Below are 288,358 nucleotides of genomic sequence, written 5' to 3'. Positions count from 1 at the left end.
ATTGTAATAATAACAGGAATATAGATGTCGACGAGTTTGTGAAATTAACGAGGCAAAAATATGAAATCTGAAACAGGGCATTAAATAATCTAAAAATTAAAAAAAAAAATTAAATAAATCAATTAATAAATAAAAGAAAATAAATATAGATAAATAAACCCAAAACTCTCAAGGATTAACCTTAAACAATTGAGAAATTTCAAGTAAAGATACCGCCGAAATATGGCTAAAAAACTCGGCTTTAAGCAATATTCAAACGATCAAATAAAGACAAGTACAAATACATTATCTGATTTAAATGTTTATGTATGCCTTTCTACAAAAACATATTATTGACGATATATAAGGAAGATGCAAAATGTTTATATTTATGTAATCATTACAAACATAATCAGGAAACACGTAAATATTCCTAAATATCGTATGAAAATCCAAGTCAGCAGGTCAAAAAATATTTTGTGTATGGACATAAGTTAAACATTGACGAGATGGGCAGGTTTGTTTGACTATCTCAAAATAAATTTGGCTTTATATACTTTAACACAAAAGATAGCAAAATACTTATGACAAAGGAAAGACAAATACAGAACGGATGAAGTTACTGAAATTTAAAACAGTAAATGGAAAGATGAGCCAAGCATGTATATAACTGTTAAAGAAGGGGATAAGCAATCATAATGTTCGGCCCATGCAATGTTCACACATAATTTAAAGAGAACACATACGTGTTTTAGGATAACCATGTACTTTTGAATGCACAAAATTTCAGATATGGTCATTAAAAAAGTTGATAGAGGGGAAAGTATAAAAGAATTAATAATGAGTTCAGAAAATTGTTGTCACTTTATCATCACTGTAAAAAACATTGATGCAAATAATGATAATCATTCTTGCAAATGACTAATAACATTAGAGTTGTCATTTATGAAATATGTAAAGAACAAACCGTTCTGTGATGTTAGCTGAAAAAAGTTTCTCTTTTTCTGCAGATTGGCGTTGTAGCCAAGAAATATCTGATAAAAAGCAAATTCTATTAATACTTGTTGGCAGTCTTGGTGGGTTGTTGGTTTTGATGACTACAGCATTTATCATTTTCAAAATTACTCGTTATGCAGGAAAAAGAGATAATTCCAAAAGTGAAAAAGGTAACGTATTACTATTACATTCACTTTTATTTGATTTACTTACTTTTTAAGTATTGTAAGTAAATTTGACATTTTTGATTTAAAAATATCTTTTCATATACACTTTTCTTAAAAGAAAAATATGATGGAGCTCTACAAGGTGTGCAAACAACGAAGAAAGAGTGCCAAAACACTTCTAAAGATATTGTAGGAGATAATATCGCACAGGAAGAACTCTATGAGAAATATGATGATGCAGTTTTAGAGGATGGAGGGAGGACCACTAATCGATCACAAGAGAACAGGGGGAAAATCACAAACCAAGAACATTTATTTGAAAATATAAAAGAAGAACAAAGACAAAACCAAGGATATCAATATGAGGATATTAAAGAAAAGGAAAGCCAATTTTATACACCGCTGCATCCGATTTAACAAATCTACCAAGAAATTTTCAGAATAAAAGTGACAACTAGAAACTTAATTCCTCTTCGAAACTTTGGCAAGATGTTTTTGTGTTTTTTCGATGATTCAAATTGGACAATACATACTCTCTGAAAAATATAACACAATTTTCATAAAATAAATTTAAAAAATCTGCTTAAAAATTCACTTGTCGTATGCATATTATGTGTATATTTTATCTAAGAAAATTAATTTAAGTATGTATGAATATGTTTGAAAAACATGGTCGTAGATTTATATTGTGCATAATTATATGATTGTTGTTTCCATAGCATATATAATTGTTTGATTACCATGAATATAATTGCTGAAATATTTATCATAATGTTTTGGTATCGTGAATTCCATGTGTTTGAACAGTTTTGGTTTTTGTATGCTTGTTTAACGTCCCTTCGAGAATTTTTCACTCCAATTGAGAACGCCTCCACTTGCCAGTTGAGGACTGCAAATTCAGACCTGTACTCGGCACTTACAGCCTTTGAGCAGTGAGGGATCTTTTTTGTGCCAGCACCTACTGCAACATGGGACCTTATACGGTCTCATCCGAAGGACCGGTCTCCATGTCGCACAGCGGATTCTTACGCGCGACGTAAGGATCAACTCCTTGCGCTTCGACTCTGGAGAAAACGCTCCTACCACTGCGCCACGCGGAAGACGTGTTGGAACAGGTGTTGGAATAGGTATGACTGATACTACTTCAATATTATGCCGCAAAAACAAATTCAGACTCCTTACTATTGCTGAGTTGATTGTTTCCCCCTTCATATATGAATGCCGAAATTTTGAATAAGATATGTTCATCTTGTTATCTGAACGTAATAAGAGTGATATACGGTTATTGTTCCACCTGTAATTGTGTTTGCAAATGTTCTCGCATATGACCTGGACAATCAACTTTACAGAAACGATTTTCACCAAGCATGGATATATATGTCAAGTCATGACAAATGCAATTTTTGTAAGAGCAAAGTTTTTAATGGAAATTCCTACCACGGTCTAGAATTGTATTACAGTACACTCAATGTCAAGTTGTTCCTGTCATTTTTGTCATGTGTTTGTATGTCAGCTATTTTTTTTTAATTTTTCAAAATCCCTTATGACTATATCTGTGTGGTGAATAGATAAAGAAATTAGCTTTTTATTTTCCATTCAATCTTTGTTGCGTTTTTTTTTTCATGTCAATTCTTCGCTGCATATTAATTTTTGTTTCAAAATATTAACTCTCTTTAAAAATTAAAGCGAATGGGAGATTCCCTTTTCTACTTTAGGCTGTTTAGAAATTAAAGGATTTAAACCATATCGTTACAGACCTTTAGCCTAGTAAGCATGTTTCCAATATAGCATTGATGTAGCAAGACGGAGCGGATTCGCTACAGCAATTTGGGGGAATAAAGAATTTGCATTAATATTGGATAAAAAGTTCCAAATAAATCATAACTAATGTTATTTATACATATATATACCTTTTATTTAAAAAAAATAATCAATATATGATTAATAAATTCAATAAATATTCTCAATTTATTTCCCTTGCGTCAAATTTAAGCACCATGATGATATTCGGAATTTTCTGCATAATACAATTTGTGATGAGAAGTATAGGTCTATGTTTATTTCGATTCATAAGGAACACTGAGCGACTTTTGTCGTTAATCCAGGTCCGTAGATAATATGATTTCAACAATAAACCATTCTTATTTTTACGTAAATGAATACATAACGTTCACATATTGAACTTTAATGATGATTCACTTAAAATTCATTTACTGACTTATTGTATATTTAGGTTTCAAATATACCTGTAAAGCATAGATTATGTCACCAGTTAATGACACTGTATTATATTGAAAAAAAATAAGTTATATAGGTTTCAAATATACCTGTAAAGCAAAGTTTATGTCACCAGTTAATCTCACTGTATGATATATATAGGATCTCCCATGATTTGTAGTTGGATATGATTTTTATCCAACGAGTTGTGTGTTTTTTTTATCCCCGAGCCTTGGCGAGGGGATAAAAACACATAACGAGTTGGATAAAAGTCATATCCAACTACAAATCATGGGAGATTCTTTTTATACCATGTTTAATACTTCACAACCAATGTTTTACACTGTTTTATATTTTACTTCATCGCGCTAACGCAAAAACCATTGTGACGTCACAACTGTGGATTATGAAAAAATTATCCAATGAGTCATATCCACGGGATAAAGGGGTAAACATGGGATAAAAGAAAGAAATATATGAGGAAATGTCTTACAATTTCAATTCTAAACATTAAGAATGTTTTCTTTCTTGATAAGTGAAGAGATTTTTCAAAATATTGAATTTAATTCAAATCAGGGAATGACACAGTTATGGGGGAGCAGAGTAGCAAATATGGATATCCACACATCTGATTTAATTGAATAAATTCATTATAGTTACATTTCTTATATTCCTGTTTTATATTATTTCATTATTTCAAGATCAAACCAATACTAATAATAAAGTTTCAAAGTCAGTTTAATTGTGAAGGTAAATTAAGATTTATGTGATTCATTATGGTCACCCAAAAGATTAAAATACGGCGTCTCGTATTACAATATCAGAAAAATACAAGTAATTGTTCCATTTATTATAAAAACATTGATTGACTAATAATAAAAACTTTGATACTATGGTCAACTATAGAGAACAATAGTTATAACTATAGTATTTTCTTAAGGGTATTTTTAAGTGGGGTCCTTGGAGGTTGTATTGTGTAAACTTTAATAGTTCCATTCTCTCTTGGTTTTACCTATTCTTGATTTAATTTCATCTCAGATTAATCTCATCTTTGATTTGCAATTGTACTCATTTTTTTTTCTTCGCGGTGGATTTAAAGTCATAGGACATTTTTTGACTTTGGTTTGATCTAATAATCATGGATATCATTATGATTTAACTATTTCTTTCAAGAGGGGGCATAAAACATATCATTTAAAGTTTCTTAAGAATCCCATGTACTGAATTTTTGCAACACAAACTACCAGAACAATATCATTATATAGTCTTGAAACACGTTCGAGGATTATCCAAAAGAAATCGTGGATACATGCTTTTTTGTTTAAAGTAACGACACTGCCACATGTGTGCGATAATATTTAAATACAGACCAAGACGGGCAAAAATGAGAATCAATGCACGATATCTTACAAATGTTATCAACAGAAAAACTTTGTATATACAATAGCATAATCTTTTTTACAAGTTAAAAATATTTTTAACTCTGCTGTTTTTTCTTGATATTTCCACTGTCATAATAATAATTGATAGTTACAATATCAGAAGAAAAAAAAACGCCAGCCATTTTATCTCTTTTTACAAAGTTTACAACATTGTGTCCCTGGGCCGTGCACACTTTTCGCGATCATTTAAGACGGCAATTATATATAAAATTGAAATTTAAACAATCAAAACCAACTAACAAGACATATGACAACCATTTTGGTATACAATATGTATTTGTACGATCATTCAAAATGACAAAAAGGCCATTGTCGTGTTGGAAGCATTTGTTTGCCAATTTCAGCATTAGAATTCTAGAAATTGTGTATGTTTTTGCTTCTTAATAACACTGTATTAATGAAAAAAAAACTTAAGTTTCTCAATCAGCTAACATAAAGCCAACTGAAATTGAAATATATCCAATTTCACGAACTCATTATTCTCTCCTTTTGAAAAAAAAAAAAGCTTTTGGTCTAGATACTATATCCTTTTGGCGTGCAGATATGTACTGTTATGTAATATTTAACCATATGTCTAGGTGAATTTAGGGTTTTAACCTTGAACGAAAAAGCCTTTGTTTTAAAATAATACGAGCGTTGATTGCCTCGAAGATTGAAGATTAAGGATAAAATAATAATTTGCATAAAATTCATCGCAATCGTGCACAAAGTGCTCATTTAATTAAATTGATCAATTAAATAATTCATAGAATGAATACGTACTGCTAATAAAACCCATGGAATTAATATTACTGATAAAAATGTACAAGACGATAATTTTGTTTACCATAATATCACCCTTCTGCTTTAAATTAAGTTCAGAACAGTGTAGCGTATGAATATCGTAACTATCAACGATGGAGTAAATAAATGTTATCACGACAATGCACACTGGTTATAAGATCTCTTTTAACAATAAACAATCATTACCACATTTCTGAAAGGCATATGTTGAACATGATTCAACAAGAATGAGAACTGGTTGATCTCATAGTATTGCACACTAAATCAAGTGATGTACGTATACAATAATAATCACCCGGTATAGGTACAAATCGCCCCCACTGCAATTGACATACAGATACACTTACATTTCCCACACTCACAAACCTCCTATCAGAGCAAAGAGTCTGTCACAAAAAAAATATTTTCACAGTTCTTTCAGTTTAACACTGCAAAGATACGTTAAAGCAAGCTTTTAAAAATGTTATATTGTATAGACAAGTATTTTACATGAACCGAAATATAAATGATGAAAGCTAAATCAAAAAGCATTATTGAAATGTTCGTACTACTGCAATACAGCAAAACCTTTGATGTATCGTAAAAATTGAAGTATATGCAAATGTATGAATGTCCTTTTTCTTATATCAACCATTCAAGCTTCAGTAGATACAGGACACTCACAAGCATATTTTCAATACGAACGTTGTCCACAATCGTTTCCTTAAACATATTAAAGCAAAAACAGAATCTTTGTCGGTAATGTTGTGTGCCATTTGCTTAAAATACTGTATTGCATGTGTAGTTCAATAGTTTTGAGGTCTTGTAATAGAGCAAAACAAAATATTAAGATTCATGTCATCGACATTTTAGCAGTGTTAGAGAAACTTTATTGACTGAATCAAGAACTGTCGTTTCCAAATCTATGTCTCAGTATGTGACATATGATATTGGCTAAATTCATGTCAAATATCACATTAATTGAACGAGTGGCAAAAACGTTATATACCCCGAAATGAGGTTTAAATATCAGGAGTGCCATATTTTTTGTGAGACCAAGGCTGGGTTTTTGGAGTAGGAGTATGATATTCCAGATTCCTACTATTGTCGATTATTGACCACGGGGACATCCAATTTCCATTTGTTCCTGTTAATGTGTTCAGGTGTTTGTATGTCGAATGTTTTCTTTCATAAAACATTTTGACTGTTGATGTTTATTGTTGAAAGTTTAAGAAATTATCTATTGTTGTTTTATTCATTTTTCTTTGTTGCATTTTGTGAGTCAGCTCTCACACTTTCATTCAACACTTACGTGAATGAAAGAGTCCCATATGTAATAAGCCATTAATTATAATAATCTGACCTCATGAAGAACACGTCCTAAATAGCTGTAATGCAGCAGACAGAGCGAATCCTCTTCTTCAAGATAACGAGGTTTCATTGTAGATAAGTATCATAATTAAACTTTTTGAGATGTATTTCCTTTCAATAAAAAAAAAAGAATAGTCCACTTTCATTATACATGTAGATTCTAAAAATGTACATTTTTCTCAATGTTCTCTATTGCTTCAAATTAAATCTCTATGTTGATATTCGGAACTCGATGCATAGTACGGATGTTTATCAGAAGTATATGTCCATGCATAGTATAAAAAGGGGCAGTAATTAATGTTTTGACAAATAATATATTTACTGAATAATTGTAAATTAAGATTTTAATTTTGTGTGCAATGTATATATAATTATTTTCACCACAGAATATCCAAGAAATTAAGTACTTTATTAACTTATTTATGGATTATCTAAAGACCATTTTTGCTAGCTATGTGAATAAACTTGTGATAATTTTTCGAATATTTTAATGCAAATTAGGGAATTCTACAGTTCTGGAAATTGAGCAAAATAACAAATTGGGTTGTATAGCTAGCTTTTTAAACTTGTTAAGCTTTAAACCATTCATCATGCATATATTTGTAACATTTCTGGTATATTCAACTATAAACAAACACAAGTTAATAAAGTTTCAAAGTCAGGTTCAATTGTGTCCAGGTACATGTAACATGAAACAAAATATTTGTGATTTATTATAGTCACTCAACAAATTAACAGTTGGCGTCTAAATTAGATGGAAATTTATGCAATGTTTTGATTGCGTTTAGAATTGAAACCTGATGGGAAGGTGTGTGAAACCGTTTGTTAAGTCTAATTTAATATTTATTACATCAGCATTAATAAATATTTGCAATCACTTTAACGTTTGTCTTTCAAGTATCATACAATCTTAGTAAGGTACATTACACTAAGACAAAATGGTTTTGATTTTTCTACAAGCTTTTCTGAGGGGAATTATGCTAATTTCAATACATAGTGTGGTCATTGTATCCCCATTCATTGTGTCGCAATACTATTCAATCGTTCCTGGAATGAATGACAGAACATTTAATGGTAGTTTTCTTGAAAGCTCATCGGTTTCTTCTCTTGTTATGTGCGCACTTAAATGTCAGGACAAATGCACGTGTTTCGGGCATAATGAAATTGTCAATGCATGTTATCTTCTCGAACAGTGTCATGATCAATCCCTGGAAACAATTATGAAAGGGTGGCGATATTTTCGTAAAAAGGAAATAACTGCAGTTACAACCTCAACATCCATAACCAAAACAGGCACAGCAACCACAAAAACCACAACCAAAGCCACAACAGCCACAGCCACAACAGCCCCAGCAACCTCAGCAACAACAACGGCCACAGCAAGCACAACAGCCACTACAGCCACAGAACCATCAACAACCACAGCAACAGCAACCACAGCCACTGCAGCCCCAGAAACCCAAGCAACCATTACGACCACAGCAAGCACAAAAGCCACAACCACTACAGCCACAGAACCATCAACAACCACAGCAACCACAAGCACAGCCACAAAAAGCACAACAGTCCCAGCAACCACAACAGCCACAGCAACCACATTAGCCACAACCATTACAGCCAGAGAACCCACAACAACCACAACCACAGCCACAACAACCACAGTAACAACTTCAGCAACCACAATCACAGCCACATCAGCAAAAGCAACCACAGCCACAAAAGCCATAACAACAACACTAGCAACAACAACAACCACGGCAACCAAGTTTGGACCAGATGCTGGTGAGAAAAAAAAATTAATATCTTATTTTTTTATCTCTGATCCAAAATTTCTTTAATGTAACATGTGTTATTATTTGAAGGGATCTTTATTCCTTATTCAAAAATTCCCCTGATGTAACAGGGGTTATTATTTTAAGGAATCCTTCTGTATTGATATACTCAACATTATTCTTGACATGAAAGGAAAGGTTACACACATGATTCTTTGAGACACATTCTCAATACCTATAGGATGCATATATGGTACGAGAGAATATATGATTTTATTTATTTCTAAAGACAATTTATTCAGTGAATAAATAAATAAATAAAACTAATAACTACGATAACTAGATATATGTATACATATATTCTTTGATAAATATTTAAATAAACGTCGAAGAAAACAAACAAGATCTATTTTTGATTATAGTTGGTATCCATGGACGTGCTAAAATATTTTGGAAAATAACTGATCAAATTAAAAAATATGAAATATTGAGTCATGAACATCACCATTTCTAAGTGATGATTCAATTTAAAATTGTGTCACTTTCATTGTAACTTCTATGCTCTAAAAAATTTCTGATGAATGTAAAAAACAAAAACTTATGTTAATTCCAATGCAGGTCAGCAATTCTAAGTATACAGATTTATGTTGGTATTGGTAAGTAAAAAATATTTTCGATTTGAGAAAGCTATAAGATATAATACATTAAAAAAAATTGATCCCCAGTGATTTTTTCTAGGGCACCAAATTTTTTTGCTGAAAGAAATTTAAGCGCTTATTAAAGCGATTTGTAACAAAATTGAAGATAAAATGACAACAAATAAGTAAATTTCTTTTGTTCTAATTTTTTTTTCCTTACGAAATCGATGGAAAAGAACGAAGACAATAAAATGACAATAAACTAGAGAATATTTTGAGCAAAATCGAAGCTCTGATGATAAATATAAAATTAATTTATAGTGTGCATAATTTATTTAGATATGAAAGAGAGATAAACATTTTTCAAAATTAAACGAACGGAATAATTCCTGCAATGATAAGGATTTGATTGAAACAAAATCGTGTTTGCGTCACAAAAAAATTTATTACCCTGATTTTCTAAGAGTAATTTTAACTAAGCATGCTCTTAAAGCAACTTCATCCTTTCTTATATGTAATATAGTGGGTGGACACTTCTTTACTACTATGTGATAAAATTTTATCAAAAAAAGTTTTCTCTCTTTCAAAACACAAAAAACCCCTTTTTTTTCAAGATTAAAAATCTGTAAAAAAAATTTTTTTTAATTTCCTTATGCGATAGGAATTTTAAAAAAAATCAACATTAAATGCAGCTATTAATAACATGTACATATTTGTAAATGTAAAAACAAAAACACATTTTGAAAATCTAACATTTCCAAACGATTACCCCAACAAAAATATATCATAGTTAACTATAGTTAACTATAGTATCAAATTTTTTGCTATAGTATATCAAAGTTTTCACTATAGTGAATCATAGTATCTCTACTATGGGATTTAGAATGTTTTATGTTATATAGTTCATACATACAAATTTGTTATATCAATTGGAAATATGACTTGAATATTAACATATTATTTGCAGATTTTACATCCTTGGTATTAAATTTAAGAGATTTTAGACATTAAAATCTCAAAACAAGTTCTAAAGTTAAGTTTCATATTAAATCAAAGTAAAATTGTATTGACGTTAATTAACCATATTAACTTTAGTAAACTATAGTCAACTACAGTTGACTAGAGTAATTTTTTGTTAGAGTATTTTCAAGATACTCAATAATCTGAGTGCGAAAGTAATCGTTAACTCTTCTTGAGTAAAGAACTCAAAGGTTTCTAGAGCACATTGAAAAACAATTCTCTAAAAATAAAACCATTTAAAAAAACAAAAAGGTTTCAAAGTGAACGACGATGGAGTTATTTTAAAGAAATTATATATTAATGAAATTTTCACTAACGTTTTTTATCCATAATTTCATAATATTAGTATAAAAATTCAGGAAAACCTCTCGATAATTGCTGGATGTCCACAGATCTATTTTCATATTCTGAATTTAAAATAATTTTTAAATCAGGATTAATATTTTATACAAACGTTACAATATCGACATCATCAGACGGTCTTTGAGATCTCTTCTTTCTTTCAATAATGACCTTAAAATACCCAAATGGTACTTTTTTCCACATTACCAAAAAAAAAAATTTCATAATGATTACACTTTTTTCGGGGGGAATCATTTGTAACTTGCTCAAATCACACTTTCAACAAACTCCCCTTATCAAAAATATTCTTCATAAGAACAACAGTTACATGTATTTTGTCAGCTGAAAGGTGCAAGTTTTGGGGGCTTAGCCCGATTCGAGCAGTTAAAGACCTATATGGAATTAATTCATGATATCTCGCGGATCGACTGCAATTTTGGTAGAGGGATTAATGCTTATTACAATCATGCCAACAGTTTGACTGCTTGATTTTAGTGGTTTTGGTCCCTCCCCTCATGCCCGGAGGGGGGGGGGGGGGGGTTAGGGACCATAAAATTCACACTTTTTATTTCCTTTTACCCATATATGCTGATTGTAATAAGCATTAAGCCCTCTACCATAATTGTGAAATTTATGGCCCCAGGGTCAGGGGTTCTGGTGCTAATTTATGGCATTTTATTACTGAAGGATAAAATAATACTTAAGATTTTTTTCATTATAGCTGTGGACAAAGTGTACTTGGTTGGATCTAGGAAGAAGTAATATGAAAGAGATCGACAAACTGAAGAAATTATGATAAAGAAGAGCAATATTTATATGTTCCATTTAAATTCAGATTCAAGCATACATCTATATAGTCGGAATAATATAGTGTGTACTTTGTAGTGCCAATGCATGTTTCTATATTATCTTTGAAAATGCTCATAAGATTAATTTTACTTTAAAATGAATATTAATTGGAAAGAATACTTATCATATATACTTTGTTGATGTACACTTCGCTATCATTGGAAAGAAATAAAAGAGTTTCAACATTCTTATGTATTGATAAGTTTTCTAATCGAAAATATAAATTGATAAACACTGTAAAAACTGTTGGTGAAGTTTGTATAATGTTCAGCAAAGATTGATAAATATTCAAGGAAAAGTACAGACCCTGAAACGTGCTACTACCCCAAAAAAGCGTGTGACTTTCGTGCGCTTTTCGTTTCGTGCAAATCGTGTAGCGTTTCGTGTAAACCGTGCAGCATTTCGTGCAAACCGTGTAGCGTTTCGTGTAAACCGTGCAGCGTTTCGTGTAAGCTCCAAAGCGTTTCGTGTAAACCGTGTAGCGAGCGTGTGAGAAACGTGCAACTTTCGTGCAAGAATCGTGTGAGAAACGTGTAGGAATCATTCGGAAGTCATTTTATTTTACATATGGCTATTGATGGATCAACATGTCATTCTGTGTTGTTTGTAACTAATACTATTCGGATATATCATACCAGGGGTATTTTGAAAGATAAAAATACGGAAACAACAAAATAAAAGTACTCGGTAATGTATACATATTTGTTTGATTTTCTTTCTTTTTTATTTAAATAAAGATGGAAATAAAATGTGTTCAAAGTAATTAATTATATGCACATCAATTTTAAAGTATTTTATTCAATATATTTTTTAAACGGAGCAATACTGAACATTTTTTTTAAAGGAAAATTCATCAGGAATCCGGTCTTGTCCTTTTCATTCATTTAATGAATCTCTTCACCATTTTACAATTATAGTATATAGAGATTATATTGGAACATATGGGTGATTAATGCAAAATAATTATAGAAAGATAAGACAGGCGTAAAAAATACAATACAAAGTTTAGTGCGTTGCTATAAATGTGAAGTATGGGAATTCTAGGCGGAACACTATTTTTTTTCTTCATAAACGAACATAATTTTCCTATATTACAAGATTGTGATACAAATAAATTTGAAACGATGAGTCATTTATAGTCTTTTTATGCATAAAATTGGTTCATTAATAATTGTTTTATAAATGAAACATAATTCACATGCATCGGCAAATACAGGGTTAAATATTTCCCGGGGGAGTGGGGTGGGGTGGGGGGGGGTCAAATGAAAACATAATTTTTGAGTTTTTATTGTTAGCAAGTTTTTATAAATATTTCTTTTTTAAAGAAAATAATGTTTTTCGGGGTGCCCCCGATGCACCCCTTAAAAATATATTGGAATCTTCTTTACACTTCCGAAACTCTTCTTACAACTGTGATCAAGGTCATTTACAACAGCGATCATGGGCTCCATGTGCCGGGAACTGAAAACTTGGTCTAGACAGGGTTTGAATCAAGGATTTTACAACGTGGTGGGTATATTAATTTTATTTGATAATCACAATGCCTCAAAAGAGAACTAAAGAATTACAATACCTATCCCCCGGCTTCTCTGCCATATTAAATTTTAAAGATAAATCAAAGTTTAACTCTGTAATTAAACGATATATATATTTATATATATTTATATTTATATATATTTACATTATATATATATATATATATATATATATATATATATATATATATATATATATATATATATATATATATATATATATATATATATATATATATATATATATATATATATATTTACCATTCTGAATAAAATGCATTTAATGAATAACTGAATAACATGTATCTGGTCTGGCTGGAAACATGGATATCTTTTTTTTCATAGAACGGGCCTTTGTTTCTATAATAATTTTTTCCCAAATGGTATACTTACTGAAAAAAGTTCCCGTTATATTTAACCATGTACAGAAGTAAGATCTCGGTAATCTACCCCCCCCCCCCCTTTTCCTGCACAATGTCCTTGTTTGATGCAGTATTCATATTACCTTTGCAAATTATAAACAGAACCTAATTTAATGAAATCAAAGTATTTATTTACTTAATCAAAAAATGAATAAATCAACTTATAATTTATCAAGCTAATTCAGAGAATTTGTGTCCCCCGCTTAGGGAAAAAGAAGAGCATGCGCAGTTCGGGGGAGCGGGGTCACACTGCCCCCTGTATTTGTAGAATTATTAAATGTATACATGTATATTGTAGCAAATTAAAAAAAAAGCCAATATGGATATAAAGATTTGATTGCTTTTTCTTTGTGTACTCGTATAAAAGATTTCTTTAAAATACTATATACAGAATATTTATCACACTGTAATATTGATTTTATGAGTTTGTACACGCCAGACATCATAACTTTTTCATTTCACATGTTGAATAGTATCAATTAGTAAATCAAAAAAAAAAAAAAAAAAAAAAAAAAAAAAAAAAAAAACATTAAAAAAAAAAAAAAAGAATCGTCCGAAGATTGAACCCGGACCTCTCGCTTGCCAAGCTAGCAACATACCACTAGACCACGGAGGCACTTAATCATAGAGCAAATTAAAATGCAAATATTAAGTCACATATAATATTTATATTTCACGTTTGATATTGTCAAAATTTTACACAATAAATGTTGTCTTAGAATATAAAGTCCGCAGACAACCGTAATAACTCTCCACATGCCCCTGTGCTAAAAATAGTGCCAAGCGACTTTTAATACAATAAATAAATTTTAAAAAAACGGGGTGGGACACTTTGAGAGGGGCAAGAGAGGCCATAGGGAGTTATGGTATAAAATTTCATTGCAAAAGCTCAAAAGCGTTTTGAGATATCGCCTGGAAACTAAAGTGTTACACACAGACGGAATTTATGAATTAACGACCTTGAACTTTGACCTTTTGACCTCAAAATCAATAGGGGTCTTCCTTAGGCCACAGGGAGTTGTTATGTAAAATTTCATTGCAAAAGCTCAAAGAATTCGCGAGATATCGCGCGGAAACGAAAGTGTTAAAACAGACAGAATTTATGAATTTATGACCTTGACCTTTTGACCTCAAAATAAATAGGATTCTTCTTTAGTCCATAGGGAGTTGCTATGATTTCATTGCGAAAGCTCAAAGGGTTCTCGAGATATTGTGCGGAAACGAAAGTGTTATAGACAGACAGAAATACAGACGGACGGACGCACGGACGGACGGACAGACAGACCCAAATTAATATCCCCTACTTTCAGTGAAAGCGGGGGACAAAGAAGAGAAGAAAATCAATGCGTTTACATGTACATAAATCATACGCAATTTAATTTATTTTTCCAAATCAATAACTGGGTTTATTTGTCAGTAATAAAACGGCTTTTTAATATCAAACTATAATTGTTAAAACATTGAATGCTGTAAAAGATTATGAATTACAAATATATTTTTTTTTCAGTTTGTAATTTAGAGACTAGTGAAAAAGGTTTCTACATAGACCATGATAGGCATTTCATCGGGCGGGTCACATACTCAATAACTATTAATTAATTACAACTTGACATTGAATATTTTATCTGTTAATATAGTACTGGTGTAGCGAGTTCTAATCTTAACTTAATTTGAATGACTTCAATTCTTAACTAATCTTTGATTAATCCGTAATAATTTAAATAAAGTTCGAGAGATTCCGAATAGAAAATCCAGATCGAGGCCAAAGCGTACGAGAATCGTGTACAAAGCGTTTCGTGCAGGCTTTCGTGAAAACCGTGCAGCCTTTCATCCAAAGCGTTTTGTGTAAACCGTGTAGCGTGCGTGTGGGGTAGTAGCACGTTTCAGGGTCTGTATATACCGTTTTATTAACTTTCGATTTTTTATTATGCCCGTAATTTTGTTTATCAATTAATCTACTCATTTACTATTTATTGAAGTTTTCAACAACTTAATTGAATAAAATTCATTTACATCCACCGAATATTTTTCTCCTTATTTCTTATGAAAATCACTTCAATTTATCAATTCGTTAACACCGATAAACTAGATAAAACTGGTTATTCCATGCCATCTGTATGAATTTGTGCTTTTCAATGAAACACACAATGACGAATAAGTCAATAACAATACTTTATGCGTACTTAAATATACTTTATACGAGTAGTTATACATACATAGATATAAACAATAAAATATCTTTCTTTTCTTTGTTAATACGGGATAAACGCTTGAAACTATTGTGTAACCGTATTATGTCTTTTGTCTGCAGTAGTACAACAGTTATATCCCACATTAACAAAGAAAACGAGTCACCCGCGTGGCGCTGTGGTTAGAGGGTTTGCTCTGGAGTCGCGGTGTAGGGAGTTGTGACGGTACATATTGTCGTTTTGTTCATATTGTCGTCGGCGACAATATGTACCTAACCTAATTGCACATATTGTCGTCCATCAGTACATATTGTCGCCGACTGAAAAGTTGCACATGTACATATTGTCGCTGGCGACATAATGTGTCTCACCCTCACTGTACATATTGTCGCCCCACAGATATTGTTGCTTAAAGATTTCTTTTGTTGTTTTTTTTTTTTTGGTAGTTTTGTGAATGTAATTGGTGTGTGAATCACACTGACGTGTCTCGTGTGCTATTTCATGCAGCGTGATTGTGACGGTACATTTCGTCGTCCTGTTCATATTGTCGTCGGCGACAATGTGTACCTACCCTCACTGCGCATATTGTCATCCATCAGAACATGTCGTATGACTATGCACTGCAATGCTCCATATACGAGGGGTTATCAAAAAGTTCGTGGACTGATGCGATAAAATTAATACTATGTAGTCTGTGCTTACAAAATTTATGAAAAACATAAATCAACAAAAGTTTAAGAAATGTTGAAAATTTTAATTTGATACATTGATAATTTGCCAAATTATTCTAAAATAAAAAAGACATTATATGATCACCCGGCGCTGTTGCCGTTTAGTTTCATGACGTCCGACAACGTCATTGTTTCTCATTGTCAACTCCGTCTACCATATACACTTATCTTGATGTGATTACCTGGAGTTAAGTAAGGACTTAAGTCCGTCTTGTTTATGTGACTTTACAATGTCATGAACAGCTGCTTTCAATGCATATAATATTGTAAATGTATCTATACATAAGGAAAGATCCTCACTTGATTATACCAGAATACTTAGTTTGATGGAGTTCAATTTTTATCACACATGATCAACGTCACTTTTCGACGTGACTGATTTTTGACACCCTCACTACAAATTGACTTTAACTGTGCATCTTTCATCTCTCTGAATCTTTTTGGCTATTTAAAACGAGTACTCTGGATGTGTTTTATTTTTCTGTCGCCCGTTTAAACATTCCCTAGGTCTATACCACTTTTTTCCAGCTGCGAAACTTTAAAGAATTCGGAAACAGAAAGCCCTCTCCCTTTTTGACGTCATTTTTGACCCCTTAATTGTTTGTACACTCCATATAAATTTACGATAAAATTTCATAGAATTTACAGAATGGGGTAAAAATTGCAAATTTTACGGAACAATTGTATTTTACCACATGCCTGTATTAATCGGATTTTTTGACGACAAATGCTCATATCAAAAGAGTTTTTCTCAGTTACACTCAGGTAGAAAAAATGTCATATTTGAGGTTGCGCCGCTTGGACATACCATTGCTTACAAAAACAATAACAATTTATTAAACAAGCATTCTGAGAGTATTGCATTAGCAATACTAGTCCCCTACCGGCAAGTGTAATCTGGTTCCCATTAAAAATTGAAAATGCCATAAATTCCGTCAAAAATCAATGAAGCAGAATGAAATGCAAACTTGATCTGTAACTCATCAAGATACACTCATATACCAAAAATCATATCAATATCTGCAAGCGTTTAGAAGAAAAGTGCGGAAAACCAAGGGGGACAGACTGACAGACAGACAGAGGGACAGACAGACAGACAGAGGGACAGACAGACAGACGGACAGACAGACGGACGGACAGACTCAGAGGAAACCTATAGTCCCCTCCGGTTTCACCGGTAGGGGACTAAAAATAAAACTTATGACTTATGCTTTATTCTATCGATAGAAAAGATGATGCTAACTAAATGTATTAAAATTCATTGATGTACGTAAAGCGGTTTTAATTTTATGGCGCTAGTCCACGAACTTTTTGATAACCACTCGTAAACATGACTAATCATTGTTTTGTTGTTTTAGAAGATAATTTTTAAAGAATTTTCCCATATATTCCTATGTAAAACTTGATCGTCCATTGTGGCCCCGCCCTAGTCCCGGTTTGATTTGAAGATACTTGAATCTGCGCTACCTGAGGATGCTTCCATATAAACATTACTCATCACGGGCCTACTTCTCTGCTTTTCCTCAGTGGTGGATCCAGAAATTTTAGAACGGAGGGGAGGGGGGGGGTGCGGTTCAGATTTTTTTTGTGACAAAAAAAAATCACTTGTATGCAAAGGTGTATTACTGCAAATGTAATGTAAATTATTTAATTATAAAATTTTATCTGTGGACTAAATTGAGAGTATATGCAAGTTAAATAAACAGAATTTACCGAAGGAAAAAAAAAATCAAACCGCGGTGTGCGGTGGAAGGGGGGGGGGGGGGGGCGGGTGCTGGTGCTACATCTATCTGGTTTTTCAAAAGATTTTTAAAGATTTTCTGTATATATTCCTATGTAAAACTTTGATTATCCATTGTGGCCAAACCCTACCCCTGGGGTTATGATTTGAACAAAATTGATTTTGTTTTTGTTTGTTTTTCTGCTGTAATGTCCATCACGAGAATTTTTCATTTGTATGTATGCAAAGGACTATATTCGGTAATGACCAATATTTGCCCCCAAAATCAAACTTTGACGGAGAAATATATGATTATGTTCTAGAACAGGGGGATATCTGCAGACTTCAAAGCACTGAATATTTTCATAGGCCAAGGCCATATGTTTGATATGACGTCAGGAAAATAATGTAAATTCAAAATTTTCATGATTTCTACAGAAAAAGGTGTATATTACGTCGATGTTTTGAGTAAAAGTCACCGAGCGCAGGTCTGCTCCAGCTCAATATTTTTTGATATATTGTGTAGAATGATAATTTAGACCTATACTTGGCACTCAGGGTCATTGAGCTGTGAGGAATCTTTTTCGTGCCAGCACCTCAAAATTGAGCGTACTCTATGTAATGAAACTTTCACATAAGTATTATCTCTTCTGACCCAGTAGTTCTTGAAAAAAAGATTTTGAAAGAATTTTTTTCTAAATATTTTATGAAAAACTTTGATCACCTATTGTTGCCACACCATTACCCCGAGGGGCATGATCTGATTAAAACCGAATCTACACTTCATAATGAAGCTTTCACACAACTTTCAACTTTTCTGACACAGTGGTTCTTGAAAATATTTTTAAAAGAAGTCACTAAATTTTCCCTAATTCTTAACTAATTCCCTTGAAAGAGGACATGGCCCTTTATTTGAAACTTGAATAATCTTTATCCACGGATGCTTTGTGGCAAGTTTGGTTGACTGACCCTAAGCAACGGTTTCAAAATTGGGGGGAGGGGCAACTTCCCAAAAAAATCTGACAAGCAAAAAAAAAAAAAAAAACTAAAACTGATCAAAGGAGGGTGAAGGGCAATCTCCCAAAATTATCTGACAAGCAAAAAAAAGGTAATTTACTGTCCGATTCCTGAAATTTGCCAGTGCTCGACCTTAAAACATCAAAAAGAAGGGGGGGGGATGGGGGACAAAAAGCATTTAAAGGAAAATTTACTATGGTAGAGCGTCTGCTCTAGAGTCGCAAAGTAAGGAGTGGATCCTTACATCGCCGGTTCGAATCCCACTGTGGGACGTGGAGACCGGTCCTTCGGATGAGACCATATAAACTGAGGTCCCGTGTCGCAGTAGGTGCTGGCACGAAAAAGATCCCTCACTGCTCAATGGCCGTAAGTGCCGAGTATAGGACAAAATTTGCAGCTCTCCACCGGCAAGTGGTGGCGTCTCCATATGAGTGAAAAATTCTCAAGAGGGACGTTAAACAATATACAAACAAACAAACAAACTATAGCAAAATAGTATCCCCATAAAAAAGTGGGGGCGGCGGACCCCCTGCGCTCTCCCCATCCAGCGTTTTGCGGGCCTGGTTGAATTTGACCCAGAAGCTGAAATTGTGAAAACTTTACAGAAAAAGGAACAGTCAGACAAAATGTGATCAGAAACGTTCATCTGAACTTCCAGTTCAGATGATCTAAAAATGCCAACCCTAACACCAATTATAGGCACATGATCGTATATAAGAATAATGCAAAAAAATAATTTCCAAATAATCATTACTATTGAACAAAAAAAACCTCAATACATGTATTCAATCTCCAAGTATATATTACAAGAAAATAGAATAGGCTGATTTATCAGATATCTCAAGATTTACGGTATCTTGACATACCATAGTGATATACATCAATCCTGACACAATTTTCTGACTAAAAAAGTTTTCTCCCTACAGTATTGCGAGTAATGCTGTCTCTCTCCCTCCTCCGTGCGTGTGTGTATGTTTGTTAATCTCTCTTTCTTTTCTCAAGTAAATATTCGTCAAAACAATATATCGATCGACGACAATATATGCCGACCTTGACTGTACATATTGTTGACGACGACAATATGTGCTTGTGCTTGACTGCACATTTTGTCGTCCATTATGCAGGAGGAAAATAAGGCTCATCTCTGTACATATTGTCGCCGGCGACAATATGTACCAATGGACGACAACATGTGCAGTGAGGGTAGGTATATATTGACGCCAACGACAATATGTGCAAAACGACAATATGTACCGTCACAGAAGTTGATCCTTACGTCGCGGGTTCGAATTCCACGGCAGGATTTGGAGATCAGCCTTCGGATGAGACCGTATAGACCGAGGTCCCATATCGCAGTAGGTGCTAGCATGAAAAAAAATTCCTCACTACTCAATGGCCCTGAATGCAAAGTAAGTCTAAATTTGCAGCCCTACCCCGGCAAGTGGTGGCGTGTCCATATGAGTGAAAAAATCACGAGAGGGAATTTAAACAACAACAAACAAACAAAAAGAAAGAAAGCTCTTTATTGTTTAGCAATATGCTATGATAAATTATTTAACAACATATATTTCATAGACCATCTTAAAGAAGCAAACTTCTATCTGCATTGCTTGTTCTATATTTTTTCCCAAAATATTCATGTTAAATCCTAAATTAAAACTGGGTACATTTTTGTTTAGAAATCCTAGAAAATGTATATGTGTTTGCTTTTAATTTTCACTGCTTATTGAAAAATAAACAAGTTTATATATCAATTAACACGACTTTAACAGCCACGTGATTGCGGTAGAATGAAACATATCCTCATTCAACGAACTCATCGTCTCATTATGAAAACAATCTTTTATTATTATAATTATATACCCGTTCTCCGTATAAGGATACCTTTTATTGCGATGGACTCATTTACTTCATTTTAGGTGAAGTATGATTTTTTTAACCTTAAGAATGATATAAAAACGAGTAAAAACTGCCTTTGGATCTGGGGATGCAATTTTGAAAAATTTCATCATAATCACAAATGCAATGGCTTAGTACATTCTTAGTTTAATCAAAAATTTAATGCATATTCATACAATGAGTTTAAACTACATGTAAGAATACTCAAAGATTCTTATTTTCTTGTGAAAAAAAAATGCAAAAATGAAATATTGATTTTCATATTAACCTGTCGATTACTAAAGCAAACTATGTTTGCCCTATTTTCCGATTGCAAATCAATGATATTCAAGATATATTTAATTTCTTTTGATTTTTCTCAAGAAAGGTAAACTGTAAATCACTTTTTATTCGCGAGAATATAATAAATTATTTTAGCGTAATTACGCGAGACTGCCTGTTCGCGAAAATTTCATTCTCGCGCATATTCCTAGTATTATGAATATATAGAACAATATCCAAAACTCATGAAAATTATGTCTTGCTTAAAAATACCAAAAGACCATCTCGCAAAAATAAGTTGTTTCGAGAATTTGGTGATCAGGAGTAATTCGTGATTTTACTTTTATTCTCTCAGTTTTAAAATTAGCATGACTCTCAACGATTGAAAGTTGCTGGCATGCTACTAATTCGTCATTCATTTAAAACATATCCTTTCTGCGTGTCATATTGAACTCATTAACTTGACTTCGTGATAATGTCAGATAATTTAACGTTCATGATGAAGTCATTTTAAAAATTCAAAAGGAATTACTAAAATTTAATGTATGATGGTCCCAGAAAATAGAATGCATATAATATAATACATACAACAGCTTACACAATGATACTCCACTTTCGTAGATGAATCCTTAAAATATGCATATTTTCAAAGCAAGTTTATACTTCAAAAACACAATTGGATTCTTATTGATCTAATTAAAATACCAAAATGATTTAACTGAAATATGAAAGAAGCTTTAATTTACAATTAAAAATCAAAGTTTCTTAATTATTCCTTTCCATGTAATTTGATAAATTTCAATATTCATTTTGCCGAATTGTATGTCATTAATTTTACCATGATGATTACATTTCCAACTTTTGTTTCATGTTGCCCATCACAACATTTCTTCAAATATCATTTCCTAGCTTACATTGTAGAGATATTTTAAAATGACTAAAAATATAATAAAAAAGTCAATTGAAGAATACCAGAACTAGATTTGACAAAAACAGTTGTCAATAACAGTTTAGTTTCAATGTCTTAGTAAATCTAAGAAGTAAAAACTACAAGTTTTAAAATAAAAATCATTTTCCATAGATATAGGTTGAAAACGCAAACAAGCGATTTAGAAAAGTAAACGGACAAGGAGAGGAATTTCTTTATAGATTGCAATGCAGATTGTTTTATAGATTGTTTTGAACGTTAATAATACTGTACTTCTTTTTGAAGTAGTCATCACCTTTAAATACATATATTGAAAATTTGCCTAATTTTAGTTTACACCACAAAATTTGGCCAATGTCAAAGATTTCCCTTACCTTGCTAGCACCTATCACAACACCTATTCTCCAAATAAAGTCTTTTTTCCTAAAAAGAAACGACTTATACAATGTAAAAGGTGAAGATGACTAATAATGACCAGAGTACTCCGTAGATCAAATTTAGTATAAAAGCAATGACCAAATAAATGGAATGAAACATGTCAGACAGACTAAACTTAACGCTAGGCAATAGAACAGCTACTACCGACTTTATAAGTCTATAATGTGACCCAGGTTGGGGTTGAAATCATGACCTTTTGAAGGCAAAGAGAACACTACCATGATCTCCAAAGTTGAGCATTTGTCAGAATTTAGAATCATAAATTATAAATGCATATCACAATCATAGTAAGACAAGAAAAGGTTAAGAACACAATTATGTATTATGAATGAAATGTATTATTTATTCCTTCTAAATGTACATACAGTCAAACGTATTGAAGTTGTCAACCCCTTCGATTTATGTCTTGATAGCAATCATGTTATTATTTATTTCCTTTGAATTTTAAAAAAAAATGAATAAAAATATTCAGACATATTATAAGAACTGGTAACCTATCTTTATAATTAATACAGTGAGATCTATCTAATTCTAAATGCATTGGGAGAAAAATTTTCTGTCTGAATAGACAGTATGTCGGATTGTATAGTAGCAAAAATGGAAAATAGTAATATGGGAATGAAAATAAAGGCCTGAATTCATAATGAGACGGATTGGACAGGTGCCGGATTGGACAGTATTCACTGTATTTTACAAAGAGCACAAAAGGCAGGTTAAATGGTCAAAATTTTATCATTAGCATACACACGTTAATATATGCTTTTCGTATTTAAAACTAGTCAAATTATGTGTCATTTGTATTCAAAGTTGTTTTGCGTTATCAATTGTGCTTTGCCTTGAGAACAATGTTTGTACTGAGTTTCTACAGCTCGGTTTATTTTAAAATCAGACTGTATTATTTAATATTCATTTGCAATATTTCTTGATAAGAACATCTTGAAAAGGAAGAAAAGATTGTGAACTACACAATGGTTTGTTAACTTTTTAGAAATAAGCAAATACAAACTGGATCTAGACACATGTTAGGGCTCTAGGCTATAACAGATGTGTTAGATATGATAGCAGACACGCGTGCTTTAAAAACATTTAATAACATATCAATATCTCATGATAGTCCAATCATTTTAATGATCATGCAATAATTAATAAAAGTTTGAAGCATTGCACAAATTAAAAAAAAACAAAACATAGGACATAAAGTTACTTGGAAATGAAATCTGCTCCAAAAACTTTAACCTTGTCACTCATCCGGAAAATGTAGGTCAGATCCAGCATCCGAAGAAAGTTCAGTAGTGTGCATGCTTAGATGTATCATCCATGCAAGTTTTGTCAATATCGCCTATAGTTACCAGGAAATGAGACCTGCTCCAAAAACATGAACCTGGTCATTCTTTAACTGAAATTGCAGCTCTTAAACCTTGACTGATACAATGAAACACACTAGAAGCATCCTCCATGCATCTCTGATTGATATAGGGCATATAAGTACTTGAAAAGAAAACTGCACCAAAAACTTTAAATTGGGATGCCGACACCAACGCCGACGCTGGGGGTATTACATTAGCTCCCCCAACTTCGTTGAGGTGGGCTAAAAATGGAGGATGCACATATTCAATCGACTAATAATCAACTTTAAACCTATTCAAACGGCGAACATTGCAGACAAGTGCTTTTTAACATAAAATTAGAATTACATATGTTGATACATCTGGTTGAATAAATGCGTTAATTTATATTCACATCTACTTCTGTATGCATTGAAAGTTATAAGGATTCGAATTGTCAAGTATTTATGCAAGTGGATTGGATTTCTTGTTATAGATGCTTGTTTGTCAAAGGAAAACGTACAGAAGAAGACGTTTGTATGTTTTATGGTATCTTTTATATGTTAAACTGTAAGAGTCCTGTTACTCACGATACATTTATAGAAAGTGGCATCATTACCTTTTTAGTTTTATACAGAATATGTTTTGTTTAATTTAGTGAAGAGATGTATTATAATAGACCGAAAGTCCAGCTTTACCATGTCAATAAAAATTTTCTATAAGTGTTTTATATAACAACCGATCATAAACTGTGCTTATTACCTGTCATTTAGTGAAATATGGAATTGATGATTTACAGTACCATTTTTAGGGTCCAATTTTATATCTATGCAAATTTTTTTTATAAAATCTTTTTAGGAAACCTTGATAACATGAGTTTCTACTGTGGACATAAATACAACTCCCAACTATACTAAATATACGGGAATATGACGTTATTTTCGGAGCAATTGACCACTTCGAAAATGACTGCAGTCAAAATTAAAGATCGTTTTGCAAAAGATATTTGAACCATTTTAAGTTTCGAAAGTTGATCCCAGAAAAATCAAATTTGATTCCAAGAGAGAGAGAGAGAGAAAGAGAAAGAGCGAGAATTAACAAAAGAGTTCCCAGTTTAATGATGCACAAAATTAAGTTTCGGGAAAAGATCATTAATGATTGTTATTTTATGTATATAAACTGATACTATACCCATGTTTTTCAGTTATCAACAGAAGATATAAGCATATAACAATTTCATATAAAAGTCTATGAACAACAAGCGAGATGTCTAATTAAGCGTATAGTTAGTGCGATGTGATTTTTGAATAAATATTTTTTTTCTTTCAAAGTTTTCTTTATAATAAATGTGATTCTTTCTTCATAGTCATAAGTTATTGTTAAAATTCTTTTGGTCCATTCTCAGTTACTTAACATTAATCAATTATTTGAATTAAATAACGAACAGTATTCAAGCTCAAAGTCCATTTAAACAATACTAAATCCTCAATAAAAATAACATATTAGAAATTCCTATAAAAATTAAAAAATATTAATTGTTAAGAAGCAAACCGTATTTTTACTCATCGAAGTAGATTTACTCAGTTTACTCATAAGTGTATATTGTCGCCTACTGATTAATTGATAGCTTGTATTTGTTTAGTTGTTGCTTTCCTTTGTCGAAAAAAGTCAATCATCCAATCAGGTATTCCTCTTTAGGATTAGGTTCATTTCCATGGATTAAGTTTGCTTCATGCACGGGATTCTGTACCGTTGTAACACACTCCTTGTAGATAGGATTGTCAGACTAAATGATAAATAACCAAAAAACAGCTTACATTTTACATTAACATGATCTCAGCAATAATTTGTATTGCTATTCAGAAAAAAAATAATAAATACACTTTACAGTTATTCATGTCATTTTCTTTATCTTAACATCGCGCCAACTTGAATTAATTTATCCAAATAAAAATCATGAGGCTGTCACATTCATGTACCTTCTCCCATATTGGGTTTTGAATTTCTGATTCAAATTTGGCATACTCCAGTTTATCATATACCATAGTCAGAAGCTTCCAAATCAGGATCAAACTCAACCCAACGAGAAAGATGGCACCGGAAACACTGGCTCCTATTGTGACAGGGTTGGGTGGCCCCAAAGGACAACCTAAAGATAGGTAAAGCACGTGTTGAGATGTATTATTTTTTTATGTACGTAACCACTTCACTTGATTGAAATACAATCGTAAGTCATTTCTTCTCAATCTGTTCTTATTCAATATGTTCAGTAGCCAGTCACAATATATACACTGTATAATAGCCAAACAATTGTTTTCATTAATCTGAATTGCAAGTAAAAGAAGACAAAAAGCACATACATCTAAAACTTGATATATCAAAGCTTACATGTATTTATGATTCATTATTTTACCAAGCATATTTAAAAAAATATATTTATTCAAATGTCAAGTGCTTTTTGTGTCCTTTTTCTTGTTTATCGTTTTCTATTTATCATATTTGACACAAATACTTACGTTTTGAAGACTTTACTTGTATAAATTGTCTATCTGGTGAATTATCTTAAATAAAATACATGAATCCTCGCTGTAAAATTGCATTTGTTACCAGCTTTTATATAACAAAGGATTTGCATAAATCAACACAGATGTTACGAGCTCAAGATCTGAGAGCTTAAATAAATTTTATTTTAAATATTAAAGGAAAAAAGAAAAATAAATTAAGTCTTTCGTTTATTTATTTATTGACTGATTTATTGGTTAACCTTTTTGGAGAGTTTTTTTTTTTTAAGAGGTTTAATTCTCCTTAAGGTATCTTTATATACAAACACAAGGTAATGCAGGATATTGAATAGCTTCAAGAAAACAAAGTTTGTAAATATTAAATGTTTAACTTACAAACGTTGAAGCTGATAATACAACCATACTTGTCTTGTATAACGCAGGGTGTGAGTGATGTCTCATTGTCAGCTTAAAACATAAATCATTATTTAATCAAACAAACATGCTTATCTTTTTTTGTTTTCAGTTTTGCCAGGAATATTATAAGCATTAAATTATGTACAAGAATGAAGATGTTTACAGATATGAGATGACACTTACATGTATCAGTTTCCTGTAAAATAGACACAGCTTCGACATTTTTGCATCTTTGGATACATATAGTTTCATTGAAGAGACCCTGGTTGAATCCAATGCACTCTACACAATTTTTGTTGTTCTCACATGTTCCTGGACAGTGCTGATAACAAAAATTTAAACTAATTCAAATCAAGTTAAATTGGTATTAATAATCATGCCTTCAGGCATCAGAATGTTTTTGTTGAAATTCTTACAAATCATTTTAGAGTGCTGCTAAGGAATTTTTACCTGACATCGGTCACAAATCGCCCCACTGTATTTGATGTCACACCGACACTTTCCACATTCACAAACTCCGTTATCGGAGCAAAGAGTCTGTTACAAATAATACAAATATGATTTTTTTAAAGAATATCTGAGGATACACATGAAATGTTCCTTTGAAAAAAATATATTTTCTATTCATTTTTTGCATTGATAAGCTAAGTAAAAAATAGGATGTTCGATATGACTGTATGTATACAATACTGTAAAACATTTGAGCTATTACACATTTGAAGCCTCTAGGTTTACATACTTGTCAGTTTGTGTATTGACACGTTTTGTACCCACCCCATTATTGTCTCTGCAAGCTTCCGTAGACACCGGACATTCACAAGCTTCTCCAGTATATTTCACGTCACAAACACATTTTCCACAGGAACATTGTCCTCTTTCATTTCCTAAAATATATGAAAAAAGTCATGAAGTCTTCTTAGTTTATCAGGTAAATTTTGAGAAGATATATTCATATGCAATTGTGCTTTAAATTTTCGGGGGGGGGGGGGGTCATTGAATTTTTTATGCCTGAATTGAGAAAGAGTCTCCACTATGGAAGGGAATTACCGCCAAAAGTCTATTCATCTTGCTTTTATTCTTATTCTGCCTACTTCTTTATTCTTTGTTATTATTGTAACTATATGTCACTTTATTGTTTTCATATTCGTCTTTATTACATTTCACTTTGAACTTTTTTCATTCTTCATTTTGTCCTTACTTCTATGTTGCTTTATTCTTCTAAATACGTTCTTTTTTCTTTTAAATTGATACGGTTTCTTTAATAAATAATCATGATCATCTCTATTACAAATGTAAATTCAGTCATGCAAACCATTAAGCGCATTCAACGCAGACGAATACAAGTAGTGTGAATTTAATGCGGCATTATAACGCTAGGTGGCAGGGTGTTCGCTGCGAGTGTTGGTAAAATTAGGTACGCAAACCCGGGCCGAGGTTATTCTAGCCGATTTTTCAATTTTCTGCCTGAATACTTTATCAATCGAACCTACATTTTCAAGTTCTGTTAGTTATATGTTTATTTGTATACGCGGTAAAATTGCACCGAAATGCTAAATATTATAGATTTTCTCGAAGATATTTAATTTCCAAGTTGGTAAAATGGGAAGGCAGTATCAAGCTGACATTTTTAGTGGTTTTTTTTTTTTTTTTTTTTTTTTTTTTTTGACAAAAAGCTAATAAATTTACAAATGATTCTGATGTTAAACATTATTAATATTTTAACTATTTATAAGCATTTCTTCTTTCAAATGTGCTTTTGTTGCTTTAAATAACACGTTTTAAGAAAATCTGGGTCATTAAAACCGGACCAATGATGAAACTCCAAAATATTTGTGTATTTTCTGTCACCTGAAAAATATAACTCTATTCAAGTTATTTGTTGGATGATTGAATTTAAGTTTTATTGATATAAAAATATTAAATTTTTGATAATTACTAGTATACCCCTATAAATTGAGTTGTTTTTCAGGACCTTTATATATTCTTCCACTGAACTGACATTTCTTTATTTCAGGATAATAACTGTTCATGCGCAGTAGCGTGATTCTGGGGACCGGGGCTAATCTCTGGTTTCGGCAAAGTAGTGCGGAACGTCATGGGTAGGCGTGGCCGGAACCAGGCTAGACCGGGGCATACTAGAAACTTCCCCCGGTTTTCATGAAAATATGTATTAATTTTTTGTATAGAAATAGCACTTTTCAATAAAGAAATGAATATCTCTAGTAAGCACACAGTGTTTGACATCAGAATAACTCAAAAAATTATTTTGTCAATGTCTCGTTTGGCAAAAAATACGTAAAATGTCGGCTTGATATTGCCTACCCATCTTAACAAATTAGAAATCAAAAATCGCCAAAAATAATCTAAAATATTGAGCTTTTCAAAATATATGAATATAAATATTGACATTTTATACAGCGAGTACAGATAAAACTTAGAGACGTAGCAATGTTTTTGAAAGGGGCAGCCAGAGAAAAAAAAAACTTAAACCTAAAAATCTTGACAAGCAAAAAAAGAAAAAAAAAAACAAAAACAAACAAAAAAAAAAAAACAAAAACAAAAAAGAGAAAAAATCTTCAAACTTGAAAATTCTATTGGGGGGAGGGGGGTCCAACTTCTTTCAGTACCAATTTTACTCATACATCAGTACGTACATGGCCCTTATTTGACTAAACTGCAACAAAAAGTGGGAGGGGGGACAACCAGACTTTCATTGAACATTTTCAGTAGTAAAAAAAGTTTTGGCTAGAAAATGTTTGGTGGCCAGCCCCCCCCCCCTCCCCCCCGCTACCGGTGTCATACAGTGAAACTTCCCTCATAGTGAGTCCTCCCCACAGAAGTCTGGCTATATAGTGAGACTTCCCCTCGGGGGGGGGGGGGGGGATAATGACTATGTAGTGAGCCTTCCGCCCTAAATGACCATAGTGAGACTTCCCCTTCCGTATTTGGTTTGGATTTTATTTACATCGAAGATGTATATATTGCATATTTAGGTAATGATTATATATATATATATATATATATATATATATATATATATATATATATATATATATATATATATATATATATATATATATATATATATATGGTTGTGCCATTTAGGAGACCGCTCATATTTATATATTGGCATTAAGTAGCCTCGTAGAATAAGTAGACCAAAACCGGTCGCCTTAACATTTTGACCCTCTCTGGACAGAAAATTAATGACTTTTTAATATTAAATTGACAATAGTTAATTTTAGCTTAGTATATTTTTGTCCCTTAAATACCAAAAATATGCCAAAAATTTATGATTATAGAAATTTTTAAATTTAAATTTCAAGCAACGTATATATTGGTATTATTATATATCGTCATTATGTAGACCAGCTAAAACTTGCAAAATTAAGTAAGATCTGCTATATATGTCTTATTTCTCCTAGTATTTAGTTTTAGATATTGATCTCCCACTAATTTTGGGTATGTACAATTTGCTAAATAGAATAAAACTTTTTACGAGAAAATGAGCTTTAGAGTTTCGTGTTCATCAACTTCAAAGTTTTCGTGCGCAATGCCTTCCGAAAATTTTCGGAAATCCTCGGTATCCTTTACGACCTTCGGAGAAATAGGAGTCAGACAAAATTTTGGTAAGTAATAACAAATTATGATATTTTAAAAATACTTATTCATGATACATTGACTATATATTATGCACCTAATATCTTGCGGTTAACGTCTGGTATTTATTCATTGATAAAGACTTGCGTACATACTTATTAGCATGGAGGAAATTCGAATTGTAGTTTACCAACAGCGTTGTTTCAACAGATCGTTTGTTTGTTTTGAACATATTTTATTGACATAAGCAAATGGATCGGGAACAAGTTCTTACAACTTACTGGTTCCTAACAATTGATTATTTGAACAAAATAATTGTAATCTGTGCTTATTCATTAATATATACTTAATATTAGGCTGGTGGTATCGTTCTTGCGGAGATAAATTAAATATTCGATAATTTACCTGAAATACTAACTCTAATTTCCTATTATACGTGGGGTAGGTTGGGTTGGAAATGGGAGAAAGGTGTTTCTAGGTTCAAACTTTTTTCACAGCCTAATCCAACCAGCCTTTCCTGAACAATTTTAATAGTAAAAGATTAATTGGGGGAGGGGAGGAGCCCCCCACCCCACACCCTCCAACCACGATACCACATCTCTGATGTCTATGGCAGCGGATACATGCATGCATATATGTACATACAAATTTATGTATCTGACAGCATCCCTCTTAGATTTCTTGCACATGAAACATAAAGTTGCTTTGGACAAGCCCAATATAGCAAAAATTTTGAAATATCTTTAAAAATAAAGTGGAATATTAAGGGCTACAAACTGCTAAAAAAATTCAAAGGGACCAGATTAATATTTTTAATTGGGTTAGAAGTGGGGTTTGGGTGCAGGATGTGTGGAAATATTTTGTGGTGTATATTCCATATATGTAAAAAGGCTGTAGGCTACACATAATTTTTTTTTAAGGATAGAAATTTGGTTGAAAAGGGGGGGGGGGGAGTTGATGATAAATGTTATCTATTAATTTCATTTTGTTGCAAATGCCAAAAAAAAAAAGAAGAAATTTTTGACAATGCGCATTTTTGTACCCATACTTACAGTCTAACTTTCTGTTTAATGACAAAAATAATCCTATAACTGGAAATAAAAATTAAGCCAAAATTCAAGTGTTATATTAGGTCTGCATCAGCCTCCTTGCTTACCCATTATTTGTGCCTCAAGTTAAATCTGTGACATCACACTAGCCGACACATTACATGTAGTAGAAAGTAATAATATTATTATACGCCAATGATATTCTAATCAATTTATTACACTGTACCTTTTGGCATGAATGGAGGATTAATTAACAGGTTATATCAGAGATGAGCATATCAGTTAATAGTTATATGTATTACACTTTCCATGATTGAGTAACAAAAGATATACTGTGTAATTCTTGCAATATTTTTTCTATAATAGTAGACTCAGTTAACATCACCACCGTTAAAGAGTTTCGATCTACAGCACTGCTGATTTAATTTCCCAGATTTTATTAGAGATCTACAAGTACCTTTACAGGTCACTTAATTAGTACATGTACATGTATCTCAAATTTAATTGGGCAAATGAGAATTTTGTCTTTAACAACTTAAATGACTCAAAAATGTATTGCATGTTCAACATGATCAAGGCAAATTATTTCCTTTATCATGAATTTATTCTAATTTTATGGGAGAATATATTTATAATTATGAAAGTACTAGTAAATCAGTCTACACTTAAGTAAAAATTACCTCAACTATTTGAATTACTTTGCAGAATTTATTGCATTGTCTTTATTACTTAACAATCATGTAAAACTTTATTTCATGGCCGTAGGAACGGGGGGGGGGGGGGGGGGGAGAGAGGGGGTGCCCCCAATAATTTTGCCGAAATATAGAATACTAAAAAAACATAGCTACTATATGCTTGTGCCCCCTCAATAAAAATGCCTGATGACCTTTTTTTTTTCTTTTTTTTCCTTTTTTTTTTTAAAGCTTGTCAAGTAATTTTTGGTTGTTAGTGCCCCCCAAAGAAAATGCATGGCTGTCCCCCCTTCCCCAAACTGAAATTGCTTCTTACTGGCCTGTATTTATTGATTTTTTTTTAAAATGTTTCATTTATTTATAAACCTATTAAGTGTTTCATTTTGAAAAGAAATATTAGAAGATAATCATAATTTCAAAAAGAAGTTGAAATTAAATAATAAAAGAGACCCGAAGAAAAATTGCTTGTTGTCAAGCTTAAACAAGTCCTGATTCATATGAAACAGATCCTGATCAATTTAATTTTTTTTTTTTTTTTTTTTTTTTTTTTTACATATAATGAAAAAGATACTGTTTATCTTATGCAGTTGCCATGGAGAAATTAACTTGCTTATACTCTCAATTTAGTTATAAAACCATATAACAAGCAATATTTTTTTTTATTTTAATAAAATTGTTATGCAGAGTCTACATGTATTACTTGTATATCTACATATGTACATTTATTTAGAAACTTTCGATCGGGTTCAGTTTAATTTTGATCGGGTTAGTTAATACATTGTTGAGTCTTTTGATCAGCATGGACATGCACATGGTTTGATGGTATGATAATATTTTTACAGTTTCAATTTCTAAACTTTCCAGGAAAGTTTCCTGCATTTTGTACAATGGCTATTTATATGCCGTATATTTTCCCATGAATTTTTTTTTTTGAAATTATGTTTTAAAATTCTGACCAGATTTCTGAGGAAAATTTTAACTGCCTAGGGTGCATCTTCGCTAGCCAAGGGTTTCTGATACGCTACTCTCCTCATAAGTTTATAAGGAGAGTAGCGTATCAGAAACCCTTGGCTAGCGAAGATGCCTAGGGTGAGATTTATGACAGTCTGAGACATATAAAACCAAGTCTCTGAATAAATTAGATTTTGTTGACTTGTTTGCATTTATGCATTTATTTTTATTATAGTGTGTTCGGTACCAAATAACATGCGAGAATACCTTCTCCAGTATGTTGGAGAGAAAATTAGCAAGAAAAAGGCGGGTGAGAAAATGAGAAGTTGACAGAAAAAGATTTTTTTCATTATCGAAAGGGACATGTACAACATCCATAATGGTAAGAAAAGAGATTTATTTATAGTCATAATTATTTGTTTCTATGATGTTTCTTTCGATAACTTTTCACTCATATTGAAAAGCCAGCACTTGAGAACCAATACTCTGTACTCAGGACCCTTGAGCAGTGAGTAATTTTGTTCATGCCAGCACCTACTACAACATGGGACCTCAGTTTCACTTGAACACCAGTCTCCACATCCTGCAGTGGTATTCGAACCCGTGATGATAGCTAGCATTATGAAAATTACATGTGCTGTAGATCGTAGGTTGCTACATAGTTCTTTGTATGTTGCGCTAAAAAATATGGTGTTCATCAATGATTCATTTTGGTGTGCGTCCTGCGTAAATTATGCACAAATTTTGCTCAGGACGCATTATTTTAATAAATGTGCATCCCAATGGACGCAATAAATTTATAGAAGAACGTGTATTATTTGGTATAATCCGATTCTAAACTTGACTGATTGCATCATATCCATGTGCTAAGCGATATGCATGAACAATTTTAACAGGTATATATAAGATTGCCAACAACAGGTCAGATTTCACAATTGCAGCCAATTAACCAGCAATTATCAGAAAATATTTGAAAGTTAGATAGCATAGTTCGATTATCACTGATTATAATGTCCATACTGTGGAACATTTCTGAAGCGAATACTATACCTACATGTATGTAAAAGCTATACATGTAACCTGTATCATTTTTTTATTCCTTGCAAGCTAAGAAGTTTAAAATTTAATCATTTTTATTTCTGACTGTTTTTTCATTTCTTCTTAAAATTGCTTTGCTTCATTCTGCTTCTGTGCATTTTATGACTGATACAGTACAATGTGTGAGATCGTATGTACGATCTAAAAATAGAACCAAAGTGCACAGTTGACAATATATTATATTTATGACACAAAATCATGTAGTCTTACTTGGACAATTGATAGTAAAATTATAAAACTACTCACAGCAACAATAAAGCATTTGCTCTTTCGTGCAATAACTTTTTATATTTCACCAGAATTTCCTCTGTAATATCTAATATATGACCCTTGGATTTGGATGCACTGATTTTGTCATTGGACTCATTGTTGTCATTAAGGGGGGTCCTTTGGACCCATGATAACCATTTTCAAAATGAATCACTGGTTCATAGGTCTGGGACTAAAAGTTTATGAGGGCATACTATCTTAATATCACCCACCCATTATCGTCTGATCAGCATGATCAGTACTATTAAGCAGGAAAACAAATATTTGAAGAGACATACTGTAAAAATAATTTTGTAAGATCTTGGAAAACATGTAATTTTGGAAGTAGATTGACATATAAGTATATAATTTTTTTTTTGTGGATAACAGTTGATTAGGGTAGGTGGTCACTGGTGTGATTTTGACCCATTATCTGATTATTTTTCATACTTAAGTTTTGTTCGAGTATATGTCAGTGTTTGTTATGCTACAACGTATTCTGGGTAATTTTCTCTATGGAATACCTTTTTTACAAGATTTCTTCTTTTTTTTAGAATAATTTACTGAATTTGTGAAATACATGTGTTCGACTTACAAGATACATGTGTTGGGTTATTGCTAGTTAGAACAATCTAACTGTGTCTCGGAACAAGCCTTCGATCACCACAGTTTATATGTCCCATATACTAGCAATGTAGCATATTGGAAAGGATCCGCTCAGAAATGATTTTGAAGAATACAAAAAAAATTGCACTGAAAATAACTATCAAATTAATCATAACAAACCTTTTTGAGATTTTATATGCCTTTTAACCTAAAAAATAATCCATATAAATAAGAAAATTCAACTCATTTTCTCAACCTTTTTTCCTCACTTCAAATTTACACGCCATGTTGAATTCGGAACTCTCTGGATTGTTCATAGAAAATGCAGTCAGTTTGAGTTATCGAACTTGCTTATTTTGCTACATTGCCAATACACGGAACGAATTCTATCGTTAAACCAGGTCCATAGGACAATATCATTTTAATGATTAGAACGTTCTATCTAGGTTATTGAGATCACAGCAACAATATATAAACAAAATTAAAATTGAAATTATAATTCGCATCATCTCTTTTAAAATTATTTTGTAAAACCAAAAAATATTGGTTTAAATATACTGACAATAAAAAAAGAGAGACAATAATTCTCAAATTATGAATAACTTTAAAACATTGAGTGCACCTACAAGCACAGATCCCATGATTTGTAATATAATGCACACACAGGCATGTAAACTGAAGTAAATCAAACATATAGATTTTCACTGATTAGCTAATATACATGTAGAACTACCGTAGTTTGAAACTAAATACTCGTACAAATACAAAAGAAAAAAATAATTATTTTCCAAGCAAATAAAATGAAGAAATTAAAAGTTTTTGATTTTATTTTGATTTAAAAATTATCAAAGAATATTTAAGTCGAACTTCATGAAAAGAAAAGCTGAAATCAAAATATTTGTATCAATTTAAATGTCATGCTTGATAAATTTTGGAAATACTGACAGATACACCCTTGCATAACACATATACATGACTAAAATTGTAAATTTTTAGAGACTTTGGATATGCATTGTGTCAAACTTTGTCTCATTTTAATATAAAATGAAAAAATTATAACCGATTAAAAATATTGTGATCTGTATTGTAGCATAAATATTGTGATACCTAATATAGTATATTTATTTAGATATAGAATAGTAGACGAAAGTGTATTATCCCAGCCCTTTATATTTGCAGTGCAGTATAAAACAGTTCAATTATATAATAATGAAGTCAAGAGAATATGGACATGATTATATGTAAATTAATAGATTTTGTTTTCATTTTTGCAGGTGTGTCTGATGGAATTTGTCATTTCATTAATAAATAATGCTGATAAAGATGCAAACTTAGCAATTGTGCCTAAAAAATGACAGCTTTGACAAGGAAATATATCCATATATAACAGTTACTGGTACTGTCTGAATGCAGTGAAAGGATCCAGATGAACAGATGAAGAGATTAAGTACAATGTACATCAATTACTTGGATGAAGAGAATCTGCAACATGGGGTAAGGTATATTTGCTGCTTTATTAGTTATAAACTGTAAATAAATTGTTAGCAGAAAATAGACACAAAAGCTTTAATTAAAGGAAATCAGGGGTAAATACTAACTTTTAAAGCATGCAGATACTCAGTGATAGACTGATAGTTTGATAGTATCATAAAAACCAAAAGAACTTCAGTGACTTTGAATTCCTGATAGCCCTAGCTGTTAATGAACTAGCTGCCCATTACAGCCTTTGGCTGCTTATGGAGTCATGACTTGATTGTTGGGGGGGGGGGGGGGGGGGAAGGAGGAAATGAATTCCCAGTGGAGATGGGTATGAAGGTTAAAAATAGAGCCACAAAGAACCAGGTTATGGTGAGGCAGACTTGCCTCCTTACATTTTATTGTAATTATTTAACCCTTCACTCTTTATGAGTGAAATAATTCTCCAGTGGGACATAAAACAACACTCAATCAATCGGTCACACTTCACTCACTGTTCACAGCACTTGTTGCTCTGTACTGGGCACTACTGGCTCACTTATGCAGGTTAAGTTCAGTTTGGTGTTTACTAGTCATTCCAATGATAAATAAGTCACAGGGATCGACATTAACGGTTGTCCGATTGCCCGGGACAAGTAAATTCTCAGTTCGGGCAAGTGAATCTTGCGACGTACTTGTCTGATTGGGCAAGTGATTTTTTTTTTCATAGAAATGTACATATTAATTTAGTTTACATTATTTATATAAAAAAAAATAAATTGAAGACTTGATTTCCGCCAGGTACCTGACTGACAATGTTTTTGCATTCGGAATTCCTTGTCAGCATTTTTGGATTATACCTTTCATTTGAAAATCGGGTTCGTTATTCCGTTTTTCCCTGGTAAATATGCTGTTCGTCTATTCACTGTCTAACATCTTTCTTAACTTCTTATTTGGACATTAGATTATTTATTTGATCAAAGAATATAAGTACAGTGTAACACGATGTATCCTGATCAAGGTGTGTTACGTAGCAACTATCTTCCTTCAGCGTTGTTTTACAGTTATCTCAGAAAATCACAATTCACAAAAGAATCCAATCAAAAAAAAATTTTAAAAATATGAATTTTATTTATTAAACAGAGGGTTATTGCTACATGTATATGGCAGTGTGTGTTAACAGGTTAAATTTACAAAAGACAGTGGTATACATTTATGTACAAAGGCAGCATTTAAATTTTTTCAGGTACCTCACCTTGCCAAATTGACGGTAGTGTATTTGGTCGCATTTTTTCTTGTCATAACATTTACAGTAATAAATAATTTCTTCTGAAGTTCTTTCCTTATTTTGGGCAACCAAGTTTTGAGTTCGGACAAGTCAAAGTTTGAGATCACTTGCCTGAAGGGCAAGAAAATCTGAAAGTTAATGTCTATCCCTTTAAGAACATTTTTTGTGAGTCGACTGCACAGCAGTGCAACACCTAGGGATCAATTTACCTGGCATCTGTCTGTCTGTCCATCTGTCACACCTTATATCTCGAGAATTGTAAGAGGTTTAATTGTTTTTGATATTTGGTTAATATTTTGCTTGGCACTGTGACTTTTTAGGTCACCTGAGTCACTCAGGTGACCTATTGCTATCCGTTTTTGTCCGTCGTCGTGCGTCGTGCGATGTGCGTTAACATTTGAACATTTTTAGCTTCTTCTCTGAAACCGCTCAACCAATTTCAACTAAATTTGGCACATAGCATCTATGGGTGAAGGGGAACAAAAATTGTGAATTTCATGGTCCCTGCCCCCCTGGGGCCTGAGGGGTGGGGCTAAAACCACCAAAATTAATGCAATCTTTAAAAATCTTCTTCTTTACTCCTGGACATCAAGCAGTCGAACTGTTGGCATCATTGTGATAAGCATTAAGTCCTCTACCAAAATTGTGAAATTCAAGGCCCCAGGGTCAGGGGTTCTGGTGCTAGGGCGGGGCTATATAGATCATATAGTGAAAGTGCATAATTTCTTTGAAAATCTTCTTCTCTGCTCCTGGGTATTAAATAAACTAACTAAGTATATAGTTATGATGAGTAAGAGTGACTCTTCCAAAATTGTGAAATTCATGGCCCCAGGGGCAGGGGTTCTGGTGTTAGGGCGGGGCTCTATTGATTATATAGTGAAAATGCATTAGTTCTTTGGAAATCTTCTTCTCTGCTCCTGGGTATTAAATAAACTAACTAAGTATATAGTAATGATGAGTAAGAGTACCTCTACTAAAATTGTGAAATTCATGGCCCCAGGGTCAGGGGTTCCCAGGTGTTAGGGTGGGGCTCTATTGATTATATAGTGAAAATGCATTAATTCATTTAAAATCTTCTTCTCTGCTCCTGGGTATTAAATAAACTAACTAAGTATATAGTTATGATGAGTAAGAGTGCCTCTTTCAAAATTGTGAAATTCATGGCCCCAGGGGCAGGGGTTCTGGTGTTAGGGCAGGGCTCTATTGATTATATAGTGAAAATGCATTAATTCATTGAAAATCTTCTTCTCTGCTCCTGGGTATTAAATAAACTAACTAAGTACATAGTTAGGATGAGCAAGAGTGCCTCTTCCAAAATTGTGAAATTCATGGCCCCTGGGTCAGGGGTTCTGGTGTTAGGGTGGGGCTTTATTGATTATAAAGTGAAAATGTTTTAATTCTTTAAAAATCTTTTTCTCTGCATCTGGGTATTATTTAAACAAACTAAGTACATTGTTATGATAAGCAAGGATGCCTCTTCCAAAATTGTGAAATTCATGGCCCTGGGGACAGGAGTTCTGGTGCTAGGGCGGGGCTATATAGATCCTATAGTGAAGGTGAATTATTTCTTTGAAAATCTTCTTCTCTGCCCCTGGGTATTGCTTAAACAGGCTAAAGTACATTGTTATGATACACAAGGATGCCTCTTCCAAAATTGTGAATTTTATGACCCCAGGTTTAAGGGTTCTGGTGAAGGGGGGGGGGGGGTTCTATTGATTATAAAGTGAAAAAGGAAAATTTCTTTAAAAATATTCTTTTCTTCTTCTGGTTAAAAAAGCAAAGAAGCTAAGTGTATAGTTATGAAGAGCAAGTGTGCTTCTTCCAGAGTAGTGAATTTCATGACCCCTGGGTCAGATGTGCTGGTGTGAGGGTGGGGCTCTTGATAATTTAGTGAAAATGCATTAATTCTATTAAATAATCCTGTTTGCTCCTTAGTGTCAGGCAGATAAACAAAGTGATGATGAGCAAACATATGGTCCCAGGGTCAGAAGCTCTGGTGTTTTTTTTTTTTTTTGGGGGGGGGGGGGGGGGGCTCTATTGATAATATAGTGAATCTGTAGTAAAAATGCATTCTTTATTTAAAAATCTTCTCTGCACCTGGGCATATCTGAGGCAAACAGAGTAAAAGTTTTTATAAGGAAGGGAATTTTTACCAGATTTTTGAACATCTGGACCATTTGGTCAAGTGTTCTGGTCCTGGCCAGGGCTCTATTAGTTTGTATTCTACTGAGAGGAGTTATTCCCCTTTGCCATTTACCTTTGATAATTTATCACTGTAAATAATGTACTTGAAAGGTAACTAGAGAATTATGCAAAAAACTTTTATTGTATAATACAAAAAGTACTTTCATAGTTTTAATGATCAGATAGACTTGTAAGTAGTAGATAAATAAAAATGAGACAAAAATAACTTGTCTTATTAAATATTCATCAAAGACCAAGAGATGCCAATGTAAGAGATTTCAACAAAGGATTAAAATAGTACAGAAGCATTGATAATTTGTTAATATACTGTATAGTGATAGTAATAAATGGGGAACAGATTAGAACCTAATTTATGAACTGTTAATGAATATTAAGACCAATTATTTTGTTGATCATGATCACCCTATTTTTCTTGCTTTTGGGCAACAAAGCTTCACCTTTCAGTTCATTTTATACTCTATGCATCCTTGAAATTGTTTTATCATACTCAGGTGACCGTTAAGGCCCTTGGGTCTCTTGTTTTAAATACCATGGTTGCCAATCTTGTGACCCTTGAACTTACCTTTAACCTACTTATAAAAAAGTTAGTGCCAATATTCAGCATATTTTTGATAATTTAAAAGAGGTAAGTCTATGCTATTTAGCATGTGCACAATTTGTCATAAATTATAATGAAAAATACCAGCATTACAGTTCACTTGACCTTGACCTTTGTTTTACTTTTCAAAACATGTTCAAAAAATACTTTGAATGGTTAATTTAACTAAAATGTTTTGATTTTCTAGAAGTAGTGTTTTGATAATTAGCATTGATGAGCTCATGACACTCTACTTTGAAACTTTTTGATATCCAGTTATCACACAAACTAAAGCTTAAATCCTATGAAAACAAATCGGGGACCAGTATACCACAATGGGTGGTAATGTAGACTGATGACAATTGCAGTAAAGACAGCCTGATTTCTCTTTAGAAAAAACTGTTGAAAAGATTGTTGACCATTATATGGTGACGACTCTATTTTAGTGAAAAATTCTTAAACAGGATGTAAAACGACATACAATTAAACAATCAATCCAACTACTGAGTGAGCTTTCTAGCTTGTGAACTACCAATTATGTCCAATTGGAAGTAATATTTGAATGTTTTAAAATGTGATTGTACATTGTAGGAAATAATGTTCCTGTAGAAAAGTCAAAGAATGTATACATGTGAGATTCTGAAGTAGCCGTACATGATGAGTAGGAATTTGAAGTGAATTATGGGAAAAGGTATGTAATCCATTAGTTTGCTTTAAAGTTAGTGATTTTAAATCTGAACACACTGTGTAAAAGGAATTTTTCCGCCATATTCCTTTATTCACGCTATATTGTAGGGTCCCTATATAAGCCACTCACTTAGTCACTGTTCAGTGTAATCTGTTGTCACCTGTCTGTATAGACAGACTGACGTATGCTACATAGCTCTCAGTAGCGACAAAAAATTACTGTGTACTTCTTTCACGTACGGCAGGAGAGAAAGATGCCAATGAAACTTACAACAGTTGCACAGGTCAGTGCAGTATACAAACATACACAAGTACACGCAACTGCAATAAAATAAATAAACAAAGGCAATGCAACATAACCAGCATGAGCATGTGTCACCATTCCACTCCGATACCTGTGACAATAAAGCAGTCAGGTGTAACAAATGCAAAGAGTATACCCCGGTGCTGATATAGTAGATGATATATAATCCAATATGGTGTATGCCTATTTATGAGATGTGTTCAGCTTTAATTGATTGTTTTTCTCTGACAGTATGTACCATAGGTCATAGTCATTTATGGTATATACAGTGGCGCCATGTTTATCCGAACACTTCACCTTCCAGATGCTATTTTTCGGGAATAGATTTTTTTCCATGTCATTCTGTCTCATTAATCCAGAAAAATGTGTTCCGCATCCGGACGGTCGATTTCTACTTCAAAACGTAATAGTTCATTGAAAAACTACTCTTTTATCCGGACGGTAATTTTTCAAGAAATGACTTTTTCACACTTATCTTCAGGGGTTGAAATTTTCCTGGAAATCCCACTAGCCCAGGGGCTACTGATCAGGAAAAAATTACTAGCCCAAACTAACTAGCCCAACAATTTTTCTATGCAAAATGAAAACAAAAAGTTAAAGTTTTGAGTGTTTTGGTGACAGAAACAAATTAAACTAGTTCTCAGTCAAAAGAAACCAGTCTTCATAGAAAAATGAAAGTAAACTGACGAGAATTTTTTTTCTGTTCTGCTAGTCCGACAGACTATCATTACATTTAAATAAGCTAGCCCCAGTCTTAAAATAACTAGCCCCGGGGCGTCGGGCTACCGTATATTTCAACCCCTGATCTTGCAGTAGTGTTAATTGTAGTAAAAACATTGGCCATGCAGTCAGTTTGAAGGCGATACCTGTGACCTACAAACAATAGCATCTACAATTAGCGTGTATTTACCCCAATTAAATTACATGTCTAATATGAAGCTCGAAGAATTTAGCTTACACCAGTACACTGTGCATTAATTAAATAAGAAACAGTTCAAAATTAATCAATATTATTTTTAACAAACTTAAGCCAAAGAGGCGTCCGGATCAACAAGGCGCCACTGTATATATTATATAATACATGCATATAAATGTACTTGCTATTAACAGTGAGTACAATAAAATTTTCCCATTAAGTATATTAATTTTTTTCTATGTGGTTTACTTTATGCCCAATTATCAGCAGTTTCCTTAATGGCCATATTTAAGTATAAGAACTAGGTTGCTATAGCAGACAAAAGGTAAATATAAAAATCTTAAGTGCAAGGTACTTTATCACTCATTGAATGTTAATTAGGGCCTGCATGAAATGTTAAAGCTATATAGGATTCACATTGTCCATCTTTATGTCTTTCAGCCAGCAATTAACACTTCAGTTGTGACACAATAAACAAGTTTTAATTTATGCAGTGGAATACTATACATGGTATTGATGCATACAGTAAATGAGATCATTAGAATGGTGTATTTATATACTGTATATACTTGATATCAACAATTTTTCTCAGTGGTCTACTTTATGCCCGATTATAAGTGGTCTCCTCAATGGCCATATTTAAGTATAACATATGTATAAGTACAGGTTGCTATAGCAGACAAAGGTAAATATAAAAATCTAAGTGCAAGGTACTTTATCACTGATGGAATGTTAATTAGGGCCTGCATGAAATGATAAAGCTCTATAGGATTCACATATTGTCCATCTTTATGTCTTTCAGTCCAGCAACACTTCAGTTGAGACACAATAAATAAGTTTTAATTTGATATGCAGTATAATATAATACAGGGTATTGATGCATATATTGAATAAGATCATTAGAATGGTATATTTATATACAGTATATACTTGATATCAAGGGTTTATTCAATTTACTCAATTTTTCTCACTGGTCTACTTTATGCCTAATTATAAGTGGTCTCCTCAATGGCCATATTTAAGTACATGTATAAGTACAGGTTACCATTGAAGACAAAAGGCATATACAAAACTCTAAAGACCATGATACTTTGATACTGATTGAAAGCTGATCTGGACCCTTGAAAAGCACTTACTCTTAGTCTTATTTATATGACAATGTGTGGTTTTGATATAAGTTAACTGAATTACCTAGGAAACCATGGTAACATATTTCTATCTGTTTTTGTATGTTTTTGCATGAGCAAGGGCTTGGGTCATGCATAAACTTTTCACATGTTTCAACTTCTTCTCAAGAACTACTGGACCAGTTTAAATCAAACTTGTCACAAAGTATCTTTAAAATAAGGATGGCAATGATTAACTGGTTTATTAACTATTGAGAAAGATCATAACCAGTTGAAATTTTCATAACCAGTTCTGTACCCAGTTACAATTTACATACTAACCACTTAGTAGATAGTAGGGATGGCAATCGAATACAGAATTGCAAATCGGTTAACCGCAAAACGTTCCGACCGATTAACCGGTTAATCGTATCAAACTACACAATGTCATTTTCTTGACTTTTTTCAAGTAGCTCTATTCCTATGCACAAGAAGTCTTAAAAAAAGATGTTAGAGGTCAAAATCATTCTATTTGTCTTTAGTCTTGATCATAAAACTACGCGCATATTTTTTTTCAATAGACAAGAAAAAATTCAGAAAACCATGAACCATGCCTGAGATATCGTGGATAATTTTCCAGAGCGGATGTCACACAAGTTCATTCTTCATTATGACCATAATCAAAACTAAGTCTAAAATGTATCGCTTAATTTACAATGTTTGTATTATAATTTAATGTGATAGATAACTGCAAAAGATACACACACACCAATTCACGGTGCTCAACGGTGATTATTATCATTAAAGAATTAGAGGACAGTCGTGGTAACGACATGATGTTTTAACAGTAATTAACATATCTCAGACTGACCAATTACCCCGCAATTGTAATCTGGAGAGCCATGATGATCTCCCAATCAGCCTAAATAAATAAATGAAAACACTAAATTAAACGTTTAGGTAGGAATTTCTATTTTGAAAATGAATTTTAGTACATTGCCTTCTGTTTTACATATATTATAATATTTTTTCAACTAATCGATTGCAGATTTTCTAACCGATTGCCATTGTTCCGACCGAGTAATCGGTTAACCAGTTAGAAATTGCCATCCCTAGTAGATAGTTTTTGTCAATGAGTATTTGTATTTACTTTTTCAATAATATTTTCATTTTTTGAAATAAAACTTGTAACATGTTTCAAACTGAAATGTGACAATCAAGCAGTTACCATATCTTGCCGAATGTAATATGCATTGGTTTAAATATGCACCCCCTTTTTCAGCCTACAACTTGGGGAAAATTGCAGCTCGGTTGTAAAGATTATTTGCTACAAAATCTTATTTCTTACAGGGCACAAGTTATTTAAACATTAAGATTTTAACAGACTTGAAATTTCTTTGACAATAACTTAAAGATAAGTCACTTGACATATGATAAGTGTTTGATATGTTGTAATCAACACACACCCAAAGCTTAAAAAAATGAAGAACGAAGGTTATAAATCGACCTCTCAAATATGAAACAGGGCTCTCAATTGTCTATAATTGGGGCCGTTCAAGGGCCCCACTCCCAATTCAAAAAAGGTACCTTTTTTCCCAATTAATGTTTTAATTTTCCCAATAGTCATTTCTCCCAAAAATTAAAGAAAATATAGCTGGATATATACCGGTAATAACTTAACTTGCTATTCATATTCCTCTGTTTTATAAAACAAATTTAGTTGATAGCGAAGACCGGAAACCCAATATATATGATTTTAAAGTACGTATAATGGTTATTCCAAAATTTCCTAAAAGGTCTTTATTTTCCCAATCTTTACAGCCCGGCCCCATTCCCAAAAAGCAGTGTTAGAGCCCTGTGAAAATGAAAACAATTATATGTACATCAAATAAGAAGTGCCCTATCTTGTAAAAAATGTGATTGGAATAGATAGACCATTTCTTTATCCAGGAGAATATCATTACCGCTACATTTTCAATATGGTAATTATTTACCGCTACATACATTACTCATTACCACTGCAAAAAATGTACACATTACCACTACATTTAAAAGTTTACATTACGAATACATTGCCTCTTTCATTAGTCAATGGATTATGCATGTACAGATTGATACAAAGTACATGTACAACATATCCAAGCATAAGACCTTTTTCCACTGCTCACCATGGGAGACAAAAGTACGGCTTAACAGGGTGGCTTTTTCCCACTTTTTTATTAGTCCCCTACCGGTGAAACCAGAGGGAATTATAGGTTTCCTCTGGGTCTGTCCATCTGTCTGTCTATCCCTCTTTCAGTCTGTCCCATTTGTTTTCAGCACTTTTTTCTAAACGCTTGCAGATATTGAGCTGAGTTTTGGTATGTAAGTGTATCTTGATGAGTTACAGTTCAAGTTTGCATTTTGTTATGCTTCTGAATCAATGATTTTTAATGGAATTGTGGCAATTCAATTTTTAGTGGGAACCAGATTACACTTGCCGGTAGGGGACTAGTATTGCTAATGCAATACTCTCAGAATGCTTGTTTAATCTTAATTATAGTAGGTATTTAAGTATGCAAGTACAATACTGTACATATAAATGCTTGTTCAAAATAAAGTTTTTCTCGTAATTTCGGCCCAATGCAACAGAAACTAAAAATTCAAGAACCTATTGGTAATTAATCTGATGTTTTTTAAATAGATTGATCCAAGAAAATTAAAAGTTGTATCCTACTTTTGTTTTTGAAATAATACGAATATTTTAACTTTTTAAACTTTTTCTTTGGAATAGTTGTGCTGTGAAAATAAGAGATACATCCGCATTTTTGGGGTAGCGTTTTATCCATAGGAGCTGCATTTTTCTCGGGATTTTCCCCCCAAAGGATCACTTCTAGGTAAATATATGCGTTGACCTATAGGACTGATATTGGTTTCATTCTTTAGAAAAAGCTTATCAATATCTGTTCCGGTTGCTGACTTTAGGCCACATGCGTGTAGTTTCTTGTTTCTCATGTATCGTTTTAGTTCTAGTCAACTGTGTGTTCATATGACCCTACATCAGTATTTACATATACATCCTTTGTATGAGGGTCCTTACTTGATGCCTGGGTAATGGCAACGGGAGATAAAACCTTAACTGACATTACCACGTTCTTTTCTAATCTGTAAACCTTCCTCCTGCATTTTTGACATAACATGTCGCCAATGCACTCAATTTTCCCCAGGAATGAACTGCATCTACTCTGCATAGCGCAGTATCTCTCCCACTGGCACAACACTACTACTAACCAGAGATGTTCTTGAAAGACAAACACAGCAATTTTTGCTCGTCATGATTTTTTTTTCGTGACACCTGCAGTATCGAGTAACACAAAGTGAATGATTCGTGTCCTCGAACAAAGTGTGCTTACACTGAGGTATACAGTTCCGGTTGATTGCGTTTAGTTAAAGAGAATTTATAATCTGCATTTCCATAAATGTCTTTTATATCAACAGCAAACACACATTTAAAGAAGAAAGTGGAAGTAAAATGCAAAAGCCTGTATAAAAAATTAAAGTTCATGTTTATACAGGTGTAAAATTTGAAAAAAAAAAAAATAAAAGTGTTCCAACAGGTGGATTCGAACCAGGACATAAAAAAAAGGTCCATTCTAAGAATCTGCGGTCTATTTCTCTGCGCTATAATGACTATGAAAATGCGCTCCATAAATGTAATCCAGTATGATAGAACTAGGTTTTTCGCATTTTTTGTAGGTTTTTCACGAATTTCGACCCTAAGGCAAGGGTTCCCCTAAAAAAATCTTGTTTAAAATCATTCTTTAGATCAAAATCTATCAAAAATTCATAATTTAATTTAGGGGCAGGCCTGCCCTGAAGGACTTCTATGCCAAAATTCACGTAAAAATTAGTTCTTTAACGGACAAAATACTGTTTTGACCAACTTTGGAGGTTAATTTCAAAGTTGCAAATAAAAAAAAATTACGTTTAAAATGCAAATTTGAAAAATTTAGACAAATATACAATAGAAAACAACTAAAGAACATTGATTTTTAAATGTGACTTTTTCCTGAAAATAGTTCTTTCCTATAGGTCAAATCTTTTGTTATAACGAATACATCCTTTAGGGGTGTGTCTATTACAAGACTACGGCCTTTACACGTGACAATATGGTACTTCGTCAATATATCTAAATGTTAAAGGCGACAGCATGTATTTTCTTCTTCTCATGTATAAGATTTTAAATAAATTCTGCTTTGTATGAATACAAAAATAGGTTTGATAATAATGGAGCACAATTGGTACCTATGGAAATTTGAAGAGATTTTTGGAATACCTTGTCTCTAAAAACCACATAGATATTGTCAATCAGAAACTCAAGAAATTTTTAATATCAACTTCAGAGTACTTGTGTGTACAGTCAGTGTTTTTTACAAATAATTTTGCAAATGACCAATGACAAGATAAGTTAATTTTTGAGTTCCACTTTTAATGAAAAAGCAGCTGTCAATAAACAAATCTCTCATCCATACAAAAAACAAAAAAGCATACCAAGGGTGATAATCTCAAAATTTAAGCATTGATCTGTTCGAAATAATTTTTTTTATTGACATACGTTTAAGGATAAACAACAATACTTGATATCGCGATTACTGAAATTAGCGGAACTCTTTCACAGAGGTAGGAAACGTCTGTTGGATGGGGGCAGTGTACTATTGAATGCAATGCATGATCGATCATTGTGGAATTTATAAGGACTGATAAGAAAGAAATCCTAGAGAAATATCTTGCTAAACATGCGCTGAACCAGCCTAATAAATTTTTGAGAGGAGCTAGTCCTATATGTTACATTTTTTACGATACTTTTTACTAAGCGGACTTTTCTTATTAAATTCTAAATGAAAATCATTACTTTTGAAAGTTGATAAAATACTCTAAACTTTCCTTATTTGACAATCTACTATTTGGAGTTCAATTCTTGGCAATACATTGTAGTTTGGGCATAATGATTGTTCGAATCATTCCATTGTCACCACTGTAATGTTATGCCCCAGAAATCTTGTGAGATTTAGAGCTTCCTTGACTCCCATGCTAAAGAGCGGTTGTAAGTTAGATAACTGAGAGATACTCGCAATACTGGTACTTTTAATTCAATTCACATGTGCTCACCTTTGAAATGCATTCACAATTCTTTATAAAGTTGGTGACATTATGTATGAAAATATCATAAAGTCTAGTTACATGTTTAAACTATGCTTGTGGTATGCATTTTTTTTCTTGAACAGTAAAGGAAGGGATGAGAGAGTTCATTGATTGCCATAAACTTTCATTTATATGTTTTTTTTTTAGAGATGGAGTACTACACAAGCACAATTTTTTAAAGAAAGAAAAGTCAATGGAATGAAAGCCAAAGAAAAGGTGAAGTGAATTGTCACTCATTATATTTTAAATTTAATGTGGACATGGTCATTATTTTAGTTATGTCATAACCTTCTTATCAATTTTAAGCAGTGCAGACAGATGCATTTCTTATTGCTTTGAATAGAATAAATTATCAAAAAAGTTTGTATATGTTTTTTGATATTGAATTAAAATTAAAAAAAAAAAACAAATTATCAATTACTGCAGTTTTGAATTTCAGTACACTAGAAATTTTTCTGCCCTGCCATGAATATGGCTGGGGCATATAGAGTTTGTCATGTCTGTCTTCCGTCCTTCCAACCTTCTGTCTGTCCTTCCATTCCCCTTTGCTTTTAGCTCAGTTCAAAACTAAGTTTCAAAGAAACTATTCAAGATATTTTTATCAATCTTCATATGCTGATACATATTGATGAGAGGTATTCAATTTCATCAACATTTTTTTTACCTTGACCTTTCCTTTAACTTTGACCTCACTTTTCTTAAATTAGTGTTTAGCTCAGTTTTAAAGAAACCATTCAAGATAGTGTAATCAAACTTCATATGCTGATACATACTGAATCAACATTTTTTACCTTGACCTTTCCTTGACCTTGACCGTACTTATCTTAAATAAGTGTTTAGCTCAGTTTTAAAGAAACCATTCAGGATAGCATAATCAAACTTCATTTGCTGATACATACTGATGAGAGCTATTCAACTGCATCAACATTTTTTGATCTTGATCTTTCCTTTGACCTTCACCTCACTTTTCCTAAATTAGTGTCAAACTTCATATGCTGATACAGACTGATGGAAGGTATTCGACTGTATCAACATTTTTGACCTTGACATTTCATTTGACCTTGACTTCATTTTTCTTGAAATAGTGATTAGCTCAGTGTTAAATAAACGGTTTCCATTCAAAATATTTTTATCAAACTTATTTTGCTTATGCATATTAGTGAGAACTATTCAACTGCATCAAAAATGTATGACCTTGAACTTTCCTGTGACCTGGACCTCACTTTTCTTAAATTTGCATTTTGCTTAGTTTTAAAGAAACCATTAAAGATAATTTTATGTGAGCTTATGCACTTAACAGAATTTGGTGAGAATTTATCATCTATATCCAACTTTTTCGATTTCAATGTTAAAGAAACTATTTTAAGATATTCTCATCAAATTTCATACACTAAAAATATTTTTGTGTTGCATTACTAATATGCCCACATGGTGCAGTGGTTAAAGCTCTAGAGTTGCGGAGTAAGGAGTTGATCCTTATGTCGCTGGTTTGAATCCCACTGTGGGACGTGGAGACCGTATAAACCGAGGTCCCATGTCACAGTAGGTGCTGGCACGAAAAAGATCCCTCACTGCTTAATGGCCCTTAGTGCCGAGTATAGGTCAAGATTTGCAGCTCTCCACTGGCAAGTGGTGGCGTCTCCATATGAGTGAAAAATTCTCGAGAGGGATGTTAAACAATAAACAAGCAAATAAAAATTAATATACCCTCAGCGGGGCATTCATGTCCTATGGACATATTTCTAGTTTTGCCCTCTTGTACATTTGTACATGGATATACTTTTTATTTTTGCTCTGTAAGCAACAACAAAAACATTATACCATAAAATATGCACAAAATTATATGCTAGGAATGTATTGTGAAAGATGCATTTCAGCTGACAAATGTAGCATCTTGAAGCCAGCTTTTTAAATTTTTTTCTGAATGACTTTCAGGTACTTCTTTTATATTTGCAACTCATTTATAGGGATGTATTAGTATGGTAGCCTGTCTGCCAACACCTTGTAGATGAGATTCTAGCACAAATTGTGTGAAATGGTTCTCTTAATTGACATGAGAAGGTCACCATTTTTTATCAAGATAAAAATTACTTGTATGTCTTGTAATAACATTATTTAATGTATCCCTTTCATAGCACACATGTTCCTTTCAAAGAGAAGAAAACATTTATAATTTTTCAAGGTCAATAATCTCATGGATGAAATGCAAACTGTACTATTTGAAAAAGGTGGTATAGGTATTTCAGAGTCTGTATTACATCTTGCCAGTTTATTGTTCGAGGGAATATTCTCATCAAATAAACTATGTAAAGATTTGCTTTTTAATGCAAAGTATTTTTATAAGTAATAACTTCATTTCAACTTACAATGAACAGTTAATCAATGCATCTCACTTTGTATATAATGCATTTTAGAACACACATTTGTGGTTTAAAACATGTTGTAATAGTTTAATAATGCTATTCATTTTTTTTAATTGACAAGAAATGAAAATGTAATGATTATTTCAAAATAGTGTTTTATTCCTCTTATGTATATTTATAGATACGTAAAAGATTGTTATTTTTATTGATGTTATGTTTGTGTACAAAATACTAGTTATTTATTACTTTATACAAAACTAATGTTGTGAAGATTGATAATAATAGAAGTCCTTATGCATATATTGAACAGTATACAAATGTCACCAATGTAATACACATTTACATTTTATAAAATGAAATTTTACATGACTTGCACATATTTGCATTATTTGTTACAGTTATAACAAATCTAATTCATTGTATTTATGGTTTCCAATTTTTATTGTCTATTCAAACATGGAAAAATTATATGTGTAATGATGTTAAAGACACAAGAATATGAATTAAAATAAGACTGTATGAACTACCTTTAGATTTATGAATTCAGTAGACAGTGACTGTGACAAATGTGTATTTAGGATAGAGATCTTAGACATGAGAAGAAAAGGGGTTGTTTTACAAACTTTTTTTTTGCATGGGGAAATATTGACATTTTTATACAACAACAAATGAAGTTACTGGAATTGTGAAGTCTACATGTATTCTGTGAGTAGACATCTTTTGAAACAAAGGTAGCTTGTGGCCAGAAATATTCTAGACCCAGTAGTAACGGTCTTTTGCACAAGGTCATAGTCACTGTATATCAAAGTATGAAATACTTACCAATAATTTTTTGTAACCTCAGAGTATGGTCCTAACACAGGTTAATACAGGTCAAGGCCATAGGGTTTAGAAATGTAATAAATATTCAAATAAACACATAATTCTGTTTGTTTGTTTGTTATACATCCTTTAAGAATTTTTCACTAGTATTGAGACACCACAACTTGCTGGTTGAGGGCTGCAAATTTAGACCTGTACTTTTGAGCAGTGAGAAGTCTTTTCTTGTCCCAGCATATACTGCAACAAGGGAATTTGGTTTCATTGGAAGAACCGGTCTCCACGTCCTTCAGTGGGATTTGTACCTATGACTTAAGGAACAAGTCCTTACTCCACTACTCTAGAGCAAATGCTCTGACCACTGCGACAAGCGGGCAATCACATTATTGTTATACTAGATGTAAATCAAGGCAAAGGGATAATTGTGACTTGGGGATGTATAACAACCCTGCATCAAGTTCAATTTTTGTCCACTGTAAAATAACTTCCAAAGATTATATTATCTTAGGGTTCATTATGCTCAGAGTATATGACATAAACTGGATATATAAAATTCTAAAATACAATTTTTTTTAGAAAAGTACAAGGTTATAGTTTCAAGAGGTCATATCTAGCATGTACAGGTGATTGTGGCTTAGATGATGATTTTATACCATAAGTCATCATGTGAGTAGGAAGTTTTAAATCAATGTGTTTCTTTGGTGGTGGATGAAATATTTTCTTAACGTTACAATTACTATCGGTCATTTACTATATTTCCATAAGATTCAGGACATGAAAATTTGTCTACGAATAGACATCACCCAATTAGTTCCTTCTAGTTAAAATAAGGAATCATCATACTGGGTTTTAAAGTGCCTAATATTTTACTTAAGATAAATGCAAATTGACCAATAAATACTGGTATGAGAAGTACATTTATGCATGTGTAGTTTTTTTATTAGAAAATTAGAAAAAAGAAAATGGTCTACATAATCATGTATATATATATATTCTGGTCTCCTTTATGCATTATATATACTTGGTCTACTTTAACCCTTCGGGATCCTCATAAAATATATACATGTCTACCTAAAACCTCCAATGTATTTACAAAATATTAAGGAGACCAGAAATGTCGTATATTATTCAGGAAGCAACATTTAGGGCTGAGGGGGTAAAATTTTCATTTTTGAAGCCTATTAGAATAAATTTGGGTGAAAGTGTGAATCAGAATGTCTCAAATAAAAGAAATGAAAAATGTCTACTTAATGCCTCAAAATAAGTGCGGTCTACTTTATGCCAAAGTCCACCTTATATATATATATATATATATATATATATATAAAGATGATATAGTTTCAAATGAATCAATATAAAAGTGCGCATTAAAAATTTATCTTGCACAGCAGATTATTGTATTGTTCCGAGACGATTCTTATCAAAAGAAAAAAAGACATAATTAGTTTAACAGTAAAGAGGTCATTATCCGTAGAAACGTGCAGTTTACCTATGTTTACCTGCATGGTTAAGATGTTTTAATTATAAAAAATCACTATTAAAATGTTTTAATTATTTACTCATATATTTATTTATTCATTCATATAGGACGGAGAACTTTTATCCAAACACTGAAAACGTTAATATAAAACAATGTTTTACAATAAAGAAAAAATATTCGGAAACTAAATTAACGGGGCAAGTTTCGCTATGAAGGGGAAAGACTGACTATATAGTGAGACTTTCCCCCGGAAGACGCTATGCATAGTTAGACTTTCCCTGGAAAAGTCTCACTATATAGCTTGTCTTCCGGGGGAAGTCTTACCATCTAGTCAGCCTTCAGGGGGAAGGACACCGGGTACATGCCTGAACCAATAACATACATCATTTGAAAATTTGGGTTCGATTGATAAAGTATTAAGGCAGAAAATTGAAAAATAAGCTCGGCCCGGGTTTGCGTACCTAATTTTACCAACACTCGCAGCGAACACCCTGCCACCTAGCGTTATAATGCCGCATTAAATTCACACTACTTGCATTCGTCTGCGTTGAATGCGCTTAATGGTTTGCATGACTGAATTTACATTTGTAATAGAGATGATCATAATTATTTATTAAAGAAACCGTATCAATTTAAAAGAAAAAAGAACGTATTTAGAAGAATAAAGCAACATAGAAGTAAGGACAAAATGAAGAATGAAAAAAGTTCAAAGTGAAATGTAATAAAGACGAATATGAAAACAATAAAGTGACATATAGTTACAATAATAACAAAGAATAAAGAAGTAGGCAGAATAAGAATAAAAGCAAGATAAATAGACTTTTGGCGGTAATTCCCTTCCATACTCCACTTCTTTATGTCGGATTAACCTATACATCAACACCCTACCCTTTTAAAAACATTCTATGAGCAGCTGGACTAGGTCTAATTAAAGTGTAAGAGCATTAAGGTACCTCCGCATAGTAAGCCATTGTATGAGGGGCAATTCCGGTCATTACATTCACATCTTTCTCCGCTGTATCCCTCAAAGCAATCACACTTTCGACAGGTACAATTACCTGCATTGCTGCAAATTCTGTAATATTCAAATGCAAAGATAGCGAATTACTTAATATGGAATAAGGGTGAGGATATATAATGTATTACTTCATGGGCTAATATTACAAAAAATTCGAGTATGACTTCATAAAGTAAAAAAAAATAAACGAACAACTTCTTTGAGAAGCGCTCATCTCTTCACAGATTGTCTTCAATATTTTGGTGTATAAAATTAACATTATCAGCTCTTATACGTATACACAGAGTTGAACTTCAATATCTCGAACACAGATAGCTTTAATACCATAGATATGTCGAAATAATTTGACATCCTAATCACTTATTAATCATTTAATATTTAGGTATTTAACCCTCAATATCTTGATCCTTGGATAAGTTTTTCCTAGGTCCCATTGAGTTCGAGATAACGAAGGTTTACTGTATATTCATAAAATATCTTTAAACTGAAATAATTTAATTCTGGTTATAACGCAGTATTTGATTGAATAAAAATTTACTTTATATCGTATAAATTGAGTTGCCTACGTTACAATGACTTGCATCTAAAACGTATCGATCCGCCTGACGTTACATTTAAATTTTGTGCAATTTGAAGTCTTTTTTAAGGGCAATCATCTTTTTTCTTACAATAAATGAATGAAAATTAAATCATAAGGAATGAAATTTATAGCTACCTTTTTTTATAAACCGCTTCGCGGTTTATAAAGCGTAAACTGTCCCAACCCACTTTATACGGTATAAGCAGCTATTAAATTCATTCCTTAAATAAAATTCAAAACCAATTAAATGCGTCACAATATTTATCATATTAAATCTACGAACACAAACGGCAGTATTATTATATAAATGTACCCCGATTCCGTTCCACAGGCGTCCATAGTCGTTCCCCTCTCATCACAATCACAACTTTTTCCTGACCACCCGGCATCGCATTGACATATACCACACTCGTATGTACCTCTACGATTACATCTAGTACTGTTTCGTTCCTTCGAAAACATACAATGATATTCCATAGAATAATAATAACACAAGGTATCTAACTCAAAATTACATGAGTACCAACTATAGAGAAAAATCCTTTTTTTTTAAAATCTATCATTCTAAACACCAGAAGAAATTACCATATACTTAAATTGTTGAAATAAACTCATGTCTACACACTTTTATTGCCTAGTTACCATAGAAACTAATAATTTTTTTGGCATTCTATCAAATATTAAATTCTAAGAAAGCATTGTAAACTTGGAATTGAAGGGGAGAGGGGGTGGAGCACTGGGGCTCATATTTCATTGTGCAAAATATGGGAAGAAACAGTTGTTTGTTTATAAAACCTGTCAAAAACCATAACCAAAAACGTGGGAATAAAATCTAAATCGGTAGATTGATTGATTGACTGTATGTTGTTTTACGTCCCATTCGAGAATTTTTCACTCATATAGAGACGTCACCATTTACCGGTGAAGGGCTTCAAATTTTGACCTTTACTCGGCACTCAGGGCCATTGAGCAGTGAGGGATCTTTATCGTGCCAACGCCTGCCGTGACACGGGGCCTCGGTTTTTAAGGTCTCATCCGAAAGACCCGCAACTTTCACTTCAAAGTGCCGAGCGCATGGCGAAGGAACAGTTGCTACCCATTTTATCGACTTGGTTCTGTCGCGGCCGAGATTCGAACTCACGACCTCCCGATCACGGAGCGAGCGTCTAAATCGGTAGAAGAAAGTGGGATAATTATAATCATAAAATAAGAACATATGTAAGCTTTTTTTGGAAGGGGGGGGGGGGAGGTTCCGTGTACAAGTTAGTCTTAATTATCATTGATATTAACGAATGGGGGTATTGTTGTACTTCTTTATTATACATAATCGCTGAATATGTCCCTGATTAAATTTTATGCATCATTTTTTTCTAGACCACTTGTTCTTAAAACTATACTTGTTCCAATAACCAGTATTCGATGTAATTTACAGTAGTACAGTTTGCAATGTTTACTTTTTGTTAATTCAGTCAATTGTTTGTTTTTTCAGTCCATTTTCTCTATTTCCGATTTACGATCACAGTAATTCTTAATGTACTTTAATAAAAAATAAATATCATTGCACTGAGAGTGCACATTTGACATATTTATCGAAATTAGCACTTGGAATCCTAAATCCTTGTGCAAAAGCCCGTGACCATGACCAAAAAACGTATATATGGAATTGAATAAGAAGTATAAAAGAGAAATAGTGCCGATAATGTCTTGCATGTATACATACGCTGTATAATAGTTTGCGTGAGAGCGGTATCATTTAGATATGTCTTCGAGGGTCGCCTAAAAATCGATTAACAACATACATAAAAACTAAGCCATTGTTCCACCTATCCTAAGCTAAAATCAAAACGCTGGATTAAAATTAAAATTTAGATAAGATCTACCACTTCCGGTTCTAGCTGACAGTCACAATCACACACGTGTTCCACCTCTATCTGAACTCGCTCCTCCAGACCCTCGGGAAAAATGGTCAAATCCACGCTCCTCTTCTCAGGGCAAACCGTGAAGTTGGACGTTATGTACAGTGTAAAATTTGTCTACCAATACAACATAATTAAAACATAATAATTTATTCCTAGTTGGAAAGCACCATTTGACTTGATAATGAATTTGAATAAAAATGAGTTGCCTACTTTCGTCAAAATGGTATTGATATGCCTGACGTTACATTTAAATTTTGTACAATTAAAACTCATTTAAAGGGGCAATCATCGAATTTACTCACACTAAATGAAGGAAAATTTTATTATAAGAAAATGAATTTATTAGCTACCCAATTTATAGGGTATAAACTGGATTGGAACAGATTACACTTTTTTTATAAATCGCGAAGCATTTTTTAAACGAAAACTGTACAGCCCAGTTTATTTTGTATAAATTGGGTAGCAGTTAAATCCATTCCCTAAATAAATATAACTATCGATTAATTAAGAGCAGGTTTTTTTTTTTGTTTTTTTGTTTTTTTGTTTTTTTTTTTTGATCAAGAAACAGTCATTTAATTTAAAGTTACGAACTGCATTTGAGTTTAACTTGAATTCACTGACATAATTTGGAATTTCATTTTAAAATTAAGAACCAGCATTGATATATCTAGATACACCTTATGAAAATTGACTGCAGTTTAGTTAAATTATTCAGATTTATATACATTCATGTTTTACCAATTTGTCTGTAGTCAATCCTTGGCAAATGTTTGTTTTATCTAAGTTGCGTCTGTGAAATTCAAACAGAAGATGTTACCAATCGGAGAAAGATTTGAATTTTACTGCTAAATTGATTTTCGTACATGATTCAGAATTTGAAACATCTTTTCAACTTACCCTCCTGTTTTGCAGTTTGTGTATATCTCTACATTCAATTCTTCGGGGATACCACTGTTAATTAACTTTACTGTCTCTCGAAGACGCTGCAATTTTTTTTTTTACAATTTTAAAACACATGTACCATCATTATTGAAAAAAAAAACGTAACATACCCTCCGCTTATTTTGGTGAACTACAATTTTATACTTTTAAAGCAGCCACAATTCTGCTTATTCCTGTTAATTGCCAAAATGTGAAACATGAAAAAGGTGTAGATAACGAACAGTGATCGATATCCTAAATCCTTTCAAAAAAACAAATCGTGAACAGGACAAAGAACACTGACCACTGGAAACACCATAGGTGGGATCAGGTTCCTAAGAGGAGTAAGCATACCCTGAAGACCGGTCACGTGACCCCTCTGTATCAATCAGTTAAACGGCGTTATCATTAGTTTTTAATTAAAAGAATTAAAAGAATGATCTACCAATTGGTATGAAATCTGTCAGTAAAAACTTGCAAACGAAGTCATTATAACGACCGTAGATTTTGCAAAATGCTGACTTTATACGATATTTTGTGAAAGCCTTGTAACATCTACTTATTTATCAGCAACCGGTTTTTATGCCATGCTTATTAAGAGTCATTCTCTGTAAACAATTAAACTTTTGGCACGCATGATAACGGATTTTCTTGAAACTTCATGCAAAATCTTGCCTTTATCCTTCAGCTATAAATTGATAGTTATTTGGTTGCTATGGGTTTCTGTTTCAATATCAATGGGCCAAAAAGTTAATGTTCATTTGATTCTTCATTGTTGTTATTTGCTTGAACAATTATGAGCATAACCATACATGTAGAAATGACCTCTAATTGTTTTAGATAATAAACTATGGGGAATCCTCGTAATATAGGTGTCATTGTGGTAACTTTTAAATAACCTCTTGAAAGTAAAAAAAAAAATCAAAATTCAAAAGTCTCAAGCAATTAATTAAAAGAATAAAAAGATCAAAAGACATTTAAAAAATGTAAATAATTCCATAGGAAAATCATCAACTCAAAAATATAAGTTTTTAACAGGTGTCTTGGTTGCCTTGGGACGTATGACAGGTCTTCTGTCACGATTTTTTGCATTGAAATTTCGGAATTATCTTTCAAATTCTTTTTTTAAAAAACACATATTTTAAAAAATCAATGGAATTGCAATGATTAGACATATATTTAATAGTGTAATATACAAGGATGTTTGTAAAAATATGTTTCGAAAGGATGTTTATCATAGAAATAATATCTGAATAATTCAGAAGGTTTAAGCCATTTTCATCTTAGAATTTACATGTCACTTGATCTGTGATTTTTATTCAAAATCTACTTAAAGAATTCCCAATTATCAGATTTTTTTTAGTGAACATTTGTTTGAATGCCGTTAAGAATTCAATTAGATTCTATGGTACTTATACTTAATGTCAACAGATTTTATTTTCTTGTAATTCCTTTTTGCATTTACAATTAACCTACAATTAAATATGTACTTTTTACATTATCTTAATAATTTTCAAGAATCATGCATAATTCGTTAATGCTGGTTGCTAAATAAGGTTTAAAATGCCTCCTTTTTCTTTGTTTTGTTCCATTTCAACCAAAACCATGTCTTTGTCATAATTATTTGAATCTTCAATAAGTCATAAATTCCATTTTCTATTTTTTTTGTAATTATTATCAGCTGCAAATATTCAAAAGACAAATAAATCAACAAAAAACCCACCATGTAAATGTAAAATTTTTCGTATCTTTTCATTGTAACAATATAAATTGAACATGTTTTCCTTGAAGGTTTTAGTAAATATGAAAGATGAAGTTTTAAACATTATATTTCAGCAATAATTATAGTTCCACTTCGCTGCAATATATATTATAAATTTTAAAGACGTCTTACCATATACCAAACCAATTGCATTTATTGACATCAATTATTCCCGTGCACTAAAGTAATAGAAACCTCTTGCAACACTTCTTTCAAAGCCATTAATTAATTGATATCTTCAGAACTTCCTGTCAAAAAGAATTCAGTGCACTTTATTTCATATGAAAAAATTTTGCTGATTTTCCCCTTTTTGTATTGTTTAAAGACTTTTCTTGAGATCGATCACTGTTCGCTATCTTTAACTTTCTCATCCATGTTACCCTGTAGTTATCTCTAACAATATTCAAAATGTTTGAAGAATCTGTGGATAACGCTGATGCATTGTTGACACCTCCTGGTAAAATGGCGCTCAGGTCATCATAATAGAAATTTCTTATGAATTGATTATTTTCTCCACCAATTACAAATATGACATTGATGTTATTCTCGCGAGCTTTCTGAACGATTTGTCCCACTGAAGGATAATCCTGCAAAAGAAAAGAATGCTCCCATTTGCCTCTTGACCTGTGTATAACTATGTAAAAAAGGAATCCTTCCTCTGATAAGGAAACAAGTTATATATGATCGCATGAACAAGTTTTGATGCAATTTCCCATAGAAAGTATTTTGCATTAATTTAATTTGTATCATATGTCGAGTTTTTATTTTGAAATTCAGTTTTCGCGATAAAGAAAAAAATTAACACGTTTTCTGTTTAGCTGTATGTTTTTCTATAATCAATTAAGTCTATAAACTTTTTCTAAAAGTTTAGAATGAATAGTTCAAGCATCTAAAATTTACATCAATCGACATTATTACATCATTGGCAAAAGAAACACACCTGTATTTCTGCCTTCGTATATTTGCCAGTGCCATCTAAGTGACAAAGGCAATCGTTTGGTTCTAGGATGCCAGCAACCTACAAAAAGTCTGTAACTGGATATCATTTCATATTATATATACAACATACCATTATGAAATCGGACGAGTGATCAAACAGACAATACACAAGTAACAATTGTTAAATTTTCCAAATTCAAGATAATTATTAACTTTGAATTTAATCACTAATACTAGATTAGTTTTTTTTTTCTGAAAGGAAAAAGGAACGCAGGGTAACATAATATGCGAAATTTTTTTGACTATATAACCGAAAATTATGAAAATTGGTCAGAGGGATATCTTGGTTACTGTGCATTAAAATCAGTGTTCAGAACTACTCAACCATGAAATGTATGACGTCACATAAGGAAAGTGGTAAAAAGCCGAAAACATGTCGATGACGACGTTTTCCAACACATTCGTAGTACCAATTGCTGCACTTAAGTTATACACATCGTTTTTCCATATTTACAGTCGATTTGAATTTCTTGATATCAAGGTACGGTTGACGGAAGTACCATGGGGTCTGGCTATTGCATTGCCTAAGAAAGGACAAAGGCAACGACATGTCTCTGTGCAGTGTGTTGTGAATTTTTCCACAATAGAACGTTTTACCCGTCCTCAGAGAGGGTGTAGAAAGGTTTCCACCAACTATGACGATGAAGTTGACGCGTAACAGCGCCATGTCAAGATCGGGCCCTTCATCCTGCCACCTGTATAATCACCATAGCATTACCCTAAAACTGCTATTGATACAGCAGGCTATCATAATCGTTACATTCACCCCAAAACTGAAGGAAATCCATAGGGCGATTTTGGTTTGTGAGCTCGTCAACTTTACGTAAGTGTTACTCTAACTCGCGCATGCTTGCGTCGTTTGCCTATTCTTTGGGGATGTTAACCCCCTCCCAATGCTGCCAAGGTTTGTCAAGATTTTTTCGCAAACAATTACATTTTTCAACTTGACTGGTCTCATTCAAGTCCATCTTTTTCGCATCAAACGTCTGTGGGACTACATGGACGATAGGGTTTTAAATGTCCAAGCTGGTCTTAATCAACTAGGGACTGCCTTCTCGGAAGGGTTCAATAACATCCCTATTAGAAGGATAAACACACTTATGTACTCCATGCATAGGAGAATCAAGGCTGTGACAGATGCAAAAGGGAGACATGTGAGATAATGAGAATATTCATTTATCACTTTTGGGGGTACAGTCATATGAGTTTCAGTGACTCATGAATTATTGGGAAAAATCAAATGAGATTTTGGTTTCATTTTTATTAAAGATGACTTTAAATGATAGATAGGATAACTGGAAAATACGTCTGAAATATACAACCTTATTCCACATGAAAAGTTTACCCTGCGTTTCTTTTTCCTTTTACTATATAATTTTACCATTACTTTTCCCTATATAAAGTAAACAATTGTTATTTATCAAACACGGATATATAAATAGTGAAATCATGAAAACAAGGAAGACATTATAAATCAACCAGTATTTAAATATACCAGATTATGACAAGGATTCAGCGAATTACAGGGAAAAAAGAAGCAATTTCAGTTGTCCCATGTAATTTGCTGTACACGTTTTACTATACCCTGCCGTCTCCAGCCTGGTGGAAATTTATGTCTGTAGCATAGAGAACTATCCGTCTAGCTTTATTCCTCCAACCTATTCTTTCCTGTACATATAGAACAAATATGAATCCAGGTTCGTTTTCCCAAATGAATTTCAATTACAGTCAATTACAGATGATATTTAAGAGACGAATTCAGAGGTATACCAATGCTAAACAATCTTAATTAATCTTAATATTCTTAATTTACATATTATTGAACTGGCATACTAGTTTTAATACTTACCCCACATACCATGACTTGCATTAGTCCATCGAACAATCCTTCTACTTTGTCTTGATTTCCAGTTGTATTTACACGACTTAAAGCAATCTGTAGAAATGAATGTATATATCTAGCAAACGCTTATGTTTTCTTGGAAAGAGCAAGGCAATAAGAAAATAAAAACTCTCCGTATTGAAAACTCAAGATAAACCTACAAACATTAAGGTTTCAATGGGTTCGAAATATACTTGTCAAAATATAGATATTTTAATTATGTAATGGTCTTACAAATAAAGCATTTTAAATGTAAGTACAGATAGAAAAAGGCATCAGTTATATAAAATGCATCGTGTACAGTTTAAATATTTGCGATTTACAAGATCTGTATAGAGTCATATAGACCTTCTAGAATTTTTTCCAGTGAAAACATAGAGCTTACTGGTATGTTTTATTATAACTTAGGATTTTTTTTTCACAAATCTTAAATAAAAGACTTAACCAAGTGATGTGGCCTGCTATCCTCTTCTTCACACACACACCCTCACACACACACACACACACACACATACACACAGATATATATATATATATATATATATATATATATATATATATATATATATATATATATATATATATATATATATATATATATATATATATATATATATATATAAGGCTTGTGTTAAATGAAATTTGGAAACTGTGCATTTTCTTTTTCTTTTATGATTATTTTTTGTGTGACATCATCTTTTAACTACTTTTGAATTTTATATATATATATATATATATATATATATATATATATATATATATATATATATATATATATATATATATATATATATATATATATATATATATATATATATATATATATCCATTTTGTGGAACTTAGTTTCAGACAGATGCGTGATATGATGAATCTGGATATGATTACTGTGACCCCCTTTTCACTAGGAAGATAAATTTTATTAAACAGTGATTTTTGAGATTTGGTGATTGGATCCTGGATTTATGTTTGTTTTTAAAATACAGCTTAAAAAAAATTCACTCAGAGTTTTAATACTGAATTACAACTTACATATTTCGCAACTTGAAATGAAAAATTTTATCAGAATGTGAAATGTATTTGTTTATAAAGGAAAACTCAGTATGAATTCAATGTGATTTCAACCAAATATCAACATTTGTACAACCAAAAAATCTCAACCAAAAGTCAATATAATTTCAACCAATGTTCAACCTTTTTTCAATGTTGATATTTGACGTTGAAACAACGTTGGAGTTTCAAAGTTGCCTCAACTTTCATTTGCAATCAAAATTCAACTATAAATCAACCCATTTCAACGTCTTTTCAAAGTTGAAAATTGACGTTGAAACAACGTTGATGTCTCAACGTTGCCTCAACTTTCATAAGCAACCGTTGATTCAACGTTGAAGTGCAACGTTGATTCAACTTTGAATCAACGTTGAAATGCCTGCTGGGTAACCTTATAAATACTGGATACAACAGAGGCTTTTTTTTTCAATTTAAGCAACATATGATTACTTATAATATCAAATAAAGCATACCTGAAACTCGTTTGTGTTATTGGTCAGCGATAGCCGATGTATAAAAGAGTATGGTTTGTCACACGGGTCGGGTCCACAAGGATTCTTGAGACTGAAAACAATATGGCAAATCAGAACAGAACTAGGTAAAAAATGTTCCATTGAAGGAGCAAGAGAAAATAAAGCAAACATTAAAACAGAGTTCCTTTTTCATATCAAACCACATTTCATCCATTTTGTCTACAAAAAGTACTGGGCAAATGTTTTATATGATCCGAGTCCATATTTTTATCTTCTTCTTCTAACGGTAAGCCGCCACCTTCAAAATGCTGACTATTGTGCCACAGGTGTGTGCATATAAAAAATGTGGATATACATTTACAGGTGAATAAGACACAAAATTTGGGTTCTTATTGACGAAGACAAGCCTTTATGCAGCCAAGGTTAGCAGCCATCACAGTAGGGCTGGGTAGGGCGTTCCACTTCTTGATGGAATAAAATCCATAAAACCTTCTTCTTACACTTGGAAAAGTGAAGCATTTTCGTTTTAAATAAGATTTTTATTTCAAAACTTTACTATTTATTCTTTTTCAATTCTTTCATCTCTAAGCTTGATTTGATTTTTCTTGACCCATAAAATATCAAAGTTTGTTGTAAATAACCATGAAAAGGAAAGGAAACTATTACACAATTCAAGAGGTCAAGAGCTGGCGTACATCAGAAAACAATCCCAATTCAATATTCATTTTACTTATTTTCATTGTATTTAGAATGATACTTGCTTTTTTCTCCAATGAATAAAGGAAATACATGCAATATATTTTAAAATGTCTTCTTACCGATAGGGATCTTGTTTGGTAAAGGGATCTATAACTTTATCCATAGCTGTGCCGAGTCCAAATCTAAAATCAGTCGTAATTGTTGCGATGTCATCAGCTGAATTAAATCAAATAGCTTTACGTTTGCAAGAAACCTTCGAAAAAATAACCGTGTCAGACATAATGTACTTTTAAATGGCATTTATTCTTACAACAATAAAATTGATAAAAATCTTGCTATTATAAAGGAAAATTTTTATTATAAGAAACATGTATATCTTATCAATATGTTAAGAAATACTGCCAATCAAAGACAAAATAGTTCAACTCCTATTTTAAAAGAGTTATAGAAAATTAATCTTTTTTGATACCGATTGCTCAATGTAGGGAGTGCAATGGATGTGTTTTGACACAACCATATGCCATTTTATAAAAATCAAAACAATGATAATCATTTTTATCACTTTTGAAGTACTCCACTTTTATTCAGTAATTAAGGTTTTACCTATGTTAGTGGCTAGTCCACGAAGACTTGAAACTAGTGCTCTCATGGTATAGGACGGATCGTTAAGAAAATATAGATCAAGAGGAAAGTTTTTAGCGATCTTGTAGAAAACCATTACGTCACGTAAATTGCTATCTATAATACAGAAATATCATGAATAAAAAAAATTGGAAAATATTTGATATATTAACTCTTCAGAAATTGCAGATGGCTTGGCAGGAGAATGAGTATTACTGTGTCTGCAGTTAGGTGTTTTAAAACATTTCACTATTATATCTAATAATCGGTTTGGTTGTCTAGAAATTATAGAATTTGTACCTAACAATTTCACGACACAAGGTACTACCCTAAAACGTACCACAATCTCATATTTGACACAACTTTCTTTAAAAACATTTTGTTATCGCCAACTTAATGGTACTGAAAACAGTTAGATGTTCGAGGCATCAATGGTCAACAATAAGATTGATTTATGTTTCACGTACTTGGAACAAGTGTTATTTTCATCCTTTGTGGTTTAATTTGTACGGGTTCTTCAGTAGGTCCACCATCTGAGAAGTCATTGTTCTGAAAATTACCGTCTGAGTTTTCATTGACTTTGAAATTAGTATAAGCATCTTATAAAATCAAACACATATTAATGAGAAAGAACTTTGATTCAGGACATCCCCCATGACAGAATTTTCCTACAATCTTAATAACTTAAATACCCAAAACTACTACATTTGAGGTATAGTCAATTGGAACACTTTTTCAAATCTATGCATCTCACATGATAAAATTACATCATTCAGTCGCGACAAAAGTTACTGAATGCCCATTGAAAGGTCACTAAAAGTCACTGAAAAGGGCCTATCAGTGACTCTTCAGTGATCTTTCAGTTACCATTCAGTCAATCTATCCATGTGTTAGCGGGGTCTTGGCAATTTGTATATATATCTTTAAATATTCTCTATTAGTATCACAGATTTTGGTGGAAGACTAATTATTACACGTCTCTAATCGGAATAATGACAATTATCGACGACGGGCACAATCTAATTCTTTAAAGAAATGGTTCAAGATAAATCTAAGTCTTAGAGAATGTTTTACAATTCTACTTCTAAAAAATTATATAACATATTTTTCAGATGATATTGTTTATCTAAAACATCATTTGATTTCAATAATTAAGAAACACAGTTTACAATATTAAGTAACTTCCACAATAACCATATTAAATAATTAATTCTGTCTGCTTACACTCCGAGAAATGCCATTAAAAAATCCGAATCATATTGTTTATGAATAATGCAGAAAATATAATTAGAGCTGAAATTTTTTTTTAAAAGAATAATACTTCTTTTTAAATCAATTTCACCGATATCCTCGATTTTTTTTTTTACGTTTGACTGATTGTTTAATATTCATTTAAAAGCTAGACTGAATAAACTTGTGAAATATTTATTAGGGATTTAGCGATATTACAGAAATTTTTTTTAAAAAAAAGTAAATTTTTGAAAATTAAATTTTACTAAATCGTGCAACGAATTAGAAATGCTACCATTCTAACTATTTCTAACTTCTTCGAGTCCTATGAGTACACAGTTAAATTGTAATATTTAACATGACTTTCAATTTATTTAGTCATACATGTTATAATTTATAATCACAATTTTGAATTTTAGAAAACAATTTAAACATAATCTAACTTCTTGTCATTATCAGTTTAACGTATCAATTTGTACCTAAATATTCTTACCACAATAAGAATTACATAAAGATATTTAAAGATAATTTAATTAGATTTCTTTTATAATAGTTACATTTATGCCATTAAAAAGCTTAAAAGTTACTGAAAGGATACTGAAATGTTCTTGCCATTCAGTGATTGAATGGTCACTAAATTAACGTAACTGAAATCTGCTTTTCAGTTTTAACCAAAAGGTTCATTCCTGTGTCTTAACGAAATTATCCACTACCTGTATTTTTATTAAAAGACACACTGAGAGGGTCTTCCAGATTGAGAGAAAAGATACATAACAGGCAAAGTTTTACATACATAATTTCTTATTAAACATAAACTTGTACGTGGCTTGTACGTGTATTTGAAATACTTGCATCTAACTATTGCAGCTATAAGTTGGCTTTGAAAAACTAAGGCAACGAAGAAAATGTAAAAGAAATTTTTCCATCAGAGAATTGGACAAATTAGTACACTTATACCTGTCATAACTTGTCGATTTGAATTCCTTGTACAGTGAACGATGTAATGTGGATGCAAACATGACAAAATACAGCATTGTATATCTATACTTATACATGTAGAAGAAACTCGTTTTTCTTGTTCAATATAGCTTTTATAACATTTGATAAAAAGAATGCAACATAACACAGTGTGCCTATATAATTTTAAAATTTAGTACCTACGCAACAGCCCCCTTTGTTGGCAATTAATCATACATCTTTTTTATCTAAACCAGAAATGGATATATTGATATACTTTCAAAGCACCTAGCTGTAATGCAGAAAGCAAAACGTGATCTGACCTGAATTATTTGAACATGGTTATTCTTTCTTCTGACGGTTTGATTACAACCATCACTTGACAACTGGCTTTCTGTTCCACACCGACTGAAGGCATAATCCTTAAAATAGATATTACAGAAATGAAAAAAAAAAGCCCAACGGATTTTTATCTCAAAATTCTTTTTATACGAGAAAGTTTACATGCTATTAAAGTCATCCTTTTGAATTCTTTGATAGACAATTAATCTTTTTTTTTTCCGGATGTTTCAGTGATTCAAAATTTGAATTTTTCAATATGCATATTTTGATCGCGCCTTTGTTTTGACGACATAGATGTCAATCATGGACAAGCGAATTACTTATTTTGTTTATAAAACTGCTCAACTATTGTGTCTATTAAACCTTTTACACAATGAAAAGGGTGATAATTTGATTATTGACAGCTAGTAGCGTATGATTTGCACCTATAAGGCAGAATTTATCTAAAACGTGAGAAGAAGAAAACACTTGTTATGGCCTTCATCTTGACGTTCAGGTATGAATCGTCGACGTTTTAACTATTAACAATAGTTACTTCCATTCATATGTCGACTCGATATATACATGTACCAGTGAATTCGAAATAAAAGACATCACAGAGTCGGTCACATCTGTTTTATATTTGGATATTTTATTGACTATAGACGATAAAGGCCAACTACAACTAAACTGTGTGACTAACGAAATAACTTCAGCTTTTTCATCGTCAATTTTATAGTAATATTCCGCCATCAATTGAATTTGGTGTTTATGCCTCCTACTTATTCGAGTCTCGTTTGAAGTCAACATTTAGTTCTATGGTCGATAAAATGACTTTGTAAGCAAATACAATCATTAAGTAGAATGTTGACTGACGTTTTTCATACTAATTGTTTGGCAATTATTTACACACTGAATTGTCTACGGATTTTTCCGTTTTCCAGATGATAAGAAGAACATGGCGGATATGACCGGTCGACAGGGGATGCTTACTCCTCCATGGCTCCTCATCTCACCTCTAATGATTTTAGAGGTCCGAGTTTACTCTGCTGCCAACGTTTGATGTTTCAATGGACTTTTTAGCTTGATTCGTGTTACTTTATCTCCATGTTTCATACCAAAGAGCATGCTCTGAGTGCAATCCATTCTCAAACCAAAACAGGCTACTGACAAATAAGTTGATGTAACAGGAATTTAAAATCTATGGTCGTTATGATGACTTTGTCAGCAAATATAACCTATTATTGGGTCGTATTTGACTGAAATATTTAAACTAATTGTTAGGCCTTTGTTTTTATACTAAATTTGACTTATTCGGTTTACGTGATCAATGCAGAGGGCTCACGGCGGCTGTGAAGGAACCCCGGGGGATGAAACTCCTCGTAGGCACCTGGTCCCACCTTTTTTCCTTTAAGATTGATCACTGGTCGTTATCTTCACCTTTGTCATTAAATTAATTTAGTTATTTTTTTTTTTTCAATTTCCGGTAAGACGTGGGGCATGCATTGTGCAATATTTTATCGAATACCCTCTATGTTGACAGGATTATATTCTCGGTTTGACATTTGCATGCCTTTATAGTACTTCACCAGAATTTTTAATATTTTTCAAACAGTTAGATTTTTTTTTTTTCATCATTTCAATATTTTTCAGAATGTAGTTGGTATTTATACTGTGCCTTGCGAAGCCAAAAGTATGACAAGATAGTGACAAGAATAAAACGACGGAGAAGCTCTGATATAATTAAGATAGCTAGTTAAATGTTTCAAAATATATTTCCTCGAAAGTTTTTAGCTCACCTGAGCTGAAAGCTCAAGTGAGCTTTTCTGATCACATTTTGTCTGTAGTCCGTCTGTCCTTCCGTCTGTCTGTAAACTTTTCACATTTTCGACTTCTTCTCCAGAACCACTGGGCCAATTTCAACCAAACTTGCCACAAAGCATCCTTGGGTGAAGGGAATTCAAGTTTGTTTAATGAAGGGCCAGGCCCTCTTTCAAGGGGAGATAATAAAGAATTTTTTAAAAATCTTCTCAAGAACCACAGGGCCAGGAAAGATGAAACTCATGTGGAAGCATCCTCAAGTAGTGTAGATTCAAGTTTGTTCAAATCATGACACCCGGGGTTGGGGCGGGGCCACAATGGAGGATCAAGGTTTTACATATAAATATATAGGAAAAATCTTTAAAAATCTTTTTCTCAAGAACAGCAAAGCCATTATGAGTCATATTTATATGGAAGCATCCTCAGATAGTGTAGATTCAAGTTTGTGCAAACCATGACCCCTGGGGGTAGGGCAGGGCCACAATGGAGGATCAAAGTTTTAAATAGAAATATATAGGAAAATATCTTCTTCTGAAGAACTGCAAAGCCATGATTAGTCATTTTGATATGGAAGCATCATCAGGTAGTGTAGATTTATGTTTGTTCAAATCATGACCCCCGGGGATAGGGTGGGGCCACAATGGGGGATCGAAAATTTTACTTGGGAACATATAGGAAAATATCTTCTTCTCAAGAACTGTCATGTTTAGATATGGAAGCATCCTCAGATAGTGTAAATTCAATTTTGTTCAAATGATAACCCCTAGGGGGTAGGGTGGGGCGCAGTGGGGGATCAAAAATTTTACATAAGAACATATAGAAAAAATATTTCTTCTCAAGAACAGAAAAGCTATGTTTAGTCATATTGATATGGAAGCATTCTAAGGGAGTGTAGATTCAAGTTTGTTCAAATGGTGACCCCTTCGATAGGGAGAAGCCACAATGGGGGATCAAATTTTTACAAAAGAATATATGGGAATTTTTTTTTTTAAATCTTCTCAAGTACAACAAAGCCATTTGTTATATTGACATGGAAGCATCATCAGTTAGTTTAAAATTCAAGCCCCCCACCCCCTCCCAGTAATCTTTACAATACTGAACTGATTTGTGCTTTTGCCTAGCCAATGTGCTCAGGTGAGCGATGTGGCCCATGGGCCTCTTGTTTGAATATATAATTGCATGTAAATGCAGACATACATAGGCCTCTGTTTTTGTTTTATCAATTACATAATACATACTGCATCTTTACACCAGGCACATCCGTTGATGATCAAACATTGACCACATCTTGTTCCGGAACAAACTTGGCAATCAACTGTTGCTACTAAGTGAGGAAGTAAACAGATATGATTAAAACATGTTATCTGGAAAGGATACATGATATATATTTGAAAATAAATTTGCTTAAAATAAGCATGTTATTACAGATTAAGCTTTTTATACTATTAATCAAATGCATATCTAGATGATAACAGACGATCTTATAGAAAGCATTTAAATATCCAAACATGGAGAAATATACTTCCCAGTAATTTGAAATGAACAAGCCATCTTTGTTTTATTCTAATTTTTTTAACTCTATCAATCTTTTTTTTTCCTTTTTTTTTGTATATTTTGTGTCTAAAACATTCATTTAGCAAGTGCTTAATTTTATATCTCAAACTGACACACATTTGGAGGAAATAAAGATCAATTGTGATACAGTACCCGCATCGTTATTCTTTACAGGATACACGATACGATAGGATACACGCACGATACGATAGGATAAACGCACGATACGATAGGATACACGCACGATAGGACAGGATACACGCACGATAGGATAAACGCAAAACACGATAAACGCAAAACACGATAAACGCAAAATACGATAAACGCAAAACACGATAGACCTGATAAACGATCTTCACGATAGGATAAACGCAAAACCTGATAGGATTGTTTCAAAATGCGAAACGTTTTTTGACAAGACGAAAAGTTTTCTTTTTGATATACTATAATATGATAATTTTAATTACTTACAAAGCCGCAAATCGAAATGATAAAACATTTTAAATTTATCATGATAAAACATTTGAAGTAATTATGCTTTGTAAAAGATATGGTGTTTTTGTCAATAAAAATGATCGTCATCAAATTCAAACTGTAATTATTTTAAGAATAATTCCACTCTGTGATGGAAATTAGGCGATTTTTTTGATGTCGAAATTCCTTCGAATCGTTAAATTTGAAGTTTGAGTCCGTAGACAAGCGAAGTTTTACACCCAAGTGCAATAAATTCACGAAACGCTATAAATATATTCATTATTTTAATAACTGAAACCTTATGAAATTCATAACAAACATTGATTATTTTTACGGAAAAAACATTTTAAAAAAATGAAATATTTGGATTCAATATCTTTTGCTAGAAGTCTGCGAAGTATCCAAAATCGCCTTTAATAGTTTGTATTTAATAATTCAAATCTTACCAAAAAAAAAAAAAAAAAAAAAAAAATACTAGTCATAATTTAGGGGGGGGGGGTGTTGAAAAATTATTGTTATAATTATTTTAAGGTTAATGCTTTCTCCTCCAAGTTTTTCCGAATTTGATTTATATTTTATATAAATTAATTGATTAATTTTTTTTACGTTTTAAAATTGCTGAAATTGCTAGTTGCATTGAGACAGACCGTGCACTGGACTGTGAATAATTAATCTCTCCTATATATAAATATATATGTCACACATATCCCGTGCACATAGAAATTATTTACATATTCCAAGTACATCCCAAGTACATACATTGTATAATTATGTATATATGAGGAAGGAGACCTGCGAAAAAAATCGAATTTAATAAAATTAATAAACGTCACTAGATCTGTCATCATCTATTATCCGAAAAAATATCGCTTTTCCATTCTTTTGTATTTATTTTGGTATTTTTATAGGCCTGTAAGATTAAGCTAGAAGGGAGCATGCAGTCGTATAAATAAAAAAAATGTTACAGTGTACCACTGTAGTAATATAATACTTATATAATATTGCCCATCGACAATAATAATGTCTTTAGCCATTTTTGTTTGCTTTTCAGAACATTTCTTTTTAGACCCTACCCCCTTCCCCCGACCGCCCCCAAAGAAATGATATTGCTTTCTTAGCGTTCTTGTGTTATAAGCATTTACAATTACAGAATTTGTATCTACTATAGATACGTGTAAACTAAGCTTACAATGTATACGAATATATTTATTGGGTACTTAAACTTTGTATTAAATAACATTGAATGGTTACGTACACTTGTTTACAACATATTAGAACACACACAAAAAATAAATAATAAACCAATTTCCACAATATGACAAGTGGATTTTCGGGATTGAATAATTGTCAATTATTGCTATTAGACTTTGTAATAATTGTTACAAACCTTATCTTATATAGGACGACATCGGCAAAATTAGACAAAACTTTGTAAATTATGAAAGTCTTAACCCCATTTGAGGCACAGTCAGCGGGGAAGGGGGGTCCATAACCCCTCCCCCCCAAAAAAAAATCGATTCAAAAAGCCAAAAAAAAAAAAAAATAATAAAATAAATAAAAAATAAAAAAAAATAATAATAATGAAAAAAATAAATAAAAATATATACTGACTTCTTCAAAATAGTCACGTATTATATGAAATCGATAAACACGAATAAAATTAAATACAAGGTATTTACCAGTCTTGTGTATCACCGCAGAACCGGGCGATTTTTTTTTCATGTATCTTTGAGACGCCTTTACATGTAACAACGACAGACAACACAGAAAACCCTAAGATCCAGAAGTACCGCAAGCGCTTTTTTTTTATTTGATCACACCAATCACGTTTATGACTGTAATCCTATAAAAATTACATAAAAATATACAAATGAACCAAATCAACGGAGTTTGGAGAACAAACCTCGCCTATATTTTATTTGATTCAATTATTCAATTTTTAATCTGTAACGGAAGTGTACATTTACCAATTTTCTTAGTATAAAATCTTTAATTATTAATTAAGTGTTGTTCATAAAAATTATGAACAATATCCAGAAAATAAGTAGATGCATTTCATTGAAACCCAGTAGGGTTCAAGGTAAATACTTGACACCAGGTGAGAGTTAGAGTTCAGGTATGTCTACGTTGAATACACACGGGCCTGTCATGTAGGGGAAAGGGGAGGGGGGGGGGGGTCTTGACTTGACAAGAAGACAGTGTACTGATTAGGCAGGTAGGTGTCAGTTCTCTTGTCATGGGAGCGCTTCCACCTGTCACTAAGTTACGGTATACATTACCTCATCTCCGCGCCGGTAAGATGTATATTAAAAATTGTGTGGTTTTGTTTATTTATTTTTTGCATCTTCTAAATGCAGTAGTTAAATATGAATGGCAAACATCTATATTATAATATATATACTTATCAGAGAAAAATAATAATACAAAGGAACAACAAAACTTGCGCGCATAGACAAAATTTATGTTTCCGTTATTGATAAAAAGGATAGCCTTAATAAAGATACTGATATTTTTTTATTCATAATTTATTTTTTGCACACATACGTAATGTTTTATGTTTCTATAATTATCAAAACAAAGTTAATAAAGGTCTCGCTTTTGTGACTCTGACTGTGTAAAGGGATTATAATATTTCTATCTTTGACAAAAATATTTCTTACATATCGACAAATTAAAAAAAAAAAATAAAATAACGAATGACTCAAATAGTAGATCGATTATTTCATGTACAAAAATAGAATTTGACTTTAGATTTATGCTGTCTGCCTGATGACGGTACTTAACGTTTATTTATTTATTTATTTTCTTTAAAAAATATACCAGAGTTAGAGTATTAATTTTTCTTTTTGTTCAACAGTTAGATTAATCCTAAATAAATTAACAAAACGAAAGATGAACTCGAGATATCTCGGGTGTTTCTTTTCAAGGTAAAGATAAAAAGCGAGGGTTTCCGAATGCACACGATAAACGCAAAACACGATACACGATAGAACCTGATAAACGATCTTCACGATAAACGCAAAACCTGATAAACGGAAAACACGATAGAAAACGCAAAACCTGATAAACGGAAAACACGATACGATAGGATACGATAGGATACACGCACGATACGACAGGATACACGCACGATACGATAGGATAAACGCACGATAGGACACGATAGAATTGTAAAGAATAACGATGCGGGTACTGTACATGAGAAATAAGGGTAGCTCCTACATATATCCGAGCATATTCTCACACTGAACAATAAAAACATAAACTAGGCTTGCATATTCACCTACATGTATAAGCCTTAGCCCTATTCGCTTTAATCAGAAAATCAACGAAGTGTTTGGTCTCATAAGGATACCAAGGAAACAAAAGCAACATATTATTGATATTTATAATTAACATGACAATTTGTAACACACCTGGCCGTGTCGACAAATTGAATAACGCGCGTTAGCGCGGTATGATAATTTGTCGGCACGGCCATGTGTGATATAGTACTGACGACATCCAAAAAAAAAAGATTCAATGCATTTATTTACATTTTCGAAAAATCTCTCCTCATAATTGTTAATTTTGTTAATTTTTTTTAATTTAGCGCCTTGCAGAACTGGTGTGCTTAATAGAGGTAAGAGCAGTTTGTGACGTGGAAAGCTAAATAACGCAAATAAACATTGCGAGGAAAAAAAATGACAAATCAATTTTAAACGCATTGATGTTGTATTTTTACGTTAATTGAACAGGGTAATTGTTTTCATTAAATTGAGTCGAAACAATATACATTTTGGTGTTCCTAGATATTGAAAATGCATATAGTTCCTACCGTGTATTTTACCTTGCAGTGACAAAGTTTCGTTTGTGTTATAGAGATTTGAACGACGAAGATTTTTAATGGATTTCATAAAGAAAGTCACACTGAATGTAAATATATATAATTGTGTGTCTGGTGAAATGGAATGCATAACATGTTCCACACACATATTCTTAGACACTATGCACAGAGTAAACGATGAGATAATATACAGTTAAAATATATCTTTCAGGGAGTTAGCAAGATTCCAGTTTCCCTTGACCTGGCCCCGGGATCATAAAACATCTTAAGCTTAAGTCGAAATCTTTATGCTGTACTAAAATGTTAAAGAAGTCAAGAAGATCAGAACTAAAAAATATTTCAATACTGCTTAACAAAAGTTTTGATATCTGCAGATTTATAGATTAATTCAATAATTAATAATCATTTTACAGGCGATTGAAAATCTGACTTAAGTCTAAGTCTGTTTCATGATCCTGGGGCCAGGACTATTTCTCTCGGCTTCGTCTCGAAGCAGGGATTAGCTCACTTGACTAATGCACGTACGTAAGTCCATTGATGATTTCTAGGGAATGTCACATCTAACGATCTAATGCTATATAGGTTTGATAATAATTTTTAAACATCATACTACAAATCTGTCCATTGTTTCTCTATAAACAATAATGAGGAGGTAGGTTATATGTAGGTCTTGATTACCAACTTTTGAAGAGAAAATTCGATACACATGCAAAATGTGTAAAATATTGCTAATGATAAATATTGCAATAATGATATTGCTACCAACATTACTTGCGAGGGTGGATCGAAAAATTTTTCCTGGGGAGGAGAGGGGGCATACTCATTTTTAAAAAAAAATCCAACAGACAATTTTTTTAAAAGAAAAAAAGTCTCCAAAAATGGGATTGTATATGTTCCCTTCTGTCTAATGTTATTTCTTTATTCAAGTTCTAAGTTATTTCTGCTGAAGTCATGTTGTCTTAAGAAAAACTTTGACAGTATTTTGGAAGTGTTTATTTTGATGCTAATAATACTGATCGAATAATTGCAATGTAGCTTAAAACGCTCTCTGAATTCTATATACTAGGTTGATTTATATAACAGAAAATAGTTCCTGTACTTTACATACTCTTTTGTTATTAATAATATCTGCTCATTGAAGATGTAGATATTAATGACCTCACTGGGAAATGTAGTTTTGCATCCGATAAAACATTTTTTTGAAAATTTTACATATATGTAATACACAAGATTCGATAATCAACATACCCCCAGACATAGCAACATACTCACATGAAAATAACAGGAAAATTCCAATTCTTTCACAGTCTGCCAGCATCTCTGTTCAAAATCTATATTTCTTATCTTTCACTTCTTTACCTTCCTGGGCATTATATATCTCTTTCTTAGTAAACTTCCTTCAAAAGGAAGTTTATTTTAACAAGCAATGAAAATGTCGCTTGCTGACCACAAGATGAAACACTTCCTTTAAGCTTGGCTTCCAGGTTTTTAATGATGGCTTCATACGCATGATCGTCTTTAAGTCACCATTAAGCACCTTTAAGCTATCTTTAAGTAATTTTATATATTCCATCATTAAGTTATCCTTAAGCCGTCTCATTTTTCTTAACGGGTGATTAAAGGTAGCTTAATGGTAGCTTAGAGATGGCTTATAGGTGCTTAATGACTTTTTCACTGCCCCCCCCCCCCCCCCAAAAAAATGCCTTAAAAGTGAGAAGGATATACACATTATGAAAAGACATGTTCATTTCAACACATAAATTTCAGTGAAAAAGATATACGGTCAAGGGACATAATTATTCGCCACTTCCGAGCAAATCGCGTCACGTTTTCTCGCATTTTTGTTAAAGTAGGGCTGAGTGCTATTATCAGACAAATGATTTTCCCTTTCTTTTTTATCTTTGTATTGTAATACTAAAATTGTTGACATATACACAAAATTTTTGTCATCTGCTTTATTGTTTGTAGATAAATTTATGTAAAAACGACATAGGTCTGAAGGGGAACGTGTGGTTGTAAAAGCGTATAAAGAGAACACAAATACGTCATTATTGGAGAAAATATTAGGAATTCCCAGGTCTACAATACGTAGTATTGTGAAAAAGTTTGATGAAAGGGGACAGGTTAAAAATCGACGGAGAAGGGGAAGGAAGAAAGTGTTTACAGACAGAGATAAAAACAAACTTTCACGTGTAGTTAAAGAAGACATAACAGGTATTATATTATGAGGGAAACAATCATAGATTTTGTACTAGAACTATAAAAAGAAAAATTCAAGAGCTGGGATACAAATGGAGGGTTGCCAAGAAAAAAGTCACTATTCGCGAGGCCAACAAGAAAGTTTGCTGTAAGTGGTGCAAGGAGAGAAGAAATTGGACTGTTGATTGTGAATGGAATAAATCGGTGTTTAGTGATGAAAGCAAGATAGCAATTGGAAAAAATAAGAAAGTTTATATATGGAGAAAAGACGAGGAAAAGTACAATGCGCAGCTATTGTGTCCGCCATCTCGACGACAACTGAGTATCATGATCTAGGGTTGTGTGTGTATAAAAGGAATAGGAACTTTAACTAATGTAGAAGGTAAAAAATGCAAGAAAATATATTGAGATATTAGAAAACAACCTCTGGACCGTTTTAGCCAGACATTTTCCAGATAACCAGTATGTATTTATGGACGACAACGCTCCCGTTAATAAAGCAAATTTAGTAAAAGAATACATCGCCAATAACAACATAATTACAACATCATAGCCTGTCCAGTCTCCTGACCTCAATATTATCGAGAACATCTGGTTAAAAAGAAAAAGGACGCTGGAAACCCGTGCCGAATTCATTAACACAAAAGGTCAGCTTATGGCGGAAATTCGGACTGTGTTGGAAATGTACCTACCTCCTATATTGAGGACCTGTATAAGACAATTCCTGGCAGACTAAATGAAGTATTAAAGATGAAAGGCAATTTAATAAAGTATTGACGTAAGAAAGGCATTTATTGATTATTCAACAGCTCCTAAAATATCATGGTGCGCGATGTAAAAAGTACGGCGGCCATTTTGAAGTGGAGAATAATTATGTCCTTTCACTGTATATGGGGTAGGCAAAACTCGTTTTCAACTCTTTCGTTCTGAGGTTCCATCTAGTTGTAAACAAGAATGTTACACTCCGAGAGTTTTTTTTTTTTGGTTATGTGACATTTGGTCTCTTGTTCGTTTTCTTGAGTCCCCCAGCTGGTAGATATAGACTGGTGCATATAATAAATAGCCTAGTCAAAATAGCCAAAAATATAACTAAACATCAAAGTGATTTTTTTCACACGTTTTTCATGTTTTACACATGTTTTACAGTATGCAATGCTTTTGAGAATACCCTGCCTTTCAAGAAGTAAAACCCTAAAGCTCTTGAATGTGCACAGCCACCTAATTCTAAGTTCCAAAGTAAAGATTATGTCTGAAAAAAAAAAACAGGAAAAATGCTACTACTCTCACAATTTTTAGTCGGATTTCAATATATATTGACACATCCGTAGATCGTGTTTTGGTACATAGTTCTATTCAAAAATTTTAATTTTTTCAAGCTGTGTTGCCATGGTTACTAAATATAGAAATATTTTTGTCAAATTCATTCAAAATGATATTTCTCCTACAGTTTTGGTTCGATTTAAATAGGAGTTGCAGAAATTAATTACAACAAAATATATAATTCAGACTTTTATTTTTGATTTCGACGAATTGTGTTTACATTATTACTAATTTTTTCCCCAGAATGCTTTTCCTCCTCCAGTTCTGGTTTAATTTCTTGCTACACTAATATATATATGTATTATTCTGCATAACAATTCGTTTTTCTTTTCTTCCAGGAATAGCGTTGTCATAGTTATTACACTTAGAAATTTCTATTAAAGTCCGAAAATGCTACTCCTTTTATAATTTGTTTCAAATTCAGTAAAACTTGAAACGCTAGTGAATAAAATACATGTACACCCTGATAAAAAAAAAAAAAGAAGCTTTTTCATGAATGTTAATAATTCAATTTTGGATGAAAATAGAAAAATATGTGAAATTCTGAATTAAAAAGTAAGTCTCAGAATTCAATTTATCGATACTGACATAACTACTATGAAAATAATAGTGATAAAATCTTTTAAAATTTGAAAAGGTTAAGAAAATATCAGGATACATTATTCCATAAATGTATTTAATTTCAGAAAAAAAATTGCAGGTGTTACTGTTTGGTATTTAGCGCAGTAAGATATATATTTATTTTTTTATATATATCAATGACCTGGTTCATCATTTACGCATACTCTTCTAATCACAGAAAGTTAAAATTAAACACAATTATCACGTACTTTAACATTGCAATGCATGATACTTTTATATATTCGACCTTGAAATAAATTTAAGGATACAAAAACAGATTTCTCAATTTCTTTATCATGACTAAGATGTTGCAAGAGTGTATCAGACTGAGGCTTTGAAGCATGTTTAGAAACTTCATTTATCTGAAAGAATATCAAAGTACACATTTCAGATGTGTTAGTATGTTATGCATCATTGCATTTTCTCAAAATAAACTCTGTCATTAGTGTCTGGGAAAATAAAAAAAATCTCATGTGTTTTTATAAAAGATATTTAAAGTTGTATTAAGAAAAGTCAGAATTGAAAAGTAAGAAGTATATCCAATACATTAGTAGTTTTAATTCACAGTAATTGATGTGTGCAGATTTAGCCATTCAAACACATCTGGTAAAACAATCAAAAATACAGCTCGTGCCGATGTAAGCAAACACATACGTTTGATGTAAAGTTGTTAAAAAATTGTCATTGCTATCGAACTTCAGGAATTTCGTTTAAGTTCAAATCATTAACTATCTAGAAATTAAGAACGAAACAAATTAGTGATACCAATGTATTCATGTCCCTTTAAATGTCCCTAAGATAAAGAGACATAGTGAAAGACTAATCTACGAGATTAAGTTAATAATGACAATAAAGAAGCTGAAATTGCATGACGTCGTACTATGTCGTACATCGGTTGACACACATTTAAGGGTTGTCAATGTTTAAAATGTATTGGATATCATTCTCCTAACACAATTTTATTTGTACATGACATCTTTTTTTAACAGTATATTATAGAAGAGATGAAATTTTTTTTCTAAAAGTTTTCACCATTGAATAAGGCCTACATGTATTTTAAAAATCAACGACACATTCCTTGTATTTGGCTATGGCTTGGGATCAGAAACAAATGGGTCACGATGCTAAATTGAGTTACCTTTCTCTTTCTAACAAATGAATAAGCATATTTAGAACACTGAATCTCTTAATAATGTGGTGACCAAATTGATCTACTCAATTTAAATTTGCAGTATATTAGAGGCTTAATTATAGACTTTGTGACCTTTATAAATTGTGACCTTCTTCTTATTAATGTCAATACAAATATGAATAAAATTTATTCCTGACTTGTGACACCGTCTATATCCCTTAGGTCATGCTTAGAAGAGTGTCTACATCATACGAGATATATCAATAAAACTAATTGCTGTTCACCTTTTCTGAGATTTTTTTTTTGCTATAACATTTGATATCACATTTCTATGTGAAATTGTGAAACAATCCCCATTTGTTTACTTATATTCTCATCCACATTTTAAGGATTATAAAGCGAACATACTGACATCGTTGCTATTGAAGAAGTTTTCCCGAAAGTGAAATTTTAGGTTTAATTTGTTACAAAAACGTTTATTAAAAAGATTTTTTAAGAGAAAGGTATTTTAAGATCTTGTGCGAATTTTTAAGATTTCGTGTCAAAGGGCCAAAGTCATACAAATGATATCATACAAATTGATGTCCTGTGTCACTGCGGGTGTTGAAATGACAAATAGTCTTTACTGCTCAGTGAACATAGTGCAGAGAGCCGTATAGGTAAAATAAGGAGCCATTCAACTGCGATTGGTGGCGGTCATATATAAGTACTTAATTATTCTCATAGGCACGTAGCAAGCAAAGAAAAAAGAAATTTTATGAACCTGTTTTTGTCCCACATTAGTATGATGGTCATGTTTAAACAGACTAAATCTATATTACACGAAGATGGTTGCATATCAATACATGTACAGGTATTATTCAATGTTGCCTTGTTGATCTTAGAAAAAATGGGGGAGGGAGGGCTCAAATATGATAATAAGGAATAAAAAGAATAGAAAAACACTTTACTTTAAAAGAATTCAAGAAAATGATATTAATAAAAATAAAATAAGAATATATAAAAAGATAAATTTTCGCAACTGGGATTAAAACGGTCTGCTTTCTAATATATCAACTTTACAGTAAGTATAGCAATCATTGCTTTCCATACTTTTAAATTTTCACTACAACATTGCATGACTTTCATTTCAGCAACAAAAACAGTTCTGGTGTCATTTTATAAAATTATTTCGTGCATGTTTTTCAAAATACATGTATATATAAACGAGTAAATCTTTATTTGCTTTGAAGAAAATAGGGGAATATGTTATAATGTGGGCATGATGACGTCATGTATTGACGTATTGCAGTAGTTAGGGTGCGCTGTAAGCGCAATACAAATTGTGCCCTAAAACCACAATTTTACACAATTTAAAGAGCTAAAGCCACGAACCATCATATTTGGCCCTGTGTTTTTCACAAAAATAAAGTTTCGGTTCAAGAAGAGTACTATACGTTAAATATTAGAGGACAACATTCTTCTTTTCCATACATAACTTATATCGTTATATAATGCGCCATTAAACACGTGCGACGGTTGGAAAATGCGACGGTTTCATAAAAACGTTAAAAAATGCCGTTTTTTCGACAGATTTTCCCAAAGTTAGATGTGGCCACAGTCAAGAACAACTTTTATACTTCCCATAGATATAGATATTACCGATACAAATCTTTATGTTTAATATCGTTGTTGTTCGTGGCTGTGGCCAATATGAAATTTGATTTTATATTTAAATTTTGATGGATCAAATAATCCTTAATTTGTAGATCAATCGTTTACATTCAATTCATGTAATAATGAAAAAATATAAATTTCACAAAATATGCTAGAAAATCAGTAAATTGTTCATTTAAAACGCTAAATGTGAAAAATAGTCAACTACATACATTTTCTGAAATAAAAGTCTGGAAAAACTTTGTGGTTTTTACTATGACTAGGTCATTATGTATGACGTTACTAGTAATACGTCAGTTGTGACGTCATAAAGGCTGTAAATTATTTGGGATGTTGCTGAAAAGCTTTTAACGCTCTAGATAGTGCCCCTACATGTATTTACATGTATATGATTTAATTACATGTAAACCCAACTGGATGATACCATCAAATTATAAGTTATCAGAAATTCCCGCCACGGTGTCTTTCTTTACTACCCCTCCCCCTCCCCTCCCTGAAATAATTCAAAATACTGTTGTTAATAGTGTTATCAGGCATGACTTAAATTGTAAACAAATTAATAGAGAGTGTAGCAAAGATATCACGCTATACCTTTTAAAACAAGCGAAATAATAATGATCTGGGTTGCTGTCCAAAGTGAAAATTAAAAAAAAAAATGAAAAAAAAGGAATGAAAAAAATACGCATTAAGATAATCATCTAATTTCCGCAACTTTTTTATATACATGCAGAAGTATCATCTCAACGAATTTACAAAATTCAGTTATATCGATGGCTTATACATGCTGATACAAACTAATGTATAGTTATAGTTTACAGTTGTGTGAGCACCGATATCGGGTTTCGTTAAAACACTTGCACATGACGATCCCGCGCCCGTGATCAAAAACAAAAGAATATATCGGTATATTTTTAATATGTCTGTATTTATTAAAATCGAAGTGAGGCTATTGATGCATATGTACATAAAACATATACCCGATCTTGTCATCCTTTGTGAAACATAATTCAAATATACCCCCAGTGAGTAAAATTGCATTAAATGCATGTCGTATATCTTAGACATTAGTATAAAATGTTTATGCATTTTTTGTACTGTGCTCCAAATATTTCATTGTAACTAACACAATTTAATTATTAGTATAGTTATGCTTCAGATCGTCGGTCAGTGAAAGGGTAGTGATTATAGATCTATTTAGACAAAACATAAATTAAATAAATAAGTACAATACATATAATTTACCCAAAGTTTTTATCCGTCATCATCTCTTCATTGCAACTTTATTAGTATACGGTTTTATCTAAGAATTCAGCGATGTGAAAACACATGGAGAGAGAGATCGAGATCTTAGAATGTGTTTTAAAAAACAAATCAATAAAACGGGAATATGTTCTTTAAAGCGTATGACCGTAAGTTGTTTATAGCTAGATTTTTTTAAACCCAACGAAGTAGATTTTTTTTTTTGGATAATAATTTTTACTCTTTTTTTTAAATCTATTGTCAGCTTATTCTGGTTAGTACACTTGTACATGTACCTCCTCCCTCAGTTTAAACTATTAGTATCATGATATGTAGAATGGTAGATCCAAGACTTCCAGTTGAGATTGAAAAAAAGAGGGGGGGGGGGGGTTGTTACAAACTAATGGCAACAAAATTTTCATCTAATGTAGTTATTTTTATTTTATTCTCTTAGGTTGTCTTGAATTTAACTTTCTTTATTGTTAATGAATAGAAATCAATCTAGAAATTGAAAATTGTTAAAGACTTTCCTACTCCTCTTATTTTTTCCTCAGTGAGAAGGGGGGTGGGGACTGGTTTGGCAGCGCCTCTTTTCACGAAAAAAAAAATCATAAAGAAAATTGAAAAAAATATGTACGGACAACTCTTATTGCTTCTCCGAGTAAAATATTTTAAGCAAGCTTTTGTTGATTAAAATCAATCTTGTGCTGATTGTGAGACAATAAAACAAGGATAAATGAGCACCTGTATATGTATTTCAATTATGATAGTGACCCACATATCAGCAATATCAGTGTAGCTCTACTCTTTTTATAAACCATAAAAACCATAATGTGCAAATGAAATCGAAAGTGTGGATTTTACACAATGGTTACGTGTGATAATAACGAAAGTGTGGATTTTACACAATGGTTACGTGTGATAATAACGAAAGTGTGGATTTTACGCAATGGTTACGTGTGATAATAACGAAAAATTCCTCATGCTTAATCTTTTGATACATTTACATGGAAAATAATCATAGAATTTTCGCAGACTCTACCTTTACAAAATCCCTGCAGATATTAAGGTATTTGGAGAAAAAAATTCGAACATTTTGCAAAAAAATGGGGAGTGGGGGGTTCCAGCAAATACTGTTAAATATATAATAATGGACAGTGACGAGTGATTTTTTAACAAATTTATTTTTCTAAAGAATATTTTTTGAAGTGTACTCTACTGTTTTCCATATTACTCCAAAGAAACTTACATTTAGGGCTAGAATGTTTTGATGAGTTCTGTTTACTAATTAAACCATTCCGATAAATTGCGAAATCCCTTTCCAATTAATCTAAAATTTTCCCTGTTTCTGTATCGAAAACAACGTTCAAATTATTGTTACAAATGAATAAATGGATTAGAAACAAGTCCTTCCAACTTTTTCCTTCTTCCTCTTGTCCAAATAATTTCGATCTTTTATACGTTAAAATACTCGCAATATCAGGATCTAAGAATTTTGCATTGAAAGTCTCTTTCAATTTAAACAAAACTTTTTGCAATTAAACTTTTACCTACACTGTAGTTATAGAATTAGCTCTTCAGTTCAGAAACATTCGTTTCAAGATCATTTCAGGTATGTTGTCAATTATTTTTTTTCCCGACTGCCCACTTCCCAACTTTGAAAAACGATACTACGTGCCTGGACGCACATGCCAAAGATCAGCTTAATATCTGCTGGCCTGTAGGGAAAAATCCGGAAAACTTAGTTGGTCAGACTATCGGCATTTGAAGCATGTCGTATATTGTTTATGATGATCTATACACAATACTTGTTTATGATGATCTATAAACAATACTTCACTAGGAGCGAAGCATCGCTCAAAAATGTGTTGAATGGATATAAATAGAATGTTCCTTTTTTAATATTATCATAGGGACCAGGTAGAATGAAAATATTCCAAGACAGTCACACAGATTATTATACTCCCGCTTAAAAAGTTGGGGTATATAGTGATGGGGGTGTCCTTTCCGTCCGTTTGTGCGTCCGTCCATTACGCTTTGGGGTACACATCTCTTATCCGCAACTCCTCCTATACCACTCAATAAAATTTAATGATACTTTCGCAGAATCTTTGTAGATAGTGCCATTGTGCACCTCCTATTTCACTTTTTGATCGGACACATATTTCAGGTTTCCAATAGCAAAACATAGACACTGCCATTCTTTAAATAATATTTAGGGTACCCATCTCTTATCCGCAACTCCTCTTATACGCCTGAATAAATTAAAGATTTAATGATACTTTCACAGAATCTTTTTACATATGAAAAATGTTATGCTTCACAAGGGTTGAACAGGATCTACTGTGACGTCATCTTGTAGCTTATTGCATAATTTATTCACATCTGCGGACGGCATATATACAGACTCTTTTAGTTGCAAAGTAAAATTAATTCTTGGATTATCTAGATTATTTGCACTTTTTCTTTTCTATGATAATATGAATAATAATATATTTATCAGTTAAACTTGTTTTTTCCTATTGGTAATTGTCAGATGCATGTAGGGGATATATCATCATCTGCATTCTGACATATTCCCCAGTTTATGTGCTATTTTTCATAACAAATAGACTCATAAAGCAATATATACATAATATGGAATATGTATAATGTATCTATTTTTAAAATTTTTTACACGAGCTAGTGTCCCAATTTCACCTAATTAAATAAGAGTAAACTCTCAATCAACTTTGGATCCGCCACCAGAAGTAGTGACTATCATGAACTGTCATAATAAACATACAACTCATTTCTCAAGCATATGTTTGCACTATTTTGTCTATGTTTTATCAAAATATTCTTTTTTTAAATACGAGAGGTGAAAAGATCTCGAACAATCTCTGTAACTACATAACCACAATTCAGAACAGAATGAAATTAGGACCCATAAACATGTTCATTAAATAACATGTGTTACGTTATATTTTTGCTTCTCTTTATGACGTCATGTGAAAATGACGTCAATATGTAGATGGCCTGTGATAAAAATTGGTTACTCGGTCCAACTCGAGCAAGGAACAGTTGTAATATTTTACGTATAACTTGAAAAATCCTTTGCAGTAATATATAATTTGTACAAGGTTTATGGCGACAAAGGACTTGTCAAAAGTTCAAATAGTAATTGGATGAATTGTTTTAGTGAAGGTAGGGGGATGGCTTAAATGATGTTCGTTCCGAGTGCCCAGTGAAAATGAGTTGGGAAAGATACGTGTTCTTAGATGAGCGATTTGTAATAAAAGATGGCCGAATTAGATATATAGTTGAACATCTTTTCAAAATTTTTCTTGGCTAATTCTAAATCTGCTAGAATTTCAGTTATTTTAGATTGTTAACAGATCAGATATGATAAAGAGAAAACATCTCTACTTGATAATCACGACGCACCAAAGACAAAGGAGTCGGGTTGTGATGGAAACTTTGATCATACTTAGGATAGAAATCATAATCCAAGCATTTTATTGACAAAATAGGACATTTTGTGACATATTGGTTAATCTTGTTATAAAAAAAAAATAGCCAGTTTGATAAGAAATATAAGACCCGAGAAAATCTTTGGATTGCTGTGAACAGTACGCCTTGGAGCATGTCACGTGTTTTGTACGTGGGCAGAAGGATGGCATATATGTATTAAACGGGAAGGGCCTTCACTAAAAAAGAATAAACACTAAAACCAATTTTGATTTTTTTTATGGAAGTCATTTAATTAGTTCGCGAACTCTTTGGTCATCCCTCGTATTTATGTTTTATCTTGCTCGAAGGTTCGGCTATACTTCAGTTTCATGAAAATTATGAAAAATGACAATTTCTGAAAGAATAAAAAACAATTGTTTAACGTTGGGTAAACATTGGATTGATTATGGAAATTCTGTTATGCATATATGTAACAACCAATCTTCTAGTACTTGAACATAATTGTTAAATTTTGGCAAACCTTTTTATTCAAATAAAAAAAAATTGTGGGCCTTCTGATAATAGGTAATGTACATGTACATAGTTCTGTGGGTTTTTTTTTTAAATTCTGTGAAATTGTTAAAATTCTTTATTATGACACTGGTCCACTGCAAATCAATTAGTTGAATCCTTAACAAAAACAACATATTGGAAATTCCTACAAAAAGATATGAATCGTCAGATGTACAGGGTGTTTCAGAAAACATGCAACCATTCTGATTGATTAAATTTTACTGGTGTTTCAACCAATACCATGCACCAACATATCAAATTAAAAGTCACAATTTCAAAATTTATTCTTATGAAAATAAAGTTAATATGGCAAATAGATAATGAATTACAAAAGAAAAAAGAAACTTGTAAAATTTCACTTAGTTACAAAATATGTTCTAAATGTTTTCATTTATGCTGAATGAATAAATCTATCCGATGCAAGAAAGTTCTCATTACTATTGCAGAGAGTCTCTTGGTAATGATTCAGGTCTCATTTTTCGAACCATTTTGAGTTCATTTGTTTTTGGGGGTGTATTTTAAAAACTTTGACCTTTAAATATCCCCACAGATAAAAGTCAAGGGGTGTTAAGTCAGGTGAGTGTGGAGACCCAATTAAAATGGATTTGAAAGAGTTGAATGGTCCTCCAAACATTTGTTCTAACAAGTCCAAGGTTTAAGATTCAAAACATATTTCAGCATCTGATCTACACTTGACTTGCTTAATTTTTTCCCAAACTCAGTTATTTTACAAAAGGATTTCATGTGAGTCTCTGGAACAGTGCCTCTTTTGTAACATTCTTAATGTTTTCATGTGTTCTAATTGTCTTTTTCTTCATTTTTATTTCTTCAAATTTCTTTGAACATGCATTAACTCTTCCATTAGCTGAAAAATTTTACAGATTTATACAACTTCCACCTTATATTACTATAAATAAGTTTTTTTGCATTCTGTAAACCTTATTTTCATTGTCCTAATCAGAGGAACTGGTGACATGCTCTGATAAAGCAGTATCAGAACTCCTCTGATGATTGCTAATTTTTTTTTATTAAATTCCACATTAAGAATAAAATTATCTGTTTTTTCAGTGATGTCAAATATGACGTCATAATTAATTCAAATGGTAATTTTTTTCTAAATTTTTGTTATTAATAAAAACTTTAGCCTTTTTAGCATAATTTTATATAAAACTTTCATATGTTCATGTTTGCATATAAATAAACTTAGGAAAGTAAATGGTTGCATGTTTTCTGAAACACCCTCTATTTAGCAAAATGACCTTTACTCAACTTAGTAAATTTACTCAAAGAGCAAATTTACCAATGTTTTTCATATTGTCGCCTAATAATCGGAATAAAATTAACCAATAGGTTGTTTTTGCAAAGTTGTTGCTTTTCTTTTTTTAAAAGAAAAGTCAATCATCCAATCAACTATTCCTCTTTAAGATTAGGTCCATCTCCATGGGTTATGTTTGCTTCATGTACCGGATTCTGGACCGTTGTAACACACTCTTTGTAGATAGGATTGTCAGACTAAAATATAAACAAACAAAAAGCGTACATTTTACAGTAACATGATATTCAGAAAAAGATAAATACACGTTACCATCATTTACAGTACCCGCAACGTTATTCTATCGTGTCATATCGTGCGTTTTTCCTATCCTATCGTGCGTGTATCCTATCGTATCGTGCGTGTATCCTATCGTATCGTGTTTTGCATTTATCAGGTTTTGCGTTTTCTATCGTGTTTTGCGTTTATCGTGTTTTGAGTTTATCGTGAAGATCGTTTATCAGTTTCTATCGTGTATCGTGTTTTGCGTTTAACGTGTACATTCGGAAACCCTCGCTTTTTATCTTTTCTATGGGAAGAAACTTCCGAGATACCCCGAGTTTATTTTTCGTTTTGTTAACTTAATTACGATTACTTCAACTGAGAAGAGGAAAAGAAAGTTTTACATGTATACCTTACTTGTTTTTCCATCATTAAAAGAAAGTGTAGAAGTAAAATAAATAAATAAATAAATAAATAAAAATGAATAAATAAATAAAATGTTTTATAATGGTCAAGCACAGAGCTTTAATCGAAATTTAAACCATATTTTCGGAAATGTAATAATCGATCTCTTGGTCTCTTTTTAATTTATCGAATTGTAGGAATATTTTTTTTCTTTTGTCAAAATTAGAATTATAATTTTCTTAAAATAGTCAGAGTCACTAGAGGAAGCTTTCCGGAAAGGTAGGATGTATGTGTACCAAAAAAATTATAAGCACGGGTCTAATGAATCTTTTTTTTTTAGTTGCGATATTCATCTTTTTCCCGATAAAATTTTTGATAAAATTGTTATGTGCTTATGCCTCTGATCAGCAAGTATGTGCAATTATTTAATGTTTTGATATAAATGATTCATAAAGCATAAGACAATGATCATCATGACATTTACACTGATTTTGTCCGTATCCTCAATTTTTGTATTTATTATTTTTTATCACTATTTATTTAGCTAAATTCCTTGATTTGTCTTAATAAAGAATACAAATTACAAAATAAAATGCATGGAAATTCTCTACCCAATTCATCATACCATGATATTTACTATTATATAGAAGTTTTTCATTTATATTTCTTTCTGGCATTAGAAAATTTAGAAAAAAAAAATATTTACAGGAAAAAAACATGATTACTTTCAACAGCTTACCTATTTCCGCGTGGAAATGAACTGGAAATATAGTGTATATCTGAGTGAAAAATCGAAGAGCTTTCCTTACTAGAAAACTGACACCTACATGTACTTCTCTAATCAGTACACGGTCTTCCTGTCTGGTCAAGACACCCCTCCCCCTTTTCTCCCTAAACGACACCTCGGCCCGTGTGTATTCACCGTCAACATACCTGCGCTGCTCTCGCATCTTTACCTATCTTGAATACTGCCCGGTTCTAATGAAATGCATCTACTTAATTTTAGGATTCTGTTCATAACTTGTATGCCCAACACTTAATAGAAAATTAAAGATTTTATTCGAAGAAAATAAGATAATTGTACAATTTATGGGTTTTTAATGCTTATGGTACATGTACATGAACTTACGGATCATCGGGTTTTCTGTGTAATACAATTAGAAATAATTCTCTGATAAATTTTACTAATTTTTCTAAACTACGAAATTTACCTCACATTATTTTTATGTTTTTTTTTTTTTTTCGGAAGAAAAGGCAGGTGAAAATAAAGCAAGAGATCGCCTGGTTCCGCCGTGATTACGCAAGACGAATAAATACACCGGACTGTATTATTAATCGATTTCATTCCATACTTGACTTTATTTAAGAAATCAGTATTATTTTTGGCTATTTGGTCGGATCTTGTTTTGTTCATTTTTTAATTGGATATGTACCTTCAAACCCCCGCCCTGCGAATATCCCTCATATGGGATTAAGACTGTCATAATCTATAAGGTATTAATTATTTGCCGACTTAGACCTATATTAAATATTTTGTTTTAGTAACAGTTAACACAAAGTCTAATGGCAATAGCTTATGATTATTTAGTCCGAAAAGTCGCATTTCACTTTGTTTATATTTATTTATTTTTTTGATCTTATGTATTTTTAACAAAAATTATGCAATAATTCAATGTTCGTTAATTAATACGAGGTTTTAAGTTTCTGATATATAAATGTCCACATTTATGACAGCTTAGCATACACGTAGTTGTAGCAGATACAAATTCTGTTGACTTAAAATATATTTATACACGTAACACCGTATTTATACCGTAACACCGTTACACAAACAAAATGTAGAAAGTTATTTCATTTTGGTTTATCTACACGGAAATGTTTGCGCGAGCAAACAAAAATTCATGACATAATTTACATGTATTAATGAAGGACGCTATTATATTAGCATTTATTTAGATTTCTACCCTGATTCGTTTTTTTTTTTTTTTTTTGTGGGGGGGGGGGGGGGTAGTAGTTGATGATAGATCTATAACGACAAATTTATTAATTTTGTTATAACCCTTTTTTTTACCCTTTATTTTTATATTGTGATTTTTGGATACATCACAGACTTTAAGCATCAGACATTGAATACAAATATTTAATTCACTGCATAGATTTTTTTTCCGTGAAAATACTAAGTATTTGTAGATAAACTTATTAGGTATATATTTCTTGTATAAATAATAAATCTATTTCTAGAGTTTCATAAATTTATCGTACCTGTGAGAAACAACACTTATCTACGGAATTTTTGAGCAACCTCTGTAATTTAAAGATTCATAGTTCAACCTTAATAAGAATTTCGACATTTACACAAATAATCGGAAATGTTCACCATTGAGTAAAATAATCTAAAATAATTAAAGTCTACATTTATCTACAATCCACTTAATTATTGTCAAAAAATAAATAAATTAACAGGTTATATAAACTTACCATAGTGACCCCAAGTGTTTTTTCATAATACTTTAAATATTTTTATCATTTAGATTTGCAGCTTTGCAAGTATTAAAATTAACATGTTGCAGTATATCAAACAAAAGAATTTATTCGTCTTGTCAAAAAACGTTCCGCATTTTGAAACAATCCTATCAGGTTTTGCGTTTATCCTATCGTGAAGATCGTTTATCAGGTCTATCGTGTTTTGCGTTTATCCTATCGTGCGTGTATCCTGTCCTAACGTGCGTGTATCCTATCGTATCGTACGTTTATCCTATTGTATCGTGCGTGTATCCTATCGTATCGTGTATCCTGTAAAGAATAACGTTGTGGGTACTGTAACTTAATACCAACATGAAATACTTTATAAAAATCATAAAGCTGTATATGTACCTTCTCCCAAATTGGGTTTTGTATTTCAGATTCAAATTTGGCATACTCCAGTTTATCATATAACATTGTCAGAAGCTTCCAAATCAGGATCAAAATCAACCCAACGAGAAAGATGGCACCGGAAACACTGGCTCCTATTGTGACAGGATTGGGTGGCCCCAAAGGACAACCTATAGATAGATAAAGCACATGTTAAGATGCATTATCTTATATGTACGTATTCCTCGCGATTAAAAAAAGCAAGCGATAGTTACTTTTTTCTGTTTTTATTCATAAACAGGCACTTGGTAATATACCTCATGCTTGTTTCATGATTCTGAATTATATTTAAAGGATTTTATTTACAATTTAATATGTCATAGCTTACACGTCTTAAATTATCGATTATTTCACTATGTTTGATTCTTTTTACGTTTGTTTTGCTTAAGTCTTAACATCACAGTCAAATACTTACGTTTTGAAGACTTTACTTGTATAAATTGTCTATCTGGGGAATTATCTTAATAAAAATACGTAAAAATTCATGAGCAGTTTTTCAACATCAAAACATTTCCATCAAATACACAGATGTTACAAACTCTATGTTTGATAATAGAGATAAATTGTTTTTTGATGTTAAAGAAAAAAATTAGAATTCAATTTTACCACGTAAATTTTTTGGGAGCTTTTTTTAGACACAAAAGTCTCCCTTATGTATCTTTATATCTAAACATGAAAGGCTTCAAAGAAAAATAAAGTTATTAATGTAAAACTTACAAACGTTGAAGTTGATAATACAACCATATTTGTCTTGTATAACACACGGTGTGAACGTTGTCTCATTGTCAGCTTAAAACATAAATCATAATTTAATCAAACAAACATGCACATGTCCATCTTTCTTTCGTTTTTAGTTTTGCCAGGAATATTATAAGCATTTAATCATGTACCGAAATGAAGTTTCTTTTAGATTTGAGATGACACTTACGTGTACCCGTTTCCTGTAAATCAGCAACAGATTCGACATTTTTGCATCTTTGGATACATATAGTTTCATTAAAGAGACCCTGATTGAATCCAACACACTCTACACAATTTTTGTTGTTTTCACACGTTCCTGGACAGTGCTGGAACAAAATTTTAAATTAATTCAATTAAATTTTAATCTGGAATTAATAATTATGCTTTCAGACATCAGATTTTTTGTTGTTTTCTGTTATTTAAAATACAGTTCCTTTGTTTTAGGGGAGAATTTCTTTCACATCATTTTAGAGTGCTGCTTAGTAATTTCTACCTGACATCGGTCACAAATTGCTCCACTGTACTTGACGTCACAACGACACTTTCCACATTCACAAACTCCGTTATTGGAGCAAAGAGTCTGTTACAAAAAAAACACAAATTTGTATGATTTTAACAATAATCTGCGTAAATATATAAACATGAATTGAGCCTTTGAAAAACTTCATCTTTTTTATTTATTTTTTGTATTGATAAGCTTAATAAATGAAAAGAAATGTTTACAGCTAAATGGAATAGAGGGTTAGATATGCTTGTATGTATACAGTGCTGTAAAACATTTTAACTATTGTATATTTGAAGCCTCTAATGGCACATACATTTCAGTTTTATACTGAGATGTTTGTACCCACCCCATTATTGTCTCTGCAAGCTTCCGTAGATATCGGACATTCACATGAGTTTCCAGTATATTTTACGTCACAAACACATTTACCACATGAACAATGTCCCCGTTCATTTCCTAAAATATATATATAAAAAAAAAGTCACATTGTCTTCCAAATATATCAGGCAAATTCTGGAATGACAGATTCATATGCAATTGTGCTTTAAATTCTTCGGGCTTATTATGACTTTTTTACTGAAGTGTTTTTGAATTTTTAGTGTCTGAAATAAGAAAGACTCTCCATTTCCATATGTCGGATAAACCTATATTTCAACTACCTACCCTTTTTAAAACATTCTATGAGCAGCTAGACTATGTTTTATAAAAGTGTAGAGCTTTACGGTACCTCCGCATAGTAAGCCATTGTATGAGGGACAATTCCGGTCATTACATTCACATCTTTCCCCACTGTATCCCTCAAAACAATCACACTTTCGACAGGTACAGTTACCCGCATTGCTGCAAATTCTGTAATAAGTGCAAAGATACCTAACTACTTGTTATGGATATAATATTTAATATGCATGTATCTGAATTAGCATTCACAATCTATTAAATGCGACAAAATATTTATCACACAAAAACTACTTGTAGAAACAGTAATATAATTATGTACCCTGATTCCGTTCCACAGGCGTCCATAATCGTTCCCCTCTCATCACAATCACAACTCTTGCCTGACCACCCGGGTTCGCAGTGACATATACCACACTCGTATGTACCTCTTCGATTACACCTAGTACTGTTTTGTTCCTTTGAAAGAATAACTTTATAACGTAAAATTATAATCATCCTTTTTTTCAAATCTGATTAAATAATTTTTTCTGCTGGCACATTCTCTTGACTTTTTTCTTCTATTTTAACAAAGCCACTTGAACTAACTGTTCCCTGTCTGTATGTCCCTTGCCTTATATTATCCTTTATTTTAAGTTTTTCTCTCAAGGATAACATTTAGAAATAGCTATAAGGGCTAACAATTAATTAACAACAAAAGAACTGACCCAAGGTTTAACCTTTTCCTAGCTAAAATCAAAATGCTTAATTAAAATCTATATATAGAAAAGATCTACCGCATCCGGTTCAAGCTGGCAATCACAATCACACACGTGTTCCACCTCTATCTGAACTCGCTCCTCCAGACCCTCAGGAAAAAGAGTAAAATTCACGCTCCTCTTCTCAGGGCAAACCGTGAAGTTGGACGTTATGAACAGCGTAAAATTTGTCTATGAAGACAGAAAATTATAATTAATTGTTTATTTGTTGTTTGACGTCTATTTGACAGTACTTCAGCCATATTTTGACGGCAAAATTAAAACATGATAATACATTCAACTGGTAAATATCAGAGAATTAGTTTTTTTTTTATATAAATATAAAGTTTTTATTTCATGGAAAGTTATCAAAACAATTGAGTTTAAAGGAGATTCACTATCATATATACAATTTTATTTTGAAATTAAAGAACTTGCATTGATTAAGGTACACATTATATGAAAATTGATTGCATTTTAGATAAATTATTCATATCTATTTATAAGCATTTTTACCCATGTGTCGATATTCAGTCCTGTGCAAATGTTCGTTCTATCAAGGTTGCGTCTGAAAAATTTATAATGGAAATGTTCCAATACGGACGAGAAATGAAATTAACTGCTTAAGTGATTCGGAAATAGAAAAATCCTTTGTACTAACCCTCCTGTTTTGCAGTTTGTGTATATATCTACAGTCAATTCTTCGGGAACATCACTTGCTATCAACTTTACCGTTTCTCTAAGGCGCTACCAGAAAAGTGTATTACAATTTAAAAATTTAATAAGATAGCATGATACATGTACCCACTTTATTGAATATAAAGTAACAACGCTTATTTTGGCGAATTCGAATTTTAAATATAACGTGCTTATTTCTATTAATCGCCTGAATGTGATACATATGGTCATCGATACAGAAATTTCGTCCTCTGTCAGCAAATTTTTTTGGCACGCATGATAATGGATTTTCTTGAAACTTGATGCATAAAAAGCCTTTACCCTACGTCCTTTAACCGAGTAATTATTTGATTGCTATGGGGTTCAAGAAAAAAGTTTTAGAATTAATTTAATCTCTCATATGGCTTTGTGCAGGAACGATAGTGAATGATCATAAATGACGGGATGACAAGTTGTATTGTTTAAGACAATTAAAGAAAATACATGTACTGGGTAACCACAGAAAATGTAGGTTTAATTACGGAAACCTTGGTATGAAATCCAATTCTTTTTTAGTTTCACTCTAATATTTGGAAGAACGGACGGATTAAAAGACATAAAAATGATAGTTCCTTGGGAGAAATCGACAACTTAATTTACTTACATGTGTCTTGTCCATAAAATACATGTACGTGTAAAAGGGGTTTTGTCATCTTTTTTGCAGTAAAATTTCGGAATTATCTCTAAGATTCTTTAAAACATGTTATAAGAATCGGTTTATTTGCAATTATACATGTAAGTCATAAATTTCGAAGTTTAGTACAAAAGTGTAGTAAATTTTTTGCCCTTTAATTTCTTTTGGGATGTATCATAGGAAGAATGTATTATTTAAAGAGAAAACATGAAGGTTGATAATTACAACGTTTGTAAAATAATATTTCGATGAACCTTACCGAAAAGAAAAGATTTAAGATATTCAGAAAGACTCAGAAGATTCAAGCCGTTTGTTTCTTAGAATCTACAGGTCACTTCATCTATGAAATTTTTATCCAAAATTAACCATTTTCAATTATCTACTTTTTCCCCATAAAATGTAATATTTGATTTAATTCTAAAAGGAATACAACTCAAATTCTATGGTTACTAATTCTAAGCAGTACAACAGATTAAAATGAGTCTATTTTCGAACCTTTAAGCATCTTGTAATTTCTTATTATATTTAGATTCAATCTGAATACTAGGTGAATTTAACAGCTAGATTTCTGATTCATAAAGTAACATTAAAAAGTATGGCTAACTTTCTTAAAAAGTACGCATGAAAGTGATAGCATTACAGATTACAACCCTTTTTAATTCTTTATTTTTATTTTATTAGATACCAATATGAACCCTATAATAATTTTTAAAGAATTGTGCTCTATTATGGGAATATCTTAAATATCTCCTCTTACAAACAATATTTTTGGTGTACCTTATTTTATATGAAAAAGATTTGTTAACGTTATATTACCCTATAGTTTTCTCTAACAATGTTCAGAATGTTTGAAGCATCTGTAGATAAAGCTGATGCGTTGTTGACCCCGCCTGGTAAAATGGCGGTAAGTTCATCATAATACAAGTTTCTAATAATTGGATTGTCTGCACCACCGATTACAAATATGATATTGATATTGTTCTCACGAGCTTTCTGAACAATTTGTCCCACTGAAGGGTAATCCTGCAAGAGAGAAAAATGTAAGCATATGGAGAAATGTATTTTTTGTAGCAAAATCGTTTATGAATGCAAAAGAAAGTTTTGATTCAATTTGTAGTAACAAATAATGCAATGTTATATTCTGAACTTTCATTTTGAAACTCAACTTTCGCAAGAAGAAAAAAAAAATAATAAAGTTCCATGTTAAACTAAAAGTTTTTTTTTAATATTTAAGTCAAGGGGGTACTCTCTGATAAAACTCTTAGTCTTATTCAATTTCTTGTAGCTTTGTTACGTAATTAATGTTATTACATTCTTGACAAGAGAAAAACACCTGTATTTCTGCCTTCGTATATTTACCAGTCCCATCTAAGTGACAAAGGCAATCGTTTGGTTCCAAGATGCCAGCAACCTATAATAAGTTTGTTATTAAACATCATATATCATAAGGTCATTTGACGACGACGAAGAGATGACTATTCAGCCAATATTTTATTGTAACAAATTATGACCGGGATACAGCTAATTACGGAAAGATAAGAAGAGTCATTCCAATGTGTTTTCTAGAAATATACTGTACATATTGTACTTTACCCTTCCGTCTCCAGCGTGATGGTAATTTATGTCTGTAGCATAGAGTACCATTCGTCTAGCTTTACTTCTCCAGCCTATTCTCTCCTAGAAGTATTAAACATTATGTGAACATTTCAGAATAAATCAAATTTCGGTTTACCTTAATAAATAGATTTAGATGTTTTCGGGAAAGAATTCAGAGGTACCTTTCTGCTACACAAATGTGATAATTCAAATGTATATTTGGGACTTTGAATCAAAAGAGTAATTAAGGTCAAACGACATGTTACTGTTTTTGCATTCCTTTGTAATATACCAAAAATATTTATAGTTATCATTATATTTTGATTTCTAAACTAATTTCAAAATGTCTGAAAAATATATAGACAAAACATAGTGATATCAGCTGTTTAAGTGATCTCTAGTATAGGGTTATATAGGAAATACCATTCTCCGGAATCTTGCACAAATGCCTGGTAATGTACTTCATTTTTGTGAGGAAATCACAATATATTGGGAAAAGTTATATATTTCCGAGGAATGTGTCGTTTGACCTTAACATAAATATTTTTTATGTAGAGTATGTAGAGATTTGATACAATATCTTGCGTTATATCCGATAGAACAAGTTACATGTATTTGGAAACTAAATTTCAATACTTACCCCACATACCATGACTTGCATCAGTCCATCGAATAAACCTTCAACAATGTCTTGATTTGCAGTTGTATTTACACGACTTAAAGCATTCTACAGAAAAAAAAAATGTATTCTCGGAATGATAGTTTATCATAAAGAGAAAGGCAATAAAATATAAATCCTTTCTCTTGAAATGCCATCATTAATCTACGGAAATTAGAACAGTATTTATATGTTTCGATATGTACATGTAAAAATTTGAATGCAATACACGTAGTTGTTGAAAGTCAATCTTGTAAATTAAAAAAAAATAGATTTGGAATGCAAGTACCAACAATATGGCAATAACGGTCATTTATTTATTTTTTTTTTTTTTGTACAGTTTTACGCATTTGCGGTTTACAAGATACGTAAATGTTAAATAGAGCTCTATATGTTTATGACATGTTTTTTTTTTCCAATGCGAATTTCTACATCAAATATTTACGAATTCATATTCTAGTCAAAATGTTTGTCTGCAATTCCCTTCTTCACGTAGTATTTCTTAATATTCAAAGTTACAATAAAATCTCAGTGCTTGAATGAGAATATTAAAAAAACTAGCTACGCGAATTCTTTGGAAGCTTTAAAAATTTAGTGATTATTTCTTTGTCGTTCACTCGTTACCTAGTAGAGAGTAACTGCGTTCCGTTGCACTCTTTTGCTTTTATAACAATGCAATAAAGGCCTAATGAAAGCAAAAGTGTATCAAAGAACACAGCAGATACCGGTTCTTTGAACTTATAACGCGCTTTAAGGGGAAATAATATCCATTGTGCATACTTATAATCCAAGAAATTGTAAATCAATTCAATTTCCTATCAATAAACAATCTGTTGCAAGAGGACGAGCAAATTAAAAGTTTCTACGAAAAAGGTCCTTTTAAAAGCAGTAAGCCTAATCTCAAAAAATCTGAAGAGAATGCTCTTCCTCCCAATTTGAGGACTATGGCCTTTTGAATAGAACTATCATAAAAGAAAAAAATTATATGCGTTTCAGAAAAAAACACCAAACCTTTTAAATACTGAAAATGACATGAATGATTTCCATTTAAGCGACGTTTGATTACTTTTGTCAAATAAGCCATACCTGGAACTCCTTTATATCATTGGTCAGTGATAGTCCGTGTAAAAAAGTCAAATAAGACATACCTGACACTCGTTTATATTATTGGTCAGTGATAGCCGGTGTATAAAAGTCAAATAAGACATATCTGGAAATCGTTTATATCATTGGTCAGTGATAGCTGGTGTATAAAAGTTAAATAAGACATACCTGGAACTCGTTTACATTATTGGTCAGTGATAGCTGGTGTATAAAAGATAAATAAGATATACCTGGAACTCGTTTACATTATTGGTCAGTGATAGCTGGTGTATAAAAGATAAATAAGACATACCTGGAACTCGTTTACATTATTGGTCAGTGATAGCCGGTGTATAAAAGAGTATGGTTTATCACAATAGACGGATCCACAAGGATTCAATCGACTGAAAAAGAAAAAGGCAAATCAAAACGGAGCCCCAAGGTGAGATCCACTGAAAAATCTACGGAAAATAAAGCAAATATTAAAATAGAGTCACTTTTCGTATCAAACCACATTACATACAGATTTTGCACAAAACATTCCGAGCAAAATTACAATGTTATCTAAGCTCATATTTAAATCTGATGCCATGTATGTAGCTACCAGCTAGATCACAAATTTGGTTTTCATCGAAATGGATTTGAAGAGACATCTTCGTACACGTGGAACATTGTTTTATTTTCTTTTTCGATTAGATTTCTATTTCAAAACCTTACCATTTCTTCTTTCTAAATCTCTATGCATAATTTGATTTTCCATGCCCCGACAAATATTAAATTGAATGGTGAATTAACATAAAAAGAACAATATAACATAACTGAATATCTTCTGTCAATCACAGAGATAAAACAATATCAAATATCTTTTTTATTATAATTTCCATTGTACATGTACTAGAATGACACATGTGAAACTTGTCTTATGTATTCCAAAATATTCCCTAACACGATACAAACTTTCAGTCCTTTTCGGTAAATCTCATTGTTGAAAACGTTGTCTAATCTTGAATGCTGTCTAATCTGGCCAATTTCTATACTAGTTTTTTTCTCCGATAAATAAAGGAAAAGATATATATTTTCCAATGTCTTCTAACCTTTTGGGATCTTGAAGAGTGAAAGGGTCTATAACTTTATCCATAGCTGTGCCAAGTCCAAATCTAAAATCAGTCGTAATTGTTGCGATGTCATCAGCTGAAATAAATCAAGGAGGTCTTTCATTTTCATGAACCTTAGAAGAATAATCGATGCAAGAAATGATGATATTACATCACCAGTAGATGGTCTTCAATCTTACAACAGTAAAACTTTAAGGAAATCTTGCGATAAAAATAACTGTAATTTTAATTATAACAAAGATCTAGATCTTATCAATATGTTTGACCATAAAATGTGAAATACACAATTATAATACTGTTAATAATAATAATAATGAACAAATTTGAAGTCCACCACTTTTGTTCAGTAGATAATATTTTACCAATGTTAGTGGCCAGTCGACGAAGACTTGCAACTAGTTCTCTCATGGTATAGGACGGATCGTTAAGAAAATACAGATCAAGAGGAAAGTTTTTGGCAATCTTGTAGAAAACCATTACATCTCTTAAACTCTTATCTATAAAGCAGAAACATCATGGAAAAAAAGAATTTGATATATATTTGCCTATATTTTCTCATCAGAAATAACAAATGATTAGATAGGAAAATGAATATTATTTTATTTGCAGTTACAGGCTTTAAAACATGTTAGTAGTATATATCAAATAATTCGGTTTGAATTTCTATAGAATAGAATTTTAGCAATACAAGATGAAAAAATTAAGCAACCTCAGTACACATGTTACTACACAGGTACCTACCACCATCTCGCATTTGATACATCTTTCTTTAATACGTGAAAGTTTGTAATGTAATCTTTAACTTAAAGAAATAACAAAAACTATGTGTTCTAAGCGTAAAGGGTCCACTGTATTTCATTTAACTAAATGTTCCATCAACAGTTTATATACGATTGATTTATTTTTCACGTACTTGGAACAAGTGCTATTTTAATTCTTTGAGGTTTGATTTGTACGGGTTCTTCAGTAGGTCCACCATCCGAGAAGGCATTGTTCTAAATGAAAAAAGGCGAAGATAACGAACAGTGATCGATTTCAAGTAAAAAAAAAAAGAAAACACTTCAAATAACACAAATTTGTGAACACAGAAATCACGAATCTACTGCCTATGAAGAATATGCATCCCTTGTCGAACGTTCACACCAGCCGTGAGCTTATGTATTGATCAGGTTTCCAGTCAAAGAATGGGGTTAATGATTTTGAAAATAATATAAACATATTATTTTATCAGAAAAAAACATATATGTCTGAGAAAGTACTTTGATTTAGGGTATGCCCCATATCAAAATCTCTGCATTAGCTTCTTTCTACGATCCTGAGAAATAAAACACATCAAACCATAACATCTAAAAATTAAACAGAAGAAATGCTTTACATCTTTTAACAAAATTATCCTGTACATTTTTTTTGTATAAAAATGCACACTGAAAGCCTCTTTCAGGTAGAGACGAACACATAGTAGGCAAAGATTAGCATAGTTTACGTACGTAATTGTTTTTTAAACGTCAAACTGTACGTTGCTTGTAGGTGGATTTGAAATCGTAATCTCTAAAAACTGTACCCGAAGAAAACTTATACAAGGGAGGAAAGATAAAAGTTCCAAATTTTGTCACCTATTATAAAAACTGAAATGAATTTTTCTCTCTAAGTCAGTGATAGAGGTGTTTAGGATGGAAACATTTAGAAATATCGCATGATTTCGCTGAAATTATATTGGAATCTATGTTGTTTTATTGTTCAATTGAACTCTAATAACATTTGCTAAATAGGATGCAACATAAACACGGGGTTGCATAGAGAATTTTACAATTTAGAAGCAAGGCAAAAACCCCTTATCTGGTGCCAAAATATTTAGCATCCTTTTTTTTAACCTGATCCTGAAATACATATACTTTCAAAGGCACCTCATCATATTGTAGAATGCTTAAAGTGATCTGACCTGCAGAATCTGTACACTGTGCTCCTTTCTTCTGACGATTTGATTACAACCATCACGTGACAGCTGGCTCTCTGATGCACACCGACTGAAGGCATAATCCTTAAAAATATAGTGAAATATTTAATCACAGAATATAATATAAAATTATAAGATAAATCTTAAATATATTTCATATATTTCTCGGGGAATTGTCACGGTAGCCTAGTGTGGGGCACTTGCTTTCTGATTGAAAGGTCTGGGTTCGAGTCTCGATAAAAACCGAGATCCCGTGTCACGGTGAGCGATACCTCACTACTGCAAGAGGGCCATGCATAGGTCAAAATGTGTGGGACTTCACCGAAAGCAGGTGGAGTCTCTATATGAGTTAGAGATTCTCAATTGGGGTGTTAAACAGATTACAATCAATGAATCAAACATTTTGTTCGGGAAGGGAAGAGGGATCTAGCGTACAATGCGTGAATACCATGCACATTGTTTCGTCAGATACCTTGATATTGACATGATTTCAATCTCGATTGCTTTTGCATGCAAATGGCTTTACAGCGTTTTCTTATGATTTACCTTTTTTTTCATATGATTTACCATGATTTGCAATACTTTCCAAATAGCAATGTCAAAATGATTTATTGTCTATAATTTACATTTTATTGATTAATTGAAATGTACATGTATAACGCAAGACCATACAACGACAAGAATAAGACGACGGAGAAACTCTATGATAAATACAGATCAGTTAAATGCTACAAAATGTATCTCCTATACTTCACCTGATTTCGTTGAAGTGCTTAAAATTTTGACCTATGCCATAGCAGTAAAGGTTTTTTTATCGTACAAACGCCTAAAGTGACACGGGATGATTCAGAGATCTTATAATGACCTTCCCCTAACAAAAAATACTATGGTTAACTATAGTTTACTATAGTTAACTATAGTTAACTATAGTAAATCAAAGTGTCAAAGTGATCACTATAGTAAATCAAAGTTTTCAAAGTGATCACTATAGTGTCAAAGTGATCACTATAGTAAATCAAAGTTTTCAAAGTTATCACTATAGTAAATCAAAGTTTTCAATTGAAAGTTATCACTATAGTAAATCAAAGTTTTCACCATAGTAAATCAAAGTTTTCAAAGTGATCACTATAGTAAATCAAAGTTTTCATAGTTATCACTTTATTAAATCAAAGTGTCAAAGTTATCACTATAGTAAATCAAAGTGCCAAAGTTATCACTTTAGTAAATCAAAGTTTTCATAGTGTCAAAGTTATCACTATAGTTAACTATAGTAAACTATAGTTAACTATAGTATTTTTTGTTAGGGTTGTTTGTAAATACAACCTAAAATACAACTATCGTTAGGTCATATTTTTGACTGGCATGTTGTCACATACCAATTGTTGCGCCATTTTTATGCTGCGTTTGACTAGGGAATACCTGTTCAACACAGGGCTTACGGCGGTTGTGACCGGCCACAGGGGATGGTTACTAGTTCTGGGCACCTGATCCCACCTATGGTGTTTCCAAAGGTCAATAATTTTGTTCTGTTCACGATCCATTTTTGTTTACTGGATTTCTGAGATTTATCACTGTTCGTTATCTTCACTCAGAAGCTTGTTTGAATATATAATTGCAATTGCATGTAGACATGTTCGGTTTTTTTTTTTTCCTTCTTCTTTTTTTAATATTTGCTAAAATACATAATACATACTGGATCCTTACACCAGGCACACCCATTGACAATCAAACATTGACCACATCTCGTTCCGGAACAGATTTGACCACAAACTATTGTTGCTAAATGAGGAATTAATATATAATAAAAAAATCATGTTAACAGGATTGGATATAATACATCTTATACTTTTAAAAATAAATATGTATGAAACAATTATTTTATTACAAACAAAGCATTTTATGCCATTTATCAAACATAAATCCTCATGTTTATTCATTATCTTATAGAAAATACTTAAAAATATCCAAACAGGAAGCAATTCATTTCCCGGTAAATTGAAAACAGTGACTCGTTGTTTCAGTAAACAAGTCATCTTTGTTTTATTTATAATATGAAATTTTTAAAGGAAAATTTTTTTCAACTATATCAATCTTTCTATGTATAATATTTTTGTAAAATATTTTTTGATATACCCTTAATTTTATATCCAAACTGAACTTACAATTAAAGGAAATTAAAGATTTACAAAACATGAGAAATTAATATAGAATTCCCACTTAGGCATGTTCTCACATTATAAAAAAATATATAAGGCCTGTATACTTGATGTATGGGCATTGCAAAAATATATGTTATCTACAGTAAAACACGCTTATAACGAAGTGCAAGAGTTTGTTTTGTCATAAACATAAATCGCTAAATCCGTTAGGTTCAAAAAATAAAAAATAAATCAAAAAACTAAAGCAGTGGGGAATTAAAAACACTTCGCTGTTAGCGTCAATTCATTATAGGCGAGTTTTACTGTATATGCTTAAGTCGAATCAGCTTTAATCAGAGGAATCGTTGGTGTTTTCACAAGGACATCAAGGAAACAGATAATTGATCATTAGTTAGTTGAGAAAAATTGACAGGTGTGAAACTGTATCCTAGTTTTTATCTGAACATGACAAGCTTCACACGGCGGGTGTGACCTATCGGAAAGAGATGCTTATTCCTTAATGGCACCTGATCCAACCTCTGATATTTGAGAGATCCGTGTTTGCTCTGCTCATAATGTATATTATTTCATAAAACTATGATCATGATTAATGTTCGGTGTCTCCACTTTCATTCGATAAATCATTGTGTGTCTGATTAAAGGGAATCCATTTAATGTATCACACACACAGACACGTTTTTAAACATCATGCTATATACCTGACTTGACATAAAAAGTGATTATTACTTTATTAGCGTCTATAAAGACAATATTAAGAGGTAATTTATGGTTTTATTGCCAACTTTGGGGGGGGGGGGATTCGAAAACACGTGTTAAATATGTGAACAGAACTATTTATACAGTTTTTACTCCCAGCTTCTACTAGTACTAGGATAAATCCAGGAATTTTTCTAAATCAAAACCAATAAAAAAAAATATATCAACAGAGATACTCTTTGACAAGAAAAAATTATTTAAAGTTTGGCCTGGATATGTGCCCTTCATATATTATGTCAATGATTTCTTATTGAAGTTCTTTGTCATACAGTATACACGGTATTGTGACTTTGAGGTGAGACTCTCTCATTAACTATTGGTTTTGAACTAATATGCATATAATGTTCAGTTTGTAAATACATGTATTCCGGATGTAATGATGCTTCAAAAACAGCATTGATATTATTAAGGATGAACTAATGCTTATAATGCTGATTGAATGCTTGCAATACTGGTTATGCTTGTTGAGTTCTGATTTTTCTTACACTTATATTAATAAATGTAACAGAATAAGGGTAAGTGGTTCCTGTATAGCAAAATACACGTTCTCGTAAAAAATATACAGGTGCAGTTGCATTAATTTCATACTGATAACAAGTATCACAATGAAGATGTAGAAATATATGTCCCCAGCAGACAGTGTATTGGTGAAACAGATTAAACAATTTATATTTGAAACAAAATTTCAAAATCAATATTACTTATAGAAAGACAAAAAAATATACTCACACGAAACCAGCAGAAAAATCCCAATTCTTTTAAGTTCTGTAAGCATCTCTGTTTTAGTTTTATACTTCATATCTTTCACCTCTATAACTTCCTGGGCACGTTAAATTTCATTATATTGAACATCTTTCCTAGTGAACTTCCTTGAAAGGAAGTTTATTTTCACAAGCACTTAAAAATGTCGTTTGCTGTCTGTTGTAAAAATATTTCATCGATGTATTTCTAATCCACATTAGATAAGAGTATGTTAATATGAATTAAACAAAAAAGGAAAGCCAATTTCAATCTTGCGTGAGCAGCAACCTTATCAGGCGACAAGTCCTACTAGAAATACATTTACCTAACTACTGCCTCCTTATCTAGTATAGAACATGTTTCAAGTACTTGTATAATACAAAACAATACTGTTTGCTTGTTTGTGATTTTTTTTTTTTTTTTTTTTTTTTTTTTTTTTTGATAATTTACTTTGGTATGATATCTTGATCTTTACTATAAAATGTATTCATTTTTTGTGGAGTTTTTGAGAAACGTAATTATTTCCATGGGCTATTTACACAATCCTCTTGGTTGAAAGAAAATGCATGACTCATTATTAAAAGTTACATTCAGGTTGTGTGCATTAAATAATATTGCAAATCCCGTGTTTCCAAAAATAGAGCAACATACTTAACGACGGCGGTCTGCATGAGTAACCATGATGTAGGTCTTCATACAGAGAGGAGAATATCAAAAATCATTCGATTATTTAGATAAAACTGGATTTTTAGATAACTTAGAGATCAATATTGTTATGACAAATTCGCAGTTTAAATGAAAGTAGAATGAGATAATTGAAATTTATATCTGGATAAACTGTGTTTACTTTATATTACATGTACTTAAAAAAACAAAGCAATTGTAGAATGCTTCGCCTTAGCTTCGATGTAGTGTTCTTGGTTGGTGCGATAAAATCAGGTATTGACCTCACAAACATGCCAGAATTGTAAAATATCTCTAAAGTTCTGAATTAATAATGATAAAGAGAGAAATAATATGTGGATATACAAGTTAAATTCTAATCCATATAAAAAAATCCAAAAAATATGAATTAATTTTTGAAAAAAAAAATAGCAATTAAATTCTAGTTGAAGAAAATTTGATTCTCAGTAGGGTAGCTGCCACTAATTTACTTTGGAAAAAAACTTTCACCTTGATTCCCTATGGAAAATCATTAATGTAATAAAACCTTTTTTGGTTGTAATTTTACTTTTCTGTTAAGGACATATACAATGGCATTCACAATATGCCTTGTATTGGGACAGAGAGGTATATGGGAGAGAGGACAAGTGCCCCTCCCCATACTTTTGTTATCGTAATATTAATGTCATCTCCTGAAAAAATGAAAATGATTTTGGAGAGAGAAAGGGAGATAGTAAAAATGTTTAATACCTTGGTATTGTTGTGATCGGCTTAGGACGATCACAGTTGATTTCATTTGGAGGCATCCTGCAAAGTTAACCATTTGTGGACACATTACGCGAGGGATATGGTGACTGTTTAAGAGTTTCTGTAATTAATTCTTTTATATCATTTTGTTTAAATCACGTGGTAAGAATGATGATAAATTTTCGTGAGGGACAAACTTTAGGCGTTTTAATTGCAGCTACAAATAAAAGTACAACTTTAAGAAAAAAAATTGAAATCACACACCTTTTTTTCAAAAATCAACAGCACCCAGACATATGACTTTTCAAGGTTTCTTGGAAACATATATACTACATTCCTACGATACCGGTGGTTCTGCGGTACCGGGGTATCCCTTTATTTATAAATTTGCTCGCTGTTGGCGACACCTAGCGGCCAGATATTTTTAGAAAAATATTGGTGATGCCTTGTTGTCATTACTATCCCTTTAGATCTTAAAATGTTGCAAAGTCTGGTTAGTTATCAGAAGCAACATTAAATGGTCACATTTTTTAAACTTTACCTGTAACAGTCTTCATACCCTATAATGTTAAAAGTCACAAACTGTGAATTTATAGATGTATTTTACAACTGATTGGTACGGAAGCCCAATAGTGTAAACCAAAAATAAATAAAAAACAAACGAAATTATTAAATAAAGAAAACGAAATTATTATTAAATAAAGAAAAACGAAATTTATTAAATAAAGAAAACGAAATTATTAAATAAAAAGCAAACGAAATTATTAAATAAAGAAAACGAAATTATTAAATTAAGAAAACGAAATTATTAAATAAAGAAAACGAAATTATTAAATAAAAAACTGAAACTAAAATACGGAATTTATCAATGTGCATGGTAAGGGCCTGAACCCATGAATCATTCCATAAAGCACACGTGTTCTATGACCTGATTTTGTTTCGACATTAAAACAAGTGTGATACGTATGTATTTGCATTTACACTCAGCTATTCCCGTATCGATAACATAACCAGTTGGAGTAGACAATCATAATAGATGAATAGGGGAGAATTTTACCTTTGGTTATCCAATATGCTTAGATCTATGTTTTTATCTTACATTAACATGATTAATGTGAACTTAATTTGACTAGTCTGATGAATTGGCCAGTGATGACAAGTTTACGTTAGTATTAGCTTTCTTAAACCCTCAACTTAGAAGGTCTAATTATTAGCAAACAATGAATCTGGACATGAAACATCAAAGAGATTATGCTAATAAATTGCACAAATATTTAAAATATACATGTCTGTTAAGATTCCGTTGTTTACAACTGCTGAACCTTATAACATTTAGGAAATTCCCATGGCTATACATCTTTTTTTTCAATTATAGCACGTGCACAGTACAAAAAATGCTGTAAAATGATACGTTACCCATTATAAATTATTGTTTAAAGAGAGCAAGTGCAAAAATTAAACAAGACAAAGTTGTTACAATGAGTAAATTTTAATGATTGCTTACTTTATTAAAAATTAAGCAAAACACCTCTAATTTCTTACACAGGCGCTCCCCATGTAATTCTGTAAATGACGAATGATAAGTATATATATATATATATATATATATATATATATATATATATATATATATATATATATATATAGGTCTACCCCTCAATACTATAAAATCAACAAGGTTGATTTTATAGTATTGAGGGGTAGACCTATATATATATATATATATATATATATATATATATATATATATATATATATATATATATATATATATATATATATATATATATATATATATATATATATATATATATATATATATATATATACTTATCATTCGTCATTTACAGAATTACATGGGGAGCGCCTGTGATTTCTTGGTCATTTATCAAAGCATAATGAGAAGTGCTGCACTAACTATTTGTTCTCACATATTCTAAATGACAAATTCTTAATCTGTATTTATAAGTCAGTGATAGTTGTGAACAAACAATGCACACACTTGCATAACAAATCCAACAAGTATTCAAATCATTCTCTTTATTGTTTCAACAACCTAAGATTTATGGGTACACAGAAAGGGCACTAGGTTTAGTTCGGGGGGAATTCAGCGATACGATACGCAAGGCCTTGACCTTTCAGCGATTCATGAGCTCTTTTGGAATGTCATTAGTTTTATGTAAGCAGAAACAGCCATCCTCGCTACGTCCAGGCTTACAGGCTCAAACTTTGACGTTGTGGGGATGCGACACAGCATCAAATTCCCGTAAACAAAATTGAACAGTTAATAATCATTTACTTTACAAATGCGAATTATAGGCTGTAAGCACATAATGTTTTTCTACGTTTGTGACATTTATCAAAGTTTTTTTTTCAATTCCCCCACTCTTGTTTCAATGTCGAAACAAAATCAGGTCTATAGAATTACTAAGTGATGCTTTATAACACGTGCGCTTTATGGAATGATTCATGGGTTCAGGCCCTTACCATGCACATCTATAAATTCCGTATTTCAGTTTCAGTTTTTTATTTAATAATTTCGTTTTCTTTATTTAATAATTTCGTTTTCTTTATTTAACAATTTCGTTTTCTTTACTTAATATTTTCGTTTTTTTTATTTAATAATTTCGTTTGTTTTTTATTTATTAATTTCGTTTTCTTTATTAAATAATTTCGTTTTCTTTATTTAATAATTTCGTTCTCTTTACTTAATAATTTCGTTTTCTTTATTTAATAATTTCGTTTGTTTCTTTATTTAGTAATTTCGTTTTCTTTATTTAATAATTCCGTTTTTTATTTAATAATTTCGTTTTCTTTATGTAATAATTCCGTTTTTTTTTTTTTTCTTATTTTTTTGGTTTGCACTATTGGGCTTCCGTAGATTGGCATATCTGTTGTCCTCTGGTTTATTGTCATCTTCCTCGGGAGATGACACATTAAGTTTGAAGCCGGAAGTGAAGTCCTAGTGTAAGCTGCCATTGATAAGCTGCCGGTGGTCTGGCAAAGGAATTGACGATGACACGATTTCTAAATATTATAATAGCGATGTAAACAAAATTGACCAAAGTCTGGCTTATTAATTATTATTATTAAACAAAATGGTCCATCTTAACGTAAAAGTACATCAGTACCTTTCTATGCATAAAAGTACCTTTCTATGCATGATTTTTGTTTCCCAGGAGCGTGTAAATGTACATGTACTTATATTATACATAATATAGCGCTAGAACATGAATCTACATGGGCAGCAGAAGGGCATGATGCAGGAGTGTCTCAATTTTTCCCTTGATATTCCCAGTGGCTCGATAATCAATCAAATCCCAGTGGCTCGATGGCCAAGTCACTTCAGAGGATACGATTAAGGAAAATAAGGAAAGTCTTTGTAATTAATTGAGGTTCAGATTAATTTAAGTTGGCGCTTTAAAACTTCTTTGCTGTCGTAGTAGGCGGCTAAGAACTAAAGTCAAAAGGAACGCTAACTTTTTATCCATCTTCTTTCGGAATAATTGTTAAAGCTATATATAGCGTATCTGAGCTAAAAAATAAAAAATACGAGATTGAGTGTAGCTAAACATGAAATATGTTATTTACGTTGAAATTAAATTTTTCACCGATTTTGAACTTGAATAACCTCATGTTTCCATAGTTCGACTGATTAAAAAAAATTTAACAGTGTCGGTAAATTAAAATCTGAATCGGTAAGTAAATCGGTTATTGTTTAAAATTTCTAATATCTTTGAAACGTGATTGATTTAAATTGTGTAATTTATAGGAAAGTCCTATTTTTATATAAAATAAATAAAACAATTAGAAAGATCTTTTTAATTTAGGTAGTCTGAACTTATATAAAAAAAAATACGCAATATATGACTTTAAATAACTCTTACGAATATTTCTCAGTGGTTAGAATCTTTTTACAGACATTATACAAAATACATTTAAAATGAATAAAGCGTATTTACAACAGGTAAAATAATACAGGCAAGTAGCACCAGGAGGGCCGCCCCTTCCACTTTTTTCCCCACACATTGAAAAGGCGCACCCTTGACCCCTCTTCCACCTTTTGTTGCAGTATGGTACGTCAAATCATCCCATGATAATGTATTATAATATAAAATATGTTTGTCGGAAAAGTTGTAATCCCTCCTTCCAAGATATGAAAATGTTGAGTTTTTCCCCTTGTCAAAGATTGTTCAGATAAATCGTCGATTTTTTTTTTCAAAAGCGATATTACTGCCTATAATAGCTGAGAAAATAATATTACATTCCACTGTTTATTCTGTGACATTAATGAAGCCAAAGAGATGACATTTCAGGCTTTCTGGAAAGCCAAAATTGTTTACATCAGGAATGAGGTCATAAATCATGTGACTGCTGTGAAAAATTATATTTGGAACACAGTTTCAGCAAGAATTATTGAACTCAATGAAAGAGTCAAATATATGTATTTTTATATGACTGTAAATAAGCATAAAGATTTTTTGACTTGGCTTTTCTTCCAATTATTTTTTCATAATATTTTATCTGATAAAAAAGGAATTATCTTCTGTCTTAAGGGTAGCTTAAAAAGTCAAAAGAATTTAAATGAAATACAATAGACAAAATCTGAAAATTCAAAAGGCATATAATGCTACTTTTAAAGGAGTGTCAAGCAGCAAATGAAAATTCAGCACCAACAGCTTTACCTCAAAGTTAAAAAAGATTTTGGAGCAAATCCTAAATGAAAATCCATCAGTAACATTAAAAAAGTATATCCAAAAGGGAAAAGGGGTCCAATTTGTATTGATTATGGTGAAATTTAACATTTGGAAATTGGAAATGAGGATGATGTGTATGTAGACTATGGGAAAATCTTGATTAATTGTAATGGTGGTAGCGCACCATACATATACACCGGTATCAGAGTAACGTCCCTTGACACTAGTACTTACCGGTGGTATAGTTTTCATGTGTATTTCAAGATTTAGTGAGTAAACAAAACCATTTCAAGCTGATACATTATTGAAACACATGTTTTATTGTTGATGAGTGACATTTATTATTTACAATTCTAAGTATTTAATTTTGTTTTCAACCTTCATCTATAAGTACACCGGTACTGTAGAACCCCGGCATAACACCAAGCTTGTAGACGTAAAAAATGTTTCTTTGATAAAAATGGAATTCTGAAATCTTCATATCATAAAGGCAATACTAGTATTTCGCAAATAACAATGACTGCTCTGTTGCGAAAAGTTGACTTGAACGAGATTGTGGATACCTCTGTCCCTGTTATATTTCTTATTAGTCAGTTCCCTGGTTTTTTTTAGAAATGTAAGCAGAAAATGGGAAACATATCGAATTAGCTGGGAGATATTAACACCATATGTACATATTTGATAATGGTATGTTGTTGCATTTAAATATTGGAAATTGTCTTTCTTTTGATACCATACCTGCTCATAGTTCAATATACCTTATGTATAATATTTTTAATCACAAGCGATATTTTTCGTTCTTAACACTACATACATGTAAAATGTAAAAAGTCTCAAGAACTCATATTACACATTATTATTACGGATTGCTGATTAGGGAGACATAAAAAAAATGTTGATGTTTGGGTTAGAGTGCATTCGAGGGCGCTGGTTTCGGGAATTTACAAATACACGTGTACTTCTTCAAAAACATTAGAATCAGTACATTTATGCACACTTGGAATTTCATGCAATTGAACAGTAGTTATCGTTACTGCCTTCAATTATTCTGCATTTCTTAAATAGACATAGTTTTGCTTTGAGTTGAATCACTTGGAAAGAATGTGTAACAAATCATACGGTTGTAAAGACTAAAATAACTTTAATCTGACTGCCACTAGGCGTTCATATCTACAATAAACAAACAAGTTTACATATCAAAGAATAATTTTCAATTTAATTTCCAGTGTTTCCCAAGTACAACAAATATCCGTTAAGGAAAAAAATGGTTTATTTTCATACTTTTAAGCATAGAAATGAAGTTCAATCGAATAAATGAAGACAAGAATAAGATAGAAAACAACAGGACTATGCCAATGAGATGGATACAACTCATTTTAGATATTGTAGATAGCCATTTCTAATGATATAATTTTTTTTTCAAAATATATTAGTTTATCCTTGTTATTCTCATAGATGTACCTTTTCTCCATAGTGAAATTAATTGATTAAAGCAGGTTGCAAATAAAGCCAAATTTTGAATATATCAAGGTGAAAAGTCTCGGATTAAATCTTAGAACAAAACTTCTGATATCAGTGTTTCTATACAGGTAACCTTAGGCATATAAATTTTATCTGTTTAAATGATTTTTAAGTATAATATATATATACTGTATAAATTCATTCATCGCTAGTGTCCACTGTCTTTTCCGGGCACTGTGTCTCGCTTGAGGCCGTATCCACTTCCATTTCATGTATAAGTATCTTTTCATCATTTTCATCAGGATTAAACCCGGAGTCACACATTGGGTTATCTATTTTAGTCACACATTCTTTATAGATAGGATTTTCAGACTGTAATGTGAATAAAATTTTAAGCAAACTTCCATTAATTGCAAACTACAAATTCCACAATAGAGATAAATTCGTTATAACAGTTTCTTTCAATTCGTTATAATGAATTCAATCTGTTATAACAAATTTGTTGAATTCGCTATAACGAATTCAAAATTTAGTTATAACGAATTAAATTCGTTATAACGAATTCTGAAACTTGTAATAACGAATCAAGTTCGTTAAAACGAATTCGACAAATCGTTATATCGAATTCATATATATTTTTCTAAAGGACCTGATTGTTGATATTGATCTAAGGAATTTAATTCGTTATTACAAATTTTGAATTCGATATAACGAATTAAATTTGTTATAACAAATTGTAGAATTCGTTTAAACGAATTTTATTCGTTATAACAAATTTTTGAACTCGTTATAAAGAATTCAACAAATTTGTTAAAAATTCTACAATTCGTTATATCGAATTCGAAAATATTTTTTGATAGGTCCTAAATAGGCTTCCGTAGATTTTGTATTGATAAATAGAAAATATGCAAGAAAAACGGCATGCTCTACTTGATTAAAACAGTCAACAAATTCATTTAAGGAATAATTTAAATAGCTACCCAATTTATACGGTATAAACGGAATGGGACAGTTTACGCTTTATAATCCGCGAAATCAGCATCAGTTGGATCGATACGTTTTAGACGCAAATCATTGTGACGTAGGCAACACAGTCTATACGATATAAGTAATTTTTTTATCCAATCAAATGTCGCTTTACAACCAGAATTAAATTATCTAGGAATAAATCAAAATCATAGATATAAGAAAGATTATAACTCTTTGTTCATATATCAATTATATTTAACATACAAAATTGCAGATAAATATATGTGTTTTGCTTACCTTTTCCCAAGCTGGATTCATGATTTCTGTTTCAAACTTTGAGAATTCAACATGGTCGTACAACAATGTCAGCAACTTCCAAATAATTAACAAAATCAGACCAATCAGTAGAATAGTTCCTGCGATGCTTAGTCCTACTAACAACAGGTTCGGTGGACCAGCTGGACACCCTAAAAACAAGCAGCTAGAGATAAGCGATCAACATTCTTTTCTTTACGATTAAATTTGTAAGAGGGTAATAATAAATATTGTGCTCTGAAAACAAGATGTCAAAAGTTGTTAACAGATTTTAATGAATATTTCAATTAATTGTACTCTTCAGGACTTAAGCTCTACTAAAATTTTCAGATGGAATAATTTTTTTTTTCAATTTTCATCACTGGGAAGGACGCCGTACGAGTAACCTTGTAAGCCTCATTTAATTCTAGCAATTAAAGTAACCAGTAGGATTTTTATTAATGCTGATATATCTGTTAGAATATGTTGTAAAACTGTATCTTTTTAATAATAAATAACATATGTTACGTATATATATATATATATATATATATATATATATATATATATATATATATATATATATATATATATATATATATATATATATATATATATATAGGTACTTGCTTTTAGTTTCTTTCACTACCACTTTCCGTCCTTCATCGCTATCATCTTTAAATAACAATAACATTTTTTAACCTTCAGAAGTTATATTAAGCCCAAACAAATTTCACGGTAACATTAAGTTATAGCAGATAGCTAATAAAAATATTTTTATTTTTATCGAAAAATTTCTTGAATATTAAAATACAACAACTCACAGACATTGAAATTTATAAAACATCCGAATGCGTCTTCAATGATGCAGGATTTTATTGTCACTAAATCATTTTGGTTTTCTGTGGCTGAAATGTTACTAACATATATGTAGTGTGTTATATTCCAGGTTTTGCTATATTCTATGTTTTACTATGATCCATGTTTTGCAATATTCCATGTTTTGCTACTATAGATTGTTTTGTTTTAAACAGAGAACAAATTTAAAACTTAAATGTTTAAATAGATACAAAAACATATACATGTCATCCTCGAGGCATATAATATTTCCAGTGTGGTAGTCATGTAATTGACCTTATACGTACTTCGTGGTTGGAGGAATGATGCAGTTTCGACATTATAACAACGTTGTTTGCAGACGGTTGAGTTGTAAAGACCCTGATTGAAGGCCATACATTCAGCGCAGTCTTTATTGTTGCTACAGATACCTGGGCAATGCTAGAGATCAAACGTTGAGAACACACATTAATTAGATTGTAAAAAGGAAGGGGATACTTACTCCTCCATAGCATCTCTGATGTTTTTGGAGGTCCGTGTTTGCTCTGCTCCCGATTTGTATGGTTAAAATGGACAATGAGCTTGAAAACTGTTCGTTATCTCCATATTTCATGTATTTTTAAACAAACTCACTGAAAATCCAAATAAAATTTACACGGAATAATACAGTCTACTTAGAAAAATTAAATTTTTTTAAAGTTCTTTTTCTTTCTTAATTCATTAATAATAAGACTTTTTTATCTATTTATTTTATTCATTTTATATATATATTTATTTACATGAAGGAAACAATTTAGTTTTCAAATGAAAAGAGTGCATCGAAAAAGTTAATGAAGAGGGCCCAAATATTTCTTGTTCATAAATATATCTCATTCATGAATTACATTGTCTGAATGAAATAGGGTGTAAATTAAACATGCATCATTTTCTGTTAATTTATAACCTTACCGTACAACTGTTACACAGCTTCCCTCGAAAGCCTGTATTACATATGCAGTGTCCACATTCACAAAAGCCATTTCCGGAGCATATCGTCTGGGACCATGTAAAAAATTAATAAATCTTAATATTAATAAAGATGTTGTAACTGAAATCTCAATTCTTTGATTTTTTTTAATATCAGAGACATATCTAACTATATGCAAAATATATGGATTTTGACATCTTTTCAAAAAAAAATTCTTAGTAACAGAATTATTCTGCTCTTTCTGCAGATGTACTTTTTAAATAAATATACATGTGCATGTACATATTTTTAGATTTCCATGAACAAGAATTCATAATGTTTAATTAAAAAATATACAATATTAAGTGTTTAGATTTTCTTACCCAAATATCATATTTCATTTGTGCAAAATGGTTATACATTAATCAACTCATATTGATTAGATACCTTTCCTTTTATTTAAGATTTTTACTTAAAGATTATATTTATTGTCATAATTACATCTGATAAAATATAAATGAGATTAAAGTGATTCATAAAAAGATGCAAATTGAGTACAGAAAGGTCAAGTTTACTGTACAGTTGCTCAATGATAGGCACACTGACCTTCAATCAGTTTTCTTTTCAATTTTGAGTTATACTGTGTGGGTAGATACTTAAAATAAACTTAAAAAAAAATCCTTGAAATAACCAATGTCAGAAGTGACATACTTTAATACTACAGTGTAACTGACATATATGGCTTGAGTATTAAAACAATCATTGGTACGTTAAAATAAAAATCCAAGAGGATACTTTTTGATTCGTATTCAAAATTTAAAAAATCATTAAAGTGAATGCCTCCTTTAACTTTAAAATATTAAAGCACAAAAATCGAATATTATGCAGAATGTGATATTTCTTTAGTGCTTCTAGATGCGAGACTCTTTTTGGAACTTGAATACTTTAGTCGAAAGCATACACTTTAGGTTCAACAACATGCAGTTCACTGGCGATTGATCCTTTTCGTCATTTTCTTAAGATTTTAGCTTTTCTAATTATTCAAGAAATAGCTCAGGTCTTTGAAAAACGTTGCTGAATTTCTATTCTTGTGGTGCATTAGATGATGTAATTACAACTGTTCAAAATTTTAAGTCGCTTTTTATGAACAACAACTTTATATTTTTACTGAATACAGGTAATCTGATCCTTTAATTAAGGCTGCTTAAAATACATAAAAATACTCACACCATTGTTGCTCTTACATGGTTCCTCTGATTGAAGACAATCACAAGCTTCCCCTGAATAATTAGCATTACAAACGCAAGCTCCACATGCACATCGTCCCCGTTCAGGACCTAATAGATAAGATATCGAAAATTAAGCGTACTTTCAAAAAATCTACTTAAACTAATCTGTTTATCTTCAATTTGAAATTTTTGATTCTAGTAAGCAATTCTTATCTGAGGATAGCAGAGCTATTAATTGTTTTTATTAATATTATTAATTGCTGATCTACGTTGATAAAATGAATTAAACAAGCAACCGAACATACCACCACAGAGAAGTTTGTTGTAGGTCCTACAATTCTCGTCATTACATTCACATTTCTCTCCACTGTAGCCTTTGAAACATTCACACTTCCGGCATGTACATTGTCCGGCACCATTGCAAATTCTTTTTAAATATAACAAAAACTGTATTTAAGGAATCGGAATACTTTAACAAAAAATACTATAGTTAACTATAGTTTACTATAGTTAACTATCGTTAACTATAGTAAATCAAAGTATCAAAGTGATCACTAATAGTAAATCAAAGTTTTCATAGTTATCACTATAGTAAATAAAAGTTTTGAAAGTGATCAATATAGTAAATAAACGTTTTTACCATAGTAAATCAAAGTTCTTATAGTGATCACTAGAGTAAATCAAAGTTTTCATAGTGATCACTATGGTAAATAAAAGTTTTCATAGTTATCACTATAGTGAATCAAAGTGTCAAAGTTATCACTATAGTAAATCAAAGTTTTCATAGTGTCAAAGTTTTCACTATAGTTAACTATAGTAAACTATAGTTAATTATAGTATTTTTTTTGTTAGGGTAAATAAACTGTTCGGTCTTCGTAAGGTATTTAATTATATTACACAACAAACAAATACAAAATTTTTCATTTGTAGCTCTTTGCGATTTTCTTTATAGATTTATATAATAGCCATAAAGCACAAAATGGGCACACATTTATGATTGATTATTGGATCAAGGTGAAATTTGACAGAATGACACATTGTCATATCATTATTCTAACATGTTAAACTTATAAGCTGCATGTGACCTAGCATTATAATTCAAACGTAATATTATTGATATTTAATCACATGCTCCAAAATTTTGCTATTTTATTTTTAATCCCCTTATGCATGTACACATGTAATGAACATTAAACCCCTGTGTATAAATTTAATTTCTGCATCACATAAAAAAGCTGATATACACATCAATACACTTGACCTTTATTGCCTTCATTTCCTTTATAACAAATCCTGAAACAAACCTCCTTCATTTACCATTAGCTAATGTATATATGGCATAAACTGATCATGACATATTTCATACCAATTGTAAGGCCTTTGCTTTTTTGCTTAATATGACTGCGTATTATACCGTCTACCTGATCTATACATAGGACTCACGGCGGTCGTGACCGATCGACGGGGATGCTTACTTCATATAGGCACCTGATGCGATCTCTGGAATTTCTAGGAGTCTATGTTTAATGATATATTTACAGTTACCTTTTTGTATATTTATATATTGAGATCGATCACGCTTCGTTACCTCATATAAAACAATTGAACAATATTTTAAGCAATTTTTTTATGCAAGACAAAAGCATTGCATTTATTTGCAAAATGTAATTTTATGTATTCCTCTTACATTAAGCAGTAATTGATTTGTTTTTATTTTTCATGAACAAAAGTATCGAAATATTGTTAGTACATGTGTAAGTATGCACTTTAAGGCCCTATAAAGGAAACTTTCTTCAGTACTGAGAACACATTTTTCTCGTGCTTCAAAACATAATATTTAGGAAGTGCGAATAAAATAAGCACAGGTAAATGTTAGAAAGGAGAGAGGAGAGTGACTACGGTTAAACACGGGGTTGATCTCTAAGATCACATGATCATGCAATTCCTAGTCGTTACCCCTTTTCTGTTCCACATTTCTCATCCTCAGTCCCCCTGTTATCACATTCACAACTGTCCCCAATCCAACCGGAATCACAATTACAACTTCCACATTCAAAGGTACCATGATAGTTGCATTTAGAACTTTTTGGTTCCTACAAGTTTGAACTCAATCGTTTAAGTCAATTTATATATTATAAATTCTAATTTATTCACCGACTGCGCAAAGTTTTATATCTAATTTCAAAGAAGATTTTCAAAATAGAGTTATTCTGCAAAAATTGACAAATCATCCTAATTGAAATGTTACTGCAATGTTGGTTAATACAGCAATACTTTTTTTTTATTTTACTCTCTCTTAAATATTAAGCGAAAATGTGTTTGGCTAGTTTTCTTTATTTTAATGAACAATAAAAAAAAATCACTTTCGGAATTTTTGCAATTTTAAACAAAATGGACAAATTTTTGCTAAATTACTCAGCATCAGAAAAACAAAAATCGGTGTTTATAATCATTATATATTTTAACACAAACAATCTTCATTTAGCAAGCAAAAAAAAAAAAAAAAAAAAAAAAAAAAAAAAAAAAAAACAGCGAGCTTTCAGAATTAGAAGCAAGCAAACCGTATATTTCTTATATTTGATCAGCATTACTTGAAACCAGTTTTCAGAATACTTGGTCAATGCTCTATGAATATATCAATAGTTTTGCACAGATAAGATGGTTTTGTATACAGTGACCAAGAAAAACAATGAAATGCTATTTAGTGCAATACCAATCTTACATTTTAAAATTTTATTTTCTTGCTGAAAAAGAAAGATATCTTCTGCCATCAGAAACTATTCTTCTTCTTCTTAGCTTAACAAAAAATACTTAATTTAAATTGAAGCTTAGTTAACTATGATATGGTATACTATAGTAACAACACTTTTTTATAATTAACTCTTGTAAATGAAAGTTTTCAGAGTTATCACTTAAGTTTCAAAGTAATCATAATAGTGACAAAATGATAATTATAGTCAAATTTATCACTAAAATAAATCAAAGTATTAAAGTTACCATTATAGTAAATAAATGTATCAACGCTATTACTGTTTTAAAATCAAAGTTCATTATGACTAAAGTAATTTAACGTATTAAAGTTATTATTACTTCAGCACTAGTAAATCATTTTATGTAATGTGTCTTATTTGATATCATATCTAAGATAATTATCTGCAGATATGTTTTTTTATACTACCAAAGATATCTGTTGAGTTTTCTTTTCCCTTATTTATGTAGTAATATGCCATTAGCACCTGCATATGGAGTTAATGCCTCAAAGTTGAATCGATACGCAAGAGCATGTTCTACGTTTGAACAATTTCTAAAATGAGGCATCCTATATGTATGACAAATAAGTTGATAATACAGGGATATAAGCAATCTCGTTTAAAGTCAACATTTTGAAAATTCTGTGGTCGGTACAATGACCTTTTTTGAAAATATAATATATCGTTATGTCGAATGGTGACTGAAGTCCTTCATACATATTTTTAGGCCATTATTTTCACACTGAAGTGTCAGCGGAGTATTCTGTGCTCGATAATGACAACGAGCATATGACAGATGTGAAAGATCGACAGGGGATGCTTACTACGGAGTGGTACTTAATCCACCCTTTATTGTCCGTGTTGGCTCTACTAATTATTAATATTGTTTGAGAGGGCTGGAACGTCGTTGCCATTGTAGAGTGTTATTATCCCAAAAAAATAATCACTTTGAAGTCTTGTAACTCCTTTATACATGTAGTCTTGGGGGAGTTAATATTCTATAAACGATCTTTACAAATGAAAAAGGAAATAATAGTCCCTAGAAAGAAAACGTTGAGACAAGATCTGAAGAAGTTGAATAACGGCCTAAGAACGGACAGTTTAAGTAAAAAAGGAAAAAAAATATATATGGATGTAAACAACCATAAGAACAACAACAAGAGCAGTGATGATTGTTTACCTATGCCGTCTCATAACGGTATTGCAGGATCATACACACCTCTCAAAACATAAAAACCTGATAATGTATATTAGAGGTTGGACATCATCGATACCGGTGTTAAACATTCGTACAATTGACCATTTCTCAATTTCATTTGTGTAATGTACATGTATTTGATTATTTTTTCTTTCTATTTTACAATAAAAACACGTTTATACTGACATGTTTTCTTTTACATGTACTAGATGAGAAATGTATAGACATTTTTTGAATGTTATGTATAGCGTGGTAAGATAATTCGTCGGCACAGACAGGTGATCCAAAAATAAAAACTCAATGCTTATAATAACATTCTCTAACTTAATAATTGCAAACTTCATTAATCTTTATTATGAATTGTTAAATAACGCAAATGAATATTGCGATGGAAGAAAATGGCAAAATTAATTTAAATGTACAATGGTTATAATTGTAATTGTTTTTAATTAAATTGAGTTAAAACAATGCGCATTTTGATGTTCCTAGAGTATTGATAATGTATATAGTTCCAACTGTGTATTCTACCGCACAGCGACAAGGTTTCGTGTGTGTTATAGGGTATTGAATGCTGTAAAATTTCCGATTGATTTCATAAAGAAAATGAATGTAAACATTATTATCCATTGACACATACTGCTGCCGGCTGAAATATTATACATGTATGTATTGTCGCAGGTGACATTATGTGCCTACCCTCACTGCACATGTTGCCCCCAGTTAGGTTACTTTCTTGGTGTGTAAATCACACAGACGTGTCTTGAAGGCTGATATAGGCAGCGCAATTGTATCGGTACATAATGTCGTCCTGTAGATATTGTCGCAAGTGATAATGTGTACCTACCTGTCACAGGTTGTCGTCCATCGGAGCATATTGTCGCAGGCTGCAAAATGATACATGTATTGTCACTGTCGACATTATGTGCATATCCTAACTGCACATATTGTCGCTCCACTGTTAGAGTTACACTACTACATGTATGAATGATGGTGATCATAATAATGATTAATGCTATTGGAAATTGTACATTCACTGTGACCGGTCAACAGGCGATGCTAACTCCTCATAGGCACCTGATCCCATCTCTGGAATTTTCAGGCGTTCAGGCGTCCGTGTTTATGCCCAGTTTACATCTGTGATCTGTGTATTGTTTGTAGTTTTCATGAGACCTGTCACTGTTTGTTAGTATATGTATATATATATATATATATATATATATATATATATATATATATATATATATATATATATATATATATATATATATATATATATATATATATATATATAAAGTACTAAATACCAACAACACTGTATATCCTAAGTGTCGGATCTACTAAGTAGAAACAAGGTCACGGATGGAAATTTACATAAAGCACTAAAAATGACCAACGACACGAACAATAATAATTGTCAAATTTTCGGGGCGACCTGCCCCTTCCTGAGGACAAAGAAAAAAGTTAAATAAAAACAAAGGAAATAGAGAAACAAAAACAACTAGCACTACTACTAAACTACGAAACACTAAATATTTACAGTGTTACATGTTTAATTTTAAGTTAATAAACAGTCATGAACAAAGAAATCCGGAGCGCTATGAATTGCGTCCGGTCTATCGGGTGAACTCTGGTGAAGTGCGATTTACATAATTGAACGAATTAATTATCGCTAATTAATTACGACAAGCAGTAAATCGTACATTGTCTTATTCTCTCAAAATAGGGTAACCATACGTGATAAAAAGAAATTAAAGAAAGATAATATGGAAGGGCAATTTTAAAAATATGAATTTGGATATATTATAAATTAGGAAATCGGATAAAAGAAATACTCAAAAATGTAAGCTGTAAATATCTGGGTAGGTTGTTCCAGAATTGCTAATGCGAATTAACGGTAAGGTTTACACTATATAGAGAGCATGAACTTGTTTGTTAAAATCAGGGATTGGGTCTAGTTCACGTTCATCCTGGTGAAGTCATTAAGTTTGTTTATACCATCAGAGCGGAATGACTTCAGCCTGTGCATCCAGAACTTTTTCTTGCCTTTTCTCTGAACGTCTGTCCATATTGGATTATGGTCAATAACCACTACTGTCATGTCCTCCCATTTGTGACCTTCAAGGTTGAAATGTTCCCCAACGGGTTCATTGAGTTTTTTGGTCCTAATGGTAGAACGGTGATTATTGACTCTCCTGCGGAGATCTCCTGTTTCACCAACATATTGTTTGGAGCAAACTTTGCAACTGATGAGATAAATGCAGTTGTCTGTTTGACAGGACAAATTCCCTAGTATTTTGTAGCTGCGGCCTGTAACGGGGCTGTTTTATATATATATATATATAGAGAGAGAGAGAGAGAGAGAGAGAGAGAGAGAGAGATAAAACGAGAAAAAAAGGTAGGTTGAATTATCAGATAAATTCAGATTTTCGGTATCCTCTCATATCAAACTGGTGTACATCGATCCTGGACACAATTTTCTGACCAAAAAATTGCTCTCTACATTATTGCTTGTTTACTTATCTGTCATAGGCTCTCTCTCTCTCTCTCTCTCTCTCTCTCTCTCTCTCTCTCTCTCTCTCTCTCTCTCTCTCTCTCTCGTGTGGGGGGGGAGGGGGTATGAGTGTGTGTATTTGTGCATGGGATAATGTGCAACTATTCAGGGGTACGTATTGTCAACAACGATAAAATGTGTTAACGTGTGATTGTACATTTGGTCGTCCTTTCTGCAGGAGAAAAAAAAAGCTCGTCTCGGCACAAGGTGTCGCCGCTGACAATATGTACCGATGGACGACAAAATGTGCAGTGAGGGTAGGTAAATATTGTCGCCGGCGACAATATGTGCTGTGACAGGATTCCTCCAGCTAACAAAGAACAGCATTTAGATGAGCCAGTTAATTCGAAAGTGATCATATCGTCTTTTTAAAGCTCCATTCTTATGTGATTAAATTTAGAGAGTTCATTGTAAGAAAACATACCGCCTCAGGTTCCAGTTCACATTCACATCTACACACGTGTTCTAATTCCACAAACACTCGCTCCTCCAAACCCTCAGGGAAAATGGTAAAGTTTAATTTTTCATTTTCAGGACACTTTTCGAATGTTGCATGTACATAAGGAAGGAAATGAGCCTGAAGATTAAAATAATACAAAAATTAGAGTTTTCCCTTAAACATACAGTCAGGAATATTTTGTATACAAAGAGCAATATGATTTGTTTGGATTCCTTCCAAATACAATACAGTGTATTATCCGTTTTATTTATTTATATATTTATTTATTCATTGTCTTGTGTTAAATTATTATTGCTTAATTCCTCAAATGAGGATTGTTTCAAGGATTTGGTCATTTTTTATTAAGTATTTACATGTTATATATGCTGTAACCACTTGCGTTTTAAACAGTACTTCTCATGTCTTACCTCTTTATGTGGGTTCAGTCCGAAACAAATGTTTGTTTTAGTCCAATGTCGACTATAAAAAAGAAAATGTGCTCATGTTTCTTAACATTTGAGCAAGTGTTCTGCACAAACAATATGTAATTTGTTAATTGAACACATACATTGTAATTTTAAATTTATTACATTTACATACAATCATGTACTAAAAGTTCTACTTTCAGTGATACACATGTAAAAATTATTTGCATATTAAATTGATATTACGCATGATTGATTGTTATATTTAACTTCCAGAATTTCACAACAGGTTGACAGGTCACTAGCTTGAGGTAAAGAGTCAGAAACTTTAATCTTTGCACGTTGCTTACAGACGTAGCAATTAGACGAGACCTCAGTATTTCGAGTCCCCTGACTAGCATTTCAAATCCCGCGTACAGGGATTGAGAAAAGACCCTAAGCCTCCTGGTTACGAAGCGAGCGCCAAACCAATAGGGTAGCTCTAGTGGTATATTGTAATTAAACTAACATCGTTTGGTACATATCAATCATTAGTATCTGAGATATTTTGACAACCTGCTGATATACATGCCTGAATTCACTCAAGATAAGTACAGCAGTGACTGCTGCAAAATTCCATTAAGATTGAGTAAGTTCGCCACAATATACTGTAAATGCATTATTCTTAGAGTTTACGTTATTAAGCAGAAATTAGCTTTACAACAAGTTTGTGTAGATTTGATTTACCGCCTCTTGAACTTGCTCTCTCTCTCTCTCTCTCTCTCTCTCTCTATATATATATATATATATATATATATATATGTATATATATATATATGTGTGTGTGTGTGTGTGTGTGTGTGTATGTATGTATCTTGTCGCACATTTATAGCACAGTAAACGTTATATAATAGTTAAATTTGTTAAAGTTCATCACAGCAAGCTCCATACTATCTTTCATAGATTGTCGCAGGCAACGTCTGCATGAGGGGCGACAAATGTTCACAGAAAAGTGGTTTTTAATCTCAAATTTATAGTGGAATATTATTGCCACCACTTATCAGATAATTATGTCGACTTGTCAGATCTTAATGTCGACTTGTCAGATATTTATGTTGACTTGTCAGATAATAATCATGACTAGGAACTCGGTATCTTGATATTTAAGCTTGTTCATCCCACTAACTGAAATCTACTTGACATCATAATATCTGACAAGTGAATATAATTTTCTGAAAAATCAACTTAATTATCTGACATTTCGACATAATTTGTCTGACAAGTTGACTTATCAGATCTTCAGTAGACTTGTCAGATAATGATGTCAACTTGTTGGATGTTTTATCCACTTGTCAGATAAATATGTTGACTAGTCATATATTTATGTCGACTTGTCAGATAATAATGAAGATTTGTCAGATCCTATCGTCGACTTGTCAGAAAAAAAAAATGAAGTAAACTTGATGGAACAAACTGGCATGGGGATGGACACATTTTCATGTTGAATTTTCAAACACGTGAAAAAATGACAAGTCGAAAAAAAAGATCTGGCATGTCAACATAATAATCTGAAAAGTCGACATAATGATCTGAAAAGTCGATATAATGATCTGACAAGTGGTGGCAGAAATATGCCACAGTTTAGTGTTTTATTAATCGTTTCACTTACCCATCCGTTCTACATGTGGTGTACATGGTGACATTCAATTCTTCAAATTCTTCGTTAACAACTAATTTGACAACTCCACGTACCTTCTGGAATTAAAAAAGAAAACTTCACTACTAATTGTTTATACTCTCTGTCTCCAACTGGTAATAGTCCTGCAACTTCCATTTTACAACAGGATAGTTTGCCACAAAGCTAAGCGTCAAACCACAACATACTTAAATTAAAAAAAAATTCCACATGACAATTTAATACGCTCTCATCTTTAGAAGAAAACACTATCCTACCTAAACATTCGTTCATTTTTTGCTCGCCTTCTAGCATTTCTCAATTAAATACGACACTTAGTGCTTGCTTTTAAATCGTTTAGAACGAAACATTTAGTTGCCCTGTACATATTGTCGCGGGCAACAATATTTGCTGCTCCCACTGCATATATTGTCGTCCATTCGTACATAAGACACCGTGACATTATGTGGCAGAATAACATTTTTTCTCTTGAGAAAATGATTCTTAGACATCGGTACATAACGAATGGATGAATAACTTACTGGGGCCGTGGAGAAAGTGAAAGGCTCACACACACAGAGAGAGAGAGAGAGAGAGAGAGATTGTTTTCTATTAATTCATTTCATCATTCTGTTTGCACCATCCATCCATTTTATAGTGTCCATTGTCTACGAAATATAGAATTTCACTTGCAGATGCTTCATTGGACTTCACAACTAAAATTGTGCAACTGGAATGCATGGATTTGTCTTCTAGCTAGTGAACATGTAATCTCAGGAAAATTTAAGATATGATTTTTGAACATCATCATCATTCTTATCCATATTACCGATAGACCTAACCGTGGAGACAATACACGCAATGAGGGTATAGATAGGCACATATTGTTTCCGGCGACAATAGGTACATGCATAATTTTACAGACGACGACATAATGTACCGATAAACCATGAAATTTTCAGTGAGGGTAGATGCATATTGTCGCCGACAACAGTATGTACAAAAAGACAAAATGTACCTTCACACACCTCTGTCCTACGGAAGCGTAAAGGTCTCTACACTTATTGTGTTATATTTTTTGTACATTGTCTTACTTTTTATTGTCTTATCAACATACAATCTGTCATGCTTTCTTATTTTTAGGTCACCTGAGTCACTCAGGTGACCTATTGCTATCCGTTCTCGTCCGTCGGCGTGCGTCGTGCGTCGTGTGTTAACATTTGAACATTTTTAGCTTCTTCTCTGAAACCGCTTAACCAATTTCAACCAAATTTAGCATATAGCATCTATGGATGAAGGGGAACAAAAATTGTGAATTTCATGGTCCCTGCCCCCCTGGGGCCTGAGGGGTGGGGATAAAACCACCAAAAATAATGCAATCTTTAAAAATCTTCTTCTTTACTCCTGGACATCAAGCAGTCAAACTGTTGGCATCATTGTAATAAGCATTGAGCCCTCTACCAAAATTGTGAAATTCTTGGCCCCAGGGTCAGGGGTTTTGGTCCCAGGGTGGGGCTATATAGATCATATAGTGAAAGTGCATTATTTCTTTGAAAATCTTCTTCTCTGCTCCTGGGTATTAACTAAGGTAACTTAGTACATAGTTATGAAGAGCAAGAGTGCCTCTTCCAAAATTGTGAAATTCATGGCCCCAGGGTCAGGGGTTCTGATGTTAGGACGGGGCTCTATAGATTATATAGTGAAAATGCATTTATTCTTTGAAAATCTTCTTCTCTGCTCCTGGGTATTAAATAAAGTAACTAAGTACATAGTTATGATGAACAAGAGTGCCTCTTCCAAAGTTATGAAATTCATGGCCCCAGGGTCAGGGGTTCTGGCCCCAGGGTGGGGCTATATAGATCATATAGTGAAAGTGCATTATTTCTTTGAAAATCTTCTTCTCTGCTCCTGGGTATTAAATAAGGTAACTAAATACATAGTTATGATGAGCAAAAGTGCCTTTTCAAGAATTGTGAATTTCATGGCCCCAGGGTCAGGGATTCTGGTGTTAGGGTGGGGCTCTATCGAATATATAGTGAAAATGCATTAATTCTGAAAATCTTCTCTGCTCCTGGGTATTAAATTAAGTCACTAATTACATAGTTATGATGAGCAAGAGAGCCTCTTCCAAAATTGTGAATTTCATGGCCCCAGGGTCAGGGGTTCTGGTGTTAGGGCGTGGCTCTATTGACTATATAGTGAAAATGCATTAATCTTTTGAAATCTTCTCCTCTGCTCCTGGGCATTAAGGTGATAAACTAAGTACCTAGTTATGATGAGGAGGTGGGCCCCTTCCAGAATTGTGAAAGCCATGGCCCCTGGGTCAGGGGTTCTGGTGTTAGGGCGGGGCTCTATTGATTATATAGTGAAAATGCATTAATTCTTTGAAAATCTTCTTCTCTGCTCCTGGGTATTATTTAAACAAACTAAGTGCATGGTAATGATGCATAAGGATGCCTTTTCAAAAATTGTGAATGTCATGGCCCCAGGGTCAGGGGTTCTGGTGTTAGGGCGGGGCTCTATTGATTATATAGTGAAAATGCATTGATTCTATGAAAATTTTCTTCTTTGCTACTGGAGATTATTTAAACAAACTAAGTGCATGATTATGATAGGCAAGGATGCCTCTTCCAAAATTTTTAAATACATGGCCTCAGTTTTTGGGGTTCTTGAGGAGGGGGGAGGGGGGCTCTATTGATTATATAGTGAAAATGCATTAATTCTATTAATTAATCATTAACTAATCCTGTCTGCTCCTTAGTGTTGAGCTGATAAATAAATTGCTTAGCTATGATGAAGATGGGAGCTTCGAACAGAATTTTTAAATCTTGTGGTCCTAGGGTCAGGAGTTCTGGCATAACGAGGAAGGGGGGAGGGGGGGGGCTTTTGATAATATTGTGGAAAAGTGTTAATTCTTTGAAGTCCATAGTTATGATGATGAGGGTAACTCTTTAACTCTTCCAAATTTGTAAATTTCTTGACCTTTGGTCTTGGGTTCTGGTGTTAGGGTAAGGCTTTGTTGAATCTGTAGTGAAAATGCATTGTACCTGTGAAATTCTTCTCTGCTTCTGGGCATATCGAAAGCAAACTGAGTAAAAGTTTAAATGATATAAGTAAGCGTATTTCTACCAGATTTTTGAACATCTGGACAATTTGTCTAAGCATTCTGGTCCTGGACAGGGCTCTATTAATTTGTATTCTACTGAGAGAAGTTATTCCCCTTTTCCATTCACCTTTGATAATTAATCACAGTAAGTAATGAATTTGAAAGATTAATAGAATAAGATAATTATGCAAGAATGTTTATCGTATAATTCAAAAAGTACTTTCTTAGTTTTAATAATCAGGCAGACCTGTAAGTAATAGATAAATAAAAATGAGACAAAAATAACTTATCTTATTAAAAGTTCTTCAAAGACCATAAGAGAGGTCAATGCTAGAGGTCTTAATATGGGTTTAAAAATAGTACAGAAGCACTAATAGTTTGTTAATAGTCTGCATGGTGATAATGTTAAGTGGGGGACAGATTAGAACTTAAGTTATGAGTTGATACTGAATACTAGACTAATTATTTTGTTGATCCTGATCTTCCTACTTCTCTTGCTTTGGGGCCACAAAGCTTCATCTGTCAGTGTATTTAACTTCTAAATTGTTGTATTATACTCAGGTGACCGTTAAGGACCTTGGGCCTCTTGTTATTTATATGTTGCATTGAATCTGGATATTTTTACATAATTTAAAGCATCTTTTCTGTATGATGGATTTTATTGCTAAAAGATATATATACTTAAAAAATATATTGATTTGAAAATATTGATTTAAGCATGAGACTTAAAGATATTGATGTAGTTTGCTCGACACAGAACAATAAAAATATATGCATAATAGTGAATTTAATAAAAATATGCTAGTATTTCTATGGAAAAAGTTTGAAAATATTGTTCTCCAACTAATTTCGCGGATGCGAGATTCTAATGATACGTCAAATCACTCAGATTTATTGACGGCACATAAACAATGTGCCATGTGTAAATGTCAAATATTTGTTCTATGATTATACAGAAAAACGTATTGATGAATAAGGTGGTGAGGGGGTGCATGATCAGTTAGATTGTCCCCAATGAAGCAATAATCATTAACATCATTCTAATTAATACGAAATTAAATATATATGCAAGTCTAGCAATAATTTAATATTTTTCATGAATAAAATTCATCAATCTCTCTTAGAAATAAAAGTTATGTGCAAAAAATTATGTGTAAAATTAAATACTAATGTGACTGAAATAATTAATGACGCCCCTCCCCCACCATAATTCCAATGTTCCATTCAATAATACATTTAGTACTAGTCCTATTCGGGGATGAATCGAAAGTAACAATATTATAAAAGTGACACTGGCTAGGTACACTATAAATATTTGAGGTTTTTTTTTATCCTCTGTTAAACGTAGGATCTGCCACATAGACGTGAACCTCCATAGTCTTGAACCCCCCTCCCCAACTCAAAAAATATAAGCAGTGAATCATGATAGAATATATATCAGATAAAATGTAACTATCAGCACATCAGATCTAACTTATTATTCCTTAGAATTATGTATTAAATAATTTGTGCTTCACTGCAGCCAAGCTGCATAAGCTTATAGTCAGAGAGTTAAAAGGGGAAAAGGATGGGGGTCAGCCAAATGAAATATTTGAAAAGAAAAACAGGAGGCTTAATTATCCAACTGCGAGTATTCTTCTTTATTTTCGGGATATATTAGCAGATCTATACTATCCTTAGGTAGCACAAAGATACCCCCCCCCCGTTCAAAAGTGGTGATGGGGACAGTAGCGCACAATGACTATGCATATCATCTAACTGCTGATGTCTCCCCATCCCCCCTTTTCAAGACATTTTTGAATCTGTATCAGCCTATAATCGTATACGATAGCAAATACATGATACAGGAGCTTTCACTGAATCCAGGGTGAAGTGAAGATTCATTAGAATTCCCGCCCCACGAAGTTAATTCAATAATAATATTTTCTCGCTTCTTTTCTTATGGAAAAACATCTAAATACAATTTAGAATATGTGTGTATAAATAAGGAGTTACAACATTTTATATATTGATAATACAATAAAGTATAAGACAATATACACTTATAACAAAACAAGTGTAGAGATCTTTACCCTTCCGTACTGTTCACACCGTATAACGACAGCAAATATGAGTTACGCTTAACATTGAAATAATTATTACAATTTACAATCAATTTGGCCTTAATTCATGAAATGACCCACCCAAGGATCTATGTACATCTATTATCCTCTAGCCACCAATCATTAAAAATTTGATATTTCAACTTTAGTTCAGGTAGCGCTGTATAAATATCAACCAAATTCCAATCATGCAATTCTTGATTTTTTCTTATACATGTATTGACCTTCGACATTTTGCCTGATTTCCATTTTCATCATACATTTCTGAAGTAAACATGATATTGGAATGCAGTTTTCTTTCCATATTATTTATATACACAGCTTATCTAAAATTTTAAAACTTTTTTTTTTAATTTTACTTTAATAACTAGTATTTCAACATGAAATCAATCTATCATAAGTTAGTATGAGATGAAAAATGAAGCGGTACTTGTAACCTCAAACTTTATCTACATCATCAAATTGAAGACTTGCAGTTACCTCAGATATAATCATTTTACTGTGTATTTATCCTCTTGTAAAGCTGTTACAAACTGATTTTCAAATGCAAAATTTATCTTTACAAAGCTTGAGAGTAGGTACTGTATATATCAAACTTATAGACCTAGATAGTATCTGAATAAATACATGTATCGTGTTTAAATTCGGAAAATGGGGATATTTACAAAAAAAAAAGAAACATTTAATCACCATCTCTCTAACCTTATAGTTGTCAACAACAATATCCAAAATATTGCTTGCATTTCTCCACAACTTGGAAGCACTTTGAATTCCACCTGGTAGTGTAGCAGTAAGTGTGTCGTAGTAGAGTCTCGCCAAGTCTTGTTTTGTTACTTCCGAAAAATTCCCACCGATAACAAAAACTATATTGATATTGTTTTCTTTTGCCTTCTGTATAACCTGACCAAGTGATGGATAGTCCTAAAATGTAAAAAAAAAATGATAAAGGTCGTGGATTTTATACTGAAGATCACCACATTTAAAGACCCCTTATTTTCGCGAGACGGTCATTTGGTATTTATAGCGAGTGATTATTTTCACGAACTTTGATTTTTGTTCAATATAATCTGTAGTAATACAAATATACGCGAGAATTAAATTTTATCGAGCAAACAGTCTCCTGTGATTACGCGGAATTAAAAAAAGATCCCGCGAATACAAAAAGATTTATAGTTATAGCTACTATTTAAATTATGCATTAAAGTCATTGATTCACTTTTTTCCAGATTTCCTGTCTTTTTTTTCAACGTAGTTCATTATGTAAAAGTGAAGAGAGTTTATATAATATGTACCTGTAATTCGGACATTCTGTAAAATCCGGACGAATCTAGATGACATATGCCGTCATTTGGGTCAACAATTCCGGCTAACTGTCAAATAAAATGAAAACGTAGTCATCACTTAATGCTAATCTTCACTTTAGAACAAACCTCCTCTAGATACACATTTTATAATCCATAAACTCTAGAACTGCATGTAATACATCTTTATACCATAAAATGTTGAAATTGCACTAAACTACAATGCTGGACACTATGTACAAATTAAATGGCATGACAAAAGTATTTGAAGCAGGTTTTATAACTTCAAAGCGCTCACTCTGTGATCAGAAGGTCGTGGATTTAAATCCCGGTTTAAGTTGATGAAAAAAATAGGTACATGTAGCAACTGTTCCTTTACCCCGCGCTCAGCACTTTGAAGTAAAAGTTGTGGATCTTTCGGATAGGACTTTACAAACCGAGGCCCCGTTTTGACAGGCGTTTAAACGATAAAGATGCCTTATTGCTCAGAGAGTGCCGAGTAAAGGTCTAAATTTGAAACTTTTCACCGGTAAATATATATATATTGACGTCTATATATGAGTGAAAAAGTCTCGAACAGGGCATAAAACTACATACAATCGATGACTGCATGCTTTAATGTTAGCAATTGAAGTACATGTACCATATGATATATGTAGAGAGGAAGAGACGTAAAAGTATCATTCGAATAGGTAGGAAAGGAAATAAATTCTTTGGTAGAAATGTATGACAAGATGATGCTTCTGTTACTGATTTATTTATATTTTATGTGAAAGAGGAGGGGGAGAATCTTTTTAAAAATGTAAATGCACGCTTTCATGAAGAATGTATCATTTTTCAGGATTTCAAATAACAAGAGATTATTAAGAAATAAGGTATCATTTCTAAACATTAATCGGGATATAAATACGCGGGTTGGTCTCGTGATCAAATTCCATAAAGCCCGAAGGGCTTTATAATAAATTTGTTCACGTACCAAACCGTATTTATATTAAGAAAGATGTTTTAAAATGATATTACTTATTTTTGCATTTGTGACTTAATCATAATATATATATTTGCCTGATGATAATCTTTAGGCATGAAATGTTTTATTTTTCAAAACTAAACGGCACAAGTTTGATCCATTGAATGCGTGTCAAACTTTATGATGCCACTGAGAAGTTGTGTCGAACATTTATAACACGAGAAACCTGTGTTTATACAGATATTGTAAAAAGACTGTTTTGTTTTTTTCAAATATCTTTACCGTTCACGGTAGCTCAGTCGGTAGAGCGATCGCTCCGTGATCGGGAGGTCGAGAGTTCGAATCTCGGCCGCGACAGACCTAAGTCGATAAAAAATGGGTAGCAACTGTTCCTTCGCCATGCACTCGGCACTCTGAAGTAAAAGGAAAATTTCAAAGGAAAATTTTGACTTCAATCAAGGAAAATCTTTAATAAACTTACTCTTCCGTCACCGGCGTGATGAAAAGTTGCGTCAGTAGAGTAAAACAGCATTCTTCTGGCTTTTTTTCTCCAACCAATTTTATCCTGCAAATAAAAGTTAGTTATCTACAAATTCATTTTACAATTAGGTGATTCTTTAATTTAACACTTTATCTTTTATTTTTTGTTTTTATCAATTAGTTGGAATATTTCAACAATGAAAATGTTGCATTTTTGTTTGATCATCATTAGTATTGTTGGATTACAAAACTTTCAGTTTATTTTTATTTTCTAACGTTTATGTATGATTCTATGAACAATGCATTCCTCTAAAAAAAAAAAAACTTGTTTAATTGCATTTTATTTGATATTTTGTGAATATGGAGTGATTTAGCAATGTTTAATTGCACAAGTTATTGAAAAGGTTAGTATTAAGCCTTTGATTTTAATTGCTTAAATATATATTTTTTTAAGATATGAAATCATACCCCACAAACCATGGCTTGAATCAAACCATCAAGCATTCCATTTGGTTTGTCAAAGTTTGTTGTGGCAATAATTTCATCAACAGCATTCTGAAACATGAGATATGTTTAAGATAATTGCTTACACATGTAAAACATTACTGATTTTTATAATGTGGACATTTTCTTTTGCACTGAAAGGAAATGGGATTTCAAAGATATCAACAGTTATAAAAATCAGTAATCCCAATTTTAATACACATATATTCATCTTGTACGACATTAATTGTCAAAGCAACTTTTAATTGAAGTCAAACCTCGAATTCTGTGGTGTTTTTTGTTAGTTTTTGTAGATGATGGTAGGAGTAGGGCTTTTCACACTTGAACTGGTTATTAGATCCTTCACATGTGTCAGTTGTGCTGTAGAGAAAATTTTCGTGATAAAGTCAACAGGAATGGTAAAGGAAAACACACTTTCAACGGTATATATGTAAGATCATCTTTTGAAAAGATTCTGTTTGCCTTCTATTGACCGACTCATTAAAATGGTCCGACTCAAAACGTCTTAAGCCTCCAGGAAACCATAATTTTTTATTCATTTCAAAATTTTCTTATCCCTTCCACAACTATTTAAATTTTATATGCACAAGATTTTTGTTTTTGTTTTTTTTAAATTCCCTATCTAGCTACCAACCTACCTACCTATATTTCTATCTTGAATCGCAGAGGACAAGTGAGCATTCATTAAAGATGGACATATTTGTTTTTAATTGTTATTTTTTTGGAATAAGTACAACCATTTCATATTCTCATCAATTACAACTTAATTCGTAATCATAAGATAGCATGCAAACCCCATTCCATATTATAAAAATCTCATATGTAAAGGGATTTTATGATGCCACATACATGTAGCATGCACAATCATGGCATATCATGCTGAACATGATATATTTTTTTTCCTTGCCAGTTTGTAGGAAATCATGTACGATGACGCTGCAAGAAATTATTAATTTCTGTTATTTTTCCGATCCTTATTGAGGGAATTAAATTGTACTGTGAAGAAATGCACCGAATAATTTCCTTTATAATAAATTTAACATTTGTTTTTTGAAGCGAGTTAAACAAAAAAAAGGTTCACTAAAAAATAAATTTTAAAAAGTAACTCATAAATATTGCAACTGTCCATATTTTTGTCAGCACATAGCGATTTGTTTCTTAGTTTGACTAGATCTTTGGAGAACTTTTAACAATCTTTTGGAATTGGAATTCTGAGGGCACTAAACGCGCTTCTTTATTCGCTGACTTTTTTAATATTCCCATGAAGCAGAATTTATTCAAAACTTTTGCTGTGGTATTCAACTCAACATATAAGATTTATCGATGACGTTTTATGAATAAGCAATGCTCTGAATACGAATATATCAAAACCGATGCAAGGGTCGGAATCCCACTGCAGGGCGTTGAGACCGGTTCTTCGGATGAGACCGTATAAACTGAGGTCCCGTGGCACAGTAAGTGATCGCATGAAAAAGATTCCTAACTTCTCAGAGGCCCTACGTGCTGATTACAAGTCTGAATTTGCAGCGCTCCAACGGCAACTGGTGATGTCCCAATATGAATGAAATTCAGAGATAACGAACAGTATTCAAGCTCAAAAGTCCATTTAAACAATACAAATCGGGAGCAGAACAAACACGGACCTCTAAAACATCAGTCATGGGATAATGTGTCATGGAGAAGTGAGCATCCCCTGCCAACCGTGTGCTCCTTGTCATGATCGGGAAAAATGCTAAAATCGTAGACAATCCAGTGTGTAAAAAATAGCCTGGCAATTAGTATGAAAAACGTCAGTCAGCATTTGACTAAATTAAATGATGGATTGTATTTGCTGGCAAGGTCATTATATCGGCCATAGAACTTTTGAAATGATGACTTTAAATGAGACTGTTGATATTCTTTTTTCATCAACTTGTTAGTTGTTCGTACGTACAGCATGCTTTTGCGTATCGAATGAACTGAGAAACATAAACCCCATGTGCAAGTGAATAAGGTTTATTGCTAAATAAATAAGGGAAGTTGACGATAGAAAAGTATTAGAAGTCATACGTTTATCATAAAGCTTTGATTTTAGGTTACCATTATTGTTCTTTTTTAGTAAAATGTCTAAATATGAAACAGATGTATCAGACCCTGTGATATCCTTTATTACAAGCTCACTAGTCGACATATGAATGGAAGTAACTAATTTTAGCTGATAATACGTCGTCGATATATCTAAATGTCGAGTTGACGGACACTGCAAGTGATCTATTCTTTTCATGTATAAGATTTTGAATAAATTGATTAATTCTGCTGCATATGAATACAAAAAAGGTCTGCTAATCACGGGATACCCATGAGAATTCCGACAGATTGCTGGAAGACCTAGTTTCCAAAAAACGACATAGATATTGTCAATCAGAAACTCAAGCATCTTTTTAATGTCAACTTCAGAGGTCATCCGTATGGCGCAGTGTTTAGAGCGTCTGCTGTAGAGTCGCGGAGTTCGAATCCACTGCGAGACCTGGAGACCGGTCATTCGGATGAGACCGTATAAATCGAGGTCCCGTGTCGCAGTTGTGTTGGCACGAAAAAGATCCCTCTCTGCTGAATGGCCCTGAGTGCCAGGTACAGGTATAAATTTGCAGCCCTACACCGGCAAGTGGTGGCGTCTCCATATATATGAGTGAAAAATTCTCGAGATGGATGTTTAAGAACAAACAAACAAATCAACCTCAGAGTACTTTTGTGTACAATCAGAATGTTTTTTTTTTTTTACAAAATAATGTTGCAAATGACCAATGACTAGGTAGGTAAATTTACGAGTTCCATTTTTAATGAAAAAGCAGCTGTCAATAATGTCAAAAAGCCTGGACTTAAATTTAGGGTGGGGAATGGTTGTATAGAGTGTTGAAAATCGTATGTTTTGATATTATTGTTTTTGGTAAAAATTTTGATTTCAAATTTTCAAAAAGTTAATTTTTAAGTATCAGCATCTGATTTACACCACTTCTCGAAAATATTGTTGTACAGTATTCATGAAAAATTTTCGAAGACGTGAAAACAAACTTCTCGAAAATATTGTTGTACAGTATTCATGAAAAATTTTCGAAGACGTGAAAACAAACAAACAAATAAATAAATCAAGACAAGCTTCTGACAAATAATTTGATGCTGCAAGATATTCAACAACCCCGTTAAAAGTAAGCTTTTTTTGCAAATTCTACGGTCGTTTTAATGACCTTGTTTGTAAATACAACCTATCGTAGAGTCGTGTTTATGTCTCATACCATTTGTATGTCTATCGATATCGTTTTTTATGCTAAAGTCGACAACGGTGTTCTCTGTCTACCTGATCAATACATAGGGCTCACAGCTGGTGTGATTAGTCTACAAGGGATACTTTTATATTTTGACATCGTCTACCTAGAGTCTTACCATCAGTGGGTTGTGATGTATCTCTCCTTGAGAAAATAGATTAATCTTTAATTAACGTAACTGTAATATAATAATATAAGAATTACTTACAGCTGGTGAATTCGTGTGAATGGAAGAAGTTGCTTATCCATGGCAGTCCCTAATCCATACTGAATGTCTGTATTATTCTCATCGTCTATTTCCTTCGCTGAAAATACTTAGGAATTACAGTTTTATGGAAAAAAGAAACGAGCATCTTCGTGTTTAAGTTTTTTTAGTTCGCCACATATATATACAGATGCTATGATTTGTTCTGCATTCTACACTTGTAAAATTATTTTTAAGATAGTTTATATTTTCTTCAGAGCAATATCAATGTACGTCTATTATGACCAGATTCCGAGGCAGTAAAATATGCTGCGGTAGTAACTTTTTCTCTTTCTCTGTATGTTTCTCTCTTTCTCTCACTCATCAACTTGTTTCTCATATATAGCAATTTACATAATTTATTCCCTTTTTTGTATGTCAAATGAGATTTTACATACCGATAGTTTTTGTAAGAGATTTTAAGGTGTTTTTTAATGTCATCATGGTCTTGGACGGTTCATTTAAAAAGTAAAGATCTAGCGGAAAATTCTTTGCAACTTTGTAGTTCACGTAGAAGTCCTTTAGAGGTGTATCTGAAAGATAGTAAACATGTAATATTTTGTTTTAAGATTTTTTTTAATTTGCTTCCATTAAATGTACACTATTAACCGATTTGATTCAGTCAGATATATAAATTATACATATCTCCTGAAAACAAATTATTAGGTGGCTATTTTGACAAATATATAAAGACCGTTGTTCTAATAACTTTTACATGTAATTATTTAGAATCGCTTACTGCATTTCTCTCCATAAAACATTTACAAAATCATCCTAAATTAGAGTGATATTGACCCTTTTTGGGAGGGAGGGGTTAATTCATTTTTTGCCCAATCTACAGTTTTCTAAAGGATATGAGTTACAAGAAAAAACAAATAAAATCCACATAATGCAGGAAAGAAATATTATTTTTAAGAAGGTACTTTCTAAAATAAATACAAAAAATACTAATAAATTAATCATTTATGAATTTTAGAAATGATTTAAATGACGATGTTTTGCAACTAAATTCTACTTACTTGGAACCAATTTGATTTTTACGTGTTGTGGTTTGATTTGAACGGCGTCTTGTTTCTTTCCACCGTCCGAAAAATCGTTGTCCTGTGGGAAACCAATATTAAGATACTTATTATAGGCCGACAAGAAGATTCAAAAACATTGTTTCACATGCAGTTTTATTTATCGTTTTTTTAATTTCTACGTAACTCTATTCATCCTACAGCAATTATCATACACTACAATCTCAAAAAATGCCTTAGACATACTTTTCGTTTTAATAAGTTTGTAAGCCAATAACAAAGATGTTTTTATCTTTTTCAAAAGTTTATTAATTCATCTTGATCGTATAGATTTTTAATTATAATTCTTGGAATGTCATCAGAATAAACCAAAGAACTTGTTACAATAAAAAAATTTAAGTTAAATCCAAAATATTCAAGAAGAGCTGAGAACTAGAACCCAAAGGTAAGAAAAGTCCATTAAAATGATTCCCGAAGGATAGTCAAAAGAATAAAAGAACCAAAGAACGCCGTTTTCTGGCAAACAGGGTATTTTATGCTAAGAGGGTATTCATCGTCCGGGATATAAAAGTACTTTTTATTGGCTGTTTCAATATTGCCTTGCCACCTACGCTTGGCCCGTAGGTCTGTCCGTTGACCAATGAACCATAACATGGCACCACCCTCCAATCATTATTATTATTTATGAGCTCAGTCCCCATCTCTGCACAACAGGAGTTCTAGTCCTAAGCTCTTTTATTTATTTACTTCAATGTTCCTAACATTATTGCTCTTAGTCATGAATCTTAATAGTAACTTTGCATTTCCGTTCAAATTTTATTAGTTAGTATCGATGGGCCTGATTGGCCTATTCTAATCAATTTCATTACAAAAGAATAAACAAAATTATAGTTCACTGTACCAATATCAAAATACAATTTGTTCTAACAAGATAATTATAGTTCATAGAATTAAAGTCTCTTTTCCAATTAAAAAGTCATTGCATGTGGTGCACTATTAATGTCCATCCTTATTTAATAAACTTTTATTTTATTTTACTGTCACTATTAAGTTCACTATTAAAAACTAAAATGATTATGATATAAATATATTCCAAGTTTAAAATGTTCAAATAAAATGTCCGTGCTACATGTACACCCTATAGATTTACATGTACAAGTTCAAGAAGAGAAATATTTTTTGTATATATGCAAATGAGGACCCCGAAAGCAAATAATAATAATATTTTTATCGATAATTAATGCCATCGTACGTTCTTTATCACCTGTATACCAGGATCCCTTTTACATTTATAACTGTAAATATTTTCTTGATCACACTAGAAATGTATAATGTACAATGACTGTGTTGTATATTTACATACTTTTGGTTATCAATAAGTCTTTAAAGATTCAATGTTATATATTTCATGCTCATCTTTTAAAGTTTAATGCTATAAGTTTGAGATATGTTTTGCAATGCATAACGTCTGAATGCTTTGGTTTGATGAAAAAAAGTGATGACACGATCTGATATGGTATTGTATGGGATATTATGGCATTTGATGCTTTTGATAAACACTTAAAGTTATTCCAATAACCAATCTAATATATATATATATATATATATATATATAGAGAGAGAGAGAGAGAGAGAGAGAGAGAGAGAGAGAGAGAGAGAGTACAAATACAAATATCAGATTGATCGAATGGGAAATAGCATAGACAAAGCTGAAATTTTCTTTAGAAAATTAAATGATTGCCTTTTAAATTTGAAACCAATTGTATTGAGATGAACTTGTTTCTTTTGTGATTGGATTGAGAATGTTATGATATTCTTATTCTAAGCAACGATATTTATCATACATGTAGCAAAGGATAAACGTTTGTCAATTAGGTGTGTGTGAACAGTATCTTCAGTATAGTTATACTTTTGTACCTTTGTTTTCCCTATATTGAATATTCGTCTAACTTACATAAAATATATAGGTTTCAGGGACATAGATTGTACTCTTATTTCTACGACACTTTCCCATTGCACGTGCACATGGCTGTATTAAATTATAATATAAATGTGTAGATTTTTCTGATAAGTTCTTATAATTACCGCACCTTGACTAAATCAATTGTATGGTTCTGCCTTCTGACTATATTTCTGCAGTTATCCTGCTTCAAACGTATTTCCTCTCCACACCGTGATTTTGTGAAATTCTAAAAAAAAAATTGTAATTTATATCGAGCATGTTTAACATATTTTTATTCTACACAAAATAATACATATCATCTTTCTTTTTTACTAAAGGAAATTCCGGATAACCCAAAAATGATTTCTTGTAGATTTATTTAGAGTTAAATATTATTAACATTATTATTATCATCACCATCATCACAGAAAGAAAAAAAAAACCCCGCTAAATGAGTATAATTGGAAATTATTCTCAAGCTTTGTGCATAGAATAAAAAAATAGATATGAAGAAATATAATTGCATATAAATTCTTATTTGTGTTTGAAAAAAACAGTAGTAAGTCCTAGATTAATAATCGAAGAACATGGATGAAAGAATTTAAAGTCCTCAAAATATGAATAAAATTTAAAGGAACTGATCATAACTTTATATATTTACATTTCCAATGTCTTTGTCTGAGATAAAATTTCAAATAGAATACTATTTATTTCTACATAAATCTACTGGTTCATCGAAAGGCGTGGTGAAAAAAAAATCAAGTTGAGGGGCGGGACAAATAGAGACAGAAGCGGGACTTGTAGCACGTGAATTTGCAGAATGAAGAGCATGTAAATATAAAGAATAACTGTCAGATTTTTTGGTTTCATGACGATGATCAATCAATTGGCTTGCGTGATAATTTTATGCATAAACGCCTTCGGCGTTTATGCAAATTATCACGCAAGCCAATCGATTGATCACATCATGAAACCAAAAAATTAGACAGTTATTCCTTAAAACATGTAAAATTCTGTGATAATACATCGAGGATCAAAGTGGCATACCCCATCCCTATTTTTCAATTACTGAAGACAATGAACAGATTAATTTCTCAACTTTCTCAAAAAGTATGATTCCTGGGACTCAAGTTCTAAAATCCTATGAAGAACTCCTGCATGATTGTGGAAAGCGTTTCTAGGGAGGGGAATACTCCTTGTAATTCGGAGATAGGTACTTGTGTTGTCATCTTTTCATATATGCTTTGATGACACATTTTTATCATTGTAAAATACGTCCAATAAAATCAAGATAAATAAGAAATAAATAAGTCATTAAATTTGATAACATGCACTTCAAAAAAGACTGAATGTTTAACAGATGTAATTCAAAAATAAATATTTGCAGACATTATAGAATATTGGAAACTCAAACTCTCTCTCTCTCTCTCTCTCTCTCTCTCTCTCTCTCTCTCTACACTTACCCTGTCTTTACACCAAGCACAACTATCCCTTATCAGACATTCTCCACATCGGGATCCTAAACACTCACTGTACGTGTAGTCAACTATTAGAAATGAAACAGAATAAGAAATGTTTCGTGTAGTTCTGTTTAAGCTTTTTTTTTTTGGTACAATTGACATAATTTTGTGTAGACAAAATCTGGTGATTATCTATAAGTTATAGTGGCTTGGGCATTCATTGACCACAGCAGAAAAAGATACTTACACAATGACTGTAGAAGAACAGTATCACTTTATGAAAATTTAAGTTTAAATTTTATTGTCTGTATACTGTAAACAGCTCAAATGAAGAACCTCTTCTGAGAACATTTCCTACATGCATACAGATCTAGAGTTAGATGAAATATTGAAGAAATAGTTGTAAACTTAAATCAGTTAAACATTATACATTGTCATTTTTGTTTCTAGATTAAAATTTTGCGCACACACACTGAATGCTCTGGAAGCAAAAACAATGTATAAAATGTGTGCACCCACTTCACCTTGTTTAAATTAAAAAAATATATATTCATGTGGTAAACCTATCGTAATACTTGCCCAGCTAAAAGTTCTCCAAGGACATGAAATAATTCTGATTAAATAAACAAAACTTTTTTTTTTACAGCTGAGATTGTTGGTATCACAAAATCATATGTCTAGAATGTCAACAGAAACTCTAGTCTTTAAACTAATTGTTTCTTTAAATATTTCACTTGAATTTTTTTTTAACATTCGTTAATTTATTGTCTTGCTTCTTCTGCCAAAGGTGCAAAATTTGACTAAAAAAATTTTTAAAATTGCATCGCAATCACAAAAGTAATTAATTTTATTTCAGAAAAATAAGTCTTCTATAGGCAATCCACGGAACACATGAAATAATAGTATTGCTGATTGACTTCTGATATAAACTGTACTAATATTATACAAATCAGCTTTATTAATTATCGTTTTCCATCTGTTTTTATTGTAAAATCTTAGCATATAAAATAAACACGAGGAAAGGTTAGAGCAATAACTCATCTATAGAGATTCTTGTAAAGCAAAAAAGTAAATAAATTTCTGCAGAAATTTATGAGTGTCGTGTTTTTTTTTCCTGCTCGAGATTATTCAAGTTCATTCACAATAAGGAAACATATTTATCTTGGTAATTAAATACTAAGTACACAGTAATATGTCTCAAGTCCTTGAGCATAATACTTCCTTAAATACGTAAAAATGTTCCAACGTTTAAACAGTGTACATTTGATATCTTCCTTGTAATGGGGATGTTTTATAACATTAAATTGATGTGAATGTTAAATACCTTTGGTATAAATCTTTAGGATGATGGTTAGATTTTTGTTATAATTTATTAAATAGTTAAGCTGAACGTGAACATTTCCAGTGAAAAATAATTATAAAAACGTGTAAAATGCATCCCTGAGATATATAATTTACTCTCGAGACACCATCCAAAGGCATTATTAGTATGTTTTGTTGTTTCTCATTTTTAAATATTTTTTATGATAAAGTACGGAAATCGTCTGAAAAATATATTAATTTTTTGCCAGGGAGGGGGGATATATATATCCAGGATGCACAACGAAATAAACATTGAATACATACCATATTAATTCTGTACCATCCCTGCACGATTTTTTTCAAAATCTTAAATACTCACCCCCACCCCCACCAACCCATACATGTACATTTGAATTTACTAGAATTTTCCTAAGATTACCTTTTATAATTGTAATCAATAGGTTGCAAGACTTTGACTTTTAATAAAGGCATATGTTACAAATTGATTCTTTTGATAAAATATTTTTGTTACTGAAAATCAGAACCTTTGTATAAATTGATCATATTTGATATAAATATAGTATGGGGTCAGAAATCCAATATATTTCAAATATCAGTTTTCAACCTTTTACACGCATACTATCTTAAATTTTAATCTATATAAAATAATAGAACTATATATGGATATTGTGCAGGTACATGTGCTTAGTGAAAACAGACCTCTGAAAACAGAGGAGGGATCAGGTGTCATTGAGGAGTAAGCATCCTCTGTCGTCCGGTCACACCCGTTGTGTGTGCTTGTTATAATCAAGCAAACGGAAAAATCCCTAGCTAGCCAATTCAGTATTTAAATATGAAAATAATGACCTTATAATCTGTATGTAAGATATCAGTGAACATTTTATTTGCAAACAAGGCCATTACATGTATCATCATTAGAATTCGATAAATGTTGACTTTAAACGATATTGTTGATATCTTTGTAACATCAACTCATTTGCCAATAGCCTGCCTTGTTTACGAAATTGTTCGTACGTAGAACATACCCTTGAGCATCGAAACAACTCGGAGACACATTCTCCGTATAGATGTGATAGTGGCATATTGCTACATAAATAAAGGAAGTTGTTGATAGAAAAGTTGAAGTCATCACGTTTATCACAAAATTTATGTTAACTATAGCCATCAAACTCTTTCTCTAGTTAATATAAAACAGATGTGTCAGACTCTGTGCTGTCTTTTATTTCGATTTCCATGGGATATATAAAAATGTATGAAAATAAAAATTGTTCATCGATAAACCGTCGTCGAATTTATGGGCACAGCAAATGACTTCTTTTTATGTAAATAGTTTTGAGCAAATTTTGCGTTATAAGAATACAAAAAAAACAATTTTGCTTACAACGGAGCACAAATGCGTAGTGACCAATTAAAACAAATGGGAATTCTAACGTATTGTTGAAAGACCTGGTTTCCTAAAACGGCATTGATACTTTTAATGGGAAATTCAAACATCTTTTAATAACCTCGGGGTATTTGTATGTAAAATAAGAATCTTTTTAACAAATTAGATGTGCAGGTGACCATTAATAAGGTATGCGAATTCACGAATTCCATTAAAAGAATACTTACATAATACAGAGATAAAAATTCCCAACTTAAGCGCTTCTGCAAACATTTTATCTAAGGAGATGGCACTTAATAGATTTCAATATAATCGTTGTCGGCTTCCGTGTAATAAGAATTTAATATCAAAGTCTTTTAACTTCCTTTGTACAATGTACATAAGGACGTATCTTATGAGACCGGTTAATATTATGTCAAATTATTAAGGAAAATCTTCGAAGGACTGGATCTTATATAAAAACAACGGAGACTTGTTAAGAAATCTCATAAAAGTGATACTAGTAGAAAAAAATGAAAGTTCACAGTTAATCTTTAATTTTGTTTATATTTTTCTGAAGAGATAAATCTCTTTTATGGTACCATATCAATACTGTGGTTTCAAAATATTTAACATTTTTAGGCATTTTACATATTATGATTTGTCAAGTTTGAATATCTGTATTTTAAATTTTTAATTTTTTTCCTGAAAAAGTATCCACTGGACTATTGGTTCATTGTCAATTTTGATATCTATAATTCAAAATATTATTTGTATTGTCTCCAAAAGTTAGTCCGAACTTTTATTTTATTTTCAGTTTTAATAATGCATATTTGAAACTTCTTTGTGTTTTCTTTTTACTAAGTCCCTAGCATTCAATATACATGCATATGGCTACTGTAATGTTTGAGATTTTGAATTAACTGGATAGGAGTACATGTAAACTCAAAATTTAGAATATGAAAACATTTTAAATTTCGTATTTACAAGTAAATTTAAAAACTTAATGGCACTACAGTACCTACATGTAACATTAAATCTATGAAATTAAAATACACTGACAGAAAGCAATCAATTAGTTATATGCGTTTTAAATTTAATTAATTTTTCCTGCGCAGCAGAGTAACAATATGTTTTATGGTATTGAACATTAAGGCTGCATTTGAAATTATGAAATAAGTGCTTCCTTTCGTAGTTCATTTCCAACACTGCTTTAAATATTTAATCTTGGTGCATATGGAATTTAAAAAAACAGCTTTCAGGCGACAAAATGGCACATAGGTCGAAACAGTTAACAACTTTTGATAATAAATTTTCATGATATCTTTTATTAATAACATATGATTATGTGTAACATATAGATCTTGATAATCCAAAGAATCAAATTAATATGTAATTTTTTGCTTGAAAAATTGGTTTTTGCAAAACAAAATCACACATTTAACGTACATCACGACATCAGGTAAACATATTTCCAAAATGACAAAAAAGTGCTTTGATTTGAATTAATGTCATAAAATCTTAACAGGTTTACATCTCATAGATTTACAAATCCCTTCTGTACACTGAGAATGCTATTCCTACAGATCGCGTTGTATCGCGCAATCTTAAACTATCTCTAACATGTCTAAGTAGTATATACACCATCATTAAGCTACCATTATGCCATCTTAATCTCCTTAATGGGTGCTTAAAGATGGCTTTAAGATGGCTTACATGTGCTTAAAGGTGACTTCTAGACAGTCTTTAAGTCACCATTGAGCCACCATTAATTCATACTTATCGATGTTCAATGTTCAAAATCCTTTAAGCTGTCTATAAGCCATCTTTAAGCCACTACTAAGTCACCATTACACAATCGATAAAACTGCTTTTATAGGTAAAATTTTATTCTTTTATTAGTTTTGTCCTACAAAAAGTCCTGCTTTTAAATACCGGACTTACACTCTTGTTTATTTGCTAACTCGGCGAATACTTTTTTTTCAAAAGATAAAAAAGGGCCTGCGTGGTGTATTAGATCCTTGAATACCCTCTGCATTCAGAACGCCTTTACAACTATGCTTCGCCGGTTATTGATTGATTGATTGATTGTATGTTGTTTTACGTCCCATTCGAGAATTTTTCACTCATATAGAGACGTCACCATATACCGGTGAAGGACTTCAAATTTTGACACTTACTCGGCCCTCAGGGCCATTAAGCAGTGAGGGATCTTTATCGTGCCAACGCCTGCCGTGACACGGGACCTCGGTTTTTAAGGTCTCATCCGAAGGACCCGCAACTTTCACTTCAAAGTGCCGAGCGCATGGCGAAGGAACAGTTGCTACCCATTTTTATCGACTTAGGTCAGTCGCGGCCGAGATTCGAACTCAAGACATCCCGATCACGGAGCGAGCGCTCTACCGACTGAGCTACCGTGAATGATCGCCGGTTATTGAATGGAGGAAATATAAAACCTATAATGTTGACTAAATTTGTGTGAGAATTGGAGTCATAACTGGTACATGTAATTCATAAAAATAGATTATGTTTTTTTTTTATATTTATATTGAAAACATTTTAATGTAACGTCAAAATTATATAACAGAGGAGTACAGTGTGATGTTTGGTGTGAAACGGCTTGATGACTAAAGTCTAAATCATGTATTCCTTACTCTTATTGGAATTCAACATATATAACAAATATCTTATTAAAACCGAATATTTCGCTATTCCTTCGTCAAGCGCCTGGTATAGAAGTGAAAATTACAAGTCTTTCGGACCTTAAAGGTCCCGCGTCACAGTAGGCGCTGGCAAAGAACCCACATTGCTCAAAGACCGAGTAAAGGTCTAAATTTGAAGCCCTTCACCAGTACATATTAATAGTGTCACTATATAAGTGAAAAATATTCTCGAATTGTACGTAAAATAACAAACAATCGACCAAAGAGAATAAGACATATAAGTGCATGGCATCAACTGCAACAAAGAGAGAAACTGTAATTTAAACATACTATGAAATACTTTTTAAAACAACAAATATTCTTAATTAGTCTTTTCTACAAATATACAAAAAGGTATGCTTTTTGATGAAATAGAAAAATATTTACCAATGAAGGTTTAGACGTTATTAGGTTTTATTTATAAAAAACGCATTGCTTTGCAAACATATAACGTCTATCATTAAAACACAGTGCAACACTTCAAAATACATTCATTAAGTTTAAAAAAAAAGAAGAGAAGAAGATATAATTCAAAATGAAACTATAATTTCAACAGCTATTTAACAAAATACCGATTTTCACTGGTTTCAATTAATATAAAATGCCGAACCATCGAAAGAAGTACAAAGCTGAGAAATGGATGATACTATGTCATTAAAATTAATGAAAATTACTAATCGAATAAAGCAAAATAAATAAAAACATAAATCTTAATGATATTGATTAATAATTAATTGATATTTTTATTTTATTTTTTTTATTTGATACTGATATGAAACGATTTTTTTTCTTCAAATCTATATGCGCTGTTAATGACATATTAAATCTTAACTAATATTCGTGTACAAAATGAAATGGAGGAGAATGAATTGAAATTTGATGCATTGCAGGTATTGGCATTTTAAATTAATCAAACACAGCATATATGTTACCATCATTTACAATATATAAAGGAACAGCAATATTTTTCAATTACACCAATTTTTTTTTTTTTTTGAATATTCATTCTTCTACATTATTTTGTTAGTTGCTGCTTAAGTTTCTGATTTTATTTTACTCTTTTATCGTCTATTTTCACAACTTACATCATGTATGTACTCGAAATCAAAATTAATGTAAAAAAAATTTCACAATTTGTACTGCAATTATATTACTAACTGTCGTTGTTTTCGTGGTATGAGGAGACACACGAATTCACACTGCCCACGAAATGTTGAAATCTCATACTGCAATATGATGCTTCTCCTTTATCCACGAAATCAAATCCTCCCGAACCAGTCATTTTTCTTCATACCAAGAAAATTTGACCCTACGAAAATAGGTGATTTTAACTACTCGATTCAGAATATGTTTTTGATAATACAGTAGTTTAAATGAATTTTTCATTTGCCCCGTGGACTTCACAAAATGCAAAATCAAAAATAAGTGTTATTTTTTTTTCTTCCCTTAGGTTTCTTGGGCCTTTAAAAAATCCATGCCATCGTTATCGTCAATGTTGTCTTGGTTGAAACCGGATTCATGCATTGGGTTTTGTACTGTTGTGACACACTCCTTGTAGATAGGATTTTCAGACTGTAGAAAATTGTTAATGTAAATCAGATATTGTGCCAACTTTGTAAACAGTGCAAAAGATGATGAAATTGAAAGTATACATTGTGATTGTCAAAAAGAATATTTGAAGCATTTCCTGCATTTATTTACACAATGGCGGTCATACTGAAGAATTAACTGTTTATCAGTCAAATATGACCACGAAGCAAAACTTTGATTAGAACCCTTTTTATGCTTTTTATGTTAGATGTAGTTTCGATTACGTTTTATCAAGTTGGACTAAGGGTCTACTTTTGGACTTTGCGAGAAGCGCTGACTTTTACAGTCGATGGTTTACTTTAACATTTAAACCTGCGTTATGCACAGAAGTACGGAATTGATAGATACGAAAACCTTAATAGTGGTTATAGGTATGGTATTAGGAACGCTAAGATGATTTAGTGGTATACAATCAACTCCAAAGAGTTGACTGCAATATCAATGGGTTTCAAGAATGTTGCACAAATTAAGTTTTAACATTTGGGAAATTGAAGGTTTTTGTTCTTTAGTAACTAAAGGAGTACTTTTGTCTGGAACCTCGGCATTTCAATACCTTCTCCCAAGCCGGATCCTTGATTTCAGATTCAAATCTTGAGTACTCCATACTATCATATAACATTGTCAATAGCTTCCAGAGCAGTAAAAGCAACAGGCCAACTAGAAAAATGGCTCCAGAAATGCTGAGTCCTACTAACAGCAGATTTGGTGGACCTGCAGGGCATCCTTCAAGAAGAAAATTTCATCATTAAACATGTTTTTGCACAACCCAGAAAAGGAAAAAATATTGCTATTCTCCAAAAAACCCTTTGATTGATTGAATGATTGATTGTTTTATTTGATTGACTAATTGGTTGATTAATTGATTAATTATTGTTTAAGTCCCATTCGAGATTTTTTTCACTTATTAAGAGACGCCATCTACATTAGGTGAAGTGTCATAAATTTTGACCTATTCATAACGCTTACTACAGACAGTGAGGATTTTTATTGTACCAATTAGCCCTTTAATTGAACAATTCTTTAATGGTTTACTACTTTATAAACTGTAGTAGTTTCTATACATACTCTTTGTATCTTTGACCACAACTTCCTGTCCAAGTTCGCTATCATCTTTAAAAAAAATAGCTATTTTTCATTTCTAACAAAGAAGCATCGCAATATTTCTTGAAAGTAACATTTTTATCACAATCTCTTCAAATTAATTATATTAATTATGAAATAAAGTTCTTTCACTGAATTTAACAAATGTGTATATTATTATGTACTATACATGAAATTAGAAGTGTAATGGTTCTAATGACTTACAGACATTAAAGCTTATAATGCATCCGAAACTGTCCTCTGTCATACAGGATTTTATTTTAACAGTAGCATTGTCATCTTCTTTGGCTGAAATTTTAAATAAGTAAATGAATGCATAAAGATTATCTATCCCAATGCTGTTTTAATTTTTTTGAAAGTAAACAGGGTACGATTTAACATAAGTCTGTTTTTAATTAAATTATAATCGCAAAATTTGTTTAACTCAATATATTTTCGAATAAACAGGGACCTCTTGTTTACTTTCCTAAAGGTTTAATTTTTTTTAAGAAATAATGTTTCGTCTAAGGGGATCTTGCAGAATAACCTTGCTCTAAGGTCAAAAAATGCGTTTTGATATTTAAAAGCCGAGGTGACCGAGAGGGTTTTTTCTGCATCATCCACTACAAGAATTTCATTAATTTCAATTCTACTAACAACAATGAAATAAAGCCAATCGTTCTCCTATAGAGATACATATTAGTTTATTATGTCGAAAGAGTCGTTTCTGATTGGCAGAGATGGCTGTTCCAGAAATCTCCAAATTGTTTGTTTTGAATCTTCGGAGAAGGAACATATTTTTCTGCTGACAAAAAGGTGAGATCATAGGTTTTTCTCTGTTTTTATGTATACGGGGAAATATGAATGCGATGTGTCTCTGCTGATTTTCAATTGTATGGTCAAATAAAGTATGTACCTTCAACTCTACCCTATAACCCCACCTTTGGTTACAACGTTCAATGTAAATACCAAGTAAACGTTGTTGGATTTCTTAATAAGCAATATAAAAAAATTGAAAAGGGTATTTGATGTTGTGTAAGCCCGCTATTGAATTATGTCAAAATTAAGTAGGGACTAAGTTTCCTTGACTATATGCATCAAATACTGATGAAATAAAGCAATGATTAAAACACTTTTAAAAAACTTTTCTTATACTGAGACTAACAGACTGAACACGTGAAACAACAGCTGTTTGAAACGTTGACTTTAATTGTTTAATCTATTTCTAGAATATTCCAGCAATTACAACTTTAACTCAAAAATAAGTTAGTTACTTGCAGCATGTGATCATTTATGACTTCTTTTCGTATAAGGAGCAGTGTACATTTTAATGTGTATTTGACCTTCTCCAGCAATATGTAATGTTGAATCTCAGAGGAGAGAGCCACAATAGAGCATTGTGCCCACTAGTACTTCCCTGACAACAATTGATGAAAAGGTAATTACAGAAGGTGCATCAACATTACTTTCAATACTTTTCTTATTCGGGTGGACTGTGCAAGACATGATTTCAAGGGAGCTTACTCCAGCATAGAATAATACAGTAGACTACAGTGATTGATACATGTATAATTCATGGACATTGATGTATTTTACATCGTACTTCCAAGAGTGTGAAACCCCAAGTGCTCGAGCATTCACGTTCGACATATTATAGGGACTCAGATTTCGTCAATGGACGCTGAGAGAAGGTATTATTATTGAGGCTGCGCTTTCACATGTACAACTTCACTGAGTTGAAGGGACAGAGCTCACATTTAGGCATCGGATACAGGAGAGTTCTTTTAACAGATCAACACAATGGGGTCATTTGAATGTCATTGTAAAATACATTTTCTGGAGTCATCCTTTCTGAAAGTGATACTATTTGTGATTGAGATCAAGAGACCATCCATTTTCGTCTACAAAAATGTTTATGATTTCAAATCAGACTTTTCTCACAGGTGCGGTTTGGTTGGTATTGGATGAAACCTCAGTAGGAAACATTTAATTTAAGTCCCCTTCATAAATTGGTGAATGGTATTTAGTTTTGTCCAAAACATGCTTTTTGACATGAATGAATTTCTTATCCTTAATGATGTTAAGGGTACAACAATAAAGGAGGAGGTGGATTTGTCAAATGTCTGTTGTGGCTGGCTTTTATCAGAACCAAAACGGATTTTGAATTTTCGGAAACCATTTTTGTCGTTCCTAAGTGTAAAAAGAGAAACAATTCCTTGGCTAGATAAGCAACAGCAAACTCCTCAAACAGAGTATACTTGTGTTATGTGAGAGGGCCACCATAGTGCATTGTGTCATCTAATATTTCCTTGACAAATATTGATGAAAAGGTAGTCAAATATACATCTATTTTTTGGGAAAGTTTGTATAAATGATAAGTTTTTCTTTAGATTAGTAGAATATGCATTATAGATTGGATTTGAATGATGTATAATTATTTTCAGCCATATTGTTTCAATCAAGTCAGTGATTGAATCCTCCATTTTCTCATTTAATTTACTCGTGACTGCTGCTTATCACTGAATTTGTGGTCTTTTAATAACTCATGGAGACATACTTGCCGAATTTCCCCAGTTATTAAAAGGCAATTGCATATTCCCAAGGAAATATAGGATCAGGCTGATGAAAATACAATCTGCAATTGTACTAATTTATAAAAGAACTAATCTCCTATATGCAGAGGATCACCTTGTTTGTGCAAATAAAATATAACTACCTAACTTTGTTAATTTAGTAGACTAAATAAAAACACGAAAGTGTTAACTTATTTGGTAAGTCCTTTGAACAGACCGATTGAGCTTTAGAAATAGACATTCATCAGATGCTATGATCTCAAGATGCTTTATGAAATGTTATAAATTTATATTTTCATTACCAGTACATGTTTCATACGTTTTAATGATAATTTGATAGTTTTATGATGTTTGAGATTTATTGGTGAGTGATTGCCGCAGGGTGTCTTTCATCTTGACAATAACTGAAGTAAGTTTATTCTAAATTTTGGTTATACTCACTAGCCGGTTTGAGTAGTGGAGCAGTCCAGACGTTATTACACCGATTTTGGCAGAGGGTAGTGTTATACTTTCCTTGATTAAAGGCCACACACTCAGCACAGTCCTTATTGTTATTGCAGATTCCAGGACAACTCTGAAAAAAAAAAAAAAAAAAAAAAAAAAAAAAAAACTTTTTATAAAAAACTTTTCCTGGTTTTGAAACATACATGTACCTTTTGGTTTGTACAGAAGGGAGACATCTTGCATAACGTGAAGTTTAAATATTTCCGCAGTTGTGAATATCAAAATATGAATTCACAACATGTGTGCAGTTTGTAAGCATTGTGGTAATTTATTTTTTAAAAACTGTTGGGAGTTCGCTTCGTGATCGAGAGGTTCGTGTTCGATCCTTGTTCGAAGCGCCGTGTCAAACCTAAGACGTAAACAAACGAAGTGACTGTTTAGGTCTCGTGTCACAGTAAGCGTTGACATGATAAAGAACCCTCACTGTTCAATGTCCCTGAATGCTAATTATAAGTCTAAATTTGAAGCCATTCACCGACGTACGCTCTAACATAAGTAAAAAATTCTCGAATTGGAATGTTAAACAAGATACAATCAATCAATCACTCAAAAAAATTGACAAAATCAAAATTAAGGACAAGAATAATGTTTCAATAAACTTACGGTGCAGCTGTTGCACAGTGTTCCCCGCCAACCAGAATTACAACGACAGCGTCCACATTCGCACTCTCCATTACCAGAGCAAATTGTCTACAAACATTTAAGATATATTTTATTAAATACACACTATAAAAAGCACAGTTTCAAATTTTTCTGTAATATTTTTTAATTTCTTTATCACTTACAATGTAAAGAGGAGTCAATAGGTCAGGTCGCTTATCGTGACAAACAGAAACATGCTTTTATTACACGTGGTCACTATTTAATAGAAACCACTGGACATATTGCACTTTGTATTATCAATTCGAAATTAAAATGAATTGTGTTTTGTTTGTTGATGGTTCAAGTGAACAAGTGTTATGCCTTTAATCATCATTAAGGTCACAAGGAATTCAATGCCTGAGATCTGAAAAGACTTCTCATGCCAAACATTGAAACCCATTTGATGCTGCACATTTTCCACACGGTCTTTTTTCCTCAAAGCTAATTATGAGCAATATATAAATACATTGTAGCTTCAGAACAGTAGCTCTCTGTTTGAGAAAATTCGGCCAGATAAACCAGAGAGCTTCAGATCCAAGCACTGTAAAACCTTCGTTTTATGGCGACGTTTTAGTAGTTGTTGTTGCTCGCTTCGGGTATTATTTTTTGTATTTTATATGTCCCCCCACTTTCAAGAATGCTATCCGTTGAATAATTATATAAATTTCTCCTATTGTAAATACGTTATTTACCTTTCAACGGTCTCAAATAGCCTTATTTTTTATTATCCATTGCATTATACACAAAAGTCAAAATATTTTCAAGAGCAGAATTACAATGGATTCTTTTAGCACTCACACACCCATTTATAATCCAATTGCACTTTAATATGGAGGTTGCTTCATAACATATCAGCTATCGTCAATTGATTCTTAATATATATAAAGGTGGCAAAAACCTGTTCACATTGTCTTAAATTGGTTCAAACATTTTTTTCCACAAAATCCATTGTTCTTCAAAGTAAAACAGTTTTGAGTTGTTAATAGGTATACACCCCTCAATATTGTGTTTCATTTTCAGATTGCTTAACAAACCAGTAAAATTTGGAATTTTTGATTGTAATAAACATGAAAAGATACTTTGTTTTGTATATAGTAACATAAAATTTTCAATTCTATTGTCTTTAGTAAGAGGTATTTCGCCTAAAATTATATTATGGACATTAAATCCAACTCTTTTTTGAAATGGTTCTGTATATAACTATGTAAACTCAAATTCCTCCATATAGATACAATATAGTCACAGAAGACAAACACATGGAGTATAGTTTCAGTGTTCTGCGTACAAAACTTACAGAAGTCAGTATTTTTTATGTTGATTTTCTTAAGATTAGAATCTACAGGGAGGATCCAAAGGAGAATTCTGTATTGTAGCCACTACACAGAAGAATCAGATGTTGTCTTAAACAAACTTTAATATCATCTTTTTTACATATCTCCATCACTATATAAGACGATAAATCTAAACTCCACTTTGGAATTGCAGTAGGAATTAAATCAGTTTTGTTTATATCATTATAAATACTTTTTGTACATTTTTCATCATGAAAAATATTTTTAAAATAAAAAAGTAACTTTGGTTGATAAAGTTTTCAAATACTTTCTATCTATTGACATTTTTCTAAACTTTAAATTATACTGCATTAAGCTTACAAAGGAAATATTAAATTTTTTTGGAAGATACATTTTGATAGAAATCTGCAATCATCCGACAAAAATCTCCAATATTTTTAACTCCTCTTTTATACCAATTTTCTATAAAAAAAAAAAAATGCTCTTATTATTTACTTTTATAGAAGAATTATACCATACAGGAATATAACAAGTCTTGTATTTCATAGGTACATCATGATCTACATTTTTCAAAACATGTTGCCATGAACTAAAAACATCACACTAAAAATATTGTTCTGCGACACAGGAATGTTTGAAGCATAAATAAAAGCCAAAAGCCATAAATTTATTTACATCAATACCATTAGTTCCCAAAAATATGTCTTGTCATGGTTTCTTACTTTTTGTTACCAATCTATTGATCTAAGTACATTTTAGTTATTTTTATGAAAATATCCAAATTTACCATATTTAATCCTCCAAATAAAAAATCTTGACTTGAAATCTTTTTGAACCAATCCAAATAATTTTCTTTTCTTTGAACTGTTTATCTTTAACCCGGATAGTTGTGAAAATAAATCCAAAGTATCGAGAGCATGCAGCAAAAAAAGATTTTGGTGAGGTATGCCAGTGAGGTATCATCTGCATATTGAGAGATTTTGTGTTCTTTTTCATTTACAATAATACCTTTTATATCTTTTCTGCTTCATTAGAATCGATTAGATTTCGGCACAAACGAGAAACAGATAGGGAGCTACAGGATTTCCTTGTCTACAACCTCACTGAACAAGACATTGTTCAGATAAAAATCCACATTGTTAAACTGATACATTAAAATTTGCATTTAGGATCTTAATCCACTCAGAATTTTTTTTTTTTTCAAAAGCCAAAGTAATTCAAAACTTTATAAAGAAAAGACCATGAAATTGAGTCAAATCCTTTTTCAAAGTCAATTAGCATTTACAGACCTGGTATATTGGTTGACTCTTTATAAGACATTAAGTCATGAATAAATCTGATATTTTCCCCTATGTGTCAACAATCAATAAAACCTGTTTGTGTATCAGAAATAATAGTTTCTAAAATAGATTTTATTCTCAAACTTTGACATCTAGGTATAAGTTTATACAGAACATTTAAAAAAGTAATTGGACGCCAATTCTTTAAGAACTGTCTTTTAAAAACAGATACTCGAAGACCATATAGGGCTGTTTAAAACCGTTGTAAGGTAAATTAGGTCTCAGGAATAGGAGTAAATTACATGCTTTATGAACGGAAACCATGCCTAAAGCGGAGGAACACAAAAAACACAAGAGATGGTATCTGAAGCGAGAGACAAAAAGCACCGCCGTAAATCGAAGGTTTTTACAATGATTGGATCTGTAGCTCTCTGGTTTATCTGTCCAACTTTGCTCAATCACAGTCCTGCAACTAGGATACTTTGTAATTGGATATCTAAATTTAAAAGCCTTTGCTGAATTGGGATAAGAAATATATTGTTACCCCTCCCTTTCCCTATCCCTTTTCAAATTATTTTATTTACAAAGTATTGTTTTACATTTAAGCTTTTTTCATTTAACCATAGACCGTCACGGAAGCCCAGTCGGTAGAGAGCTCCGTGATCGGAATGGGTTGAAACCTCAAACTGACCTAAGCCGATAAAAATAGGTAGCAACTGTTTCTTCGCCAAGCTCTCGGCATTTTGAATTGAAAGTTGAGTCTTTAGGATGAAACCTTAAAACTGGGACCCAGTGTCACGACAGGAGTTGACACGATAACGATCTCTTACTGCTCAATGGCCCTGGGTGCCGATTAAACTGGTATACACCATATACCTTCTCTTGCATATGGTGATTTAATGATTGGGTTGTTTTGTAATACCAGCTCAGAGCTTCCGTACATGCAGAAACGATTCGGATCAACTTCACATTTTAACACGTACATATGTATCACCATTTAGAATAGACATTTTCTCAATGATTTGAGCAGGATGTTTTACATCATATATACTCTCTCGTTCATACTTTATTTTAGGATTACGTTACGTTTGATGAACATTGATATTCTCATTCTTTCACGTATTTTGAGGTTGCATGATGTCTTAAACTCCTGTTGGCCGTCAGCTGATTCTGATCTACTTACCCCGTTGTTATTTTTACAAGGGTCAGTGGAAGTCAAGCATTCACAGGCATTCCCGGTATAATTTGCATTACAGACGCATTGTCCACAGTCACAGCGTCCCTGTGATGGTCCTACATTACATAAAAAGGATACATGTAGATGTCTTAAAGAATAAAACTATCAAATACTTATCAATATTTACAAAGTATTCTGAAGTATCAATTTCTTGCTTATAAAGGTGCATTAGAATTTTCTTCTCATGAGTCTATAAGTAAAGCGTACTTAATGACGGGGGAAATAATTACCGTGGCTATATGATTATGCTCAGTGGCGTATATTCCTATCTGCTAATGTGTGGGCTAGTGAGAAGTCACAGATTTAACCTGAGGTGCACAGTGTGGGTAGGCAGAGAGAAGGTCGCCCCCTCTCGATATATAGGGATTTTGGGAAGGGAGGGGGGTCGGTCTACGATTGTCATCTACAATTTGACAAGTGAAAATAACATTGTAAACATTTTTTTTCAGTTTATATCATGGTATGAAGACTACTAAACAAAATAGAGTACTTTCAACTTATTTTTACTCTACTTAGAAAATATGGAAACTTCCTTACTGAATTATCTAAATACGTTCAATACATTTAATTTCCTACTAACCAAAAAAATTATTTTCCAGAAATATCAATTTTATTTCCTGCACTTATCATGGCCTCCTGTTGCTGTCGGTGGTTTCGAAATTCTCTGATACAGACTTAATAAAACAGTTGAGATTCGGATTTAAAAAATCCCAACTAAAGGAAGTTTTGTCATTAAATATTTAGTAAAACTGTCGACGTTGGATAGGTATAAAAGTACGAACTGCTAAGAATGCTATTTTGGCATTTGCAACAAAATAAAATTAATAGATAAGAATTATTATCATCTTTTCTTCCTTTTTTCCAATCAATTTTTTTATCCCTAAGAAAATGATGTGTAGGCTACAGCCTTTTTGCCTATATGGAATATACGCCACTGCTTGCTGTGAGTGTTATTGATTAATAAACATCGTGATAATTTTTTGAAGACATATATTTATTTAACTTATCAATCAATCAATATACCACCACAGAGAAGTTTGTTGTAGGTCCTACAATTCTCGTCATTACATTCACATTTGTTTCCACTGTAGCCTTTGAAACATTCACACTTCCGGCATATACAATTTCCCGCGTTATTACAGATTCTGTACAAATAAATAGCGAAATATAACGACCTTTAAGTTATACAAATGCAAAGTATGTTAATTACGTCCACTAATGTTTTAGGAAGGAGATTATCCTGTGTTTGTTGATCTGTCCGTCTCAACAATGTGTAATTTGACATCTAAAAACACTTAAGGACGTATAGTTTTTAAGGTTCAATCAGAAAAATGTGTCAGTGTTCTAATTTTTAAGCAAAAGAATTCTAATAATAAGTTTATAACAGGCATAGACAGTAAAAGAGCCCTCTGTAGATCTCGATCGGCATTATATATATATATATATATATATATATATATATATATATATATATATATATATATACATATATATATATATATATATATATATATATATATATATATATATATATATATTCGTGTCAGCATCTTTTTCGACATATCTCGCACAGGATGAAAAGCCAGGTTTCCCAAATTTGGAAACCCGATGGAAACATATGGGAATCGTGACATCAGTAGTTTCCATATAGTTTCCATTTTATGGAAACCACATAGCGGTTTCCACGTAGATTCCCGATATGGAAACAATCAACCTGTGGTTTCCCATAAGTTTCCCAATATGGGAAACCGTGGAAACATCCAGTAGTGGTTTCCACGTAGATTCCCGATATAGAAACAATCAACCTGTGGTTTCCCGTAAGTTTCCCAATATGGGAAACCGCGGAAACATGCAGTAGTGGTTTCCACGTATATTCCCGATATGGAAGCAATCAACCTATATGATTTTATTTATTTTGATATCATTTTCAAATAATGTTTTTGCACATCAAATGAATTATTAAACATATGATTTGATAATGCTTTTTCCTTTTTATACATTTTCTTGATAGATTTTGAAAAGAAAACACAGTTTACCAAAGAAATTAATAATATATATTTTGATTTAAACCTGCTGTTCTCTTTTCACATTCTAGACAAGAAAGATTAACCATGGAAAATACAGGGATCCTTGAGCTTCTAGTTGCTTGTCAATCATTTTTCGAAATTGAAATGCTCAACCTACCCTGTAATTTCCATGGTATGGAAACTATTACTCCACAATTACACATTGCTTCCCGTCTCAGAAAAATAAGGGAATCTTGAAGTTTCCCTGTAATTTCCTTTTATGAGACACCAGATAATTCCACCAAGTTTCCATCACACGGAAACTGCTACGCTCCAATTCCATATAGTTTCCTGAGTCATGCAAACTTGAGGAATCACGAGGTTTCCTCAAGTTTCCGTTCATGGGATATCTGAGGATTCCATTGAGTTTCCATTCCATGGAAACCACTACGCTCCGATTCCACATAGTTTCCTAATTATGGAAACCAGTGGAATCTTCAGGTTTCCCATTACGGGAAACTACATGGAGGCTCAAGAAACTTGAGGTTTCCGTGGTTCGGGATACCTTATGGAATCGGAGCGTAATAGTTTCCGTGGTACGGAAACTTGACGGAATAACCTGGCATCCGCTGCGGAAACCACTAGGAAACATGATGTAAACATGAGGTTTCCATGTGGTTTCCATATAGTTTCCCATGACGGGAAACTGCTTTTTTCACCCAGTGTCGGTTTATAAGTTCTCATCCGAGAGAACTCAGTGGGATTAGAACCAGCGTCGAAACAATAAACTACTTCCTCTGCGACTCTTGAGCGAAACGCCTTAGTCATTATACTTTACAGACGATCCCAATATTTAGGGTAGTGATTAGGACATATTATAAGCATGAGTCTATCTGAGATATCAGGGTTTGATACGGATTCGGTACTCCGTACCTTAGTTCTCCAGGTTTGGTACTCTGTGCCTAAGTTAAGTGATCCTGGCTCGATACTCGGTACTTATTTGATCCTTGTTGGGTTGGATATTCTATACAAATGTGATCCTGGTTCGATACTTGATAACTTGCAATGTAGTTATCTAAGTTCAGCACTATATCCGTTATATAGTGATCCGGGTTCTAAACTCTAGATTCCTTATTTTACACAAGTACTTAATATCGTGGAAAGACTCGTAGAAATTTAAATGTGATAATACGAATTAGCAAGTGGTCCGTTGAACGAAGGTTTTTTCATATAAATTGCAGCGAAATGGCATAAAAAGAGAGTAATTTTATTTCACAAGATTGTTTTCAAAAAAACTCAGGCGTTTACTTAGAAGTAGTATAAGGGGTCTGGAGGGCCGGGTCAACTGAGTGCACTTTTTGTCCCCCCAGATCCTGGATGGCCGGGTCAACTGAGTGCACTTTTTTGGCCTCAGATGACCGGTTCAATCTAGTATACACCCTGGAAAAACCCAAGTAAAAAAAAGAGGGGTCTACGTTTGATCTACGTTTTGTGCTGAGTCAGGTATAGGCAATACACAATCTTGGCATCGATTCAAGTATACCATTGTGACGTCATGTGTGTCATTCACACAGAGCAAACCTCTCTCTATTTTCTGAAAACGGAAAAAACAATAACACAGTAAAAAGTGTGTAAGATGATTTATTCAAGTAATATGTACATCATATTTACTTTTTCTTCTGGAGTTTCAGGGTCTTCTCCGTCTGGGTAGTAGGAAGTTTCCTCTTGTTGTTAATCTGCTTTTGATCCTGTTGACTGGTCTTATGTTGGGTGGTCTTGTTTTCTTGTGCCTTTTTCTCCAGTTTTTCAACTTCTTTGAGCAATTCCATACTGTCATCTGTACACTGATGGGCCCAATGTCCAAAATTTCCACACTTGTAGCATAAGTTCTGTTTTTTTTCTGGGACAGTCCGGAGCCCAATGTCCTAATTCTTTACATATGAAACATGGGTCTGTCTGTTTACTTTTCTTGGCAGCTCCTGTATCTTCCTTTTTCTTGGCAGCTCCTGTGTTTTCATTTTTCTCGTATCCTCTCATTTTTTCTTCCATTCTAGCGACTTTAACTTCTAATCGGGACAATTTCCCACGAATCAAACAAAATTCACTGGTGTTGTACTCTTTCAGTTGAGTCAGCATGTTGACAATGCCATCCAAAGTGGTGGTTAAGATGCCCATATCTTCCTTTGTCATGGGTTCAGGCATATTATAAAGTCCCAGATCAAATCCGATGGGATCCTGCGTGTCAGGCATTGTCGGTAGAGCATATCCTAACCCTTCATTGGTAGCTGGAATATAATTACGATTTTCCACGGAATTCATCATTGCTTGTGCCATATTTCTACGTCTGTCAAGTACCAAGTGCCCAGTAAGAATGATCCTAAATTTCCAGTTCTGGTTTATATACCCTTTTGAATTTCGTGTGCAAAAATAGGTTTGACTTACGTTTTGGACCCTCGCGCTTAGCACCCCTCTCTCGTTGTACCTACGTTTTGCTGAGTCAGTACTTTGCTGAGTCAGTACATTGTACGTTCTGTGTACGTCTTGTATAGATAACAGGGGTATAAATAAGAAAACATTTCTAGTCATTTCTTCACAATTGATTATCATGTCAACACATAAACACACTCACTCTTTAGTGTTGGAAGGGTATGATTTTTTAATGCGATGTATCGAGAAAAATCCAGCAGCTTTACCCCCGGAGGCGGAACCAGTGTTCCAGAGAGCGACGACCATCATAGAAAATACTCAGGACTTGTGGTTACAATGCCTGGCTTTATTACATCATCCGACACTGGGGAGACTAGCCATTATACATTTCCTTTGTCAACGGATCAAAAAGACTCTACCAGAAAAAATGTACGGGATGAAAATGAGCGACTATTTAGGAAAACCTTACAGTTTCCTATGTCATCCCGAAGGGAGCAAAGTATGTCTACTCTGGAAGGAAATAGAAGCGGTAGAGAAAATATGCATCCAATACGGGATGAAATATGTAGAAATTTCAGACATGTTAAGAAATGTGTAACTTTTGATACCCGCCTGAATGAAATTTATCATTTACCACCCTAAGATCGAAAAAGTCCATGGATGGCTATAGTAGCAGATCGATTACGATTTCAGAGGAGAATTCGACAATTTGAACAATTATTAAATAAAAAATAAAAGGATGTCAACCACAATAAGTCTTTTGTTATGATTTCTATACAAATATGACGCCATCTTGTGCCCTGGTTTAGACGCTGAGATTTTTTAGACGCTGAGATTTTTTTTTTTTTTTTTTTGTTTAGTCAGAAAAAAAAAATCTATTCCCATTTCCATTAAAGTAGATACAAATTGATTTTAATCCGATTCTGTTTTATCTCGAAATCTTTCAGGATTTCTAAAAAAATCATGCTTATGTGTATAGAATGCTGTGCCTTGTAATAAGACACTGTGTTGTATCGTTATTTATAAAACATCTAGACCTTCCCACTAGAAATAAAGTGGATTCAAATTGTTTTTTTAACTAAACTGATTTGATTTATTTAAAAATTCCAGTCAGAAAAGATCACGATTTAAAAAAATCCTATATTCTCTATACAAGTCATTACAGTGATTTTCTACAAAAAATGGCCGACCTTCGCCTTCTTGTGTCTATGCCTAAACCGACTCTGGCTATATTTTTACACTTGAAACCATTCCTTTGATTTAAAAACAGTATCAACACTTTTCTCTAGGTTTAATCTCATTGTATAGATTAAGTTTTCCTTGTATCACACTTTAAAAAAGGTTAAAATACTTATTTGATGTATTCAGGTGACCCGATTTTAGCCCTTCGGTTCAACATCAATGCTTCTTTTCTAGACGACAGATAAATGTCATGCATCAAAAATACTATGAAATCATGCCTGAAACTTACCTTCATCTGATGGGTAAGATGTTTGAAAGTATTTCTAATCCTATAATAAGTTATTCACTCCAATGTATAGTTTGTGAAGCACAAAATAACACAATTTGACGTCGCCATGATTTTTTTGGCTCTCGGTTTAGGGGTGCTCTCTTTTACGCTCGTGATGTGCGCATAAATACGGCAGCTTGCCAGAGCTCGGTGTCATTCTGTTAGTATCAGTTCTGCTGGCACCTTATCAGTATGGCTGAGGACGACGTTCCCAACTACTTTTTGGTTGATGGCGTTGAGGTCGTAAATGTCTGGATTGTGCGGGACATCAACACCGGGACGGAGTTAGCTCGCTGGCCGATAGCTACTCTGGGCCTAGCCAGTGACCTGTTGAACGGAATGAGAAGAAGTAGACGGCGACGACGATAAAGACATCGTAGAAGAAGACGAAGATCGCCGTCTACCAGTGAAGATGACCAGCCAAGGAGAAGGAGGAGGACAGATTCACCACCACCTGCTGCTTCTTATTCGGCCCCTCTGAGTAGTCCGGAACTACTCGAGGACCACCCGAGAAGCCCGTCCCCTCCAAGAAGACCACCAACTCCTACCTGGTCACCCAGTCATCCCCCGGGAGCATCTGCTGGACAGTGGGATTCCTCCGTAGATTCGGATTGGACCCCTCCCGTTAACAACGATTGGGCTGGACAGGGGGCTTCATCATCCGTTGATTCGGATTGGTCCCCTCCCGTCAACGATGACTGGGCACCTTCCCCGGAACTGGCTAGACCACCACCACCACCACCCCCGACCCCGGAGATGTCACCAGGTGTGAGTACTACGGGGCCAATTCCTAGATGGGGGATTCAAGTTGCAGCAGGCAGGCTGGATTCCTGTTCAGTTTGCTTGGAGGAGGATCGGATGTCCAATTACATCTGCTGTCAGTGTCGCCGTCGACCGGCTTGTCTCGAGTGTTCAGCTGTGCTGGTACAGATGAACCAATGTTGCCCTCTGTGTAGACGCAGGCTTTCGAGATATGCAGCTCGCGGGCGAGGATTGAGACCCCCTCCTCCAAGACAGCCATCTCCACCCCGACCCGGAAGACCAGACTTTATAGAGCCGTTGACCGGTAACCAACGACCTCCCCTCTCAGACCGAACAGAGTTCGCTGGCAGAGGCGTAGGCAGAGGTAGAGGCAGGCCTCTCAGGGAGTAAACCCTTGATAAAAAAAATCAACCAACGGCCCTTTTAAGGGCCACTCCAATGATTCGAAAAGATACCTCTAATACATTCAAGGTTATAGAAACGTATCAACGGCCCTTTTAAGGGCCACTTATTTTGAATAGATACCTATACGAAAAGATACCTAAAACATTCAAGGTTATAGAAACGGCCCTTTTAAGGGCCACTTATTTGAATAGATACCTTTTTAAAAACAACAAGGTTATAGAAACGGCCCTTTTAAGGGCCACTTATTTGAATAGATACCTATACGAAAAGATACCTAAAAAAACATTCAAGGTTATAAAAACGTATCAACGGCCCTTTTAAGGGCCACTTTAATGATTTGAATAGATACCTTTTTAAGAACATTCAAGGTTATAGAAACTTATCAACACCAGGTCACTATTTTTTTTTTTGTAAAACATGAATCTTTTTTTAAAAATAAAATAACAAACACATTTTTTATTTTATTTATAACACAATCTTTATAACACACACACACACACACAATCAATGTTTGTGAAGAATGTACACTTTTTTTGATAAGTGTGTACAAATTGTTCAATATATTGTCTATAATGAGTCCAATTTCCTCCTGCTAAACCACATCCTATTTTATAAGGAAAGGCATAAGTCTGGTAAGGTAAAGTGCCCAATTCTTGTAAACAAGCTTGAAACCATTTTTCTCTATTTTCTGGTGTATCTTGATAATAAGGTAGGCGATTATAATGTCCTGTGCCATAATCCCATTGAGCTAACAGACAAATGACTACAGGTTTTTGTAAAGAAAACACTTGAAGGGTGCCTGGCATTCCTCTATCTTCTTCTAGGGCTAAATTTCTAGACCTTAAAGGTCTGCGGGTCGCATAGAGATTAGCTCTGGGGTATTTCATAGCTATACTTTGACTCAATCCATGAGCTTTTACAGTCAAACAATTACATTGATGTACAATAGCTTCTACAGGAAAGTTTAATAAATCTCCTGGTATCTCCTGTAAACTCATGTTTAGGAATAATTTTTTTTTTTCATTGTCACACCTTTTTATATATACAATCTGAACAAAATAAATAACAACTATAAAACTGTTAAAAATAATTTTAATCTGAATTTTCCATATACTCAATCATTTCTCTCTCTTTCTTTCCAGGAAACCTCTCCAGGCACCAATTTCCCATTTCCCGAATTCATCTCTGGACTCTAATTCTTTGTTTCTCTTCTCAGGTTTCAGAATTCCATATTCTTCATAGTTGTCACCTTGCCTGTAAAACAATCTTTCTAATTCTGGTGTACTGTGAGACATACAAAAATCTGCAAACCAGTGAATTCTAGCCACATTCAGTCCTCCTACAGGTTTTTTCATTTGAATGAATCCCCTGATTTGATGCACTTTTCCTGTCCAGGGATGAATTTCCTTTTCTAGGATCAGGTATTGAAATTCATCTTCACAGCTCATGAACATATCTATGTCTTCTTCTTCCCTCACATCTTGGATGACAAATGTCCAATTAGTGGCTACTCTGTAACTTCTGTATGAGTCCTTTGAGTCATGGATCTCATCATACTTCTTGTAAACATTACAGGGTTCTTCATCCTCCTCCAGAGTTTTCACTTCCATTCTTCTTTGAGGACTGGAATGTTCTTCTTCCATATGCATGATCAATCTTTTGTCTAATAACTGTTGTTTCTCCTCATTTATATTCATACTCTCTATTTTTTTCTAATAACTGTTGTTTCTCCTCCTCTATATCCATAGTCTCTGTTTTTTTTCCAAACTGACTTTGACTCATGGTTAGGGTCAACTGATCATGATCATCTACACACCTTTCTATTTATACCCTCAGAGGGGGTGGTGTGCAAAATATAAATGTTGGACCTACGTTTTTTTTTTACTGAGATACTACTCTGTACGTTTTGTTTACGTTATGCTGAGTCAGTCACTACACAAAACCTTAGATTATGACGTCATACTGATTCACAGTCTAGGCAAAAAAAACCACACACACACAAAAGCTCCATGTTATTTATTCAAGTAAATCTACAATCTCTTGGAATTAATTCTTTGTTTCTCATTTCAGGTTTTAAAGTCCCATATTCTTCATAGTTGTCACCTTGCTTATAAAATGTTCTTTCTAATTCTGGTGTGCTGTGAGACATATCAAAACAGGTTAACCCATGAATGATTTTGTACATGTTTCTCTCATGGGTCCAGTGTTTCATTTGAAGGAATCCTCTCACATGATGAAGTTTTCCTGTTTCTGGATGCATTTCTTTTTGTAAGATCAAGTATTGATAATCACTTCTAATGATTTGATCTATATCTTCCTGGTGACCTCCAGTTAAATTAAATATCCAATTAGCAGCTCTTCTAAATCTCTCCTTTTTAAATTTAGCAATATAATGATTGCCTGGATCTTCTTTATGTTGGTTCTCATAATGAGTTTTAATGTCTTTCAACAATTGAGTTCTGATTTCCATGATACATTCTTCTGTCAGACTCATGTTTGAAACAATGAAATTTTTTTTTTGGTGACACTTCTTTTTTTTATATAGATAACAATTCAAAGATAATTTTAAATGATTTATTCAGATTCTACCATGATTCTTTCTCTCACAATCCTGTGTCAATCTTTTTTTCTCAAAATACTTTTTTTGGACACAGCTTCTTTTAGGTCTTTCAGGATAATCTGTTTTTGGTAATAAATGGGTATATTCTTCTTCTGCAGTCAAGGGTCTTTCAATGTAATCTCTCCCATCATTATCCTTTTCTGGACATAATTGATTATATTTTTCATGAGAAAGGATCTCAATAGTTCCATCCTCCTGTATTTGAATTGGTATACCTTTATCCACATCTTCCTCTCTCAGAACTCTCTTTCCAAATGGAATTTTACTCTTTTCTTGACTAGACGTGTTACCCATGATTAAGACAAATCAATAACTGATAGATTTTTCATTTTACACCTTGTATTTATACCTTTTTTTTCTATTTAGTATCATGGGGAAACCCCATTTTTTATCAAAAAAAAAAACAAGAATAGATTTTTTCAATTCTTTTAATGATAACAAGAACAATAACAATTACAATACATTTTGATAGAAACATTGACAAGTTTGTCCATGACCCGTAGGTCTTTTATGATAAGTGTCTTTAAACCATTCAGCTACATAATGATCTCTTTGTAATGCTGTACTATGGTCAAAGGGGAATAACCATTCATCTGCGGTTTTTCTCTTCTTATGTCTTTGATGTAAATAATACACGCAATATTGTCCACATACATCTGTATTCCAAGCTTGATATCGGTACGGATTATAAATCCATTGGTTAGCATGACGATGGATAAAATCTTGAATTTCTTTTTGTAAGGGAGGAAATCCATAAGAGTCAAAATATTCGATGACTGGACTGGACAAATACAAACATACCCAATGTTCTCCAGGTTTATCTTGAGGATCCGTATTCACCACAATGGCTTTTTCTTGAGATCTTAATTGATCCGGTAATAAATCTTAAGGGTACACACCACCAAAAGAACTCTTTAATTCTCTGGATAAGACTTCTTTTAACTGTCCTGTATCCATTAATAATCAATACTGATTTCTCTCTGTTTGTTGATTTCTAACAGATTATCGAATTCTGCATACACCACACAATTTAAGGTGTTCACCGTATTGTTGGTAAATTGGACTTCTACTCTCAGATTTCCGGTTTCTATGATGTGGAATTTATCCGATTGCGCTTCTTGATCTTTCGTGAAATCCCAGCCCCATAAAGTGTATCCGTTTTTATACTCTTCTAGGGTGATGTCCGGGGCCCAATCTTCTCCTAATTTTCCCAGTGCTTGATATAAACTCAGATAAGATCTCAGATATAAATCTTCATTGAAATTAGGTTCGAAACAACGAGTACTCATGGTCTCTCCGTTGATACTGACATCTAATTTCTTAATTCCCACGTTTTGAAAATGAAACGGATTTTTAGTTTTATCTCCGTTAAATGCCGCATTGTCCACAAAACCTAAAATGATGCGTTTAGGCATCTGACCTTGAAACAGATGATCCGTGATTTTAGATTGAGTTCCTGTGAGTATGGTAAAGGTTTTCACTTCGACTCTTCTCAATGGATATTTAGCTCTGTGAGTGTTCAAACTTTGATTAATACCATTCATCATGACGGCTGTGGGTTTGACTTTTCTCACCCACAAGATCATGCTCAATATTTTGACTTTTCCCGTACTTCCATCTTTGATCATCATATAGAACTGAGGTTTAGCTCGATTAAATCTCAAACGGATATCTACTCCATTGGGTAGAAATCGGTCTTGTTGAAATAAATCCAGATGTAAACGATCATACAAGGTTATTTTCTTACTATCTTTGATAGCCTGGTGACGTTTTCTAAATCCTTCGTTTTTAGAATTGGCCGGTAACTCTGGGAGGATAGGTTTATTAATGGTCACAGTATCAGCAGCACCATGTGCACCTGGGGTTACATCAAATGTCTTATTTTGAGCCACTCCAAGGTCTGCTACCCCTACTTCGTCCATGTGCCCTGCTGTATCTTTTTCCCACAGACTACAAGCTCTCATCTGGGTCATTAAAGTTCTGGGTTTGTAAGAAAGTAATTTCTCCAGATAAGCTTTGTAAGGATAAGTATCGGTGCTCGGAGTCACTATTTTTCCATTGACACTGAGATCGATTTCCGTAAACAAAGAATGGAAGATATTATTCACCGGGGCGCAAGTACTACCAGCTCCAGTCAGATTAGTCCCATCGTCTTTGGTAAATTTACACACTATTTGAACATACGTTTGAGATAAATCCAGATATTGATCTCCTTGTCCATTAATTTCAAATTCAATAGGAGCCGTATCCGAATCTAAAGTACTGGAAATAGGGTAATATTCTTCCCATTTGGATTCTTCTAAAGCAATATTAGTCGGGGGGACTTGGAACAATTCTAAATTGTTCATCCCACACGCACAGGAATCTGGTTGCAACATGATGTCTGTCTACTAGGATGGATTTTTCACAAATGAAGGTCCATCTCACTCGACTCCTCTATTTATAGTGTGTCAATCAAAGATATCTAAACCCCTTTTTCTCTTCTTAGGACCTCCTCGGGCTAACACAGGTGTCTTTTTTCTTCTTTTCTTACCTAGATTCAATCTCAGGGCTTGTACTCCGTGTGTTTTAACAGCGTCTTTTAAAGATCTCTTATTTTCTAACACATCTAACCCCGTTCTAGCAGCAGCAGTCAAGGCATGTTTAGCTCCCGTTTTCAATAAATTTCTCAAAACTCCTCTCCCTCTCTGCCGTCTTCTTCTTCTTTTTCTTCTCCCTTTACCTTTTTGACCTTTTTTATTCATCTTTTTAAAAGCTAAACTTCCTCCTCTATTGAGAGCAAATAAGCCTGTATTTTTAACGACATTGAGTCCATGAGTTAAAAGAGCATTTTTGATATTTTTCCTTTTTTTAATCACATCTGCTCCTACTTTAGCTCCGGCAATCAAGGCTTGATTACGACCCATTTTGACTAGATCTTTAAGAAATCCTCGACCTCTTTGTCGCCGCCGGCCTGAGCCTAATTGGACAGCTTCTTTTAAAGTCATCCCTATAGGTAAGTTCGGTACCATTCCCGAAAGAAAGTTTATAAAATTTCCTCCTCTTTGAGATTTTTTATAACTCGGGGATATTATAGGTAAGTTCGGTATCATTCCCGACAGGAATTCTATATAATTTCCTCCTCTTTGAGATACAAATAGCGGTGGAAGCAAACTGCGTGGAATAAGATTTAGTAATGGAAATCCAGTAGGATTAGGGGTAAGGGCTCCAGCCAATCCAGAGAGAATTCCACCTACAACACCGTGTCCTTTTTGACGTAATAAACCTTTATGATAGACAAATTGTCCGTGTCCTCTTTGTCTCAATAATCCGGGATGATACTGCATGTTTCATGACTCGTGTCAGACTGACTTAAATGCACTCCAGGGACTCCTTTTATACCCTCCTGTCTTAAGGTTGAATACAATACAGACAGCATATCAGACAAGTGATCACTCCCAATAAGATGTAACAAAAAAGATGTACACTCATCTCAGTACACTTTTCTGAAATGAAGTTTCACGACTGATTTTCCATTTAAAAAAGGCATGGGAGTCCCTAAAGGAGTCATGATATGAATCTCAATGCTATCGAAATGTTTTTTACTCAGTTTCAAATATTCCGCTCGAACCGGTTCCCATTTAGCTTGTTTTTTATCTTCCAGATTGAGTGTACAAGGAACCACTCTTAATAATTTCAAGGCATTGGATCCTACCGTCTGGGGTTCAATCAAGTCACAATACACGTACATGGATTTCAGATTTTCATATAAATCTACGGTATTGTTCCCCATGTAACTCACGTTGATCCATTTGGTTTCTGTATCGTTCTGAAGCATCACTTTCTTACTTTCTATTCCTAGCTTATAAGCTAAAGCTGTGGGGAAACGAATGCATAAGGGATATTTTTTAAGTTCTCTCCCGTTAAAGTGATACATCACTTTATCATATTTGTCATGATAGGTTAATTTCATGGCATTCTCTTTTTTAGAATCACTCTCTTTTTTTAGAATCACCTAAAAACTTCCATAATTTTTTCAAAGTTTTTTCCAGTCCAAGACTGATTTCATTTGTTAAAGCCATGGGATGAATGTAAGGCCCTGGTCTAAAGTGAATTCGCTTAATTTCCATTTTCTGGTCTTTTGTTATGAGATTACCAAATTCAGTATGGACCCAATCTAATAGTACAGGACATTGACTTAATGGCATCGCATCTATGGTTTTCATTTTAAATCTATCCCATTTAAACACATTAGGTTGTTGGACTTTTGAACTATAAAATTGAGGAAGCAGGATGTCAAAATAAGCTTCCTCTTCTGTGATGTTTTTCAATGATATGGGATACATCAATTCTGTTAAAGCCACTTCCCATTGTCCATCTGTTAAATCCACTGTTTGTGGTAATAAAGTTTTAAATTGAGCCGTCGTATTACTCGGAAAAGATTGCATGGACCCATCACTGGGTAAAGTCATGTAAAAACTACTGCTCTCGGCCATGTTCAGTGAGATACTGAGACAAAATAACTTAGGACCCTTCTATTTATAACAACTATTTTTTTTGTTTGTTTTTTTAAATTTTAATTGGACATATTATTACACTACTTCTTCTTCTTCTTCTTCGGATCTGTAAGGAATCACAGTCTCAAAACACTGGCCCTCTTCGTTTTCCAAGCTATCTTTAATCTGGGAAAAAGGAATACGACAATACAGGTACTCTGTAGGACAGTAATAGCTAGGAATCCTCAGTCCATCTTTTTGCTGGTTCCAGAACAAATCACGAAGACAATGTTCTATATTCCAAGACCATTCACCTTCAGCCAGAACCACACGAGTCTGGAATTTACAACGACCTAGGATCAACCATTTGTACTGTTGATAATGATGGTATATTTTTACCCTCACCTTAGATCCTTTAGGATGTAAGAATTTCTGTCTTTTTTCCAACCACACATCTTGAGTCGATGTTCCTGGATGATTTTCAAAATAATCTAGGATGGCTCCTATTTTAGTTTTCATCCAGGGTCCCTGCATGTAAATACATCCAAATAAACTCTCACAATACCAACGATACTGCATATTTTTTTTTTGGCTTCTGACTTTGAGACTTGACTTTTTCAGAATGAATAATTTTTTTTTTGCCCTCTTTATATAACCTTATCCAATCTATTTTTAGTATCTCAAAAAAACCCAACAACATTTTTTTTTATGATTTATTGTCCTTCATATCTACATAAGGGACAAAGTCTGTAACAAGTCTTGACAAAGTTCTCCACACATTTCCCACAGCAAGGATACTGTCGACATTGTTGACACTTCCATTTCCCCTCCGTATTTTCCTCCCAGCAGGTCAGGCATTTCTTTAAAGCTCTCTTTCTCGTTTCTTTGACCCATAAGGGGACCATATTCTCTACCCCGTACTTCCATGTGAAATATTTCACACACCAGTTACATCCACAGGTCTCCATAGAAGGGGGATCATCCACAAACCAGTGAGGAAAAGGCATTTCACAATGCTCGCAAATTCGATAAGTTCTGTGATGCCATCCGGGATAATCATACACCGTAAATGTACGCCATTGGTTTATTTTCCTATCACAGTAATGACAGTAATACTTTTCTACGTCAATCAAATAAATCAGTCTCCACGAAAAAATCATGATTGAGCTCAGTGTACTCAAAGCTAAGCTTTATATACCTTTTATTTATAGGGGGTGGTGTGCAAAAAAAATGTGTTGGACTTACGTTTTTTTTTATTGAGATACTACTGTTTACGTTTTATTGACGTTATGCTGAGTCAGGCATAAGCAATACACACAAAATCTTGGCATTGATTCAAATCACAGCTCGGTATACATTGTGACGTCATGTGTCACAAAAAATGTTATAGTTGAAGAGAGAGAGAGAGAGAGAGAATAAGACATTTTTTTTTTAAATTTTTAATTCATAATAACATTAAAGTAACAAACATGGAATACTTTGACATAGTTCTTTTTGAATAGGAAAAGTTCTCCTCATGTACAAATATTCTGTTTCACAAGCACAGTCCATGATGTCGTATCCTTCTTTGAGCACTTTATTTACATAATCTTTGATACAATCACGGATTTCTTCCATCCATTTCCCTTGAATCCAAGTCCTTGCTGGTCCCTCTGGTTTGTGAGCGAAAACGTATTTTACTTTCCATTTGAATTCCTGATATTGGGGTCGCCATGGTCCTAATATTACTTTTATAAGTTGTCCACATTCATGATCCGGTAATTTGATTCTCTTATACAGGTACACATCATTGACTCCTGTTTCTCCCGGATTCTTATCCATGAAATCTTGGATACATTCATCTTTATTTTTCATCCATTCTCCTTTTTTAGTGGAACCTGTATGCTCTTGCATTTTCCAACGATACTCTGAGCTTAAAAAATCCATGTTGCTCTATCCTCAGTCAGATCAGAAATGAATCTTTTTTTTTTGTTTCCCCCATTTTATATATATACTCTGTGATGTAAATTTTTTTTTTAAGACAACACCCCTGTGTATTCGTGGTCTTCTTAGGGGTATGATGCATCATCATAGGACTAGGCATGATATAACCCACTGAAGAACTGACACATACCATCCAATATTCTCGATTAGGATCGTGTAAAGCTAACATGACCACACTGGTAATGATAAGAGAGACACAGATAAATAATTGGGCGAAATAAACGATTTCTTCTCGAGGAATATTCTCTCCACAAAATTTCCAATGAGGCGTTATTTGATGAGATCCGTTTGGGGAATCCATGAATCAAAACTAGGGGGATATCCTTTCCATCGAACTTTGACTTCTTGAATGATTTTTTTCCCGACGCGTCGCTTTTTATACCCCAAGATTTCCTCCACTTCGTACACGTCGTCTTTTTTAATGATCTTTTGTAATTCTTTTTCGTAAAAAGTCCCTTCTAATTCCTCTCCGTTATAATCTTGCACTCTATACACGTAAGGATACCTTCCAGGAACTCTTTTAGAAATGGTAAACAGTTCTGTGGTCCAGTTAGGTAAATATCCTTTTTCAAATGTGCGTTTGGCTTTACTGATGCGGACCTGATCTCCTTCTTTAAACTGAGGTTTAAGAAACTGTTTTGGATTCGGTATCCCATATAAAGTTTTCCAGACTTTTAACACATTAGAAGCATTCACTTGAACTGGGGCTCTTTTGATACTCCGATGATAGGTATGATTGTAAGCATACACTAAATCCGGTAAAACTTCTACATACCGTCTGGTTTTATGACGAGTAAAATAACGCCACATGCGTGCTTTGAGTGTACGCTGAAATCGTTCCACGATACTAGCTTTAGTGTCCGTATTACGAGTAGTAAAAAAATGAATGGATTTAAAAGCTTGTAAGAATTCTCGATTGGTAAATTATTTTCCTTGATCGGATTGAATGCGGACGGGACGTCGACCGTCTTGTTGAAAAATCTCTTGTAATCCTCGAATCATTTCTTTTCCTGTTTTCTGTTTTAAAGGCACTACCCAGGCATATTTAGATAAGACGTCAATGGCACATAATAAAAACGTATATCCATCATTATGTTTCTTTAAACTGGACACATCTGCTAAATCTAATTGCCATTGTTCATCTATATCGGTCACTCTAGTCTGTTGTCTCCGGAATTTTCTTTGAATGGGTTTATGTAAAGTATAAGTATCTTGCTCTTTTAACCATTCTCGAATCTTTTTCAGGGAAATTCCTAAAGGTTTGACCTGACGATACAAAGCTTGTATTCCTCCGTACCCTCTTTTAGGATCATAATAAATCTCTTTTAAAATATCTTCTACTTGTTTCTTTTTCATATTTTAGGCAATGAAAGCCGATTTTCATTGATTTGTCCTAATTTCTTTTCTTCTTCGAGTTTGGCTTTTAATTCCTTTTTAGCTCTAAAGGGACTATATTTGGATCCTACCCTTGTCCCTACAGGGGTTGAAATGGGTTTTTTAATGACGGTTCCTCGATCCCCTACAGGTCTACTCACTGGAGTGTCAAAAAAGGAAGAAAATCCACTATCGTCTATTTCGTGACTTTTAGGAGTACTGATTTTTCCAGGTCTCTGCATGGCTTTTATAAGGTTTCCATTGCTCACGTATTCTAGAGGAGTACGCGTCTCTTTTAAAGCTTGAGCAAATTGTTCTAATCCTGTAGGAACCGGATGATGTTTACGAGACTGAGATCTCATACTATCAGCCATTAAATCCACAATGTTAGAATCGGGAATTTTTTGACCTCGATAACTAATTTCACCTTCTTTATTCCAAGTTAATACTTTAGGGTTTTTCTTTAAATGATTTAATAATAATCCAGCTTTTCTCTTCATGTTTTTATTCACTGTTTCAAGAATTTCATCGTCAATTTCAGCTGCTGGTAATGCTGCTGCTGCGGCTGAGGCTGGAGCTGCTGCTGCTGCTGCTGCTGGGGCTGGAGCTGCTGGAATTTTCAGTTTAGAAATAGGTTCCTGTCTAGCTTGTTGTAAATAATTCCTATATCGATGAAGTTCCTGGCCATATAAAGCGACTTTTTCTTCTGGGGTTAAATCTTCACGTCTTGTAATCTCGTCCAATTCCTGACCTAAACTGATGGTGGATTGAAATTCCGGAGGTTTGGGTAATTTGGCCTTGAGATCATTTAATAAGACTTCAGGAACTAACACCATTTTACGACTCATATTTTTTTCTTCTTCTTCTTCTTGAGGACTTTATAGACGGATTGACCGGCATCCAACAATAAAGGTGCTGCTGAGATTAATAGGGGTAAAATGTTTCCTCCTTTTTGTTGAAGTAATAAAGCTCGTCGTTTCTGGACAGATTGAGGTTTGACCAGTCTCCTGAAGATGTGTTTCTTAGGAGCTAGTTTTCGTTTATGAGCCGAACTAAGAGGTAACACTCCTTTTAATAGGTTATACACGATCTCGCAGATTTTGAGAATACAATCTCCAGAACAATGTTTTAAAATACCCGTCTTTAATGGAGAGGAATAGTGAGGGTCCGATAACACTCTTAAAAGAGGCCAATGAGGTTTTAATCGTGTAGAACAGCATCTTTTCTTCTTCTTCTTCTTAGCCATCCTGGGGTTAAAATGAGGACATGTCCTAGGTTTCTCCCCTTTTTATACTCTCAAGGAGGAGGAGCATACATGTCGTGTTTGGCCTTCTCGTGTTTGTCTCTATTTTTCTGGGTGACGTAGAATTTAGAACAATATCGGCATTTATATCTTATTCCTTTAGGAAGTTGAGGTGTAGAAGCGGTCAGAGGTTGAAAGCGTGCTATTTTAGGAGTGTGAATGGGTACTTTAATTCTAGGAGTGTGAATGGGTACTTTAATTCTAGGAGTGTGAATTCCCACATTGACTTGAGGAAACATTTCTAAATCGGGAGCTCTTTGACTGCCTATGGGTCCCATAGGACGATCCATTCTCATTTCAGCTTGTTTTTTTTAATAATTCCCCAATAGTTTTTTGTCTTTGTTCTTTATAATACTGATTGATTTCGTTTTTTAAACTTTCAGGCATGGCTTTTCGTTGAGCTGGAGTTTTGGGAGTCGTTTTTTTCTTTATACCACCTTTTCTTTGAGCAGTAGGTTTTCTCTTTTGAGGTTTTCTCTTTTGAGGTTTTCTCTTTTGAGGTTTTCTCTTAGGAGGTTTTCTCTTCTTTCTGGTCGTTTCTTAGGTGCATTCCATTTAAATAAATGACGAATAATGACTCCGCCTAGAAATCCGGCTCCTCCGCGTTTTAAAATGGCATTTTTTCTGTCTTGATCAGTCGCCGACTTATCGGCTATGATACTTAAATCTTGACGATGATTATTAATAAACTTTTGAGTCTGTTTATTGATAGGTAAGACCCCACGTATCAAATTTCGAGCTCCCATAGCAAACCAATTCAATAAGGCTTTACGCCCTAATTCGATTAAATGGGCTCGCTTGGCAGGATCTCGCTCCTGCTGTAAACGTCGTAACGTTTTCACTAATTTACTCTTGGCTGAGAGAGGTCGACCCATGACGACTGTATAATGATAAATGACAAGTTTAATGTTGATACATTTTTATTTTTACTCTTGTGGCATGTGTATAGTTAACAATTCAAACAATCGACTTCTCAATCTGTATTCGTCTGGGGTCTGTGGATTCAAGTCAACCAGAAGATACCCGTGAGGAACACTGGTGGCTTCTTGATAAGCTGACATCAAATGAGGTAAGGCTAACTGTCGACTCAAGACACTGATTTGAGATTTGTCTCTGGGATTTTTAAACAACACTAAATAATGAGCATTCAAACTAATAGTGCGATGCTGTGGTGCCCGATCAAATAAATTCTGAGTGATGAAAATCACACTGGTATTCCGATGATGCGCTTTACGGGTAAACCAATCCACGATGGATTCGATGGCTTTTCCTCCCATCATGTCGTCAAAAATGAGTAAGTGAGGAATACTTAAATTGGCCACTAATTTCTCATCGTCTTCTGGAATATTTCGAATGAAGGAGACCTGATCTGTTAAAGAAGTGTAAGCAGGTTGCCATTCCCGATAACACCAGACAATTTTTTGTGGCATGGGGGTAATCCAATGTAAATTTTCCACTAATTTCTTAACAAATTCCGTTTTCCCCGATTTAGATGGTCCTGCTACCACCATGGTAAATTCGTGTTTTAATTGAAAAGACGGGAGTGTCTCGTCAGGTTGCATGATGATAAATGAAGAGAAAAATAGAGTTTCAATCCTTTTTATTCAACACAGAAATATACGTTGAGTTCTCTTCACATCGGATCGACAGATGGGGCAATACCGGAAGGTGGGAGCACATAATGAACAGCAACATACGTGTCCACAAGGGAGTAAAGCCATTTGTAATTCTCCCTCTAAACAAATGTGACATTTTCCTGTGGCCTGAATCTCTGTAGAGGTTTGCTCTAGTAGAGGTTTAATTTCAGGTGAAACTTTGTATCCCACCCGGAGTAAATGGTTAATGAATACGATCATCACCCACTCACGTCCTTTATAGGTATTGATGTAAGGACAATTAGGGTTCCAATAAGCATGTTCTACATAAGGATCGTCTGTAGGTTTCCAGCAGTTAGTCATACCACAATGAAAACAGATGGTCTTATCACCCACTCCCCTGTAATAAAATCCGGCTTTGGCTAGGTTGGGTAATAATCCTTTTAAAGACTCGGGCCATTTATCATCAAAGGTAGCTTCTCTCTTTAAGAGCAGAGCATAGTTAGGGTAATGAGGAACCCCCTCTGGCTCCCTAGAATGATTAGCCATGACTGAAGTGTTCAAATATGTTTGTCCCCTTTTTATAACCCCTTCATATTTTAGGGGTTTTCCCCACATAAAATAAAAACACATTTTGAAATACAGTTTTTAATAACCATAAGGTAAAGTATTATAATCATTCATTAATTGTCTCTTATCATAGACAATTCTATATTGTTTTTCTAAAGGTACTGTCTTGACTTCATGTTGACGAGTCCTCTGTATTTTGTAGGGATAACAGACTTGGATTTCATCCATTTCTTTCTTGAGCATTTTTTGTAATGTCTCTGGTGACACGATATTGGAAGCCCGATAATTAAGAGTCAATCCTTTGACTTTACACACGGAATTTCCCTTGGCGGTGAGGTAAGCATAATTTTTAGGACCTCCTGACATGAATTTGATAATGTGGTCCCCGTCTAATTCGTCGGTCCATTCTCCTAAACTGTGGCCAAGGGTAGGATTAAATTGTCCCTCCTTATGTTGGTATATGATACTGTCCGTATCGAAATAAAGGACCCGATCTCCTAAAGGTTGTAAAGTCTCGTAGAGGTGTAATCGGGCATGAGCGGTAGTGAAACAGGCCAGTACCACGTTTCCGAAGGGACACTCTTCTACGAATTCTTGTTTCTCTTGATAATTCACTAGCATCATGTCCGATTCGGGCTGCTCTTTATTTTCTAAGAGTTCTATCCCTTTGATGTCAATGGTCGAATCTTGTAAGAGTTGCTGTACTTCCTCTTCTTCGGTCAAGTATCGAGTTTTAGGTAATAACAGGCGTTGAGCGAATTTTCCCCACAGGCAATTTAAAAAGAGTTTGGCTATCGTTCTTCGCACGGGATTTTTTTCTATACTTAACAGGTCCATTCTAATCCCTTCTCTGTCTATTACTTTACGAATGTAATCTAGTTTTTGTTCCTCCGTCTGACAATCAGGTGGGAATCCAGAAGCTTCCTGTTTGATCTTTAAGAAGGTATCGATGTAAGATCTGAATAAATCTTGACTGCTTTCTGGAAAATGCCAAACCTCGTAAATCCGCTCTAAAGTATATCCCATGTCTAAGGCTTTATGTAATTCTGTAGTCACCCAAGTACCTGTAAGACTGCGTTCCTGGTCTGTGTGTTGACATCGATGTTTAGAAGTAGAGTCCTGTCGTTCCGCACAGGTTCGACATAATGGAAATAATAACTTGCCTCCTGTGCGATAAGGTAAAACGGGGTGATAGAGGCCTCGGGGTGGTAAAACCCGACAGTGAATGAGACCGAAATAAGTTCTCACGTCCTGGAATTGGTCTGTTATGATCTGAGGATGGCCCAAAGGAAAAGGTCTGTGTTTTAACACGTAAGGGTATAAGGAACAGACGTCCACGTATCTCATGTCCCCCTCCTCACAATACAAGCGTGTAGCATTGGTCCGGCCTCCGTACAGGGCTTCTCGGGGGTTCAAAGGATCTGGAATGTCCAGGTCTCGTACATAATTCTGTAATGTCACCTCTCTTTGTACTTGTTGATCGAAATCGTGTTCCCAGATAGTACGTACGGAATACCCCATTTCCTCTAAGACCGTATTCCTCCTTAAAGTTTCCTCGTGTAATTCCTAGTAAGTAAATTGTGTCCGGTGAGGATGAGTTTCGGTCTGTAGATTCGGATAGCAAGTAGGGCATCCGTGCCAATAGCATCCGTAAAATTCGTAGATGGTACGAGTAGCTTCCTGGTATCCATCTACAGTATAACTTCCGATCTTGACTTCTCCTCCGTTTCTAGCATGTCGTATGTGAGATCCGCTCTGGTGACTCATCCAGGTTAGCCACCGACAGGCTTTGGCGGAATATTGACGCGCAGGCTGATACCCCATGTTGGGAATGATGGCAATGGTATCTTCGGGCATGAATCCTCGACGGTAAGCTAAATTGGCCGCACTGGCAAAAGTGATGGATTCCTGGAATGGGTCTACATGGACCAAGGTCTTGAGAGTGGCTCGAAACTGAGCACAGCATCGTCGTAAAATATCGACGTCTGAAATACAATAGTCTAAAAATTCCTTCTGGAAATCAAACACTTTTCCGGTTTGTTGTTCGTACCATTGATAAAAAGCCTGTCGTCCACTAATAGACATGTCGTCCGGATTGTAGAATGCTGCCGGTGGATAAGGCCCCACATAATTCTGGTTCTGTTCTGTATTAAAAAAGTGAGGGAAATACCCTTTTTTCAGTTCGGTGAATCCGAAAGCAGAGGGCATTTTAGACAGAGCAAAAGGTAAAAAATTATACGAGTCGATGAATTTCAATCCGCAGATTTGCATGGATAAGATTTTACTGCCGTTCATGATGACTGTAGGCGTCATGCAGGCGGAATGCACCAGGTAATTTAAAATGAACTGTCCATCATATCCTTTGAAATTGTGGGCAATGATGATAGCCTCGTCGTGTAATAAGGCGGAATTCTTATTGCCTGTGTCGGGTTGTAATAACCAGTCCATGAAGTGTTTTAAGGTATCTGGCCCTTTAAACACGTGTTGACGGGGTCCCATGTGTCGACAGTGAGGACAGGGATCTTCTATGGGTAAGTGTCCGCAATGTTGACATACGCGGTGTGCCACACATAAATTAGGGACGTGGATGCCGTCTTCCTGTGTACATTCGAAATCGAAATAAATATAAAACTGTAATGTCTCTTTGCCTTTCTTTTTCTTTTTCTCAGGCTTCAGTTGAACGTAGCACTGATGATCCGTGTCTACAGTTTTCTTACAGATCTTACATTGTTTCTGTCCTCCGCAATGATGATGAGGGAGTAACATTTTAGGCATCCATTTCTCACAATGCTCGCATCCTCCCATTAAACTGCATACTGTTGTGACCGTATTCTTACTGTGAGGTTTTAAATGGTTTTCGTAGCAAGTTCTGCTCTGAAAAAATCCCTGGCATTGATAACATTGAATGTGGCTCCCGTCTGGAGGGCAGGGCGTGTCCGTTAAACAAAATGAACAGCGGTAAGGACACTTGGTACGATGGCCTGTAATGTTCCTGTACCCCACATCGCAATGATCACAGTAATATGGGTTGCCCGTCACAGCTGGCATAGACAAAATAGCATCGTAATGATGATCGTCTAACAAAATGTTTAAACAAGTTCCATCTCCGCAGCCTTTGTACAGGGGCTCTAAACTGAGTTTAGAGGAGGTGGACTTAAACTGAAATATTTTCAGTCGATAGCGAGGGGCTAACACCTGTTGTAATTTCCCCCATTCTTCTGGTCCACAAGGCTGATGAATATCACACCCGGCTTGTTCCATGAGAGCTATAGCTTCGTTTTTCTGGTCATTAGCTCTTACATCTCCTAACCTCATGCGTTTCCATAATTTTTCCCATTCAACTAAACTCTCTGGATTTTCCGGTTTTTGACTGTGTAACCGGGTGACTACAATGGCTCGAGCTAAACAAAATTTATCCCAAGGATTGTCGATCTGAACGATGCATCGTTTATTCTTTTTAAAAATCTCCTTGTTGACCATCAGGTGTTTAGTATTCTGTCCACCACTGCCTTCTGGATATTTGACATGAAACATGTCGAATTCCATAGACCCGTCTCCCAGTTTAAAATCTTTCTTGGATTGTTGCACGGCTTCTATTTTATTTAAAATGACGTCCTCGTTCAAATGTTTACATTGCGTAAACTCGTACCAAATGTCGGAATCCAGAGAAGGGTGGTGAATGTTCAGGCGTACATAATCGTTAGGGTTACACTGCATTTGATATTTGACATTCTGTAGCATGTCTCTAAATAATCGCCGAACAAAGCCTCTGTTTTCCTCCTCTGGAAATTCTTTAAAATTCACACTGTAGACATCTTCTTTAGCTTTAAATTTTCTGGAATGCCGGGCCTGATTGAGTCTCACTTGATAATACTGGGAAATGGTCTTTGGTTTCGGTGGTGGTGGTGGTGAATGAGGTGGTGACGAAGACGGAGAAGGTTCTTCTTCTTCTTCAGGTACATTCCGTAAACGTTGTAAGTGTTGAGCTCGGTGGGCTTTGGCTCTCTTTAATCTTTCCATTAATCTCGCATTTTTTTTCCTGAGAACTAATTCTCTGGTTCTCTGTCGAGAAATAATTCTTTCTAATTCTTTCTCCCGTTTTTTCCATCTCATAAGTTGTTGTGCATGTAACAATTGTTTCAAGGCACTATCAAAATTCATCTTGATAGATCTGACAACAAAATGAGCTGAAAGTCGGAGAAAAGCTGTATTTATACAGTGTATGACGTCATAATGCCTAGGTAGTTCGCTGATCCAAGACTAAGTATTGAGACGTACACAGTACGTACAAAAGGGTATATAAAGCAGAGCTGGAAATTTTAGGATCAGTCTTAGTGGGTACTTGGTACTAGACAGACGTAAAAAAATATGGCAGAGGAAAAGTCCATGAATTCACCTGCAACCTTACCAGAGACACAGGATAGTATTGAAGGAAATGAAAGAAGTTTGATATGCGATATCTTAGATCAAATGACCAATGTAATGGAGATACTTCAACAGACTATTTGTGAGTTTAAAGAAGACATGATTACTGAGATTCGTGTGTTTAGAGGAGTGATAATGAATGAGATTGGAAATCTAGAAAAGAAAATAGAGACTAGTCAGGATCAAAAACAGATTAACAACAAGAGGAAACTTCCTACTACCCAGACGGAGAAGACCCTGAAACTCCAGAAGAAAAAGTAAATATGATGTACATTACTTTGAATAAATCATCTTACACACTTTTTTACTGTGTTATTGTTTTTTCCGTTTTCAGAAAATAGAGCTCTGTGTGAATGACATGATGTCACAATGGTATACTTGAATCGATGCCAAGATTGTGTGTATTGCCTATACCTGACTCAGCACAAAACGTAGATCAAACGTAGACCCCCCTTTTTTACTTGGGTTTTTCCAGGGTGTATACTAGATTGAACCGGTCATCTGGGGCCAAAAAAGTGCACTCAGTTGACCCGGCTATCCAGGATCTGGGGGGACAAAAAGTGCACTCAGTTGACCCGGCCCTCCAGACCCCTTATACTACTCTTAGAAAAATTCAATATACGTATCTTTCTGGTCCAGATTTCATACTTAGTACTTCAATGATCCGGGTTCCATTGTCAGTACCTCATTGATATGGGTTTGGTCCTTGATACTTGATAGATCTGGGTTCGATAAAACGGATTCCAAACTCGGTTTAAGAGAATTATTTTGAAATTATCTGAGTTACCTAAGCTTTTTCTTAGACATGAGGTGGCTATGAAATATCTTCTCTCTATATGTCTTCAACATAATTCTGTGTTTGTTTAAATTCATTTATAAATGCTTAGATTGATTTTACTGTAGACTCTACCCATTTTCTGTTCCACATTTTTCTTCGGCTGTCCCTCGATTATCACACTCACAGCTCTCTCCTATCCACCCAGGGTTACATTTACAGATCCCACACTCAAAAGTTCCATTAAAACTGCATTTGGGACTACTTGGCTCCTAAAAATTCAAGAATTTCAAGTTATTACATGTTTCATGCACATGAAAAACATCTAACAATCTGATAATTCCTGTGAAAAAATAAAAGAGTGGTATCTTACTGATACATATAAAAAGTAAATGCAGGCAAAACTAAAGCGATTTTGTTGATCAATACTTTAATAGCCCTACAGCTGACGGATTTCAAGGTTAATATGAACAATTTCCACTTCTAGTAATGAAACGAATTGAATGATTTGCGTTTCAGTTCACGAAGTTTATATATGAACAATATTTTAATGTATATCACAGCCATTGCAGCAAAACATACCACTTCTGGTTCTAACTCGCAATCACAATCACACACGTGTTCTATATCAACCCGAACACGCTCCTCCAGACCCTCAGGGAAAATGGAGAAGGTAAGGTTTCTTTGTTCAGGACAGGTGTCAAAGTTAGATTTCACAAGCGGGATAAAGGTAACCTGTGTGACATTAAAAGCATACGTTTGAAGATTGCTCTATCGCAAAAATCAGGAAAGTGAAAATTGCCAAAATATACAAATCATCAAAGTGTATATTCCTAATTTTACAAATTCTAATTACATGTCCTAATTACATCTATCATGTTCTTGATGTGCCGATAAGTGCAGTTTCAGTCGTCTTAAACGTATTTGCACATTGTCTTTTTATCTCTTCATAATATATGCAGGATTTCTAGGCGATATTTTAAAAATTTCGAAACAATGATGAAAATCATTTTTATGCCCACGTAATCAAAGATTCGAGGGTATATAGTTTTTGCCCTGTCCGTCTGTCAGTCTGTCTTTTTAATCTGTTTGTCTGCAAAAACTTTAACATTGCCCATGACTTTTGATTGGTTGGAGCTATGACTTTCATGTTTCACAAGTGTATTCCTTGTAACAAGACCTTCCTTTGGGTACCAACATACTTGAACTCTTGACCTTGACCTTGGAGTTTGACCTACTTTTGTAAAAAAAAAAAAAAAGAATACCCAACTTTACCTTGGCCATTAGTTTTAAATAGTTGGTGCTTGGTCTTTCGTATTTCACATATATATTTATCGTGTCAAGACCTTTCCATGGGTGTAAATATTTTTGACCTTTTGACCTTATAGCTTGACCCACTTCAAAAAAACTTTAACCTTGGCCATAACCTTTGAACAGTTAGTACAAGGGCTTTCAAAATTCATAGGTATATTCCTTGTGACAAGACCTTCCTTTGAATACCAATAATTTTGACCTTGACCTTGGTGTTTGCCTACTTTTGAGAAACTTTAACCTTTGACATAACTTTTAAACAGTTGGTGCTAGGACTTTTATATTTTGCATGTGTATCTCTTATAACAAGGTCTTCCCCTTCTTACCATTAATTTTGACCCTTTGACCTTGGAGTTTGACCCACTTTTAGAAAACATTATCTTTGACCATAACTTTTAAATGGTTGGTGCTTGGAGTTTTTATATTTACCAGGTTTATCCATTGCCACAAGTCCTTTCTTTGGGTAACAACATTTTTTATCTCTTGTCCTTGACCATAGAGTTTGGCTTGTATTTGAGAAACTTTAACCTTCCCCATAAGCTGCTATACGGGGACATCAGTGTTTCACAAACACATCTTGTTTGTGAAAGAAAATTAAGACATTTCTGGTCTATGCCTCATGGGGCTATTTACATTTTTATAAATACATTTTTTCAATATTTTTCACATTGTGCCATAAAATATTCAAATATATAGAAAAAATAAAAGAAATATATATATTTTAAGAGAAAGAGAGATCTGTATATGTTTTATATTACATGTATTACCGTCTTGTTATTCGTGAGTCTCTCGCAGATATTAGTTTTGTCCGGCTTTCGCCTGGGAAAATGATACAAAAATGATAATAATACAGACTTCTTTTTGCTTTTATATAAAATACAAACTGAACGTAAAAAAAAAAATTAAAAATAAATTCACCGACCCAGTTCTACAGTTTGTGTATATTGTAACATCCAATTTTTTATCATCCTTGTCTATAAGCAATTTTACCGTCCCTTGAAGTTTCTACAATAAAAAGGAAAAGTAAATTTCACATGCATTTGCCTTCATCTTCAATTATTGGTCCATTACGTGCACAATAAATTGATTACAGAGCGCTTGCAAGCATACATTGAGATATGACATACCTCGTAGTTTTTCCTGACGATTTCTAGGATATTACTTGCACTTGTAGAAAGGCTTGAGGCCTCTGTGATAACACCCGGCAGTAATTGGGCTAGGTTGTCATAGTAATGACTCCGTACCTGTTGATTGTTTAATTGAGAGGAATTTCCGCCAATTACAAATATTACGTTTACGTTGTTTTCTAACGCTTTTTGGATGATTTGTCCAACTGACGGGTAGTCCTATATCAACAAACAAACATATCTTATCTTAAAATGTTGTTTTATAAGAGGAAAAATGATCAGTATTCTTATTTTTTTCTGATGCTAAAAAAGGGGGCAAGATGTTTTAAAAACTGGTAAAATTATGCAGCTGTGCGTGTACCTGTACTTCAGCCTTCGTATAAAAACCGGTCGAATCTAAGTGGCAGAGGCCGTCATTCGGTTCAAGGATTCCAGCTAGCTGCATGAAAAGAAGAAAATTCCATATTGCCATAATAACGCTGTCATTTTCATTCTTTAGAAGGAGAGATGTAAATAACAAAGATTCGTAACTGTTTGAAATCTCGGTATAGCTCATAGGCTCTATTGTTTAGTATTTTTCATTTTCACTGTCAAATATATCAAATTTAACTATCAAATATAACGAAATAAAACTTTTGTAATCATTTCTCTGAATTATTCAAATGATGTTTTCTCGTAAGTTTCTTTCTTTTCTATACAATAAGCAGCTTTAAAAGACAACAGAAGATCTGTGCTCAGTCATACCTCTAAGAATTCCCTCACCAGTATATATCGTATCGACATAAGAATTGAAATAACCATTGTTAATTGACAATACGTCGTCGATATATCTAAATGTTGAGTTGAAGGCCACAGGAAGTGTTTTCTTCTTTTCACGTATAAGATTTTGAACATATTCTGCTTCATATGAATACAAAAATAGGTCTGCTTATAACGGGGTGCAATTGGTACCCATGGAAATTCCAATAGATTGTTGGAAGACCTGGTCTCCAAAAAGATATTGTCAATCAGACTCTAAGCATCTTTTTAATATCATCTTCAGAGTACTTGCGTGTACAATCAGAATGCTTTTTAACAAAATAATTTTGCAAATGACCTATTTTTATTGAAAAAGCAGCTGTCAATGATATTAAAAAGCCTGGACTTTAATTTATCGTGGAGAATGGTTGTGCAAAAAGTTGAAAAGTCGTAAGTTTTTATGTTGTTGATTTTCGTAAAATTTTCTGATTTCAAATTTTCCAAAAGTTCCTTGGAATTTTTAAGTATCCACATCTGATTAAAACCACTTCTCGAATACTAGTATATTGTTGCACATGCAGTACTGCTGAAGTTTCTCCTTCACTACTGTTAATATTTTAGTGAGGAGTAATAGTGATCACAATCGTAAATCAAAGTTTTCAAAATTAGCACTATACATGTAGTGTCACAGTTATGACTATGAAATATGTGGAAAAAACGAACAGTATTCGAGAGGTGGGATCGAGTGCCATGGAGGAGTGAGCATCCCCTGCCGACCGGTCACACCCGCCGTGTGCTCCTTGTCATGATCGGGAAATATCGGAAAAATCCGTCGACAATTCAGTGTGTAAATAATGGCCTAACAATCAGTATGAAAAAAGTCAGTGAGCATTTGACTTAATGAAAGATTGTATTTGCTGACAAGGTCATTGTATCGACCATAGAACTTACGAAATGATGACTTTAAACGAGACTGCTGATATTCTTGTTTCATCAACTTGTTTGTCAAAAACTATATATAACAATATATAACACTAGAAACTCATTGCGAGCCGTCCGATTCAAAAATAAAAACGAAAATTCAAGCTGAAAAAGTGATAAAAGAAATTCAGACACTCTGGAGATTTAACCCTGGTCGTCAGCGTGAAAATCAAACGTGCTAACCATTAACCATTTACTTTTTTACATCACTTCCTGTCACGACTGGAAGTAATGGCGATACAAGATTTTTTCACGATTCAAATAAATGGATGACTGACTATCAGTCCTGACAGATTTAGACTTCAGTCGTTTACTGTTGCCGAGCAATATTGTGAGAACAAATTCTAATTTCGGGGACAGGTAAACACGCGACTGGCAGTGAATTTTATAAAAACAAAAAAAAATCTCTGACTTTTCTCTAGACATTTGCAGTATCTAAAAAATACATACATACATAAAATCATTTCAAGTACTTTATCGATAAGCAATATTTATGAGAAAGTTAAATATCAAAATAACATAGTTTATCTCCTAAAACCGGAAGTTGACATTTTTGTTTCCTGTGGAATCTAATATATTTCAAAACAGTAAAAGAGATACAATAAAGTGATGCAAGTTTTAATTTAAAAAAGAAAAGTTCATTTTTTTTATTTCTTTGATTACTTCCTGTGACAAGCGGAAGTGACGACTGACGCGTTTAACCCAAATGGTTTGCCTACTCCTCAATGTCTATTACTCATAAAAGTTTGGTGTTTTAATCTTTTACCTGCTTTTGAAATCTTGCTCAGACAACTTCTTATTTTGAGGACAGGAAAACAAGCGACAGGAAGTGAATTTTTGAAAGATATTTAAGGTTACTCTAGACTTTGCACTCTGAATAACATATTTAAAATTCATTTCAAATACTTTATCTATAAAAAATATTTATGGGAAAGTAAAATACTCAAATTACACAGTTTTTCTCTTATAACCGAAAGTTGTAGTTTTTGTTTCCGGTGGGACCAACATCTTTCGAATCTGCGAAAAAGATGCAATAAAGTGATGCAATTTTTAATTTAAAAAAGAAAAGTGGAATTTTCGATTTCTTTGATCACTTCCTGTGACGACCGGAAGTGACAGCTGACGCTCTTAACCCAAATGGCTTTGCCTACATCTTAAGGTTTGTTGCTCATATAAGTTTTGTGTCTTAATCTCTTATCGTTTCCGAAATCTTGCTCAGACAACTTCTCATTTAGAGGACAGAAAAACACGCGACCGGAAGTGAATTTAACAAAGATATTTGAAGTTACTCTAGACATTTGCAGTCTAAAAACATATTTAAAATTCATTTCAAATACTATATCTACAAAAGACATTAATGGGAAAGAAAAATACCCAAATTATGTCGTTTTTCTCTTATAACCGGAAGTTGACGTTTTTGTTTCCGGTGGGACTAAATATTTCGAAACTACAAAAGAGATGCAATAATGAGATGTAAGAATTGATTTAAAAATGAAAAGTTTAAATTTTACGATTTATTTGATCACGTCCCTAAGCAACCGGAAGTGCCGACGACGAACGAAAAGTAGCGATCAGGCTTGTTTCTATCTCGAACTATAATCCCTGAAAGTTTGAAATTGATATCTCTTGTCGTTCTTGAGATTATCCGCGGACAAAATGTCATTTTAAAATCAGAAAATGGTCTTTAACTTGGCACCGGAAGTAAATTTTCTAATTTCCTCTCGGATATTATAAGTTCATGTTACAACACATAATTCCTGAATATTTCGTGTGAATCCATCCAAAAGTCTCTGAGAAATCGCGTGCACAAAATTAGAAAGTCAAAAAAATAAGAAGAAGAAACAGTAGAATCACTATAAGGTCTTCCGTGAAGATGGAAGACCTTAAATATAGAAGTCAATATATAACAAAGTCAACATATAACAAGATATAACAATACATGTATATAAGTCAATATATAACAATATATAAGTCAAAGCTTTTCAAGTCATGTCTATAGTAAGTCAAAATGTCGAAACTATCATTATAATAAACTATGTTTTCCATAGTGTCAAATTGATCACTGTTGTTAACCATGGTTTATAACAGTTTATTTTTTTTTCTTTTGTTCGGGTAAGCCCTGCCTTTACTCCTAAACAAATTCACTGCTGTGAAGGAGAAACTTCAGGCGTACTGTGCATAAATTCAAGTGTGGTCTACAGTAAATGTGGATTCTCAAAAACTCCAAAGAACTTTTCTCAAAATTTAAAATCATTTAAAAAAAACGACTTTTCAACAATTTTTACTAATTCCTAAATATAGATTAAAGACCAGAACTTTTGGCATCATTAATAACTGCTATATGAATAAAAATGGAACTGGTAAATTTTCATATCTTGTGATTGTTCATCTATAAAAATACATTGTTTAAAATCACTCTCAGACCGATTCTTCAAACTCTGAAATTTATATTAAAAGGATGTAGCAGATCCTCATTGGCAATGACTTTGTAGTCCTTAGATTCCATGTCTTCCAACAATCTGTGGAATTTCTATGGACACTAATTCTCCTCCTTTATTGGCCGACCTGTCTCTCTGTATTCTTATGAAACAAATTTCATTCAAAAAATTTCACATGAAAAGAAAAAAAATCTCTTGTAGTGGCCCTCAATTTAATGTTTCGATATCAATTAACAATGGTTACTTTCAGTCATACAAATGTAAGTCAACTTGATATACCCCAATGATAAAAGACACCTCAGAATCTGCCACATCTGTTTCATACTTGGGTGTTTTACTCACTTTAAACTATGCGACAAACGGGATGATTTAAGGTGGATCCTGTTATCAAAAGTAATGAGAATCTTTTATCAAAACAAAAAATGGGGGTCAGTCCACTTTTTTGGCGCTACGGGACATTTAGTATGACCTTTTGCCTTGTTATTACGTCTAACACATAAATTAACTTTTAAAGATTTTCCTCCAAAATTTTTTATTCAAATAAATTATGGGAACGAGCACAGTCTTATTTCATCTTGAATAGACACATTAAAATTTGTGCCAACGAGAGAGTTTCAAATTTCTTCAAATGATCATTTATTTGACCTTTCTGCACTCAAAAAATGGCATTTTTCTGGCATTAAAATCTAACAAGCAAGTAAACATTTGAAAGTAAAAATATTTTACTGAATTTAAGAAGGGTGGAGCATCTTAAATATTCAGAAAAGAAAATTAAAAGTGGGGGTCTGTGATGTTAGTTTTTAGATATTACTAAAAAGTGTTAATTTTAAGCTTAAATTATGGCTATTTTTCTAGGTCTACAGAATATTTGCTATATATTTGTCAAATATGATGATAGAATTCATGACAGATCATTTAAAAGATAATTAGGGCAATCATAGGGTTTTAACTGAATATAGTTTAGTTGGCATTGTAGAATCCAAATTTACATTATGCAGAATTTTTGAAATATAGGTCAAGACAAAAATCTGCTATAAAGCTCAGGAGCGAAACCCTTTAAGCTTTTCCATTGCACCTTTCTGTCTTCATGTAGTAATATTCCATTGTCACCTGAATACGGCTTTATGTCTCACAATTAATACTGTTCGCAATACCATATTCTGAGTATAATCAAATTTTATATGCAGACAGGCTAGGCTACTAGAAATAATTTTCTATTAGAGGGTTTTAAGGTATTTCGTTTAAAGTGTGCATTTTCCAAATTTTACTCGTTATAATGACATTGTTTGCGAATACAACTTTAGTTAGGTCGTATTATAACTGATATGTTTTCTTATCATTGTTAAGCTATATATTGTTTTATGCAGAGTTTTCAATGGATAGCTCTGTTTACTTGATCAATACAGAGTTCTCAAGGTGAGACCGGTCTAAAATTAAGGGTTGTTTACTCTTTCGAGGCACTTAATCCCACATCTGATATCTCCAGGGATCCGCACTTTTGCACTATTTGTTTTCTTTACTGAATTTATGAATTGAACACTGTTTTACCTTCACTTTTAATTACATCTCTAATACCAACATATCCGCCACTTTCTCATTCAAACTTATTTGTTAACGTCAGTCTCTCAAAGTATTTTTTCCTCATGTTTATTATACATGTACCAACTAATCCATTATCTCTCTTACTGCCTTATTAACACGTTTCTCCTTCCGTGTTACCCACTGTCTTTCACACCAACTTACCCGCCCGTCTCCGGCCTGGTGGAAGTTGATATCTGTGGCATATAACAACATCCGCCTTGCTTTTTTCCTCCAACCGATTTTATCCTTCAAATAATAATCTCAATGAGCATAAGTAGGTCGATCGAGTGTATGCGCCATACACTATATTTTTCTTTTATTATCCCAGGAAAAAAGTATTGGAATTGAATGTAAAAGTTTGACTATCGTTAATTTTGCCGTTTACTCATTAAATCATATTGGAGAAGGATAGTGATGCATGGAATATTTAAATGTTATTTCACAATCTGGAAGAAAAATTTACTTACTTTGCAAACCATTGCTTGTAATAGACCATCGAACATGCCCTCTGGTTTGTCAAAATTGGCCGTAGTCATAATAGCATCTACAGCATCCTAAAATAGAAAGAAAAGCTTATCCCATAGAAAAATAATTTATAGAAACATAATCGAGGAAATATTTCAAAGTTAAGGACTATTATTTATTTGATGATTTTTTATGCTAGAATTGAGACAGTAAAATTTTGGAGAAAACATAGAATCGGTTTAAATCGGGAATAACTAATACACTCTGTACAATAACTAAACTCAGGAACATTAATTTAGAAAATTGTCGCAGGAAATGTTTCTTATATTGAACAATAAAAAAATTATATCTAACAGACATGATTTTAATTCTTCTTATTGCTTTTTATTATATCTGGTGTTACAGACTTAAATACATACCTGGAACAAGGTTATGTTTCTTGTGAAGTTTAGTCGATGTCGATAAGAGTATGGTTTTTCACACTTTTGTTTAGTTCCTGAACAAGGATTTTCTATGCTACAAAATGGAAAAAAGATCAGAGTAACAAGAATAGATTAGGTCCCTTATTAAACCTGAAATTTTAAACGCGAGTATATTTTGTACTATTATGAATGAAAGGATGCCAGAAACTCAGTTATTCTGAAAACAGTATACATAGAGGCCACTGATATCAATCATGAAATTAAAAAAATAATCAAAACTGGTGAGGGTATGTTGAAAAAAATAATTCCAAAAAAAAATGTTCCTCAAAGATCGTCTAATTGAATGATTGATTGATTGATTGATTGTATGTTGTTTTACGTCCCATTCGAGAATTTTTCACTCATATAGAGACGTCACCATGTACCGATGAAGGGCTTCAAATTTTGACCTTTACTCGGCACTCAGGGCCATTGAGCAGTGAGGGATCTTAATCGTGCCAATGCCTACTGGGGCCTCGGTTTTTAAGGTCTCATCCGAAGAACCCGCAACTTTCACTTCAAAGTGCAGAGCGCATGGCGAAGGAACAGTTGCTACCCATTTTTTATCGACTTAGGTCTGTCGCGGCCGAGATTCGAACTCACGACCTCCCGATCACGGAGCGAGCGCTCTACCGACTGAGCTACCATGAACGGTTAGATCGTCTAATTACTTTGCAAACGAATACCTGAAATATCCGCGGCGTTTTTATGAAACCGTAACCTGGACTTTTTTCTCTTCGGTAGTTATATTCATAGCAAAATAAAAGTTAGTTAACCCTGTCGAATTCCAATCCTATAAGATTTGTTGTGTCAGGTGAAAAACGATTAGGTAGTGAAAATATATTATATAGAACTAGTATTAATTGTAACGGGGACCGTTAGAGATGTTCCCCAAACGCCCCCCAACTTCCTTTTGGTGTCTTATTCCCTGTAAGCTTCATTAAATAAAGCAATCAAGTATATTCGGTTTTTTACGCATTACACGCGCACGCACGGGCATGCATGTACAAAATGACCATGTCAACTTGTCCACACTTTTAATACATCTTTATATTCAAATTTCATCAAAAGATAATAAAAAAAAACGTGCATGCATGGCCATGATGATCATGTCATTTTGTCAACACTAATAATATATCTACATATTTTGAGTATCAAAGGATTTCATCAAAAAGTATAAAAGTTAAAGCTATATCAAGTATATTGGTCATTTTAGCATTGCATGCGCGCTCATGTGCATGCAAGTGCATATTGACAACATCGTCTTGTCTACATTTATAATATGTCTATATATTCTGAGTATCAAAGCATTACATCAAAAAATGTAAAAGTTATAGTTATCAAATATATTGGTAATTTTACTCATTGCACGCGTACGCACGTGCATGCATGTGTGCGCTGACCATGTCATCTTGTCCTTACTATTAATATATCCTTATATTCTGAGTATTAAATTTCATCAGAAGTATTTCATCAGAAGATATGAAAGTTTTGGCTATATCAAGTATATTGGTCATTCTACTCATTGTATGCGCACGCACGTGCTTGCAAGTACATGCATGTGTGCGCTGATCATGTCATCTTGTGTACACTTCTAATATATATTTATATTCTGAGTTTCAAAGCAATTCATCAAAAAATGTGCAAGTTAAGTCTATATCATTTGTATTGGTTATTTCAATCATTGCGCATGCGCACACGTGCATGCATGTGCATTCTGACCATGTCATCTTGTCTACACTATTAATATATCCTGATATCCTGAGTATCAAAGCATTTCATCAAAAGATATGAAAGTTAAAGCTATATCAAGTATATCTGTCATTTTACTCATTGCACGTGCATGCGCGTGCGCACGTACATGCATGTGTGCGCTGATGAAGTCTTCTTGTGTACACTTTTAATATATATTTATATTCTAAGTTTCAATGCAATTCATCAAAAAATGTACAAGTTAAGTCTATATCAATTGTATTGATTATTTCAATCAATGCGCATGCGCGCACGTGCATGCATGCGCATTCTGACCATGTCATCTTGTCTACACTGTTAATATATCCTTATAATCTGAGTATCAAAGCATTTTATCAAAAAATATAAAAGTTACAGCTATATCAAGTATATTGGTCATTTTACGCATTGCACGCGCACGCACGTGCATGCGCGTGCGCGCAAAATGACCTTCGTTCCGCAAATCTACATAACATTCCTATTAACCCTAAAAAGGTTTCACCTCAATCGGATGTGTAGTTTACGAGATCACTCACGGACAAAAAAGTACCCAGGAAGAAAAATAATAATAATAATAATAATAAGAAACAGAGTAAAAACAATATGTTCCCAAACTTCGTTTGGGGAACATAATAAGGTTATAAATTTGATTCACCATACTAAATACATTAGGCATTTCACTTTTGACGTAGGTATATTCCATATATATAAGAAATATGAATTAACAATAGTTACTTCCATACATATGTCGAATCGATATATCCCAGCTAGTGAACTTGAAATAGAAGATTCAACAGAGTCTAACACATCTGTTTCATATTTGGATATTTTTCTGGAGAAAGACGTTAATGTTTACCTAACAACAAAACTTTATGAAAAACGTGATGACTTCAACTTTTCTATCGTCAATTTCTCTGACTTATGTAGCAAGATACCCTTACACCTGCATATGGGGTTAATGTCTCCCTGCTGATTCGATACACAAGAGCATACTCAATGTATGAACAATTTCTAAAACGAGGCAATCTACTGGTTAACAAATTGATGAAACAAGGATATCAAAAATGATGTGCAACATGTAGCTGTCACTATGAGGCTTATCATATACAGAGTTGTAAATGCGAAACTAAGACACGTGGTCAGTTGCAGAGGAAATTCAGCTGAAAAGCAGTAGGCCTTAGAAGAAGGTGTGTATCTCAGAGGGAAGGTGAATGGCCCCATATCAATTGGTGAATTTTCATTAGGGCATGCATTGATTTACAGACTACTGGGTGTTTTATCCTGATCGCTCGGGCCTGGGGGTGGGTTGAATGGGTGCGACTGAGGCCCAAATCTTGGAAAAACAAGCCCAAATTTGGGGAGTCCCCAGGTGCATTTTTGGTACAGGTGCACTCTAATAGGCAGATACATGTAATTTGATGACATAATTTGTGAGCCATGGGCATCAGTGAAGTGTAATTAATTAGCCCCTGGAAAGCTGTCCCCATGTACATGTTTTTATGGATCGCATGTATTTGTGTACCCCCTCTGCACATGTTTGGCATTAAAAAACTATCCTCTGCCACCTGAGCACACAGCGGATGTGACCGGTCGACAGGGAATGTTTACGTCTACATGGGACCCGATTCCACCTCTGATGTTTTTAAAGGTCTGTGTTTGCTTTGCTTCTACTTTGTACTGTTTCAGTGGACTGTGAGCTTGATTACTGTTCGTTTTCTCCATATTTCACTTGACACAAAGATTGTTTATTATCTTATATTGTATCAACAGGTTAATTGTGGCACATTCAGGGTAAATGATGGAAAATATATTTTTTTTTTCAGGGAATAAACATTAAAAGTTTATCCTTTACTATAACCTATGACCTGAAGGTGAATTACAACCTAGCTAGACCCATCTGTACAATGTCTCGGGCAGAAAAAATGGCTGTAAAATGCCAATCCTGGTCAAATCATGTAAAGGAGAAGCATTTAATTTAGAAGCTCACATTGCGTTTCGCCTGAAAGTGCCCTGTGACTTTACCTCTGGGTCATTTGCTGAATGTTTAAAGATACTTTTAGAAAAAAGAAAATATGTCTGGTTCGTAATAAGAAAGAAAAAATGGACGCAACAATAAAAAGAAATTAAGTCGGGGAATCATTTTGTGAGGTGGCTCACCCCCGGTAACTTCAACTTTTGAAAAACAGATAATTGAACTAGAGCCGAGCTCGTTGCAGAGCAACGAATAGGTCTTCCGTTGGAGCAGTGACTTTGAGTCAAGGTCATGCCATATTCTAGGATGATAAATAATCTTGTAAGGGACCTATCAACTAGCAATGTTCCGCCAGTAGAAAGACAATAAAATAATGTACACTTTCTATTTTGTGACCTTGAACTTGTCCAGATGACCTTGCGTCAAACCATGACACACTCTGGTTATGACGCAAACCTATCTGTGTTACCGACTTGACAAGTTCACATATGTTCTTTCAGACCACACATCCAGTAAAAGCATCTTGTTCTTAGTGACCTTGAACTTGAGTCAAGGCCATGACACAGTCTGTATGATACCAGCAATACCCTTCTGAGTGTTTCCGACTTGACAAGTTTACACATATTTTTTTTTATTTCATTTCCATATAGTTGTAATTTATTACGTTTTACTCGCTGGCTTCAAATTTTATTGTAAATATGTTTTATGTCCTATTTCGATATTGAAAAACGTCGGCGTCTTTGAGTACGTGTACAATGTGCATTACGTAACCCTATCACACCATGTTTTATAACGCAGACCATACATGAGTATTTAGTCAGCGTTATAAAAAGGTAAAAAAAAAAACCCAAAAAACAAAACCATTTTATTCATTAAAAATCTCTGCATAATTATCTTTGCCGGTTTCTTACAGAACTAGATCTAAGAGTGTTCCAAGGAACGCATGTGTCGCCTGCTTTCAGCTTCATTAAAGATGTAACTAAGTCTAAAAGTGATCAGCTATTTATTTGCTACGGCATGGCATATAGTTCATGCAAAAAAAATCCAGGGGTAGTAAGACTGCGATAGAATCTAACAATCAAATAAAAATACAAATCCTTAATCCCTCAAAGCTAAAATGGATATTAATGAAATTTGAATAAATTTATTGTAAATGATTATTTATAAATTAATTAAGTACGTGATTTCAACAATCCTTCAAAAGAGACTTCAGTCTATCATATCCGTAATTGTCAGTCTACAACATCCATTTTGGAATACCAATCCCGTTGTATTTTCATAGTACTTAAATTTCAGTTTTTGTGGTTTCTTTATTTCATACAGTGTCAAAATGCATTGTCATGAGCTCATAAACATGTATAAATATTAATTATCAAACCCCTGCCTCTCTAATTTCAAAAGACTTAGATTAAATTTAAACCTCCGCAGTATATTTTGCAAAATAGGTCCAAGGTCAAGTGGACTGTAACGCTGGTATTTTTCAAAATGTTTTATGACAAACAGTACACATTCTAAATAGCATAGACTTACCTCTTTTAAAAATATCAAAAAGAAGTTGTATATCGGCATTATTGGTTATTTTGAAAGTAGGTCAAAGGTCAAGTTCACGGATATATAGGTCGGAAGCCATGGTAAAATACAAAAGCCATAGTGTCAAGCTATATGTGCAAATTATCAAATCCATACCTCTTACAGTTCTCGAGATATAAGGTGTGACAGACGGACAGACGGACGGACAGCAAGACAGACAGACAGACGCCAGGCAAATTGATCGCTTAGTGCTGCTCTGCTCTGCAGGCGACACAAAAATGTTTGTTTGATTGTCTGTTTGTTGTTTAACGTCCATTGAGCTGCCAGCACTTGCCAGTGGAGGGCTGCAAATTTAGGCCTGTACTCGGCACTTAAGGCCTTTAAGCAGTGAGGGATCTTTTTTCATGCCAGAACCTACTGCTACACAGGACCTCGTTTATACGGTCTAATCCGAAGGACCATACTCCACGTTATGTAGTGGAATTGTTTGTTTGTGTGTTGTTTAACGTCCTTCTCGAGATTTTTCACTCATATGGAAACGCCACCACTTGCCGGTGGAGGGCTGCAAATTCAGACCTATACTCGACACTCAAGGCCAATGAGCAGTGAGGGATCTTTTTCGTGCCAGCATCTACTGCTACAGGGGATCTCGGTTTATACGGTCTCATGCAAAGGACCGGTCTCCGCGTCCCGCAGAGGGAGTCGATTCCGCGACGTAAAGATTAACTCCCTACTCCGCGACTCTAGAGCAAACGCTCAAACCACTGCGCCACGCGGGCGACGTGGTGGTTTTCGAAACTGCGACTCCAAATCGTAGGGGTAGAAACATTGTTATAAAGGTACTATCATTATAAAAATCTTGTACTGACTCAAGCCTGTAGAAAGCAATTTCATTTTTTTCTGGGATGGGGCAGGAACAATCAAAATTTTTTGATATATAAGAAAAAAATGAATAAAAAATTAAAACATAATTGCGGGGGGGGGGGGGGGGGCACGACCGTATAGCTTTAAGCTATATAGTGACTAAGAAGGAATAACTTGTCATTTGTCAAAGTCTTTTACCTAAACTCTTCACTTTCAACTGTCAATAACAGATTCTTGTACAAAGTGAAAAGTATGCATTTATATGTAGTACAGGGTATCCATCTCATGTGCATAATCTATTTAATCAATCATTTTATTCTAAAGGGAGAGTGAAACCTCAATCAAAACTTGTCATAAATACTGGACTTTCTGATTAATTATAATATACATGTAAGAACGGATCGTAAATTAGGACTGCAGGTTTCATAAATTCACAGCATGCATCTTCAGCCTTAATTAAAACGTTTTTTCGAAATATTACACTATCTATAAAGCACTGTGTCTATAAAGCAGTGGCACCAGAAGTTTACAATTTTGATTGACAGGTGAAGCGCCGTGCACGAATTTCATGTAACTATGTACCAATAAGAAATGAAGGGATCTAAAGAAAAGAATTATTGTGATTGACATTGTAATTAAAACAGAGACAGTTAAGAGTAGTTTGGCTGTACTGGCCTTTCTGACATTTGAAGTAAAGTTTTAGAGTAACTCATCATTGAAATGAAGTTGTAAAAGTGTATTATTAATTATTTTCATTTTCATCATTACATGTGTGCTAATATGTTTGTTATATTCAAGTCCATGTATATGTACTAATTGTACATTTTTTTTCTTTTGAACCGCGCGTGCAGGTGGAATTAAATTATAAAAAGTTAACATAGTTCTTAAATGCATGACATTTACGTTACACAGTTCTGGACATTAGAAATAAATAAGCTTATAGTGTTGCCGATATTTTATCGCATGCTAAAAAATATGTATAACATAAAACATGTATTTTAAAAAAAAAAATCAGCACAATATAGCCTTTCAGATACTCATATATACAAATCAAATTACATATAATATGAAATATTTTATTGAAAAATTACGACCTCTTCTCTGTAAACAGGTAGACATTGAAGGCGAAAAGGGGCTCGAATAGCCGCCAGTTTTTTTTTTCTTCTTCGGAGAGCTGTACAATTATCTTGGACGACATATCGCGTACTAGTACAGTGTACAAAACAGCAGTGAAAATAAAAATAATGAACTCAAAGTTTAATTCTCTTCTCTCAATTATTTTTTGAAATATAATTACCAACCAATATACATGTATAAGTTTTTTTTTTACCAGATTGTATAAAAACTACACGTACTTGCCATATGCTGGAGTTACAAAACTTTAGTCGACAGAGTTTTTCACATAGCATGTTCAGAGCTGGTGTAATCATAAAGATAGCCATTTTAAAATGAAAATATATGTCAGAGTTTTAAGCAATGCGTCTTATTGTTTTCAAAATATATCTCTTTTGAATTCTTTGTCTACAAACCTTGTGTGTCAAGTTAGAATTATCTGCAGAATTAACCACACGCAATAAATCTCTGAAATTAAACACAATAACACATAACTGAGAAATAAATCGTTTATTAAATACATGTACATGTATGCAGTTTTAAGATTAGAATTCATGAAATCGGGGACCTTTATACGCCCTTAATAAAATGTTTTGGATTTAAATTAAATCAAATTAAGATAAGATTAAATGATTTAATTGAATGATCCGATATGATTTAAAAAAATAATTTTCCGTAAATCATTGTGTTAGCAAAATGAATATAGAACGACAATGTTTTGTGTTTGAGCAATAATAGCTGCTTCCTCGGCCATCTGCTATCGAGGGAAAGGTTACGTAATTGTAAACAAACACAAAACCCGGGATGTTTGTGAAATGCGGTTAAATGCAGTTAAAAATTGATTTATTTTTTGCTAACTTTTTTTAAAATTTAATATAGTGTATGTTTCAACATTAAACGACTAAAAGATGTTTTGTTTACGAACGCAGGTCTGGATCTCTTGTGATTTCCGCCACAATAATTTAATAAGTATATCACCAACTTGACCAACATAGATAAGATGAGATAATTTGAAGATCCGATATGATTAAAAAACACAATTATCCGTGCATCGTTGAGTTTGCAAAATAGATTTAGAAAGGCATTGCCTGTTTAGTGTACGGCCACTGATCACTGGATCTAGGTCACGCGTGATCGGTTACGTAATTATAAACAAAAACAAATCCCGAGACGTATTGAAAATGTGTGACTCAATAATTTGGAATGAAGCCACAGAACACGTAAAAACTCATTACAAAGTAATATTAGTATCTATTTTGGATAGGTTTATCATTTATAGCAAGTTTATTTCAGTTATGCGCATAAAGATTTCACCTTCACTTGTCTAATGAAACTAGTTACCTGTAAATGGGTCAAGCTTCTAGCTCATTTATTAAACAAGACTCGAGCAAAATAACAAGTTCATGAGATCAATAATATGTTAAAGAACAACTTTTAAGCGACAGTTATCTCGAAATATTTACTGTTTTTGAGTTATAAAACGAAAACTTTCAAGGACCCTAGATCCCTAATTTTAGGGACCAGCTCCTTTTTGGTAGTGCCAAATGAAAGACCTTAAAATTGTGCACAACTTTTATTCAACATGTCTTTACAAAATATTTTTAGTTTAAAAGATACATAGGAAAATATGTGTAAATTTTCGCGCTTTTAGGCGTTCTAATTTTTTACCCCTATCTAGCGCCATTTTGAACGCAGAAATAAAAAACAAAAATAGATGTGCACAACTTCAATGCTTCTATTATTCAAATTCAGTAGTATTTCTGCTCCAGCTTTTTTAGTCTCTGAGTCTTTTTTCTGGAAACGAAACCCCGAAATTTTCATTGAAAGGGAGATAACCCAAAAGCGGAAGTGGACTTTTGACGTTTGACAGCATTTTGATAGAGTTTTGTAACGTCTATAAACCCTGCAAATTTGAGCAAAATCCGTTGAGAAATGAGCGAGATATGAGGCCTCAAAGTTGGCGTCTAGAAAGGAGAAGAAAAAAAAAAGAATAATAATCTTAACCATCAGAATCAGTAGAAGGTCTTCCGTTGTGACGAAAGACCTTAAATATATTCAAAGTATCGACTGCAAAAAGTACAAATATCAAATGACTTTAAAGTTAAAGTATTTTTATTAACAAATGTCTGTAATTTGACCATGAGGTAAGCATCCATGTAAAATTTAACAAATCATATTCCATATTCTTTTTTCAAGCTTTCATCATTTTGTTTATTTTTGTCTATGAATGAAATATGAAGATAACGAACAGTATTCAATCTCGAAAGTCCAATAAAACGATACAAATTTGGAGCAGAGCAAACACGGACCTCAAAATTTAGAGGTGGGATCAGGTGTCATGGAGGAGTGAGCATCCCCTGCCGACCGGTCACACCCGCCGTGTGCTCCTTGTCATCATCGAAAAAAACGGAAAAATCCATAGACAGTTCAGTGTATAAATAATGGCCTAACAATTAGAATGAAAATCGCCAGTCAGCATTTGAATCAATGATAGATTGTGTGTGATGACAAGGTCATTGAATCGACATAAAAACTTGCAAAATGATGACTTCAAACTGGCCTGTTGATATCCTTGTTTCATCAACTTGTTTCAATAGCTTGCCTCATTTTAGAAATTGTTCATACGTAGAGCATGCTCTTGCCTATCGAATCAACTGAGAGACATAAATCCCGTATCCAGGTGATAAGGGTATATTGCTACATAAGTAAGGGAAGTTGACGATTGAAAAGTTGAAGTCATCATGTTTATCATAAAGCTTTGTTTTTAGGTTATCATTAATGTCTTTTTCAAGTAAAATATCCAAATACGAAACAGATGTGTCAGAATCTGTGGTATCTTTTTTTTTCAAGCTCACTAGTACTGGGATATATATCGAGTCGACATATGAATGAAAGTAACAATTGTTAATTGATAATACGTCGTCGATATATCAAAACGTCGGTTGAAGGCCACAGCAAGTATTTTCTCATGTTTAAGTTTTTTAAAATATTCTGCTTCATATGAACACATAAATAGGTCAACTGATAGGGGGTTGCATTTGGTACCCATGGGAATTCCAACAGATTGTTGAAAGACCTGATCTCCAAAATCCACATAGATATTGTCAATCAGAAACTCAAACATCTTTTAAATACCAACTTCAGAGTACCTGTGTGTACAATCAGAGTGCTTTTTAACCAAATAATATTGTAAATGACCACTAACAAGGTAAGTATATTCACGAGTTCCATTTTTATTGAAAAAGCAGCTGTCTTTGATGTCAAAAAGCCTGGACTTCAATTTATCGTGGGGAATGGTTGTATAAAGTGTTACAAATTCGTTTTGATGCTATTGATTTTAGTTCAATTTTGTGATTTTAAAATTTCCAAGTTCTTTGGATAAATAGTTTTCACACAGCCCCTCAATCGCTTAATGTGAGATTTCAACATCCATCTGATGCTCTTAATACATTCTGACAAAGTGTCAATGTCTTCTTTTTCGTGTTTGGCCTATCGCTTGGCGTAATCTTCCAGAAAATTCATAATATTTATAAAATTATGATGCCAGTTAAAAGAACAGGGTTCCCTAAATTTTGGCCCTTTTAAAATAAGGGATTTAAGGTCTTCATTATTAACTATGTTTACATCACCAGTAATGACGTGTCCAGCAGGACTATAGTTGTAGGGCGAAGAAGAACATGAACACATAGGAGGATTATGTATCAGACATGCGATATCTAGGCATTGTAGAGTTTTTCGTAATTAAAAAGTTTGGAAGCAATAGTCGATGTTTAATGTTAAGAAATACAAGCTGTGGACTTCAGCTTGAAATATGGTAGAATACGAAACTGGACCTTTTTGTGATTATGCATTTCTCTTGAATCAGAGGAGATTGTTATGTAGTAAAAACTTACTATTTAGTTGACGTTCGTGTAAATGGCAAAATGACTTTATCCATGGCTGTTCCTAGCCCAAACTGAAAATTTGTTGTTAGATTTTTTATATCTTGGGCTACAAAACATAGAATAATTCTTTAAGCATCTTATAAGCAAGGAATTCTCTCTCTCTCTCTCTCTCTCTCTCTCTCTCTCTCTCTCTCTCTGATTTTATTACCGGTAAGTCCAATAAGTTTGAATATAGAAATTCATTTTGATTAAAATTTAAAATAGATAAATTGCAAGACATACCAATTTCCCTGGCGAGTGTTGATAATTTTTCCTTTAGTTCGATCATGGTATATGAGGGATCATTCAAAAAGTATAAGTCCAAAGGAAAATTCTTTGCAATTTTGTATTGTATTTTGAGTCCTGTAAATTCCTTGTCTGAAAGATACCATTTTAAATATTTTATTTCAATATTCAATAGAAATAAAATTAGGCACTTCTACTTAAAATAATTTTTGGAGATTTTTTGCAAGAATTATTCCTTCTAATGACTTATGATATGAAAAACTTAAAATTAGATATATAGGTGGCAATTTAAATTTGTAAAAGTCAAGAGAAATGTTGGGTTTTTTTTTTTTACTTTTTACTGAATTAAACCTACAAGTTTTCACAAGGCTTTATTTGAGGATTGGTTCTTTTCATATCATTTATATTTAAAAATGATACAATTTTCACCTAATGAAGAAGACATATCACTTACTGATGGTATCTAATGAATTAAATTAATGTTGACCATTTTTCTTTGTAGAAGATCGATTTAAGGTCAATATATCTTTCCTTGCCTTTAGGATAAAAAAATATTAAGAAGAATCCCCTATCCCCAGACCCAGCAAAAACTGACCCAAGCTCTACATTTAAAGTGGGGTCTAGCATTCTTGTGCATTAAATATACTCATCTGTGTCCATTGGGAATTACGTTTTAGGCTAAATATGTATCTTTAATGACCTTGAAATTTCCATGATTGTAAAATCCTTCAGTACTTATGACAGATTTAGATCTTAATTAAGATTGTAGACATATCGTTCACTTTATCTCATTTCTTTATTATCAATACATCATTCCACTAAGTAGCCTTTATGTCTTAATGTGTTACTAAAATTTTACTATGCGTTGTTCTTTTTTTTTTCTTTTTTTTCTTTTTTTTTTGAGCAGTATAAATATCAGATAACCCAAATTTCTCCATATTCTCTGAATTATTTTTAGGAATAATTACTTTTTAAAAGCTTAATTCAATTAATTTTGTCTTATTTTCACTTACGATGGAAAAAAGACATGTAGAGATCCAATATGTACAAGACTGTAATTTGTTTGGAAAACCATAACTATTTCTAATATTAAAAAATTTAAATACCTAATTATGGATCTGAGATAGTACACAACAGATAGGCCACATTTTTCCTCAAATTCAATTTCTTTGAAACTCTGAAATTTTGTTCTAGGATACAAAATCTCTCTTTGCATGTAATTTGAAAACAATCAACCGCACATATTTTGCCCACATAGTTTGAAATATGCCCTATCAGACCCCTGTAAGAAGTGAAATCAGATATTGCACTTTAGGATATGCATTTTTTAAAAATTACCGATCAATCTATTGCAAATTTGTGTAATTCTTTTCTTATATTTAAGAAAAATGTTATGAAAAAATAGAACATACATAGCCCAAGAATTGAAAATTTACACGTAAATATGCTACACTTTGTTTTCTTAAGAGAAAATGTATGATTCAATTTTTACAAAAAATCAACAAAATGATTGAAATGGAACCCAGATTAAAATGTGTTAAAATGAGGAACATTGAACCGACAGTCTCAGATATTTTGGCCATTTAAAATTATATTCAATGCAAAAAATTAAAAGAATCAGTAGAAAAGTAGAAAACATCACAATATTTGAACTTTGGCCTCTAAATACCGGTATGACTTTGACCTTTTTTGTGCATAGAAAATGGATACTCTTTAAAAATATGTTCAAATATCAGCTCTCAGCTATAAACGGATTAAAAGTTACTTTACATTTAACAACAGTCTGCCATATTGCATGTAGATGACATAAACACATTCTAAAATTTAGGCTCTCAAATAACCAATATATAGGATTCTCTAAATTTTTGTAAAATATGGCAAAAAACGTGATACAGGTTATTAATTTCCTGACAAAGATCATTATATTGACATTATAGTGATATTATTCTTTTTTTAGTGTACTTGTAGGAAATTAGTTAAAATAGATTTCATGGGTGTTTTGTATTACCTTAATATTTACTCAGAAAACAATTATAATGCTTTGATTGTTCCAAACTGTTAACTAAATTATTGATCTGCAGTTCATTCAAAAATCAATTTATGTGATATTTTCCTACGCTGATTCTCCACTAAAATGTAGTTTCCTCTAGATTTTTATGCTCTGTTTACCATTTATGCGTCATGTTGTACAATGGTATGGTAAACAAAAAGGAAAAATATGATCTTTTAAATTCCTAACATCACAATTCGAAGAAAGAACATTTTTGCATATATACTTTGATTATTATGATGAATAAAAAATCCCTCCTAAATCATAACACTTATTTTTAGAGATCTGTTTTAAGATCACAAATAGAAGGAACCAATTCCAGGTTTACACCTACAAGTAAAAAGTTTAAGAAATGAAATATATGGAGATGACGAACAATATTCAAGCTCAAAAGTCCATATAACAATACAAAATAGGACCAGAGCAAACACGGACCTCCAAAACATCAGAGGTGGGATCAGGTGCCATGGAGGAGTGAGCATCCCCTGCCGACCGGTCACACCCGCCGTGTGCTCCTTGTCATCATCGGGAAATAACGGAAAAATCCGTCGGCAATTCAGTGTGTAGAAAATGGCCTAACAAATAGTATGAAAAACGTCAGTCAGCATTTGACTCAATGATAAATTGTATCTGCTAACAAGGTCATTATATCGACCATAGAACTTACGAAATGATGACTTTAAACGAGACAGCTGATATTCTTGGTTCATCAACTTGTTTGTCAATAATTTACCTCGTTTTAGAAATTGTTCATACGTAGAGCATGCTCTTGCCTATCGAATCAACTGAGAGATATATATCCCGTATGCAGGCGATGAAGGTATATTGCTGCATAAGTAAGGGAAGTTGACGATTGAAAAGTTAAAGTCATCACGTTTATCATAAAGCTTGGTTGATAGATTACCATCAACGTCTTTTTCAAGTAAAATATCCAAATATGAAACAGATGTGTCAGAAACTAAGACTACATGGAACTAGATTAGAAAGAGAACCTACTGGGAACTAGTCTAATTTTTACGTGTTGTGGCTTTATCTGAACAGAATCTTGCCGTGTCCCTCCATCAGAAAAGTCGTTGTTCTGAAAAGAAATAACATACCTATTGGAACTTTCAGTATGTTTAGAAATTTAGTATTAAGCAAAATCTTACAAAGATATTTACATTGCAGTGCTACAATAATATTTGCAAATTGTAATATTGTCCTTAAAGTTTTTGAAGTGGTCTTCCTCTGAAAGATTTTTTTACCGTAAATAAATTCAACTTTGAGACACACGTGTGCATGTTGTATATTTCTGATCATCTGATGAGTAGGTTTACGAGATTTATTCTTCGTTTTAATTAGTTTTAAAATTGCAAGGGCATAAATTTAAAGTTAATATCTTTGAAATTTTAGAATTCCATGGTTTACATTTAGCTAGAGCGTTTGAGACCGATATATTATTAAAACGTGTTTAGAAATTTCTTTTTGTGAAAAGCATCAAAACTAAAAACTTTAAGTAGGAATTCTGCGGTGAATTAATAAAAGTTATTAAAGCCATAATCAAGAAATTTTCATGATAGATCAAATCATTAAACTGAAGATAGTTTTAAAATAAAAACAGAAATTCAAAGTTTAAAACAAAATAACATGCAACGCAAGTGTGTCCATACCCCTTTTAAAGTACACACACATATATATATATATATATATATATATATATATATATATATATATATATATATATATATATATATATATATATATATATATATATATATATATATATATATATTAAAGAGTACCTCCACCAGCTTCATTTTATGGGCTTTTCTGGTAACTATGTTTGTGCAGTTCCCTGTCTTCAACTGAGATTCATTTGCACATCGCATTGATGTAAAATTCTGTGTATAAAAAAAGGCTAACATGTACATGTATTCAGTGACAATGTTATGCCTATCAACAAGAAATGAAACAAACGCTCAACATTAAGCCAGCTAAGCCTATACTTTCTTTTGCTTCTTGCTTTTATGAAAATTTGATGGCATTATTTAAAATCTATTTCAGCAAAACCATTGTCATGCAAGGGTTTTGACTCGCATAATAAATTTGGTAATTTCTCATTTAGACTCTCTCTCTCTCTCTCTCTCTCTCTCTCTCTCTTTCTCTCTCTCTCTCTCTCTCTCTCTCTCTCTCTCTCTCTCTCTCTCTCTCTCATATTACCGTGTCTTTACACCAGGAGCATCCGTCTTTAATGAGGCATTCTCCGCATCGGGATCCAGTGCACTTGCCATGGGTGATGTTGACTGTTAAAGAGTGTCGTAATAAGAAGTCATTGAATTACCTTAGTTTTCTCCAATTTTTTTATTGGTAATGTTTATCAAAAAAAATCATACGAGTTACATACGTTATTAATAACCTTCCTGATTACATCACATTTTATACTGCCAGTGATATATTCCTTTAGGGTCCTTATGTAGTTCTCCGAATGCACAGGGAGGGAGTAAAACGATGCTTTTTTGGTGAAGCATGCAGAATGATATGATGTATCAAGTTTGATCCAGAACTTATTCCCTATTCACACGGAGATTTTAATTTGTAAGTATACTTTTAAAATTTGAACCGCTTTCACATGGAGAATTTAATGCAATTAGTTTAATTTGAATATAATTTACTGCGCATCAAATTACTTGCATTAACTCCGTGCTAACGCTGAGCGAAGCTAATTCGAATGAAATTTTGACGCATGTATAATGGCAAAATAAATTTACATATATTACATATAATGGCACATTTTCATTTATGTTTAATTTTTGTTGTTTTCGAGGTATTAAGAGAGCCACGAATTCATGTCCACCACGAAATGTAAAATGTCATAAACATGACTATTCAACATTTCTTCAACAACATAAAATCCCCACGAACCCTTATAGTTTTCTTCAAAATACTAAAATTTGTCCCGACGAAAATATGTGAAGAACTACGCACGCTAACTCTCGATTCCCGCCTACATTTTACACCTACGGTATTTAATTCAATACTAATGGCAATTTGGCCGTAAAATCTTTGTTGAATGCAAATAGTTCAATGGTAATTGACTGATAATTTTAATGCAAGTGTTAAATAGTTAATTACCCCTAATTCCAGCTCTTTAAAAAAGGGAGGTAGACGATATTTTTCATTGAAATCGGGCTCTAAAGCATCACCACATTTTAAGATATTCTTGGATATGAATAAATGTTCCTTAAACCTTTTCTTATGTTTTACCCTTATAAAATTAAACATATATTATTATCTAAATACAATATTTCAGGTGTAAACCCCTTTGAAATTGGTGAAAAAATAAGCATTTTTGTAGTCTTTGTCTGTAGACTTATGCCCCCCCCCCCCCTTGAAACACAAAAAGCTTTGGTATTTTGTGAAATGACAACCCATATTACCGGTTAAAAGGAATTTTTGTTTCAAGGGGGGGAGGGAAGATGTTTTAAAAATATTTTCCGTTTTCCGTTGATTTCTATAGTGAAAAACACAAGTATCACCAAAATTATAGAGTTATCTCTCTTTGTTTTTCCAAAGAAGTAATGTTTTATGAAAATTCATATAAATATCTATATAGACCTGAAAATCATTCAAGTGTTAAATTTTGAAAATTGACTTGGAGATAGGCGGGAGAACAATACTTTCGTTTGCAGTTCTTTACAGTATCATATGTTCTTTGTGGTGAAAATGATTCTGTAAATGTCTAGAAATTTTCAGGACCTTCCTTATCTCCACTCTTCCTCTCTAGCTGTGCCTTTACTCATAATATAAGGATCGAGGAGCTGAAAGCGTTTCAATAACACATACAGGAACCTTTTCATAAGTGATACAATCGGTTTTTTCTCTGAATTGTTTGCTAAAGAAACAGAATTTACAAAACTTGAAATTTATGCTATAATGTTTACATTTTCTAATGTCTTTGTCTGAGATAAAACTCCAAATAAGGTAATAGCTTCATATCCTCATTAAGCGATTTGCTCACTACGTCACAGAACTGCATGCTTTCTCGCTGTGTGTTGCTTATAGTAATACAACTGGCAGGGATGCTGAAATTTCCTATTATTAAATATTTTTTATGGAATCAGGGTCAGGTAAAAATGTAAATGTAAGGAAAAAATATTTGGCGTTTTGTTTTTATGATTATGATCAACAGTTTGCTTGCGTGATAATTATACGCATAAAATCCTTTGGCGTTTATGCAAATTATCACGCGAGCAAACTTATTGATCACATCATAAAACAAATAAAACTAGACAGTTATTCCTTAATTTGAGTAGGGAATTATTGTTCGGATCAACTAGATGTATTTACTTTCCAGAACATAAAATTAAAACTGAAAAGTGTGTGTTTATAAAAAAAACATCTAGCGAAAAATCGACAGATTACACTTCGTACAGTCAAATATTACATTAATTTTAACATAAAATGTTGAAGTAGTACATGATAGAAAATAAAGTATTATATGCGATTCTGCTTTGGTTTAAAGTTTAACAAAGTGGTCTTCCTTGGCTTAATGTATGTAACGTTTAACCTTATAGTTCGTTTTCAAGGGATAAAGGGTCACAATTCAGACAAATATAATTTTCCTGTTGCTCTTCTTTAGCTTATAATTAATTACTGAGAAACAAATAGCGAATATATCTCAATGGAGATAGCGAACAGTAATCAAGCTCAAAATTTCATTGACACAATACAAATCGGGAGCAGAGCAAGTTGGGCAAACACGGACCTCCAAAATACATCAGAGGTTGGATTTGGTGCCATGGAAGAGTAATCATCCCCTGTGGACTGATCACACCCGCCCTGTTTAGAATCTATATTATTTACAACGATGATTATTGATTATTATTTACGGGGATACTTGTCCTGAGTTCTTTTTCATTATAAGGTGGAGATACAAGCAGGAGTGTTTTGTTACAGGGTTTTATATGACTGGGCCTCATGCACCTGGGGCCCGTTTCATCAAAGGTCGTACACCTAGTCGTAGCGCTACGCCGGCGTGAAGTCGGGACTAGCACCAAGATTTGCGTTTCATGAAATAGCGTATCTTTACACCGGACTAAAGTTAGGCCAAAATGTTACGTCTACTTGTGGGAAGGCGTAAGTTCGGGTGTTAACATAAAATAAAGCGAGTTTACTAAAGCCATTCCTTAAGAAGAATTACGGCTCTAAGAAGTCTTTTTAATACAAACGATGCATTATTTAATTTCAAAAACTATGAAGATTTGGGGGAGCGGAAACTGGGGAGGGGGGGGGGGGTTACACTCACTCGGGGAGGTAGTTGATATATACATGCAGTATTAACATAACTTTAATAAATTTCTTCATAAAAGATTGCTTTATTAGGGGTTCATTTTAACACAATCTCTTAAGTTTTGACAATCCCGAATTTATACACATTTGATTGTTGTATTTTGAGTATGAGGTATACGATATACATTTTGTGTCATTCACTGAAAAGGAACCTATTAAAAATGTCTAATTTGAAAAAAAATATTTTTCAAAACACATTTTTATTGAAAAAAGTATTTCTTCCACAAAAGCACAGTTATCTTCTTTAGCTATGGTTAATATCTATATTTAGATAAATTTAAATATAATTTTTTAACTCATCGTAAAACCAAGGAGGCTTTTTTAAAAACAACTTATCGTGCTCGAAAACTCCATTTCTTATTTACTCCAAGTCTACATGCGTGGATCTAGAGGGGTCAGGGAGGGGGTCCAGTCCCCTTCGCCGCAATTTGCGGAGTTATTTATGTACAAATCTAGAGTAAAGTAAGTAAAAAATAAAAAATTACCTTGAACTCCTGTTTGTGTTAAGATAGTGGTTGGTATGAAGTTTAAGAATTTAAGGGAAGGACCCCCCTCCCCCGAAATAAGATTATCAGGTTTGGGAAAGAAAATCATGTGTTAACAAGTTTCTCAGATGGAATGTTTTTAAATTGATGACCCCCCTAACCCCTTGAAAAAAATCACAACCCGAGCCTGCGTCCAGAAAAAGTTGTTAACGTTCAAAAGACAAAAAAGATTCCATTTATTTGTGAATATACTGGAAAGTCAATATATCCTTATATTGAATATAAATCAAAGAGGATTTTACCTTAGAGACTAGGGGCAGTAAGTCACTCGAAAGCTTCTGAGAATCATCTGTCCGAGAAACTTGACTCGGAAATGACTGTAATTTTACAATTATTACGCCCATGTATGACAATATATTAATGTTTAAAAAATGAATGATAAATTTCTGCCTTTTTTATCGGGAAAAATAAAAAAGAATCCGCATTTTTAAAAATAAATACTACAATTTTTAGGAACAAACGGAATGGCGTACCAGGTCATGCCATAGATTGATTGATTGATTGTATGTTGTTTAACGTCCCTCTCGAGAATTTTGAAAGCTGCAAATTTTGTCCTATACTCGGCACTTATGGCCATTGAGCAGTGAGGGATCTTTTTCGTGCCAGCACCTACTGCGACACGGGACCTCGGTTTACACGGTCTCTTCCGAAGGACCGGTCTCCACGTCCCACAGGGGGATTCGAACCAGCGACGTAAGGATCAACTCCTTACTTCGCGACTCTAGAGCAGACTCTCTAACCACTGCGCCACGCGGGCGACGGTCATGCCATAGAAGAAATGGGGAAAAAAATCATTTTTGCATGATGATGCATATTTTTTATTATTTTATCGATTCTTAATAATTTAGTAGTCCATCATATGCCCAGTAACATATGTATACAAGTACATAAAATTGAAACGGATTATTCCTCCCCTCTTTCTTTCTCTGTCTCTTTCTCTCTTCCTGAATCAAAATCGAGAAGGGGGTGGAATAATGTAAATATTCCAAAATAAATATTTTCTTTCCATTCATTTACAAGATCATTTATTCCTTTCCCAAGACCTTTAATTTTGGAGTTTAATCAGATGGTATGTTGTAATTAGTTAATATCTTATAATAATTAGATTGAAGATGCATGTTTTCTACAAAGTCCCTAAAATTCCTGTAATTTTTCTTTAAGTTAATATATATTTATGTGTGTTGTTCTACATGTACATACATTATACACAATACGTATATTTATGTTTTTCGCGCATGTGCAATACAGTGTTGTCAAGTACTTAGTCCTGAGGCTAAGCGTATCGTTTACGACTAGACTTACGCCACTTCTTGGAACGCTAATTACGCCCGACTAAATTTTAGCGTAAGCCACGGAAGTACACCTAAGTTAAGGCTTGAAGAACTGCGAACGATAGCATTGTTCTCCCGCCTACCTCCAAGTCAATTTTCAAAAGTTAACATATTTGGATGATTTTTCATATCTAAATAAATATTTCTATGAATTTTCATAAAACATTACTTCTTTGGGAAAACAAAGAGAGATAACTCTATAATTTGGGTAAAACTTGAATGTGTTTTTCACTATAGAAATCAACGAAAAACGGAAAATATTTTTAAAACATCTCCCCCCCCCCCCTTGAAACAAAAATTCCTTTTTACAGGTAATATGGACTGTCATTTCACCAGTTCATACCAAAGCTTTTTGTGTTTCACGGGGGGGGGGGGGGGGGACATATGTTTACAGACAAAAAAACTACAAAAATGCTTATTTTTCCACAAATTTCAAACGGTTTTACTACTAAAATATTGGAATTTATTAATAATATATGTTTAATTTTATTTGCGTAAAACATAAGAAAAGATTAGGAACATTTATTTATATCCAAGAATATTTTAAAATGTGTTGATGCCTTAAAGCCCGATTTCAATGGAAAATATCGTCAACCCCCCTTATTTTAAGAGCTGGAACTAGGGGTAATTAACAATTTAACACTGGCATTTAAATCATCAGTCAATTACCATTGAACTGTTCTTTGAATTCAACAAAGATTCAACGGTCAAAGTGTCATTAGTATTGAATTAAATGGGTGTAAAATGTAGGCGGGAATCGAGAGTTAGCGTGCGTAGTTCTTTACGACTTTTGATGAAACGGGCCCCTGGTTAACAAAACAAGTTCCTATTGTATTGAGTACTCGGTGCCTCACTCTTATTAAGGATTACTACACCTTTATGGAAGGGAATTACCGCCAAAAGTCTATTTATCTTGCTTTAATTCTTATTCTGCCTACTTCTTTATTCTTTGTTATTATTATTACTACATGTCACTTTATTGTTTTCATATTCGTCTTTTTTACATTTCACTTTGAACTTTTTTCATTCTTCATTTTGTCCTTACTTCTATGTTGCTTTATTCTTGTAAATTCGTTCTTCTTTCTTTTAAATTGATACAATTTCTTTAATAAATAATTAGGATAGTCTCTATTACAAATGTAAATTCATTCACGCAAACCATGAAGCGCATTCAAAGAAGACGAATACAAGTAGTGTGAATTTAATGCGGCATTATAACGCTAGGAGGCAGGGTGTTCGCTGCGAGTGTTTGTAAAATTAGGTACGCAAACCCGGGCCGAGGTTATTCGTGATTTTTCAATTTTCTCCCTTAATACTTTATCAATCGAACCCAAATTTTCAAGTTATGTTAGTTATAGGTTCATTTGTGTACGCGAAAAAATTGCCCCAAAATGCTCAGTATTTCAGATTTTCTCGAAGATATTTGATTTCCAAGTTGGTAAGATGGGAAGGCGGTATCAAGGTGACATTTTTAGTGTTTTTGTTTTTTTTGTTTTTTTGTTTTTGTTTTTGTTTTTTTTTTTTTTTGTTTTTTTTTGTTTTTTTTTTTTTTTTTTTTTGTTGTTTTTTTTACTAAAAGCTAATAAATCTATAAATTATTCTGATGTCAAATATTATATTTTAACTATTTATAAGCATTTCTTCTTTCAAATGTGTTTTTGTTGCTTTAAATTACACGTTTTAAGAAAATCTGGGTCATTAAAACCGGACCAATGAGGAAAACTCCGAAATAATTGTGTATTTTCTGTTACCTGAAAAATATAACCCTATTTAAGTTATTTGTTGAATGATTGAATTTCAGTTTTATTGATATAAAAAATATTAAATATTTTGATAATTACTAATATACCCAAATTACCCTTACAAATTGAGTTGTTTTTCAGGACCCCTATATATTCTTCCACTGAACTGACATTTCTTTCTTTCAGGATAATAACTGTTCATACGCAGTCGCCTGATTCTTGGGACCGGAGCTAGTCTAGTTTCGGCCAACCCAGAATGTTCTGCAAAGTAGTGCGGAACGTCATGGGTAGGCGTGGCCGGCACCAGGCTAGACCGGGGCATACTAGAACTTCCCCCGGTTTTTATGAAAACATGTATTAATTTTTTGGTATAGAAATAGCACTTTTCAATAAAGAAGTAAATATCTCTAGTAAGCACACAGTGTTTGAATCAGAATAACTCAAAAAATTATTTTGTCGATGTCTCGTTTGGCAAAAAATACATAAAATGTCGGCTTGATATTGCCTACCCATCTTAGCAAATTTGAAATCAAAAATCGCCAAAAATAATCTAAAATATTGAGATTTTCAAAATATAAATACATGAATATAAATATTGGAAATTTTTACAGCGAATGCAGATAAAACTTAGAGACGTAGTATTGTTTTTGAAAGGGGCAGCCAGAGAAAAAAAATAACTTACCTAAAAATCTTGACAAGCAAAAAACAAACATACAAACAAACAAACAAAAAAAAGAGGAAAAATCTTCGAACTCGAAAATTCTATTGGTGGTGGTGGTGGTGGGGGGGGGGGGGAGGGGTTGTCCAACTTCTTTCAGTACCAAATTTTACTCATACATCACTACGTACATTGCCCTTATTTGACTAACCTGCAACAAAAAGTGGGAGGGGGGCAACCAGACTTTCATTGAACATTTTCAGTAGTAAAAAGTTATGGCTAGAAAAATGGTTGGTGGCTAGCCCCCCTCCCCCCCCCCATGCTACCGGTGTCATATAGTGAGACTTCCCCCATAGTGAGTCCTCCCCCCGGAAGTCTGGCTATATAGTGAGATTTCCCCTCCGGGGGGAGGGGGGCAATGATTATATAGTGAGCCTTCCGTCCTAAACGACCATAGTGAGACTTCCCCTTCCGTGTTTGGTTTGGATTTTATTTACATGTAAATAAAATCCAAACCAAACACGGAAGGGGAAGTCTCACTATCATCGTTTAGGGCGGAAGGCTCACTATATAGTCATTGTCCCAATATTTCAATTGAATCAATATGAAAGTGCGCATTAAAAATTTATCGTGCACAGCAGATTATTGTATTGTTCCGAGACGATTCTTATCAAAAGAAAAAAAGACATAATTAGTTTAACAGTAAAGAGGTCATTACCCGTAGAAACGTGCAGTTTACCTATGTTTACCTGCATGGTTAAGATGTTTTTATCATAAAAATCACTATTAAAATGTTTTAATTATCTATTCATAGATTTATTTATCCATTCATATAGGACGGAGAACTTTTATCCAAATACTGAAAACGTTAGTATAAAAACATTGTTTTACAATAAAAAAAATATATTCGGAAACTAAATTAAAGGGGGAAGTTTCGCTATGAAGGGGGAAGACTGACTATATAGTGGGACTTTCCCCCGGAAGACTGGATTTATAGTGAGACTTCCCCTGGAGAAGTCTCACTTTATAGCTAGTCTTCCGGGCGAAGTCTTACCATCTAGCCAGCCTTCAGGGGAAACGACACCGGGTACATGCCTGAACCTATAACATACATCATTTGAAAATTTGGGTTCGATTGATAAAGTATTAATTAAGGCAGAAAATTGAAAAATCACGAATAATCTCGGCCCGGGTTTGCGTACCTAATTTTACCAACACTCGCAGCGAACACCCTGCCACCTAGCGTTATAATGTCGCATTAAATTCACACTACTTGTATTCGTCTTCGTTGAATGCTCTTCATGGTTTGCGTGAATGAATTTACATTAATTTTGTAATAGAGATTATCATAATTATTTATTAAAGAAACTGTATCAATTTAAAAGAAAGAAGAACGAATTTACAAGAATAAAGCAACATAGAAGTAAGGACAAAATGAAGAATGAAGAAAAGTTCAAAGTGAAATGTAATAAAGACGAATATGAAAACAATAAAGTAACATATAGTTACAATAATAACAAAGAATAAAGAAGTAGGCAGAATAAGAATAAAAGCAAGATAAATAGGCTTTTGGCGGTAATTCCCTTCCATACACCTTTTACTTCACCACAGTTCCTTGGCTTATTATCTGCCGGTACTCCGTACTTCTACCCTTGTCTTGATTCTTTTTCCCTTTATATTTCCAGTATTATTTGTTTTCTCTGTGATAACTCTTTGAAAGTTTAACTTAGTTAAGTTGATTTTTTTTATCATTCTACCGGAATGCAAATTTCGCCAAGCGAAAGGTCTGGAGCTAAGAAGGCCTAATATGCATGTAATTCTCGTGCGGCTGTCTTTGTGTTTGACGTCAGTGGGCAGGGACTATTGAAACTGACATGTAAGGCCTCGTGTAATTTAAATCTATTAGTCTACATTTTTAAAATCTCAATTTACAATTTTATTTCACATTGAAATGGAAATATAAGTGCCCTGGCATACTCCACTAACTAGTCAGTGATTCCTTAAATAATTTCTTTACTATAGGCCTACATTTTATTTAACAAGATAATTTTATATATATATATATATATATATATATATATATATATATATATATATATATATATATATATATATATATATATATATATATATATATATATAACGACAAATACTAATATATATGATTTTTTAACTAGAAGCTTATTTTAAATACAATCTTATTTGGATCGAAATTTTCATGTATAGCCAAATATATTCTGAGTAGAATTATACTTTCTGTATCAATCATTCATCCATGCACACATGCCTCTCTAAAGAATTTTAAAATACTTACGAAATGAAAACAAAAGAATCCCAACATAAAAGGCCCCTAGCATCTCGCTTTCAAATTTCTCTCCAGGAAATTAATCCTTTTTAGCGTGAGTATAGTATGATGATAATATCAATCTTTTACGTCCCATTTATATATTTCGCTTAAAATCGTTTTGGCGCGTCATAGCCTCACTTCTGTCTATGTGTTGTGTTTCACTTTACTACATGTATTTTTTAAATTCTGAAGAAAATGTTTCAAATAATTTTCTGTACTACACATTGGTATGTCAATAAAACATTACAAGATACTTATTTGTGTATAGTATTATAATAATATTTTTTATATATAGTGGATTTCGAGATATATATATATATATATATATATATATATATATATATATATATATATATATATATATATATATATATATATATATATATATATATATATATATATATATATATATATATTTCACTTTTGAAGTGGTAGCGGCATTTCTTTGTATGTCCGAATTCGCTACCGTATGCGACTGAACTAAATTATTTTAGGATAATAAACCCTTAGGCTAATCAAACAATGTTCATAAATACTAATCATTAAAGCCATCCAAAAAATAACAGATCACAAGAGGTGATAACAGCTGTGTACCAGGTGATAATTATTGTTCAAACAAGTGCAGGCCACAGACAACAACTTGTATTAACAGGTGTGGGTGACGCTAATTACAAGGAAACATGGACAATTCATTTTTATAAGTTTTTGATTTAAAAAAATATATACTTTGTTCTTTGAAATATGAAAAAAATAATATACATCCGAGTAACCGAGTAGCGATTTTAGTATTCGATACTCGGACGTTCGATCGAGTACCCGGTTAACCGGGTACTCGTTGACATCCCTAATATATATATATATATATATATATATATATATATATATATATATATATATATATATATATATGTGTGTGTGTGTGTGTGTGTGTGTGTGTGTGTGTGTGTGTGTGTGTGTGTGTTTAAATTTTTTACAATCTATAGAAAAAAAAATATTATGAAGAATTTCACTTTAAAGCAATCGATTGCAATTGCAGATTTCTCTCTTTTATTGAAACAAATTTCACTCTCCTCCCTACAAAGAGTGAAGTCATGCACATTATCAAATTAAAATCTATATTTATTCCTATGAAAGTGGTAACAAGGAAAACGAATAAGGATCATTCTAATGAATCTTACAAACATTTACAAATCCGGTTAAAAAAAAAAGGCCCCTAGAAACACAGTATTATTACGTACTTATCAAAGTTTCCAAAGTCATTGCTGAATACGATACAAAATCTCACTACATGCTTATGATGAACCAATTTTCTGACCCATGCACTTTTTCTTTCAGATTGACAGGCCTTATTTGTTTGATATATGGTAAATGTAGAATCTACCAAAGAATATTAACAGAAAGAATTTTTTTTTAATTCCTCGAATGACATTGTCTTTGTATATCATATCTACTTTAAACAAGGACGGATACAAAATGAATCTTGCTTTTCTTGACTTCCTTTTAAAAATCTTTTTAGTTGCATTCAGGAAAACTCCAGATTTTACTCTGATAATGCCGAGAAACAGGAAATTTGTCAAAAGTGAGCTATGCACTTGTGTGTACGTGACGGAGGCAGTTTTTTTTTTTTTTTTGAGTGGTAGAGATTCTGTACCAAGCTATATACACTAGACAAAATTATTAACGCACCACCAAAATAAATTAATATTTTCCTCTTCAAAACTTGTTTATGATGTTTTTGATATATAATTATGTTACTTTAATAAAAAATGAGGCATTTAAATTAGAATTAAAACTTTTTTCTGTATTTATAATAAAAAGGAAACACATATACCATTTCTATGAAATTGAAAAATATTTTATTAAGGTATAATATACTTATTAAAATATATACATATATAGAACTTATTCAAAATGAATCGAATCATGAGTGCTTCTAAAAGAGGCACTTTTCCATTAAAAAAAAGATTTGAAACTTTCTGGTTTAATTATCACAAACGCTTTGCTTTACAAGCATATATATAATAATGATAATGTTTTGAAATACAGCACAATCACTTAAAAACGCACACTCTTAAAGTACACTTAAACAGCTACATGTATAAATGAAAAAAAAGAAAAGAAAATATGATTGTTTTACACTTATATAACATGCAAACAGGCTTTTTTCGCTCCTTTTAAATAACATTCAATGACGAGTTATTCAGATATAACAGTACAAAGAAGATATTTACAAAGCAAACAATAGAAAACTCTCATATAAATGAAAATTAGTAATCAAAAACAAAACAAAATTAATACATCAAACCGATTTTTGAATGTTTCATGATATTGATATATTTTTTTTTTTGTCAAATGAAAATAAAAGTCTGCAAAACTTACATGCACTGTGATGACATATCAAAACGTATCAAACAAACATTCGTGTATCAACGGAAATGGGGAAAAAATAAAATGGACCCAATTTAATGTATTGCACATTTTGGCCTTATTGAATCAGTTACACACTATTCATGACTATCATTCATTATTATACATGTCTTTTATCACTTGAGACACTTTTCACTTACATTAGTCCAAGTTCATACAAAATATCCAACAAATACATTCATTGTTGTACATAACATGGTTTTTCAAAATACTGCTGAAATTTTCTGACTCTAAAACATTTTTACCAGTATCTCTTAACCGGTGCATTAACTTGGATTTATATAGTTTCCTTTAAGAAATTAGTGACTCTACGATTAAAAAGTAAGATTAATCATTTTTATACATTTTTACATATAATCAGTACTGTGGCTAGACATGAAGAACTGTGCTGATTAATATCATATTCTCATATATAATCTCATAATTATATAAACCCGTCTGTTATATATCATTATGCTATTTTGCGTTGGCTACAAAGCATTGTAGTAACAATGCTCATATTATTTTAATTACTTATATATATATAAATATATATATATATATATATATATATATATATATATATATATATATATATATATATATATATATATATATAATCATTTATCATCAGTGTATGTCCCTTTCTTATCTATTTGCTGGCTTCATAAAAACAAGCTAAAATATCTCGCCATACGTATTTGACCAAGATAATTCTTAAACAGGTAACTTAAAAGTAGGTTAATTGATCTTTCTTAAGTTCTGTATCCTTATACTAGATAAACAGTCTGATGATTTTCGCCTTCGTCTTCAGAATATGTGGTTCTTACGAATTTTGGCCATTAAAGTCTTGACATCCTTGTCACATTAATGCCTTTTCGTCCATGTTGCCATGGTTGAACTCTGTTTCATGCATAGGGTTTTGTACTGTCGTGACACACTCCTTGTAGATTGGATTTTCAGACTGTAGAAGAACATGAATTTAAATGAAATATTACACCAATTCCATTTTTAAGACGTAACTTTTTAAACAATACAAAAGACGATGAAAGTAAAAGTATCAATTGAGATCTTCAGTTTGAAAACATGATGTACGATTGAACAAAGTTCACGCATTATAAATGCTTTTCTTATATTTATATATACAATGAATGTCATATTTTTAGAACTCTAAAATGTGCAGAATTTTGGGTGAGTATATATATATATATATGAGTAATATTATAAAGATGTGTACTTTCCATTACTGTTTACCGAGCTGGACACTGTTATTTTACATTTGATTCGAATGTAAAATTTAGAATTGCAGAAGGTTTTAATTACCTTTTCCCAGGCTGGATTCTGAATTTCAGATTCAAATCTGGAGTACTCCATACTATCATATAACATAGTTAATAGCTTCCAGATCAGTAAAAGCAATAGGCCAATGAGGAAAATGGCTCCAGAAATACTGAGTCCTATCGTCACGGGATCTGGTGGTCCTGCAGGACATCCTTCAAGAGGAAAAGTCAATTAATAAACAGGTATTTTGTAACATCACAAAACAGCGACAATACTATGAACCAACTACACAGTATCATTCACATAAACTTTTATTTGAGGTTTGTCAGTTTGACATCCATCTGCAACTATTAATTTTCATGACTGAGGAAACATTCTACATAAGTACATAAATAAAAAAAACGATTTTCAGCGAGAAATATTTGCGAATAAATTGAGTAAAATAGCTCACAGCTATTTCTCATACGCGAATAAAGAAAGTTTACAGTGGTTGCAATTTTTGATGTACATTTTTCACTGAAAAAGTATATAATATATGAATAGCACTCTCCATACTTACTCTTTGTATCTTTGACGACAACTTCCTGTCCAGCTTCGCTATCATCTTTGCAAAAAAAAGATAAATTATTGCTAATAAAAAAGCTATACAAATTTTACTGATGGTTATTTTTTATTTTAAAACTCATTTAATTAACAAAAATGTTGTTTCGCTTTAATTAATTACAGAAACGTATACAGTTATGTGAAAGTGATGGTGCAATGATCTTTGTGACTTACAGACATTAAAGTTTATAATACATCCGAAACTGTCCTCTATGATACAGGATTTTATTGTAACAGTGGCATTGTCACCTTCCTGAGCTGAAATTTCAAATGATTGAATGAATGCATAAATGTTATTCATCATCATGGTATTTTAATGTTGTGAAAGGAAACATGATATAATGTATCACACGTCTGTTTTTAAAATCAATTATAATAACAAAAATTTCTCAAACTGTTCATCTCTCCAGCTACCGTACGCGTGCACTTATTCTTGATTCCTTTTCCTGATCACTTTTTGATGCATTTTTTTTTATCTTGGGTACACTCACTTTAAGGATGGCATCAAAAAGTAATTTACTAAGTTACAATTACTTTGACTTTTTCTTCAATTTAATTACAATTAATTTTAAAGTTTTTAAGACATATAAATAATTAAAGTACAATCACTTTGCGAAAGTATTTAATTACAAATTACGTACATTTTTGACAATTTTTGCTTCATGAACAAATACAGAACACGATATATTATGTTTAGCTTCGGGGCGAACTATACAAGAATGAACTCAATTTTTATATTGTGTTTTTATTTTTTATCAAACTTTAAGGAACTACTTATAGTTTAACACTTTTTAATGTCAGTGTGCTTCCTCAACACAAGAGTTACATGTGTAAGTATAACAACTGTTTGCCTCATGAAATTTTATTTAAAGCAGGATTTCAAGAGTTTTTGAATCAAACTTTACAAAAAAATCTCAAAGTATTTCATTTGTATTTCTTAAACCTTGAACTGTTAATGTAAGGATTTCCTTCTGTAGTTAGATGGGTGTGATCCCCGAACATCTACTCGCCAAAACCAACACCCAATTATCATACTCAATCAAACTTAATCAAATTACAATTACAAGTTATTGAAAGAAATGGTCAATTACACATTACCTCCAATTTCCTTGAAAAGTGTATGATTACAATTAACTAAAGTTACTTTTTTTCAATTACCCTATCCCTGACTCACTTGCTGGTTCCAGTAGTGACGCAGTCTTGACGTTATAACAGCGATTTTTACAGAGGGTACTGTTATACTTTCCTTGATTGAAGGCAACACATTCAGCGCAGTCCTTATTGTTATTACAGATACCAGGACAACTCTGCAGCAAAAAATAAATATCCGAATTGTACCAAAAAATAATTCTAAAAAAAAAAACTAGCAAAAACACAAAATGGGTAGAAGAATGAAGAATAAGGTTTTAGGTAAATATACCGTGCAACTGTTACACAGTGTTCCCCGCCAACCGGTATTGCAACGACAGCGTCCACATTCACACACGCCATTACCAGAACAAATAGTCTACAAACATTACAGATAAATATATATACCTTAATATATATATATATACCTTAATTCATATCAAGAATTGACATAAAACAGCACAGTTATAATGCTAGCTTTAAATTATTTTACGTTTTACAACTAAATCAGGATTCCATATGCCACGTGACCTACCGTATGTCACGTGGCTTACCGTGTCGAACAGTTTATTGGTATTTACTTTTTTCATCCATGGCAACTACTTTTTCAAATACTGAATGGCAATTTGCAAATTATCCTCAAAACTGAACTAAAATTGTGTTGTTTAATGTTTGGTGACAGGAAGTCTTTATGGATGATAGATCACAAATAGCCAATAGGCCACATTTCCTACTTGACAGACCTTTACTCTGCTTGAAAAAAAGAAACTTTCCAATTGTCACGTGGCAAGTCAAACTTTGGTACGGTGATCCTTTTAGGGGTACACACTTGTCCTAGACCTTATGACTTAACAAAATTTGAATTTAATCTACATAACTGGATATTCATTTTATTTAAGGAATTTGAGTGAAATGACCTATTAAATCTTTTGTTCCTATCACCCCCTCAAATATTTTCATTTAAACCTGTTTCAACTATTTTATCTACATGTACAAAGATTATCATATTTGTCTTTTTCTTTCTGAAAAGAAGAAAAACATAAGAATCTGCTGGCAAATTTTACAATTGTTTCGACTTCATACAGGGATTGATCTACGTTGTACATTGAAATTCTGATATTTTCTTTCCTCAAATTGATACCGTTGGAGGTCATCTGATTTGATCAAACTTACCCCATTGTTATTTTTACAAGGGTCAGTGGAGGTCAAGCATTCACAGGCATCCCCGGTATAGTTTGCATTACAGACGCACTGTCCACAGTCACAGCGTCCATGTGATGGTCCTACATAAAAAATAAAGAACACTTGATACAAAAGGAAAACGGATGCATGGATTGGTATATAGTTTGAGAATTATTGTGGTTGTAAATGATACAAATATCAAATCTCTAAAAGATTAAGAAATCGTATCTTTCTATGATGTTCAAATTTCTTTCTTTTTGCCATCATCCTTATAAATTCTAAATTCTTATCATTTAATAGGACATTATTGAGAATGAAAAAATGAAAAAATGAAACTTTTTGTGGATGAATTTACTTACATGTATATTACTTTTAGAAACATAGATTAAGTTGTTCTTTTCATGCTTTTTGTTTGTATCATCTGTCCTTAAATTAATCTTTTAAAGAACATAACTATCTCATACTAAGTTTTAATCAAACTATACACGATACTGTTAAGTACTTACTTATTTCTTCATTTTAAAAAACTTAATCAGAAATTCTTCATTATAAAGCTACATCAGAATATCTTTTCATTTACTTTTTCCTATACGTGAAGCATATGTAATTTAACAAGTGGAAGCTATCATCTGTAAGCTATTGTCGTGTAAGTTTGATTTTGTTGGTGGTGATGATGATTCATAAACATATTTTTCAAGACATAAATCTTTACTAAGCTACATGTATCAATCAATCAACATACCACCACAGAGAAGTTTGTTGTAGGTCCTACAATTCTCGTCATTACATTCACATTTGTCTCCACTGTAGCCTTTGAAACATTCACACTTCCGGCATGTACAATTTCCCGCGTTATTACAGATTCTGAACAAAATATGACAAAAATATCACATGATCAGTTTAAACACTTTCTTTTCTAATTAAATATGTATTAAAGAACTAAAAATAGAACGCATTTGCACTTCCCCGGTGACTTTGGGGGAGACAATTGTGTTTTACACGTATATGTGTTTGTTGGTTTATTTTTGATCCCATATATACACAAGAATACTAATAGTAAACTTGGAAACATGCATACACAAACACAACTCTCTGTAGGTACCAGTTTTAAAATATGGATCTTTCTAATTAGTTGTTCATTCATCTATTAAATTTGGATTGAAGATAAGAACACATGAGTATACCTGTTTCCTCTCCATATTTCTGTGTTTTGTTAAAATTTCTTAACTTTATTAATTATATTCAGACTGATATCACCGTGAAGCTTACCCATTATCTGTACCACATGCTTCCTCTGCCGTCCCTCGATTATCACACTCACAGCTATCTCCTATCCATCCAGGGTTACATTTACAGATCCCACACTCATATGTTCCATTAAAACTGCATTTAGCGCTATTTGGCTCCTACAATTTTCAGAATAATTGTTAATTAAGTATTTCATATATGAAGAAAGACCTAACAATCGGTGAATCCTGCAAATAAATTTTAGGATATCATTTTTCTTCCTGATACATGTAAAAGTAATTAAAATGGCAGGAAATATGGTTAAATATCAGAAGTATTTAACTGTATTTTTGAAGTATAAATCAGATTTTGCCAGCAAGTGTGTTTTCAGATTTTAATACAAAACTCATATTATGTGTTTTCCCAGAATGCCTTACCATGAATTCGAGCATGCGCATAACAGTAAAAAAACTCTAGTAGCTAGTTGCTCGCGCTCAAGAACACTAGCAATCACAGCCTGTGTAACAAAAAACATACCGCTTCCGGTTGTAGCTGGCAGTCACAATCACACACATGTTCTACGTCTACTTGAACACGCTCCTCCAGTCCCTCAGGGAATATGGTGAAGGTCAAATTTCTATTCTCTGGACACACGGTAAAAGTAGACTGTATTACAGGTGTGAAATTCGCCTAGAATTGAAGAAAAATATATATATAGAAGAAGGTCCTTTTAATTCAAGATATTTTTAACTGTTTACAAAAGAAGACTCTTGATAGTTTTTAATGGAAAATGTTGCATTACGAAAGAAACCCATTAAATTTTATGTACAAATATACTGATTAAAATAATTGAAATAAACTGACAATGTAATTTCGAAAGCCTTACCCATTTCTCTATAGTAAGTCCGGAACAAATATTGGTTCTGTCTGGCGATCGTCTGCAAAATCATAAACATTTCTTCAATCTTTTTCTTTATCATTAACATTTTTTGATACAACAAAAGGAAATCTACAAGATTTAAAAGTATGACTTCAAGCTTTTTAAAAACCTATGTACAGTAAGACATGTCTATACCAAAGAGGGATATTGCAAACAAATTAATGCTTCCTCGCTCTTAAAAATCATGGATATATATTTTGATAGAACGAATTACATATGTATATTCAAGCAATTTCAAACTCAATGCAAATATGTTAAACTGTTGTTTACTATAACTTACCCTCCTAAACTGTTGTTTACAATAACTTACCCTCCTAAACTGTTGTTTACAATAACTTACCCTCCTAAACTGTTGTTTACTATAACTTAGCCTCCTAAACTGTTGTTCACTATAACTTACCCTCCTCAACTGTTGTTTACTATAACTTAGCCTCCTAAACTGTTGTTTACTATAACTTAGCCTCCTAAACTGTTGTTGACTATAACTTACCCTCCTACCCTGTTGTTGACTATAACTTACCCTCCTAAACTGTTGTTAAGTATAACTTACCCTCCTAAACTGTTATCTACTATAACTTACTCTCCTAAACTGTTGTTTACTATAACTTAGCCTCCTAAACTGTTGTTTACTATACCTTAGCCTCCTAACCTGTATTTTACTATTACATACCCCACTAAACTGTTGTTCACTATAACTTACCCTCCTAAACTGTTGTTCACTATAACTTACCCTCCTAAACTGTTGTTAACTTTAGTATAACTTACCCTGCTTAACTGTTGTTAACTATAACTTACCCTCCTTAACTGTTATTTACTATAACTTACCCTCCTAAACTGTTGTTTACTATAACGTAACCTCCTAAACTGTTGTTTACTATAACTTACCCTCCTAAACTGTTGTTCACTATAACTTACCCTCCTAAATTGTTGTTTACTATAACTTACCCTCCTGTTCTACAGTTTGTGTACATGGTGACATCCAGTTCAGGGAAATCTTCGTTAACTACTAACTTAACAGTCTCACGTAGACGCTGAAACAAGAGAAAGAAATTTTCTTCAATTCAATTGTATTGAAAAGTAGAACACATTTATAGTGAAATGCCAATGACGAACAAATTTGGTTCATTACATGTCTTTCGTTAATATCAATTTTGAAGTAAGTTAATGATTTAGTTATTTATAAGTTTTATACTACAGAGAATGAAAACATAAGCTTGAATTTATTAAAAGCGTGTTCACTTAAACCGTGTTTTACTGAATTCCCTTGAAAGGCAATAAAATTAACCATGAGATATCAAGGATATATGTCTGAAATACGTAAACATGTGTTTGAAAGAAATTCTTTTTTTAGGATCGAGTAGGAACAAATCCTAGCCACAGTTTATCACCAAAATTGCATTTTTTCATGCTTTTATGAAACGTTTGTAAAGATTAATCGTGCTATATTTTAGGTATAATTTTCAAAAAAAAAAAAAAAAAAAGATGGCAAAAAAGTGATCTAAGACCATCGCAAAAAGGAAACACAGAAAATTGTGTGATTAGAAACAAACCTTTAGATAAGAAACAGAACTTTTCATAAATATGCTTATAAATGGTACAACTTGGTCCTCTTTAAGTTTTGTTCGCAAACTCATAAATTACAAGAGGGAACCGTGGTTGTTATCGAAGTCAATTTTGGCAGCTAATGCTTTATGGTTCCTACTGTTGAACATGAAGTTCATGAACATGATCAATATTTTGCTATAGAGTTTGATAAAATAATGCTGTCTTTGTCCAATAAAATTGTTAATTTATACGCTACATGTATTATAGGATGGAAAATTAGTTTTGCTCCAGAATTGTGAAAATATTATTGCAATTAACATCTGTAAATTTTATAAACGTTCTCTATCTTCAATGAAGAATTTTGATGTAAAATTTGGTGTTTGAAGCAAAACGTATTTTCAGCAATGCATTACACTGCAACAGTCATATAAGGTGTGCAAACGAACACATTAGTTAACGTACTGGGGCATACAGATTGAATTCTTAAATTCATTTGAATTAAATTGAATTATTCGATACACAAGAGCATGCCCTGGGGACGATCAAATTTTAAAGAGGCAGGCTACCGAAAAAGAAGTTAATGTTACAGGGATTTGAAAATCATTGTTTAAAGACAGCATCTTAAAAATCACGATCTTCTAAGTAAATACAACATATCGAATGTTTCATACATGTACCAACTGAGGTCATTGTTTTTATACTAAATTTGACTACGGATTATACATAAGCTCACGGCGGGTGTAACAGGTCAACAGGAGATACTCCTCATTGGCACCTGATTCCAACCTCTGAAATTTCCAGAGGTACGATTTTTATGCCTTGTTCACAAATTTTAATTGTGTAAAAGGTTTTTGAGATCGATCACTATTCGTTTCGCCGCCTTTTTCAGGCAGATGATAATAATAATATTGTTTGCTTCTGTTTAGAGAACACCTCAGATAACATGTTGTTGAATGTATTCTACATTCTGCAAATCAGTCGGTTCTATTCATTGCGACATGCAAGTTGTATGTAATGATTGAAGAGGTCCAGTACTAAGAAGTACAAATTTATTCTATACTAAGATCTTTCACAAAAGCTCTAAGAGAGTGTCTTGTTGCAATAACATCTCCATCTGTATTTACCCTATAATTTTCACTGACGATGTTCAGGATATTTCTTGCATCTGTAGAGAGCTGTGAGGCCCCTGGTGTACCCCCTGGTAGCAGTTGAGCGAGTTTATCATAATATAGATTCCGAACTTGCTGATTGGTCAGTTCAGAAGAATTTCCGCCAATCACAAAGATAATATTTATGTTGTTTTCTTTGGCTTTTTGAATGATTTGACCGACTGAAGGATAGTCCTGAAATTCAATTTTTATTAAAACATGGCCCTTGAAAAAAAAATGCAAATAATACACTGTAATTATTTTATAAATATTTCTTGAAAATTGTGATCTACGGTCAATTACAGGTATGGCGTCATTACAAAATATACCTGAATTTCAGCCTTTGTATAATATCCGGTGTTACTTAGATGGCATTCCCCATCATTTGGTTCAAGGATTCCAGCTAACTGTTAACGCAGAAAAGACACAAGGGATAATATTTAATTAACACTTTTAACTTCAATTGCTTGCTTTGCTTCTTGCTATTTGTCTTCATTCCTAATAAAAGTAACTCACCCGTCCATCCCCAGCTTGATGAAAGTTGATATCTGTAGCGTATAATAACATTCTCCTGGCTTTGTTCCTCCATCCAATTTTACTCTTCAAAAAAATCTTTTTTTTAAGGAAGCAATTTTGTGATTTTTTTTCTTTTTTGATTGAAATTGGACAAAATCATATGTATAAACTTACATACTTCAGATTTTTTTTAAAGAAAATATGATAGTTAGGATTTATTTCTGTGAACGACGGATTCCGTCATTCAGTGAAAAAAGAAAATGCTCGCTCCTAACACCAAGATATTTGAAGCCCAGTCCAACAGAGGGACACGCTGAACAAATCTTCAAAAATGATCTTACCCCACACACCATAGCTTGCATTAGACCATCAAAAAGACCTTCTGGTTTGTCAAAGTTTGCCGTGGTTCTTATGCCATCTACTGCATCCTAAAACAAAATTACATTCTGAATCGATCTCTAATGTTGGTCCTGTATTAAGTGAAAAACTTTAAATAACTTATAAAATGATTCATTTCTGATTAAATCATTATCAAATTTTAAAAATCCTTTACGAAAAAATTAAAAAAAAATGTTGTATGTTTAAGGTAGATGTCACTGGGCCATAGGATAAGAATTTTACAGGAGGAGTTCGTTTATCATCGTGACTTTTGGGTTTACAACTTTGTTAAAGATAACAAAAGCTTCATCGAAGGGCATCAGATCAAAAGAACGTAAAATTAAAATTTTGTTATTTGGGCTTGTTCTCTCAATTAGATTTTATCGTAATTTTACTAATGTTACATTACATTGTACTTCCAGAACTTTATTTTGCTTTTAAGGTCCGCAATATGAAAATTATGAAAATTTCCAGTGTAATTTTTGAAAGAATATTCTCTCTTCAAGGTTTACACATTTTCATACACATCTAGATGACTAGCCTTGTTCGTGCATGGTCATTTATTTTCTTCTTCTCAAAGATTAAACTACATAAACTATTTGGAAAAATACTTCTAAAGTAGAACTATTACATGTGAAGTGCTGAGCTACTTGGTTATTGTAAGCTTTAAGTTAAAAAAACATATCCATAATAACGTCGGAACCAACACATGAACATCTAGTCTTTAATAGCGATCATATGAACAGAAAGGAAAACAAAAAGTCAGAGTTGTGGTGTTTTGCCACACAATTGCAATGATACCTCGAATGTCGTAATATTGGGGGTAAGTGTCTGGCGATGTCGATAGGAGTAAGCCTTTTCACAAGTTATGGAAGTTCCTACGCACGGATCAGCCAGACTGTAAAAAAAATCATACAGATTCATTCATTTAAGGACAGATGATACAAAATGGATGCCTGGATTGGTATATATTTTTTGACCTATATTAGTTGTATATATGCGAATATCAAATTTCTAAAATATTAAGAAATTGTATACTTTCTACATGTTCAAAATTCTACCTTTATCCAACCATCCTTATTAATCTATACAACTTGTTATCACTTTATATCACATTATTTTGAAACATTGAAAAATTTAAATCTATACGGCTTAACTTATTCATTTTACATACATAAATATAAAAAATTTTGTATCATCTGTCCTTAAGGAAATAATATATATACATGTATGTCTAGAACCTGCTTGATTTTAATATTTGTAGTGTTAAACCATCATTACGATTTTAAAATAATCATTTTATGACGTAATGATTTATATTTTATGGTTCACTTACTAAAGCGGCGATGTTCGTGTGAATGGTAGAATGACCTTATCCATAGCTGTTCCTAACCCAAACTGAAAATCTGTTGTCAAGTTCTTTATTTCGTTTGCTGAAATGTAAGATATCATCATGAATAGAAATCAAAGAGTATACGGGAGTGACGAGATTACAAAACTATTTCTACTGCCATTGTGCCATTTTAGTACACGTGGATTAAAGTTTATTTTGTTTGACAGAAGTGGCAAATTTAAAAAAGGAACACCAGATAAAAAACACAAATACATTTAGCAGTGTTAGAGACATTTTTTTCTATCTTGGCTTAAAAGCAAACCAAACAGCAACACACTAAAAAATCAGACATGTAATTAAAGCACTGACGCTTTCTATTCAGTTGACAAGAGTTGGAATATCTATCCTTTAATCGATATTTTAAAAAAAAACATTATTTTTTTTAAACTATGTCATCTATGCTCAAATTACGGTTTTATCTTTTGTGCCATGAATTTCATGTCAGGCTAATTCTTTTTACATGGATATTTTCTTTTTCTTTCTCTCTATCGCCATCTTTCTTTGTATCTGATATTCCCCAGAATATAATGAATCAATTTTGAAATCCAGGAGATATTAGAGTGCAATCAGATATCAATGTTTAAAACCCCCTTGAAGAAAAAAAAATCGTTTTTCTCCTACATACAGGACTTTTTGTTCTCTAGTAATGAAGGTCACTTAACATCTAATTCATTACGTTTGCAATTAACATGTATTTCTATTCCTTTTTGGTAAGGTCACTTTTTGATCATCTTCCACACCATAACGAAAGCAAATGAACTTAAATTGGAAATTTCAAATTAATCAATATTATTGATTGATTCTAATCATATATTATTTTTGGTGTGAAGAAATGAAGTGAAAAAGAAAGGATTTCATATTTCATCATTTTTTTATGTACATCTGAACACAAATTACATTACAAATTTATTCTGTACATAAACAATAATGGCTGTATATTGTTTTACTTGTATATTTACGCAAACTTGTGACTAAATTCACATGAAGTTAAAAAAAATCAGTTGGTTTAAACATATTAGTACATGTATAAACATAAGGTTTAGAAACATGTTCTTAAAACTGATAGTTTTACTGTTGTGTTACTCACACAATCCGTCAACTGTATTGTGAGAATTTTCTAGAAAAGTATTTTCGTTTTAGAACTATATTTTTTACGAGAAAAAAAAACAAATATATTAGTAGAATAATTATTAATGTACAGTAAAACTGGCTTATAAGAAACCCTTAATATTAAAATATTAAAATATTCTGGCTATTAGGAGTAAAAAACTAATCATGCACGAAAATTATTTCAACACGTTTTTATAAATGCCAATAAAAAAACGGATGTATGGAATTAAAGCAATAGGTACAAAAAGACTTCCATAAAAGTAAATTTGCTTGTATAAAGGCAGATTTATAAAATACCGACAACATTAAAATTGGTACTTGGTAAAGTACGTACCAATCGCTTTGGCCAGAGATTTTAAGGAGCTTTGTAATTCCCTCATTGTGTAGGAAGGATCATTCAAGAAGTAAAGATCTAGCGGAAAGTTTCTTGCAATTTTATAGTACACCTGGAAGGTATTCAGCACCGTGTCTGAAAAAAATAAATAAAAATAAGCCTCCAAATATTAAATGATACTTTGAAATTGATCAAATTTGCTGAAGTTCCTTTTTCGCTAAGCATGCAATTCAAAACATTGTCTATTCATAACTACGTATTTTGACAATTGCAGAATGCAGTAGAAAAACAAGAGGCCCATGGGTCACATCGCTCACCTGAGCACATCGGCAAGGCAAAAGCACAAATCAGTTCAGTATTGAAAAGATTACGGGGGAAGGGGGGGGCTTGAATTTTAAACTACCTGATGATGCTTCCATGTCAATATACTAAATGGCTTTGTTGTACTTGAAAGGATTTTAAAAAAAAAATTCCCATGTATTCCTTTGTAAAAATTTGATCACCCATTGTGGCTCCTCCCTATGCCAGGGGTCATCATTTGAACAAACTTGAATCTACACTACCTGAGGATGCTTCCATATCAATATGACTAAACATAGCTTTTCTGTTCTTCAGAAGAAATTTTTTTCTATATGTAAAACTTTCGATCCTCCAATTGGGCCCCACCCTACCCTCGGGGGTCATCATTTGAACAAAATTGAATTTCCACTACCTGAGGATGCTTCCATATCAAAATGACTAAAACATGATTTTCATTTCTTGAGAAGATATTTTCCTATATGTTCCTATGTAAAATTTTCGATCCCCCATTATGGCCCATCCCTATCCCCTGGGGTCATCATTTTAACAAACTTGAATCTACACTACCTGAGGATGCTTCCATATCAAAATGACTAATCATGGCTTTGCAGTTCTTCATCAGAAGATATCTTCCTATATATTTCTATTTCAGACTTTTATCCTCCATTGTGGCCCCACTCTACCCCAGGGGGTCATGATTTGAACAAACTTGAATCTACACTACCTGAGGATACTTCCACATAAACATGATCAATCAGGGCTTTGTTGTTTCTGAGAAGAAGATGTTTAAAGATTTTTCCTATATATTTCTATTACAGACTTTGATCCTCCATTGTGGCCCCGCTCTACCCCCAGGGGGTCAGGATTTGAACAAACTTGAATCTACACTACCTGAGGATGCTTTCATATAAATATGACCAATTAGGGCTTTGCTGTTATTGAGAAGAAGATTTTTAAAGATTTTTCCTATATATTTCTATGTAAAACTTCGTTTGATCCTCCATTGTAGCCCTGCCCTACCCCCAGGGGTCATGATTTGGACAAACTTGAATCTACACTACCTGAGGATGCTTCCATATAAATATGACCAATTAGGGCTTTGCTGTTCTTGAGAAGAAGACTTTTAAAGATTTTTCCTATATATTTCTATGTAAAACTTTGATCCTCCATTGTGGCCCCACCCTACCCCATGGGGTCATGATTTGAACAAATTTGAATCTACACTACCTGAGGATGCTTCCATATAAATATGACTCATCATGGCTTTGCTGTTCTTGAGAAGAAGATTTTTAAAGGTTGTTCTTATATATTTCTATGTAAAACTTTGATCCTCCACTGTGGCCCCACCCTACCCCCGGGGGTCATGATTTGAACAAACTTGAATCAACACTACCTGAGGATGCTTCCACACGAGTTTCATCTTCCCTGGCTTTGTGGTTCTTGAGAAGAAGATTTTTAAAAGATGCTGTTAATTTTTCACTAATTCTTTATTATCTCCCCTTGAAAGAGGGCGTGGCCCTTTATTTGAACAAACTTGAATCCCCTTCACCCAAGGATACTTTGTGGCAAGTTTGGTTGAAATTGGCCCAGTGGTTCTTGAGAAGAAGTCGAAAATGTGAAAAGTTTACAGACGGACGGACAGACAGACAGACAGACAGACGGACAGACGGACTACAGACAAATTGTGATCAGAAAAGCTCACTTGAGCCTTCGGCTCAGGTGAGCTAAAAATAATAGAAACATCGTTTCAATACATGCATTTCAAGGTTGATGAGATTATACTTACTGAAAAGATAAAAATAAAGTTTTCAAACTAAAACAATTCGTTTCTTAATTGCATTCTATGTCAAATGACATTTCATTCTTAATTAATAAAAAGTCCAGGAATGTGTCCCTAATTTCAAAACTACATCCGACAGGTGTTATTATAAAGTCAAAGTATATCATTGAGGGCGTTAGCAAGATTCCAGTCCCCCAAGGCCAGGACTGTTTCCCGAGGCGAAGCAAGACAACTCCTGGGAGTTGTCTTGCTAACTCCCTCAATGATATACTTTTAACTGTTTTATTATACCGATACAAACGTAAAATTTAGAGGATTCAGATAGCGTGATTTCATAGCAGTGATTAGCTCACTGAACTAACACACGGGGAATAGTCCATTCACATATACCAATGTAAAAGTAAAATCTAGAGGATTTTTACGGATAACCGGGAATTAGCTTTTGATGCAGGGATTAGCTCACTTGACTAACGCACGGGGATTAGTCCATTCATAGCGATTTCTAGGGAATTAGTCACATCTAACGATCTAATGTTATATAGGGAAAAAATCAGTAGAGGTATAATAATATTTCTTAATGTGACAGAGAAAGATAAGGCTTTGAGTCTACTGCAATTTATAATTTATGCCAGGGTTCTTTTCTTTTCGAGTTTGATCCTTTGTGAAAGTTAAATTTTCAGAAGTTATCTTTCTTTGCCTATTCATTTATGTTAGGATAGAAACCTTCCCGACTATTTCGGGTCCCGTTATGCGGTATGACATACAAAATTAATTTAGTATCAAATATGATTTCCTGCACGTTGAAACAACTTACCAAATTTGAAAATTATATGACACTCCTTTAAAAATGAAATATATGGAGATAACGAACAGTATTCGAGCTCAAAAGTCCATTCAAACAATACAAATAAGGAGCAGAGCAAACACCTCTAAAACATCAGAGGTGGGATCAGGTGCCATGGAGGAGTAAGCATCCCCTGCCTACCGGTTATACCCGCAGTGCGCTCCTTGTTATGATCGGGAAATAACAGAAAAATCCGTCGACAATTCAGTGGGTAAATAATGACCTAACAATTAGTATAAAAAACGTCAGTCAGCATTTGACTTAATGATGGATTGTATTTGCTGACAAGGTTATTGTATCGACCATAGAACTTACGAAATGATGACTTTAAACGAGACAGTTGATATTCTTGTTTCATCAACTTGTTTGTCAATAACTTACCTCGTTTTAGAAATTGTTCATACACAGAGTTATTAGGATACAACAGACAAATTCTGGATATATAGAACAACAGACGGACAAATAGACAGACATATAAAATGATAACTATTGGGCATCCGCAAATCCTGCGGACCCCTATGTCGAAAGTTCCTCCTATTAATTTTTACAATTATTTTTTAACTAAATCAGCAGTCAAACTTACTGGGGACCAGTTTAATTTTGACGTGTTGTGGTTTGATCTGAATAGAATCCTGGCCCGGTCCTCCATCAGAGAAATCATTGTCCTGAAAAGAAAAAAATGTACAAAATAGAAATAAACACGAAATTATTGGATAGCTCGGATGCTTAATAATAACTAATATCCTTCTATTTATCGCCATTGCAAAATACTTCAGAAGAAAATATATATATAAACAATTCTCTCGCTACTAGCCCGAAAAGAAACCCATACATCATGTATTCATATAAGGGAGCTCGCATTTTATATATTAATAGCTTTATTATTTTTATTATTTGCGCAGCAAAATAAAAAAAAAAACATGGAAGTAAATTCTTTACTTTTTATAGCCATTTGTGGATAAGATTCTTGCTTTCCACCAATGATTGAATATCAGTGTTTAAGTACCTTCTAATTTATCTCTAGTTTAAACAAGGTTCCTTCTACATCTCTTTAATATATAGGCACTATTCCTGAACACACCAATTGGACACGATGCAAGGCTCTTTATTACATCCGCGATGGGTTAGCAGGAGGGTGAAATTTATAACTGTAGTTAAATACCGAAACTATGCCTCCAGTATAAATATATAAATTCAACAATACTATTACATTTCTTCTTTTATAACTTCCCTTTATTCTCTGTGTTTATATTCATATTCTTCGCGTACTACCTACATAGTATTTAGAAATGAGCAATTTAATATCTGTATGTCTCGTTGTTCTTTATCTTTCCATATCTTGGGTGTTGTGCTATTGTTTATATACTTATTTCCATAGCAATACACTATATATCTATCTCTTGCACATCCTAGTATACCATGGATCTATTTTTATTTTATTACACATTCTATAATTTACCATATTTATATACCATTAACTTTTCTCTGTCTACCCTGTGATACATTTTAATAACTTGCATGCATATAATTAGGTCGTTTATCATAATTTTATTCTTTGAATATATTTCCGAATCGGAATGTATGAATCATGTTTTGTAGAAAAATGCTAATCTTTTTGTGGATGTACAATACATTGTACTGACTCAGTGAGTTAAATTATACCGTGTATACAATGTATGATATGACTTTATTTATACCGCTGTTGATATACAATATGTATTCTAAATCTATTTATAATAAGGTAACACTAAATGTAATCTAAACGTATTTAAATTTTGGTTATACAATATACATGACCCTCATATGAGTGAATTTCACATGTGGATCATATGAAAAAGAATTATGTGGCAAACGTGTCAGTATACTGCTCACATTTGTTTATATGTATGTTGTTAATGTACATCCACTCCAATATTCCTTTAGACTCAATTCATGGAATGGTTCAATATACTTTAATCAGATTATTGTTCAACTGGATAGTACATGTATCTTACAATATTGATTCAATAGTTGAAATGATGCCAGGTTTCCGTCAAAATTTCAACACTGATTCAAAGCCATAACAATTGACATTGATACAGTGGTTCTTCTGTTAAATTTGTTTTGGGCTAACAATGAAATATCCTGTTGATATAACTGGATGGGTATGTTTTCTGTGTAAAATGGACTGCTGCTGAAACATACATACCGTGATGAAATTTCTCTATTGACGAATTATACAAGTGAAACTTGTCTAATCCGGATGTTGTATAATCCAAAATCTTGCCTAATATGTAAACTGTTAAAAGTCCTTTCCAGTAAATTCATTTGTTAAAAATGTCTAATCCAAAATTTCTTTGGAAGGCCAATTTCTTTGGAAGGAGTGGTATCCGGATTGGACAAGTTTTACTGTATGTACCATTGCCTTAACAAAAATGATTTCTGTACTAACAATGAATTGCTGATGAAATATCAAACCTTAATGGATATGATTTCTGTATCAATCATGAATTGCTGATGAAATATAAACACATGTATCTATGGATATGATTTCTGTGTTTACAATGAATTGTTGAGGAAATAATCATACTTTAATGGATATGTTTTCTGTGTTAATAATAAATTGCTGATGAAATATACATACGTAATGGATATGATTTCTGTATTAATAATGAAATATACATACCTTGATTTGTAGATTTCTGTATTTACAGTGAATTACGCTGTTAATGTTATATATATACCTTGATGTATATGATTTCATGTTCTTTCCTAAGGACAATGCTTGGACAACCGTCCGAATTCAACTGGGCTTCCGTGGCACATCGTGTTTTTGTGAAATTCTATGAAAGAAAAAAGACTACTACAAGAAACTTCATTCAAACTTTATTGTCGTAATAATTGTGGGGGCATTTACTAGCAAATATTTTTAAATAAAAGTATCGCTGAGTATAAACACTCAGAAAATCTCAGAAATTGAAAGAATCTCTCTCTCTCTCTCTCTCTCTCTCTCTCTCTCTCTCTCTCTCTCTCTCCGTTCTTACCCTATCTTTACACCAGGCACATCCATCTGTTATAAGACATTCTCCGCATCGAGATCCTGAGCACTGGCTGTATGCTTGATCGACTGTATGAATAGATAGAAAGTAAAATATTGATACAAGCACAAATATTTTCAACAGGTTACATGTACTAAGGTATGTTTTATAAAATGCAAGAGGTCCAGAAATTTTGAAGGTCACCTCAGTATGTTTGTATCTCAAGTCATGACTAAATTATCCCCCACTTAACTTTGGACTCATACTTAGTACCAATGAACATTAATTATGCAATTAGATGGATACTCCTTCTTCATTATCACATTGCATGAGGTATCTTCGAGACGCCCAGGATTAAAGGTGACTTTTAAGGATACAAGAGGCCCATGTGTCTTGAAGGTCACCTGAGTATCATGGATATCCCAGGCTATGACCACTTTTGCACGTCCCGGAACTGGAAATCTGGACTCGTATAGCAAATATTTTTACTAGTTTGGTGGGGATTTTACAGTCATTATCATGTAGCTCGTCTCCTTGAAGTTCAGGAGTAAGGAAGATATAAGATATATACCTATAAAATATTTCAATATATGACCAACTCACCATGGGGCCTGACCCCTTAATCCAGTAAGGTTTTACCCTCGAAACAATTTTTAGAAGGCTAGCGAGTTCATATCTCATTTTACTCATACATACAGTTTACAAGATAACTGTCAAGAAGTTCATACTTCTAATGACTTTGTGAACTTCATTATATAACAACTTAACCTCATCCTTGGGACTGAGCACTGACTCAGGAGATATGATTGATTGATTGTTGCTTTACGTCCCATTCAAGATAAAGGAGATATGATTGATTGATTGGTTGGTTGATTGATTTAGTACATTCGAGACAGAGGAGATATGAAATGTGCTTATTCATGTATTAACTTTCAAAAGTTTGTCTTTGGGATTTTTCAGAACTGATGGAGAATTTTTAAATGATGTCTTTTCAATATATGATAAAGTTAGCCCTGTCTTGTGCCCAGAATCCACGGGGCAAGGAGTAGAGGGCTAACTCAGCGATCATATGCATCAACTAGGAATCCATGATAGAAAAGGGTTTTTTACAGATAAATGGATTTCTCAAAATTTATTCAACTTAATATCAACGTGTTACTTAAACTTGAACCCAGAAATCATGAACTGGACAATTTTAATGAAGTGGTAACTGTTCATTTACTGTAAACGTATTACATTTAGCTTTGTATTTTATTTGGCGCATTTGCTGGAAAGCAGTGTCGGCTAAATCATACATGTATATTGTTAAAATTCAATATATTTATATCATATTTAGCTTATACAGAAATTAGCTAAATCAACTCTAGGTATGATCAACTTTATAACCCTACCCTTAATCCCAACTTAAACCAAAGGGACAAGAATTTACAATTTTGGTAGAGGGTTAATTGCTAATTAAATTTAAAAAAAACAGTTTGTTTGACTGATCAGATGTCTATGTTAAAAGAAGAATTTCAAAGATATAATGATTTTTAATACATGCCAAACCTTCAAAACCAGGTGGCATGTATATAACAATATTGTATAGGGATAAATGCTAATTAAAATGGAAGCAGTTTAACTGCTATTTTTTCTTTAGTAAAGAAGATAGTTTTAAATATAATGAATTTTTAATATTTGAGAAACTTTTCTTTGGATGAAATACGGAGATAACGAACAGTATTCAAGTTCGAAAGTCCATTCAAACAATACAATTCAGGAGCAGAGCAACAGGAACCCCTAAAACATCAGAGGTTGATCAGGTACCATGGAGGAGTGAGCATCCTCTGCCGACCGCTCACACCCGCCGTGTGCTCCTTGTCATGATCGGGAAATTGATAAAATATGTAATTAATTCAGTGTGTAAATAATAGCCTAACAATTAGTATGAAAAAGGTCAGTCAGCATTTGACTTAAAAGTTACATAGTGAGTCAATATCGTGCGTTTCTTTTAAGATAATTGTATCATAAAGCTAAAGATTAATGAGAAATATGAATAAGGCGACGTTTTAATATCTCAACTGCACGATAAAAGCAAGAAAATACTGCAAAATGTAATTGCCGGAAAAAGAAAAGTTGTATTTATGACGTGATTGTTATCGTCAATGTCAAGGTCATGTGCCTTTTATTTTTAGTGGGTAACTTGAAAACAACATTGAATGAGCAATCAAAAGTGAGGAATAAGTTCTGAACATCTTTTTTTAAGATTATATAAAAATCCTCGGTCATCCAACATTTATATCTATTAAATTGAAACCATGGTAACTTCAACTTTTCTGCGCACGCGAACCTTAATGAGGAAGAAGTGAAGATATATTTTCGTGTTGGGACCAACTAAATTAATTATTTTTATTTTTCTCCACAAAAGTAGATTTTTTAGGTTCTGAAACGTGTGATTTTCTGAAACCTATTACTTTCATCAAGAGTTGAATAAAATTTGCATGTGTGTTGCAAAAATTCTACTTTTGTCAATTTTCCGTTTTTCCGTCTCGGTGTCTCTTTAATGATAGATTGTATTTGATGACAAGGTCATTGTATCGACCAAAGAACTTGCGAAATGATGACTTTAAACGAGATTGTTGATATTCTTGTTTCATCAACTTGTTTTTTTCAATAGCTTACCTCGTTTTAGAAATTGTTCGTGCGCATGCTCTTGCGTATCGAACCAAATGAGACATAAACCCCATATGCAGGTGATAAGGGTATATTGCTACATAAGTAAAGGGAGTTGACGATTGAAAAGTTGAAGTCGTCACGTTTATAATAAAGCTCGGTTGTAAGGTCTTTTTCTAGTAAAATATCCAAATATGAAATAGATGTGTCAGACTCTGTGGAATCTTTTATTTCAAGTTCACTGGGAAATATCCAGTAGACTTCTGAATGGAAATAACTATTGTCAATTTATAATACGTCGTCGATATATTTAAATGTCGAGTTGAAGGTCACAGCGAGTGTTTTCTTATTCTCAAGATTTTGAATAAATTCTGCTTCATATGAATACAAAAATAGGTCTGCCAATAACAGGGAGCAATCGGTACCAACTGCAGATAGTTGGAAGACCTGGTCTCCAAAAACTACATACCGGTAGATATTGCCAATCAGAAACTCAAGCATCTTTTTAATGTCAACTTCAGAGTATCTGTGTGTACAATCAGAATGTTTTTTTAACAAAATAATTTTGCAAAATAACCAATGACAAGGTAAGTAAATATCCATTTTAATTGAAAACCAGCTGTCAATGATTTCAAAAAGCCTGGACTTTTACCGTGAGGAATGGTTGTATAAAATGTTGAAAAAGTAGTACATGTACGTTATGATGTTATTGATTTTGGTAAAATTTTGTGATTTCAAATTTTCTAAAAGTTCCTTTGAATTTTTTAATATCCACATCTGATTTACACCACTTCTCGAATATACATTGCTGTACAGTACTCCTGAAGTGGTGTTAATATTTAAGAGAGGAGTAAAGAGAGAGGCTTAGTAGAACATTTACTAGAACCGCTAAGTATCTTTGTAAGGATTTTTATGAAGTTTAGGAATCCAGCATATCTATGGTAATTCAAATTCATTTTGATTGTTGGTAATATCAAAAAATAAAAATATTTAAAACTTACATATGATTTTGAAAAATTTTGCTCCTTAGAAAGGGAACTATGAGTATAAGTTGGATTATCACTTGCAGAATTAAATCCAAGTTCCTCTAAAATCGGTTAAAATAATGAGTCTTACAACGAAGGCAATGTAGTTACCTGCTTTGTCAGCTGGGACCAATACATACTGATCGTTTACAGGTGTAGTCTATCTTATTCTTTTTCACTTCTGAATTATTGTACACAGAAGGATAGATGGTTTATTCTTTAAAATCTTGTATGATTGCACCTGTGTCAACTTGTCAGCTGGATGTTCAGAAGTAAAGAAAAAGATTTTCAAATTTGTTATGAATTTTCTGTATATGAGCAACTAAGCCAGGGGCCTTGTGACGGTACATATTGTCGTTTTGTACATATTGTCGTCGGCGACAATATGTACCTACCTTCATTGCACATATTGTCGTCCATCGGTACATATTGTCACCGGCGACAATATGTACCGAGACGAGCCATTTTTTCCTCCTGCGTAATGGACGACAAAATGTACAGTCACACATCAGCACATTTTGTCGTCGGCGACAATATGTATCATGAACATCTGCATTTTGTCGTCGATATATTGTGTTGAAGAATATTTACTAAGGTCGTGAAAAGAAAGGGAGAGAGAGATTGATAAACACATATACAGACATATAAAGTGTATGGCAGGAAAATGTGAGTTTTTCTGATCACATTTAGTCTGTCGCCCGTCTGTAAACTTTCACAATTTCAGTTTCTTCTCAAGAACTACTGGGCCAATTTTAACCAAACTTGCCATAAAGTATCCGTGGATACAGGGGATTTAAGCTTGTTCAAATGAAGGATTATGCTCTCTTTCAAGGGAAGTAATTAAGAATTAGTGAAAAGTTAGTGACATCTTTTAAAAATCTTTTCAAGAACCGTTGTGTCAGAAAATTGAAACTCATGTGAAAGCTTCATTATAAAATGAAAATTCAGTTTTATTCAGATCATGTCCCTCGGGGGAAGAGTGGGGCTACAATAGGTGATCAAAGTTTTTCATAGAAAATATAAGAAAGATGAATTTCAAAATCTTCTTCTCCAGAACTACTGGATTAGAAGACTTATGTGAAAGCTTCATTATAAAATGAAAACTCAGTTTTATTCAGATCATGTCCCTCGGGGAAGAGTGGGGCTACAATAGGTGATCAAAGTTTTTCACAGAAAATATAGGAAAGATGAATTTCAAAATCCTCTTCTCCAGAACTACTGGATTAGAAGACTTATGTGAAAGCTTCATTATAAAATGAAAACTCAGTTTTATTCAGATCATGTCCCTCGGGGAAGAGTGGGGCTACAATAGGTGATCAAAGTTTTTCACAGAAAAAATAGGAAAGATGAATTTCAAAATCCTCTTCTCCAGAACTACTGGATTAGAAGAGATGACTTATGTGAAAGCTTCAGTACATAGTATACGTTCAATTTCGTAGGTGCTGGCATGAAAAAGATTCCTCATTGCTCAATGGCCCTGAGTGCCTAGTGTAGGTCTAAATCTGCAGCATTCCACCGGCAAATGTTGGCGTCTCAATATGATAGAAAAATTCTTGAAAGGAATGTAAAAACAAGAAATAAACAAACAAAACAAATTAAATTTTGATCACATCATGACCCCTAGGGGTAGGGTGGGGGCATAATGAGTGATCAAAGTTTTACATAAGAATATATACAGAAAAACTTTGAAAAAATCTTCTCACGAACTAAGGTGGATCTACATGTAACTCCGGCGCACATCCCCATCAACCAAACCAACCCTATTTTTTTTTTTTTTTTTTTTTTTTTTTGGCTTTTATAAATTGACTAAATTCTGTATGTTAAGTTGTATATATTCTTAATATAATCCACAGGTAAAATTTCATAAATAAATAATTTACTTTACTTAATACACAGTAACACACCTTCATATACAAATAACTTTTCTGCTTCTCAAAAAAAAAAATCTGAACCGCACCCCCTCCCCGTTCTGAAATTTCTGGATCCACCACTGATAACAACAGTAGGCCAGTGATTAGTGATGTTTATATGGAAGCATACCCTCAGGTAGTTTGAATTCAAGTATCTTAAAATCATGAACCCCTGTCCGAGGATGGAGCCGCAATGGACGATCAACGTTTTACGCATTCTTTAAAAAATTCTCAAAAACAGTGATTAGTCATAAAAATGATACTGAACTTGATATGGATGCATTGCCATTTACACACCAATTACAAACACTAATTACGTTCACAAAACTACCAAAGACAACAAAGTTATCTTGAAGCAACAATATCTGTGGGGTGACAAGTGCAGTGAGGGTAAGGCGCATAATGTCGCCAGCGACAATATGTACATACATGTATGTTTCTTTTTAGGCGGCGACAATATGTACCGATGCCATTGATGGACGACAATATATGCAGTGAGGGTAGTTACGTATTGTCGCCAACGACAATATGTACAAAACGACAGTATCTACCGTCACAGGCTTGAACCCTGAATCCAGTAAAGAAGTTGTTTTTTTTTTAGAAGAATCAGTTGGCGCTAATTCTCTTGCCATATCAGGGCATGGAAATAAAACTGGAAACCTTACGCTCCCGCATCAAATTATGTCGGGATCTAGTCTAAATACTACCAAAATACAGAAGCGAGGAGGGTTTAATTTTAATAAGTTTGTTGGTTTAGTTGTTTTAAAATTATTGAAAAGGCTGAAATATTCGAAAGTTTACGACAATCGGGAATAAATATCATTTATTTAAAGTTTCTCTTAGTAAAACAGGTGAACTTATACACAATATTGATGTATGCATAGATCCCATTCTCTCATCAGAGGGCGCCCTGCGCATGCAAATGAAACTCCCAGAAAGATGACAAACATTCTTGTATCTCTCAAGTTCATCATGAATTACTTTTCAGTAAATACTTTTACATGCGGCAACTCCTTTTGAAAAAAAGGGGATCAGTGATCAACAATTTACACACCATACAGATATGCAGAGTATGAATTCCATCATGAATATGTATAGTATATGATTACGTTTGCACACTCTTTGACCATAAAATTCTCGTAGTGGACGTTTATTAACGAATAGACAAAAGAAGTAGAGATGTGTTGTGACCTCTAAAAGTGGAGAAGCTAGGCAAAAATAATGTGAATGCTTTTCTGACTCAGGATAAGGAGTCTGGGACTGCATTAAGCCCTCCCCCCAGCGGGTCCGGGGGTGCATTTGGTGGAGCTCCACAAAATTGACAATATTTAGAAGTGTTAGATTGAATCTCAGAATGTGCAATGTGAAGATAATGCAAAAGATTTTCTTTGAATAATTGAAATACGTTCTTTCTTCAAAGATTTTTTGTTTGTAATATGATATGGATGCTTTGGCATATAAACATACATAGTCGCTAGGCCTCTAATTTATTGACGTTCCAATCCCAAAACCCACCCGGAAATGCCCTGGATCAGCTTATATAGACATTGAATTCTCAGGGCACGTGTACTTATGGACGGAAATGTGTATTGCGGATAAGATTCTTCGTAACAGTGCAACAGTATGTAAACTGTTGTAGAATGTGTTACAGAGGAAACAGGACATATACAATATATAAGATACACTTGAATCAGATTTTTGAATAAATATCTATTGTGCATTTTAAGAGACTTATAAATAAGCCACAACGCTCACCTGAGTCACACGTTGGTCCATCTTGTGGACTTCTTCAGTGTTTCCACTGTATAGTTATACAAAATATTAATGTAAAACCCATCCTATACCCAGGGGCCATAATTTGAACAAATTGAATCTACACTACTTGAAGATGCGTCCATATAAAAATGAGAAATCATGGCTAAGCTGTTCTTGAAAAGATTTTTTTTTAATTTATCATATATTCCTATGTACAAGTTGATCGCCTCTTGCAGTCCCAACCCCAGGGGTCATGATTTCAACAAACTTAAATCTTCGCTACGTGAGGTAGTTTCCATATTTAATTTACTACCCATAGACCCATAGCTTTGCTGTCCCTGAGAAGATTTTAAAATATTTTCTCCTAAATATTCGTTCGTAAAACTTTGCACTCCTATTGTAGCCCCGCCCTTACTCGGGGGCGGGGGGGGGGGGGGTCATGATTCGTACAAACTTGAATTCAAAGTAGCTTAGAATGCTGTTGTTTGTAAAGATTTTTCTTTATATTTCAATGTAAAAATTTGATTATCTCTTGTAGCCCCACCCTATTCATGGGGGCTATGATTTGAAAATTTTAAAATCTACACATAAGACTTCACATAAGATTTATCTTTTCTGGTCCAGCACTTCTTGAGAAGAAGATTTAATTTTTAAAGATTTTTCCTGTATACTTCAATGTAAAACTTTAACTATTGTGACCCCACCCTACTCCTGGGGCAATGATTTGAACAATTTAGAATCTACACTACCCAGGAAGCCTCCAACTAAGTTTCACCTTTTCTGGTCCAGTGGTTCTTGACAAGATTTTTTAATGACCCTACCCTATTTTTTGCCTTTTGCATTTTTTAAAAATAGCCCAATGGTTCTTGAAAAGGAGTTGAATATGTGAAAAAATGACAGACGGACGAAGGGACGCTGAACAACGGGTGATCAGAAAAGGTGATCCATCCTTCAATATTTCCGTCAAGAAAATTTAACGAAGTTCAATAGTTTCTTTTGACATCTGTGAAAAAAAAAACATTCAATCTTCACGATGACACTGGTATTTTGACATGCAGTTTACAAAGTACTGAAAATTTTAACCCCCTCCTTTAAAGAATCACACTTTGGTTTATTGGCAAAAATTATTAATTTTTATATTGGGGGTGGGGGGGGGGGTGTTATCTTAAATCTTGGCACTGTCACCCCTTCATTCCCTTCTGAACCCAGCTACCCATCCAATTAAACTTCTGCTCTTTCTCTCTCAAATCTGAAAACTCTTTATACAGACCTGAACATCATGATATACATATATTCGCTGTAAAAATGTAATATGTATTATATGTTTATGTATTATATGTATGTTATATGTATTGTGTAATTAATGTGATAATATGGACTCGATCTTAATCTTATTTCTTAGGGTGAGTAATCCAAGAGTCAGCACATATTTCCTCTGTCATGTGTCTATGACTAACATTCTCATCAATAATAAACAATCAATACTCGATAGCTTTAAAGATGGATGGCTAGAATAGGATTAAGACTCCTTAAACAGGAGACAACAAATGCATAAACTTCAAAACGAGATGCAAAATGAGAAACTTTTATGACTAACAATAATCGTATATATGGGTTGTGACATTGTGTAAACTTTGTTTATAAAAAATCAAAAGAGCCATGCAAGTTCATATTCATAAGAATTCCAGGAATGTGGGACTCAGGAAGCTTGTGCTGAGCATTAAGATTGTTATCAGAAAATCTAGCGAGTGTGACATTTGTAAAATCATATGCACTTTTCAACAGCTAAAATCATATACAACAGATTAGGTATTCAAAGATTCCTCTGTCTTTAACCCCCGCCTTAATAAAGATAAAAGCGGGGGTACATGTAAGCAGGCGCGGATCTAGAGAGGGGTCACTCAGGGGGTTCAGACTCCCATCCCCGGTATTTTCGGAATAATTAAAATGATAGCCCAGTAACTAAATATTGACCTTGGAACCTCCCCTCCCCTCCTTAGAAAAAAACGGACCCATCGTAATGGTAGGACGAGAGTTATACGTTTATTTAAGATGAAGGAAAGCAACTCATCCTAAATTCATACGCCACCTCACTTTTTCAATCATTTTTTTCTTTTACTTTCTAAGAGTCAGAGAAATCAGAAATCCCAAATTGGATGGAAGGTTGGGGTGCATGGACTCCTACCTGTTTCTAACGTTAGCAGCTACTGCCGTAGATAACATTTCTCTGCTTAACTTTATAATATATGTAATTGTGTTTGACCTACTTATGTTGTTTCTCAAAATATATTCTTTCAGCCATTTTTCTATTAAGGAAGAAATTCGATGTTTTTTGTTGCTGTTGTTTTTATCATGTTTATAGATGCCTAAATATGAAAGTTGCACAAAAACATATAGAAATAAAATATATTAATGAATGAAGATTAAAATATTGTATAAATCAATATATTACCAACGCAATTATTTAATTTGATGTTCCACCACTATCAGATTGAATGAAATTGACAACTAGTATATAACAGATATATACCATAGGCCTATGATATATACGGATTGTATACTCAGTATATTTAGATCCCATTTATAATTATACCTATCAGTATGAAAGAGCTAAATGTGTTAATGACCTTGACCTGTCCTTGAATAGTTATCTCCCTTGGTTTTTAATAATCAGAAAATCGGTAAAAAAATTGTTTTCATTCGTTATGTATTCCTAATATTTAAAGGCATCTTTCCCACCACAGCATTTATTATCATGATTATTATACACTAACATTTGTACTATTTGAATTTTATTTCTAAAAGTTCGAGTGTCCCCATATACTTAAATGCAATCTATTTTGATTAATTACTGCATATGTAGGTAATTATATTTCTGAAAAGTTCTCTTGGTGAGTCCCTTTCTATTTCAACATGTAATATCAACGGGTTTTTTTCTATTTGCGGATATTTTAGGATAGGGAATTGGGTCATATTAGGGATGGAATGCCTTAATTCCAAAATGAAATTCTCTTTTGCAAAATCTTGGAAATGTTGAATAAATAGTTTTTATAGCAATAAATATTGACACTTTATAAATACAACAAACATGAATGCATCAGCAATGATATGGTTAATAGATCATGTAGTTCCAGTATATTTTAGAATGGGTGAAACCTTTTTTCGATCTCATTTATGTTGAACAGTCGTGTAGTTTTTCCCGGGTGACTAATTTTTCTGAGCATACACATGCAGGATCTATATAGCTTTTTCAGATTTGAAGAAAAAGGCGAGGGCGGAATTTAGATAAGATAAGGATTATAAATCGGAAAGAAATAAAGACGTCAAATAGTAGATATAGATTTAAATATGTACATGTAAAAGTCTATATTGTAGGTATTACAGATGCAGTGGTAAATCAAATGTATACTCTGTGTATTTGAGCTGCTTCTTCGGCGTTCATTTAAAAAATATGCTTTAATAAAATATTTCAAGGACACATAGCTGCTTTTCATATTCGACAGGTCAGCAAGAAAAAGGAAAGGCTATAAGCTATAAAATAAACTATAGTACTTTTCTATAATACAACATTAAGCTATTATAAGTAGAGAGAGAGAGAGACAGAGAGAGCATCAAATGAGATTTCCCTGTCCCACACAAACCAAAACTATTATCTTATTGTGTGTTTTCTGGGACATGTGATAATTCGATACTATCTATTGATTTTCCCTTTAATTTTCCTATGGAGGCCAATTTTTCCTCCATCTTTCATTCTCTATATTTGTATTTGTCGTGAATCAACTTAATTAGCAACACAAAAGAACCGGTTATTGAATTGACTATACTGATGTGTATAATAATGAAATTAAAGAGCTGATATTTCCGAAATCTATATGTTTCTAATTGATACTGGTTTATTTCAAAATAAACATATTGAGTGTACATCTTTTCCAAAACTTAACCCGAACGAAAGCAGAATTTCTGGGGCAAATGTTCATAAATGTTTTGGTAACCTGGGTTACACACCAGGGTTTATTTTGATAAGTGATTTTAAATATTTAACAAATCTAAAAGAGAAAAAAAAAGAACTTTTCACTGGATGTCGGTTATATATTGGTTAGGTGATAAAACCTTTCTTCCTGAACATTGGCAAAACGGGCGATGAAACGGATACTTTTTTGTGTCCCGGAGGTAGGAAAGACCGACAATCCACTGTCAACGCTGCAGATTATGGTAATGATGTTATTTTACAACTGAATGAAAGATTAAGGTATTGTTTAAAGGTCAACAAATACAGACCCATTCAGAGATCGTGAATTGTGTTATTTCAGCATACATAGTTTTTTTTCCGCTGCATCAAGTGTACACATTTCAGACATCAAGGGTTTGACATAACTTCCCGTTCTTAGACAACACAGAAATACGGCAAACACAGAGGCTATTATACATATACATGTATGTACCGGGGCGTGTTATAATTGGGCTATATAAGATACGCGAGTCTTCCAATATAAGGAGCATACTTTGACACTAAGCAAGGGGGATTTCCAAATATGTAAATACATTTCATTCCACTCGAAATTTTTCAAAAAGTATCAATAATTGTTTTGGGTCTAAATGATTATAAACGTATACAGACAACAGCCATGATACATGTAGTAATCATAGTACTAAAATACATTAAGGAAGATCGTGTCATTTTTTCTCAACAGTACGATAAACTAGGTGCATTTTATTGGAGCAGGAAAAACATTCCAAATAAAACAAAAAATCGCCCTTCATTTTATCAAAAAACATTTATACTATGTATGAGAGTGTATCTAGTCACTTCCTGAATAAAGACCAGATACAGGCAGGCTACGACCACCGGATCACAGGGAGAAAAAAAAAAACAACGAAAAACATAATTAGGGATATGCAGATCACTTACTAGCTATAATGAAGAGTAGTAAACATCGCCATGCTATCGATGCGTCCATCTTGAAAATATTATCCGAAGGAAAACAGTCATAACACACTCACACAATATACGTTACATCCGCCTTGAGTGCTGAGACTGCGGAAGGGGGCCCACCACGGGGTAATCAATTTTATTTCCTCTTTCATGGCGCGCTGAGAGTTTTTAAATTTATTGCATTTTTTGTGCAGTTTTAGTGGAATATGTAGTGATAAGGAAATAAAAACATGTTTAGGTATCAAAAATATTTAGCAAAAATGAAAGAAAACACGACAAATGGAATTGATGGCAGGGAAATTAATACAATAATGAAATTTATATATATACATGTGTATTACGTAACTATATTCATATACACGTCATTATTAATATCGCACTCTCCTTGGATATTTTGAATTAAATAAATTTTCAAAATGCATATAAGTGCATTGTAAACATAACCAATCACAGTTGTTGAGAGAGGATTGGAAGGCATTTATTTAGATCAAGAACGAAAATTAAAATAGAATGGCTCTTTAAATTATGTATCAACGCTACAAAAATGCATGCTCTGTTTAAGGTTTTCATTCAATTTCTCCCTCTCTCTCTCTCTCTCTCTCTCTCTCTCTCTCTCTCTCTCTCTCTCAGCTTGACCCCTCTTTTGCTAAGAAATTATTTGAATTCAGAGGAAGAAAATTGCGGCTCACTTATATATCTGCATTTCTTAAATAAAGGTAAATTCTTGAATCTACAGTTGTATTTCAATTTCAATTATTAGATTAATTTATTAAATATTATTATATTTAGTCTAGAACTAAATATATACATTGACTTCTTTACAGAGAAATTGGAAAATTGGGGGGATGTGGAGGGGGCTTAAGATTTTCCGATCCTCACGTATTTCAGTCATTGCTGTTAGGGAAAACATACACGTATAAAGGTTGTAATATGATATATATATACTATGAAACAACTTGATTACGTGAACCTTTACCTGCTAAATATTGCAATTCAGTTTTTGAGCGTTCATTTATTAAATCCAGATTAACTTTCAAAGATTAATTCATTCTTTATACATGTAATACACGATTAAGCGGATTTTGTACCTAATTGTTGGCTAGTAGCTATGTGTTGTACGAAACAAATGTTCCTTAATAATTAACGGTAGATAGTAATATCGAAATTTGGCAGGAAATGCAGACAGGGTGCACTTAGGAGTAAAATTAATTACCCGTAATCCACTGCGGTAAGATATGAATGAGCTCCTTGTAAGTCTATTTTTGGAAAGTGTTGTAAATTCATGAACTTTTTACTATATGTAAATTGTGCACTTCAGTGTTTACTGAATCCTTCGAGTAGGTTTTGAGCTGGCATCATATGCAATTATGTGTTTTTCCCCCCTAATATATCCAAAATCACCTTGAGAACTTTTTTTTTCTATTTAACGAAAAAGGAAAATTTTATTTGGTTGATGATTAATGAAGACAAACTAGTGATTATCAAATTGAGTGAATATCTAGTTAAAACTTTCAGAAAATCTCATTTACGTATAGTATATGTAAATGAGATTTTCTGTAAGTTTTAATATACATACTGTCACGAAATGCATTTTCTCTTTACTCAACTAAAACTATAAGGAAATATTAACATGCCATTTAAAATGCACGTCTCTTTATTTATTTTTATTTCAATGGTAACGAAGATCGACCGATTGTAGAAAGTGGGCCATCAGAAGGGGGAAGAGGCGGGGGGGGGGGGCTGAACGTCAGTAGCATTGTCGGTAAATACTTGCAGGCTTGTGTTTTTGCCATATCGATGGTGTTCTACCTATATCCTATCCTTTCATTCGTGTAAAGATTATCTTAAATTATTTCATGCTTCATACTTTTCATATGCATTTTTATTTTATGATAATTATTTTTTATATCCGTTCAATTTATATTATATCTTAGGGATGTTCTGTACGTGGAGATCCTCTCAGAAGGTCATAGAACCTCAATGCGTAAAGACAGTTCAATACACGGACAACCAAGAAAAACCATCGTGGAAAGAAATCAACCTTCGCCATGAAGAATTTCGCCGAGCGTCAATTCTTACCAACCCGAATGTTCAATTAATAAAAATTAAATCAGTGTTGGCATTTTCAAAGGCTGGGAAATCAAAAAGTTTAGAGAAAAATGAAGAAGATAACTCCAACCAGGAGAGTTGTGACGAAAAAACGATAAACGAGACGACAGAGGAATTGAACCACCAACCTCGATCATCCAGGATCACCAAGAGATTTAGCATGGCGGATGTTGCCAGCAGGATTTCCAAAATTAGGGCAAGGAGGGTCTCGTTTAGGGAGGAAGGGGAGAGGACAGAGGATGAAAAATTACAGAGGAAACCCTCCATGTTCAAAAGGCTCGCCCAGAGGGCCACAAAAAGGTTCGAATTTTTTAAACTGGCTGATAAGTACAGTAAACCACGCTTATAGCGAACACGTTTATATAATGAATTGACGCCAATATTTAGGGGAAATTAAAACGATTGACATGAGGAGGCGGGGCGGTTTTGAGAGATTTCACTATTACTGTATTTAAGCTTGCCAGCAGATTCACACTTGTGTTACATTTCTTTAAAGTAATACCATGTTTATAATTACGTTATTCTTTTTCAGAATATTACAGGTAGATCAGACTTATATATATCCAATATGGTATGATGAGTTTTGTAAAGAAAAAAAAAATAATTTTAATCTATACATGTACATTATTTTGTATTATTTTTAAAAATGAACAATGTGGTTTATTTACAAGTAAACCCTTGAATTTTCTTCCGTTTCTTTCAAGCTTTTAATATAAGCAAAATATACATGCATAGGTAATTATTCATTCAGTTAAACCACCCACAATTTCCTCATCTGAACATCACGTTTAATTTATAGGAGAGTCGTTATACGATGTTTTATCATTTCCCGAGATCAGATCTATTTCCCGAGGTAAAACAGCCCTTTAACTACTATGACCTTGCGATTTAGATTCAGAACATTTTATCTCTATTGTCATAGAGACACTAATGGAGACTTGCATACTCCTTGCAGATAAATGTAAAATTTATGATTTAATTCGTATATCGGAAAACATACATGGAAAAGTTGATTTTCAAATTCAATTTAGGCATCGATGCTGATCAAAAAGCATTTAATTACTGGTTCACTAGAAGATTTCTAGTTTCTGTAAAGATAAAAAAAAATGGAAGTTAAAAAATAATTTAATGATAAATTAATTGATGCTCTTTTGAAATTTTCATTTCAGTATAAAAATCTACTGTTTGATCCACTCTCAAATATATATACGTAACATGTCCAAAAAATGCACAAATTATAGGGAGCGGATCAAACATATGGTTTTGATAAATTCTTGTATTTCTCGCAATAATAGTGGCTACACGTTTGCTTTATCATTTCAATAAATAAATGTGATGCCCTCTGATAAAGCCCAATGAAGTCACAAACTGTAGTGATCCTTTATAAAGGCTGTAAGACCACGTAACAGTAAAACAGTAAATACTCTAGAAAACGTGGTCAAAAGGTAAAACGTCTAATCGGATTTACTCGTAATTAGCGCTATAAATTAAGATTAAAGGAGAGTTCGAAGATAAATATAACGTTCGGAATGTTATGACATATACATGTAATCTTCCATACGATAATTGACCTTGCCTTTTATAAGAGAAAAATATGTTTTGATCTGAAAAGGCATTGTCATGTTTGACAATGTAGTCAGTTATGATTTTGGAGACGAGTTTAATTCACTAAAATGAGTCAAACTAATCGCAGGTAAGTGGAATGTATGTACAAGTTCAGTAGAGTAATGATCGATATACTTCCTGTAAGATTTTCGCTTTCCGCAGTAGAAATGCAGTCTTACATGTATTACTCAGAGCAATCGTTCAACACTTTATGAAATAAGAAGCAAATAAGATTGTTTTATAATTGCAATTAAATTTAAAGTAAAATAGAAATTGTAGTTGCTGAAATGAGTAATGAAATTTTAGTTGCTGAAATGAGTAATGAAATATTAGGTGCTGAAATAGGTCATGAAATTTTAGGTGCTGAAATGAGTCATGAAATTTTAGTTGCTGAAATAAGTAATGAAATTTTAGTTGCTGAAATAAGTTATGAAATTTTAGGTGCTGAAATGAGTAATGAAATTTTAGGTGCTGAAATGAGTAATGAAATTGTAGTTGCTGAAATAAGTAATGAAATTTTAGTTGCTGAAATAATTAATGAAATTTTAGGTGCTGAAATGAGTAATGAAATTTTAGGTGCTGAAATGAGTAATGAAATTGTAGTTGCTGAAATAAGTAATGAAATTTTAGTTGCTGAAATAATTAATGAAATTTTAGGTGCTGAAATGAGTAATGAAATTGTAGTTGCTGAAATAAGTAATGAAATTTTAGGTGCTGAAATAAGTAATGAAATTTTAGGTGCTGAAATAAGAAATGAAATTTTAGGTGCTGAAATAAGTCATGAAATTTTAGTTGCTGAAATGAGTAATGAAATTTTAGGTGCTGAAATAAGTCATGAAATTTTAGGTGCTGAAATAAGTCATGAAATTTTAGGTGCTGAAATGAGTAATGAAATTTTAGGTGCTGAAATAAGTAATGAGGTACCCGCTCCTCCCCGCCAATTCTCAAACTCACCCAAAAATGAGTTTATAAAATAAAAAAGAAATGTTTTGTAGGCAACAAACATACATGCATGTATGGATATATTCTAAGAAAAGTTTTAGGTTTTTTTAGAGTGTACACATGCATGTGGGAAAGAGGCACAAAATAATTTACAATTTAAGAAAAAAGTTCCAACATAATACAACAAAAAGGGTGGGCGAGGTGGCAGCTTGCCAAATTATGAAAATAACATAATTATCGACAAAACACTTCCAAAAAAAAGAGGGTGGTCCCTCCCCTGCGTACTAGGGTACTATTCAATTTCTTGAAGCACTTGAAGTTCTAGTATTGTAAGTACTTGATATCCTGGATCCGCCCCTAAATTTGTTTTATTTTTAAAGAAAAGGGTTGGTGGTAAACTACTGCACATGCTTTCAGACAGTATTTCTGTGTATTTGAACACTTCAGAAATATGAAATCTTAATCAGAGAAAATGACAAACTTCTTTCCATTGGAAACAATGAATTTTAATTCTACTCTAAAGGAGCTGATCCGTACTTATCAAAATATCATAAATTTGACAGAGCATGCAACTTGAATTGAAACTGGTCATGCAACACGTATATTTAAGTGTATAATTAGGAGAAAAATTAACAAGATTGCTTGTTAAACAACTGCATTCGTTAATCTGAGATTAAAACTCTAATCCGAATCCAGGGACCTACAAATCCTGTTTATTGAGAGAAATTACATGTGACATAACGACAAATAATAGAGAAACTGCAATATGTGAAAATCCAAAAATCAGTGTTAATTAATTTTTGAAAGTTTTCATGTGAAAATGGGAGTTTCACAAAGTGCTGGTGCCTTCACACCCAGGTCCTTGAACAGGTAAAGCTAAAAAGAAAAAAGCAGAATTGCAAATCTTAATTTTTAGTCTGCGTTCAAAGTGTCATTAAAGAGAATATTGTCAACTCTCGATAATCCGCACACCGATAATCTGGGCGCTTAAATTCACTTTCCGGAGGATTTTTTTTAGGGGGAGGGGGGTGCAGAATTTCGGTTTATGTCTACTAATATAAAAGTTACATTTCAGTAAATCGGATGCGTCATTAATCCGAACAATTAGTTTGGGGGACACAAGTGTCCGGGTTAACGAGGCGCGACTGTACCAACATTTATCATAGACTTATACTTTGCTTCATAGTACTTCTGAATACTGCGCACATTTACATGGATTATAATATAGCTAAAATTCATCCCCCTTTTTATGCTTCAGCTTTTACTGTTTATTTGCAGTGTTTTGAGTAAGAAACAAGATCCAGGGGCAAAGGTTAAGTCTGACGTAGAGAGATTGTGGAAAATACGATGTAGTCTTTACAAAAAAGAAAGGTAACCTTTCCTTTAAAAGTTTTCACGTAAAATTATTAGTTAAGATTAGATTGAAAAGTCACTTAAATTTGGGTGAACAAAGTTAAGTACAGCTCCAAATAAATTAAATGTAATGTAAAAGGTGAAGATAATGAACAGTGATCAATCTCGTAAATCAATTAAACAAAACACCAGAGGTGGGATCAGGTGCCTAGGGGAAATAAACATCCCTGTCGACGGTTTTACCTACCGTGAGCCTCATGTATTGATCAGGTAGACGGAGTACTTCTTAGTCAATTTTAGTATAAATACATGTACAATGTCCTAACAATTTGTATGAAACATGTCAGAAAAATAATGCGATGGTTATATTTACATACAAGATCAAGGTCATTATAATGACCGTAGAAATAGAAAAAGCTGACTTTAAACGAGGTAGTTGAAATCCTTAAAAGATCAATTTATTTGTCAGTAGCTTTTCTCCGTTTAAAAATTGGTCGTATTCAAATATAATCAATATTTTCAATATCGCTACATAAATGAGGGAAGTTGACGATGGAAAAGCTTAAGTCATCCCGTTTGTCATACAGTTTTGTTATTAGTTTGCCATTATTGTCTATACGAAGTAAAACATCCAAATATGAAACAAATGTAGCAGTCTTTGTAGTGTCTTTTATTTGGAGTTCACTGGGATATATCGAGTCGACATATAAATGAAAGTAAATATTTTTTAATGATAAAACGTCGTTTTATATATACATTACATATATAGATTACATTTATATCTAAATTTGAGCTGAAGACCACATTAAGATTTTGCTTCTTCTCAGGTAGAAATTTTTGAATAAATTCTGCTCATGGGAATATAACAACAGGTCGGCTAAAAAAGGAGCACAATTACTGCCCTTTGCAATTCCAACATATTGTTGGAAGACCTGTAGATAAGGAAATGTGATACTATCTTGGCTCGATGCATAGTAAGATTTATAGAATCTTTTCTATAGAAAGGTAATATTATTGCGTAGGTCTATAAAATTTCGATACCGTTTGACATCTAAAATAGTTCTGTGTATTTCCAACATATTATTCTGAATAAATTTTAATTATTTCTTTTAGCATTAGCATCATTGTGACTGATTTTTTCTTATTCCCTCTAGTTTCAAGGACGAGGAAATCTCATTGTTGCGGTCACTCATCAGTGAAACTCTAGACCTGACGGGGCGACTGCGTATCATGGTCAGAGAAAGTGAAGAGTGAGTATGTTTATTTGATTTATACAATTTTACAATTGCCAAATGAATGTTTTGTCAATATATACCTTGAAATCTAGAGGCATACATGCATATTAACTGCTCATGCATGGAATCTCTGAATTATTTCTTTCTGTTCTTATTTGTTTTCATACGTCAGAGGGCGATGCATGCAGATTGGGGAAAAAGATTAAAACAATAAAGGTGTTTTTAAAATAATTATATTTTCTGGAAAGTATGCATCATGCATCTATAAATTTAAAACCAAAGGAAAAATTAGAGTAACATTGAGGAAGTTATTGAAGACAAGGAAAATCTTAATTTTGAGGGGAAATTTATGAAAGATAAACATGTTATAGTAGACGCGTACACTTTTATACATTGTGTTCCTTTTAACCTGAAATAGAATTGTCATATGATCATAGATTAAATGAGCAATGTCATGTACTTATTGTTATACTATCCATTGGCATGTCTTTTACATATTACTGTAATCATTTTATATTTGTAAGCATCGAGAGGTTACGATACTTTTATATTTCTTTCACATCTACAGCCACACGGATCAGGATGTGGACAACTATTGTAAGGACATTAATGGCCTTCAGCTTCTCTTCTACAACATTGTAGAGATCTGGCAAAAAGTGGCGGATCCAGAAAGGAGAAAGTGCGTATGGGTATTGCCAAGTCGTCAACTGCCGTTTTGCTATTTCTAAAATATGCGAATTTTAAAGAAACATTGTAGACAATCTTATTTTGGCTTCCCTCTAGCATATTCAGCACGTGATTTATAAATTATTAATGAAAATGTCCCTTTCTTTTCAAAACTATAATTGTAATTTTCATTCGAATTAAAGTCAGCACGTGACCTATGAGATTTGAGAGTGTTCGATGAATTACACTGGTCATATTCCAGATACAAGGATGGCATTCTTATGGACATTATGGAGCTGTCCTCTGATGTGGCCTCCATTACCGGGGAGATACTGTTAGTGTTCCTCCAACGCTTCCAGTTAAACATTATCCCTTTACTGAAACCAATTCACGGTCTGTTCTACGGTCTGGGGCTTCATGTCAAATACAACTGCCTGGACAAGGATCTTATGTGAGAATTTAAGTCATTTTCAAGCTCAGATTTAAGCAATTTTCTGTTAGGGTTTATACTATCTGTTATTGCATTAAAAGGTGGTTGGTGTCGTAAAAGCATAATTTCTGAGACTGTATCATTCTTGTTGTAGATACAGTCACACTGCCCCCGGGACCTACTCTGGGTTTTTAGCGGGAATTTTACAGCTGTTCAGAAGTGCCAAAATTTTACTCAAGAGACTCAAGTAAATTTTAACATTGCATGATATTCAACACAAAGAATAGAAAATAGGAAAATATATAAAGTTTATTATTGTGGCAAACACAGTTCCATTAGACCATTATTTTTTTTCTAGATTTGAAGATGACGCCTCGAAGGGAAAGAAAAAGCTTGTTCAAACAAACATTGCATCCTTCGTTAGCGAGGCCACTGTGTCACATGGTCTACACACGTAAGAATTTAGCTTGACGATATGTTTTTTCTTCAATCTCTGTTAATTAGGACATGTATTTCTTGAATTTTCGTAGAAATCACCAAATTTATTCCATATATGAATCGAAGACCGATGCTAATATTTATCATCGAAGTAACTTTCTATACAGTTTTTACTTACCTTTTCCCACACACCATGGAATAATGTTGCATCATGCTCGTAGCACCTAGCATAATTGCAATAATTCTTTTATGAATTTATAATATAATTTTGGTTGTGTATGATTAATAATTATTTGACATTAACATTCATGGTAATAATTATTCTCCTGAGATATATTTATCTTTAACAGACTGTCTACAGATGAGTTACGCGAAATGGTATTAAGGATTGGGAACATTTGTACAGATGCATTTTACACCATTGGTAAAACAAGCGGGTAATTTTCTTTATCAATAAATTAGTCTCTTTCTCGGCTTTTACATGAAATTTTCTTAAAGTTGATGTTTATTTTGTTGACTTACATGTGCACGTTTTTTTTTATCTATTAAGGACATTGGACTACATAGACCTTGGTGATGGAGTTCACGCAGTGGCGCCGTTAGAGAGCCTCGGTTTGATTTCGCATTGTGATTTTATTCAGTGTCCGATAGAATCTCGATCAACACTAATGGCGGGAATTCAACTGCACGACGGACAACATTATGTGTCTGACTTTTTCCAGGTTACCGGAAGTGCATTTCGTTGCCAAGAGAAAATAACTCTTCGGTCTCCAATTCATCATTCGTCATTTCCGGCATCTGCTACAGTCCGTGTGAAAACAAAAACGGGGGACAAGTGGACTGACGTCGAAGGCGACATCATAGTAAGTTTGTTGTTTTTATTGACTGAGAAATTATAATGATTTTTAAGCATTTTTCAAGAAAGAAAGTTGAGAATGGCCATGGATATTCAAATCCAATTTTCAAAAAGATTAAGCTTTTACCTTTGGGAAAAAGGAGAGGACCCCAAAAATGCAAGCTCTGGTTTAAATATTTTGTATTATTTTATTTAAATAGGCAGGTAAATGTGAGTTTAAGGCAAGCTACATGGAGGCTTTCGTCGTCGTGGCAGGTTATCGGCCCTATCACAGGGAGATAACTCCAGCAGGATTTACTTACATGTCGGATGATGACTCGAGAATTCGAATTAACTTCCCTCAAAACTGCTTCAGTCGCCCATGTATCGTACAGTTCAGAGTAAGATAGCCGACAGTAGTGTAATGTAAATTTTGAAATGGTTATATCAAAGATGATTTTAGATATTAAATACATTTGAGTGGATGCAGAAAATTGTTTATCTGCAAGTGATGAAGGTTTTGTTTTGGATGTTACAGTTAATCCAGCTTAACAGAAACAGAATATTTTCATACAAGGAGACATGCCCAGACATGTGCAAATATGTCACTTGTATATCGGACGTCATTTTCATAAAACATGATGATGACGTCACAATCAACGAACCTGCTCTTGTGCACATGCCCATTATTAACGACATGGACGACTATGAAACAGAGATAGTTGTGTTCCGGAAGCGGGCTGACGGCGAGGTGGAAGTGATTCCACGACCAATGGCTATGCGGTGTGAATCAACAGGGAATTGCTACACCTTCCAAATTGACCGATTTTGTGGGTATGTTTGATAAACATATATATAACATGTAATACTTTGAGAAGTAAAAGTGATTTCTTTCTTTGCGGCTTGCAGCCAAATAGTTTTAAAAGAAAATTACCTGCTTGTGTGTAAGTTGATAGGTGCGAACTATAAAGAAAGCTCAGAGATTTTCACAAGGTTGTTATCTGATTGTAGAAATGGCGCTTCTAGTTGCAGGTACAAGTACAATGCTCTGGTTTGCACATCATACGATTTGTCGAGAGCGCACCTTTGCTTTTTGCGTTTAATTCACATGCTGAATTTGCTCCTCTTTGCGCATGAAGTTTAATTTATGTTACACATATTCTTGAATAAGAACAAGCGAAAATTTATTATTAGATTTTATTTTTCTTATATCAAAAGACACTTGTTTCAATATGGCATGTTATGTTTTCTTAATTCTTTTAATAAATACTGGCAAAACTCTTTTATGTATTGTATATGAATTAGCACAAAACTCAGATAAAACGAGTAACAAAGATGTTAATAAATTTATCATCGAAAGAGAATTAATCGAATGTTGATATCAATGAAAATGTATTAAATAAGATTTAGAACAGTTCATAACAGAATTCCATGTTATTAACTCGGAACAATCAATTTCATTTTTTTATAGACTGGCTGTTGGAAAAGCAAACAAAAGGCAGATGAAGAAAAATCGTCGCGCCATCATTGACGAGTTTAATCTTTACTACGAGACTGAACACATTTGTACCGTTTTAACACTGATGGACAGATCCTCGCTTCAGAGTGGGGTGGTAAAATTATGGTCGGAAGTGGTAGAGAAGAGATTCTTGAAAAGAACTATGCGCATGCGCATGAAAGAGGGTCTCTTTGAAATTCCCGGAAGTAGATCGCCGGATATACGCATGAAAGATTATGACGTCGTGCGAATAGACCTAGAGGGGAATATTGGAAAAATAAGAGATCTTTCACATGAACATTACTTTATTTCATACCTCAGCAGTTCTAATCAAAACTACAGGTCGTTTCCTATTGAACCTAGACGGGATCCCCGTGGAAGACAAATTGGTATTATAAATTACTACCGGGAATCTGGACAGGAAGATGTGTGTATTCATTTGGTTTCCATGGAGACAGAGCGGTTCCTTGTCAGTGGTCCGCGGCTGCCGACATCTCACGCAGATGCCAAACCATGTAAGATTTTTAAATGTATTCCTGCAGTCCTTCAATGGTGAAAATATGTGTGGAACTTGATAATTTTTATATATAACGCATGATTAAAAAATTGCCAGTTATATTTAAACCGAACCAAATAAAAAAAATTATTTAGAGCTATACTTTTGAAATAATTTGTATTTACCTACCATGCATGTATAGTTAAAGAATAACTGCTGTAATGCATGTATAGTTAAAGAATAATTCCTGTAATGCATACAAGTTTCTTTTTTTTTTCAGCTTCTCAGATGGGTCGAGTCACGTGGTCACGTGGTTCTCAGAAATCGAGTAAATCCGTCAGATCTACCATTGTTTATCGTTCCATGTTCGGTAAATGTTTTTTTTTTTTTTAAAGTTTTTTGTTCTAATATTTTCCTTTCCTGTTCTGGATTTCACTGCGTTTTCAGCTTCATTTTGTATCGTTCTCTTTTTCAGATGAAGTCCCGGTCTTAAGTCATCAAAGCCTACTAGTTTTGGCAGGTGCACTTCCACATCAGTACGCCACCACGCTAGGTGTCGCTTTACGTCTTCCGTACGAGGATATCCTTGACATCAAGGCGCTTGACCAGCCGCCCGTCATCACCAACTTCGAAATTCTCTGGAAATGGCGAGGAAAAGTGGCCAGCGTTGAAATGGTGGACGCCTTGGCCAATGCTTTTCGGGAAATCAAACAGAAGAAATTTATTGACGTTATAATGAAAGCCAACTTCGAAAAACGACCATTAAAACACGGTGATTTTTCCGCTCGCCATCACAACTGTGTGCAGTTTGCAATTGCGCCATCATGACATTTACTGCTTATTTAGACTCATTATTCTCTTTTTATTTATATAATTTACTTTTTAAAGCATTCAAAATTTATTGCATAAGCAGTACACGTACTTATTTGCGTAATCTTAATTGAATTAGTGCTATGTGCTTAATCATACCTTTATACAGGAATGAAACAGCGTGCTTTAGGTCTCTGCTTGTTATGCACTGAAATCTGAATCATAAATAATACCCATTCTATTTAAAATCTATATATATATTGTAGAAATCATTCTGTGTAGATGTTATCAAATTCATTGCGTTTTTAACTTTCAACCTTTTTTTAACTTCAAAAGGATTCATGAGTCAATGAAATAGTACGCTATATTATGTTTACATAATTATATTATGAAAAGATCGATACTGTTCAAGCATTTTCAAATGATTTGTTTCTAAACAGTGTAAAATGAAATAAAAGTTTCAAAACGAAGAATTTCAAATTGATTTTTTTTCCCGAGATTCAAGCAGCGGCTTAAGACAAACTATGAGCTTTCACCACATGTATCTGTAGGTCGGACTCTATTCTCCCAGCTCTCAAGCGCGAACGTGCACTACAATGCCATTTTTTAAATCCATTTGTACATAGCGCGAAAAGCATCAAATTTGGCATTAAAGACAATTCTACTTTTCTAAAAATTAAAAAAATCAAGGATCCAAAAAAAATTTCATCACTTGCGGACAAATTAAAAGTTGCAAACAAGAGATGGGTGCGTGTATGGTTCGAATTGTAGGATTTTCAAATATAATTGATGAAGGTTTTAACAGAATAAACAAGTAATAGCTTTTTCAAAAAGCTTGCCTGACTAATCAATCAATATCTATGGAACGTATATGCAAGAGAGGTGCTAAATGTTTCCGTCATCAAGGAGCGACATAGTTGCGATACTTCATTACACAAGATGTACAATTGACTTTCTTAAATGTCATAACCAAATACTACAGATTAACGAATATCTAAGATATGCCACTATTTGGTCATTTATTAGTTAGCCCACGGGCTGACTAGTTACCTTGGGATGAAACTGCAAGTGCGCTAGCGTAGATTATAATCAAAGGCAGATCCAGCATCGGCGCCCCCCCCCCCCCCCCGTTTGAATTTTTTGTATGTAGAACTTACATGTTCATTATCCTAAAATCAAGGAAAAAACACCTCTCATTTGTAAGAATTCGACAGCTTCCGGGGGCTTCGCCGCCGAACCCCCATCAGGGCTTTGCCTTGGACCCACTGGGGTTTCAATACAGCCCCCCAGACCCCCTGCCTTCTACTGCGCCCTCCCGTTATGAAATTCCTGGATCCGCCACTGATAATTCTGAGGAAAAAATAGTTAGATGATTCTTTTTAAAGAAATTTATATTACATGTACTCTCTTACTAGAGGGCGCTCTTCTTCATGCACACTCCCTGGTCAGTGATGACGGCCTCTATTTATAGACTGGTCTGTTTTCCGTCGTTCTCGACGACGAAGTAAATTATGAACAGTTTTAACTGAGAAAGTTGTCTTGAAGTGTTTGAGACAAAACTGCTTCAATGCTGCTCTAGAAATCCAAGTGAATGACCTGTACACTTTATAACTAGCGCAAAACAAGATACTAATAACCCCCCCCCCCCCCGGACAAACTCACACGATGATGGTCTTACCATATACATGTTTTATAAATGAGTTTAAAATACATCTTTATATACAGTTTTGAAATTGTTTAGTTTTTCTTTTCAATCGATTTCAGGACCTTTCTCATATTTATAATAACGTGCTTTTTTATGAAATGAAAACCAGTACAGATCATTATGTCTTCTTCATTTTGCCGATTCTTTACTTAGAACATTACGGGAGTGAAGCCCATTCCGCTACGGCTACTGACTACACTATTGTCACTGTATTAAAAGGAAACCCTTGTTCATCACAAAGCATGAAATAAGATGCTACTCGCGTCATGACTTTCTAAGCATTTTTAAAAACCTAACCTTGTAACGTACATTATCAATATATGTAATATTGAAAAAAAGGCTAGGTGGAAAACAGACTGAATCAAGAAGGGATGTCCCATTTACTAGGTGGAGGGCCGGAGTTTGTTTATGATTAGACTAGTCCACTTATTGGATAAATAGTAAAATAATCAGCAAATCCATTGCTTTAGTGTTGCCTGTCCATATACAATGTGTTCTCTAAAAAAAATGAGATAAAATTTACTGTTAATAAAAAAAATCTGGAGCTTAAGAATCATGTTAAAAGAATAAACTTTATTTATTTCCATAGAAGTTATCACACCCATTCAATAGAACAACCCAAGAAAAAGGCGCGAAGATAATTTACATGTGACATTTGGTGCGAAATGATTGTGTCACCCCTTTCATAGAAGCCAAATGGACTGATCCAGTAGTTTAGAAACGCAGAAAAAATGTTACACGGACATGTCTGTACAAAGAATCGCAAAGAATAAACATGTGCATGCAAAAAAAATTGAAGGAATTAAACACATCATCATTTTGCATCAGTTATGTGATTCTTTCTTCTGCACACTGTATTTGTTTAAATGCAGGTAACAAATTCCGATGTAAATCAGCTTGCACAAAATCTAGTTCATTAAGAATGATCGCTTAGTTTCGGATCCCTGAAATATTAATCCTTATACTGCCTGACGCACGTGGCGTCAGGCAATCATTTGTGGGATAAATGTCTATCACCAGTAAAAAGATATTGCTTTATTTGAAGAAGTACAAACCCATCATTCATCAATATTTTACATGTACAAACCGTGAAAGCAACGGCATAGAATACGAGGGTCATTCAATTAAGGAATAACTGTCTTATTTTTTGGATTCATGATGTGATCAATCGAGTGGCTTGCGTGATAATTTGCATAAACGCCGTAGGCGTTTATGCATAAAATTATCACGCAAGCCAATCGATTGATCATCGTCATGAATCCAAAAAATCTGACAGTTATTCCTTATATTTACATGCTCCTGATTCTGCAAATCCCCGTGGTAATAGCCCCGCTTCTGTCTCTATTTGTCCCGCCTCGCACCGCACGTGATTTTTTTTTAACCGCGCCTATCGATGAACCAGTAGATTTATGTAGAAATAAAGTATTTTTACAATTTGTAATTTTATCTCGGACAAAGACATTGGAAATGTAAATATTAAGTAATGAAACATACAGTTTAACATAATAAATGTAGAAGTATTTAATCTTAATTTTTAACAGTTCAAAAGTTCTATTTAAGAACTCCCAATCACAGAAAAACTCATGCTTTTTCCTTTTTCACCTTTTCACTGAGCTGATAACTGTTTAAAAACTTATCTCTGCAAAGAAGATGAAAATGAGAGCGTATGTGAAAACTGTGCTTCATTACATAAATAGCTGAAGAACCAATATCAAAAATATGATTTTAATATTTAGAAAGTCCAGTCTTTCACTCTGTTTAGTTTTCAGATGGATTCGGAAATTCAAAAGTACACAAGTAAAAGATCGCAGTCAAACTGGTCAATCGAAATCTGTAGGGGCACAAAAAATATCAATGCTGTGAGCAAGATGATATCTGAAAATGCCAGATTTACTTTGATAGATATTGCTAAGACGCTAAACAATTCATTGTCACAACAATTTTTTTAGAGTTCTGACAAATGAAGTAAATCTAACAATAATTCTATCAGATGGGTGCCTTATTTCCTTCAAATGCTTAAGTAAAACACACGTTAACTGGCCCAATGGTCTATTTTAAACTGAACATTTTTACAAAAAAGAAGACTTGATAAACTTGAGTGATAAATGTCGTAACATGGGTGTAGTTTTTATAGCCGAAAAGGAAGATCAAGAATAAAATGTGGAATCATGGAGGAAGCTGTAGTCCTATTATTGCAAAGAGAAGCAAGGACTCTAAATATGTTTTATAAATTTTCTTTTTATTCGAGAGGTTCAGTAAGACATGTACATAGAGCCAAAGGAAGAACTATCAATGGTAACTTTATGTTAAAGTTTCACTCAGGAAAGTTAAGCAGATTTCCTGCAAAGCAAGTCCAAATATGGGTCCTCAGGGTATTTTTCTGTACCTGACAACGCTGCTGCAAATAAGCATAGAGAAATAAATAAAATCTTGAAGAAAAGTAAGTTTACAAAGCTTAAGCCTCCCCCATATACGCTAGATCTCTATCGTGAAAAACGACTCAGTGTAGACGATCGATTTTCGAAGAATGAACTGGTCAAGGTCACGAACCTTTAGAGTTAAAAGCATCAAAAGCGATTAGTGTGTTGTTTAACGTCACAATCGAGAATTTTTCTCTCAAATAGAGGACGTCACTTTCTTTTAGTGAAGTGCCATTATTTTTGGCATGTGCATAGCGCTTTCGGTCGTAGCAGTGAGGGATCTTTATCATGCCAACATCTACTGTGAGTGACAAATAATGTCATGGCGCATATATAGAAGTTAAAGTCGGAACATAAAATTCAATATATAGTTATAATATTCTTTATCTGGTAAAGGCAAACATGTAGCTTATTCTCAGAATTAAGGAAACATGCAACTCGACATGCAATGGACAAACAAAGTGAAAGCTTTTGATTTTTTTTTTCCAATTTAATTTGCCCGCTCTACAGCTGTAGAAAATAGGACTCCCCTCCAAATCATCAGAACAAGAAAACTTATGTACCATTCGAACGGCCGCCTATATCAGTTTGTAGTATCTCTGTATACCACCTGATTAATTATTTTTTAGACTTCAAACTGAGGAATATTGAATAAGTCGATTTTTAAGCTATTTTAATTTTTATATATATATATATATATATATATATATATATATATATATATATATATATATATATATATATATATATATATATATATATATATATATATATATATATATAACAAACAATACGCTAAAAAAAAATAATAAGGGAGAATGTCTGCACTGATTTTTTTTTTTTTTAAATAGTGTCTGGTTACTAAAAGACATAAACAAAATATAATAATGAATTTTTCGAATATGTAAAATATTCAATTAAAATCTATTAAGATTTGAATACATATATATACGACTCTATGAAATGCTAGTACTATGTTTTTATCATAATATCTTAATTAAGTTATTAAAAACTATGGAATTCGGGTTTTGCTCAGTTCTCTTAAATTCATTAAATGTCCTACATACATGTACTTTCACTTGTAATAAATTATTATAACAACAATGTACAAGTACACATAAGCAACCATGGAAATCCATGCTAATATATCTCTTTGCAATCTCTGGCATGAGTTTGACAAGGTAGGCCTATGGGACTGAAATAATTTTTAAATATTATAAAGCATGTTTAAATATGCGCGCCATGTTCTTCACTCAAATTAATCCGGAAGTAAACAAACGGGAAATAACTCTAACGACCAAAATAAACTTTCATACTGTCAGTGAAGCTTCCCTAGCAACAAAGATTTTGCTTTAAATTACGAGATAAACTCCGACCTCATTATTACGTCACAGCATTGCCAAATATTTGGAATTGTGCAAGACAGCTAAAACTACAATTACATAACCGGACAAAGCGATTCATCGACAACAACTTTAAGGTAAAAATATGGCGTATTACCAGCAAGGCGGTTACCAACAAGGGGGTTATCAAATGGGATTCCAGCCGTACCAACAGCCTCAGTATCAACAATACCAACAGCCAAGCCAGCAGTATGGAAGTTATGGAGGATATTTTCAACAAAACGTCTTCTCTGTCAACGCATGGCAGGTACGTGTAAATCATGAGGCGCGGATCCAAGGGCGAGCACCTGCTTCATAGCTTTAAATTTTTGAGGGTTGTAAATTCTAATCATTTTTTAGTTATTATTATAATACAGTTGAATGTATTTATTTTGTTTTGACTTGTTGAATTCAAGCCCATGTATAAAATATCATGTGACTCATTTTTCATTTGCAGAAATTTAATGCATTGATTTTTTTCCTTTTAAGTGCAGATCTTTTGCATTCGTTTATGAATTATTGAATTATGTTTCCAAATTCCGAAATGCATTTATTTATTTTCAGGCATTCCAATTTGGTTCCCAAGACGAACTATGGCATGTTTTTAACACCGAGATGATGAAAAATCCTGCAAACGCGGTATGAATTACAGAATGATATAAAATCTTATTTTCAACATATTTAATATGTAATTAATATGTGCAGATTAGTCACTGTTGATGCTTATAAATTTGCTTGCAATTGTTAAGATTTTTTTTAATTTTTGACAAAATTATTCATAAATTGCTCAAGTCGCCTTAATACATATATTTAATGTATTACATGTAGTTACAAATCAGTGTTTCAAAAATAAGTTTAAATTTCGGAAGATTTTTTTTATCGGTAGAAGATAAATAAAGGTATGTGGATAATGTGTTTCAAAATCTGACGATTGATATCTTTCAAATTGATGAATAATTTCAGCAAAGACAGGCAATCCAAGCTGAAGATCTTATGAACATCATGAATAATTGTCACACCATCAGGAACTATTTCAGAAGTAAGTACAGTCAAACTTAGTTATCTCGAACTCAATGGTGCCTAGCAAAAACTTCATGATATCAGAGGATTTTAGATATTGAGATTAAAATACATATTTAAAAAACTGCTTGAGATTTCCAACTCAGTTCGACATAAGAAGTTCTCAACTGTACATGTATGTAATTTTTTTCTGTCACAATTTCGACAACACAAAAAAGTAAAGCAAAAACATAAACAAAATGAACAAACTAAACACAAACATGAAGTAAAGTGTAAAACATTTCGCAAATTAATGTATACTTACGATTTTTCTTTCAGTTAATTGGAGTAGAGAGTTATGCAGGTAAGAGAGAGAGAGAATGAGATTGTCAGTTTCCAAATTCGAATCTATTGATTATTTTCATGTATATTCATTTTATAGTATCATGTTGGCCATGCTGGATGTATCCTTTCATTCTTGAGTAGGTATATTATGTCATTAGAGAGCTAGCATCCTTAGTGAAATGGACTTAAAGGGGAATCTAAAATGCCCCCATAAGAAAAAATAATGCTTTTTTGTATGCTAGCTAGTGTTACGAAATCTTCTGTTATCTGTACAATCAGTGATATAACCAAACTATTTATTTTTTTGTACCTTTGAAGCACAGTTTATTTTTAGCTTTGGATTTCTTATTTTAGCGACTTATTCTGTGTCTCAGTTCAGAATTACTGGATTGAAATTTACTCACACAAGATAAATTTAATCAGTTTTAGTGTTATTCATAAATAACTATTTTAAATTTGCTAAATTATGAACACACTAAATTAAGTACATATTCAGTTTGTAATTTTATGAATTTTAAATTGTATTTGATGAGGATGTAGCCATTTGTTAAAACGTGTTTTTCTGTCCTTTAGTTCATTTAGAGCACTTTGATAAATGTTCATTGCAACTCATCCTTAGTGTAAACATACTTGATAAATCCTTTTTTCCTTTATAGAAGAGTGTACAAAACTGTTCTTGTATACATATAATATCACTTTTACACATTTAAGGCATATTAATCATATTCAGAGATAAAAGTTTGACAAGAATGCTAGCCTTACATAAGTGTGAAATTTTGGATTTATATACAAAAAATGGAAGTTAGTTCTTTGTAAAGTCATTACTGAAAATGTTTTTAATTCAAAGGATAAAATCAAGAAATCAAATATACATAATATAATCCCTGCCTTTCTGTTATATTTTAACATCACTTTATATTTAATTGATTATATCTACTTGACTGATTTGAACAATACTTAGAGCTTATAGCTTAAACAGAATTAGCGAGCAAGAGAATCTTATTTACATTATATGCAATACGGTCTTCCCAAAAGCAACTTTGAATTCTTTGTTAAGTAAACTTTTACTTTTTTTTCAGCATTATGATAGCTATGTTGGACGTATCCTCTTTTTAAAAATGCTCACCTTTTCAACAGTTTTTTTTATTGGGTAAAACCTCAGATATTACACCATGCATTAAACGATGAGACCCTGGTGAAAACATTTTACTGTGAGTAAGAAATCTTAGAATGTTCTACATATACTTCTCGGGCCTATTGTGTAAACAATTTCCTTTTATTATTAAAATGTCGCTACAGGCATCCAGCGTACCTATCTAATGCCAATTATTTTTTTTAGCTCATAACCAGAAGAGCTTACGCGATAGTAAGGTGTCCGTAGTCCGTCCGTCTGTCTATAAAAAAAACTTTTCAAAACGCTACTCCTTAGTTACTATAAATAGAAAGTTATGTGAAATCCATTCAAATGGCATCAGTTTTGGTCCGATTGCAACAAAACAAAGAGACTAATTATTATTCTATTTATTGCTGTTGCCATAGTTTCAATTACAGGTGCTACTTTTCGCTTTCTTTGTTATATACAAATCAGTAGAGCTACAGTCTCGTCAGAGACATTTTTTATCCGTAAATAGATTTCTTTGAATCAAAACTTCATGTTTACGGGAGATGGGGAAATCCATCACATTTTTCCTACTAGTAATCAATTCTATAAATAGAACAATATTGGATATTCTATTTCACTCAAGAGATTTTTTTTTTAATTTTTATCAATGTGTGCACACAGGTCACGTGCTACCCACATTATATGATGTTTGTATTATGACGTCATGAAACTCATTTTATAATGAAAATCTACAAATATTCGAAATAACCACAAACAATGCTAAATATACATTTTAACATAGTTGAAAATAAGTCAATCTTTGTCTGGCCTCACAATAAATGAAATCAAACGGTGTTTTTTCTCCTTTCACTGCCGCATATGAATAAAAATCAGAATTTTGATGTAATTTGTCCCTCAGGATAGAGGTCAGCCTCAGTGTTAGCGTGATAACGCACCATCTATGTATAGAATGTATTTTTATTTTATTGTTTTTAACTATTAATTTTATTTTATTTATTTATTTATTTTTTGTGAAACGTAAAAATATCAATACATTTGAAAAAAAAGACATATTTTACTTATTTGATTAAAAATATGTAGTTTAGGCTATATAAAGACATTTTATTTACACCTTTTGACCTTAATCACATTGACCCTACACCATTTGACCTTACACCTTGATTTTGACCTTAACCGTATAAACAGCGCTCACAAGACGGTTTCATGCAGTGGAATGAATTCATGGAATTACAGCAATGTCTGATCGCTTGGTTTAGAGTTTTTCAACAATATGATAGCGACAGGTCCGGCTTCATCGAGGCCAATGAACTTGTCAACGTCATCACTAACCTTTACGGTACGTCATAAAATATTTAAATTTCTTATACATTACCATGGATAGTAGAAATAATGCTTTTTGATGTCATAAAATCAAATAAGCTTTCAAAATTTTCTTATGGAGTATAATTTCTTTGAAGAGAGCTAAATGTACATTAATTTAAGAGAAATCAATTTTACAATAAAAGAGTCATGTTCTGTGAAATTCAGCATGAGTTCATATTTTTTTTTTTATCTTACACGAGAGAATAAAATCAAACAGCACCCTTATTTGATGCATCTTAAACTTATGTGTCCTTTTTTAAGGTTATCGGATAACACCACAGGCCACAGAAACAATTTTAAAGCGATATTCCCGAGTTCTACCCCGTGGCGGCGGCAATGCCTGTCTTTGTGCTTTTGATGACTTCGTGTCCGTCAGCGTCAGACTTAGGGCTTACACAGGTATCCAAATACATGTATTTCCAATTGGTAAATAATACAGATATTATATATAATTTAGAGAAATCGATATGTCGAAAGAAAAATATCTTGTGTAGTTAAAACAAATGAAATAAGATATTTAATGTATCGCTATAAATGCTGGATAGAGTGAGAAATCTGATGAGTTTAAAAGATTCAAATCCCATCCTCACTAAATTTGAATATCTTCTAATGATGTTATTTTTCTGACAATTCATTGGGATAAAAAGAAAAATAAATTTCAAATTCAAGCAGATCTAGTCAAAATTCAGGATAGAATTTTAGGCAAATTATTATTGAATTTTTAATAATCTGCATTATCAAGATGTTTGCATTACCGTCGAACAAACGTCTTGACGCTTTCTATGCAAAATATTTTTGTCAAGAGGTGGTGCAATGAAAAATGGCCACCCGTGTGAAAGTGAATGTGCTCGTCATTTAGTATGCATCATCCAGACCTTTGGGTATAGCTTTAAATTTTGTTGGAGGTAAACGCAAACGTCTGGATGATGCAGACTTTTTTTGCACTGGACTACGCATGTTCATATTCACGGTAGGACATTCGAAAATATACCATGTCAGTTTCGTAAATCATGCATGCATCTGAAACTACATATTATATGAACTTATGTTCATCCCCGGTGCAATAGTCTTCCTATTAATGGTCAAAAGATTCAGCGAGTAAAATAAGCAAATACGCACATGTTCGAAAATCTACTTCTGTGTTTTATAGTAGTAAAGAAAAGTTTGTTAAAATGAAACAATAATTTAAATTACTTTATTTTTTTCCAGACGCTTTCAGGAAAAGGGATGCCATGATGCATGGACAGGAAACAGGAAATTGTACATTTGGATATGATGACGTAAGGATCGAATTTTCTTCTTTTCATACTTAAATTATAATGAGATCGACTTGGGTTTCCATTGCACAATATTTTTCGCAATATTGTGAAATACATCGTACTTACATTTTTGTACTGGTATTTTTAATATCATTTATATGGTGGCATATTTATGATATTAAAAACTTGTCAACGCTACATTTTTAGTCTCGATACAAAATAAATTACCTCGTCATGTCGAGATAAGACCGCGGAACATTAACTGGCAAAATTGGAAATATACAGCTTACGTCTTTTCCATCTGTTACAGTCAAAACATGTAATGCTAGACAATGAAATGGGCGGGTACAATTCGGCACGGACGTCCGAGAAAACATTGGATTGAAATTCTAGTTTGAAATTCATTTTCAATCAACCTGAGCTGTTTTCAAACGCAGAGTGGGATAATTGTATGATCCAAAAGACAAATAATTTCAATTCCCAAATACATGTTGTTTGAAATTCATATTTATCATTGTTTATATGAGTTTTAGCCTATAATTTTAAGAACACGTAAGTCGTGGAAGACAGAGATTATTTTTTCAGATTTGATTCTAGAAAGGGGGGGGGTAAAAAATTGTCCAGTCAGATCATGCCTTCACATGACAAAATATATTTTTTTCTAGGATGACAAGAGGTATTTTTTTTTTTAGTTTTGTCTTCATTGGAAAATGTTTCCCAATCAAAAGCAGGGAGGGGGTTGTCCAAACTTTAAAAAAAAAAAAAAATCTTTTTTATTTCCAAGATCGCCCCCCCCCCCAACACATGCATGCACATACCTAACAGAAATCAAATATTTGTCCCCTTGTATTTCTTTAAAAGCACTGGTCAAAAATTCTTATTTATATATTTAAGCTTCAAAATATTCCGAAATTGAAATTATTTGTATTCTGGGTCAATCAGTAACGCATTACATTCTAGCGTAGCTAAGGTGGATTGAAAATGATTTTCAAACTAGAATTTCAATCCAATGTTTTCTCGGACATCCGTGCCGAATTGTACCCGCCTATTCCATTGTTTTTCATTAAATGTTTTGATTGTAACCGATAGAAATGACGTAAGCTGCATATTTCCAATTTTTCCAGTTAATGTTCCGCGGTCTTATAGCTATCGCAACAAAATGTGATACATGTAGCTTATACCTTGACTAGACGAAATAGACGTTGGCGTATCCCGACAAAATCAGTAAGTTATCTTGACTTGACACGATATCTTTTGTTGACAAAAATTATGTGGATGACATAAATATGCCACCATAGATGTGCAATATCATTTAACTTATTACATATTACAATTTGAACAAGTCTTAAGTAGTATTTTTATCATTTTGCTTTGCTGTTACTTGTACAGTCCCTCAATAAATGTTTACCTTTTTTGAGACGGTCCCTAAAAATATCGAGACGGGAGATTTTCCTGAAGCTTTGTATCTTTCCTGAATCTTTGAATCTATACTGAAGTGTGGACACTTGCTTTAACCATAAACCTGGATATTAGGATTGGTTATATTCTTGACCTATTTTGATTGTAAATGATAAAGTATCAAATTCTTAAATCAAGAAATTATATATTTTCTATTATGTCCAAAGTTCTCATCTTTTGCCGTTCCTCATAAATCTTTACATTTCATTTTATCACTTCATCTGACATCATTGAGAAATCTTAAAATGAGCATTAAACTTTATGTAGCTAAATGTATATTCATTATCTAAACTTAGTTTAGCATTTAAAAACTTCAAACTTTATGTAGCTAAACTTATTCAATTGATTTATTTAAACATACTAATAAATTTGGTATCCATTTTCATGATTTTTAAATGTGTGTTCTTAGCAAGTGTCCTTAACTTATTATGAGATATAATTTATAAGAGAAGTAATGTGTAAATATTTCTAAAAGTATACATAATTATATTTTTTCCTTTCAGTTCTTACGATGCGTGATGTGTCTGTGAAGAGGTCCTGCAATAAGTAAACTAAATGCTCATTTCATTTGTATATTCCTAAAACTTTTCAGCGCCATTTTTAAAGATTAGCAGTGTCCATCATAACGTTTTCGAAGTGTTCACCTGTTTTACCTAATGAACCAAAAGTGTGTTACTAGACTACGTGTGTGGTGAATGGGTACATATACTGTTACGTGTTATGTAACCATTCTCGGTATTCTATTTACTTGTCTGCTATGAAATACATATTTATATACATTTAATGCATCGAAAAAAAAGTTGTACTAATCAAAAGGCAGGGTAATTATATACGCGCGACATGGAGTGCTGATTCATTTTACTAGTGAGTGTTAACTCATTGACAAATATATTAAATCTTAGTTTCCATTTTCGAAATGTTATGTACATTTTGTTGTTTGTTTACACAATACTTTATTCTGCCAATTTTAAAATCACATGATTGTACTATAAAATATTGGGTTAGTAACCTCTAACAGCTGCTTTCAATCTTGATTACAATGGGCCAATAAAATATTCAAATGAAAATAAAGTTGTGAAGGACCGTCTTTTAAGCTTCTAAGTGTATAAAAGAGGTAAAATATCAAGGAGTTGCATCAAAAACCTGTAAAATCTTTGGCATACGTTCAAAAGAAAGTTCTAAAGAGGAAGAGTAAATAGCAATATTCTGACATACATGTAAATCCTTTGTATTAGATTTAAATAGTAAAATCTGGTTAAGTAATTGGTTATGAATTCATTTCATATACTAGCTTTTTTTTTCTCAACGACTTTCAAGTAATCGCACGTCAGTCTAATATTAAATATTAGATCTATGAATACACTTTACGTCCTCAAAAGCAGTGGTTGAAAGTGTGAACATTTTAGTGACAGATATTGAGTCTGTAGAGGAAGTAGTGTATATATAAAAAGTAAACGAATAAAATCCCTTAGACAGATCCCTTGGCTGTCACTTTCCAAAAGCTGATTCACTGAAGTTGTTCCTACTGAATAAACCACTCAGAGAACTAATCGTTTCTGTGAAAAGTGTTACCATTTGCAGGAGAAGAAAACACATTTGTTTCAGGTAATAAGACTTGAGCTCAGCTATATGTACAATAAACTGTTGACATCATGGAGACTTGAGATGGAAGCACCTCCTCTGTAAGACAAAATACAATATCATTTCTGTCTCTACATTGGACACTACGAGGCCTTGGTTCATCAAAACTTTTCAGTTGATGCCCGTTGGGGTGTGCCAGGGGGTGTGTCAATTAAAAAAAATAGTCAAATTGACATACTTTCTGAATTTTAAAGACATTAACTTTCGAACAATACCAAGAGGCTTAGAATCATTAAACATTGTCCTTTGAAGCGTCTTGGTGCCTAAGAGAGTGTCAACCAAAAGTAGGTCAGAGTGACCTACTTTCTGAATTTCATGACTCATCATTAAAACCAATATATTCTGAATATTATGACATGAAATGTTACCAAACCTATAGATTTGGTGCAACTTGGGGCTTTTAGATTGTGTACCAAGAAGCTTACGTTCATCGAACCTTTCAGTTGGTTTGCCCTGAGATATGTTGACCCTAAACAGGTCAAGACCTCTTTTGTGTTGTGTTTATAGGGATACGTGACTTTACCCTATATTCACGACTGGTTTTGTTTACTGGATTCATGAAATTGATCTCTGTTCATTATCTACATTTTTTACAATGCTGCACTTTGGAACCTAAACATACTTTTTTGTCTGTTCTGCATTTCGTATGTTTTTAGGTCACCTGAGTCACTCAGGTGACCTATTGCTATCTGTTTTTGTCCGTCGTCGTGCGTTAACTTTTGAACATTTTTAACTTCTTCTCTAGAACCGCTCAACCAATTTCAACCAAATTTGGTATATAGCATCTATGGGTGAAGGGGAACAAAAATTGTGAATTTCATGGTCCCTGCCCCCCCCCCCCCCCCGGGGCCTGAGGGGTGGGGCTAAAACCACCAAAAATAATGCAATCTTTAAAAATCTTCTTCTTTACTCCCGGACATGAAGCAGTCAAACTGTTGGCATCATTGTAATAAGCATTGAGCCCTCTACCAAAATTGTGAAATTCATGGCCCCAGGGTCAGGGGTTCTGGCCCCAGGGTGGGGCTATATAGATCATATAGTGAAAGTGCATAAATTCTTTGAAAATCTTCTTCTCTGCTCCTGGGTATTAAATAAAGTTACTAAGTACATAGTTATGATGAGCAAGACTGTCTCTTCCAAAATTGTGAAATTCATGGCCCCAGGGTCAGGGGTTCTGGTGTTAGGGCGGGGCTGTATTGATTATATAGTGAAAATGCATTAATTCTTTGAAAATCTTCTTCTCTGCTCCTGGGTATTAAATAAAGGAACTAAGTACATAGTTATGATGAGCAAGAGTGCCTCTTCCAAAATTGTGAAATTCACGGCCCCAGGGTCAGGGGTTCTGGCCCCAGGGTGGGGCTATATAGATCATATAGTGAAAGTGCATTAATTCTTTGAAAATCTTCTTCTCTGCTCCTGGGTATTAAATAAAGTTACTAAGTACATAGTTATGATGAGCAAGACTGTCTCTTCCAAAATTGTGAAATTCATGGCCCCAGGGACAGGGGTTCTGGTGTTAGGGCGGGGCTGTATTGATTATATAGTGAAAATGCATTAATTCTTTGAAAATCTTCTTCTCTGCTCCTGGGTATTAAATAAAGGAACTAAGTACATAGTTATGATGAGCAAGAGTGCCTCTTCCAAAATTGTGAAATTCATGGCCCAAGGGTCAGGGGTTCTGGCTCCAGGGTGGGGCTATATAGATCATATAGTGAAAGTGCATTAATTCTTTGAAAATCTTCTTCTCTGCTCCTGGGTATTAAATAAAGGAACTAAGTACATAGTTATGATGAGCAAGAGTGCCTCTTCCAAAATTGTGAAATTTATTGCCCCAGGGTCAGGGGTTCTGGCCCCAGGGTGGGGCTATATAGATCATATAGTGAAAGTGCATTAATTCTTTGAAAATCTTCTTCTCTGCTCCTGGGTATTAAATAAAGGAACTAAGTACATAGTTATGATGAGCAAGAGTGCCTCTTCCAAAATTGTGAAATTCATGGCCCCAGGGTCAGGGGTTCTGGTGTTAGGGCAGGACTCTATAAATTATATAGTGAAAATGCATTAATTCTTCGAAAATCTTCTTCTTTGCTCCTGGGTATTTAATAAAGTAACTAAGTACGTAGTTATGATGAGGAGGTGGGCCTCTTCCAGAATTGTGAAAGCCATGGCCCCTGGGTCAGGGGTTCTGGTGTTAGGGCGGGGCTCTATTGATTATATAGTAAAAATGCTTTAATTTTTTGAAAATCTTCTTCTCTGCTCCTGGGTATTATTTAAACAAACTAAGTGCATGGTTATGATGCATAAGGATGCCTTTTCAAAAATTGTGAATTTCATGGCCCCAGGGTCAGGGGTTCTGGTGTTAGGGTGGGGCTGTATTGATTATATAGTGAAAATGCATTGATTCTTTGAAAATCTTCTTCTCTGCTACTGGAGACTATTTAAATGCATAGGGATGCCTTTTCAAAAATTGTGAATTTCATGGCCCCAGGGTCAGGGGTTCTGGTGTTAGGGCGGGGCTCTATTGATTATATAGTGAAAATGCATTGATTCTTTGAAAAACTTCTCTGCTACTGGAGATTATTTAAACAAACTAAGTGCATGATTATGATAGACAAGGATGCCTCTTCCAAAATTTTTAATTATATGGCCTCAGTTTTTGGGGTTCTTGAGGAGGGGGGGGGCTAGGGCAACAATGCTTCATCTATCAGTGTATTTAACTTCTAAATTGTTGTATTATACTCAGGTGACCGTTAAGGCCCTTGGGCCTCTTGTTTTCTAACTTGTGGAAATAAAACATACCAAGTTGAACATGTGTACCTGATGCACGATTTTTGTCTAAACTTTTTATCAAAACTTTAAAAGTAACAGGTTTTTAATTTCATTGTAAATAACTTCTTTGAAAGAAATACGAAGAGTGAAATTCTTGTCTGGTCGATACAGTGAAACAGAGAAAATTTCTAGGATTATATTTCGTAGAAAGCAAGCTTAACCAGAGGTAGGGCTGTGTCTTGACTATGAACTAAGGATATTTTGCACAAAGTCAAGTCACAGTTTACAAAAGTATTGAATTATTGTTCTAGCTACAACTTTTAAATGGAGAAACACAAAATTTTGTTTTTGAGACGAGGCTTGCTTAAGACTGGAGGGTACGTTCTGACTCGGGTTAAGTTGGACATCATTAATGTTTTAGAAATACGAAATTATTCTTTAGAAATAACGTTGAAGTGGAGAAAAATATTGAAAGATTATCCAATGAATATAGTTACGTACATTGTTTATGACCAGAGAGTAAGAAAAAAACTCTGCCCTATTGAATGTCATTTGAACAAGGTTATTTCGTTTAAGGTGTCCGTCCGTCCCATAATGTTGTTATAAATAACTTTAGAAAATCATACTAGCCCTGAAGGTTGAATATGATCATAGGACAATGTCATGTAATGAATCTAAACAAAGTTAATTCGACATGGTCAAGAAGTTTCAAATTCTGTAGTTCTCACAAATGTAGAATTCTAAAAGAGTCAAGGTACCAAGACTCATCAACTAACGTTAGATGATTCTAAGCCTCTTAGTATTGGAGATGTTTAGTAGTCAGGCATATGGATGACCTGGCGGTAACAATATGGAGCAAAAACTGATGTGCAAGCAAAATGGGTCTTAAATCTCCTGGAGGAAACAGTGACCTGGGCAAGGATGGAATTGAACCGAAGAATTAAGTTGAGAAACGTGATAATGGACAAGGGACGCCTTTAGGAAATATTCATACTTCAGGTTCATGGAGAAGATATTTCATTTATTATCCAAAATCCAATAAAGCGCTTGGGCAAGTGATATGATGATTCACTAGCGCTTATAAATACGGATTCCATTCCTTTTCATGCCAGTCTACGACAAACTTCCAAGTCGCCCGCGTGGTGCAGTGGTTAGAGCTTTGTTCTACAGTCGTAAGGAGTTGATCCTTACTTCGCGGGTTTGAATCCCACTGCGGGACGTGGAGACCGGTCCTTCGGATGAGTGAGGTTCCGTGTCGCAGTAGGTGCTGGCACGAAAAAGATCTCCGACCCCGATGCCCCGAGTGCCGAGTATATAGGTCTAAAATTTACAGCCTTCCACTGGCTGGTGGCGTCTCAATATGAGTGAAAAATTCTTGAAAGGGTCGTTAATCAAACAAACAAACGAACTTCCATCCCCTACAAACTTGCTGAGATTGGGTTTAACAGAATCACTAGAGTACCAGCTCAGCTGAGAAAGAGCAAAACTTGCCCACCTACTGTCTGTAAACAAGGTGGCCCTCCATCAAGGACGATAGAGGTGGAGATACATCAGTGTGATTTGGGTCTTGGCAGACATATCAGGGAAAGAGAGGAAGAAGAGAATCAAGTCGATCGATACCAACAGAGATTCACTTTGTTCGTGCTGGCATGACAGTCCCTCCAATGACGGCAAAGAAAGGGACGAACAAGGCGTGCAAACTAAGCTTCAGATGTTAAAAAAATGTGTTAACGAATACAATTTGTGAATTCTTTAGATTGATTGATTGTATATTGCTTAACGTCCCGTTCGAGAATTTATCACTCATTATAGAGATGTTACCGTATGCCGGTGAAGTGCTTCAAATTTAAATCTATACTCGGCACTCAGGGCCTTTTACAAGTGAGGGCTCTTTATCGTACCAATGCCTACCGTGACACGGGTCATAAAGGTGGTTTTTTTAAGAAAGAGTGGATCCTTGCTTCACATTCTTGTCAAGTAAATATTATAAATTTTAAACACACTCGGTACAAGTTTGGTTGGAATTGGCATAGAGGTTCTGGAGAAAATGGAATTTGAAATTGTGAAAAAGTTTACCACAACCACGACTATACAACAACAGACAAATTTTAATCAGAAAAGCTCAGGTGAACTAAAAAGTACTATAATTCAGAAAGTAAGTCACTTTTTTGATTGACAAACCCAAGATTCATAAACTTTCTAGGTTTGTTGACCCTGCATCATAGCAATCAAATTAATACATGGTGTATGTAAGTTTAAAGATATCAAAATACTATAACAATTCATTTTAAATTCCACTGACTTATCCTGAAGCTCCAAGATGCATCAAATGACAATGATGACTATTGAAGATTTTTAGCTAAATGCGTAATCTATTGAAAACGGATACTGGTAGTTTTAAAATTCAAAAAAGTAGGTGACTGTGACCTACATACTGGTCACATGCCGAGACCCCAAGATGCATCAGTTTACAGCTTTGATGATCCTTGTCTGAAACTCTTCAAGATATACATGTAATGTTTATCGATTTAAAGCTGAACACTGCTCATAAATAGGCACCGTAATACAGGTATATAAACCCTTCGATTTCGTTACACCCGATTGCACACTTGAAACTCATGGCCAACGTGTAGTATTCCTTTCGTGGTCTTCTATTTTTTTGCGTTTATTCCTTGTTTTATGTGCATTTTCTGTTTTTAAATAATGCATTGACTTGTATATTTGATGTTACTTTTCTCCTGGCTCGGAAAAAGTGCGTAAACTTTGATAATTTCATCGCGACCGAGTAACACGGCAATGTAAGATGTTCTTCCTCTACAGCGAAATACTTTGGGCTGTTAAGAGGTCTGCGGCTTATATAGGGGTTGTTGGGATAGCCGTGATGAAAGGGAAAATATGGCGGACAATGGCCTTTTACGAGTAGTGTTCAGCTTTAAGCATTGAATTCTTATTTTTGGATGTCGTCGGTCCTATAACAGCACCTGGCCGTGTCGACAAATTGGATACCGCGTGTTATTGATAATTCGTCGGGATGGACAGGTGCTGTAATTAGGACCGACGACATCCAAAAATAAGAAATCAATTCAATGCTTTTATTTACTTTTTTCTAATTTTATCTGTTCATAATTGTGAATTTCGTTGATCTTTATTGTGAATTTAGCACCTTTAAAAACTGGTGTGCTTAATAGACGTAAGAGCCTTTGTGACGTGGAAAGTTAAATAACGCAAATGAATATGGCGAGGGGGGGGGGGATGACAATTTTTTTTTAAAAGTACAATTAATAATTTAATAGGGTAACTGTTTTTAATTAAATTGAGCCAAAATAATCTATATTTTGTTGCTCCTAGAGTATCGAAAATGATTGTAGTTCCTATTGTGTATTCTACCGCGCAGTGACAAGGTTTCCCGTGTGTTATAGGGTATTGAATGTTGTAGATTTCAAATGACTTTTATAAAGAAAAATACAATGAATGTACTTATACTCTGATCAGAGGGATAAGTCTTACTGGATGATTATTATCCCTTTATTTTGCCCCAGAGGTATGCTGCATTTGTATGAGCTCTTATTTTTATTTCTTTCGGAAAATCAGAAGCATCAAAGCAAAAATTTTAAATGAGTACACAGAGGGTTAATGAAACTTGAAACAATTTAAAATGTTCAAAAATATGTCACCGTGACCTACTTTCTGATCAACATTTCCCAAGCCCCTAGATGCTAGTCCTAATAACAAACTTTCAATAACTCTAGGTCAGTTTTGAAGTGACCTTAAGGTCAGATGATACGTTCCTCAAATATCTGTTTTGCTAATCTTCGTAATGTATGAAAATTATTCAAAACTTTAATTACCTTCTGATTTCTTAGCAGGTTTCTTATTGTCTTATAATAATCGAAACACTAAAAAATGTTATATTGACAAATAAAGATTTTCCCAAAAGGATCATATAGGAAACATCATCCTCTGGTATCTTGCACAAATGCCTGGTAAGGTACCTCAATTTTTGTGAGTAAACATGTTAAAGTAGCAATACTTCAATGACAAAATCTTGGAAAAAATTATATATTATTGAGGAACGTATCGTCTGTCCTTAAGACCATGCTCTTTGCCCTAAGTGATGCCTCGAACAAGTTTTAATCCACAATACTTCATCCTTATGTGCAAGTTTGGTGATAATTTGCCTGCCCAGGGGCTTAAAACCCATAACTTGTTTTACTTCCCTATATTTTTCCCCTTGTTTAAAAATGTTCTTGGCCAAAAGATACTTTTTGACAAATTTAACATTTGCCAAGAAGGGGGGGGGGGTTTCCTTGAATTATTGTCCACATTTCGAAAGGTTTATAGAATTGGCCATAAATCGGCTGACTGCTCGAAAGACAGGCGGATATGGTTATTCCAGTAAACCTACCAACTCCATTGGGGTGGGGGTGTATTAATCAAAATTAATTGTTTTTCATCTGTATCAAAATACACCAAAATAAAAGTAGTGCATTATTTATTGACAAAATTTACAAGCAATGTCAATTTCATGACTACAACATCAATAGAAATTTATCTACAATACACATTTATACATATGTATATACATAATAAATATCCATTTTACACCGTTATTAATAGAAATCTATAGAAATGCGTCTATCCAATTTGTTATGGTAAAGATTCAGAAAATATAACGATCATTTCAACAAAACCTGGCAATTGTTTGAAAGTATAAGATTGACAGTCATTATTTTTTTCTATCTCATCAAGAATCCTTTGAAATATATTAGAATAAAATGTCAAACATTTATATTTTCCCCGGCCCTTTCACAAAGATATTTGAAAAATTATTTTAAACTTCATAAATGAACAGAGATAATTCAGACTGTGTGAACGCTATAATTTCAGTGAAAAAAAGTCTAGTCTCCATAAAGTTTTATTGTTAACTACTTCTGGATGTGCTAGAGAAAATACTTTTCATAAATACACTGCCCTTGTAAAGCCATTTTTTAAAATTCTCTCTCTGCGTTAATATTAAATATCAGGTTTGGGGAAAGGGATGATCTTTTTTTCAGAGTTGGGTAAAGGGAGGATAATTTTTCCAGACAATGGTGTCTGAAGGGCACAGACCTACGAACACATTCAATTAGAACAACTAGATTACTCTAAAATAATTAAAACCCTTCTCTCATTTCAAAACTAATGGCAACATTTTAAAATCCGTAAGTTTGATTTCCAAGAAATTTTTGAAGATAACCTATTGAATATCTAATTGAACCCAACTGAATAATTGCTTCATATTTGGTCCCATTGCTTAATTTCAGTAGCCCATCCCTTTGCTCAATCAAATAAGCTCATTGATTTCAACCTCTTTTCAAAGAATTATAAACCATGCACTAGATCCATGGTCAGGATTTACAAAGATACCCATAGGCCACAAGCTAAAATTTATATTTCACACTAATGCCAGAGAGTTTTAGTTTTTAAAATATCTGTACAAGTATTATAAAAATATGAAATTTTATCATCTGTTAATCCAGAGACAAACGCACACATTCATAAACAATGATAATACTCGGGAGTTATTTTTGAATAGTTTATAGTAAGTGCTCAAAAATGCAACAACAAAAAATCATACATCTTTCTTGTATATGAAATAGAAAATAGGGAACAATTTCAGATTAAAATCAGGTACTCCATCCATAATTCTATTTCAATTAGAAGATTAAAATCACAAATTAATAAT

The 288,358-nt window shown here is 33.0% G+C and overlaps 8 protein-coding genes and 1 long non-coding RNA gene across 11 annotated transcripts; 4 read left to right on the top strand and 5 right to left on the bottom strand.

Annotated features, from left to right (window-relative positions):
* The first annotated feature begins 8,103 nt into the window (after positions 1–8,103).
* Positions 8,104–11,570, top strand: LOC133193652 (uncharacterized). The gene is made up of 2 exons (XM_061329609.1): positions 8,104–8,716; positions 11,428–11,570. The coding sequence occupies exons 1-2, from the start codon at positions 8,155–8,157 to the stop codon at positions 11,466–11,468; spliced, it is 603 nt and encodes a 200-aa protein (XP_061185593.1). The 5' UTR covers positions 8,104–8,154; the 3' UTR covers positions 11,469–11,570.
* Positions 11,571–25,555: 13,985 nt separating this feature from the next.
* On the bottom strand, positions 25,556–65,514 carry LOC133193932 (integrin beta pat-3-like). The gene is made up of 19 exons (XM_061329847.1): positions 65,469–65,514; positions 64,985–65,081; positions 64,167–64,257; positions 62,613–62,699; positions 62,348–62,431; positions 60,705–60,782; positions 60,145–60,351; positions 57,979–58,064; positions 57,820–57,871; positions 57,043–57,195; positions 55,476–55,612; positions 54,518–54,639; positions 27,713–27,822; positions 27,389–27,475; positions 27,122–27,260; positions 26,918–26,989; positions 26,537–26,581; positions 26,000–26,169; positions 25,556–25,806 (listed from the first exon to the last, which is right to left on the bottom strand). The coding sequence occupies exons 1-19, from the start codon at positions 65,512–65,514 to the stop codon at positions 25,693–25,695; spliced, it is 1,977 nt and encodes a 658-aa protein (XP_061185831.1). The 3' UTR covers positions 25,556–25,692.
* Positions 33,507–51,436, top strand: LOC133194060 (uncharacterized). 2 transcript variants are annotated; one of them, XR_009722037.1, is made up of 5 exons: positions 33,507–33,612; positions 36,458–36,677; positions 41,300–41,399; positions 46,495–46,597; positions 49,050–51,436. It is a non-coding gene; the product is annotated as an uncharacterized LOC133194060 (long non-coding RNA). The 2 variants fall into 2 exon arrangements; XR_009722036.1 differs by lacking the exon at positions 46,495–46,597 and having other exon boundaries at positions 49,050–51,435.
* A 22,388-nt stretch (positions 65,515–87,902) lies between the features above and the next one.
* Positions 87,903–106,837, bottom strand: LOC133194058 (integrin beta-3-like). Its single transcript, XM_061329994.1, has 23 exons — positions 106,753–106,837; positions 104,802–104,887; positions 103,094–103,192; positions 102,068–102,149; positions 101,517–101,651; positions 101,134–101,230; positions 100,353–100,443; positions 98,939–99,025; positions 98,296–98,379; positions 98,036–98,113; positions 97,519–97,725; positions 96,013–96,098; positions 95,868–95,919; positions 95,391–95,543; positions 94,937–95,073; positions 94,667–94,788; positions 94,286–94,395; positions 93,928–94,014; positions 93,622–93,760; positions 93,411–93,482; positions 93,109–93,153; positions 92,655–92,824; positions 87,903–89,353 (listed from the first exon to the last, which is right to left on the bottom strand). Exons 1-23 carry the CDS (start codon positions 106,820–106,822, stop codon positions 89,252–89,254), a joined length of 2,391 nt encoding a protein of 796 aa, XP_061185978.1. The 5' UTR covers positions 106,823–106,837; the 3' UTR covers positions 87,903–89,251.
* A 7,410-nt stretch (positions 106,838–114,247) lies between these two features.
* Positions 114,248–150,721, bottom strand: LOC133193931 (integrin beta-3-like). The gene is made up of 23 exons (XM_061329846.1): positions 150,598–150,721; positions 144,055–144,137; positions 142,740–142,838; positions 140,650–140,731; positions 140,029–140,163; positions 139,595–139,691; positions 136,342–136,444; positions 136,049–136,135; positions 135,582–135,665; positions 134,125–134,202; positions 133,535–133,753; positions 127,619–127,704; positions 125,974–126,025; positions 125,531–125,683; positions 120,564–120,700; positions 118,913–119,034; positions 118,606–118,715; positions 117,381–117,467; positions 116,741–116,873; positions 116,420–116,503; positions 116,226–116,270; positions 115,599–115,768; positions 114,248–114,704 (listed from the first exon to the last, which is right to left on the bottom strand). The coding sequence occupies exons 1-23, from the start codon at positions 150,719–150,721 to the stop codon at positions 114,531–114,533; spliced, it is 2,544 nt and encodes an 847-aa protein (XP_061185830.1). The 3' UTR covers positions 114,248–114,530.
* A 91-nt stretch (positions 150,722–150,812) lies between these two features.
* Positions 150,813–217,857, bottom strand: LOC133193930 (integrin beta-3-like). The gene is made up of 23 exons (XM_061329844.1): positions 217,854–217,857; positions 210,598–210,680; positions 210,180–210,278; positions 209,395–209,476; positions 206,346–206,480; positions 206,073–206,169; positions 194,928–195,024; positions 194,511–194,597; positions 194,206–194,289; positions 188,667–188,744; positions 188,306–188,524; positions 188,101–188,183; positions 187,946–187,997; positions 186,450–186,602; positions 186,003–186,139; positions 160,661–160,782; positions 159,584–159,693; positions 155,790–155,876; positions 155,124–155,256; positions 152,335–152,418; positions 152,095–152,139; positions 151,583–151,752; positions 150,813–151,011 (listed from the first exon to the last, which is right to left on the bottom strand). Exons 1-23 carry the CDS (start codon positions 217,855–217,857, stop codon positions 150,886–150,888), a joined length of 2,367 nt encoding a protein of 788 aa, XP_061185828.1. The 3' UTR covers positions 150,813–150,885.
* A 5,510-nt stretch (positions 217,858–223,367) lies between these two features.
* Positions 223,368–253,864, bottom strand: LOC133194056 (integrin beta-3-like). Its single transcript, XM_061329991.1, has 23 exons — positions 253,733–253,864; positions 241,488–241,570; positions 241,188–241,286; positions 239,048–239,129; positions 235,541–235,675; positions 234,040–234,136; positions 233,505–233,601; positions 232,667–232,753; positions 232,326–232,409; positions 232,139–232,216; positions 231,786–232,004; positions 230,062–230,147; positions 229,063–229,114; positions 228,714–228,866; positions 228,219–228,355; positions 227,692–227,813; positions 226,941–227,050; positions 226,060–226,146; positions 225,814–225,946; positions 224,814–224,897; positions 224,596–224,640; positions 224,079–224,248; positions 223,368–223,719 (listed from the first exon to the last, which is right to left on the bottom strand). The coding sequence occupies exons 1-23, from the start codon at positions 253,779–253,781 to the stop codon at positions 223,618–223,620; spliced, it is 2,391 nt and encodes a 796-aa protein (XP_061185975.1). The 5' UTR covers positions 253,782–253,864; the 3' UTR covers positions 223,368–223,617.
* Positions 253,865–255,692: 1,828 nt separating this feature from the next.
* LOC133193929 (uncharacterized) lies at positions 255,693–266,447 on the top strand. Its single transcript, XM_061329843.1, has 14 exons — positions 255,693–256,165; positions 259,691–259,783; positions 260,920–261,015; positions 261,569–261,679; positions 261,929–262,117; positions 262,251–262,343; positions 262,455–262,550; positions 262,885–262,971; positions 263,085–263,397; positions 263,591–263,770; positions 263,908–264,203; positions 264,841–265,382; positions 265,644–265,733; positions 265,839–266,447. Exons 1-14 carry the CDS (start codon positions 255,693–255,695, stop codon positions 266,189–266,191), a joined length of 3,012 nt encoding a protein of 1,003 aa, XP_061185827.1. The 3' UTR covers positions 266,192–266,447.
* Positions 266,448–271,620: 5,173 nt separating this feature from the next.
* On the top strand, positions 271,621–279,291 carry LOC133193651 (sorcin-like). 2 transcript variants are annotated; one of them, XM_061329607.1, is made up of 9 exons: positions 271,621–271,948; positions 272,245–272,319; positions 272,644–272,719; positions 273,019–273,043; positions 274,104–274,125; positions 275,333–275,483; positions 275,771–275,908; positions 276,719–276,789; positions 278,730–279,291. In XM_061329607.1, exons 1-9 carry the CDS (start codon positions 271,787–271,789, stop codon positions 278,754–278,756), a joined length of 747 nt encoding a protein of 248 aa, XP_061185591.1. In that variant the 5' UTR covers positions 271,621–271,786; the 3' UTR covers positions 278,757–279,291. The 2 variants fall into 2 exon arrangements, with proteins under 2 accessions (XP_061185591.1, XP_061185590.1); XM_061329606.1 differs by lacking the exon at positions 274,104–274,125 and adding an exon at positions 273,122–273,143.
* The last annotated feature ends 9,067 nt before the right edge of the window (positions 279,292–288,358 follow it).

This window comes from Saccostrea echinata, unplaced genomic scaffold (assembly GCF_033153115.1).
Source record: "Saccostrea echinata isolate AGI-Se365-2 ecotype Australia unplaced genomic scaffold, CSIRO_AGI_Sech_v1 ptg000028l, whole genome shotgun sequence".
NCBI lineage: Eukaryota > Metazoa > Mollusca > Bivalvia > Ostreida > Ostreidae > Saccostrea > Saccostrea echinata.
The sequence above is the reverse complement of the archived record's forward strand: the minus strand, read 5'-3'. Positions and strand labels throughout refer to the sequence as shown.

Bases quoted from the DNA above. Each gene is read 5' to 3' on its own strand.
- LOC133193652 (XM_061329609.1), top strand. From the start codon at position 8,155: ATGAAAGGGTGGCGATATTTTCGTAAAAAGGAAATAACTGCAGTTACA. The intron at 8,717-11,427 runs GTGAGAAAAAAA...TTTTCATTATAG, and splicing joins CAAGTTTGGACCAGATGCTG to CTGTGGACAAAGTGTACTTG.
- LOC133193932 (XM_061329847.1), bottom strand. From the start codon at position 65,514: ATGAGAGCACTAGTTTCAAGTCTTCGTGGACTAGCCACTAACATAG. The intron at 60,783-62,347 runs GTATAGTAAAAC...GACTTTTTGTAG, and splicing joins ACCAGGCTGGAGACGGCAGG to GTTGCTGGCATCCTAGAACC. The intron at 27,261-27,388 runs GTAAAAATTCCT...TTTTGTTATCAG, and splicing joins CGATTTGTGACCGATGTCAG to CACTGTCCAGGAACATGTGA.
- LOC133194058 (XM_061329994.1), bottom strand. From the start codon at position 106,822: ATGAAGTATAAAACTAAAACAGAGATGCTTACAGAACTTAAAAGAATT. The intron at 97,726-98,035 runs GTGTTTTTCTCT...TCTCTCTTGCAG, and splicing joins ATACGAAGGCAGAAATACAG to GATTACCCTTCAGTGGGACA. The intron at 95,074-95,390 runs GTAGATCTTTTC...ATTCTTTCAAAG, and splicing joins GCCAGCTTGAACCGGATGCG to GAACAAAACAGTACTAGGTG.
- LOC133193931 (XM_061329846.1), bottom strand. From the start codon at position 150,721: ATGACTGGTTCGGGAGGATTTGATTTCGTGGATAAAGGAGAAGCATCA. The intron at 134,203-135,581 runs GTAAGTTTATTA...TTTATTTGACAG, and splicing joins ATCACGCCGGTGACGGAAGA to TTAGCCGGAATTGTTGACCC. The intron at 116,504-116,740 runs GTACGTATAAGG...GTAACATTTCAG, and splicing joins ATCATTCCTCCAACCACGAA to CCACAGAAAACCAAAATGAT.
- LOC133193930 (XM_061329844.1), bottom strand. The intron at 152,419-155,123 runs GTGAGTATAACC...TTAAAATTTCAG, and splicing joins TCCACTACTCAAACCGGCTA to CCAAAGAAGATGACAATGCT. The intron at 151,012-151,582 runs GTATTGAAATGC...AATTTTCTACAG, and splicing joins AGGATCCGGCTTGGGAGAAG to TCTGAAAATCCTATCTACAA.
- LOC133194056 (XM_061329991.1), bottom strand. From the start codon at position 253,781: ATGGACGCATCGATAGCATGGCGATGTTTACTACTCTTCATTATAGCT. The intron at 232,005-232,138 runs GTATATTTTGTA...ATTGAATTTCAG, and splicing joins ATACAAAGGCTGAAATTCAG to GACTATCCTTCAGTCGGTCA. The intron at 225,947-226,059 runs GTATATTTACCT...TTTTTGCTGCAG, and splicing joins CACTGTGTAACAGTTGCACG to AGTTGTCCTGGTATCTGTAA.
- LOC133193929 (XM_061329843.1), top strand. From the start codon at position 255,693: ATGTTCTGTACGTGGAGATCCTCTCAGAAGGTCATAGAACCTCAATGC. The intron at 261,680-261,928 runs GTGCGTATGGGT...GTCATATTCCAG, and splicing joins GCGGATCCAGAAAGGAGAAA to ATACAAGGATGGCATTCTTA. The intron at 264,204-264,840 runs GTATGTTTGATA...ATTTTTTTATAG, and splicing joins CAAATTGACCGATTTTGTGG to ACTGGCTGTTGGAAAAGCAA.
- LOC133193651 (XM_061329607.1), top strand. From the start codon at position 271,787: ATGGCGTATTACCAGCAAGGCGGTTACCAACAAGGGGGTTATCAAATG. The intron at 272,720-273,018 runs GTAAGTACAGTC...TTTTTCTTTCAG, and splicing joins CATCAGGAACTATTTCAGAA to TTAATTGGAGTAGAGAGTTA. The intron at 273,044-274,103 runs GTAAGAGAGAGA...CTTTTTTTTCAG, and splicing joins TGGAGTAGAGAGTTATGCAG to CATTATGATAGCTATGTTGG.